This window comes from Scyliorhinus canicula, chromosome 6 (assembly GCF_902713615.1).
Source record: "Scyliorhinus canicula chromosome 6, sScyCan1.1, whole genome shotgun sequence".
NCBI lineage: Eukaryota > Metazoa > Chordata > Chondrichthyes > Carcharhiniformes > Scyliorhinidae > Scyliorhinus > Scyliorhinus canicula.
Genome location: NC_052151.1, coordinates 110,401,078 through 110,689,435, shown reverse-complemented (window position 1 = coordinate 110,689,435; position 288,358 = coordinate 110,401,078). Strand labels below are relative to the sequence as shown.

At 47.5% G+C, this 288,358-nt stretch overlaps 1 protein-coding gene across 1 annotated transcript; it reads left to right on the top strand.

Moving 5' to 3' along the window:
- Positions 1 to 162,109: 162,109 nt before the first annotated feature.
- ptchd4 (patched domain containing 4) lies at positions 162,110 to 271,458 on the top strand. The gene is made up of 3 exons (XM_038799891.1): positions 162,110 to 163,050; positions 191,245 to 191,722; positions 269,165 to 271,458. Exons 1-3 carry the CDS (start codon positions 162,445 to 162,447, stop codon positions 270,799 to 270,801), a joined length of 2,721 nt encoding a protein of 906 aa, XP_038655819.1. The 5' UTR covers positions 162,110 to 162,444; the 3' UTR covers positions 270,802 to 271,458.
- The last annotated feature ends 16,900 nt before the right edge of the window (positions 271,459 to 288,358 follow it).

Here is a 288,358-nt window from a genome sequence, read left to right as displayed (position 1 = left end):
GTCTGAACGCCCCCCCCCCCCCCCCCCCCCCCCACCCCACCACTACCCATGCAACCCTGTTCTTCAGCCTGTTGTTTAATTGCAATCAGGCTTAAGACTACCCTCCTCTGCCATCATCCACTTCAAGTTTCAACACTTAGCACTTCAAGGGTGAGTTCTGTCTCCCTCTGTTGTCCATGTATGCACCTACTTCTTTCTTGCTGCAGTGTCAGTTCTGTCTTTTCAGTCACCAAGTTGTGGAGGGGAAACTCCAAAAAGCCGTCATCATTTTTCTGCCAGAGCATGCAGCCAATTGCTGTACACGCACAGGACCGCCAACCCCCCCCCCCCCCCCCCCCCCCCCTCCCCCCACCCCTGCCACACTTGTATTTGCAAAATACGTTCTTGTCAGGTAAGGTTTCCTGAGTGATCTCCCTTCTCAGATGGAGGACGGTAATAGTCAAGCCTAGTTCGAAAGAATCAAAAGACCTCTCACCAAGCTCACTGTATTGAACAACAGAGGTCTGTGTAGCCTTTCTCCATACAGAAACACTGAGAATAATAGGGGTGTCCTTGTCATTATCCTGGTTTAAATCAACTGACTCAACACAGAGCAGAGATTTTATCTGGGGCCTTCACACAAGCAATAAATTTATTTGATGAACCATCAGGCAGCCCCTCTATGATGTCGGAAATGGAAGTCTATGGATGTGATTTAACGAGACAGAGAGATAGTCCCATTTCGGGTACATTTAGCAGGGTATTTCTTGGTACCTGCAGCAGCAAGAGCAAAACCACTATTTAACAGCACCTTGATTTTATTTGGCCGCGGCGAGGAATGCCCTATTGAAGTCGCACTTGCATCATTTCCTGCACCGACAAGCTCAGCTCGCCAGTTCAGGAAGAGTATTTGCGGATTGGGGCGCCATTTTTAAATGCCGCCCCAATCTTTCGCTCCCTCCCTCAGCCACCCCACCGCGTCCTTCAGAGCCTCCACTGCTCCCAAGTTACCATTTCCGAGGTCATAGAGACCCCAACTCACATCACCTCCTCAGGGCAACGCACCCCCACGCCCGATGCCTGGCATGGGTAACGTGGCACCTGGGCACCTTGTGTTGCACGTTTTACTATGGGCGTAAAACGCGTTTATTGGAGTGTATTAACACGCCTCCGAGTTCGACGTGTGCTTAACACTGCTAGGCTCTGTTCTATGTAATTATTTAAGCTCTGGAGTCGCCAGCTGCCGTATAGGCAACGTCACAAGTATTCCAAGGTCAAATTCAAAGTAATAAAGACGATACACCGATTAGTCAAGTTCAAACGATCAATATTTATTATACAGTTAATAATAAATACTCATGCACACACACTAAGAGACTAAGCTACAACTAAACATAAGCAAACAGAATACTTATCTAACAGGAACAGGCAAGGTCAGAGAACGAGGCCTTCGTCCTGGTTTTGTCTGCAGCCTTCAGCAAGCGTTCTGGCACTTGGGAGTCTAGCGGGCTTGGATCGCGTAGCGAGCGTTGAACTTACGGTTTCGGCGGCTGGTGCTCAACGGCTGGAGTCAGGATACCAGGTGTCAGTCGGGGCCGGAGCACAGGTTTAACAGACCGGACAACACGAGGTCCCTATCTTTTATAGGGGTTCCGTTGTCCTTCCCTCTTCTCGGGCGGGCTCTACCTATTGGATCAATTTCTTATCGATACTGGATTAATTCCCCAATGCGAGGGGGTCTCCGTGATGGAGGGGGCATTTCTTATGTCCTTTTGTTCGGAGGTTTCTGGTGCCTCGATGTCTGGGTCTTGATTGGAATGTGTCCATTCAGAACCAAATGTATCTATTGTGTGGGTGTTCAAGTCTGATGGCCTCATTAGCATGCAAAGCGTTTTGCCATTTGCACCTAGCTAAGGTCTCTTCACCTGAGCCCAAACTGGTTTCTGCTACTGCAGAATGCAAACTGCTCTTTGCAGACTGCTGTTCTGGCTGAACTGTCTGTTTCTCAGCAGCCTTCCATTTTAGTTTGGCTCAGTGTCCATTTTGCGTGGCCAGCATGGCTACATTCCCTCCTTGTGATCCTCACAATCATACTATTGTGAAGGATCACCTATGTACTTTGCCTCCTTGTGTTCTGACCTCTTGCCAGTTCCTGTTCTACTCTGTTCTAAACTATGGGAAGAAGAGAAAAAAAATTTAACTAACATTTCTACTTGGCCCTATGTCAAAGGGACATGCATTACTACAATTGGGAACCTCTACCTATCACTATTAACCTTAACCTTAACTTAAACATTTAATCACTCTAAACCTTAACCATTCACACCACAACATCACACTTCCCAACTCGGCAGTCGAGTATGGAACAATATAATACATGGCTGAATTTTATTTACAGAGTGTTGTAATCAGTGAGGGGTTGAGGGGTTTGGTGGAATCCGAAGATGGGGGATTGCACTCTATAGATGGGTGAGGTGCTGGAACGAGAGGCTCTCCTCTTCCATTTCCTCAACCTGAGGGTCTGCACTAGGATGGTGAGGATCGCAATCACCAACAGTGATTCGATTATGTAGGACATGGAGTACCACGTCATGAATTTAGTACACCAGGTCTGAACCTCGCTGATCAGAGCTGAGCACTGGGGGTTTGCTGTACTAACATTTACGGTGGGGGTTGTGGGGGAAACGTGTCTTGTTTCCACACATATACATATGACATTAAATAGTAATAAGTGGGCTTCCATCATTTTGCTGTTCTTCTTCTTTCTCTTCCTTCTTCCTCCGGTATTGACAATCCTGGCTTCGACCTCTGTCTCGTCCTTTGAAACCTTTGGGATCAAGCACAGTATCTGTCAATACACAGTTTAAGACCTTTACTTGTTAGTGCATCTGTCTTTCAAAACCCAATTGACCCTTTAAAATGACTGGCTAAGTCACACCCTGTGACTCCCCTCATTTTTTTTTCAAAAAGCGAATTTAAAGACCAGCATACACCTAACAATCCTTCCTTCTGCGAGCCGTCTCGCAGGCTTTGCTGATTTACCATCCGAATGTTCCCGGATGTAAATAGCATGTGGGATGGTGGCCGAAGGGCTACCTAACCTAAAATGAAAACAAATTTGGAAACAAACATCCGAATGAGTTGCGTATGGGCCGCTACAGGTACGAGTTGGATGGGATCCCCGGGTAGGGCGTGCTGTGCCATACCCGAGCTTGGCTGACCAAGGGTTGGTTCTCAGACAGGGCGGGTCCTCAGTGCCGTTTGTCCACTGCCTGAGTAACCTGGAGAAAACGGGTACGAATGTGTTAACCATGACTTGCAGCCTCTATTGCGCCGAATAGAGGGGCACCTAAAAAACCAAGGGAGCCAAGATGCTCCAACTGAGGACATCCCTGAAGTTCTCAGAGATATCTGCGGACAAGCTATTTGGCGTGTGGCCTTACAACTTTGGAAAGGATCTCCAATCAAACCGAAGTTCTCAAAAGTTTCGGCAGACAAGCTAACGTGTATGTGAGGTGGTCACAATCTTTTCAGCTGAAAAGAAGATGTCCATCCTCCAACTGAAACATTTACATTCCTGAAAACAAACAAACATAAACGAAGACAAACATACGTGCAGGTTCCATCAGAAAGGACATCGTTTCCCTCAAACGATTCCTATCTTACATCATCTGGACACCTCACTTTGATTCTGCCTCTGTGAACAGGGTCACAAAGGGGTTGCCGTGTCGGGAGTCAGACACCGTGTCGTCCTGCTCTCCCGGATCCCACACCCTTGTGTGGATCAGGCATGCTATTTTGGAGTTGTGTGACCGGGGGTCACTCTCGTCATTGCGGACAAGTCTGTAGGAATTGTCCCTGTGCCATTGTGTAGTGTCGAGTGTGTTGTCGGGGTAGTCGGGGTCGGGTGGTGGTTCGGGGTTTTTGAGGTAAGTGAGTTCCATGGGGTCACTGGAGTCGGGGTCGTAGTTGGTGCAGTGTGGGCTGTATGGCTGTGTGGTGTCGGTGTCTTCAGAGTCAGTGTCTGTCCTACTGTCTCTGCTGTGGCAGCTTGTGGGCGTGTCGGGGCGTGGTCTGTAGTGGTCTGTGGGCGGAGTCGTGGGCGAGTCCGTTGATGAACTGGTCTGTGAGGGGGATGGTGGAGAAGTGTCTCTGGTGGGCGGGGTGAAGTGTTCTGCTGCATCCAGCAGGACATGGTGAGCATGGTTGGCCTGTGTTCCATATGCCTTTAACTGGTTTATATGGAACCACGCGGTCTTCCCATTAGGATACTTTATCCTGTAAACGGAGGGGCTAATTTTGTCCGAAATTGAGTAGGGGCCGGAATATTTTGGAGCCAAAAAACTGCTGGGGTTATAAACAGATAACATTACCTGTTGCCCAACCTGGAATTCTGTGGTGTGTACGGTCTTATTGAAACATGCAGTCCGTTGTTGTCGGCGTTTCCCTAGCTGGACTGCGGCTGCGAGCTGTGCAGACCTCACAGTCTCAACTAGATCTTTAACTGCCTTTTCATGTGTGAGGGCCGTCACTTCGGGGCTTGTCATGTCCAGTCCTAAAAGGAATTCTGTACCTTTCATAGGGCGTCCGGTCATGAGTGTGTGTGGTGTGTATCCTGTCGATGTGGAGACAGTGTTCCTTATGAACATAAGTGCAAAGGGGAGCACTGAATCCCATGTGGAATTGTTCTCTTGAACCATTTTCCTAAGGGTAGTTTTTAGGGTCCGATTCATGCGCTCCACAATCCCGCTGGACTGTGGATGATACGCAATGTGGAAGTTCTGTTTGATTCCGAATATTGTCAGGACGTTCCTCATGACCCGTCCTGTAAAGTGAGATCCCTGGTCCGAATCGATACTTCGGGGTAAACCCCATCTCGTGAAGATGTGGTGGGTCAGGATCTTTGCAGCTGTCTTAGCTGTGTTTGTTCGTGAGGGAAATGCCTCTACCCATTTGGTAAAGGTATCTATCACCACCAGAACGTATTTATAGCCATTCCGACAAGGGGGCAATGGACCTATAAAGTCGATCTGGAGGTTTGTCCAAGGGCCGTTAACTGGGCGAGTATGCCGAAGTTGTGCTTTCTTAGAATACCGCTCCGGGTTATTCTGAGCACAAATCAGGCAATTCTCAATGTAGTGCGTTACATCATTCCTGAGATCAGGCCACCAACAGAGTTGCCTGAGGTGCCTCGTTGTTGCATCAATTCCCTGATGCCCGTGTCCGTCATGGAACAAGGCAATCATCTGATTCCTGTCCTGCTGTGGGACCACATAAAGTCGGTCCTTAATGATCACACCCTCATGTGTGGTCAGTGCGTGTTTAAAGTGCTCGTAAGCAGGCACAAAGTTTCCCTTGAAAACCTCCCTGAGGTCTCCGTCCTGTTTTTGTGCTGCCACGAGATCTTTAATATCAGTCTGTGAGACTTGGACTGCGCTCACAGGGGCGCTAGCTGGTGCGCTAGCTGGGGGGGTCCATAAGTGTCCTCTCCTGGAACCTGCCTTAGCCAACGCGTCGGCTTTTACATTCCCAGGGGGTGATGACCTATGGTGACTTCTTACTTTTATTATGCCGAAGGTCCTGTCCTTCGCTTTCGCTAAAATATGCTGGAGTAGAGGGGCTGATGGAAGGGGTTTTCCGTCTGCGGAGACAAAACCTCGTGTCCTCCACAGGGGCAGAAAATCGGTCAAACTGTTACAGACATATAAGCTGTCTGAATATATGTCTGCTGGGCTGGGGAAAGAATCGGGGTGGTCCACTATGTACGCTATGGCTGCTAGCTCTGCTGCCTGCGCGCCTAAGTGACCTGGTAACTTAAGAGCGATTTCTTCGAGAGCGCGCCCCTGCGCGTCCTCTACATAGATGCCGCATCCTGTGATACGCTCACCATTTAAAACTGTGGAGGAACCGTCTACATAAATCCTCAAGGGTCCACTCGTGTCTGTGGGCTGGGGGCTTTGTTTCGGGTTCCCTAGCTTCCTGGGGGGTGTTTTTGCTAAAAAGGGTCCTGTGTTATGCAGGGGAGCTACAATTTCACAGTCATGGGGCTGTCCGGGGTATTGGAGGTTGTCTGCTAAGTATGTGTGGGTGCGTGTCCGTTTTACTGTAATGTCCCGTCCTTGTAAAAGTAGGGTCCACCTAGCTGCCCTAATCTGGCTAACTGAACCGTCCTTCAGTCGACCGTCTAGTAGTAGCTGTGTGGGTGTATGTTCGGTTAGAATGGTGATGGGGTTGAGTCCGGTGATGTATGAGAAATACTGCACTGCCCAGAAGACAGCAAGGAGGTGCCTCTCACAGGCTGAAAATCCTTGTTCTACTGGGTCTAACAGTCGGGAGGCATAAGCCACTGGTCTTAGCTGCTCGTGCCGTTCTTGAAGCAACACGGCCGAGAGGGTCAGATCGGTGCTCGCTACCTCTATTGCGTACGGTGAAAGTTGGTCGGGGACTAGCAGCGCGGGTGCTGCACTAAGGGCTCGTTTCAACTCTTCCACAGCGCCTGTATGCTGCGGAAGCCATTCCCAGGGGGCTCCTTTCTTAAGGAGGTCTGAAAGTGGGGCGGCTTTTGTCGCGAATCCGTCGATGTGGTTCCGACAATAGCCAACCAGTCCTAAAAACGACCGGAGGGCTGATACATTCTGGGGAAGGGGCAATTTGACAATCGAATCAATTCTTTTGAATTCGATCTCGCGTTTGCCGTGCGTGATGACTGATCCCAAATACATCACTTTACTTTCCAATATTTGGGCCTTTTTCGGGTTAACTTTACAGCCAATTTCAGTTAAGAGTTCTAGGAGTTCGGCCAGAAGCGAAATGTGCTCTGCCTTTGTGTCTGTCTGCAGTAGTAGGTCGTCTACATACTGTACCAGACAATCGGGTCGGGAAAATTTCTCTAATCCACTTGCCAGCTGTCGGTGGAAAATGGAGGGTGAATTGTGGAATCCTTGTGGGAGGCATGTCCACGTGTACTGCTGTGTTTTAAAAGTGAATGCGAATTTGTATTGGCACGCTTTTGCCAATGGTATTGACCAGAATCCATTACTGATGTCCAATACCGTGAAGTACTTGGCGTTGAGACCCTGCTTGAGCATGGTCTCGGGACTAGTAGCTACCGTTGGGGCTACTGCGGGGGTTACTTTGTTGAGTTCCCGATAATCGATGGTCAGACGCCATGATCCATCGGGCTTCCTCACTGGCCAAATAGGGGCATTGTTGGTGGAGGCTACCGTTCTCAGTACACCTTGGTCCAACAAGCTGCCTATAACCTTTTCTATTTCCACCTCTGCCTCGAGGGGAAATCTATACTGCTTTTGCGGTCGGGGGTCCTGTCCGGTAACATGAACTTGTCCAGTCATTCTGCCACAGTCATGACGGTGACTTGCAAATGCTGTCCTGTGTTTGTTTAGTAGGGCCTTAATTTGTCGGTCGGTGTGGAGTGTAGTCAGGTCGAATGAGTACTCTCCCACTGCGCTAATCCGATTAGCGTAGTCTCCTACTGTGAGGGTGGCTGGGGCTCTGTCTGATCTCGCCATTCGCCAGACACACTGGTTCACTGGGTCGAACGACAAGCTGTGGGCGTTCATAAAATCTATCCCCAGGATGTGTTCTGCTGTCCGGGGAAGATTTACTAAAACTACGGGGTGCCTTGTGCTAATGTTCCCTAGCTGGATCGCTACGGGTGCTGTGATATGTCCCTGCTGCGAGTGTCCGGTGAACCCGCTAAGTGTGATGGTGGAGGTGGTCGGCCACGTGTCTGCGTGTGCCGTGGTTGTGGAGTTAATGGTGGTGCGGGATCCTCCTGTGTCCCACAGTAACTCTATGGGCTTCCCTTTGACTTTTGCCGTGACTACGGGCCTCCCTGATGAGTCCCATAGTGTGTCACAGACCCAAGTGGGGGAGCCCGAACACCGTCAGTTCGTCTCGTCCACATTGGTGGGTCCTGACTGTACTGCTACATTGTGGATGGGTTTGGCTTTGTTGCGGTTCAGAGTGCCTGTCTGCTGGCCTCTCTGAGATCGCTGGGGTGCTTGGCATTCTTTTGCCCAATGCCCTAACTGTCCACAGTTATAGCATTCCTGTCCTTTCTGTTGAGGGCTGCTCTTGCTTTCATTTACCCATGCGGGCTTCTGGTGCTCTCTGACTGCTTGGATATCTGCAGCAGTCTGAGCCTCTTCTGGGGAACTAACCTTTCCTTTTGCCTGAAGCGATTGCTCCCAAGCGCGGGACAATCTTTTCAGGACCCATTTTTCGTTATGGGCCTCTTCTGAGGGGTCGTAATTATTGCAAGCGCTCTGTCCTGCTTCTGTTGCGTGTGAGATAATTGTGCGCGTCCACTTAACCATGTTTTCGCGGGTTAAATGCGCTCTATCTAGCTGTCCGAAAACTGCGCTGAAATGAATCCACAGCCTTCCGGCGAATGCTGTGGGGTGTTCAGATCTCTTCTGCCTGCACTTATTCAAGCCTTCTACGGGGTCACCTCTATTGTACCCGATGGCATCTAAAATAGCAGTGTGCATCTCCTCTAGGCTGCCTCCTGCCACGTTTTGTGGGTCGGGGAGGGCTGCCACTACACTCTGGTCTAAGCTCAACACGGTGAGCTTAACCTGCTCTCTCTCATCCAGGCCGTACATGGTAGCCTGCTGTTTTACTTTCGCGAAGAACTGGTGGGGGTCTGCGGTGGGGAGGAACGGAGTGATCTTTTCACAAGCGTCCCTTAGCTGGGTTACTGTTAAAGGGGTGGTGTAAGTTATGTCTGGGGCGCCTTCTGATTCGGCTTTCCTCTGTGTGGTTACGGGATTCATGGGTGCGGTTATGATCTGAGCTGTGGGGGGTTGGGGTGCCTGTCGTTTCTGCTGAGCTGCGGGCGCACATGTTCCCTGAACATAACGCTGCGCTGTCTCGCTTAATTCCTGCCAATCTGGGGCGTTTTCCCCATCTAACTGAGCTCCAAAGGTGCTTTGGAAGCCATTCTGCACCGAAAGCAGAGATTGCAGTTCCGCAATCTGTTTCCTGCATTTCGCGTGGTCAACTGTGCTTTGTCTTTGTTCGGTCGTTGCAGCATGGAGTGCTCTCAAAGCTGCTTTGAGATCGGAACATTGCCTCTGCAATGCCTCCACCTGCTTTTCCGATTCCTGTCTTATCAGAACGGCACGTTGCACGTCCTGATAGGCTTTCTCATACTGGGTCTGGGAACTGTTCAGATGAGCTAGACAAGACTGGTGAGCCCTCTTGGCATCATCCACCTCTCTACCCTTCTCTGCCAACTTCCCTTTAAGATCCAGGTTTTCTTTCTCGATGTCCCTGACATCGACCTTACTCATTCGGTTCCTTTCCTCTAAATCTGCCCGGAGCGTCCTGATGACCTCCTCTGCGCCTCGCAACTGTGCCAAGCAGGACACAATCGCCATCGGCTTGCGTGCTTTACTTAAACTCTTTTTGTGTATCTGAGAGAGGTTCTCCCACCAAGTATGACCTATACTCCCGGGACCTGTCTCCTCATTTGCACAAAACTCTTTCCAAAGGGGCCATCCCTTTCCCTGCAGATATTTGCGGAGTTCCAGCTCCCACGTGGGACACTGGCCTACTCTGCTACTGCTGCTGGTCGCTGCGACCACAAACTTTGCTGGATCCATCAGACGTTCCATTGCCTGCATGGCCATTTCCTCTGACTCTCTTTTTATAATTTGGAACAGGGGGTTGCTGGGGTGGTGTTTCGTGAAAAGGGTACGGCTTACGCTATTTTCCGATTACAAAACTACCGAAAGTTTGTCGCAACAAAAAGCTTTCAGTTTTACCTTACAGCCCTGTTAGTACGCATGCACTAAACACACTTCCGAATTTCGCTTATTATTTTGAACACCTTGAATACTTGTGATCTCTTTCTTTCTCTGCAATTTGGAGTTCTAATTCAAATTTCAGGGTCCTGGACACTGTGGTGTTTCCACTTACAACAGGGTCCCGGCGGATGTCGCCACTAAATGTTGCACGTTTTACTATGGGCGTAAAACGCGTTTATTGGAGTGTATTAACACGCCTCCGAGTTCGACGTGTGCTTAACACTGCTAGGCTCTGTTCTATGTAATTATTTAAGCTCTGGAGTCGCCAGCTGCCGTATAGGCAACGTCACAAGTATTCCAAGGTCAAATTCAAAGTAATAAAGACGATACACCGATTAGTCAAGTTCAAACGATCAATATTTATTATACAGTTAATAATAAATACTCATGCACACACACTAAGAGACTAAGCTACAACTAAACATAAGCAAACAGAATACTTATCTAACAGGAACAGGCAAGGTCAGAGAACGAGGCCTTCGTCCTGGTTTTGTCTGCAGCCTTCAGCAAGCGTTCTGGCACTTGGGAGTCTAGCGGGCTTGGATCGCGTAGCGAGCGTTGAACTTACGGTTTCGGCGGCTGGTGCTCAACGGCTGGAGTCAGGATACCAGGTGTCAGTCGGGGCCGGAGCACAGGTTTAACAGACCGGACAACACGAGGTCCCTATCTTTTATAGGGGTTCCGTTGTCCTTCCCTCTTCTCGGGCGGGCTCTACCTATTGGATCAATTTCTTATCGATACTGGATTAATTCCCCAATGCGAGGGGGTCTCCGTGATGGAGGGGGCGTTTCTTATGTCCTTTTGTTCGGAGGTTTCTGGTGCCTCGATGTCTGGGTCTTGATTGGAATGTGTCCATTCAGAACCAAATGTATCTATTGTGTGGGTGTTCAAGTCTGATGGCCTCATTAGCATGCAAAGCGTTTTGCCATTTGCACCTAGCTAAGGTCTCTTCACCTGAGCCCAAACTGGTTTCTGCTACTGCAGAATGCAAACTGCTCTTTGCAGACTGCTGTTCTGGCTGAACTGTCTGTTTCTCAGCAGCCTTCCATTTTAGTTTGGCTCAGTGTCCATTTTGCGTGGCCAGCATGGCTACACTTGACACTGCCAGAATCTCTTGATGGCAGTGACAGCCTGAAATGCTGGCAGTGTCCCTGCCGGTCTGGCACTGCCACCTGCAAACCCTAGAAGTGCCACCTGGGCACTCTGGAAGTGCCAGGGTGGCACTGCAAGGGTAGGTGGGTTGCAAGGCCAAGGTGCCAGGTTGGAAGTGCCATGGGCCTGTGTGTCAGTATGAGTGTGAGAGTAGCACAATGCCCAGATCCCGACCAGCCAGGGGTCTCTAATGGACTGGGAGATCTGCACAGGTGCTGTTGTGCTTGGTCCACGCTTGTGGAAACCAGTGCTAAATGGCACCATAGCAAGGTCTCTGCTGGCGGAACCGTTAATTCCCGGGCCCCGGGAGAATACGACGTAGACATATTTAAATGAGCCTAATGTTCCCCTCCAAGTCACACACAATCCTGACTTGGAAATATATCGCTGTTCCTTCACTGTCGCTGGGTCAAAACCCTGAAACTCCTTCCACAGCAGCATTGTGGGTATACCTACACCACATAGACTGCAGCGGCTGAAGAAGGCAGCTCACCATCACCTTGTCAAGGGCAATTAGGAATGGACAATAAATGCTGACCTCACCAGCAACTCCCACATCCTGTAAATGAATAAAACAAAAGTGTGATCTGTCATTACTGAATCGGTTCTGGAATGTTGCCATTGTTTGAGGCAGTAACATTTTCAGACTATTTCTTCAACCATTTTGCAGCTTTAGTCAAATAGACATGACATCATTCTAGTATATAATTTATCGTAACTGCTAAAGTTGCTAACCCGGGTCTGTAATATTTAATTAAGTCATTGCAGCCTATGAAACTAATATCCAGTGTGCTGCTGCAAGGCAGGAGAATCACATTTTTACAAAAGAGTAACAGTGGCTGGATTCTCCATTGGCGGGATCCTCCGCTTCGCCGGCAGCGCACTCACGCCCGCGGATTTCACGATGGCGTGGCGGTGTGCAGAATGAGACACCCCTTTGGCCGGCTGCCGGGACAGAGAGTCCTGCTGCCGGTGGGGGCGGCAGGACGGAGAATCCCACTCAGTCTGTTTACCAAATCACTGGCAAATCAAGGAAGCAATTATGAACTAAGGTTTGAATTCTACATGAAAGAGATGAACAGAAATGGAACTAAAACTCCAAATTTTACTATTCCACTTCATAATTTTAATCTTGAATTATTAATATAGTTTGATAGAGTATAAAGGGTGAAATTGTTTCTACTGGCAGAAAGGTCAATAATCAGAGGACGCAGATGTGAGGTAATTGGGGAGATGAGAAATTGTTATGATCCGGAGTTCACTGCCTGAAAGGATAAATAAAGCTGAGGGAATGGCACTCGGGGGGTCTGGCACTGCCAAACCTTCAGGAAGAATGGGAGTGAGTTTGACCTTTGCAGCAAATGTAGAAAGGGTGAGGGGTTTACTTGGGGAGCCATAGGCAGTGCGGGTACAGATGGAGGAAGCATTGTGCGTAGGAACGTCCCTGTGGGCACTGGTTGCTGCCCCTCTCCCGTTCTCCCCAGCCAGGTTCTCGCTGTGCCCGGGGTGGTAGCATCATTGAAGGCCTGGAACTAATTCAGGCACCATTTTAAGTTGAGGGCCATATCCATCTCGGCATCAACTTGTGACAGCCATCGATGCATTTCGGCGGGAATGGACGCTACTTATAAAACTAGGAAGAGGGATGATGGGGTGATGATAGGGTAGGTTTGCAAATCTGGAGGAGCTGACTGAGAAGTTTCAACTCCCGACATATATGGGCCACTGCTGGGGGACGTAAGGACCCTATTGGACGAGATAAGGGAGAAGTGGGAAGAGGAATTGGACCTTGAGCTAGAAGGAGGGCTTTGGAGTGAAATTGCACACAGACTTAATTCCATTCCACCTCCTCTTGTGCTGGATACAACTGATGGCAGTGCATAGGACACGCCTGACAGGGGCATGCATGAGTGTGCACTTCCCTTGGGTGGAGGATAGCTGGGAGTGATGCCGGAGGGGACCTACAAACTACTCCCACATGTTCTGGCAGATGGAGTACATTTGGAGAAATTGTGAACTATGTCAAACTGGCTCTTCTTCAGAGATAAAGAGAGGGAGAAATGCAATGGATTATATAGTAAAAGAGGGGTAGAGTAGCTGGAGCAGGGTAGAAGATCAGTGATAGGTGGGAGCTAGGAGATATTGCAACAAAGCTGCGTAGGGCACAAGATAGAAGCAGTGTGAAGAGCTATAAAAGGTGCTGATAATAGCATAAAGGTAAGATATCAGAATGTGTTAATAGCAATACAAAGGCCTGTGCTCAGTAAAAGCAAAACTAAAGCCCAAGTGACAGATGATCCAACACGGGAGGCGGAGGGGATTTTTGAGTTGGGACAAAAATGCTTTGGATAAAAGAAAGCTGGAGGAGAAATGTCACGGTCCAAAGTTGCTGAACTCAACCTTGTGTCCCGAAGGCTGTAAAGTGCCTAATTAGATGAGTTGCTGCTCCTCCAGTTTGCATTAGGTTTCACTGGAACATTGCAGCAAGCCAAAGATGGGCATGTTGCATGAGAACAAGATGCTGAGTTGAAATGACAAGCGACAGGAAGTTTGCTGTCATGCTTCTGAGCTGAGAGTATGAAGTGGCACCAATACAGTCATGGAAGTAATGGAAAAAGAATTGTGGGAGCGGGCCTGAATAGGACTGGAATAAGGAATGTTCCACGTATCTGCACACCTAACTTTCTCTGAGGAAAACACTCTTGCATTAATAAACGTGAGGATATTTCTGCTGCTGAGTTCCATGCCCCACCCCCTTATCCATCGGATGCCATAAACAGCTAAAGTGGAGTAATTATTACATCACTTATTCAACCAACTCCTGTTTTTGTCTGTTTCTAATTTCTTCTGTTTCTGTCAAATAGTCATTAACATGTTCTCCCTACAAGTTCTACTGACCTATTAAGGTTTGTGATACAGTAAATTCCAGATGTAATGGAATTTAGTCATGAAGTACAATTCAATTATAAGAAAGGTGCTATATGCTAATCTAAGTATTAACATAAGTCAGTAATGTAATTTCATGTGTCATGAAACAAGCGAGCTTGAACACAGATATGGTTAGCTTGAGGAGGGTGAAAGAAGTAACACTTCAAAAAATCTCTTTCATTATAAAAACAGACTTCAGGTCACAGCTTTGAGTGGAACTGCTGCTGAGACGATATGTGGTCCTCTTTCATTTTCCTTTTGAAGGTTATTGGAGCTCACTTTTACTTCCCAACATTTCCACCAGGCCTCCTGGCCTTGTCTTCTTTTTACCAGCACATATGTTTTCCATTCTAAAGTCTCATTGCCTCACTAGAAAGATGCTCTGTATTATTTAACAGGCTCCAGCTTCACTATCAATTAGTCTGCAGGTCATTCCACACATTAACTTCTCCTCAAAGAGTATAAGTCAGGGTGAATTTTAAGGCCACCTGCCCAGTGGATTCTGAGCAGTCCATTGCTGCTCTCTCTGTAGTAGTCTCAATTTTGCTGACGTCCTTGAAATGTAAAGCTAATTTACCTATTTAAACTGAGGTTCTCCATTTTTGGAGTGAGTTGGCAGTGAATTTTTGCCATGCACACTTGTATCAACCGACTATTTGAGAAATATCTTCTTATTTTATAGGCTTCTTATTCTCCAGGCTCTGCAAAGCCAATTAGGCTCCGTGTGGCTTTGCGCAGTCCCCATCTCCTTCCTTCTTCCAGCTGGGAGACTGGCTGGACCATCTGACATTGCTGCAGTATGAGGGGAATGTATCAACTGTCATGCATAAGATACCAGAAGTGTGTGGGTGCTGCCGTCTGCCATTTTTATATGTTCATCCTACAGTGAGAATTATCTTAACATTTAGAGCTCTGAAGAATATGCAAGTGAAAAATTAACCCGTGTTTTCTCTGCTCGGGTGTTGATTGAACTGTTGTGTACTTCTAGCATTTTCTGCTTTTATTTCAGATTTCCAACATTTGCACTTTTTTTTATTTCTCTTCAGAGCTTGTGTTTATTGCCACTCAGCTGGGAATCCCCTGTTCTCTACATTCGCAGATGTATTCAGGAAATTATTCCCCTGTTGTCACATGAACAAATGTTGATGTGTGAGAAATACCGCACCGTGCAGTCAGGCTAATAGCAACATGTATTATCGCGTGTCTGTTGAAAATAAATGTGTTACAGGGCTACCCGTGGAGAGCAAACAAAGAGACAATTGCATTTTAATGTTACCATTGTCTAAAATTATATTTGAGGGACTCTGGCCTTGAATTGCCAGAGCACTCATTTTAAATATAGAGATAGTTTTGGAACAGAATAAAACCAAGGTAGCAATATAATAACTAGAAAAGTTCTGAGTAATGTCTGAATGCTTTTGCTATTTAATTCCTTATTTCGTAATATGTGGAGCAGTGGAGCATTACTCCTATAAAAATGTAGAATCGTACCGCACTGAAGATGCCGAGTAGTCTGATGCCTGTGTTGTCACTTTGGTAAAGGTATACAATTAATCCAATTCCCCTGCCCTCGTCTCCTGCATTTTTCACTTTTCAAGGGATGAATTTGGTGCTAAAAAGGAGGGTGTGGGATCCTCAGTCCCACACAAACATTGGTGGTGCCCCCCCCCCCCCCCCTCCGCCTCCTTACCCAGTAGCTAATTTACTGCATCCTGGTTATTACTTGGCCTGAAGCAGGCCTTCCCTCCTCATGAGCCAGGAGGTCCATTTCCCAGAGATGTCAATCAAATAGCTGGTGGTTGGCTTGGTCCAGCAATGTCACCAGGAGAGGTTGCCACTGCTGGGAGTACAGTGTGTCCCCTGAAGAAGAGAGGAGACACCAAGGTCCAGGGGCTCCAAGGGCTTACAGGCCATGTCGAGAATGGGTGAGGGGCCAGGATTGACTGGGCAGCGGAGAAATTGCTGGATGGGAGGGGAACCTTGTGGGTCTTGCCAATATGTACAGGGTGCCTGATCCACAGGAAATCCCTGAACATTTCTGTGCTTCAATGACCCCAGGCAACCACCAGGGATGGGGGAGGGGTGCGAGGAGGGGTGGAGAGGTTCTGCAGACCTTACTACAAACCAGTATATAGAAAAATACACTCCCATTTATAACATTTGATACAACATCCTGGTCAATTCCAGTACCATTGACCCAGAGTTGCAACAAAGCTGAAATTAACCTTTAATTTGAAAAAAATAGCCAAGTCTTCAGTCTTTGGATGACCAATAACCAGGTTTGTAAATTTAAACACAATTAACTTTTATTATTAACAATAACTATAATTAAACAGAATTGACTATATTAGGCAACAACTACAGCTGGTTAACTATTATCTAATTTTTATCCACCCCCCCCCCCCCCCCCCCCCGCATTTTAATTCATCCCACCCTCAACGCATACACAAGAGAGACAAACACCAAGGAGCGTTAAGAAGGATGTGAGTCTCTGTTTCAGATGGACATCTTTCTGCTGGACTTTTCTTCAGTCTAGGCCTCTAGTTGGATATCTTTGCTTTCAGTCTGTAATGCTTTACACTGTAAATTCACCAGGGTCCAAGACTTCTCTGCAGACTCAAAAATATCAGGCAGAAACATTTGGGTGAGAGTAAGCAATGCACAGCCTCTCCTCAGCATCCAGGAGCTTTTTCCCGGGTTCTCTGAAAAAACCTGACCAGACTCAACTGCTGTCTGTTGCCGGGCAGAATACGGCCCTTGGCCAATCTTTTGCCCACCAACCAAACCATTGCTTGTTTAAATTGTATGACCTTCTAAGGATTTTATACAGAACTCTGACTGAAATAAGGCTAAATATCCATCATGCTTTGTCAAGTGCCTATTTCCATGTAATATAGTCAAGCAGCTGGTTAAAATGAATACCCTTAAGAAGGCAACTAATCCACACACTAAAGTCCCTTCTACAGGTATATAAGATGCTTGTTGAAGGAAGTTTGCAGGTGAGACTGAGGTGAAATTAAATAAAGTTCTTAGTATCTATTACAGATTTCACTATATTTTTTAAATGCTCATAAAAGCCCAATTAAAACATTTAAATTCATTCAAGTGCTTAATCCCTTATAAAAACCCAAATATTTCATAACCCTACATCAAGGGCAGGTAATCTCTTTATAGCCATGTGGAGCTGCCAATCAAACTGTGAATTTACAGCCGCCTCCCCACTTTTGGAAACAGTCATTACTAATCCTGCAATGATAACCCTCAGGCTTATGTCAATAAACATCCATTGTAATTCAAGCACTGATTCTTTTCAGCTGAGAGTCGCAGAAGGCGTTTTTTATTTAAAGGGCTGCAGATTTAGTGGACTAAATTAACAGTTCCATAGACCTCATCCCATTTATGCACAGTCGTATCTACTGTTAACACTCCCAAGAGGGTATCCAAAATTGTTTAAAGGGCAAAGTAAAAGCAAAAGACTATGGATACTAAAAATTTGGAATAAAAATAGAAGATGCTGGTGTGGCAACATCTGCAGAGAGAGAAAGAGAGTAAATGTTTTTAGTTTGTATGACTCTTCTTCAGAGCTGAAAAGAGGTGATAGATTATGTAGTTAGAGAGGGGCCCAGTCCAATTTGAGTTTAAAATTCCTCAATTTCTACCTGGTTTGGCTGATTTCCATGAATTATGTTGAAAAGAAACAACACAACCAAGCAGAAATTCCAAACCGAAGAATACTTTTCTTTATGCACAAGATGGCGAGGAGTTAATATTCTGAGATATGTCGGTAATGCTAAAACTTTATTTATTCATAATGACATGAATCAGTCTGATGCCAAAATAACTGTCAGCACACAGTCCAATGCTCCCACTGTGTTTCTCACCATTGTTGCTTCTTCCATGTATTTTACTTCCTTACTTTACATTCCTTCCAACAATTTCCCGATCATGAGTTGGGAATGAAGTGGGTGAATGTAGGTTTTAAATATTTGTGGCTAGGGTTGGAATTGTCACATTCCTCACTTCCGCTGGTCTAATGGTGATCCTGTGAGTTAAGGGGCCACATCTGGTGACAAAATGCCAACCACAGTCTGTACAATAAACAATTTTACTGTGAATGGACAGAGTAGCTAAGATTTAGCACTGGGTTGAGACAAATCACTATAATCTGTGCCAGCTGCTAAGATTTCCTTGCTGCTGGGCACTTCCTCAACAGAGCCAGAGATCTTTGTGTGGAGCAAATATCTGGACGACAATGATGTGGGTTAAGCCCTGAATTATGGCTGTCACAATATGATTCCACAACAATGCTAAATTGGAGAAACAGTTTGCTGTAAATTGGAGCTCAAGGTTTCCAATAACTTGTCTAAACAATTGGGAGAGAAACTGAGCATCTTTTTACAAACTCTCCCAAGAGAAGCTGAACTACACAGGGGCCTGGATTGATCAGATTTCCATGGCAGGTTTCCGTTTCGCTAGTAAATCTTGGCACCCTTCACAAACATACTCTGTGAACTGTTCTGTGTGCTCTTCAAATAGCACAGACTACATAGCATATTCGCAAATGGCTCTGCGAAGTACAGTTGCTGAGCTACCAAAGAATACTTGTGTTTGTGTCCCTGTGACATTTCAATTCTTACATACAGAAGGAAGTCTTCAACTTTCCCTTGGGCTAATAAGTTGCATTTCCCTCGAACCCACTGACACTATTTCCTCCTCACTCCTGCTCAGAGATTCACCCATTGGATATTCCTGCAAATGACTTAACAGAAACCTCCCTGCAACCACGGTACTTCACAAGCAGCAACATTCGCCTCTAGAGTGTAATATTGACCTTTTATCCGTGCGATTTCCTTCAGTATTGTGGATAACATGATTTAGAGTAAATCAGTGAACTGCATCGTCATTAACACTCATCATTTATTAAAGTTTGTGGATAGATTTTATTGGCCCACACCTCCCACCCCCACACCACCCTCCACCCCTTCCTCTGCCATCTGCGCAATTTAGCATAACTGCGCATCGGGAAAGAATGCCCCCACGGCACCGGCCTGCCCGCAGATCTGTGGGCCAGGCCACCCCCCCCCCCCCCCCGAGGACTCCGCAGGCCGCCCGCAGAGCCAGGTTCCGCCGGTAAGGACCATTTTTGATTTTTGCCGGCGGGACTGGCAAAAAACGAGCTGCCGCTCGGCCCATCGTGGAGTGGAGAATCGCTGGGGGGGCCACTGCCAATGGCCCCCGACCCGCGCGACACGATTCCCGCCCCCGCTGAAAAACCGGAGCCGGTGGCGGGGCGGGATTCCTGTCCCCCCCCCCCCCCCACCCCCCGACGATTCTCCGGCCCGGCGGGGCGGTCGGAGAATCCCGCCCTTAGTCTCAGGATCGGAGAATCCAGCCGTTGATTCCTGTTCCTCCAGATTTTAAGGATGATAAGATTGGAATGATTGACATGCTGAACTCATTGGAAAAATGTGATCTGTTCAATCTTTAATGCAATTTGGAACAATTAAAGAGATCTACTATTGCAGAATGAGTTTTACCTGATATCTGGCACTGTAGCAGCAAACAATGAAAGGTAAAAATGGTGCAGACCTCTTCCTTTTAAAGACTGGAGGATTCCTTGTTACCTCCTTACATTGTTTTTATTGCTGTCTGTTCCAATTTTACTTGTCATTTACTTGTATTATACCCTGCCTAAAGTCTATGCAAATCTTTCGCTATCACTCACAGGAATTACACCAGCAACAAAATTGGACTGATGAAATGAATGTTATACATTCAAGAACAAGCCTCCTTTATCCAATCTCTTCATGTTGTTTTTATTCATTGGTATCTGCCACATTTAATTCTAGTTTTCCTTTCATCCTTCTTCATCTAATTTTCCCTGAGAAGTGAAGTGAATGTCTGGAGATTTCAGATCATCAAGACTACACCATCAATCCAAAATCTCCTGGAGTCTTAGTGGAGAAAAGGACTAGAATGAGAAATTGTCAGTTAATTTAATTTTGTTCAATGAACATACTAAAGCACGTCTGCAAAAAAATTCACAAATGTTACTGTTATGGACATGAGGGTGAGTTAATTTAAATAACCCTGAATTCCCCTTTTACCCCTCTTCCGTAAACAGAAAGATGTTTTGGTTTTCTTTCCACTTTATAAACAGTGGTGTATTTCCCAAACTCTAAGTTTTGTTGTGATCCAATTATCTACTAATATCGCACAGCAAACTCAAGATAGGATGAACTCAACGTGTTAGTTTATTTGTACACACTGAAACTGTGGGAGAAGGGTCACCATGTTGCCTTCTGTGCGCTCATACAGTAAAAGAGGAATAGGGAAAATAAAGATTTACAAGGCAGAGACCACAGAGAGAAGAAATATTGTTTCTTGTGAGTTTCAGAGTCTGGAATCAAAGCCCAATGAGTATTCCTTCAGGGGGATCGACAGGTTGAAAGCCAATGCTATATAATTCACTTTTCCAGTACTGTTGACATCACACAATATGAAAGGCCTGTAGCGATGAATCAGTCTTGTTGGCGATAGTACAGAAGTCCCAGTCGAAACAGTTGCAGCTGTGGACAGTTATTCAATCTGGACGGAGCTCCATTTCCGTGTTGCTGCTAGTTAATTGGCAAACTGAGGTTTTGCAGTGCAGAAAGACAATATTACTGTTTCCACAAGCTGGATGTTCTGGTCACATGACTCCCATTTTAGGTTGTGTTTGGGTTCTCTTGATGGTTAAATGTCTGAACTATCAATAATTGAGAAGAAGATTGCAAGACTCTTGCCCGAGCAGATGAATAGACTTTGGTTGGCCAAACTGAGTTATGAAATACAGATGGCGTTTGTATAGCTGCAATGAAGTTAGCCTGCAAAGCCCATTAAGTGCTGTTAGTGTCTCATCAGAGATGAGGTGCACATTACTTTGAGACGGTCAGAAAGCTCCTTTCGTTCAGGGATCAAAGACAGACATATATTCAGCTATTTTAAATGGTCTTTGTCCAGTTTGTTTTTTTAAATAACCGTGAGGATAGCTATATCAATTTTATAAAAAAAATAAACTGGGTGGGGCTTTAGTTGCCTCATAGTCTTCACGGCCATCGGAGAATTGGCGTTTACGGCGAAACGGCCCGCGACGCCATTCCGATGCCGGTTCACGGACCTCTGAACCCCCGAAACCCCAAAAACCTCGGGTCACATCGGCGTGGTTCTAACGTGGTAAAGAAAATCGTCAGCCGGTTGACGATGCTGCCGGAGGAGGTAGGGATTGGCGTGAGGGGATCTCGGGCATGGCCATGGCTGCAGGGGGGGTGGGGGAGGCCCCCCAGGGTCGAGGTGGGGGGGGGGGTTCCAGTGTGGGGGGAGGGGGGGCGGGGGGAGGCAGCCACGGCGGCCGGGAACGGCCTGCCATTACAGGGCGGTGCCAACGCCACGGACGCCATTACGGCGGTCACGCTGATGGCCAACCCTGAGTATTGGCTCAGTCCAGGACTCTTGTTCGTTCGGGTGGGTGCTGGACCCCCCCCCCCCCCACCCCCCATGAGGCACCCCACCCAGCCAGCGGCACCCACCGGTGGGTAGATTCAGGGCCACATCCACGGCAGCGCCAGGTGAGGGCAATGCCATCAGACGGTGGCCCTGGCAGGAGGGGCGGATGACAGGAGTCGGGGCACCGAGGGGGCAGGCGGGGGTGGGGGACATGCGTGGCTGGGGCGCGTGCTGCCAACCGGGCAACCATGTAGCCCATGGCACCTGGTTGTGGAGGGGGGTATGCGCCATGATTAAACGTTGTCTACCTCCATCCGCTGCAGATCGTAATGTGTGGGCATCTTCCAGCGATGTTGGCCGCCATTGCGGGGGCCGCTGCCCTGCATGAAGCCCTGTGGGAGCTGGAGCCGGGGCATCTCAGAGAGGAGGCGGAGGCTGCAGCAGACGAGCATGGCACAGAGGGGCAGGTGGCAGCCGCACAGCCTGGAGGGCCGCCTGCCCACCAGGCGCAGGAGGAGGAGGGTGACCAAGACGAGGGGGAGCCACAGGACAAGGGTGGCAATGAGGAGGAGGAGGAGGGGAGGAGGAGGAGGAGGGGAGGAGGAGGAGGGGAGGAGGAGGAGGTGATGCCACGGAGGCGTCTGATGAGGCCTCGAGTGTACTGGAGCCGCATATCCTTCGATGACCTCCCTGCTCCTGCACGCGGATGCACTCCTCCACCTGCGTCTGCAAGTGCTGGAAACCGGCCGTCATTCCCTTCTCGTGTCCTTGGGTCCCTGATTGCATCACGTCAATGGCTGGGTGTGAAAATTTCAGGAATCGAGGACACGTTTGGGCAGCAGCTGGTCCATGGGTTCGGGCTGCCCATCGACCGTCCAGCCCTTCAGCTGCTCCTACCTTCACCTGCTGAACTGGTGTGGTGGGTGGTGCACACTGGTGAGTGCCCCAGAAGCCTCATCACTAAAGAGACCAACCGAGGTGAGCGTCTCTGCGATGGTGGAGGGTGTAGGAGATAGCAGAGACGGTAAGTCTAAGTCTATGTCCTCATCAGAGGCAAAGTCAAGGGTCTCCTCTGTCAATTCGTGGTGTGATGGTCCCTGTGTACCCATCCCTTTTGTGTCCGTCCTCTGTGTGTCCGACCTCTGTGTGTCCGTCCCCTTTGTGTCCGTCCTCTGTGTGTCCGTCCCCTTTGTGTCCGTCCTCTGTGTGTCCGTCCTCTTTGTGTCCGTCCTCTTTGTGTCCGACCTCTGTGTGTCTATCCTCTGTGTGTCCGTCCTCTGTGTGTCTGTCCTCTTTGTGTCCGTCCTCTTTCTGTCCGTCCTCTTTGTGTCCGACCTCTGTGTGTCTATCCTCTGTGTGTCCGTCCCCTGTGTGTCCGTCCTCTGTGTGTCCGTCCCCTGTGTGTCCGTCCTCTGTGTGTCCGTCCCCTGTGTGTCCGTCCTCTGTGTGTCTGTCCCCTGTGTGTCCGTCCTCTGTGTGTCTGTCCCCTGTGTGTCTGTCCCCCGTGTGTCCGTCCCCCGTGTGTTCGTCCTCTGTGTATCCGACCTCTGTGTGTCCGTCCTCTGTGTGTCTGTCCCCTGTGTGTCCATCCTCTGTGTGTCCGTCCTCTGTGTGTCCGTCCCCTGTGTGTCCGTGCCCTGTGTATCCGACCTCTGTGTATCCGACCTCTGTGTGTTCGTCCTCTGTGTGTCCGTCCTCTTTGTGTCCGTCCTCTGTGTGTCCGTCCTCTGTGTGTCTATCCCCTGTGTGTCCGTCCCCTGTGTGTCCGTCCCTCTGTGTGTCCGTCCCCTCTGTGTATCCGACCTCTGTGTGTCCGTCCCCTGTGTGTCCGTCCCCTGTGTGTCCGTCCTCTTTGTGTCCGTCCTCTGTGTGTCCGTCCCTCTGTGTGTCCGTCCTCTGTGTGTCCGTCCCCTGTGTGTCCGTCCCTCTGTGTGTCCGTCCTCTTTGTGTCCGTCCTCTGTGTGTCCGTCCCTCTGTGTGTCCGTCCCCTGTGTGTCCGTCCCTCTGTGTGTCCGTCCTCTGTGTGTCCGTCCCTCTGTGTGTCCGTCCCCTGTGTGTCCGTCCCCTGTGTGTCCGTCCCCTGTGTGTCCGTCCTCTGTGTGTCCGTCCTCTGTGTGTCCGTCCCTCTGTGTGTCCGTCCCTCTGTGTGTCCGTCCCCTGTGTGTCCGTCCCCTGTGTGTCCGTCCCCTGTGTATCCGACCTCTGTGTGTCCGTCCCTCTGTGTGTCCGTCCCCTGTGTGTCCGTCCCCTGTGTGTCCGACCTCTGTGTATCCGACCTCTGTGTGTCCGACCTCTGTGTATCCGACCTCTGTGTGTCCGTCCTCTGTGTATCCGACCTCTGTGTGTCCGTCCTCTGTGTGTCCGTCCTCTTTGTGTCCGTCCTCTGTGTATCCGACCTCTGTGTGTCCGTCCTCTGTGTGTCCGTCCTCTTTGTGTCCGTCCTCTGTGTGTCCGTCCCCTCTGTGTCCGTCCCCTGTGTGTCCGTCCCCTGTGTGTCCATCCCCTGTGTGTCCGTCCTCTTTGTGTCCGTCCTCTGTGTGTCCGTCCTCTGTGTGTCCGTCCCCTGTGTGTCCGTCCTCTGTGTGTCCGTCCCCTGTGTGTCCGTCCCCTGTGTGTCCGTCCTCTTTGTGTCCGTCCTCTGTGTGTCCGTCCTCTGTGTGTCTATCCCCTCTGTGTCCGTCCCCTGTGTGTCCGTCCTCTGTGTATCCGACCTCTGTGTATCCGACCTCTGTGTGTCCGTCCTCTTTGTGTCCGTCCTCTGTGTGTCCGTCCTCTGTGTGTCCGACCTCTGTGTATCCGACCTCTGTGTGTCCGTCCTCTTTGTGTCCGTCCCCTCTGTGTCCGTCCCCTGTGTGTCCGTCCTCTGTGTGTCCGTCCTCTGTGTATCCGACCTCTGTGTGTCCGTCCCCTGTGTGTCCGACCTCTGTGTGTCTGTCCTCTGTGTGTCCGTCCCCTGTGTGTCCGTCCCCTGTGTGTCCATCCCCTGTGTGTCCGTCCTCTTTGTGTCCGTCCTCTGTGTGTCTATCCCCTGTGTGTCCGTCCCCTGTGTGTCCGTCCCCTGTGTGTCCGTCCTCTTTGTGTCCGTCCTCTGTGTGTCTATCCCCTGTGTGTCCGTCCCCTGTGTGTCCGTCCCCTGTGTGTCCGTCCTCTGTGTGTCCGTCCTCTGTGTGTCCGTCCTCTGCATTCCTGTGTCCTGGGTCTTCGTGTCAGGCATAGGGTTGCTGTAATGGCTGCCCTCCCTGTCGTTGCCTGTGTCCCTGGGGGTCACCGGTCCTGGCAGTAGCTGGGGTAGGGGTCGCCGGATCAGCTGGGACCACCGTTGGCTGGTCCTGTAAGACACAAGGCAGCATATATGGTTAGATAGGCGGATGGGGGTACAGAGGTGGGGTGAGGGGCTGGGATGTGGGGCCGGGGTGAGGGGCTGGAGTGAGGGGCCGGGATGAGGGCCGGGGGTGAGGGGCTGGGGTGAGGGGGTGGGGCCAGGCAGGAGAATCTCACTTTTTGGCACGCCTCAGATGTCGCAATCGGCAACCTCCCGGTCCTCGGGTCCGCCGGCGAGGTCCACTGCCCTCTGCTCATGCACGGTGAGGGGGTGCAATTCAGGTGCACCCCCTCAATTTTCTCCCGCTCCCTGTGGTTGTGGAAGTTATTCTCCTGGGGGGGGGGCACACAAACTCAGCAGTGTTAAGCAGTCCAACGCATGAAGCCCAGCGGTTGCGTCTATGATGGCTTGGTGCACAGGGCACCCGGCCAATGTGGCTGGCTTGGGTGGGTGCAGCCATGTGCGTCAGGGCGGGGGTTGTACCGACCCCCTGGGGGGGGGGGGGGGGGGGGGGGGGGGGTTGGGTGAGGTGGCAGGGTGGTGTCACATGTGTGGGAGGTAGGGGGGTTGGTGGCAGGGGTACAGTGCAGGGTAATCACCCTGGCTGCCCTGAGTAGGTCGCGCAGCTTCTTAGAGCACTGGTCGCCTGTCCTGGGTGTCGGCCCGACGGCGCTGACGGTCTCGCCCACCTCCCTCCACAAATGCAGAACGGTGTTGCGTGGGGTCCTGTGGCCGGGGTCGGGGTACAAGAACCCCCTCCTCTGCTCCACGGCGTCCAGGAGCGTGTCCAGCTCGGCATCCCGGAACCATGGCGGTACGCGGCGGGCGGCCATCCTCCCAGCGTCGGCTGTGTGTGGGGGGGTCGCATTATTTTAATGCGATATGGCCCGTGTATCGAACGCCGATCTCAGTCCGCTCCACTGCGCTTCTCGTGGCGCCTGTGCTGGCCCCTTGTGGGCTGCTGAATCGGTGCGCTATGGGGCCGGTTGACGCCATCGTAAAACACTCCAGTATTTACAACGGCGTCAACACGTTGTAGGGGCTGGTTTAGCTCACTGGGCTAAATCGCTGGCTTTTAAAGCAGACCAAGCAGGCCAGCAGCACGGTTCGATTCCCGTACCAGCCTCCCCGGATAGGCGCCGGAATGTGGCGACTAGGGGCTTTTCACAGTAACTTCATTGAAGCCTACTCGTGACAATAAGCGATTTTCATTTCATTTCACTTAGCCCCATTATCAGAGAATCCCGCCTGTGGTTTTCTAAAAGGGTAATATGCAGTAAAGAAGTATGTGTTCATTCTCTCACTGACAGATCAAACACACAGCTTCCAGGAGCAATGACAATTCTCTGCTGTTTTTTCCTTTTCTTGAGGTTAAACCTGAGTTGGAGCATCAGCAAGGACATTGGCTTGACTGGGGATGTGAAATGCTGAGGTAACTTGGGAAGATTCAAATCTGTTCTTATGGGGAACTGAATTTCCTCTGTTGGGGATCAGGCATAAGCAATGCCATTGGTTTCGAAACTCTGTTTGCTCAACCCCTGATTAAGTATCCTTTAAAGCCTCTGGGGGTTTTACAGGGTGCTTTGCACTCATGAGGTGAGGGGTGGTCAGGCTGCTCTGGGCTATTTGCAGGGGAACACTGGACATCTTACTTTGTGAGTGTCAGCTGATCATAGGGCTGATGGAATATTCTCCAGGTTAGCTTCCCCCCTGTCCCGCTTGGTAAACTATGAGTGAAGCTATTCAAACCCAGGGACTGCGGTTAGGCTGATTGCCAAACAAATTGGATTGCTTTGATAGGACTTTGGCCTCTTTTGGGCATTCTGGTTCATGATCTGCCTCGGGTGCTCGCACTAATGGGGTTTTCCAGCTTCTGTTGTTAGGTGCTTTGGATTGACATGGCAACAGGGGAGGCAATCTGCTCCAGAGCTTGTACCAGCTGTTGGGGTCGAGATGATAAAAAGATGGCCTTCAGGAAGGAGTCCCCCTACCAGGTAGGGCTACTGGGCTGCACTCTGAAGCTTTACACAGTCATTTTAACTGCAGTGGAAAACTCTGTCAGATTGCCTTGTGACTTTGCATTAAGGTGGGTGGGTGTGAGATCCCATCTGGTTGGGATTCCTCTGCTGACCAACTGGGTCACTCTGTGTCCTTTGGAACACTGCTGCCCTCTGGTTGAGATTAGCTCTCACTGTACCTCTGGAGGTATTTTCTACTAAATGGGCATCACCCTTTCTCTTCCTGGGCTAGTTTGGGAACTTCCTAGTTCCCACCTAAATTCACCACCAAATTATTGGTTAAACCGTCAATGCTTTGTCCTTTAGGGAGGACCTGGTCAGGGCGGGAGGTTTTAGGTTCCCTCCAACATGAAGTGCCAAGTGCCCCATGTCCCGAAACAGTCCATCAGACTTGCTCACACTGTTCCTGAAATGATAAAACTCCAAATGTTTTCTGTGAATTTGTCTGATTCAAACCGAGATAGTGTTAATTAGTTGAATCTTAGCAGAGCTCCTTTCCTGTGCTGCTGCTTGTTAGATGGTAAAATGGCAGACTGATTTTTTGCAGTACCGAAAGGCATCATTACTGTTTCCACAAGCTAGATGTTCATGTCCCATGACTCCCACCTCTTCATAGTGTCTTTGAAACCGGAGAGGTTCATGATGGCGTCGGAGGCCTCTCCTGGCCCCCTATTCTCCCCCGCCGGGGGGCTAGGAGGGCTATGCCGGGAAACTCGCCGCGGGGCCTTGTCGCTGGCGTCAAGGCCCGGCGCGCCGAGAATGACGCGGCCGACGGGCCTAATGACGTCAGCCGCGCATGCGGGGTTGGCCGGCGTGAACCCGCGCATGCGGGCTGACGTCGCGACGGATGACGGCAAACCCGTGCATGCGCGGTTGCCGCCTTCCCCTCCGCCGCCCCGCAAGACGTGGCGGCTTGATCTTGCGGGGCGGCGGAGGGGAAAGAGTGCGTCCCATTGAGACGCCGGCCCGACGATCGGTGGGCACCGATCGCGGGCCTGTCCCCTCCCGAGCACGGTCGTGGTGCTCAGTCTCCTCTAGGCCCCCCACAAGCCCCAAACAGGCATTTCATGCCGTGTTCACGACGGCAGTGACCAGGTGTGGTTGCCGCCGTCGTGAAACGGTCGCGAACAGCAGGCCGCTCGGCCCATCTGGGTGGGAGAATCGTGGGCCGCCGTGAAAAACGGCAGCCCGCGATTCTCCGAGCGGCGTGGGAGCGGAGAATTCCACCCACTGTGTCTGAGACTCCGTGTTGGGTAAATATCTCAACCGTGAAGAATTGGTAAGAAGGTGTGGGGACTATTGTCCTAGCAATTCTGGTTGGCTAACCTGGGTTATGAAATGCAAATGGCCTTTTTATAGCTGCACTTGAATTTGGTCTGTGCAGCCCATAGAGTGTTGTTAGTGTCTCATCAGAGATAATGAGTTGGAAGTTCATTTGAAACTGCCAAATAGTTCCTCTTGTTCAGGGGTCACAGGCAGACATAAATTCAGCTATCTTAAAAGGTTGTTATTCAATTTATAACATTTTTGAAATAGCCCAGAGGATATAAAGTCATATCTTATAGCACAGAAACAGGTCCTTCGGTCCACCATGATGTCTATGCCGACCATCAAATAGTGATCTAAACTAATCCCATTTAACAGCACTTGGTCCATAACCTACTATACCATGGCGATTTAAGTATTCACCCAGATGCTTCTTACATGTTGAGAGAGGTACTATTTCCACCACTCTCTCAGGCAGCACGTTCCCTATTTCCATCACCCGCTGGGTGAAAAAATGTTTCCTCAGGTCCCCTCCAAGTCACATACTCCTCACCCTAAACATATTCTCTCTGGTCTTAGGCACCACCATGGGGAAAAGATTCTTACGATCTACCCTACCTATGCCTCTCATAATTTTGTAAACCTCTATCAGATTCCTTCCTCAGCCTCCTCTGCTCCAGGGAAAACAAACCCAACCTATCCAGTCTTTCCTCACAGCTGAAACCTTCCATCCCTGGCAACATCCTGGTGAATCTACTCTGCATTCCCTCCAGTGCAGCCATGTCCTTCCGACTGTGTAGCAACCAGAGCTGCACACGGTATTCCATCTATGGCCTAACTAATGTTTTTTTTAAGTTGTACCAAGGCCTCCCTTCACCTATATTCTATGCCCTGACTAATGAAGGCAAGCATTCAGCATGTCTTCCTCATCACTCTGTCTGCCTGTGCAGCAACCTTCAGGGGTCTCTGGACTTGTACACCAAGGTTGCTTTGTTCTTCAATAGTCCTGAAAGACCTATTCTTCATTGTGTATATCCTACCTTATTAGACCTCTCAAAATGCAACACCTCACACTTATCAGGATTAAACTCCATCTGCCATTGCTCGGCCCAATTTACCAGCTAATCAATATCAGTCTGCAGCCTAAGACTATCCTTCTCACTATCAACAACACCACAGCTTTTGTGTTATCTGTAAACTTGCTGATTATACCTTCTTCATTCACATCCAAGTTATCAAGGTATAAAGCAACAGCAAGGGTCACCGCACTGATCTCTGTGGTATATTGCTGGTCACAGGCTTCAAATTACAAAATAGATTTTATTGAAAAAATTATATTTTTATAAAGAATATTTTTATAAAAATATATCGGGTGAGGTCTTAGCCCCCTCATGCTACATGATTGTTAATTTTCTTGTACCTGCTTTGAACCAAGCATAAGAATACTGCAGTGTTCTTGCAATAGAAATGGACATGGTGTCCCGCAGGGTTCAGTGTTGGGGCCACAGCTGTTCTCTTTATATATTAACGATCTAGATGACGGGACTGGGGGCATTCTGGCCAAGTTTGCCGATGATACAAAGATAGGTGGAAGGGCAGGTAGTATTGAGGAGGTGGGGAGGCTGCAGAAAGATTTAGACAGTTTAGGAGAATGGTCCAAGAAGTGGCTGATGAAATTCAACGTGGGCAAGTGCGAGGTCTTGCACTTTGGAAAAAAGAATAGAGGCATGGACTATTTTCTAAACGGTGACAAAATTCATAATGCTAAAGTGCAAAGGGACTTGGGAGTCCTAGTCCAGGATTCTCTAAATGTAAACTTGCAGGTTGAGTCCGTAATTAAGAAAGCAAATGTAATGTTGTCATTTATCTCAAGAGGCTTGGAATATAAAAGCAGGGATGTACTTCTGAGGCTTTATAAAGCACTAGTTAGGCCCCATTTAGAATACTGTGAGCAATTTTGGGCCCCACACCTCAGGAAGGACATACTGGCACTGGAGCGGGTCCAGCGGAGATTCACACGGATGATCCCAGGAATGGTAGGCCTAACATACGATGAACGTCTGAGGATCGTGGGATTATATTCATTGGAGTTTAGGAGGTTGAGGGGAGATCTAATAGAAACTTACAAGATAATGAATGGCTTGGATAGGATGGACGTAGGGAAGTTGTTTCCATTAGCAGGGGAGACTAGGACGCGGGGGCACAGCCTTAGAATAAAAGGGAGTCACTTTAGAACAGAGATTAGGAGAAATTTCTTCAGCCAGAGAGTGGTAGGTCTGTGGAATTCATTGCCACAGAGGGCGGTGGAGGCCGGGACGTTGAGTGTCTTTAAGACAGAAATTGATAAATTCTTGATTTCTCGAGGAATTAAGGGCTATGGGGAGAGAGCGGGTAAATGGAGTTGAAATCAACCATGATTGAATGGTGGAGTGGACTCGATGGGCCGAATGGCCTTACTTCCGCTCCTATGTCTTATGGTCTTATGGTCTTATGGACATTCTGAATTCTCCCTCAGTGTAGCTAAACAGGCGCCAGAATGTGGCGACTGGGGGATTTTCACAGTAACTTCATTGCAATGTTAATGGAAGCCTACTTGTGATAATAATAAAGATTATTATTATGATTACAGAATAATCAGCCAGGGATACGAATTGTGGCTTCTGACATCTTTTTTGCATGATGAACAAAATGTTTGTGTTTGTAGCTTTTTCAGAAAGAATGAAAGTTAAAAAGGAAGGTGATGTGAAAATGCAACCTTTTATTGCATGTTACCATGTCATAAAAAATAAAGAGTCCGGCCAAATGGAATGATATAGACCAAAGGTGCATGAATCCATTCTGAAATATCAAGCAGTTGAATGATCCGTTTTGTTTACTGCTGTTATATGGATAATTTTAGCATGATACTAACATAAGTTCTGCATTTGAGTGTTGTTTCTAAATCTGAGTATGTGTTTTAAATTAAAAGCAAAATACTGCAGATGCTGGAATCTGAAACAAAAATAGAGAACAGGGAAAACCCAGCACATCGGGCGGCATCTGTCGGGAAATATGTTTTCAATAGCTATTATTCAGTCAATTACATATTAAAGAAAATTATTATTATTTTTTTGACACGCATTCGAAGGACTAATTATCCTTTTTGTTTAGTATTTACAGAAAATCCATGATTCTCTAAAATAGTTGTATTTATTCATGCTTTATACAAGGGAACACACATGCATAGCACAGCACATTTTTCAGCATGCATTCCTATTTTTGGGGCTCAATTGAATAATTGGTGGAAAGTAACGCTGTTTGATGCTACAATAAAAAAACAATCGGTGGAATTCTCTAAAAAATGGGGCTATGTCCCTGTGGCGGGAAAACCGACGCCCACGACTCCGGTGTCAATGGCTCCCAAAAGTAAGGAATTCTCAACTTTATAGGGGGCTAGGTTGCCGCCAGAGTGGTCCCCATTGCTCCAGCCGGTGGGGAACGGCCGGTGTGATCTCGTGCAAGCGCGGAACGACTGGCGTATTTCCGGTCATGCGCGAGGGTTCCCTTCTCCGCACCGGCCCCCGGGCAATATGGCGGAGCCCTACAGGGGACTGGCATGGAGGAAAGAGTGCCCCCACGGAACCAACCTGCCCGCCGATTGGTAGGCCCTGATCGTGGGTCAAGCCACCATGGGGACCCACCCGGGGTCGGATACCCCTGCCCCCTCCCCAGGATGGCCCCCGCATACCTACCTGTCAGGTCCCGCCGTGTGTAAGGTGAGTAATCCATGCCAGCGGGACTGAGCAAAACTTGTCGGCCACTCGGCCCATCGAGGCCCGGAGAATCGGCGAGGGGGCCGCTGTCAACGGCCCCCGACCGGCGTGGCGGGAATCCCACCAGCACCCGAAAAGCGGCGGCGGAGAATAGGGAAGCCAGCGTCGGGGCGTCGGGACGGGATTTGCTCCTCCCTCTGGGGATTCTCTGACCCGGCGCAGGAATAAAGGAAGTGTGTGATGGTGGATGCTGCTACAGCAGTTTCAGTTCAGCAGAATGGAAGAAATACACACCATGCATTCTCTGCAATTGTCTTCAAGGGCTGCAGCAGTTGCCAATTTCTGGAGTAACTCATTGATTATTTACATTGCACTATGATAATCCAGAGTTGTTTGCATCATGCAGCATAACCTACAACATTGATTTCTGTACAAAGTCGCTTATTTGGCTGCCAATTTTGTCTTCAGTGTGTCATCTCAAAAATAGTTGCTATATTCTGTCATTCAGTGAATAGAATTTCTCTTCTTGTGTAACAAGTATTTCAAGATATTGTACAAATCTCAAAAATGTAGGAACATAGGAGCAGGATTAGGCCATTCAGCCCATCGAGCCTTCTCCACCATTCAATATGATCATAGCTGATCATCCACCTCAATGCCTTTTTCCCCACACTATCCCCATATCTCTCAATCTCACTTATGTCACATTTATTTCACATCCCTTTTTGCCACATTTCAGTGGGGAATTGTAGTGCTGGGCTTGAAATGACAGGATCATACTGATCAACTGATCGCTGGCAATACATTGGCATGATATTACATAGAACATAGAACAGTACAGCACAGAACAGGCCCTTCGGCCCTCGATGTTGTGCCGAGCAATGATCACCCTACTCAAACCCACGTATCCACCCTATACCCATAACCCAACAACCTTTTTTTTTTGGGACACTACGGGCAATTTAGCATGGCCAATCCACCTAACCCGCACATCTTTGGACTGTGGGAGGAAACCGGAGCACCCGGAAGAAACCCACGCACACACGGGGAGGACGTGCAGACTCCGCACAGACAGTGACCCAGCCGGGAACCGAACCTGGGACCCTGGAGCTGTGAAGCATTTATGCTAACCACCATGCTACCGTGCTGCCCTATTGCGCAGAATGTCTTAAGATTAGGCTCGTTAATAAATCATAGCATTTTTTTATTGGTAAAATTGAAAGATGAAAATCAGAGTAAGCAACTGTTTTTATTTATTGTATGTGCACGTTCTTTGACTTTTTTGGTTACTGATTTGTCATCTGCTAAAAGGTGGATAACATGGGTGGAAATGCCTGACTGCAGCACTCTACATACATCAGCAATACTACATGGAGAGGGAAGCTGGTCAATTTGCTTAATTGAAATAACCACTCCAGGGCATCTGAAAAAAATAAGCTGAACTGAAAACAAACAGTTCCAATAGGACACATCCTGACAATGGGCAAACAACAACCAACCATGTTCTGAATGAGATCGGGAATGGGATTGGCTTGTCTAATTGCCGTGAATGTCAACTTACACAATCACTATGCTGAAATCATAGTATGCTCATGATAAAAACGTTGAAGCTGCTCTATGATGTGCTGTATCTGATAAATGAATGCCACAATCCCAAACTTTGGTGAAATAGAAGGTGTATGAGGTTTCGCCATGAATGGTGATAGATATCTATTTACAATAGATATTGTAATACGGTAGCACAAGTGGATAGCACTGTGGCTTCACAGCGCCAGGGTCCCAGGTTCAATTCCCCGCTGGGTCACTGTCTGTGCTGAGTCTGCACATTCTCCCCGTGTCTGCGTGGGTTTCCTCCGGGTGCTCCGGTTTCCTACCACAGTCCAAAAACGTGCAGGTTAGGTGGATTGGCCATGATAAACTGCCCTTCTTGACCAAAATGGTTAGGAGGGGTTATTGGGTTATGGGGATAGGGTGGAAGTCAGGGCGTAATGTGGATCAGTGCAGACCCGATGGGCCGAATGGCCTCCTTCTGCACTGTATGTTCTATGTACAATATTCATGAAGTGCATCTGCCTGTATTGTGTGTAAGGTGTTTTCTGGGCAATTGCTGGGTAACCTCTTACCTGGGAACATTTCCTGTTGAATACATCGCTGACCACTGGAAAATTTGGGGCAGGCAGATCCCACTGGCATGAACGGCGGCAAGTTCTGGTTTCAGTGTTTATTGATAACACATAACTATGTATACGGGGTGTAGTCCAAGCTACAAGCTAGCTCCATGCTTGCTTCAACACAGGTCTCTGTCCATTCCATAACTGACCTGAGTCTTGGGTCATGTGTCTCTTTACATCACACTGCAGGCAGTACTGTTTCCAAGTCCCACATCAATCCCTGCTATGCCAGATACCCTTATACTACAGATTTGAAATGTAAGTTATTTGCAATTTTGTATCTGATTAAGTGTTAATCTTCATCTTTGCTGGTCCTTCAAGATGGTTGGACTAGTTTTTACATTGCAGGCATTGCTGATTTTTAAAATAAAGATGGCTGCAAAAATTGAATGTCTGATGTGAGTTCCTAAGATCTCCCTAATTTAGAGGTTTTGCTGTGTTCCTTTAATATCAGGTCACTGTCAAATAACCCGGATAACTTTTACCTTCAGCTCTCCTGGTGCAGAATTTCATAAGTTACCATAAGTTGAATTATTGAATTTGTTCTGATTTACCACCTATTAAATTAGATGGGACAGAAAAATCACGGGAAATGTGAGCCTGATTTTTAAAAATAATTATTACTGGCAGCTTTGTGCAGGAACTCTGGAGTTTTAGTTTCTTCTCCAAGTTAAGGAGTCTTTGTGCGCATTAGGAAAGTAGGAAGTAATTTTGTACCATTTATCTTTACCCTGACGCTGTGCAGCAGCAGTGCTAACCACTGTTCTACCGTGCTTTACCATTTATCTCTGAAATCTGTAAACAGGAATGTCACCAGCGTACAACCCTGCTCACTGCAGTCCTCTTAAATAATGAAGTTGTTTGTCTCTTATGTAAAATTGATGAAGACTTACAGTTTGAATTATTGAACTCCATTATATCAGCCATTTTACAATTTGGACTTGTTTTACTTTACATCATTTATCAAGAGGTTCAGAATGCCTTTTTGCTTTTTTTCACTAATAGTTGGGTCGAATTGTAAAGGATGTAATACGGAACTTGGACTATTCCTGATTGTACATTGACTGGTGCAATACAATTCTTGTCAACAAAAACATATAATTTTAAAACCAGGGAATGAGGTCCAGACTTCATAGGGATATAGAAGGGTAGAGATAGGGTGATGGTTCAAAACAAGGGAGCGTAGAAGCTGACGCGTTGAAATTCACAGCTCTGTCTACCAATTCTTCTAGATCTCATTCAAAATGTAGGTATGGATGGCTTTGTGGAGAATGAGGTTATGCTGTTCATAGAATCCTACAGTGCAGAAAGAGGCCATTCAGCCCATTGAGTCTACACCGACCCTTGGGAAGAGCACCCTACCTAGCCCATGGCCCCACCCCATCCCCGTTACCCCACCTAACGTTTTGGACAATAAGGAGCAATTTAGCATGGCCAATCCACCTGACTTACACATCTTTGGACTGTGGGGGGAAACCAGAATACCCGGAGGAAACCCACGCAGACACAGGGAGAAAGTGTTAACTCCACACAGGCAGTCACCCAAGCCTGGAATTGAATCCAGGCCCCTGACGCTGTGCAGCAGCAGTGCTAACCACTGTTCTACCGTGCTGCCCTTTAAAGCCATTGCTGCAAAGTGGGTGCTAGGGCTGTAGGTGGGGATTCTAGGGCTATCTACACATTGGCCCTCAGACAGGACCCAGCTGAGAATTAGCACAGGTTCAACTGGTAAAATAAGGCATAACTTGCTGACAGGATCAATGCAGAGCCTATTGTGGTTGCAGGCTGAATTTCTATTACAAGTGTTTTCCCACCTGACCAGGTTCCTTCTGCCACTTCTTCGCACTGCAGCTAGCATTTCTAGCCTGTTTGGCAAGGCATTAAGGGCATCACCTCACACACACCTCAAACCATCAAACGTCTGCTATTTTTTCGTCCCTCCACATAAACATCCCTCACTGAAAGAGGCAGACTATACCACCCCAACCCGTCCTTGTGGATGTTTGTGGGGATGAGATGTGGTCATTCAGATCTCCCTTTAGTGTCTCTATTTCATATTCACAGCTAAAAGGTGGATTTTATTGAAAAGGAAGAAATATACCTCAATTATAAAAGGGCAAAATTTCATTTGTACCAACATGAAAGCATTGCATGGTCAGAGTGCAAAGAAGAAAGTTCTGTTTGAAAGGTCACATTTCCTGAAACAGAGTTCACTTTCAGAAATAAATTAAATTGACTTCCGGTGACAAGGATGTGCTGAGAGGTCACACAGAGAAGTCGCACATCAGGTGGCTCTAATTCCACGAACCTGAAAAATAGGCACCTTTTGCCCGAAAAGCCCGCAACTGCCACAAATCATCCCCACACTACTAACAAAGCACAGAAGGAGGAAAAGATGCCAAACAACAGCCATCCCAGAGGATGAATGGAGCCCAGGGTTGGGATTCTCTGCGAACCGGCGGGACAGGCCAACCTGCTGCTGAGGGGTGGCATGAGCCTCTCTGGCGTCGGGCCGCCCCGAAGGTGCAGAATCCTCCGCACCTTCAGGGGCTAGGCCGGCACCGGAGTGTTTGGCACTGCGCCAGCCGACACGGATGGGCTTAGCGCCACGTCAACCGGCGCCAAAGGGCCTCTGCCAACTGGCGCGAGTTGGCGCATGCGCGAGAGCACCAGTGTGTGCTGGCGTCTTCCCAGCGCATGGAGGGTTCTTCTACGCACTGGCCATGGCGTAGGTTGACAGCGGCCGTTGCGGAGGGTGAGTACACCCACGGCACAGGCCCACCCGCAGATCGGTGGGCTCCGATCGCAGGCCAGGCCACCGTGGGGGCACCCCCTGGGGCCAAATCCCCCCGCACCTTCCCCAGGACTCTGCAGGACGCCCATGGAGCCATGTCCCGCTGGTAAGGGCCTGTTGTAATTTACGCCGGCGGGACCGGCCGAAAACGAGCTGCCACTCAGCCCATCATGGCCCAGAGAAACGCTGGGGGGCCGCTGCCAACGGCCCCCGTCTGGCACGGCACGATTCCCGCCCCTGCCAAATCCCCGGCGCCGGAGAATTCGGCAGCCGGCGGGGGCAGGGTTCACGACGCCCCCCCAGCAATTCTCCAACCCGGCGGGGGGGGGGGGGGGGGGGGGGTCGGAGAATCCTGCCCCCGAAGTGGATAAAGTCTGGACAAACAGGAATCAACTGATCTGGCTGATGCATGGGGCGGCAAAACTCGGACTTCGCCAGAGGGAGAGAGACCGGCCTGCCGCAGGAGAAGCCCCACATACCAGGGGATGGGCGGAGGATGCTTCTCTCAAGAGAATTGAGAGAAATTGAGAAGAAACAAAATGGGACATACAAGCTGCGATGAAGGGTGCGGTTGCCGAAGTTCTGGTAGCCATGCAGGTGGCCCTGGATAAAGCCGAAAAGCGACTGGAAGCCCAGGAGGAAACAATTAAAGAGCTGAAAGGGCTGCAACAGACCAGGGTGACCGGATTGGAAAAGGAGGTGGCAAGGCCGGTCGCCACACAAGGAAATCTAAGGGGAAAAGTCGAGGATCAGGGGAACCGGCCGAGGCGGTAAATCCTACGAATCGTGGGCCTACTGGAGGGGATCGAAGGTAGGAACCCCAGAGACTATGTGGCCCAAATGCTGGGCAACCTGGTGGGACGGGACAGCTTCCCAACCCACCAGAAATCAACAGAGCACACCGATCTCTCCAATCAAAGCCCAAAACCGAGGAACAGCCGAGGGCCATAATTGCAAAGATACAGCGGTACCAGGACCGGGAATGAATCCTGCATTGGGCCAGACAGTCCCAAAACTGTAACCAAGAAGGTCACAAGATCCAAATCCATCAGGACATTGGGGCTGGCCTGGCCAAGTGCAAGGATGAATTTAACAATGTGCAGGTGTGCTGTACAGAAACAGTGTGAGATTCAAAATGCTGTACCCAGCCAAGCTCTGGGTACATATCAAGGCAGGGAACACTTTTTCATGGTCCCTGCGGACGCTGGCATGATAGTTGCAGATAACAGACTGGAAAAGCGGCAGCAGGGGAAGCGATGAAGAGCCCACAGAATGAGACTTTCATAGTAAAGTGTTAAAAAAGTTTTTTCCCTTTACATCCTTTACAGCCAACTGTAAACCATCGCCACAGCGACCACTGTACGTGAGAGAACACTACCTCATTCTGGGGACGGGAGACGTAAGAGAGGGAAGGATGAGCAGGGGAAGGGGACTGGTGGACAGGGAGCTTGGAGATCGGGAAATAGGAGGATGTGCAATAAGCCCCGGGTGGGGGGGCCACGACACCAGCGAGGAAGCTAGCACCGGGAATAATGCAGGAGAGAGAGGCCGCGAAACGGGTACTGGGTACAGAGGGATAACTAGGGAAAGAAATGGAGGAAAGGGGAAGGGGGGATTAACTACAGGGTAGGGGGGTGAAGAAGACAGGGCGGCTAGAGAAGATACCATTAGAGAGAGATAGGTGAAGAAAGATGGAGGGCATTAGGCTGGCTACAACAGACCACATGTGGCGACTTGGAACAAAATGGCACAGCAAGCAACCACTTGGGAGGGTCTCTGGACGAAGGGAGACCACAGAGTGCAGGGGCTCACCCACATGGCAAACTCAAAGTTGGCAGTCATGTTAGGTGCCCCCTGGACAAAGGGAAACCAACTGATAAAACAGGCAGCCACGAGGGAAATAGCCCAGATTACGGAGAAAAGACAAATTTGTAGCAGAGTGATGCGACCATCAATTCATTCAAAGACACGAGTGAAGTAAACTGTGGCTTTAATCGGCTTACAACTGAGCCTGCCTGCGACTAAACTGAACTGAGGGCGGACTCGTAGGACCGCAGCACTTATACTTCCTGCTGGGGGCGGAGCCAAGGGCAGAGCACTGTACATGTTCCCCATCTCCCCCTGTGGGCAGAGCCGCGCAATGGCTCACAGATGGAGCCCACAGGGACACAGTAATGTACAGTGTGAATTTATAGTGGTTACACATTCACCACATTCACCCCCTGTTAAAAACATCAAGCCCGGCGGAGGTGACGGGTCTATAAGTTCAGTCGGTCCAGCGCTCAAATCGTGCGTTAAGACTGACGGAGCACTGGAGTTGCAGCCGGTGCGAATCCGAGGGTGGACTCCGGGGGTGGTTCTTTCAGAGCTTCGTTCCTGCGGACCGGTGTGACGGGTGGAAGGGGGCGCAGGAAGCAAGTAGGTGCGGGGCGCAGGGCATGGGTGGTTGGGTGGGGTGTGGTGTGAGGGGTACTTCGGCGGTAGTGGTAGTAATAGTAGATCCTGCGGGTGCCAGGTCCCGGAAGGAAACGATGTCCTGTCGGCCATCGGGGTATTCGACAAACGCATAGTGGGGGTTTGAGTGCAGGAGCAGGACCCTCTCTACCAGGGCGTCTGTTTTGTGTCCCCGGACGTGCTTCCAAAGGAAGACAGGGCCCGGTGTCCTCAACCAGGATGGAAGTGAGGCCCCCGTGGCAGTGCCTCTAGGGAAGACAAATAATCGATCGTGAGGAGTCTGATTTGTGGCCGTACATAGGAGGGGCCTAATTGCATGGAGGCGTCGTGGAGGACCTCCTGCCAGTGGGAGGTCGGGAGATTCCTGGACCATAGGACCAGGAGGACGGTCTTCCAGACCGTCGCGTTCTCCCTCTCCACCTGCCCGTTCCTCATGGGGTTGTAGCTGGTAGTCCTGCTCAAGGCGATGCCCTTGCCAAGCAGGTACTGACGCAGCACGTCGTTCATGAAGGACGAACCCCTGTCACTATGGACGTAGCTGGAGAAACCGAACAGGGTGAAGCCACTGTGCAGGGCTCTGATAACTGTAAGGGAGGTCATATAGGGGCATGGGATAGCAAACGGGAAACGGGAGAATTCATGTATAATATTGAGAAAGTAGATGTTACGGTTGGTTGAGGGGAGGGAGGGGAGGGGCCCTTTCAAATCAATACTCAGTCGTTCAAAGGGCCGGGATGCCTTTACCGGGTGGGCCTTGAATGGTCTATAGAAGTGTGGTTTACACTCCGCGCAAATCGGGCAATTCCTGGTGACAGCTTTAACCTCCTCGGTGGAGAAAGGCAGATAGCGGGCCTTGATGTAGTGGGCGAGCCGGGTGACCCCCGGGTGGCAGAGGCAATTGTGGATAGCCTGTAGTCGGTCGTTTTGCGTGCTGGTGCATGTGCCGTGGGACAGGGCATCTGGGGGCTCATTGAGCTTCCTAGGACAGTATACGATATCACAATTATAGGTGGAGAATTCGATCCTCCACCGCAAGATTTTGTCATTCTTGATTTTGCCCCGCTGCGAGTTATCAAACATAAAGGCAACCGATCTCTGGTCGGTGATGAGGGTAAACCTCCTACCAGCGAGGTAGTCCCTCCAGTGCCGTACGGCTTCCACAATGGCTTGAGCTTCCTTTTCGACTGAGGAATGTCGAAGTTCCGAAGCGGAGAGGGTTCGGGAAAAGAACGCTACTGGCCTACCTGCCTGATTCAGAGTGGCAGCGAGAGGGACCTCTGAGGCGTCGCTCTCCACATGGAATGGGACGGATTCATCTACCACCCACATGGCGGCTTTGGCGATGTCCGCCTTGATGCATTTGAAGGCCTGGCGGGCCTCAGCTGACAGTGGGAAGAGTGTAGCCTTAAATAGTGGGCGGGCTTTGTCCGCATACTGGGGGACCCACTGGGCATAGTATGAGAAAAATCTGAGGCACCTCTTGAGGGCCCTGGAACAGTGAGGGAGAGGGAGTTGTAAGAGGGGGTGCATACGGTCAGGGTCGGACCCTAGGACCCCTTTTTCCACGACGTAGCCGAGGATGGCTAGTCTGGTTGTGCGGAAAACGCATTTCTCCTTATTATAGGTGAGGTTGAATTTTTGGGCAGTTTGGAGAAGTCAGTGGAGGTTGGCGTCGAGGTCCTGCTGGTCATGGCCGCAGATGGTGACGTTATCCAAGTACGGAAATGTGGCTTGCAGCTTGTACTGGTCCACCATTCGGTCCATTGCTCGTTGGAACACCGAAACCCCGTTCGTGACGCCAAAGGGAACCCGGAGGAAATGGAAGAGGCGGCCGTCTGCTTCGAACGCTGTGTAGTGGCGGTCCTCTGGGCGGATTGGGAGCTGGTGGTATGCAGACTTCAGATCCACCATGGAGAATATGCGGTACTGGGCGATCTGATTTACCATGTCTGCAATTCGGGGGAGGGGGTACGCATCGAGATGCGTGAACCGGTTAATGGTTTGGCTGTAATCAACCAGCATCCGGAACTTTTTCCCGGTCTTGACAACCATCACCTGAACTCTCCAGGGGCTATTACTGGCCTCTATGACTCCTTCACGTAAGAGACACTGGACTTTGGATCTAATAAACACCCTGTCCTGCAGGGTATACCTCCTGCTGCAAGTTTGCAGTTGGCGATAAGATTAGCGAAGAGTGGAGGGGTGGTCGATTTTTAGAGTTTCTAGACTGCATATAGTGAGTGGGGGAAGTGGTCAGCCAAAGCTAAATGTTAGGCTCCTGAGGTTGCACTGGAAATCCAGTCCAAGGAAGAGGGGAGCGCAGAGGTCTGGGAGTACATAGAGTTGGAAGTTAACATCGCAATAGTGCGCCCTTGTATCTGAACGGAGTGCGATCCCGAGGCGAGGGTTATAGTTTGCTGTGTCAGAAATATCGGGAGCGAGCAGCGCCTTACCAGATCTGGCTGAACGAAGCTCTTGGTGCTCCCGGAGGCAAAGAGGCACAGTGTCTCGTATCCATTGATTTGGACGGACATCATGGACCTTTTGAGGTGCTTTGGTCGTGACTGGTCCAAAGTGACAGCGTTGAGCTGCGGGTAGTCGATGACGTGGTCAGCGGTGCTGGAGCGGCCCCGTGATGACTGTCCACGGAGGCCGTAGTCGTCGAGTGGCATATCGGGTGATGGCCAAGATAGCGGCCCCCGTTGATCACACGTGGTGGGCGGCGAGGAAGATGGCGCCCAAGATGGTGGTCCCCCCGTGAATCGCACATGGCCGGCCGCGTGGGAGAGGATTGCCAAGGTGGCGGCCCCCATGAGTCGCACATGTTGTGCGGAGGCGGAGTCGGCAGACACGCTGCCACATTTCGGGGTCTGCGGGCCTGTGAGTTGGAGGAGCGAGTGTTCGGGTTAGGGTTCGAGTTAGAGGTTTTAGCTTTGGCCAGGAAGACCTTCGCAAAGTGCCCTTTCCGCCCGCAGCTGCTGCAGGTTGCGTTGCGGGCCGGGCAGTGCTGCCGGGAGTGTTGGTGCTGGCCGCAAAAGTGGCACGATAGCCCTCCGTGGTGGCCGGGTGGCCGTGCGACGCAGGCCTGGGGCAGTCTCTGGTCGGGGGATCCACGATGGGGTCGCGTGATCAGCCGGGAACGCATTTAAACTTTGGAAAGTGACCTCTAACGAGGTCGCTGGTTTTACCGTGTCCTCCAGGTCCTGGGCCCTTTCTCGAGAAAACGCTGCCGCACATAATTGGATTGGACCCCTGCAACATACACGTCTCGGACAGCGAGTTCCATGTGCTGGGAGGCTGTCACGGCCTGGAAGTTACATTCTCGTGCTAGGGCTTTGAGGTCTCGTAGGTAGTCTTCTAGTGACTCTGCTGGGCGCTGGCGGCGAGTTGTAAAGATGTGCCGCGCGTAGACTTCATTCACGGGCCGCACGTACAGGCGGTCGAGTATCGCGAGGGCCTCGGTATAAGAGTCAGTTACATCAAGTTGAGTTGAAATACGATGGCTCACCCGTGCGTGGAGAAGACTGAGTTTCTGTTCTGTAACAGAGGAGGTAGTCGACGCAGCCAGATAGGCCTTGAAGCACCGAAGCCAATGCAAAAAAAAATTTTGCTTCTGCGGCGTGTGGATCAAGTTCCAGCCGGCCAGGGCTGATTCCATAGTAGTTTTGTTAAGACCATCAATTCATTCAAAGACACGAGTGAAGTAAACTGTGGCTTTAATCGGCTTACAACTGAGCCTGCCTGCGACTAAACTGAACTGAGGGCGGACCCGCAGGACCGCAGCACTTATACTTCCTGCTGGGGGCGGAGCCAAGGGCGGAGCCCTGTACATGCTCCTCATCTCCCCCTGTGGGCAGAGCCGGGCAACGGCTCACAGATGGAGCCCACAGGGACACAGTAATGTACAGTGTGAATTTAGAATGGTTACACATTCACCACACAGAGCCGGATAAGTCAACAAGGCATTTGAGAACTTCTACCTGAGGCTGTATATTTCAGAGCCCCCAACAGGGGACTGGGGGATGAAGTGGTTCTTTGATGGATGGGTCATGCCAGTCGTGGGGGAGGACAGGAGACAGAGCCTGGAACCGCCGCTAGACCTGAGAGTGGTCATGGAGAGTATTAGCTCCATGCAGGCGGGGAAGGCGCCTGGAGCAGACGGTTTCCCAGCAGACATCTACAAAAGATTTGTGACAGCACTGGAACCTGACCAGCATGACGGAGGAAGTTAAAGAGGACCTGCAAGATGGAACACATTGCCACTCGCCCTGGTAGGGAGGATCCAAACGATCAAAATGAACGTACTGGCCAGATTCCTCTTCTTGTTTTGATCCATCCTGATCTACATCCTTAAGGCCTTTTTCAATTCACTGGACAAACTGATTATGGTGTTGGTTGGGGTGGGAAGAGTACAAGGATCCCAAAGAGAGTATTGCAGAGGGCAGGTTCCATGGGTTGCCTAGCCCTCCCAAACCTGTAATATTATCACTGGGCAGCGACGACGGAGAGAATAAAGTGGTGGATAAAGGAGCCAGAAGCTGAGTGGGTGCTTATGGGGGAGGGGTCCTGCTGAGGGACCTTCCTCCGGGCCCTAGCCACAGAGACACTGCCATCCCCACCTAACAAATATTCAACGAGGAACAGCACAGTGGTGCAGTGGTTAGCATTGCTGCCCCAAGGTGCCGAGATCCTAGTTTCGATTCCGGCTCTGGGTCAGTGACTGTGTGAAGTTTGCACATTCTCCCCGTGTTTGAGTGGGTTTCGCCTCCACAACACAAAGATGTGCAGGGTAGGTGAATTGGCCAAGCTAAATTGCCCCTTCGTTGGAAAAAATGAATTGGGTACTCTAAATTTATGGAAAAAAAAATATTCAACAAGCCCAGTGGTGGTAGCAACACTGCGGTCATGGAAGCAACTGTGACAGCATTTGGGGTTAACCAAAATGTCCGACAAAGCCCCCCATCTGCAACAACCACAAGTTCACGCCAACGACCTTGGACGCCACCTTCAAAATGTGGAGACAGGACAGGGGGACGCTGACAGGGGCATTTACACCAACAACAGGCGAACAATGCTCGAAGAACTGACAGAAAGAATCCAACTGATGGGGGGCAACGAACTTAGGTACCTCCAAATCGAAAATTCCCTACGAAGGGAAACAAGGACCTACCCGTGACCAAAGAGGACCTGTTCAGGAAAGAAACTTTGGTGACATGTACGGGCACCTGCTGAGCGGGGCCAATACATAACTGGATGAAATGAGGCAGAGGTGGGAGGAGGACTTGGGGTTTGAAATAGGGTGGGGACTCTGGAGTGAAGTACGGTGGGCAGCACCGTAGCACAGTGGTTAGCACTGTTGCTTCACAACTCCAGGATCCGAGGTTCGATTCCCGGCTTGGGTCACTGTCGGTGCGGAGTCTGCACGTTCTACCCTTGTTTGCGTGGGTTTCCTCCGGGCGTTCCGGTTTCCTCCCACGGTCCAAAGACATGCAAGTTAGGTGGATTGGCCATGACAAATTTCCCTTAATGTCCAAAAAGGTTAGGTGCGGTTACTGGGTTAAGGGGATGGGGTGGAAGCATGGGTTTAAGTAGGGTGCTCTTTCCAAGGGCTGGTGCAGACTCGATGGCCCGAATGGCCTCCTTCGGCACTGTAGATTCTATGATTCCATACTGCACAGGGTCAACTCCATCTCCAATGCGCAAGGCTATATCTAACGCAGTTAAAAGTGGTACACAGAGCCCATTTAACCAGAACCCAAATGAACAGATTCTTCCCGGAGGTGGAGGATGGATGCGAATGGTGCCACGGTGGCCCAGCCAACCACGCCCAGATATTCTGGTCTTGCCCCAGACTCGCTGGGGTCTGGACCCAAGCCGGGAATCGAACCTGGGACCCTGGAGCTGTGCAAGGGTTCTGGACAACCATTTTCAAGGCAATGTCGAAGTAGTGGGAATGAGGGTGGAGGCATGCCCGAGAGTGGCAGTCTTTGGGGTATCGTAACAGCCAGTCTCTTCATGGGGTGGAGGGCCGACGCCCTTGCCTTTGCGTTTCTAATTTCCCGCTGGAGAATCCTGCTTGTCTGGCGGTCAGCAGCACCTCCCAAAGCTGCAGACTGGCTGTCCGACCTGTCAGAATCTCTCCAAATGGAGAAATTTAAATTCGCCATCGGAGGGTCGGAAGAAGGCTTCCACAAAACATGGGAGCCATTCACTCGGTTGTTCCAAGACCTGTTTGCAACCAACAACTAGGAAGCCAAAGAACAGGAGGAGGTAGCCACGACACAGTATGGAAGAGCTGGGAGGGCTGAAAGTTGGGAGAGCGGCAGGGAAACATGGTACTTAATCAAGCCCAACAAGAGAAACATGAGACACAAGTGGGGGAGGGGGCAGATGCAACAACATGAACCGAAGGGGAGAAAAAAAACAAAAAGAAAACAGGTGAGAAGCGAAACGCAGGGGACCACAATCACCACTGCAAATACTGGAAGGAGCGAACAAAAAGGAAACTGTGATGTATGAATGTAAATATGTGGAAATAGTTTCAGTTTTACTTTTGTTCTCTTTTCTTTTTTTCTCATCTCCTATTGTTTCTTCATATTTACATTTGTTTTGTGTACCAAAAACTTAATAAAAACATTTTTAAAAATTAATTAATTAAATTGGAGGCTGAATTTTAACTACGGATGTGGGAAATTGGAGTCTTTTTTGGCAAATCAAAAAGGCGTCTGCGATGAGAAACTGATTAAAGTTCATGGGATGGATTCTCCCAAAATGAGGCTATGGGCTGGATCCTCCGCAGCCCCGCGGCGAAATCGCATTTGGCACGGGGGCGGAGAATCGATGTTCAAAACCGGATCGTGACTGGCACCGCTCCGGCGATTCTCTGGGTCCCGGAGAATCGCTCGTCCATCAAACACGCCGCACGGCCAGAGGCCCTCCCAGCGATACTCCGATCCTGACTGGCCGAGTCCCCAATGGCATAGTTCTAACCATGCGTGGCCGGTCAGGACACTCGCACTGGTCGGGACTCTGGCCAGTCGGGAGTCTCCCTGGTCGGATGCGAGGGGGTCCAGCACCGTGGGCGGCCGTATGGGCGATCGGGCCAGTCTGATGCAGGGGAGTGAGGTTGATTGGGGGGAACTTGTTTCTTGGTAATGGTCTGCGGTCCGAGTCCACCATGGCGCTCGGTATGGCCGCTGGAGGCCGCCGCCGTGCGCATGCGTCGACTTGGAACCAGAAGTGCGGTGGCCCGTATCCGCAGCCAAAGCTGCGTGAAGCTCCCCGGGTCCCTGCTAGTCCTCTGCAGGTGGGTGAATAGCTTTTTGTTTGTTGCAGGAAACTTGTGGAGTGAAATCCCAGCGTTTTTACACCATCGGGGGACATAGCCCCATTTTGGGAGAATCCAGCCCTATGTCATTGCACCGGCTTAAAAACGATGGTGTTTTACTCCAGAAATTCCTTACAAAAAGTTGAACAAATTCAATGCCAGCAGGGGGCGAGCAGGGACCCGGAGTGAATCTCACAGTTTTTGCTGCTGATATGGGCCCCCGCACTTCCGGTTCGGAGTCTGCGCATGCGCACGGTGGCGGCCTCCAGCGGCCACGCCAAGCTCCATTGCGGATTTGGACCGGAGTCACACAGAGACCCCTGATCGGCCACGCGCCCGAGCCTGAAACCGCGCAGATTTAATCACCGGCGGCTATGAGGACCCCCTGGCCTCCCCCGATCCCCCCAACCCCAACCAAGGCGGCCGCGGACTGAGTCCGCAACCGCCGCTCCAGAACTCTGACTGGCAATAGGTGGTTAGTTCGACGCCGTCGGGAACTTGGCCAGTCGGGAGTGGAGGATTGTAGGGCGGGCCTCTGGCAATGGCCCACCGGCAGCACAGAGCACTCTGCGGTCACGCCGATTTTCGAGGCCCGGAGAATTTCCAGACCAGCATTGGGCCCGATTATGGAGTGAAAGTGGATTCACCGCCCCCGCGTCGATCTCATTGCTTCATCGAGACCGATCTGGATCTAATGCTGGAGACTGCGAGGGGAAAGAGGGGGTCCTATTCCCAGAGGATGACAGAGGAGGCCATCTAATCATGCAATAAACCTCTGTTTAGCTTTACCTCCTCCTGCCTCCTCTTCCTTCTCTCTTACCTCCTGCTCAGCAGTACTCAGCAGTACAATCATTAAGCAATTAAATTATTGTCAACAAAAATATATATGTTTTGAAAATCATAACATTGAGGGTGAGGGCGTTATAGCGATACGGAAGGTTGGAGATAAGAAGATGGTAGAAAAAAGTAGCGGTGAAGCTGAAGCCCTGAAATGAGAAAAATGAGCAGCTGGCATTGGTTGTAAAACCTTTGTGCCCCTGTCTCTGGCTCCCTCAGAAGGTTCAATGGCCTTTCAGGATCCATCCAAACACTTTGGGGGTTTCATTGAAGATCTTATGTGAGGCAGACTGACAGAGGATTAAAGGTGTTAAATGAGTCACCCAGACTCGAAACGTTAGCTCCCTTTCCTCTCCACAGATGCTGTCGGACCTGCTCAGGTTGTCCAGTACTTTCTGCTTTTGTGTTAGAGGAATAAAGAGTAATGGCAGTTGCCTGGAATGTGAGTGTAATGAACTCCAATTGGCTTTATTGGTTGGCCAATTGGAGTATGAGCTCCCTCAATGATTGCTCATTGAGGGGGCCCATATAATCACCTGTGTAGGCTTTGTGAGCCAGTCTTAAGTTGACTGGACTGCTAGTAGCACTGTTTGTAGCTGCTCCTGTAATATCGTTATTGTAAATAAATATTGGTGTGGTGACGGAACTCCTGCCTCCCGTGGATTACTACAGTGGCGACGAGGTAAACTACGAATTTTGCGGCGACCAGCTGCCGCACACGGAGGGTAAGCCTTGCCATTTTAAAAATGCAGTTTTTTGGGAGGTTAGAGGCATTCGACCCGGCTATTGAGGACTGGTCCCAGTATGTGGAGAGAATGTGTTACTTCTTCCGGACAAATGATATACTGACGGACGAAAGGAGACGGCTTATCCTGCTGGCGGCGTGCGGACCCTCCGCTTTCGCCATTATACGTAGTCTGACTTATCCCGATGCGCCGGACACAAAAACTTTCCAAGAAGTAACGGAATTGGTGAAAGAGCACTATGACCCAAAACCACCCCTCATTTTGCGTAGGTACAGATTCTACACAGCGAAGCGGGAAGACAGGGAGTCAGTCACGAATTTCTTGACCCGCCTGAGAAGGCTGGCGGAAAAATGTGAGTTCGGCCGACGCTAAATGAAATGCTTCGGGACCGGTTAGTGTGTGGTATAAACGACCTCACAATACAGAAACGCCTGTTGGCGGAAACGGAGCTAGACTGCAGGCAAGGGTTACAGTTCGCACTGTCCCTAGAAAAGGCAGCAAGTGGGGCGCAGGAACTACAGGGCACGCCAATGGAGGTAGATACCTGTGAGAGGGACTACCACAACGGGTCCTGCTACCAGATAGCCGCTCTCAGGAAAAACCTGAGGAATAGAGGGAAAAAGGAAAACCCCAGAACTGCCCTCAAGTCTGCCAGGACTAACTGGAGACAGAGGGAAGTACCAGCTGAGACACCCCCAACAGAGAAGGACCGTTTCTGGCACCAGACAGAGTGGGGTAACAACGACAGAAACCCTAGAAGGAGGTGGCAAAAGAGGAATAGCGGATGGGGACGCAGGGAAGTACACAACCTAGACGCCCCATCCTCCTCCGAAGGGGAACAATTATATAATATTACAACGAAGAAAGCAGAACCCATTAGGATTACCCCACGGGTGAACGGGCGGCCGACAATAATGGACATTGACACGGGTGCGGCCGTATCAGTAATGGGACTGGCAGCATTTAGAAAAATCAAAGATGGACTCCAGCCACTAACCCTAACAAAAACATCGACAAAACATAAAACCTACATGGGGGAACCCCTGGAAGTTCCAGGCACGACTCATGTACCTGTGGAATATCAGAAACAATTGCTCAGATTACTGTTAACGATAGTAGAGGGGTCTGGACCGAGCTTAATTAGACGGAACTGGCTGAAAGACCTAAAATTAGATTGGATGAAAATTTTCCAGAGTGGAAGCGGGCAGTTGAGTGGAGTACTCCAAAAATACCCGGAGGTCTTCCAGGAAGGTTTGGGGGAAATCATAGGCGCCAAAGCAACTTTGCACGTAGACCCAGAAGCCCTTCCGAAATTTTGTAAGGCCAGGCCGGTACCTTTTACATTAAGAAAGAAAATAGATGACGAAATAGAAAGGTTACGGCGCGACGGCATTATCAAACCAGTACAATTCTCAGAATGGGCAGCGCCGGTGGTACCAATTTTGAAGCCAGACGGCTCGATACGTCTCTGTGGAGATTTCAAACAGACAGTAAACAAATACACACTGCTGGGCAAATATCCAATCCCGAAAATAGACGACCTATATGCCAAATTGGCAGGTGGGCTTTTATTCACGAAACTAGACATGAGCCATGCCTACCTGCAGTTAAAACTGGACAAGGGCTCCCAGAAGTTCGCTACGATCAACACCCTGAAGGGCCTTTTTCGTTATACTAGGCTACCTTTTGGAGTGTCATCAGCCTGCGCTATATTCCAGCGTACGATGGAAAATATTCTGCAGGGACTACCGCAGGTGGCGATTTATTTGGACGATGTCTTAATCACGGGTAGGACAAACAGGGAACACTTAAGGAACCTGGAGGAAGTGCTCAGGCATTTTGCAAAGGCAGGCATACGGCTGAAAAGAGAAAAATGTGTTTTTCTGGCCCCACAAGTGACGTACCTGGGATATAAAGTAGACGAGTCAGGCTTACATCCATTAGAAGACAGAGTAAGGGCAATCAAAGAAGCCCCAGCTCCCACCACGGTCCAGGAGTTATGATCATTTCTAGGGTTGGTAACCTATTATGGAAAGTTTATTGAAAATAGGGCATCCATCCTGGAACCCCTCCACCAGCTACTAAAAAAGGGGCAAGAATGGAAATGGACCACCCGCCAAAACCGAGCATTTAGGGACATTAAGGAACAGCTATCATCCGAAAATGTCCTAGAGCATTATGACCCAAGGAAGGAGTTGGTGGTCACTTATGATGCATCCCCATACGGGGTAGGAGCCGTCTTAGCCCATAGAGGAAGGAATGGGGAAGGACGGGCAATAGCCTATGCTTCGAGGACCTTGGCGATGGCTGAGAGGAAGTACGCCCAAATTGAGAAGGAAGGACTGGCGGTGATATTCGCAGTAAAAAAATTTCACCAGTATCTGTACGGGCGGAAATTCACCATAGTGACGGACCATAAGCCGTTATTAGGGTTATTAAAAGAAGACAAGTCAATACCCCCGATTGCATCAGCTAGAATCCAACGCTGGGCGTTGCTACTGGCGGCATATAGATACGTTCTGGAGCACAGACCGGGAACGCGAGTAGCACATGCAGATGCTTTGAGCAGACTTCCCCTCCCGGACACTCCGCCGCAAATACCAAAGGTAGAGGAGACAGTAATGACTCTCAATTGTTTGGACACCCTACTAGTAGACGCACAACATATTCGGTTGTGGACGCCAAAAGACCCAGTTTTAGCCAAGATGAAGCATTTACTGCTAACAGGGGAACTGAAAAGACCAGTGGAGCCCCAGATGCACCCATACTGGAGCAGAAGGGACCAACTAACCGTAGAAGATGGTATCCTATTATGGGGAGCCCGGGTAATCGTCCCAGCTCAGGGCCGTCAGGCAATCTTAACTGAGTTACATAACGGACACCCAGGGGTGTCTAAAATGAAGATGCTAGCTCGAAGCTAAGTTTGGTGGCTAGGTTTGGACACAGACATAGCAGCCTTGGTACGTCGGTGCCAGGAGTGCCAACAGGGGCAAAGAGTGCCACCAGCGGCGCCATTGCACCCGTGGGAATGGCCAGGCAGACCGTGGACCCGCCTGCATATTGACCATGCCGGCCCTTTAATGGGCTCAATGTTTTTGGTGATAGTGGACGCCCACTCCAAATGGTTGGACGTCCACCGGGTAAACACGGCAAGCACAGCATCGACAATTGAAAAGCTCAGGGCCTCGTTTGCAACACATGGACGTCCGGAGGTATTGGTGTCGGACAATGGAACAAGTGGGGAATTTGGAAAATTCCTGAAGGAAAACGGAGTCCGTCACATCAAAACGGCCCCTTACAATCCAGCGACCAACGGCCTGGCAGAGAGCGCAGTCCAGACACTTAAAGCGGGACTCAAGAAGCAGTCGGCAGCGTCAATAGAAACAAAGCTCTCCCGCTGGCTGTTTGATTACAGGACCACACCGCATTCCACAATGGGCATACCGCCAGCTGAACTCTTAATGGGAAGGCGGCTACGAACGAGGCTGAGTCTCCTATTCCCAAATTTAACGGGGAAAGTAGAGAAACATCAGGAGGCCCAACGCAGGGGGCATGATAATAGTCGGCAGCAGAGGCATTTCCAGGTGGGGGCACCGGTTTGGGTCAAGAATTATGGGAATGGACCAGCGTGGGTCAAAGGCACGGTAGAATCCCAAACAGGGCCCATATCCTATGAGGTTTCAATAGGAGGTAAGGTGCTGAAGAAACACCTAGACCAAATAAGGGCAGCGGAACCACACCTGGAGGCAGGCGAAGCAGGACCGCCTCAAGCTGGGATAGCCCAGATGGAAAGGATACCCACACCCCAGCCCCGAGCAATTTCTCCAGACCCAGTCATCCAGTCATCGGAGTCGGAGATGGACACACTCGACAAGGCCACCGCGACACCTCTCCCAGAGGAGGAGGAAGAACAACTTCCAAGGAGGTCGTCAAGGAAAAGACGGGCACCTATAAGGTACACCCCGCCCACTTCGGAGAACGACCCGGCGGACGACACAGAGGTGACAGACTCAGACATGAGGAGCAGGAAGAAGCTCAGAGGAATGCCAGCTGGCAGGAATTCCTCGGACCTTGGGGGGGAGGGGTGTAATGAACTCCAATTGGCTTTATTGGTTGGCCAATTGGAGTATGAGCTCCCTCAATGATAGCTCATTGAGGGGGCCCATATAATCACCTGTGTAGGCTTTGTGAGTCAGTCTTAAGTTGACTGGACTGCTAGCAGCACTGTTTGTAGCTGCTCCTGTAATATCGTTATTGTAAATAAATATTGGTGTGGTGACGGAACTCCTGCCTCCCGTGGATTACTACAGTGAGCATGCACATAAAGCAAGCTCTGACTGTGTTTTCAGACCTGTTGATTGATGATTGAGTGGAAACTCCTTCTATTGATGGATCTCACTGAGTGGTCACTTGGCATCTTGATACATAGAAACATGCATAGAAAATTGAACGAGAAGGCCCTTTGGCCCTTTGAGCCTGCTCCACCGTTCATTATGATCATGGCTGATCATCAGGTTCAATACCCTGATCCAACCATTTCCCCATACCCCTTCATCCCTTTCGTCCCAAGAGCTATATGCAAATCCTTCTTGAAATTACATTCGCCTCAACTGCTTATTGTGGTTGTGAATTCCACAGATTAACCACTCTCTGGGTGAAGAAATTTCTCCTCACCTCAGCTCGAAAAGGTTTACCCCTTATCCTTGTTGCTCGTTCTGGGTGAGTGTGCTTAACACTCAATTTGGCTCTGTTTCTTTACTTAGCTCTGGAGTCGCCAGATATCGTTAAGATACCGCCACAAGTTCAAGGTGAAGTTCAAAGCAATAAAACCATACACCAATTAGTAAGTTCAAACAACTGAGTTTATTATAATATAATTATAATAACTACCCATGCACACGCTAAAAGGATTAAACTATCCCTACCGCTAAATAAACTAATACTTATCTCGAAGGAACTGCCGGGTCAGGGAACAAGGCCTCTTGCCCTGCTCTGGTCTGCAGACTTCAGGTTGGTATAAGTTAAAAGAGGTCAGGAGTGTCTATCTCTGGTAGCGATCGTTGTGAGACACTTACTTGCTGGCGGCTGCTGTCCCAAAACCTCTCTCTCTCTCCTTCAGGGTCTTCTTGGCAAAAGCTGGTCGAGGTGCTGGTCCACAAGGGAGGGCTGGTCAAGGAGAGAGGAGGGCTCATGAACCATGTGTGGGACCTGTCTTTTATAGGTCCCAGGGATCCACGCCCCTTTGGGCGGACTCCCTTACCTGCTTGGAATCGATTGGTTCTCTTCCCAATCGATATGTTTGAATCCCCCCAATACTGAGGCTGTTCCTTAGCTACTGGGCGGGTTCTCAGGCTCTTTGTTTTCGAACCTTGCTGGTGCTGGGTGTCTGGTATCCTTTACAATGTTGCAGTTACTTCCCCATTTGTGTCCATTGTCTCTGGAATCGTTCCATTAACATGCAAACTATCCCGGAGATTGCCTCATTAGTATGCGGAATGTTCGTTTCGGTGCTGTCTGCTTTCTTAGCAGACAGAATCCACACCTGCTTGATGCAGCCTGCTGGTGCTGCAAACATTGTCCATTTTATCCTATATGCTTTGCGTTCCTCCATTTTGTATTTAGGGAATGGCCAACTTCGGTGGCTACATCCTCAAAGTATGATCTCACATTCTGGGCTCCCCCACCATTGGGAAAAAAAATTCTGAATCTACCCTGTCGAATCCTGTTAGAAGTTTCTACGAGATCCCCCTTAACCTTCTAAACTACAATGAATATAATCCTAACTGTCTTAGTCTCTCCTCATATGACAGTCCCGAAATCCCAGGAATCAGTCTGGCAAACCTTTGCTGCACTCCCTCCATAGCAAGAACATGGCGATGATCTGGCATGTCTTGCAGAGATTGCCATGGCAGGGTTGTGTGGTGTCGTGGTTGCGGTTCTGAAGGCTGGCTAGTTTGCTGCGAACAATGGTTTGTTTGAGGTTGCCCGGTTCTTTGAAGGCAAGTAGTGTGGGTGTGGGGATGACCTTGGTAAGATGTTTGTCTTCATCGATGACGACGACCATTACACGTGAGAACACCACCCACCAGAAACTCGTGCGACTCGGCCAACATTGTCTACCTCATACGCTGCAGGAAAGTATGTCCCAAAGCGTGGAACAGGGCTTGTTTAGCACAGGAATAAAGAGCTGGCTTGTAAAGCAGACCAAGGCAGGCCAGCAGCACAGTTCAATTCCCGTACCAGACTCTCCGAACAGGCGCCGGAATATTGTGACTCGGGGCTTTTCACAGTAACTTCATTTGAAGCCTACTTGTGACAATAAGCAATTTTCATTTCATTTCATTTCATTGCATCTTTGACTTTGTCTATATATATATATGTTTCTGGAACCCACATCTTCATTCACCTGAGGAAGGAACAGTGCTCTGAAAGCTAGTGATTCAAAACAAATCTGTTGGACTTGTCAGACTTCTGTTGTCAGACTTCTTACTGTGCTCACCCCAGCCCAACACCTGCATCTCCACTTCACGATGGAAGATACCAGTGGAATGCTAGAGCTCCAGGAGAATCGGGGGCAGAGGTAAGTGCAGTGGCCATCAGTAAAAGAACGTTCTGAGAAAACTGAAAGGTCTGAAGGTGATAAATCACTTGGACCAGATGGACTACACCCCATGGTTTTAAGTGAGAAAGATGAGGAGATTGTGGAGGCATTGGTGATGATCTTTCAGGAATAACTGGAGGCAGGAAAGGTCCCAGATGACTGGAAAATGGCTAATGTAACACTGCTGTCCAAGAAGGGAGGGAGGCAAAAGATAGGAAATTATAGGCCAGATAGCCTGACTTTGGTCATTGGTAAGATTTTAGAGTCTGGAATTAAAGATGAGATCGCAGAGTACTTGGAAGTGCATGATGAAATAGGACTATGACAGCATGGCTTCTTCAAGTGGAGGTTGTGGTGAATGTAACTCCGTAATTCACACTGTATTGTACATACATGAGACCATGCATTTGTAAGCGCAGTTGCGTTGCCCGACCACTAGGGGGAGTAGCACTGGGAATGCTTAGGAGTTTGTACAGGGCTCCACCCTTGGCTCTGCCCATGACTCCTCCCCCTGGACTGCTGTATAAATACCAATGCTCAGAGCCAGTCGTTCAGTTCATCGAGAGTTCAACGCGGATCAGGCTGGCTCTGTTGTAAGTAGATTAAAACCACTGTTCATATCTTAAAGCACCTGTGTAGTTCCATCAATTTAATCTACTTAAGAAACAGTCAGGATCAATCATGGAATCAACCCTCAATCCTGAGCGACTGGAACTTGACCCACAGGATGCAGAGACAAAATACATTTTTTCTCATTGGCTGCGGTGTTTTAAAGCCTACCTGGCGGAAGCAAGCACAGCCGAAACAACAGAGGAGCAGAAACTGAGCCTACTGCATGCGAGGGTGAGCCACAGAATCTCTACTCAACTAAACTGCGCCGGTTCGTATACTGAAGCCCTAACGCTACTCAACAAAATGTATGTAAGGCCTGTAAATGAGGTCTACGCGCGACACGTATTTACTATTCGCTGCCAGCGGCCTACGGAATCGCTCGCAGAATTCCTGAGAGAGCTTAAAACTTTATCTAGTGACTAATTACCAGGCGGTTACCGCGGCAGAACATAGAGAACTTGCTGTACACGATGCCTTTGTTGCGGGCCTTAGGTCAAATTACGTGCGCCAGTGACTGCTGGAAAAGGGGGCCCTAAATCTTGAAGCGACTGTTGAACTTGCTACCACGATGGAGGTCTCCTTCCGCAGCATCACCTCGTTCCCCGCGGACCCCGCGACCCCGTCATGGACCCCCGACCAGCGACTCTCCCAGGCCTGCGCCGTGCGGCCGCCCAGCCACAATGCTGCCCCAGCCTGCCACATTTGCAGCCAGAATCAGCACTCGCGGCAGCACTGCCCGGCCTGCAACGCGACCTGCAGCAGCTGCGGGTGAAAAGGACACTATGCCAGAGTGTGTCTGGCGAAGAAAGCCCCAGCCTCTAACCCTCCCATGGCTCAAAACACTCGTTCCCTGAATTCACAGGCCCGCAGGCCCCGAAATGCTGCAGCTTGTAAGCCGACTCGCCCCCACCCGACATTTTTTTTTTAGAATTTACAGTGCTGAAGGAGGCCATTCGGCCCATCGAGTCTGTACCAGCTCCTGGAAAGAGCACCCTACCCAAGGTTAACACCTCCACCCTATCCCCATAACCCAGTAACCCCACTCAACACTAAGGGCAATTTTGGACACTAAAGGCAATTTATCATGGCCAATCCACCTAACCTGCACATCTTTGGACTGTGGGAGGAAACCGGAGCACCCGGAGAAAACCCACGCACACACAGGGAGGATGTGCAGACTCCACACAGACAGTGACCCAAGCCGGAATCTAACCTGGGACCCTGGAGCTGTGAAGCGATTGTGCAATCCACAATGCTACCGTGATAACGGTCATGTGTGACCCATGGGGACGGCCATCTTGGCAATCCTCCTCCATGCAGCCGGCCATGTGCGAGTCATGGGGGCGGCCATCTTGGGACCAATCCCCTTCAAACTCTGAAACTCACCTCGACGACTACGAACTCAGAGGGCAGTCATCACGGGGCCACTCCAGCACAGCTGATCATGCCGCTGACTAACCGCAACTCAGCGCAGTCACTCTGGACAAATCGCGCCCGAAGCATCTGCGAAATTCGATGACAGAGGTCCAAATCAACGGGTACAGCACGCCGTGCCTTTTCGACTCCGGGAGTACTGAGAGCTTCATACATCCAGATCTGGTAAGACGCTGTTCACTCCCCGTTTTTCCCGTGCGGCAACCTATCTCTCTCGCTTCAGGCTCCCACTCTGTCCAGATCCAAGGGCGCACCACCACGACGCTCACAATCCAAGGCGCTAGCTATGCAAAATTTCAACTCTACGTCTTGCCCGAACTTTGCGCGCCACTCTTATTAGGCCTAGATTTTCAATGTAACCTTAAGAGCCTCACCCTCAGCTTCGGCGGGCCCCTGCCCCCACTTACTATCTGCAGCCTCGCCACGCTGCGAATCTCCCCCCCTCCCCTCTTCGCCAATCTCACACAGGACTGTAAACCCGTAGCCACTCGCAGCAGGCGGTACTGCCTGCAGGATAGGGTGTTCATCCAGTCGGAGGCCCGAAGGCTTCCCAGTGAGGGGATCATAGAGGCCAGCAACAGTCCCTGGATAGCTCAGGTGGTGGTCATGAAGACCAGGGAAAAATTCCGTATGGTTGTCGACAATAGGCAGACCATAAATAGATTTACACTCCTTGACGCGTATCCCCTCCCCAGGATTGCAGACATGGTTAACCAGATCGCCCAGTATCGGCTCTTTTCCACGGTGGATCTGAAGTCTGCATACCACCAGCTCCCAATCCGCCCGGAGGACCGCCACTACACGGCATTCGAGGCCGATGGCCACCACTTCCATTTCCTCCGGGTCCCCTTCGGCGTCACTAACGGGGTTTCGGTGTTCCAACGAGCAATGGACCGAATGGTGGACCTGTACGGGCTGCGGGCCACATTTCCGTACTTGGACAATGTCACCATCTGCGACTATGACCAGCAGGACCACGATGCCAACCTCTACCGTTTTCTCCAGACGGCTCAGAAATTAAACCTCACTTATAACAAGGAGAAATGCGTTTTCCGCACAACCAGACTAGCCATCCTCGGCTATGTCGTGGAAAACGGAGTCCTGGGCCCAGACCCGGACCGTATTCGCCCCCTCTTAGAACTCCCCATCCCTCATTGTCCCAAGACCCTCAAACGGTGCTTGGGTTTCTTTTCCTACTACGCCCAGTGGGTCCCTGAATATGCGGACAAAGCACGCCCGCTCTTTAAGGCCACACTATTCCCCTGTCAGCTGAGGCACGCCAGGCCTTCAACTGCATCAAGGAGGACATCGCGAAAGCGGCCATGCGGCTGGTGGATGAATCCACTCCATTTCAGGTTGAGAGCGACGCCTCAGAGATAGCTCTAGCAGCCACCTTAAATCAGGCAGGAAGGCCAGTTACATTTTTCTCCCGCACCCTCTCCGCTTCGGAACTCCGACACTCGGCAGTCGAAAAAGAAGCACAAGCCATTGTGGAGGCTATTCGTCACTGGAGGTATTACCTCGCAGGTAGGCGGTTCACCGACCAACGATCGGTTGCCTTTATGTTTGACAACTCGCAAAGGGGCAAAATTAAAAACGATGAAATCCTGCAGTGGAGGATCGAACTCTCCACCTATAGCTACGATATTAAGTATTGACCGGGGAAGCTCAACGAGCCCCCAGATGCCCTATCCCGCGGGACATGCGCCAGCGCGCAGATCGACCGCCTGAAAGTCATCCACAACGACCTCTGTCACCCGGGGGTCACCCGGCTCGCCCACTACACCAAAGCCCGAAATCTGCCTTTCTCCACTGAGGAGGTAAAAGCCGTCACCAGAGACTGCCCAATCTGTGCGGAGTGCAAACCGCACTTCTATAGACCAAACAGAGCCCACCTGGTCAAGGCTTCTATGCCCTTTGAACGCCTCGCGATCGATTTCAAAGGACCACTCCCCTCAACTAACAGGAACGTTTACTTCTTAAATGTCATAGATGAGTTCTCCCGCTTCCCATTTGCTATCCCGTGCCCCGATATGGCCTCCCACACAGTCATTAGGGCCCTGCATAGTATCTTCACCCTGTTTGGTTTCCCCAGCTATGTGCACAGCGACCGGGGTTCATCCTCCATGAGCGACAAGCTGCGTCAGTACCTGCTCGACGAGGGCATCGCCTTGAGCAGGACTACCAGCTACAACCCCAGGGGGAACGGGCAGGTGGAGAGGGAGAATGCGACGGTCTGGAAGACCGTCCTACTGACCCTCCGGTCCAGGAATCTCCAAGTCTCCCATTGGCAGGAAGTCCTCCCAGACGCGCTCCACGCTATTAGGTCCCTCTTATGCACAGCGACCAATCAGACCCCTCATGAGAGGCTCTTCAGTTTTTCCAGGGGTACTACCACGGGGATCTCACTTCCGGCATGGCTGAAGACACCGGGCCCTGTACTCCTGAGGAAGCACGTCAGGACGCACAAAACCGACCCCCTTGTTGAGAAGGTGTGCCTGCTTCACTCCAACCCCCAGTACGCATTCGTCGAGTTCCCCGACGGCCGTCAGGACATGGTATCCCTCCGGGACCTTGCACCCGCCGGGTCTAGCATCCCCTCTATCACTACAGATGCACCCCTCACCCTACACCCCATCCTGCCACCCCCTCGGGCTCCCGAGCCCACTAACTCGCTCCACCTGTTCCGCGCGCCCGCACCGGCTAACCCCCAGCGCCCTCAGTCCCCAGTCGAATCAGACGGGTATGGAGCTCGGACGAGATCTTCCCTGGAGTCCGCCATCGTACCCCAACCCAGAACACCCGTCCAGCCACCGCAAGAGGCTGCAACCCCGGTCCTCCACAGATCACAGTGGACAGTCCGACCACCGGACAGGCTCAATTTATGAACCACCACCCCCGCCGGACTTGATTTTTTTTGTAGGTGGTGAATGTGGTGAATGTAACTCCGTAATTCACACTGTATTGTATATACATGAGACCATGCATTTGTAAATGCAGTTGCGTTGCCCGACCACTAGGGGGAGTAGCGCTGGGAATGCTTAGGAGTTTGTACAGGGATCCACCCTTGGCTCCGCCCACGACTCCTCCCCCTGGACTGCTGTATAAATACCAATGCTCAGAGCCAGTCGTTCAGTTCATCGAGAGTTCAACGCGGAACATGTTGCCTCTGTTGTAAGTAGATTAAAACCACTGTTCATATCTTAAAGCACCTGTCTAGTGAATTAATGGTTCTATCAGAGGTCATGTCTGACAAATCTGTTAGAGTTCTTTGAGGAGGTAACGGAAGTTAGACAAAGGAGAACCAGTGGATGTCATTTATTTAGATTTCCAGAAGGCCATTGTGAAGATGCCCAAAGGAGACTGTTAAATAAATTAAGAGCCCATGGGATTAAAGGTCCTGGCATGGATAGAGGATTGGCTGACTGGCAGAAGGCAGAGAGTGGGGATAAAGGGGTCTTTTTCAGGATGGCAGCCGGTAACTAGTGTTGTGCCTCAGGGGTCTGTGCAGGGACCACAACATTTCACAGTATACATTAATGATCTGGAAGAAGGAACGGAAGGCTCTGTTTCTAAGTTTGCAGATGATACAAAGATCTGTAGAGGGACAATTAGTACTGAGGAAGCAGGGAGGCTGCAGAAGGACTTGGACAGGTTAAGGGCGTGGGCAAAGAAGTGGCAGGTGGAATACAATGTGGAAAAGTGTGAGGTTATGTACTTTGGAAGGATGAATAGAGTCATAGACTATTTTCGAAATGGGGAAATGCTCAGGAAATCAGAAGCACAAAGGGACTTGGGAGTCCTTGTTCACGATTCCCTTAATATTAATGTGCAGGTTCAGTCGACAGTTAGGAAGACAAATGCAATGTTAGCATTCATGTCGAGAGGGCTAGAATACAAGACAAGGGATGTACTTCTGAGGCTGTATAAGACTCTGGTCAGACCCCATTTGGAGTATTATGAGCAGTTTTGGGCCCCATATCTAAGGACGGATGTGCTGTCCTTGCAACTCAGCCTTGGAAAGGGTCCAGAGAAGGTTCACAAGAATGATCCCTGAAATGTAGAGCTTATCGTATGAAAAAAGGTTGAAGACTCTTGATCTGTACTCGATGGAGTTTAGAAGGATGAGAGGGGATCTTATTGAAACGTACAAGATACTGAGAGGCCTGGATAGAGTGGACGTGGAGAGGATGTTTCCACTTGTAGGAAAAACTAGAACCAGAGGACACAGCCTCAGACTAAAGCGACGATCCTTCAAAACAGAGATAAGGAGGAATTTCTTCAGACAGAGGGTGGTGAATCTGTAGAACTCGTTGCTGCAGAAGGCTGTGGAGGCCAAATCACTGAGTATCTTTAAGACAGAGATAGATAGGTTCTTGATTAATAAGGGGATATGGGGAGAAGGCAGGAGAATGGGGATGAGAAACATATCAGCCATGATTGAATAGCGGAGCAGACTCGTTGGGTCAAGTGGCCTAATTCTGCTCCTATGTCTTATCCTCTTGCTATGGCCTAAATCCTCTTGCTATGAAGGCCAAAATACCATTTGCCTTCTTTACTGTCTGCTGTACCTGCAGGCTTACTTTCAGTGACTGATGCACAAGCACACCAAGGGCGTGGCTAAATGAACATAACTTATGATGTCCTGCATCTGTGAGAATACAGTGCAATCCTTGGAAGGAGACTTCGCAGCAACTTTGAGAATTATTGGTGGGGCATGGCAACCAGTTGCTGCGAGATGTGAAGTCTTCAGCACACCTCTCAGCTCAAGTAGTGGCTACTCTGTGCTGCTGGTTGAGCAGCTGAGCTTATTCTTGGCTTCTTACGTGTGTTGACCAGTGCTTCCCACAGCTACACCTTGACGTCTTAGAACATAGAACATAGAACATTACAGCGCAGTACGGGCCCTTCGGCCCTCAATGTTGCGCCGACCTGTGAAACGATCTGAAGCCTATCTGACCTACGCTATTCCATTTTCATCCATATGTCTATCCAGTGACCACTTAAATGCCCTTAAAGTTGGCGAGTCTACTACTGTTGCAGGCAGGGCGTTCCACACCCCTACTACTCTCTGAGTAAAGAAACTGCCTCTGACATCTGTCCTATATCTACCACCCCTCAATTTAAAGCTATGTCCCCTCGTGTTGGTCATCACCATCCGAGGAAAAAGACTCTCACTGTCCACCCTATCTAACCCTCTGACTATCTTATATGTCCCTATTAAGTCACCTCTCAGCCTTCTTCTCTCTAATGAAAACAACCTCAAGTCCCTGAGCCTTTCCTCGTAAGACCTTCGCTCCATACCAGGCAACATCCTAGTAAATCTCCTCTGAACCCTTTCCAAAGCTTCCACATCCTTCCTATAATGTGGTGACCAGAACTGCACGCAGTACTCCAGGAGCGGCCGCACCAGAGTTATGTTCAGCTGCAGCATGACCTTGTGGCTCCGAAACTCAATCCCCCTACTGATAAAGGCTAGCACACCATATGCCTTCTTAACAGCCCTATTAATCTGGGTGGCAACTTTCAGGGATTTATGTACCTGGATGCCGAGATCTCTCTGTTCATCTACACTACCAAGAATCTTGCCATTAGCCCAGTACTCTGCATTCCTGTTACTCCTTCCAAAGTGAACCACCGCATACTTTTCCGCATTAAACTCCATCTGCCACCTCTCAGCCCAGCTCTGCAGCTTATCTATGTCCCTCTGTATCCAATAACATCCTTCAGCACTATCCACAACTCCACCGACCTTCCTGTCATCTGCAAATTTACTAACCCATCCTTCTACAGCAGTGGCCCCAAAACCGATCCTTGCGGTACACCACTAGTAACTGAACTCCAGGATGAACATTTTCCATCAACCACCACCCTCTGTCTTCTTTCAGCTAGCCAATTACTGATCCAAACCGCTAAATCACCTTCAAACCCATACTTCCTTATTTTCTGCAATAGCCTACTGTGTGGAACCTTATCAAACGCCTTACTGAAATCCATCTACACCACATCAACCGCTTTACCCTCATCCACCTGTTTGGTCACCTTCTCAAAAAACGCAATAAGGTTTGTGAGGCATGACCTACCCTTCACAAAACCGTGTTGACTATCGCTAATCAACTTGTTCTTTTCAAGATGATTATAAACCCTATCTCTTATAACCTTTTCCAACATTTTACCCACAACCGAAGTAAGGCTCACAGGTCTATAATTACCAGGGTTGTCTCTACTCCCCTTCTTGAACAAGGGGACAACATTTGGGCAGCAGGGTAGCATGGTGGTTAGCATAAATGCTTCACAGCTCCAGGGTCCCAGGTTCGATTCCCGGCTGGGTCACTGTCTGTGTGGAGTCTGCACGTCCTCCCCCTGTGTGCGTGGATTTCCTCCGGGTTCTCCGGTTTCCTCCCACAGTCCAAAGATGTGTGGGTTAGGTGGATTGGCTATGCTAAATTGCCCATAGTGTCCTAATAAAAGTAAGGTTAAGGGGGGGGGGGTTGTTGGGTTACGGGTATAGGGTGGATACATGGGTTTGAGTAGGGTGATCATGGCTCGGCACAACATTGAGGGCCGAAGGGCCGGTTCTGTGCTGTACTGTTCTATTTGCCATCCTCCAGTCTTGCGACCGATTATGTTTTTTCCATGCCTCCCCAGTGCAAATTTCAAACTGCTCCTCTGAGGGCTGTTAATGAGTTCATCAACGAACTCAACAACTGGCGTTCCAGAGTCACACACACACACACACACACCCCCCTACCCTACCTTTGAAAATTGCTTTCTATTCCAAGGGCACTGGTATTCAGTGATATCTTCTGCAAAAAGTGATTTTTGATGCACCGCGACACTTGTGCTCTACATCTGCAAGTGAAGGTCCAGCCACTGGAAACAATAATGGTGCATTCGCCATTGAGTTCAAAGGGCATCCATTTTATTCTTAGACTAATAAAACATCCAGGGGACACAGACTCCAGAATGCTTTGTTCTTATAAAATACTAAAGTTGTCTCTATATTGCATTAGAATAGATTTATCTTTAATTAAATAGCAGATTTATTGCTGAGTACTATAGCGACAGATGATATTATAGAGGTATTTGTCATACCTTCGACTGGAACCCTGCCCACCTGGACCCTGTATCAAAAATCCAATTGCATGCTATGTAAGTTATCCCAACCATTCATTTAAATGATAGAAGCCACAGCAAAGCTTGGAAATTAATACAATGTGCTATTCCTAATGTCAATTTTAAAGCACTTAGTGCCCATGAGAAGTTGAAGAATTGGCAGCTTGGCTTATTTTACTGAACCTCACCCTTTAATTGATGTTTTAATCATTGTCTCATATCTCAAGATATCTGAGTCTAATTCAGTGTGCAACAAGATACTGTTAATTACACTAAAAATAATGTTAGCACTAATAGAACCACATAGCTATTAGTAGAGTACGGGTGGTAAATATTCCTGACAGAGAAGCTAACTTTCCTGTGAGCTTTGAAGGCATGGTTCTGGGGTGATATTTATTTCACACTGGTTTCTGGCACTATATACAAATTTCAAGATTGTAGAATCAATAGTTGATAAATATTTCAGCTAAGATGTGCTGAATTAGATAGCCCCTACATTCGAAGGCGAAGATCACAATGAATGAAACTACACGGCCAGTCAAAGTGTTCCAGGCAGCACTTCAACTTCATGCTACCTGCTGACCATACAAGGAGTTTGATAGGCTACGTGCTAAGAAATTATTTCCGCTGGTCGGGGATCTAAAACATGGAAGCACAGTTTCAGATTAAGGGGTCGATCATTCAGGATTTAGATAAGGAGGAATTCTTTCTCTCAAAGGAATTTGAGCCTTTGGGATTCTTTGCCCCAGAGGTTTGTGGACGTTCCAAAATGTAATATATATAAAGCTGGGATCGACAGGCTATTGACTCCTCAGGCAATCAAGGGGTATGGTGAGCAAGTGGAAAAGTGGAGTTGAAGCCCAAGATTAGCAGTTATCATGTTGAATGGCAGAACAGGTGAGACAGGCTATGCGGTCTACTTCTGCTCCTAGTTCTTATGTTCTTGTGTTATTTCATGATTATGGTACGCAGCTCAGCAACTCATGGTGAGGGGCCAGTTTGAGAAGGCGGGGCCTTCATGAATAACCTCGCCAGTAAGGGGATTGAACCTCCGCTGCTGGTCTTGCTCTGCATCTGATATGGGTAACAGCTGCTGTTTTAAACACTTTGTCTGAGGCAACAGATGTGAGGTAATGCAGTTTGGAAGGTCTAATGCAGGTAGGGACTATACAGTGAATGGTAGAACCCTCAAGAGTATTGACAGTCAGAGAGATCTTGGTGTACAGGTCCACAGGTCACTGAAAGGGGCAACACAGGTGGAGAAGGCAGTCAAGAAGGCATTTGGCATACTTGCCTTCATTGGCCGGGGCATTGAGTATAAAAATTGGCAACTCATATTGCAGCTGTATAGAACCTTAGTTAGGCCACATTTGGAGTATAGTGTTCAATTCTGGTCACCACACTACCAGAAGGATGTGGAGGCTTTAGAGAGGGTGCAGAAGAGATTTACCAGGATGTTGCCTGGTATGGAGGGCATTAGCTATGAGGAGAGGTTGAATAAACTTGGTTTGTTCTCACTGGAATGACGGAGGTTGAGGGGAACCTGATAGAGGTCTAAAAAATTATGAGGGGCATAGACAAAGTGGATAGTCAGAGGCTTTTTCCCAGTGTAGAGGGGTCAATTACTAGGGGGCATAGGTTGAAGGTGCGAGTGGCAAGGTTTAGAGGAGATGTAGGAGGCATGTTTTTTACACAGAGGGTAGTGGGTGCCTGGAACTCGCTGCCGGAGGAGGTGGTGGAAGCAGGGACGATAGTGACGTTTAAGGGACATCTTGACAAATACATGAATAGGATGGGAAGAGAGGGATACGGACCCCAGAAGTGCAGAAGATTTTAGTTTAGATGGGCAGCATGGTCAGCACAGGCTTGGAGGGCCGAAGGGCCTGTTCCTGGGCTGTACTTTTCTTTGTTCTTTGTTCTTTTGTTCAGAAAGGGTGAGTGAGAAGGCAATGGTTTTCACCTTATTGTCTTGTCAGCTCTTCAGCTTTAGGCATCTGTCAATGCTGGGTGGATCTGATGGGGATCTCTGTTGGGGGACTCTGATAGTAGGTTCTGATGGGGGGAAAATTGTCTGTTGGGGGTCTGATGGGGGTTTCTTGATAGGGGTCTCAGTTGGGGGTCTCTAATGGGGGGGTCTGATGGGCGAGCCTCTGCTGGGGGGTCTGATGGGGAGTCTCTGGTGGGGGTCTGATGGGGGTCTCTGTTGGGGGTCTGATGGAGAGTCTCTAATAGAATGTCTGATGGGGGATTCGGTTGGGGGTCTGTTGCGGGATCTCTGTTGGGGGTCTCTGTTGGGGATCTGATGGGGTTGGTCTGATGGGGGTATCTGTGTGGGGGGGTCAAGTTACCCTCATGCGTATGTGCTGTGGAGGGGGGGGCTAACCCGTTATTTCCCAGGATCGTGGGGGGTGGGAGAGGATGCTCCTACTTGTCAGCAGAAGTGGTGGGCCGGATTTGTGTTGTGGGCCCCCCCCACAACACAGTCCAGTCACCGGACTTCGGTATTAGGCCGCCCACCAGAACTCCGACAGAATCCCGTGAGGTATCCTCCATGCATAAATTAGCATCAGCATGGAAAAGGAGAGGGAATCGCACCCGGGTGCCGCTCCTTGTGCTAACAGAGACCAGAAGCAATTCTACTCCGGCAGCAGCACTTAGTCTCCAGAACGGAGAATCCAGCCCACTGATAATGTCCCCCCCCTATAAATTAAAGATGGAAAGTGTGGTAAACTTTCTTGTTCTGATATTACTGCTCTGGACAAATCAAGTGTTTATTATTGATAGTGTTTCTAACATAGAAAATGAACATCTGAGAAGGAAGGGTGGGAACTTAACGAGGCGGGCATGTTGTAGAAGCTATCCATTTCAAACAGCTGATGGGAAGTGGATACACAATGGGGAACCAGTGATAGCTGCCCCAGGGGATCACCCAAACCTCTCAAGATATCCATTGCACGGTTGGTTAGGGAGCACCTTTTGCACTGCATAGGTAGCAGAAGGGTGGGTACACAGCCTGAACCTGTCTGGCACCCCCTGGCATTGTGTGAGCTAAAGAGTAGAAGGCAGATCTGCCAAAAACAATTGGGTAGCCACGTACCCACAGGGAAGGCTCCAACTGGCAATCGGGTCATGACTGTAATGATAAGAGGACTTCACAGCAAAGGCAGGACCTAAGCATCAGGAAAGGAAAGAAGAGCGGGAAACAATAGAATCCAAACCTTCAACACAAGATTGACCACCAAATACAGAGTTACCTGGAGATAAGACCATAAGACCAGAAGACATAGGAGCAGAATTAGGCCATTCGACCTAACGAACCTGCTCCGCCATTCAATCATGGCTGATATTTTTCTTATTCCTATTCTCCTGCCTTCTCCCATAACCCCTGATCCCCTTGTTGATCAGAACCCATCTATCTCTGTCTTAAAGACACTCAGTAATTTGGCCTTCACAGTCTTCTGCAGCACAGAGTTCCACAGATTCACCACTCTCTGGCTGAAGAAGCTCCTCCCCATCTCTGTTTTAAAGGATTGTCCGTTCAGTCTGAGGCTGTACCCTCAGGTTCTAGATTTTCCTACTAGTAGAAACATCCTCTCCACGTCCACTCTATCTTGGCCTCTCAGTCTCCTGTAAGTTTCAATAAGCTCCCCCCTCATCCTTCTAAACTCCAACGGGTGCAGACCAAGAGTCCTCAATCACTTCTCATATGTCAGCTCTTCATATCAGGAACCATTCTTGGGAACCTCCTCTGGGCCCTTTCCAAGGCCAGCATATCCTTCCTTAGACATGGGACGCAAACTGCTCACAATGGGGTCTGACTGGAGCCTTATACAGATGATTATCAATCAGTGTTGCAGGAGACTGTAACTTTCCAAGCAAATGGTCTCAGATATCTGTGCCCTCATCGGTAAAGACTTCTCACCTTGCAATGCTAATTGATTTATACTCCCAGAAGCCATCAGAATTGCTGTGGCTTTGAACTTCTTCCATTCTGGTTCCTTAACAGAATCAGCCGGGAACTTTAATAACTTCTCATAAATGGCTGCACATCACTGCATCTTTCTAGTCACTGATGCTGGTCTTTGCCAGAGCTGAACAGCACATTTGTTTAACAACAAATATGGCCTCATAGGGACAAAGGGCATTTAGTTTCACCTTCATCATTGGACACCCCCAAGTGCTCGGCATCATTGATTGCACCCATGTGGCCAGCCAATGAGATCCATCAACAAGAGGGCTTGCAGTCCCTCAACATTCAACTGGTCTGTGACCACAAGAGATTCTTCCATGTTTGCTCCTTCATGCTGTGCCTTTCCTGGCCGCCTCAGACCTCCGCTCCAACACCCAAAGTGCATGGATGGATTTTAGGGGATAAGCAATCTCCCTTGACAAGATAGCTACTGACTACTTTCTCGGTACACACACCAAAATCACATCTTTTGAAACAATTGGGTGGTGCCCTCCATGGCCTTAAGGCAAGGGTCCCAGTCACTCTAGTGGTCCACTGCTCTTTCCATATCATAGAATTTACAGTGCAGAAGGAAGCCATTCGGCCCATCGAGTCTGCACCGACTCCTGGAAAGAGCACTCTACCCAAGGTCAACACCTCCACCCTATCCCCATAACCCAGTAACCCCACCCAACACTAAGGGCAATTTTGGTCACTAAGGGCAATTTAGCATGGCCAATCCACCTAACCTGCACATCTTTGGACTGTGGGAGGAAACTGGAGCACCCGGAGGAAACCCACGCACACATGGGGAGGATGTGCAGACTCCGCACAGACATGACCCAAACCGGAATCGAACTTGGGACCCTGGAGCTGTGAAGCAATTGTGCTATCCACAATGCTACCGCGCTTCCCGATATGTAGCCCTCTAGAATCATAGAATCATATAATCCCTACAGTGCAGAAGGAGGCCATTTGCCCCATCGAGTCTGCACTAGCCCTTGGAAAGAGCACTCTACTTTAGTACATGCCTCTACCCTATCCCCGTAACCCAGTAACCCCACCTAATCTTTTGGCCACTAAGGGGCAATTTAGCATGGCCAATCCACCTAACCTGCACATCTTTGGACTGTGGGAGGAAAACGGAGCATCCAGAGGAAACCCACGCAGACACAGGGAGAAAATACAAACTCCACACAGTCACCCAGGGCCGAATTGAACCCGGGTCCCTCGAGCTGTGAGACAGCAGCGCTAACCACTGTGCCACAGTGCTGCCCATTAGAAGGTGTACACATTGCATGCAGTGAGGTTGATGGTAGAAGACAGCTCATCAGAAGAGGAGCAGGAACTGAGAGAGGAGGAGTATTGGAGGTGGATGGAAATGAAGCTGAACAGAGCAGGGCCCCTCCTGCATGATGAGGTGACCTTCTCTGCCACTCTCTGGGAAGATAACCTCCATCCTGTCTCTCATTGCTACTGGCATTAGATCCAGGTCACAATTTAAAAATTGAAGGTCTGCCCTGCCTCAATGCCAGGCCTCTGGCTCTCCTGTAACATCTCACATCTCTCTGGTCAAGTGGAAGTCTTTGGTATAATCAGCAGATTTCACCATGAGGACAAACCTGCAGTCTCAATAATGGTCACTCTGGGGAGTCTAAATGAGTCCCATGCTTCATCTGAACCACTTCCATTCCTGCCCCATTATTCTAAGTGGGCAAGGAACTATTCTTCATACTCATTAAGAACTCATTCCTGTGGAAATCCGCCTTTTAGCTAGTTTCCTGCCAGAGATAAACGTCTGACCCAGAAAACATACCTGACCCCTGTTCCCCCCACCTCCCCCCATCCCTCCATGGCAAAAGTTCCGCTTTATAGAATTTTTTTCTTATATTTTCGGAAGCAATCCAGTGCTGTAGTTTTTCAATTTTTAAATATTTAATTTGTTAATTTTTTTTTGGTCCCACCTGCATGTCCAAGAGCTACATAAATTAAAAATGCATGGATGATTTTCTAATTCACAAGCAGTTTTTAAAGGATCCTTAAATGGTGTGTTACTAATCCTACAAAGTGAGGCCCTTAAAGGCAGCTACTCAGTGATTGAACAAGTGACAATCTGAAGTGTTGGTGAGAGGCATCAGGGAACATGATAAGATACTTATCCATATGACTTGAGGATTACTGTAAGATCTTAAAAGCTGTGTGTAAAAGATTAAACATCAATTTTTATATCAAACATTGCCACAAGAGTACTCGTTTTACTTAATGCTTTGAGAAGGTATAACAAAGGTAATATTTTCTACTGAAAAAAAATCCCAAGTTAGATTTTCTGTGGGTTGGGATGAGCACCGATATGGAAAATCTCCTGCAATTATTTTTCTTTGATTTTTCTTTCTTCCATCCCTTACCAGTTCTCATTCCATTTTGTTGTCTTTAACCCATATGCGGGTTAAAGAAAAATAATTGCAAGAGATTTTCCATTTCGGTGCGCATCCAACCCATAGAAAATCTAACCTTTGATTTTTTGGATAAATGACTGCGAGTCAACTTTGTTTAATCGAATAGTATTTATTCACACTGACACAATGTTAGTTAATCAATCATTCCATCAACATAAGTTAGTCTACAGCATACTAAAAGTTCATTCTAGATCTTAATTTAACTTTTGAGTGACTAGGAAGTACCCAGATAGATATTGGCCTTTATCTCGGTGCTGACTCCTGTAGACCTCAATGTCTGGTCCTCGGTCTGGTCTGATGGTCTGGCTGTGGTCTTCCTTCTGTTGGTGGTGTGATAGTCCTCCTTGTGGTGGCTGGTGAAGATCACCGTTCTTCCGTTGCTATTGTTAGCTGCTGCAGAGAGAGATTCTAAGGTGGTGCAGCACCTTTTACCTTCAGGAATTTTGATTCCTTTTGGGCGATCCCTGGGTAATTACCAATCAAGGTTCGATCACCCTGAGCGATCAAGTCCAATCAGGGGCTGCCATATCAATTTTGGGGTGTGCACTCACCGGCCATGTCTTAGGGGCATGTAGGCTTTCCAAGTAAGGTGTTTAGGTGCCGCTGTGCCTGGTAAACATATGCGATTGACTGGATACTTCTATTGTTCCTCAAATGGCCTGGAGATGGCCCTTTTCCTGTGTATTGTGATGTCTAGGCAGAAGCTTGCTCATCAATGTTTAATTAAACTGCAGCCTGGATGTCCTTATACTTGGCCATTTCTCCCAGCATCCTTTGCAGGACACCATCTTAGGTGGCCGTTCGGCAACAATTTATTTTCCTGTTTCTCATTCTGCTTTGCCCTCTCACTATATGCCTTTCTTGTGAACTGACTAACTTATTTTTAATTTTATATAGATCACTGGTGAGTAGAAGATTTCAATTGAATTCAAAAGGTGGCCATAATCCACTTAACCTTCACCACTGTTGTGTGTGACATCATCTGAATGCTGCATATTGCTAGTCGTATCTAGTGAGTGAACTTTAATCAAGCAGGTAATGTTCTCATTTAATCGCTAAGATCCTGTCTAAGATGCAGCGAATCAATAAGTAAAAATGTCGGCATCTGATGGAACAAACACAGAGAACATTCTTGTACAAAAAGTAAATTTTATTCAAGCCCATTTCCACGGACTCATAAAAAATCCCAACCTTGGCAAAATAACTGCTTGAATTTGTTATAAAGATACAGAATACATGAAAAATATGGAATGGTATTTCACTGCAAGAGGAAAGCTCAAGGACTTCATGTGACACCCAAGAAGAGACTTTACAATTTTGATTGAAAAAAAGTTTTGCATTTATCTATAAGTTCAACATGTCTCTCAAATAGCATAACATGCAATGTATTATCGAGGCAAATACCACAGCCAACATCACTACAGTAAGATTCTGCAACAACAATATGATGAGCAACTATTTAAAAACTGCCTGTGTTGTTTGACTTTGGCCCAAGCGCATGTTCTTCCCCAATTAGTATAAGTTTTATTTTTAAATGTTCATTCCACGTGCAAAGTAGTTGGGCTCTGAGTTTAACCTCTCATTTACAGATCATCTTGCTCAATAATTGTTCAAAGAACCATTTTTAAAAGAACAGAATGCTTTTAAACTAATTTAAAAATAGACAAGAAATACAGTGCAGGACAGTCATCATCTGCAGAGGGAAAATTTGATTTGGTGTTTTGTATGTAGACGTTGTAAGAAATAAACACTGACCACCCTATTGGGTACTTCCACACTTTTTCTCCCAGATTTAAAGAATTTTGAAATTTTTGGCCTTTCATCTCAAAACAATTTGAAGCTGGAAACAGCACATGCAGGGTAGGGTCAGGAGAACTAATCTCAGTCAGAATCTGAGGTTAGTTCAGAGTCAGGTCATGGTAGGGATGGGGCATTATTGGTGGAGGGTATTACTTAAAAGATTTTCTCCCCTCAGTGACTAGAGAAACTTGCAGTATAAGTTAAAAGTGAACACTCAACACATCTATTTTAAATATATAGTTTTTGCTATGTTGAATAGACAGTGCACCCTTTTGAAGAGGTAAGGTTTCCAGGTAGCCCTTTGAATAAGGTTGTGGCACAATTTTGCGATAGGCCATGTGCCTATTGGAATTATTAAAAGTAGACAGGATTGTGCATCAAAAGTACATAAACTCGTATGAGCTGTCCAAACTGTCAAAGAACTGTCAAAGCTCTCAAGGGACTTAACTGTTTTGGACTTTTAATATGATAAAATAGCGTGTAGCTTAAAAAAAATTCAACATTTAAGATTACAACCTATTGAATTAAGCCTGAAGGATAGTATTTGTGCAGCATGACTGACTTTACAATTAGCATAGTGGGATGTATGTTAACTGAGCAGTTTTATTTTGTGAGCACCAAGTGGTTATAGAATATAAATGTTTGATTTCATAACAATAATAATAATCTTCATTATGTTAATGTAAGTAGGCTTACATTAACACTGCAATTAAGTTGCTGTGAAAAGCCCCTGGTCACCACATTCTGACGCCTGTTCGGGTACACAGAGGGAGAATTCAGACTGTCCAAATTACCTAGCAGAACATCTTTCCAGACTTGTGAGAGGAAATCGGAGCACCCGGAGTAAACTCAAGCAGATACAGAGAGAACGTGTAGACTCCGCACAGACAGTGACCCAAGCTGGGAATTGAACCTGGGACCCTGGCACTGTGAAAAAACTGTGCTAACCAATGTGCTACCATGCAATGATTAGTTGAAGGAATTTCAATGCATTTAATGTTTTTTAATCAATTAGAGTTTTTTAAAGTCACATCTGCATTCAATACAATTTTAGTTTAAATATGGGTCCCAGCATTTCCCCATTGTAGATATTAAGTGTGTTGGCATGGCGGGCTTGTGGGTGGAGGCATTGACTGGTATGAGTTGGCATTATGTTTGCATAGAGGCTATAAAGGCCATGGATGGGTTAGAGGGAGCATGGATTGCTGTATAAAGTATGAAGAGCTACAGAGAGTGGTGGAGGGATATAGGGTGGTATGAGTTTATGAGGGGCCATAGAGAGTTGGTAGAGGGGTAGAAATGGCAAAGTAGATATTAGAGGCCATGGAATGTGGATAGTGGGGGTGGGGGGAGGGGAGATGAAGTCACAGATAGGGTATAAGGAGCCATGGGCACGGGAGAATGTGTTAGCATGGGCAATATGTGTGGGGTGAGAGTTTTTTTCTTCTGATCCCTTTTAAAATAAAGTTGACAAAGTGCGGGAACACAGAGGCAGCCTTCCAGCAAGCCTTCCTCCGCAACTGGCAGTTTTCACACTTGTTCCGGGGTTGGCAGGCTTGCCTTTGAATGTAATCAGCCCCCGGATTGAAAATTCCACCTTCTGGGCCTCTTTTTTCCTCGTTGTGTTGGCAGATTCAGGGAATGCCCTGATTAGGAGTGAAAATCCAGGTCCGTGTGTGCGTGTTGTGGGTGTGTGGGGATAGATAACTGATTTTGCACAGATTGTTGCTTTTGTTTCTATTCTATTCATTTTAAAGAGTGGATCAAGATCAAAGAGGCTGTTTCCTTCACTGTAATTAAACCCTATTATGAGCTGAATTTTGAAGCAAACACCTCTAATCATCTCACCTGATTAACAGCTCTTATGTGGACAGAAAATACAAATATTCAAATTATCAATAGCTGTCACAGAGTGTGGGAAACAGATGAAGTGAGAGATAAAGCTTTTTCTCACTTCATTTTTTTACTTTTCTAAATTAAGATAAAAATGAAACGAGTTGAATTTTGCAAGTCCTAATGTTGCAAAACTTGTGTTTTGATGCAAATTGCTTGTCAGAACATTTACATTTTCCCATGCTGTGAGGGAGCAAGAGAGAGAGAGATGGAGATTTATCTATTATCTTGATCCCTGGTGAAAGTGTTTAATTTTGGTATTTTGTAAGTCGTCTGCCTGCCTGAATCATTGCAGTTCTGCAGCTTCTTCACCTAACTACATGCAAGCTGCTGCAATAGCCCACCACACTTGCCATCGCCCATAGATAGAACAAGGTGTTTCCCCTACACCTCATCTGTATGGGGTTAACTTATATCTATCCAGGGTGTTACCTTTAGTCAGCTACCTGTCTCAGGCATTATGAACATGCTTTCCTTGGAACACTATTCACAATATTAGGTGAAGGCAAGCATCCAAAGGATATTTCCCACATGGCAGAAAACAGCTGATTTGATAAAGAGAAACTCTGAGAAAACCTGTTATAGGAGAGAATTGAGTCATAAGGTGCTGCTTGCAAGAAATTTGGGTGAGAAATGTTCTAAAGAAAGATTGCAGATAGAGACACCTGAAACACAACGTGCTACGCTTAATGATTTGCTGTCCTTTTTAGGTATAGGTCCCATGATCTATTTGGGCAGCACGGTAGCATGGTGGTTAGCACAATTACTTCACAGCTCCAGGGTCCCAGGTTCGATTCCCAGCTTGGGTCTATAGTCCAATATTCAGTCATATATGTGTGGGTGATCCAGGTGGATCATAAGAAAGGTTTTTCAATGTTAATGCGAAACAGATACTATCCTCTCATGTGCTATCTTCCATGCAACAGAGAGACAAATACAGTAAAATCAACCTTTTTCTAACAGCCCCCGTAGCATCAGATCATAACAAATCAGATCACATTAACCCTATTAGTGAGACTAATAGACTTACAAATTAATGTTCTTCCTGAATCCATTTAGCAGTCTGCAAGAACCTTTTTTCTCTAAATCTGAATTCTTTACCGACTCTCACAAACTATTCTTCGAAGAGCACATGATTCCTTTTTCCACAACTGAATAAGAAGACCAGCACTTTGACCTTTTTCCTCCCCACCTACCTTCAACCCAATATGTAGTAGGGCTGGTTACTTGAAGTGCCGATCAAAGCAGCGGACACCCGACCAGGAGTGGGCTCTGCAGGTCAACCGCAGGGCAGCACGGTAACACAAATGGAGAGCACTGTGGCTTCACAGCGCCAGGGTCCCAGGTTTGATTCCCTGCTGGGTCACTGTCTGTGAGGAGTCTGCACGTTCTCCCCGTGTCTGCGTGGATTTCCTCCGGGTGCTCCAGTTTCCTCCCACAATCCAAAGATGTGGAGGTTAGGTGGATTGGCCATGCTAAATTGCCCTTAGTGTCCAAAATTGCCCTTAGTGTTGGGTGGGGTTACTGGGTTATGGGGATAGGGTGGAGGTGTGGGCTTGGATAGGGTGCTCTTTCAAAGAGCCGGTGCAGACATGATGGGCTGAATGGCCTCTTTTTGCACTGTAAATTCTATCATCTGAGTGACAGCTCTGTTATCTCATCTGCACTTGGCAGATCATTAATTTTTTTCTTTGCAGCACCAGTCAGCTGACCTATGGTTGAGAGAGGTGATATTCCATGTCCCTCCAATTATCTCCAACAACTTCCTTCACTGAACTTTTTCTACAAGACCGTTGACTAAAGGGAAAATGCACTGGAACAGCCTGTTCTCCCTTCAATTTAATTTTCATTGATCTACATTTTTCTGCAAATTCTAAGTCAATAAGAAGCAAATAAATGTAATTTGTATAGCATCTCACCAGAACGTCAGAACATCCAAAAGTATCTCACATCCAATTTGGGAGCTTTCAATTGCAGTGTTTTGATATAAGCAGGTATAAGTCTCGTTGGCTTTTTGGAAATAGGGCTAAATACTGATAATAGGTTTCTCGCCACGCTACAGTGAGATTCTGATTTTGCCCACGAGAGTGATCCGGCTGCATCATAAGCTTTGTCGCCCGGCGCGGAGCACATTTTTTGCCACTCCATCATTTTGAATCATAAAATTTATGTCTGCGCCGGCCCTTGGAAACAGCACCCTACTTAAGCCCACACCTCCACCTTAGCCCCATAACCCAGTCGCCCCCACCTAATCATTTTGCCACGAAGGGACAATTTAGCATAGCCAATCCACCTAACCTGCACATTCTTGGACTGCCGGACGAAACCGAAGCACCGGAGGAAACCCACGCGAACAGGGGGAGAAAGTGCAAACTTCACACAGTCACCCGCAGCTGGAATTTAACCCGGGTCCCTGGAGCTGTGAGGCAGCAGTGCTAACCAATGTGCCACCATGCCGCCCCCAAATCTTTTTTATATTCATATTAATTCAGGAAAAATGTCAGCCCAGATACCCAGAGAACTTCCTACATTTCTTCAAATATTAGCATAGGATCTCCACCTGAACAGATAGTTGAGGCCTCTGTTTAATGTATCACCTGAATGGCTGTTTACAATTAATATTCTTGTGCTGCTTGTTCAGGCATACAGTACAAATCCCAGAACCTAGAGGACATTGGAATTAAAAATACCTGAAGCTACAAGTAGGCAGCAGACACCTGGGAGGAATTGGGAGTTGAGGGAGGAATATTATGGGGGCGATTCTCTGGCCTTGTTGCTCCCGCTCAAGCGTAATGCGGCCGGTAAATAGCGAGTGTGGCAAAAAATGTGTTCCGCGCCGGGCATCAAAGTTTATGATGCAACCGGCCCACTCCCGTAGGCGAAATCGGAATCTCGCTGTAGGGTGGTGAGAAACCTATTATCACTATTTAAGCCCTATTTCCAGAAAACCAACGAGAGCCGCCCCATATCCAACAGCCTCCCGTCATTCAGCGGCCTCCCCAACAAGTGGTCAAGCAGCAACGATTAGTACTCCTTTTGAAAAATGTGAACTTGGTGGAAGGGCTTCTGTGTGGAGTCGAGGAGGTGAGTAGCCATCTCTACTTCCAGTCAAAGAGCCCGGGGCACTGGGTTTGCCACCCCAGTGCTTGGCGAGGATGGGGGACCCGCTACAGGGGAGGGCTGCCATGGTAGGTGGGAGGTGCTGGGGGTTCAACTGGGGGCAACTGCTCGCGGCACCACCATGCCAACCCTGGATCATGTTTACTCATTCCGGGGGCAACCCTTGTCCCTGCCCGCCTGCCACACGATCATCCATACTCACTACCAACTGCTGAGGCCTCTCACTGTGCGGCTGAAGGCTATTGCTGGTAGGGAATTGGCAATCGTGGTTAAGTGAGCACTTCACAGATGCCAAGTGGATTCCCGTGGGTGGGTGGGCCACGTAGCATGTGAGAGTCACTGCCGAGCATCCTGTAGCCACCTTACGCTCGGGATCCGCCCAAAAGGGCGCGAAGCCCCTGGGACCTATAAAAGTCAGGTCTCAAGTTCAGTCCACTCTCTTAGCCGGCCCTCCCAGCAGAACACCTTAGCAGCTCTCGAAGAACTTGACCATAAGAAGAAGAGGCCTGGCCAATTGCTGCACCACCAAGTAAGTGTCATACAACGCACGCTATGAGATAGACACTCCTGACCCCTTAGTCCATACCAGCTGGAAGCCTGCAGATCCAGTACAGAACAAGAGGCCATTGTTCTCTGATCCGGCGGGTTCCCTTATCCAGATAAGTATTGGCCTGTTAGTGGTAGGAATAGCCTAGTCTTTTAGTATTGTATACATGAGTAGCGATTAACTGTGTATTAATAAACGTGTTTTGATTTGAACTTTACTAATTGGTGTATTGAGTAGTTGATCTGAACTTGAACTTGAACCTCGTGGTGGTATCATAAGGATACCTGGCGACTCTAGAGCTAAGTAATAAAACAGAGCCAATTGAGTGTAAAGCACACTCACCAGAATGAGCAACAATCCCAATCAGATCTTGATGCCTGGACACTGTGCTTGAACACTGCGGGAGGTAACACCACACAACTGTCCTATTCCCTATGCAGTCATTCTTGATGCACACAGGAATGAGCAAAGTTTAATGGCAGAATTCATGCATCACATTCCCAGCCTAAAGTTTTTGCATGGCCAGGAATGCATTTCAAGAATCTGGGCATGAAGTTCAATGGGACCTGGAGCATTTTTCAACCATTGTTTTATGTGGTAACAATGGCCTAAGATATAACCTTATGAGTTTTTATGCTTGGAATATTGTTGATGTTTTCTACCAATATCTGAAAATTGAATGTTTTTGCCCTCTACTGATCAGATTTGAACAGCAGCAATTGTAACATTTGTAGCTGAACATTTGTTCAACTGGTATTTTCATTCTTTCTTATCAGTGTAGTACTTCCTAGTTCTTGTTCAAAAGGCATTATTTTCTAATAAAACTTTATGTTAATTTATTAAAGAATTAAATAATTGCAAATTACTTCCATCCATTGTGCAATTCAATGTAGTTACAACCTTCTTAAACATCCTGCCAAACATGTTTGAGGTCAAATCTATCTTAAAGACAAATTGTTTTGATGCACAAAACCATCTACCTTCTTTGTAACATAACTTATGGGATAAAGCGAATTGTGTCAGATCAGTCATGCCTATGATCAAGTTTGAAAGCAATGTCTTAGAAATTAATCCATGAAATATTAGAGTGCAAATATATCTAGAGGAAGCCTCGGGCAATGTGATTAATTCTGTACAGCTCTCGTTGGCGGTGATGAATGGGCTGAATGGCCTCCTTCTATGTTGTAAACCTTCAATAATTCTATACTTGTCGATCTAGGAGTCATATAATCATGGAGACATTCGATCCATCAAGTTCACCCCAGCTCTCTGGAGAGCAATCCAGCCATCTGATTTCTGCCCTATAACCCTGTAGCCTTGCAAATCTAATTTTTCACCTGAGGAAGGAGAAGTGCTCCGAAAGTTAGTGTTTGAAACAAACATGTTGGACTTTAACCTGGTGTTGCAAGACCTCTTACTGTGCTCACCCCAGTCTAACACCGGCATCTCCACATCTAATTTTGGGTACAGTAAGAAGTCTTACAACACCAGTTAAAGTCCAACAGGATTGTTTCGAGTCACTAGCTTTCGGAGAGCAGCTCCTTCATCAGGACTACCTTTCTTCTCTGCTATAGGCAAGCTCCCTTTCATTCAGGCAGTGTCCGCCCCCCCCCCCCCCCCCCCCCCCCCCCCCCCCACCCCCTCCTATCTGTTCCCCTCCCGGTTAGTTGCTGGTTGTGAACAAGTCTGCAAAGAGGTTTGTGAACTACTTCCACATGTCGTGGAATCTCTCCTCGGACCCCTTTATCGAGAATTTAATTCTTTCTAGTTTTCAGGAACTCGGCCAGGTGGGAGAGCCACCCTAAGCCCTGGATGGCTGAATTCCAGCCCAACAGAAGTCTCCAGCTGGTGATCAGGGAGGCACAAGCCAGGGCGTCCCTGCCTCATTCCCTGTCCAGGGCTCTGGATCGTCTCAACACTTGCAAAAGGCCATCCAGAACTCCCTGGGTGTGTTTGGCCGGGCCTCCCTAACACCGCTCGCACTTCACCTTCACCTCCAGGAAGAGCATGCGTGCCTTATTAAGGCGCACTCTGTGCACCACCTTGAGCTGCATCAGGCTAAACCCGGTGCAAGAGGAGGTGGAGTTTATCCTGTGCAATGACTCAATCCAGAGTTTCCCTGCCCAGTTCCTCTTCCCATTTCCGTCTGGTCTCGTCCAGTGGGGTCCTGACCTTTTCTATCAGTCGTCCGTAGATGTCGGCACATTTGTCATCCTCTAACCAGTCCAGCCCTACAATTATGTCCAGAAATGTGTGTCCAGGTCTCTGAGGGAAAGTTTTTGTTTCCTTGCGGAGAAAGTTGCACAGATGCAGGTACCTGAGCTTGTTCCCTTTCAGGAATTGGAGCTTCTCTGAGGGTTCCCCCAGGGTCGTCAGTCTATCGTCCATGTACATGTCCTCTGTCCTCCCTCCACATCCCAAATGTGACGTCTATCCTCGCCTGTGTGAACCTATGGTTATTGCAGATGGGGCCTATATGGACGTCTCAAAAGAATGATCCCTGGAATGAAGAGCTTGTCATATGAGAAGCTGTTAAGGACTCTGGGTCTGTACTCATTGGAGTTTAGAAGGATGAGAGGGGGGAACTTATTGAAACTTACAGGATACCGAGAGGTCTAGATAGAGTGGACGTGAAGAGGATGTTTCCACTAGTAGGAAAAACTAGAACCAGAGGTTACCGCCTCAGACTGAAGGGGCAATCTTTTAAAACAGAGATGAGGAGGAATTTCTTCAGCCAGTGGGTGGTAAATCTGTTGAAGTCTTTGCCGCAGAAGGGTGTGGAGGCCAAATCATTGAGTGTCTTTAAGACAGAGGTGGATAAGTTCTTGATTAATAAGTGGGTCAAGGGTTATGGGGAGAAGGCAGGAGAATGAACATGAGAAAATTATCAGCCATGATTGAATGGCGGAGCAGACTTGATGGACCAAGCAGCGTAATTCTGAATAGGAGATTCAGTAGTCCCAGGCTCCCACGTGCCACCCTCACTGTAAGATAGTCTTCCATATCCTTGGGTCTTTTCCCCCACCAGACAAAGGCCACGATTAACTTGTCGACTCTGGCAAAAAAGGATCTGTGGTGAAGATTGGGAGTGATCTGAATACGAAGAGAGCTGCGTCCAGGGCATGGGGGGGCATTGGGCCCGGACCTTCTCCAACCTCACATCCATGTAATGTGGCACATGGTTGGAGATTATAATCACGGAGTATTATGCCTTTGTTACCCCTGGAAGCATCCTTTTCCCTACGACAAAAACGTCTACACGTGAGTAGGCCTTTATCACGTGGGAGAATTATTTTTCGCTTGGGCGATTGCATCCCCAACTGCTCCGTAAAGGTGTTCAATTCTCATGCCATACCTGGCACAGTTCCTGTCCTGGAATTGGATCTGTCCATTATCGGTCCCTTAAAGTCCCCTCCATGATAAGTCGGTGAGTGCCTAGATCTGGGATTTCAGCCATCGTTGTTTTGACGAATTCTGCATCGTCCCAGTTCGCAGGGTATATATATTTACCAAAGCTACCGGGGCCCCTTCCAGCATCCTGCGGACCATAAAATATCACCCCCCCCCCCCCCCCCCCCCCCCCCCCCCCCCCGGCCGGGTCTGTCACTGTGCTCATCACTGTGAATGAAACTGTCCCGTTGATTAGTATAGCCACCCCCATTATCGTGGTGTTGAAATGTTTGTTCCACCCAGCCCTTCCTTACCCTCAATCGGTCCCTCTTTCTTAAGTGTGTCTCCTGTAGGAAGGCTACCACCACCCTCACACTCTTTTTTAAAAAATTTATTTTTAATCGCTTATTGTCACAAGTAGGCTTCAATGAAGTTACTGTTAAAGCCCCTAGTTGCCACATTCCAGCGCCTGTTCGTAGAGAATCACGCATGAGGCAAAAATCATGACCGGCACCAGGTGCTCGATGGAATGCCATGCTCCAGTGTCTCGACAGTGGCGTCAATGCATTCGACTCCCACATACAGTAAACGCCATTGGTATATCATTAGATGGCCTACTCCTGCTCCTAGTTCTTATGTTCTTATGTTCTTATGTGCATGAACGGTATCCCCAGGCGATGCTTCGCCTATGCCAGAAGGAAGTACTGGTCGTGAGTTTCACTTGTGGTTCTCAAAATTGGGAAACAGGCACCATGACTGCTGAGGGAGAGAGAGAAGGTAGGACATGTTCCCTGAGGCGTGACTGTGGGCTGCCTGTCCTGCCACTGGCAGGGTTGGCTGGGGTAAGGAGGGGGGCATAGCCAGGGCCATGGGGAAGCAGCAGAGGGTTACCAGGGCATGAGCCATGGGGTGGGACTGGTGCATCCAGGCACGGACCGCATTGCCACAGTCAGCAAAGCAGACATCTTGCTGCGCACCCCACTGACCGCCCACCTGGCCTGTGGGGTGCCAAGGCCAGTGGTCCTCACAGTGCCAGCCACCGACGAGGCCAAGGGTGTGGTGCAGAGGGCAGAGTGCCAGGGGGAATGGCAGGGGTTGGATGAGTAGGAAGGGTGTGAGGGTGAGGGGGTCGTGCTGGGGCTGATGCAGGGGCTGCAGTGCAGGCTGTGCCACTCATGTTCCACGTGTGCCCGTGTTGACCCAATAATGGTTGATGAATTGGTCCGGGACCCTTGCCAATTTTGATGTTGTGGAAGTCCACCGATTGAGTCCCAGCATCAAAACTTAGTCTTAGAAATGGAGGATCCCGGAGGAGGGATTGCTGAGGGAGCGGCGCAGCCTTCGTGCTGAGTTCGACTTGTTGACCACCAGAAAGGCGGAGGCTCAATGGAGAAAGGCTCAGGGTGCGGTGTACGAGTATGGGGAGAAGGCGAGTAGGATGCTGGCACACCAGCTCCGTAAGCGGGATGCGGCTAGGGAGATTGGTGGAGTTAAGGACCGGGGAGGAAATGTGGTGTGGAGGGGGGTAGACATTAATGGGGTCTTCAGGGACTTTTATGAGAGACTATTGGTCCGAACCTCCAGCGGAGAAGGGGGGGATGGGGAGCTTTTTTGGACCACCTGAGATTCCCAAGGGTGGAGGAGGGACGGGTGGAGGGTCTGGGTGCGCCAGTTGAGCTTGAGGAGCTGGTTAAAGGGATAGGGAACATGCAGCCGGGGAAGGCGCCGGGGCTGGATGGGTTCCCGGTTGAATTTTACAAGACATTTGCAGACCTGCTGGGCCCCCTGTTGGTTAGGACCTTCAACGAGGCGAAGGAGGGGGGGGGCTGTGCCCCTGACGATGTCTCGGGCGCTGATCTCCTTGATCCTTAAGTGAGACAAGGATCCCCTGCAGTGTGGGTCATACAGGCCGATCTCACTCCTGAATGTGGACGCCGAGTTGTTGGCAAAGATCTTAGCCACGAGGATAGAAGATTGTGAGCCGCAGGTTATCCATGAGGATCAAACGGGGTTTGTGAAGGGGAGGCAGCTGAACACTAATATACGGAGGCTCTTGAACATTATTATGATGCCGGCGGTGGAAGAGGAGGTGGAGATAGTGGTGGCGCTAGATGCGGAGAGGCCTTTGATAGGGTCGAGTGGGGGTACTTGTGGGAGGTGCTGGAAAGGTTCGGGTTTGGGGAGGGGTTTGTCAGTTGGGTGAGGCTGTTGTATGAGGCCCCGATGGCGAGTGTGGCCACGAATAAGAGGAGGTCGGAGTATTTTCGACTATACCGAGGGTCGAGGCAGGGGTGTCCCCTGTCCCCCCTACTTTTTGCGCTACCAATTAAACCCCTGGCCATGGCGCTGAGGGAGTCGGGGGATTGGAGGGGGCTTGTCCGGGGTGGGGAGGAGCACCGAGTGTCGCACTATGCGGATGACCTATTGTTGTATGTGGCGGACCCGGTGGGGGGAATGCCGGTGGTGATGGGGATTCTCTGGGAATTTGGGGATTTCTCAGGGTATAAGCTTAACTTTGGGAAAAGCGAGCTGTTTGTGGTACACCCGGGGGACCAGGAGGGGGGGATTGGGAGGCTCCCACTGAAAAGGGCGGAGAGGAGCTTCAGGTACTTGGGGGTTCAGGTGGCAAGGAGCTGGGGGGCCTTGCATAAGCAAAACCTCACAAGGCTGGTGGAGCAAATGGAGGAGGAGTTTCAGAGGTGGGACATGCTGCCGCTGTCTTTGGCGGGTAGGGTGCAGTCAGTCAAGATGACGGTGCTCCCGAGGTTTCTGTTCCTGTTCCAGTGCTTCCCCATCCTTATCCCGAAGGCCTTTTTCAGGTGGGTTAACAGGAGCATTACGGGGTTTGTGTGGGCACATGGGACCCCGAGGGTGAGGAGGGTGTTCCTGGAGTGGGGCAGGGCTGGGGGGGGGGGGGGGGCTGGCATTGCCCAACCTCTGTGAGTATTATTGGGCTGCCAACGCAGCGATGGTGCATAAGTGGGTAATGGACGGGGAGGAGGCGGCATGGAAGAGGCTGGAGATGGCATCCTGTGTGGGTACGGGCCTGGAAGCGCTTGCAACGGCGCCGCTGCCGCTCCCTCCGACGAGGTATACCACGAGCCCGGTGGTGGCAGCTACCCTCAAAATTTGGGGGCAATGGAGGCGGCACAGGGGGGAGGTGGGGGCCTCGATGGGGTCCCCGATACGGGGGAACCACCGGTTTGTTCCGGGTAGAATTGATGGCGGGTTCCTGAGTTGGCACAGGGCAGGTGTCAGGAGGCTGGGGGACCTGTTCATAGACGGGATGTTTGCGAGCCTGGGTGAGCTGGAAGGGAAGTTCAGGCTCCCCCCGGGGAACACCTTTAGGTACATGCAAGTAAGGGCGTTTGTCAGGCGGCAGGTGGCGGGGTTCCCTCTGCTGTCGCCGCGTGGGGTCCAGGACAGGGTGCTCTCGGGGGTATGGGTTGGAGAGGGGAGGATCTCGGAAGTGTACCAGGTGATGCAGGAGGTAGACAAGGCCTCGGTGGAGGAGCTGAAAGATAAATGGGAGGAGGAGCTGGGTGAGGAGATTGAGGAGGGGACGTGGGCGGATGCCCTAGAAAGGGTGAACTCCTCCTCTTCATGTGCGAGGCTTAGCCTCATACAGTTTAAGGTACTGCATAGGGCTCAAATGACCGGGACAAGGATGAGCCGGTTTTTTGGGACCGAGGACAGGTGTATTAGGTGCTCAGGGAGCCCAGCAAACCATGTCCAAATGTTCTGGGCATGCCCAGCGCTGGGGGAATTTTGGAAGTGTGTAGCAAGGACGGTATCGAGGGTAGTAGGATCCAGGGTCAATCCAGGCTGGGGACTCGCAATATTTGGGGTTGCAGTGGAGCCGGGAGTGCAGGAGGCGAAAGAGGCCGGTGTTCTGGCCTTTGCGTCCCTAGTAGCCCGGCAGAGGATTCTTCTTCAGTGGAAGGAAGCGAGGCCCCCAAGCGTGATGGCCTGGGTCAACGATATGGCGGGGTTTATTAAATTGGAGAGGGCGAAATTTGCCCTAAGGGGGTCAGTGCAGGGGTTTTCCAAGAGATGGCAACCATTCCTAGATCTCCAGGCAGAACGGTAAAAATAAAAGGTCAGCAGCAGCAGCAACCGGGGGGGGCGGGGTTGAATATCTGTTTTTTAACGGGCGTTAATTTATTGTTTCTCTTTTGTATTTACGGCGGAGGGGGGGGGGGGGGGGGAGTTCTGTTTTTTTTTTTGTTTTTAGAATTTTCTGTTATTGGTTGCTTTTTTGTGAAAATGTGAAAATTTGAATAAAAATTATTTTTTAAAAAAGAAATGGAGGACCCACCCAGGAAATTTATTTCACTCAGAGGGTTGTGAATCTTTAGAATTCTCTGCCTCAGAGCGTCATTGATGCTTCAGTGTTTCAACTTTGAATGTATTTAATCTAAGACAGACAAATCTTTCCTCCCAGTATGGGGAGCAGACGGTAAAGTGGAGTTGAGGCAGAAATTCAGCTGTGATCGTATGGAATGGCAGAGCAAGTTGAAGAGGCCATGTAGTCTACTCCTGCTCCTATTTCTTATATTCTTATCAGCCCTGAGCTCACTGCTCTACATTGGCTCCTCGACCGACAGTGCGTCAATTTTAAAATTTAAAATTGCACCATAGTCTCACATCTCCCTCTGTTACCATTTCCAATACCCATCAAGATCTCAGCTTTGACAAAGGGTCATCTGGACTCAAAACGTTAGCACGTTCCTCTCCCTACAGATGCTGCCAGACCTGCTGAGATTTTCCTGCGTTTTATCTTTGGTTTCAGAGTACAGCATCCGCAGTAATTTGCTTTTACCCATCAAGATTTCTACACATCTCCAAATCTGGTATCTGTTGCATCATTGGCAGCAGGGCATGTATCTGTCATGGCCTTGAACACCAGAATTTCCTCCCTGAACCTCACCTCTCTGCCATATTCTCCTGCTTTAAGCCTCTCTTTAAAATCCAGCTCTTTGACCAAGCCTTTGTTAATCGATTGCTATATGGCTCAGTATCAGATGTTGTTTGATAATGTCTCCTGTTTGATAATGTCTCCTTGGGAAGTGCCTTGGGATCTTTTACTTTTGCAATAGGTGCTTTATAAATGCATGTCGCTGACATTATTGTTGTGTTGTCCTTTGCTGAGCAGTACTAAAGACTTTGATCATTATTTGCCCTCATTTTAATTTTGAACAGAAATAGCAGCAGTGTTGCTACACGGCTTGTCGAATAAGCAGCTTGGCAGATGTTTGTATTTAACACGCAGGCCTGGAAGACAGAAGGCTAAAAGGGGGAATCGATTTATGAGATCATTGCTCCCATTTCATTACCAACTACCTAAAACTGACAGCACACAACCACATACAACATCTGAAGGAGATGGCTAGAGCTGTACCACCTTGAGAGACCTGTGTAAAGAGCCAATCCTAAGTCGTGTAGGTCTGGGTTTGTGACTTCATGATATGCTACATATCAAATTATGATTCAGGCTTAATTTTGGTTAGCATGAGGTTCAACGTTGAATTCACAATCACACTGAAATGTTGCTAATACATGCAGTCGCTATATGCAGTTTGGTAAATGAAAAGGGGAAAAAATCCTTTTCATTTACCATAACTGTTGGAATTATACTTTAAGTGTCAACGGCAACCATGCAAATATTAAGACTGTTGAATTTTCCCATTTACTCTGGCGTAATTGTGCGTGTAAATGTAGCCATTTAGACATCCAGACATCTGCTGTGCTGTGCCCAACAGAAACAGAAATTGCTGAGTGCGCAGTCAATGAGCAGATAAGTGCGACATCAATTGGAGCATCTCCAACACTCTAAGGACGTTCCATTGAGGTGAAAAGTTGGATGAAGTGTTACTGAGCCAGCATTTGTTGACCATTCCTCGTTGCGCTGAGAAAATGGTGATAGGTTTTTCTTGCCAAACTACTTCAGAGGACAGTCAAGTCGAAGGAGTTAATTTTGACTATGCCACAGTGCAATCAGATGGGCTGCCTGTTTACATCTCTCCTGATTTCAATTTCCATTTACTTCAATCGTGACGGAGGAGCACCTAGAGGGATGCATAATTGACGTCTGATCCAACATCACCAATTTGGCATTATGGCCCAAAATTAAAACTATTCCCAATGACATTGGTGTGGAACTAGAGTCACATATAGGCCAGACCAGGTAACAACAGTGGGTTTCCTTCCCTAAACAACATTACTGAAACTGTTATTTTTAAACAACAATATAACTGATTTTGTTTTATTTATTTTTTTAATGGGAAACTGAATTCAAGGTTCACACTTTGCCATGGGGGATTTAAACTCAAAGAATCTAATTAGTCGCAGTGACGCCACAGTAAAACTGTGACCTGATTGGCTGGTAGGGACTCTGTTAAATTTGAAAAACAAATTGAAAAAACTAATTAAAACTAATTAATTAACTCGGTAGAGGAGTAACTAAACCTGAGGGCAGTGATTAGTATTTAGCATTTAATTTTACAGTAAAAATCTAGCGCCAGGGACCATATAGTTAATCGTAACTTAATCTAATAACAATTTAAGTATTTCTTTTAACTTAATTAACTTGTACTTAAATGCTACTCAGTGGGGTGCAGTGCTCTAACTGTGAGATGTGGGAGATCTGTGACGTCTGTAGGAAGTGTAACCAATGGCAGCTGCTCACAGACTACGTGGTTCTATTGGAGCACCAGTTGGATGCACCTAGAGCAATGCAGGTGGCGGAAAGTGCCAAGATAGAAGTTATAGAGACGTGGTCACACCCAAGGTGCAGGCAGACAAATGGGTGACCGCGAGAAAGGGCAGGCAGTCAGTGCAGGAATCCCTGTGGCTGTCCCCCTCTCTAACAAGTATACCATTTTGGATGCTGTTGGGGGGATAGCCATTCAGGGGAAAACAAAGCAGCTAGAACAGTGGCATCTTAACTGGCTCTGTTGCTCATCAGGGGAGGGCAAAGTGCAGGAGAGCAATTGTTACAGGTGACTCTATAGTAAGAGGCACAGATAAGCACTTCTGTGGACATGAAAGAGACTTCAGGGTGGTATGTTGCCTCCCTAGTGCCAGGGCCAAGGATGTCTCTGAAAGAACACAGGACATCCTGAAGGGGGAGGGTGAACAGCCAGACGTGGTAGTACATATAGGTACTAATGACATAGGCAGGAAGAGCGACGAGGTCCTGCAGAAGGAGTTCGGGGAATTAGACAGTCAGCTAAAAAGCAGGACCTCCAGGGTTGTAAACTCAGGATTACTCCCTGTGCTGTGTGCCAGTGAGGCTAGAAATAGGGGGATAGTGCAGCGAAACACATAGCTAAACTGGTGTTGTAGGAAGGAGGTTTTTAGATTTCTGGACCATTGGGATCTCTCCTGGGGCAGGCAGGACCTGTGCAAGAAGGACGGTTGCATCTAAACTGAAGAGACACCAATATCCTGCTGGGAGGTTTGCTAGAGTCACTCGGGAGGATTTAAACTAGTATGTCGGGGGGATGGGAACCAGAATGTTAGCTTAGAAGGTATAATAACTGAAGGGGAAATAGAGAACTAAGATAATTGAAGTTGTTGCAACAATATTAAGAATACAATGATATGCAAGAAGGGCTGGATAGGCATGTGAGTTCTTGTTTGACCTCTTGGAGCTGGAATAAGACATTAATTCAACATTAAGAAGCCTGCTAAAGCAGAACTTCATTATCAGGCATTGAAATATATTTTGTATTTGTCTAATGTCTCTTCTGTTAATATTTTTTTCCTATTTTTAAAGCTGTTATTACCTGAATAAAACATTTTGAATAATGGAACATGAAGAACTAATGAGCAAAATACCAATTAGTCCAATTACTAAACAGTGGAACAGCCTGAAAATGTTCCATTACCTATTTTATACATAAAATGACAATGTGGTCTATAAATGACAATTGAAAGCAGAAATTAAGAAAGGAAAGTATTGATGTAAAACTGAATATAATCACATAATACGGTTGTATAATGTTTCCCAGTCTCCCTTAATCTCTATATTTCTGAAAAATTTGCCTGATAATTTAAACTAACAGAAAGATTGAGGTCACAAAAACAGAAAATACTGGACAATCTCAGTAGGTCTGGCAGCATCAGTGGAGAGAAAAGGGAGCTAACGTTTCGAGTCTGGATGACTCTTTGTCAAAGCTAGACAGAACTGGAAATGGGGTCAAATTTATAATGTAGTGGGGGTGCGTGGAGCGGTGGAGTTAGATAGGGGGCCAGAGATGGGTAGACAAAGATGTCAAGGACAGAAGATAAAAGGATGTAAATGGGGTGATTAAGACTAAGAAGGGGACTGATAGTTGGACATAAAGAGTGAATGTGTGAATGGCAGAATAAAAGTGAACAGTGTGTCAAAGGGCAACCAGGAACAGATGGCCCAAGTGTAGTGGGGGGAGGAGAGAGGAACAAAGGTGAGGGGAAAACAATCAATGGAAGAAATGAAAATAAAAATAAATTGATAGAAATAAAAATGGGATGAAGGTAGAGGAGAGAGCTCTCAGTCTGAAGCTGTTGATCTCAATGTTAAGTCTGGAAGGCTGTCACGTGCCTAATCGGAAGATGAGGTGCTTTTCCTCCAGTTTGCATTGGGCTTCGCTGGAATGTTACGGCAGGAAAAGGAGGAACATGTGAACATGACAGCAGAACGGTGAGTTAAAATGGCAAGCGGCAGGAAGGCCTGGGTCCTGCTTGTGAACAGGCCAGAGGTGTTCAGCAAAGCAGTCACCCAGTCTGTATTTAGTTCTCCAATGTAGAGTAGACGGCATTGGGAGCAGCAAATGCAATGGACCAGATTGAAGGAGGTGCACGTGAAGCGCTGCCTCACTTGTAAAGAGTGTTTAGGGCCTGAGATTGTGAACAGGGAAGGGGTAAAGAGGCAGATGTTACACCTTCTACAATTGCATGGGAAGGTGGCGTGGGAAGAGGGTGAAGTATGGGGGGTGATGGAGGAGTGGACCAGGGTATCCGGAGGGAATGGTGACAGGGATGTGTTTGGTGGTGGCATCATGCTGGAGTTGGCAGAACTGGCGGAGGATAATTCTTTGAATATGGGGTGAAAAGTAAGGACAAGGGGAACTCTATCCTAGTTCTGGAAGGGAGTGGAAGGGGTGAAAACAGAGGTACAGGAGATAGGTCAGACATGGTTGAGAGCCCTGTCGACCACAGTGCGTGGGAAGCCACGATTAAGGAAGAATGATGACATGTCAGCAACACCGTTTTGGAAACTGGTATCATCAGATGCGACGGAGGCGAAGGAACTGAGAGAATGGGATGGAGTCCTTACAGGGTGTGGAGTACGAAGTGCTGTGGTCGAGATAGCTATGGGAGTCAGTGGGTTTGTAATTTATTCTAGTGGACAGTGTATCCCCAGAAATGTAAATAGAAAGGTCAAGGAAGGGAAGGGAAGTATCGGAGATGGACCATGTGAAGGTGAAAGAGGGGTGGAAATTGGAAGCAAAATAAATACATTTTTCCAGGTCCAGACGGGAGTATGAAGTGGCACTGAAACAGTTGTTGACGTATCGATGAAAGAGTTCTCAGAAAGATTAAGATCTAGATTTAATCTAACCCACCCAGTGGGAATGAGGCAGATTTGGCTCTTTACACCCTACACAGTTTTATTCTACATTGTCTTCAATGGGGATTATAATTTACAACAATTAACTGATCTATGCCAGTTTTTATATTTCACACCCCTGCTACAGTTAGTTATTCCCTCCCAGCATTTTCATCATTCTATCTCCTTCTCCTTTATGTGTGAATCAACCCCACTTATATCAGAACGTTGTCTGCTTTAACCACTCTACGTGGCAACTGGATGGGAATAGAAGAATACTGACCCCTGAAGTGCAGAAGATTTTAGTTTAGATAGGCACCATCATTGGTGCAGCCATGGGAGGCAGAAGGCCTATCCCTGTGCTGTACTGTTCTTTGTTATTATTTATATAATAGGGGTGATTCTCCAGCCTGTGCCCGGCCCCAAATCCTGCTATGTTGGGAGAATTGCTGAAGAGCCCCAAAAGGGGATTTGCATTAGTCAGTTTGAAGCCAAATGCATCAGCCAGCCAGTATACTCCAATCCCCATCCCTCACTCAGCATGAATCGCTACTGGTCCTTAAAGGCGGGTAGCAGGCAGGGTGGACTCTGAGGGCAGCAAGGAGGTGAGTACCCCTCTCCACTTGCCTCCAGGAAGCACAAGGGCACAGAAGCCACTGGCCAGATGCCATGGGTGGATCTTTCAGATGAAATGGGGGTTGGGGGACTTGAGCTGGGCTGGAGGGGGCCAACCTAGGGGTCTCCCCCAGAATGGGGGTCACTTTGGGTCCGTTAAGCCTGGAAACTTGCTTTATTTCATGTTTAACACTGCACAACAGGATCTTTGAGTACAAATACACAAATCATTAAAGTCGGGACAGTTAGATGTGGCCATAAAAAAGGCAAACTCAGCACAACGGTTTATTTCCAAAAGGATAGAATTGAAATGTAGAAACATTATGCTGAAATTATATCAAACCTTGGAATACTGGGGGCTTTTCACAGTAACTTCATTGCAGTGTCAATGTAAGCCTACTTGTGACAATAAAGATTATCACATTATTAATATGTACAATTCTGGCTATAATAGTATGAAAAATATTTAAAGGCATTGGAAAGGATGCATAAAAGATTTTCTTGTATCATAAATTGAAGGTTATCCATCAGAAAACAATATATAGGCTATATTTCTTTTCTCTTGAAAATAAAAAGCTGAAGGTGATCTAATAGAATCTGTAAAATGATGGAAGGTTTTGATAGATTGCAGAGAGAGAGAGGGTTTATTTTTTTGGAGATGAGCAAAACTAGAGAACATCAATTTAAGGTAGTCACCAAGGAATCAAATAGGGAATTCAAGAGAAATTTCTTTAACCAGAGAGTGATGAGAATGTGGAACTTGCCACCACAGGAAATGGTTGAAACAAATATTTTAGATGTATTTGAGGGAAGGTTAGACAAGCATATGTGGGATAAGGGAATAAATGGTTGATCAGTACTCCGTGCACCATCTTCATGGGCGTCATGGTAACACAGTGGTTAGCACTGTTGCTTCACAGCACCAAGGACCCAGGTTCGATTCCCAGCTTGGGTAACTTTTTATTGGGTTTCCTCCGGATGCTCCGGTTTTCTTCTAAAAGTCCCAAAAGGCGTGCTGTTCGGCGAATTGGACATTCAAAATTCTTCCTCGGTTTACCCGAACAGGCGCCTGATTTGTGACTGTGAGCTTTTCACAGTAACTTCATTGCAGTAGCAATGTAAGCCCACTTGTGACACTAATAAAGATTATTATCATTATTAAACATTGACCTGGATTTTCATCCTTGAGGCAGGAAATTCCCGGTCTGGAAACTTTCTGGCTAATCCGCCCTCCCTGGGAAATGCCTGCGAAGACAAAGGACTGGATTCTCTGTCTGCGGGGTCCTCCATTTCGCCGGCAGCGCACTCACACCTGCAGATTATCTAACAGCATGGGGGCACCCACAATGGGAAAACCTGGCCGGGATTCCCCGAGCCTCCGTGCTGCAATCGCGCTCGGCACGGGGACAGAGAATGGGCGTCAGACCCGCGATCGGGTCCGACGCCTTCCCGCAATTCAAAATGCGCCCCTCTGCGTAAAAATAGCAAAGTGTGAAAAGATCTGGATGGCAAAACTTGAGTATGTTGCTTTTCAATCTGAACCCAACATTTTTTTGTAAAATTCAGCAAATTGACTTTTATTTGAGGAATCTTCACATTTAAGAAAAAATATTCCCTCCTTGAATGATTCTCATCCACATCAATAAAGTATAATCCAAGGTTTAGAGAGGGAGCAAAACAAAATACAAACAAAAAGTCTTGGGTATATTTTCTTTCCGCTCAATGGTTGACACTGGCAGTCATTCCTATAAGCCAGTCCCCACATGATGGTGTTCACAAAGTGTCAGGGCAATAATGGTAAAACATTAATCTTTGAAGATTCAATTGCTGTGCCATTTCTGGTTCCGTATAAATTCCCTCATCATTTAGCATTTACCCTTAGAATCATAATCACAATGAAATCAGTTTTACTGTATATTCTAAACATGACATCTCAATCCCTGAAACTTATTGAGAAAGGATAGAAAGCCTTGCATTTATTTTCTGCCTTTTGTAACCTCAGGATGCCCCAAACAATTTACAGCCAATTAAGTATTCTTAAAATATAGTTATTGGGCGGAATCTTGTGATGATTTTTAAGTGTCGGTTTCAATGAGAAAACCAGTTTGTCGATCTCGAGCTACACAGTCCAGTTTTCTTTTCCAGATTCTATGGCACACAGGACTTTATAGAGCCGCTTCAAAATGCATTCAAAAGAGATTCCCCCTCACCCCCACAAGCGTTGAGTCACACCCCAACACAAGCACCAGTGCAACGACCTCACACATTAGGGGAACCCCTCGCACAAGCATCGGTGCAACCCCACCCCCACACAAGCAACGGGGAAACCCACCCAGCCCCCACACAAGCAATGGTGCAATGCCCCCCTCCACACATAAGATGAAGCCCCAATGGGGTTCCCCAGAGAGCCCCTTTCATAACCACATGCCACAGCCCCCTGGCACTGCCAGGTTGCCAGGAGCAGTGCCAGGGAACTGCCCAGGCATGTCACTCTCCTCCCCAGGGACTATATATTTATTTGCGCTCCTGGCAGCCCCTTGGCTAATTCAGTGAGGGGGGGGGGGGGATTCCTTACCTGGGGGAATATATGGGACAGCCCTTTAAATACATTTAAATTTATGTATAGATGAGCGACAGGGAAAATCAGAAAATGAGACCTCGCCGGTGAGAATCTAATTTTCAGATTCTGACAAGATATTGGACCCGCGTCACCATTTATGCTGACGGCTAGTCCGGGCTCAAAATCACTCTCACTGCTTTAATATAGAGAATGTGGCAGTCAACCTGGACTCAGCAAGGACCCACAAACAGCAATGTGATAATCCATTTTGTTTTTTGTGGCATTGATTGAAGGATAATATAGGCCAGGGCACTGGAAATAACGCTCAGATATCTTTCCTTGAAAATAGTGTCAAAGACTCTCAATGTCCACCTAAGAGATGAGGAAGAGTTCTACTGAACATCTCGCCTGAAAGATGAAACAGTAAAGCAACTTTGTGAAATTAGTTTAAAAATATACTTAAAGCTGCTAACTGAGTAACATCAGCAAGCATTCACAGAATCTGAGATGGAGAGTATCAACTGTGGTTGGAGCGCATGTGTGGGGCTGGAGGGGATGTTAAACAGTTCACCAAGTATTCGGAAGGATAGCATTTTGTACCTTTAACACAAACTATTTTTCATCTGTTGTACAAAAGTGAATTATTGCATGGCGTTGACTGGTTAACATTGTGGTCAACCATCCATTCATTGAATACAATACTTTTTTTAAAAAACTGTAATTACCATTTTAAGTTCTGAGAAAATTGTAACAATTCTCATGTTAAAACTGCAAATGTAATTGTCAACTTATGTTGAAATTGTCAAATGCCAAAGTGAAATGAATTAATTAAAATATTCAGAAATACTATGCTTGTCCAAAAGAAGTGAAGATTGTTATGAATATATCCAATGTTTGGAAGCTTATTTTAAGTATCAAATATAGTTGAAGTAATTACACAACACAACGTGAAACCAATAAACTTGGAGCAGATGGCCAGTGTTGTTCAGAGACCTAAGTTTGGCAACGCGCTCAATCATAATGAAGTTAAGTGCCAAAAAGGCAAAATATTGGCAGAGGATTTAGAAAATTCTGCGGATCAATAGTTGCGGATGATGTTACGGAACACAAAAATTATGAGTTAGCCTTTAAACAAAGTACTTTGATATTAACATTATCCAAAAATCTAACACAGCATGAGATGTTATTTACTTAATTTCTCTCATGTTTGCCCAACATTTGTTTTCTAATTAAGTTTCTCCTCTCCTCTCATGGTTGTTTTCCCACTAGGGCATGGAAGTGCTGCCATTTGTGCTTCACTCAAGTAGGAGTAATACATGTGGGTGCCTTAATGGTGAGTGTCAGCAAGCTTTTCAACCACAGAGACCACGTTGTGGACCTCAGTTTAATTTTCACCAACCTGACTGGATAGTGATCATGAGTAAGAATGCTGACAGAAATTACACAGAGCAAAGTAAAATCAGACTGGTGATTACACTGAAACCCTCTGCCTTATATAGTTTATTTATTGAATAAACTTACGGAGCTATCTGCAGGGAGGTTGGTGGTTATATCTCCCGGCTTTGAAGATGAATGAATATTCTCCCTGCAGTCACTGAAATTTACATTAAATTCCAAACCGAGAGAGAACCTGTGTTCTTTGGATAAGCTTTCTCAAATATATCAAATATATATTTTTCTACATACATTGGCACAAAAGCCAGAACTGTACAATTATTAAGCAATTATTAAGCACACAAGAGGTACAAGGAAATCTGGGGCACAATTTAACGGGAAACAAGCACAGAACCATTTTGGGTGCATGTAGCCAGGTGTTTCTTGATATCTACAGCGCTGAAGATGATGCCACTATCTCACGGAACTCTGTCATTTCCATTTGCCCCTACGGAAATGCCCACTGAGGTTGCACTTACCTAATTTTCTGCAGGAAGATGACTTGGGAATCGGGGCACCATTTTAAATACCATCCTGATCTTTCACCCCCCCCCCCCCCCTCGGCATCCCCACCATGGTCTCTAGACCCCCCCCCCCCTCACTGCCCCAACCTATCTATTAGGGGTCCTCAAGCTCCCCCCCCCCTACTCTACATCTTAAGTGCATGGCACCCCCATGCCCAATCCCTGGCATGGACAACCTGACACCCAGACAGCTAGCAGGGGCACTCTCGCACAGCCAGGGTGGCACTACTAGGGTGCCCTGATGGCAGCACCAAAGTGCCAAGGTGCCCAGGTGCCAGCTAGAGTGCCATGGTTCCACCCTGCCCAGAGCCCAACAACCCAGGGGCCGTCAATAGCCTTAGAGCCCCCCCACCCCAAAGGTGCCTTTCCATCTGGTCCATGTTTGTGTGGACGAGAGCTAAACAGCACCATTGTGAGGTCTCCTGGGCGAAGCCATTAGTTCCCGGGCCCAGAGACAATCCGGCATAGACATATTGAAATGAGCAAATATGTTAATCTGGATCTCACCCAGCGAGGGCAAGATCCAGATTGTGACGTCTCCGAATATTGTGTATCTTGCGAGTGGATCTCACAAGATTAAATGGCCTTTTTTTTGTCACCAAATCGGATGTGACAAGGTCATTAAATCACACCCCTGAATAGAGTCTTGTGTGGAATCCATAATATCATGTTCCTTAGTGAAGGACATAAGTTAGTGTGGAAACCATAATATCCTGTTTCTTCGTGAATGACGTAAATCTGTGAGACAGGATGATGGAGGTAGCCTTCTCAGGAATGCGCTTTTCTATAAACTACCGTAACTTCCAAGGGAAAAAAGGAGATAATTACGTAAACAAAGGATTGAAAGACCTTGCTTTTCTATTGGTCCATTTGCCCTTCTTTCTATTGGCTAGAATTACTATCCCTTTATTGGCCTAAAATGAAAGTTGAACTGTGATATCATTGGTGTGTTGACATGCAAATGAAGGATAAGACTGCAACTGTAATTCTATTGGTTAATAAAGCTATAACTGTTTCTGCTTTGCTGGACTCAGACAGAGCAATGCAGTGAGCCCCACTGAGTTGCTCGCCTTGTGCAGAAGTCAATAAAGATTGATCAATGAGTACTCCCGTGTATGCCTTGCAGTAATTTTGACACTTGCCATTTAACATTTTTGGATAAAAATGCAAACCTTTACAATTAACCAAGGGGAAGTGGGTATGCTGTTCAAATGAATTTATTTGAAGTGTAATAATAGAGGTTTATATTACTAAATAAATATTAGTACCTTTATTTAAGCCATTTCTTACCAGCGGAAATCATGCCAAAGTTATGCAAACTGTACATCAACCTCTATTGCATGAAGGTAGGATTATAAGAGTAAAGATTATGCATCTTGCAATGCCAACAGCAATTAACATTGAGACATCCGGTGTCATAGTGCTAATGGACACATTGAAAGTCCTGACTCATGCACACCCACAGTCATTGACAAGGGGCAGGAGGGGAATCCTCTCCCTGTATTGTGCCCAGTGCACATCCCACGAATACGGGAGAATGGCAGGAGAGCAACTAAATGGGTTTGTGCCGTGCGCCGAATGGATCGCGATGTTCCCGACCCATGGCACCAGACGGAATCTGGTTCTTGCCCTCACTGCGTTTAGACCAGATGAGTATATTTCAATGAGAATTCAAATATGCTCAGCATGAGGCCGGCGAGAATCACTACTGATCTCCATCAATAGAGACCAGTCATGATGACCACACCAGGGGGCTCAAAAGCCATTGGAGCCCCGCATGGTCAGCGATGGGGCAGGGGAGGGCAGTGCCAGGGTGATGGGTGGGGGGCAGATGCCTGTGACTGAAAGGTGGCCTCTGCTGGCGAGTGGAGCATCGGGGTTGTCATGTTATTCACCCTGGGGTAACACGAACTGCAACTGGATGCAGTTGTACTTGAAAGTAGACTCCAAACTGTGATGTTAGTTCAATACGCTTTATTGAACTTGTTAAGCAGTGCACACAGTTCATTGTGGATTTGACACTCTAATAACCTAAGCGTGCTTACTATAACTAACTAGACCAGACTAGCTCTGAGCCATGTGTAGAAGGTGCTAACTGATACACCTTGGGCGCGATTCTCCACTCCCGCGCGGCCGAGTTACATGACCGCGTCGGTGTCCGCTCCTCGCACCCTATTCAACCCCCCCTCCCAGGTGGCTAGCAGCGGCGTTGTGAGAAACTCGGCCGCCGGGCCTTGCGGCGCGCCGAGAATTACGCAACGGCGGCGCCTAAGTGACGTCAGCTGCGCATGCGCAGGTTGGCCGACTCCAACCTGCGCATGAGCGGTTGCCATCTTCCCCTCCGCTGCCCCGCAAGATGTGGCGGCTTGATCTTGTGGGGCGGTGGAGGGGAAAGAGTGCGTCCCTTGGAAACGCCGGCCCGACGATCGGTGGGCACCAATCGCGGGCCAGTCCCCTCCCGAGCACGGCCGTGGTGCTCACTCCCCTCTCCGCCCCCCACAAGCCACAAACGAACCTTTGGCGCCATGTTCATGACGGCAGCGACCAGGTGTGGTTGCCGCCGGCGTGAACAGGTTGGGAACGTCAGGAGTGGAGAACATCCCAGGGTACTAAAAGAGATGGCTAGGGAAATTGCAAATGCACTCATAATAATTTATCAAAATTCACTCAACTCTGGGGTGGTCCCGGCGGATTGGAAAACAGCAAACGTGACACCACTGTTTAAAAAAGGAGGTAGGCAGAAAGCGGATAATTATAAACCAGTTAGCTTAACTTCGGTATTAGGGAAGATGCTGGAATCTATCATCAAGGAAGAAATAGAGCGACATCTGGATGGAAATTGTCCCATTGGACAGACGCAGCATGGGTTCATAAAGGACAGGCCATGCCTAACTAATTTAGTGGAATTTTTTGAGGACATACCAGAGTGGTAGACAATGGGGAGCCAATGGATGTGGTATATCTGGATTTCCAGAAAGCTTTTGACAAGGTGCCACACAAAAATTTGCTGCATAATATAATGCTGCATGGCGTTAAGGGTAACGTAGTAGCATGGATAGAGGATTGGTTAATTAATAAAAAGCAGAGAGTGGGGATTAATGGGTATTTCTCTGGTTCTGGTTGGCAATAATTAGCTAGTGGTGTCCTTCAGGGATCAGTGTTGGGCCCACAATTGTTCACAATTTACATAGATGACTTGGAGTTGGGGGACTAAGGGCAATGTGTCCAAGTTTGCAGACGATACTAAGATGAGTGCTAAAGCAAAAAGTGCAGAGGATACTGAAAGTTTGCAGAGGGATTTGGATAGTTTAAGTGAATAGGCTAGGGTCTGGCAGATGGAATACAATGTTGACAAATATGAGGTTATTCATTTTGGTAGGAATAACAGCAAGAGAGATTATTATCTAAATGATAAAATAATAAAACATGCTGCTGTGCAGAGCGACCTGGGTATCCTAGTGCATGAGTCGTAAAACGTTGGTTTACAGGTGCAACAGGTGATTTAGAAGACGAATGGTGTTTTGTCCTTCATTGCTCAAGGGATGGAGATTAAGACTTGGAAGGTTATGCTGCAACTGTATAAGCTGTTAGTGAGGCCACACCTGGAGTATTGTGTTCAGTTTTGGTCTCCTTACCTGAGAAAGGACGTACTGGCGCTGGAGGGTGTGCAGAGGAGATTCACTAGGTTAATCCCAGAGTTGAGGGGGTTGTATTATGAGGAGAGGTTGAGTAGACTGGGGCTGTACTCATTAGAAATTAAAAGGATGCGGGGGGATCTTATACAAACATGAAGGGAATAGATAGGATAGATGCAGGGAGATTGTTTCCACTGGCGGGTGAAAGCAGAACTAGGGGGCATAACCTTAAAATAAGAGGAAGTAGATTTAGGACTGAGCTCAGGAGAAACTTCTTCACCCAAAGAGTTGTGAATCTATGGAATTACCTGCCCAGTGAAGCAGTTGAGGCTCCATCATTAAATGTTTTTAAGATAAATTTAGTTAGTTTTTTGAAGAATAAAGGAATAAAATGTTATGGTTCCGGCTTAAAGCGGAGCTGAGTCCACAAAAGATCAGCCATGATCTCATTGAATGGCGGAGCAGGCTCGAGGGGCCAGATGACCTACTCCTGCTCCTCCATTTTATGTTCTTATCTTTGCAGTCAGGGGAGAGATCCTCAGCATGACTGCTGATCTGGGCCCTTAAGAGCTCCTACTGCAGTTATAAAGGGCTTCATCGTTGGTCTCCTTACTTCAGGAAAAGTTACTTGCCTTTGACGGTGGTGCAAAGATGAAATTGGTCTTGTTGCTTAGTGGGTAGCATCTCTGCTTCTGATCCAGACCCTCCAGCATTTGACGGCCAAGGACAGTGCATTCATAACACAACTAACAGGTTGAGTATTAACCTGCAAAAAACTTCCAACATGCCAATGACAGGCACTAAGAATGGGGGAGATTGCTGTGATTGCTGCAGAGTGGTGTCTCTGACCATAAGTCTCTGACAACAGGCCGGTGATCTGTTCTTTGAAAAACCTAGTACAGAAACAAGAACAATAAGAATGATGGAGTGGATTGATGCCTCGGACGGTTATATGAGGAGAAATAAAATGGACCTATTTCTTAAAAGTATAAGAGGTGATTGTATCGAAACATAAAATTCGTAAAGGTCTTGGCAAGTAGGATTGATGCTTAAAAGGCTAGAATGTGGGGTCATAATTTCAGGAGAAGGGTTTTGCCAATTTAGGACCGAGGTAAGGAGAAATTTGTTCACACAGAGGGTTGTAAATCTTTGGAATTCTGTCCCTCCGAGTGCTGTGGATGTTCAGTTGTTGAGTGCACTCAAGAGTGAGATTGATAGAACTTTTGGGCACTAAGGGGATCAAGGGATCTGGGGATAAGACAAGAGTTGATGTAAAGTTCAGCCATTAGCAAATTGAATGGTGGAGCAGGTTTGAGGGCCACAACGGGAGGTTGTGGCATAGTGGCATTGTCACTGGACAAGTAAACCAGAAACCCAGGGTAATGCTGTGGGATCCCAGGTTCGAATCGCGCCACTGCAGATGGTAAAATTTGAATTCAATGAAAATCTGGAATTAAACGTCTAATGATGACCATGCAACCATTTTCCGATTGTTGTAAAAACCCATCTGGTTCATTAATGTCCTTTAGGGAAGGAAATCTACTGTCCTTCGCTGGCCTGGCCGATATGTGTCTCCAGGCCCACAGCAATATGGTTGACTCTTAACTGCCCTCTCAAGGGCAATTAGTGATGGGCAATAAATGCTGGCCCAGCCAACGATGCCCACATCCCATGAACGAATTTTTAAAAAAGGTCTAATCCAGCTCTTATTACGTTTTAGGACATACTAAGGTGAGACCTATAATCGATCGGGTCTTGGACCTAAGAGTGCGACCAGATTTCCCCATCCATGTTTGGTGTGTGACATTAATGATAACATTGCAAGCTCTATGCAGAAGAGGAGGAAGTAACATGCTTCCCAATTATGATAAAGTGGGCATTTATCTTATTACAGCACAGTGGTATCTTGTTGAGAGCAAAATTATTGTCTGTATAATTATCGTCAAACATCATTTCACATGAAACACTTTCATGGGATAGGCACCATATAAGTGCAAATGTTCATTGCCTTTCTTTTCACTTTACATTGTAGAACCATGGATGTTTCAGTCATTTGACTAATCAGTTCAAACTATCAGAAGGAAAAATCGAACAGCAAACTTTTACCTTTTACGTGCAGATTTGTGGTGACAGGAAATGAACATGGGTCGGCATGGTTTTGCGGGTAGGAGGGAAAATAGAATGGGAACTAACAAGTCCACTTCCTATTGGCAGGAAAACAAGTTGCACTCATCCGCTCCAGCCTTCAAACCTTTCCCGCTATGCAATGTCGGGAATGCTATTTGAATATTGTTCCGATGCCGGGCGAAGCGTCCAATTTATATTCGGAAACCGGACGAGAAACCCAACAATTGTTCAGTTTGTAAACTGTGAGGCTTCACCCCAGGAGTGATTTCACTGACAAGTTTTTTGTATTAAAACAAACTTTATTTTTAACACAGAATTAGCCCCATTAACATACAAGGAATAAAACAGCTTTTCATTTAACAGTTAAAAACCATTCTTTAAAGAAATAAAGAAAGGTATTTGAACTTACTTCCCCTTCTACTTCTAACATTTCATTAGAGCATCATCCAATACAGATCAAATGCCACTTCTAAAATAAAGGTAACTGAAGTGGCTCACAGATTTATTCACAATATTCTTGGAGAGAACCTTTCAGAAGCCAGTCTGAGAAACACAATTTATTTCCTCAGAATCCAGAAGAGCACCCTTAAACTGAAACCAGAAACAGACACATGTCAGGACTGAAAATGAAACTGAAAAACAGACCCAACTCTTTCCATGAGTGACATCACAGCCTGCCTAGCTGTTAACCCCTTAATCACAGCTTTAACAGACATATGGGGCGCCATTCACTGGAGTCAAGCTAATGTCCGCTGAACGATGCCTTTAGCAGGGTGTTGCTCGGCAATTGGAGCGTCAAGAAGCATCCCACTATTGAATGGCATTTTGCCCTTTTTTGGTCCTTGGGGAATTTTTGCCCGTCAAGGCCGCAATTAGATGCGGAGCGCAATTTCCAGGCTTACGTGCAATCCAGATCTGCCCCATGCTGAATTGCATCCTTAATCTGGATACCTTAAACTGAATTCTTTCAATAACATTCCTGCAACACACATATAATACGATGTGTACAGGAATTTCCAACATTCCTCACAATACATTATAATATCACAAAAGCTCATTAACAAAGCAGCTCACCATTATCACACCCCGACACTGGGTCAAATGGCTGGGTCAGCATCTGATCAGACCAATGTCCATCATGGATATAAACGCTGAGCATCTGGTGAACTGTACTTTGCTTGTGATTTTAGGGTAAGTTCGCCAATCTTGTTTTGTGCTACGCTCCCACCTCTGCAGACTCAGTGTCAGGTTTTAGCACATTGATTGCAGGGAGCTAGCTCAAGCAAAGCTCCATATGCCAGACCAGCAGGAAGGTGGGTGGGTTCTAATGTGCTGAGAATTAAAGGTTTGTCTAATGGGGGGAAGGCAAGACACTGAAAAGGGAAGGGGCTGGTGGGCAAAGATTTGACTGAGGGATGGAGGAAAGGGGATAGGGAATTTTGAACATAGATACAAGGCTGGGGGGGTCAGAGGTGGGGGGGAGGGGGAAATGGGAGTAAATAATTCTCCTGGACAGATAGTATAGAGAGTCAAGGGTAGCAGTCTCAAAGAGTCTCAGGGCAGCATGGTAGCATTTAGGGCAACATGGTAGCATTGTGGATAGCACAATCGCTTCACAGCTCCAGGGTCCCAGGTTTGATTCCGGCTTGGGTCACTGTCTGTGCGGAGTCTGCACCTCCTCCCCGTGTGTGCGTGGGTTTCCTCCGGGAGCTCCGGTTTCCTCCCACAGTCCAAAGATGTGCAGGTTAGATGGATTGGCCATGATAAATTGTCCTTAGTGTACAAAATTGCTCTTAGTGTTGGGTGGGGTTACTGGGTTATGGGGATAGGGTGGAGGTGTTGACCTTGGGTAGGGTGCTCTTTCCAAGAGCCGGTGCAGACTCGATGGGCCGAATGGCCTCCTTCTGCACTGTAAATTCTATGAAATTCTATGAAATACAAAACAGCCAACTAAAGAAGCACATAAGTAGTGATTTGAAAAGGCTGTCCTTATCCCTGTCCAGGTCGGGGCAGGGCATCTCAGTCCATTGTCACTTGTGCCCAGTATGTTGTGTCGAGGACCAAAAAAGGGCACATTTCACCTCACACATGGCGGTCCGGGGGTTCTCTGCCATAGTATGCGGCTGCTGATAACACAATCACAATCAAGAGAACTATCTGTAGCCTAGAGATTGAGAACAGGTAGCATAGGGTGGGCACTCAATGGTCTCATGGGATACGGGAGTTCCCTATAGGTGGTGGTGCACTAGGCCTCAAGATGGAGAGGTCATTAATCTACATGAAACATAGGAATATCCACCACACTTGGCTCGGAGGTAACACAGGGATAACAACCACTAAGTTATGGACCAGGGTTTAGAGAACCCCAAAGTGTATCATGGAGTTCACCTGACCCACAACTTTTAATAGATTGAGGTATGGGGAGGACACGGCCCACTCTACAAGTGTGGTACAGCAGCAATTGAAAAGTATTTTTTAAAGCAAAACAATGTTTATTCTATAAACTCAAGTTAACCTTTTTAAAACATACAGTGAACATCTTAGCAACCATCAATTCAAATAAAACCCCCAAAGAATACAACACTGAGTAATCCTTAATAACTTCCCAAACAACATCCAGAAGATAAAATAAACACCTTTTAACAGAGCACATTAGGTTTACATTCACTACTGAGAACATTTATAATTCTGAATTCACCAAATGATCAAGAGATAATCTTTTCATGGCAGAGAGTACACCTGCTTTCTGGCTTCAGCTCCAAAACTGAAAACGAAACTAAAACACACCATGCAGCAAACAGCCTAAAACAAAAGTGAATAGCTGACAGAGAGGCCAGCTCCACCCACTCTCTGACATCACTGATAAACACCCATTTCTTAAAAGTACATTGCTTAAACACCCATTTCTTAAAGGAACTCTCACATGACACCTCCTCCCAAGAAAAAAAATTAAACCATCAACTTCAAGGTGGTTTCATTTTTCACCTTTTCACTGTCCTGAAAAAATGCACACAGTAAATATATTTATCGTTTCAAAAAACAACACACGCAAACAGGTATAATAATATGTCCATTTTTTTTGTTCTTCTTCCTCCAATTCAAATCCTTCTCGATTGACAGTCTCTTTGAACAAGAAGGTCTCTGGATGATCCATCCATTTCTCTATGCCTCAGCATTTCTCTTTAAAGTCAGATACTTTCATTCAATCTGATCACAGAGTCCCTTGCAATTCTCCAACACAGGAGCATTGGTAATCACAGCTTTCAGGCAGTAAAATGTCTGTTGAAAGTCCGCTGTCCACTGAAATTTTCGACCTTTCTTCAGCAAGTCCATCAGTGGACCAACCACGCTGTAAAAAGTTTTCACAAATGTTCGATCAAATCCCCTCATGCTAAGAAATCGCATTATTTCCCTTTGTCTCGAGGGTATCGGAAACTCCTCAAAAACTGTTGGTTTCACATCCCGTGTGACCATTTGACCCTGTCCAATTGTATGGCCGAGGAAAGTGACTTGGGCTTTTACAAACTCACTTTTGGCTAGGTTTACCACCAAACCCGCCTCCTGAAGTCGATCGAATAACTCCATCAGATGTTTTAAATGTTCTTTCCATGTCTGGCTGAAAATCACCAGATTGTCGATGTATACCGCACAATTGGGTAATCCTAAAACGACTTTGTAATTTAACCGTTGAAATGTGGCTAGGGAGTTTTTCATGCCAAATGGCATAACTTTGAATTGGTATACACTATCTGGAGTCACAAAAGCAGAAATCTCCTTCGCCCTTTAGGATAAAGGTACCTGTCAGTAACCTTTAAGTAAATCCAGTTTGGAAATAAAAGCTGATTGTCCCACTTTCACAATGCAATGCTCCAAATGTGGGATAGGATAAGAGTCCGTTCTTGTAACAGCATTAACCTTTCTACTGTCCACACACAACCATTGGGTAAGGTCTGGTCTCAGCACCATCACAATGGGTGAGCTCCATTGGCTGCAACCCACTTCAATTATGCCATTTTTAAGCATACTCTCAATCTCTTTGTTAACCTGTTCCAATTTTAAAGGGTTAAGTCGATATGGATGTTGTTTAATTGGAACAGCATTTCCCACATCTACATCATGTAGAGCCATTTTAGTACTTCCCAATGTATCTCCACAAACTTGCCCATGTGATATCAATAACTCTTTCAGGTCAGTCCGTTTTTTCCTCTGGAAGGTAACTCAACTATTTATCCCAATTTTTAAGAACATCCTCGTTTTCCAATTTAATTTGAGGTATGTCAAATTCACAGTCATCTGGATTTGGTTCATCACATTGAGTTAGAATCATTAAAACCTCTTTCTTTTTCTCTCCTTCCCTTTCAAAGTACCTTTTAAGCATATTCACATGACACACTCGGTGAGTTTTCCTTCTATCCAGCGTTTTTATTTTTATTTTACAGTACCCAATTAATTTTTCCAATTAAGGGGCAATTTAGCGTGGCCAATCCACCTACCCTGCACAACTTTGGGTTGTGGGGGTGAAACCCATGCAAATACGGGGAGAATGTGCAAACTCCACACGGATAGTGACCCAGAGCCAGGATCGAACCTGGGACCTTGGCGTCGTGAGGCAGCAGGGCTAACCCACTGCGCCACCATGCTGCCCATATCCAGCATTTTTACCACATAATTCATCTCATTTAATTTCCTTTCAATCTGATAAGGTCCATAAAACCTAGCTTTTAAAGGTTCATCTGCCACTGGTAACAACACTAAAACTTTATCTCCACTGGCAAAACTGCAAACTTTGGATTTCTTGTCCACTACCCGTTTCATCACATTTTGTGCAACCTTTAAATGTTGTCCAGCAATTCACCTGCTCTATTTAATTGTTCCCTAAAATTTGACATGTAATCCAATAATGTAATTTCCGATTTCTCAGTCACCAATTTTTCCTTAATCAATTTAAGTGGTCCTCTTACCTCATGACCAAAAAGTAGTTCAAAAGAACTGAATTTGGTTGACTCATTAGGTGCATCCCTAAATGCAAACAGTACGAATGGAATTCCTTTATCCCAATCCTCTGGATAATCGTGACAATAAGCCCTCAACATTGTCTTTAATGTCTGATGCCACCTTTCTAATGCTTCCTGTGATTCTGGATAGGCCGCAGTTGATTTAAATTGCTTTATTCCTGAGGTATCCATAACGTCTTTGAATAACCTGCAGGTAAAATTTGATCCTTGATCCGATTGTATTTCTGTGGGTAGTCCATATCTAGTAAAGAATTTAAGTAACTCCTCCACAATCTTTTTAGCTGTAATATTACTTACTGGAATGGCCTCTGGAAACCTAGTAGACATATCCATTATAGTCAAAAGATATTGATTCCAACTTTTCATTTTAGGAAGCGGTCCTACGCAATCATAGAACATAGAACATAGAACGATACAGCGCAGTACAGGCCCTTCGGCCCTCAATGTTGCACCGACATGGAAAAAAAACTAAAGGCCATCTAACCTACACTATGCCCTTATCATCCATATGCTTATCCAATAAACTTTTAAATGCCCTCAATGTTGGCGAGTTCACTACTGTTGCAGGTAGGGCATTCCACGGCCTCACCACTCTTTGCGTAAAAAACCCACCTCTGACCTCTGTCCCATATCTATTACCCCTCAATTTAAGGCTATGTCCCCTCGTGCTAGCCACCTCCATCCGTGGGAGAAGGCTCTCGCTGTCCACCCTATCTAACCCTCTGATCATTTTGTATGCCTCTATTAGGTCACCTCTTAACCTTCTTCTCTCTAATGAAAACAACCTCAAGTCCATCAGCCTTTCCTCATAAGATTTTCCCTCCATACCAGGCAACATCCTGGTAAATCTCCTCTGCACCCGTTCCAAAGCTTCCACGTCCTTCCTATAATGAGGCGACCAGAACTGTACGCAATACTCCAAATGCGGCCATACTAGAGTTTTGTACAACTGCAACATGACCTCATGGCTCCGGAACTCAACCCCTCTACCAATAAAGGCCATCACACCATAGGCCTTCTTCACAACCCTATCAACCTGGGTGGCAACTTTCAGGGATCTATGTACATGGACACCGAGATCCCTCTGCTCATCCACACTACCAAGAATTTTACCATTAGCCAAATATTCCTTATTCCTGTTATTCTTTCCAAAGCCCAGCTCTGCAGCTTATCTATGTCCCTCTGTAACCTGCAACATCCTTCCGCACTGTCTACAACTCCACCGACTTTAGTGTCTTCTGCAAATTTACTTACCCATCCTTCTGCGCCCTCCTCTAGGTCATTTATAAAAATGACAAACAGCAACGGCCCCAGAACAGATCCTTGTGGTACGCCACTCGTAACTGAACTCCATTCTGAACATTTCCCATCAACCACCACTCTCTGTCTTCTTTCAACTAGCCAATTTCTAATCCACATCTCTAAATCACCCTCAATCCCCAGCCTCCGTATTTTCTGTAATAGACGACCGTGGGGAACCTTATCAAACGCTTTACTGAAATCCATATACACCACATCAACTGTTTTACCCTCGTCCACCTGTTCAGTCACCTTCTGAAAGAACTCGATAAGGTTTGTGAGGCATGACCTACCCTTCACAAAACCATGCTGACTATCCCTAATCATATTATTCCTATCTAGATGATTATAAATCGTATCTTTTATAATCCTCTCCAAGACTTTACCCACCACAGATGTTAGGCTCACCGGCCTATAGTTATCGGGGTTATCTCACTCCCCTTCTTGAACAAAGGGACCACATTTGCTATCCTTCAGTCCTCTGGCACTATTCCTGTAGCCAATGATGACCTAAAAATCAAAGCCAAAGGCTCAGCAATCTCTTCCCTGGCTTCCCAGAGAATCCTAGGATAAATCCCATCAGGCCCCGGGGACTTATCTATTTTCACCTTGTCCAGAATTGCCAACACTTTTTCCCTACGCACCTCAATGCCATCTATTCTAATAGCCTGGGTCTCAGCATTCTCCTCCACAATATTATCTTTTTCCTGAGTGAATACTGACGAAAAGTATTCATTTAGTAACTCGCTTATCTCCTCAGCCTCCACACACAACTTCCCACCACTGTCCTTGACTGGCCCTACTCTTACCCTAGTCATTCTTTTATTCCTGACATACCTATAGAAAGCTTTTGGGTTTTCCTTGATCCTACCTGCCAAAGACTTCTCATGTCCCCTCCTTGCTCGTCTTAGCTCTCTCTTTAGATCCTTCCTCGCTTCCCTGTAACTATCAAGCGCCCCAACTGAGACTTCACGCCTCATCTTCACATAGGCCTCCTTTTCCCTCTTAACAAGAGATTCCACTTCTTTGGTAAACCACGGTTCCCTTGCTCTACCCTTTCCTCCCTGTCTGACTGGTACGTACTGATCAAGAACACGCAATAGCTGTTCCTTGAACAAGCTCCACATATCCAGTGTGCCCAACCCTTGCAGCCTACTTCTCCAACCTACACATCCTAAGTCATGTCTAATGGCATCATAATTGCCCTTCCCCCAGCTATAACTCTTGCCCTGCGGGGTATTCTTACCCCTTTCCATCACTAATGTAAAGGTCATCGAATTGTGGTCACTGTCTCCAAAGTGTTCACCTACCTCCAGATCTAACACCTGGCCTGGTTCATTACCCAAAACCAAATCCAAAGTGGCCTCACCTCTTGTTGGCCTGTCAACATATTGTGTCAGAAAACCCTCCTGCACACATTGTACAAAGAACGACCCATCCAATGTACTCGAACTATATCTTTTCCAGTCAATATTAGGAAAGTTAAAGTCTCCCATAACAACTACCCTGTTACTTTCGCTCTTTTCCAGAATCATCTTCGCCATCCTTTCCTCTACATCTCTAGAACTATTAGGTGGCCTATAGAAAACTCCCAGCAGTGTGGCCTCTCCTTTCCTGTTTCTAACCTCAGCCCATACTACCTCGGAAGAAGAGTCCCCATCTTGCATCCTTTCTGCCACCGTAATACTGTCCTTGACTAGCAGCGCCACACCTCCCCCTCTTTTGCCCCCTTCTCTGACCTTACTAAAGCACCTAAACCCCGGAACCTGCAACAACCATTCCTGTCCCTGCTCTATCCATGTCTCTGAAATGGCCACAACATCGAAGTCCCAGGTACCTACCCATGCTGCCAGTTCCCCTACCTTATTTCGTATACTCCTGGCATTGAAATAGACACACTTCAAACCACCGACCTGAACACTGCCGCCCTCCTGCGAAGTCAAATCTGTGCTCCTGACCTCTCTACTCTCAATCTCTCGCACCCCAAAACTACAATCCAGGTTCCCATGCCCCTGCTGAATTAGTTTAAACCCCCCCAAAGAGTACTAACAAATATCCCCCCCAGGATATTGGTGCCCCTTAGGTTCAGAAGTAGACCATCCTGTCTATAGAGGTCCCACCTTCCCCAGAAAGAGCCCCAGTTATCCAGAAATCTGAATCCCTCCCGCCTGCACTATCCCTGTAGCCACGTGTTTAATTGCTCTCTCTCCCTATTCCTCGTCTCACTATCACGTGGCACGGGCAACAACCCAGAGATAACAACTCTGTTTGTTCTCGCTCTGAGCTTCCATCCTAGCTCCCTAAAGGCCTGCCTGACATCCTTGTCCCCTTTCCTACCTATGTCGTTAGTGCCAATGTGGACTACGACTTGGGGCTGCTCCCCCTCCCCCTTAAGGACTCGAAAAACACGATCCGAGACATCACTTACCCTTGCACCTGGGAGGCAACATACCAAACGTGAGTCTCTCTCGCTCCCACAAAATCTCCTATCTGTGCCCCTGACTATTGAGTCCCCAATTACTAATGCTCTGCTCCTCTCCCCCCTTCCCTTCTGAGCAACAGGGACATACTCCGTGCTAGAGTCCCGCACCCCATGGCTTACCCCTGGTAAGTCCCCCCCCACACAAGTATCCAAAACGGTATACTTGTTACTCAGGGGAACGACCGCAGGGGGTCCCTGCACTGACTGCTTCTTCCCAGTCCCTCTTACAGTTACCCATCTATCTCCAGTCTTTGGTGTAACTACTTCCCTGAAGCTCCTATCTATGACCACCTCTGCCTCCCGAATGATCCGAAGTTCATCCAACTCCAGCTCCAGTACCATAACTCGGTCTTGTAGGAGCTGGAGCTGGCTGCACTTCCTGCAGGTAAAATCAGCAGGGACACTAACGGCATCCCTCACCTCAAACATCCTGCAGGAGGAACATTCCACTACCTTCCCTGCCATCCCACTTAATTTCAACCAAGTTCTGGTAAACAAATATAAAACAAATAAAAAATAATAATATAATATAGCACTTACCTGCTCACACCAATGGGTCTTATTATTAGGTTAGAGGAGGACGGCGGGTGGGAGACACTATACGTGTAGTGTCTCGGGTATCCTCTCCACCAGAATTTATTGGCTAGGAGAAAATCCTTCCCAGAAGTCCGCGGGTCGTACTTCCGGTTCCCGCCTTATATTATCTTTGCTCCCACTGGCACCCCGCCGCTCTCAATGTGCCCCCTCCCGCTCTTTCACTGACTCACTGCTGCTCTCCTCGCGCTCTTTTATCCTGTGTCCCTCTGAACTCCCGCTGCTTTCTGGGCTCCCTCTGTCTCTGAACTCCCGCCGCTTTCTGGGCTCTCTGTCTCTGAACTCATGCTGCTTTCTGGGCTCTCTCTCTCTGAACTCCCGCTGCTTTATGGGCTCCCTCTGTCTCTGAACTCCCGCCGCTTTCTGGGCTCTCTGTCTCTGAACTCCCGCTGCTTTCTGGGCTCTCTGTCTCTGAACTCCCGCCGCTTTCTGGGCTCTCTGTCTCTGAACTCCCGCTGCTTTCTGGGCTCCCTCTGTCTCTGAACTCCCACTGCTTTATGGGCTCCCTCTGTCTCTGAACTCCCGCCGCTTTCTGGGCTCTCTGTCTCTGAACTCCCGTTGCTTTCTGGGCTCCCTCTGTCTCTGAACTCCCGCTACTTTCTGGGCTCCCTCTGTCTCTAAACTCCCGCCGCTTTCTGGGCTCTCTCTGTCTCTGAACTCCCGCCGCTTTCTGGGCTCTCTGTCTCTGAACTCCCGCTGCTTTCTGGGCTCCCTCTGTCTCTGAACTCCCGCCGCTTTCTGGGCTCCCTCTGTCTCTGAACTCCCGCCGCTTTCTGGGCTCTCTGTCTCTGAACTCCCGCTGCTTTATGGGCTCCCTCTGTCTCTGAACTCCTGCTGCTTTATGGGCTCCCTCTGTCTCTGAACTCCCGCTGCTTTCTGGGCTCTCTGTCTCTGAACTCCCACTGCTTTCTGGGCTCCCTCTGTCTCTGAACTCCCGCCGCTTTCTGGGCTCCCTCTGGCTCTGAACTCCCGCCGCTTTCTGGGCTCTTTAGGACTCTTGTAAAAGGTTCCTCAAATGCTGGAATTGGTATTGTTGCTCATTCTGGGTGAGTGTGCTGTACACTCAATTTGGTTCTGTTTCGTTCCTTAGCTCCAGAGTCACCAGCTATCATTAAGATACCGCCACAAGTTTCAAGTTCAGACCAATAACTCAATACACCAGTTAGTAAGTTCAAACAAGACACGTTTATTATAATAGTTATCTACTAATTATGCATATAAAACTACAAGGCTAGGCTAATCCAACCACTAACAGGCCAATACTTATCTGGAATAAGGGAACTGCCGGATCAGGGAACAACAGCCTCTTGCTTTGTCCCGGAGGGCTGAAACATTTTGGGGAAGGGGCAATTTGACGATTGAGTCAATTATTTTGAACTCGATCTCGCGTTTGCTGTGCGTGATGATTGCACCCAATACATCACTTTATTCTCCAATAGTTGGGCCTTTCTGGGGTTTACTTTACATCCGATTGACTGTAAGAGTTGTAGGAGTTCAGACAGAAGCGTGATGTGCTCTGCCTTGGTGTCTGTCTGCAGTAATAGGTCGTCCACATACTGTACCAGACATTCGGGTCGGGAAAATTTTGCTAGTCCATTTGCCAGCTGCCGGTGGAAAATGGAGGGGGAATTGTGGAATCCTGTGGGAGGCATGTCCACGTGTACTGCTGACCTTTAAAAGTGAAGGCAAATTTGTACTGGCACGCCTTTGCCAATGGGATTGACCAAAAGCCATTGCTAATGTCCAATACCGTGAAATACTTGGAGTTGAGTCCCTGCTTGAGCATGGTCTCGGGACTTGTTGCTACCGTGGGGGCTACTGCTGGGGTAACTTTGTTGAGTTCCCGATAATCAATGGTCAGACGCCATGATCGTCGGGCTTCCTCACTGGCCAAATAGGGGCATTATTAGTCGAGGCTACGGTCCTTAGTACGCCCTGCTCTAATAAGCTCTCTATAACCTTTCCAATTTCTCCCTCCGCTTCTAGGGGAAATCTATATTGTCTTTGTGGTCTCGGGTCAGGTCTTGTAATCTGAACTTGTCCAGTCATTCTGCCGCAGTCGTGCCGGTGACTGGCAAATGCTGTCCTGTGTTTGTTCAAAACTGCCCTAACCTGTTTGTCCATGCTAAGCGTGGTCGGGTCAAAACAATAGTCTCTTACTGCGCTAATTCTATGTTCGTATTCACCTACTGTGAGCGTTGCGGGTGCTCTGTCTGATTTTGCCATTCGCCAGACTCACTGATTTACTGGGTCAAACGACAGGCTGTGGGCATTCATAAAGTCAATGCCCAGTATGTGTTCTGCTGTGTGGGGCAGATTAACTAAAACAACGGGGTGTCTGGTGGAGATATTCCCTAGCTGAATTGGTACAGGGGCTGTAATGGTTCCTTGCTGTGAGTGTCCTGTAAATCCGCTGAGTAATTGTGGCTGTAGTGGGCCACGTGTTTGCCTGTGGTGTACTGGAGGAATTAATGGTCGTGCGGGACCCTCCTGTGTCCCAGAGTAATTCTATGGGCTTTCCCCGAATTTTCGCTGTGACTACCAGTCATCCGGATCGGTCCCAGAGGGTGTCACAGACCCAAGTGCGGGAGCCCGAACACCGTCAGTCCATTCCATCCACATTGGTCTGTCCTGACTGCATCCCTATGCTGTGAATAGGCTTCGCTTTGTTCCTGTTCAGAGTGCCTGTCTGCTGGCCTCTCTGAGATTTCTGCGGTGCATTGCATTCTCTAGCAAAATGCCCTAACTGTCCGCAGTTATAACATTCCTGTGACTTCTGTGGGGGGCTGTTCTGTCCCTCATTTACCCATACGGGGTTTGGGTGCGTTCTTACTGCTTGGATATCTACCTCGGTTTGCGCCTCCTCGGGCTTCTTAAATGCTGTCTTGTTGTGCACAGATTGCTCCCAAGCGCGGGACAATCTTTTCAATACCCATTTTTCAATATGGGCCTCTTCTGAGGGGTCGTAATTGGAGCAGGCTTTCTGTCCTGCATCTGTGGCGTGGGAGATGATAGTGCGGGTCCATTTAACCATGTTATCCTGGGTCAAATGTGCGCGGTCTAATTCACCGAAAACTGCAGTGAAGTGAATCCACAGCCTTACAGCAAATGCTGTGGGGTGTTCGGTCTTTTCCTGCCTACATCTGTTTAGGCCTTCAACTGGGTCTCCTCTGTTATACCCTATCGCATCCAAAATAGCTGTATGCATTTCTTCGAGGGTGCCTCCTCCAACGTTCTGTGGGTCGGGGAGGGCTGCTACTACCGATGAGTCTAAACTCAAAACTGTGAGCTTAACCTGCTCTCGTGCATCAAGGCCGTAGATGGTCGCCTGTTGCTTAACTCTTGCAAAGAATTGGTGGGGGTCTGAAGTGGGGAGAAACGGGGTGATTTTCTCACACTCGTCCCTTAGTTGAGTCACGATTAAGGGGGTGGTGTAAGTGATCTCGGGTGCGCCATCTGCGGTTGCTTTTCATTAGGTGGTGACTGGGTTCATTGATGCTGGGGCTATCTGATCTGTGGGGGGTTGGGGCGCTTTCCTTTTCTGCTGCGCTGCTAGCGCACATGTTCCCTGAACATATCGCTGCGCTGTCTCGCTTAACTCCTGCCAATCTGGTGCATTCTCTTCCTCTAGTTGCGTTCCAAGGGTTTCTTGGAAGCCATTCTGCACAGAAAGCAGAGATTGCAGCTCCACAATCTGCTTCCTACATTTTGCATGGTCCGCTGCGCTTTGCCTTTGCTCAGTGGTGGCAGCATGGAGAGCCCTAAAGCTGCCTTTAGGTCGCTACACTGCTTTTTCAGTGTCTCTACCTGTTTCTCTGATTCTTCTCTTATCAAGACTGCACGCTGCACATCCTGATAGGCTTTTTCGTATTGTACCTGGGAGCTGCTCAGATGGGCTAGACAAGACTGGTGTGCCCTCTTGGCATCATCCACCGCTCTATCCTTATCTGCCAACTTTTGCCTTAATTCTGAATTCTCTCTCTCGATGTCCCTGACATCCACTTTACTCATTCTATTTCTCTCCTCTAACTCTGCTCGGAGCGTCCTGACGACCTCCTCTGTGCCTCGCAATTGTGCCAAGCAGGACACAATTGCCATCGGTTTACATGCTTTACTTAAACTTTTCTTATGAATTTCAGACAGGTTCTCCCACCAAGTATGCCCTATACTCCCGGGACCTGTCTCCTCATTCAAACAAAACTCACTCCAAAGGGACCATCCTTTCCCTTTGAGGTACTTCCTGAGTTCCAGCTCCCATACGGGACACTGACCTACTCTGCTGCTGTTGGTCGCTGCAACCACGAACTGCTCTGGGTTCATGAGGCGTTCCATTGCCTGCATGGCCATTTCTTCTATCTTATGCTCTTTTAAATTTGGAACGTGGGATAATAAGGCAGTGCTATAAAATACGGGTACGGCTTTCGCTATTTTCTGAATTATAAACTCCCGACAGTTTGTCGCAACAAAAATCTCTCGGTTTTACCTTACAACCCTGTTAGTTACACATGCAAAAACATACTTCCGAATTATGAGGATTGATTTGAACTACTTGAACACTTGTGGTTTTTTTTTTCCTTTTACCAATTGGATTTCAGATTCAAATTTCTGGGTTCTCTCGGAGTGGTCCCGGCTGAGTTAGCCACTAAATGTTGCTCGTTCTGGGTGAGTGTGCTGCACACTCAATTTGGCTCTGTTTCGTTCCTTAGCTCTAGAGTCGCCAGGTATCGTTAAGATACCGCCACAAGTTTCAAGTTCAAGTGCAGATCAATAACTCAATACACCAGTTAGTAAGTTCAAACAAGACACGTTTATTATAATAGTTATCTATTAATTATGCATATAAAACTACAAGACTAGGCTAATCCTACCACTAACAGGCCACTACTTATCTGGAATAAGGGAACTGCCGGATCAGGGAACAACGGCCTCTTGCTTTGTCCTGGATCCGCAGGCTTCCAGTCGGTGTGGATTAAAGGGGTCAGAAGTGTCTACTCTCGTAGCGTGCGTTGTATGACACTTACTTGATGGCGGCTGCTGACCAGGCCTCTTCTTCTCAGGGTCTTCTGCTGCAATGGTGTTCTGCTGGGAGGGCTGGCTGGTCAAGGAGAGGCTGGCTAAGAGAGCTGGTCAAGAGAGTGAATCAGTTCTGGGACCTGACTTTTATAGGTCCCAGGGGCTTCGTATCCTTCAGGGCGGGCCCTCTATAAATCTGCAATCAATTGGGTCTCTTCCCAATCGATTGATTTTAATTTCCCCAATAACGGGGCTGTCCCTCGCTCATCGGGCGGTTCCTTACACCTTTGTCTTAGACTCTACTGGCGCCGGAATGTCTGGCCTTCCATACAATGTTTAACTGTTGTGTCCATTGTGCCTGGGAATCACCGTAAATCGCTTCATTAATATGCGCAGCTTGTTAGTTACAATTCTGTCGGGTTTCTGTGGCAGCTAGAATACAGGGGATTCTGCAGACTGCTAGTTTCTTTGCCAATGTCCATTTTACCCTGCAATCTTTGCGTTCTTCCATTTTGTGTGAGAAAGTGGCCAACCCAGGTGGCTACAGTGTTAAGGGTGCTGGTTTTATCACTGCTTGAGGTTTCCCTATCACTTGACATGTGTGACATGATTGACAAAATTTAACTACATCTTTATGTAGTGCAGGCCAATAAAAATGTTTTTGTATTTTAGCTTGAGTTTTTCTTATTCCCAAATGACCTCCCATTGGTACCACATGTGCAAATCGCAACACCTCCTTTCTATACCCTACTGGCAATACTACTTGATGAACTTCTGCCCACATTTCATCCGCCTGCATATGTAAAGGTCTCCATTTTCTCATCAAGACATCACTTTTGCGGTAATAACACTCTGGTATACACTCAGATTCCTCTTCTGTGTATGCTTTCTAATACATCCGTTTTATTTTTGGGGCTTTTTAGCACAGGGCTAAATCGCTGGCTTTGAAAGCAGATCAAGCAGGTCAGCAGCACAGTTCGATTCCCGTAACAGCCTCCCCGAACAGGCGCCGGAATGTGGCGACTAGGGGCTTTTCACAGTAACTTCATTGAAGCTACTCGTGACAATAAGCAATTTTCATTTCATTTCATTTCATTTCTACATCTTTCTGTTGTAACTCTGCCAATTTCCTTAACTAAAAATATCCGCTTCATCCTTCACCTGTTCTTGTTCTTTTTCAACCATCAAAAATCGTTTCTGATAATTGCACTTCAACTTCATCTTCACTCTTTGATTTCTCCTCTTGTCTTAACCTGTGACTTTGTGACCTTGTTACTACACAATCAGGAAAAATCCCAGGACATCCGTCTTCAACATTTCAGTGTGATTTTCCGCTGGCTTATCAACCACCGTAGGCATCACTCCCACTTGCAATCCAGCTATATCATTACCCAAGATAAACTGTATTCCTGGACAAGATGGTTTATCTATTACTCCTACTACCACTTCAGCACTCTTCACTGGACTTTCCAACCTAACCTTATATAATTGAACACTACTCCTCTCACCCTGAATTCCACTTAATACCATCTTTTCTGGCAACATTCTTCCCAAACTACATAACACTTCATCTCTTACCATTAAAGATTGACTAGCTCCCGTATCTCTTAAAATTGTGACTTCTTTACCTGCTCCTCCTGATACACATGAGTAAACTTTACCGACACAAGTAAATTCCTTAAAGATGTCTGGCACCTACTTATCAATCACCTCTTGATCAGGCTGTACAATCTTTTGCACCTCCTTCACTTCACTTGGGCTTTCCTTTACCACTTTAACAAACCCCACTGTCTTGTCCTGTTTTACCACATCAGCCTTCCTAGTGCTTTTCTTCAACCACCAACACTGTGACTTACATGGCCTAGTTTATTACAGTGAAAACATTTGAAACTTTTCATTTCTTTTCCACCCTCCTGGAGTTCTTTTTTAATCTGAGATGCACTCTCCTTGTTATCTCCCATCAGATCACCTTTACCTTTACCACTTTAGTATTTCTCATGTCCCCAGTTTCTATCCCTCACAGGCTGAAACTGATGTCGGAAACCAAACTTTGATTTATGAACTAATTCATAATAATTTGAAATTTCTGCTGCTAATCTCGCAGTTTTAACCCTCTGCTCTTCCACATGAGTTCTCACTACATCAGGAATTGAATTTTTTAACTCCTCCGAAAGCATAATTTCTCTGAGAGCTTCATACGTTTGGTCTATTTTCAAAGCCCTTATCCACCGATCAAAATTACTCTGTTTGAGCCTTTCAAACTCCATGTATGTTTGACCAAATTCTTTCCTTAAATTTCTGAACCTTTGTCTGTCGGCTTCAGGCACTAGTTCATATGCACCTCCTCATGTGTCCCAGATACCTCCTGCAGTAGTGATGCGAACCCTTCACTAGCCCTACCTATCTGCTTTGTTTGAATCAGTAATACCCACATGTCCTGTGGCCATTTCATTTGTTTAGCTACCTTCTCAAATGAAATGAAAAAGGCTTCAACCTCCTTCTCATCAAACATTGGCAATGCTTGGACATATTTAAATAGATCTGCACCACGCCTTCGACTTTGGTGCTCTTTCTCACTATCCTCATCACTATCATCCAACTGCACGTTTCCCTTTATGTTTGCCAATTTTAACTGACTGTCATGTTTCATGGCTATTTTCTGAAGTTCAAACTCTCTCTCTTTATCTTTTTCCCTGATCTGTATCTCCCTTTCTCTTTCTTTTTGTTCTGCTAGGGCTATTCTTTCTTTTCTCCTTTCTTCTGTCTCGTGGAGAATCTTCTGTCTTTGAAGAATGACCAAACTTAGCTCCTCAGGCGATTCTCCGTGCGGCGCGTCGCCAAACTCGATAACGCCGTTCTCGCCGGTTGGGAGAATGTCGGAACTGCGTTGGACCGCCATTGCATGGAAATCCGGTGGGAATGGCGATTCTCCCAAATGGCGCGGCATGGCAGAATCCCGCCACATGTACCATGAAGTACAAGAGAATGATATGTTTTGTCACTATTTTTAGATTGAGTAGGTGCAGTGTAACATCACAACGGCACCTCAGTGGTGTCAATATGTGAGTAAAGTCACATTGAATGATTAATAGAAATATACATATTTCGCAAATAACTGTTGATGAGTAAGAAATAAATTGATTTTGATAAATAATGATCATCAGCTGTAAAGTTTGTTCTTAACCTTGATGATTTGTTACAAATTATATTTTAATTACATTGGGCCTGATTTTAACAGAGTCGGGAATACTTTGTGGACCTGGAAAACGGCTGGAGAAACGGCAGCAGGGACAGCGATGAAAAGACCATGTTTACTAATAGGGGAGGCGGTGGCGTAGTGGTATTGTCGCTGTACTAGCAAACCAGAAATCCAGGGTGATGCTCTGGGGACCTGGGTTTGAATCCCACCAGGGCTGATGGTGGAATTTGAATTCAATAAAAATCTGGAATTAAAAGTCTGATGATGACCATGAAACCATTGTCGATTCTTGTAAAAAGCCATCTATAACAATTACCTAGTCTGGCCTACATGTGTCTCCAGACCCACATTAACTCCAGACCCACACCAATGTGATTGACCCTTAACTGCCCCCTCAAGGGCAATTAGGGATGGACAATAAATGCTGGCACAGCCTGCAACACCCATTTCCCATGAATGAAATAAAAAATGAACCAACTCGATGAACACTTGTGTGGGACTGCACTGCCTCATTCTGAAGACGGGGGGTGAAAGAGAGGAAGGAAAGGGCTGGAGAACAGCAAGTAGGGAGAGCAGACATCAAGCGAATGGGTGGACACATAGTCAACCCCGGGAGCAGGGCCGCCACACTCGCGGGGAAGCTAGCCCGGGAAGCGTGAGGGAAAGAGGGACCGCGACGTATCATTGGCAAAGGGGGAAGAAACAGAGGGAAGAGAACATGGGAGGGGGACAGCTCCGGGGGCGGGCGGGGGAATGGATGAGGGCAGGTGGGAGCAAAGATAGCAAGGGCTGGCTACAACAGGCCACATATGGAAACCGGTGAGTATGAAACATGGTGAGTATGATTGATCCCAAAGGAGTCAACCTGGAACGTTTGGAGACTTAACGGCCCAGTGAAAAGATCTCGAGTCTTCACCCAGCCAAAAAGAATGAAGGCCGACATAGTCTTCCTCCAAGAGACGCATCTGAGGGAGAAGGACCAACTGTGGGTAAGGAAGGGTTGGTTGGAATCAGACCTACCATCCCTGCTACGGGACGAGGGCTAGAGGTAACCCTCCTGTTAAATAATGTTTACTGCGATGAGGACGGTTACGGACCAAGGGGGACAATATATCATGATCTGTGTCCGAGACGGGGCACCGATAGTCCCGGTAAACGTGTACGCGCCCAGCTGGGACGACGCGAGTTTATAAAGAGGACCATGGTAGAAATTCTCAACGTCGACACACACCGACTAATCATTGGGGGAGGGGGGTATTTTAACTGTGTACAGGACCCACGGACAGGCAGATCAAACCCCAAAATAGGGAAGACCTCCAACATATTGAAATACCTCAGCATATTCATGGAACAGATGGCGGCAGTGGACCCATGGTGCTTCACCCATTCAGAGAAGAAGGAGTTCTCCTCCTTCTCTCAGGTACACAGCGTCTATTCACGGATCGACTTCTTTGCAGTGGGAAAATAGGTTCTTCTGAGCTAGTAAGAATGGAATATTCCGCGACCCTAATCTTTGACCATGCTCCACATTATATGGATGTGAGGTTGGAGACAGACCATGCCCATTGCCCCCATGGACAGGGACGGGATATATTCTGCAAGAGAATATCACATGCCACAGACGAGAATATTACTAATAACTGGAATGGGGAGGTCTCACCCTCCATGTTCTGGGAGGCGTTGAAGGCTGAGATCGGGGTGAAATTATTCCTTACGAAGCAAGAAGAAATAAGGAAAAGAGAGGACAGCTAGGCAATGATGAGACCATCAATTTTCAAGACACGTGATTGAAAGTGAACAGTGGTTTTAATAGTCTTACAACTGAGCCTGCCTGCAACGAGATGAACTGGCAGCAGGCTCACGACTGCAGAGCTTTATACCTCTGGTTCGTGGGATGAGCCATGGGCAGAACCATGCGCAGAGTCAAGGGTACAGCCCAGTATAAACTCCTCATCTCCCCCTATGGGCAGAGCTGTGCAACGGCTCGTATACCGAGCTTACAAGAACACAATATATATAATACAACACAGTGTGAATTACTAGGTTTATAATTCACCACAGGCAACAACTAGTCGACTCCATACTGGAAGTAGATCAGCAATACTCCGAGGCCCCCAGCCGTAGAGCTCCTGGCGAAGAGAAAAAAGCTACAGACGGACTTTGACCTGCTCTCCACGAGAAAAGCATTGCATCAACTCTGCCAGGCACAGGGGAACCCTGTACGAGAAAGGAGACAAAGCCAGTCGCCTGCTGGATCACCAGCTGAGAAAGCAGGCAGCCACGAGGGAAATAGTACAGATTAGAGACAACAAGGGAAAACTAGTAGTGGAGCCGGAAAAGGTCAACCAGGCATTTGAGACCATCTACCGGGGGCTCTACACCTCCGAGCCCCCAGCAGGGGACTTAGGGATGAAACATGGGGGAGGACAGAAAATGGGGTCCGAAAGCACCACTAGAACTGAGGGAAGTCATGGAGCATTAACTCCATGCAGGTGGAGAAAGTGACGGGACCAGACGGATTCCCAGCAGACTTCTACAAAGAATCCACAGACTCGCTGGTGAGAGCCTCACTGCTGCCTACGCTAGCACAAGCCTCAATCTCGCTGAGACCCAACAAAGACAAAGACCCAACAGAATGCGGCTCCTGTAGACCCATTTCACTGCTAAACCTGGACGCAAAAATACTGGCCAAGATCCTAGCCAGGAGACTGGAGCATTGCATACCTGCGGTGGTAGCAGAAGACCAAACGGGCTTTGTCAAGGGTAGACAGCTAACATCGAACATCAGTCGCCTGAACGTGATCATGACCCCATCTAAGGAGAGCACACCTGAGGTGTTCTTAGACACAGAAAAGGCCTTCAACAGAGTCGAATGGAAGTAACTCATAGAAATACTGGAATGGTTTGCGCTAGGAACAGGGTTCACTATCTGGGCGAAACTCCTGTATAGCTCTTCCACAGTGAGCGTACGGACCAAAACCACCAGCCCTACGTACTTCCAGCTGCATTGTACTGGATGCCTGTTGTCCCTGCTGCTGTCTGCCCTAGCAATTGAACCACTTAGCTCTGGGCAGCAAAGAATTGGAAGGGGATCCGGAGAGGAGGCAAAGAGCACAGAGTCTCACTCTGTGTTGATGACCTGGTCCTCTACATCTCAGACACATGAAGCAGCATGGAAGGAATTATGGTGCTCCTGAACGGGTTTAGAGGCTTCTTGGGCTACAAACTCAACCTGGGCAAAAGTGAGATCTTCCCGATCAACCCGCAAGGGGGAGGGGCAGAGCTGAAGGAAATGCCATTTAAACAAGCCCGACAAAAATTCCCCAACTGGGCATCCAAATCGCCAATGACTGGACAGGGGTCCACAAATGGAACCTGACCAGTATTGCGGAGGAAGTAAAAAAAGGACCTACAGAGGTGGGACTCACTCCTACACTCGCTGGCAGGGAGAGTGCAGACGATCAAGATGAATGTACTGCCCAGATCCTCTTCCTACTTAGATCCATCACAATGAACCTCCCTCCGGGCCCTCGCCACGGTGGCACTCCCATCCCCACCCAAACAAGGCTTTCTTCAACTCATTAGAAAAACTGATCATGATGTATGGAATATAGTATTCGATTCTGGTTGCCACCAGAAGGATGTGGAGGTTATGGAGAGGGTACAGAAAAGAGTTACCAAGATGTTGCCTGGTATGGAGGGCATTAGCTATGAGGAAAGAATACCAACTCCTGATACTTCCAGCTGCACAGGGGCACCAGACAAGGATGCCCACTGTTCCCGCGGCTGTTCGCTCTAGCGATCGAGCCACTAGCAATTGCGCTCAGAGTGGCAAAAAGCTGGAGGGAGATCCGAAGGGGAGGCAGAGAGCACAGAGTCTCACTCTATGCAGATGATCTGCTCCTCTACATTTCGGACCCACAAAGCAGATGGGACGGAATCATCGCGTTCTTGAAAGAGTTTGGTGCCTTCTCGGGCTACAAACTCAATATGAGCAAAAGCGAGATCTTCCCAGTACACCCGCAAGGGGGGGGGGGGGGGGGGGGGGGGGGGGCAGCACTAAAGGGGCTGCCATTTAAACAAGCCTGACACAAATTCCGCTACCTGGGGATCCAAATAGCCCATGACTGGAAAGGGATCCACAAATGTAACCTCACCAGTCTGACAGAGGAAGTAAAAAAGTACCTGCAAAGATGGAACACACTCCCACTCTCCCTCGCGGGGAGAGTGCAGATGATCAAAATGAACGTGCTGCCCAGGTATCTCTTCCTATTCAGATCCATCCCGATCTACATCCCCAAGGCCTTTTTCAAAGCACTAGACAAACTAATCATGGCGTTCGTACGGGGGGTGGGGGGGGGCAAAACAAAATCCAGGGGGGGTGCTTGCCCTCCCAAACCTACAACTCTACCACTGGGCGGCGACGGCCGAGTGACTAAGGGGATGGATCAAAGAGCCAGAAGCCGAATGGGTGCCCGCGGAGGAGGCCTCCTGCAAGGGGACCTCCCTCCGGGCCCCCGCCACGGTGGCACTCCCATCCCCACCCAAACAACACTCCAGCAGCCCAGTGGTAATAGCCACCCTCCAATCCTGGAACCAACTGCGGCAGCAATTTGGCCTGACCAAAATGTCAGGTAAAGCTCCCATCTGCAATAACCATAGGTTCACGCCAGCGCTGACTGACGCCACCTTCAAAAGGTGGGGACAGGACAGAGGGACACTGACAGTCAGGGACCTATACACGGACGGCAGGATCGCAACACTGGGCGAACTGACAGAGAAATTCCAGCTAGCCAGGGGGAACGAGCTAAGGTAACTGCAACTAAAAAACTTCCTACGAAAGGAGACAAGGACATACCCACAACCACCACGACAGACACTACTGCAAGAGTTACTAGACACAAGCATATTAGATAAAGGAAACTGTAGTGACATGTATGACCGACTGGTAGAGAGGGCCGACACCGTACTGGACGCAACAAGAAGGAAGTGGGAGGAGGACCTGGGGATCGAAATAGGGTGGGGACTCTGGAGTGAAGCACTGCAGAGGGTCAACTCCACCTCCACGTGCGCAAGGCTCAGCCTGACGCAACTAAAAGTTGTACATGGAGCCCACTTAACAAGAACCCGTATGAGTAGGTTCTTCCCGGAGGTAGAGGACAGATGTGAACGGTGCCAAAGAGGCCTGGCCAACCACACCCACATGTTCTGGTCTTGCCCCAGACTTGTGGATTACTGGACAGCCTTCTTCGAGGCCATTTCCAAAGTGGTGGGAGTGAGGGTGGAGCAATGCCCGAAAGTGGCGGTCTTCAGGGTTTCAGACCAGCCAGATATATTCCTGGGGAGGAGGGCGGAAGCCCTTGCCTTTGCCTCCCTGATTACCCGCTGTAGAATCCTGTTCGGCTGGCGGTCAGCAGCACCGCCCAGAGCTGCAGACTGGCTGGCCGACCTCTCGGAATCTCTCCAAATGGAGAAAATCAAATTCGCCATCCGAGGGTCAGACGACGGCTTCCACAGAACGTGGGAGCCGTTCACCCAATTGTTCTGGGACCTGTTCGTGGCCAACAAACAAGCAGAAGAACAGCCAGGTAGACAAGAAACGGGAAAGTACTCAAAGCGTGAGAGGGAGAGATAGACCGGGAGAGGGGAGGAGGGACAGCTAAACCTAAGAGGAAGGAAAGGCGAGCCACAGGGCTGGGGGTGGTGGGGGGGGGGGGGGGGGGAGTGCGGGGTACGGGAGGGCCGCAGAAGCGGAAGTGCGCACAAGTCGACAACGTCAGCGAACTTCATCCGGGAGAAGCAAAGGACAACACCACGAACGGATGCCTACATATGTGTGTAAATAACTTTGCCAAGGGTACAGAGCTGCCGCTGTTGAGCGGGGGCACAATGCCGTCCGCTGACTTCGCGGGGAAAATTAACACTTCAGCAGCAGCGCTCCATGGGGGGGGGGGGGGGGGGTTGCAGGGGGGGTGAGGGGGGGGGGCGAGTGCCCCGATGGGAGGGGGTGGGAGGATTGTGGGGTAACGTCTAGTGGATTGCTGATGTATATTCTCTTTCTGTACTATGTTAATATTCACTAATTTGCTGCGTTAAGATTATTACTATTTAATATGTAAAATGTTGCAAAACCTTAATAAAAAAAAACAGCAGCAGCAACCCGGGGGGGAGGTGGGGGGCTGATTTATTTTCCTTTTTATAAGGGGTGCATGCTCTATCCTGTTTTGAATTGGGTGTTAATTTGCTAAACTGTTTACCTTTTAGAGGGTTAAGTTGTTCTGTTTTGTTGGCATGTTGCCCTTCTTTCTTTGTATTATTTTCCTTTTGGAGTGTTTTGTAAACTTATTGAAAAACTTTGAATAAATGCATTTTTTAAAAAAAAACTATGAGGAGAGGTTGTAGAGACTTGGTTTGTTCTCACTGGAACGATGAAGGTTGAGTGGCGACCTGATATTACAAAATTATGAGGGGAATGGACCAAGTGGATAGTCAGAATGTTTTTCCCAGGGTGGAAGAGTCAATTATTTGCGGGCATAGGTTTAAGGTGCGAAGGGCAAGGTTTAAAGGAGATGTACACGGCAGTTTTTGTACACAGAGGGTAGTGGGTGCCTGGAACTCGCTGCCGGGGAGATAGTGGAAGCAGGGATTATAGTGACTGTTGAGGGGCATCTTGACAAATACATGAATAGGATGGGAATAGAGGGATATTGTTCCGGGAAGGGTGAGTGGTGTTAGTTCAGAAGGGCAGCATGGTCGGTGCAGGCTTGGAGGGCCAAAGGGCCTGTTCGTGTGTAATTTTCTTTGTTCTTTGTTTGTGTGGGGGGGGAGAGGGAACCCTAGGATCCCAAAAACTGTGCTGCAGAGAATGAGAGCCATGGGGGGAGGGGGGGGGGGGGGGGGGCGAGCACTTCCAAACCTGCAATATTACTGCTCGCCTGCAACTGCAGAGAGGATAAAGGGGTGGGTAAAAGACCCAGAAGTCGAGTGGGTGCAAATGGAGGAGGGATCCTGCATGGGACCTCCCTCTGGACCCCAGTCACTGTTGCGCTCTCATCCCCACCGAACAAACACTCAACAAGCCCAGTGGCAATAGCAACACTGCAGTTGTGGAAGCAACTGCAACAGCACTTTGAATTTACCAAAATGTCAGTTAAGGCAACCATTTGCATTAACCACAGGTTCAGGCCCGCTACAATGGATTCCACCTTCAAAAGGTCAAAACAGGACGGAGGGATGTTGACTGTTCGGGACTTCTACACAGACAACAGACTGACAGCACTTGAGGAACTAACAGAGAAGTTCCAACTGATTGGGGAAACAAGCTAAGATAGATGCAGGTCAAAAGCTTCTTACAAAGGGAAACAAGGACATATCCACTGTTGGAACCAACAATTCTACGGACACATGCTTGTAGGATTAGAATAGCGGTTTTAATATACTCACAACAGAGCCAGCCGGTTAGTCATTGAACTTTCGGTGAACTGGCCGGCTGACCACGTGGCACTGAGCTTTTATACAGCAGCTTCCGGGGCAGGAGTCCTGGGCAGAGCCAAGGGAGAAGCCCCATACAACTCGAGCATTCCCAGAGCTACTCCCCCTGGAGGACAGGTAGTGCAACTGCACTTACAATACAGACACATGTATATACAGATTATAATCCGGTGTGAATCACATTCACGCCCTGTGAAAAAATCGAGTCCAGCGGGGGTGGTGGCTCACAGAGTTAGTCTGTCCGGTGGACGAATTGTTCTTTTCAATCTGCGGAGCACCGGGGTTGCAGCCTCTTGCGGTGGCTGGGTGGGTGTTGAGAGCTGGGATACGATGGCAGACTCCGGGGCGGGTCCCGTCCGAACTTTATACACCTCTGGCTTGACCGGAGACTGGGAGCGGGCTGGTTCTGGCTCATGGAACCGGTGGTGTGAGCTTGCGGAATCGGGGGCGCGAGGGGGTGGCAGCATAGGGAACGGGGTAAGGGGTTCCTCAGCGGGGGCAGGGGGGGGCTGGATCCAGTGGGTGCCAGGTCCCGAAGGGATACTGTGTCCTGGCGACCATCCGGGAACTCCACGGATGTGTACTGGGGGTTGGAATGGAGGAGGTGCACCTTTTCAACAAGGGGGTCAGTTTTGTGCCCCCTGACGTGCTTCCTTAGGAGGACCGGGCCTGGTGTCCTCAGCCACGCCGGAAGTGAGACTCCCGTGGTAGTGCCCCTAGAAAAAATGAAGAGTCGCTCGTGAGGGGTTTGATTTGTAGCTGTACACAGGAGGGATCTGATTGCGTGGAGCGCGTCTGGGAGGACTTCTTGCCATTGGGAGACTTGGAGTTTTCTAGACCGGAGGGTCAGCAGGACGGTCTTCCAGACCGTTGCGTTCTCCCTCTCCACCTGTCCATTCCCCCTGGGGTTGTAGCTGGTAGTCCTGCTCGAGGCGATGCCCTTACCAAGCAGGTACTGACGCAGCTCGTCGCTCATAAAGGACGAACCCCAGTCACTGTGCACGTAGCTGGGGAAACCGAACAGGGTGAAGACACTATGCAGGGCCCTAATGACTGTGTGGGAGGTCATATCAGGGCATGGAATGGCAAAAGGGAATCGGGAGAACTCGTCGATGATGTTGAGGAAATAAATGTTCTTGTTAGCGCAAGGCGTTCAAAGGGCCTAGAAGCCTTGACCAGGTGGGCCCTGTCTGGTCTATAGAAGTGCGGTTTGCACTCTGCACAGATCGGGCAGTCCCTGGTGACCGCTTTTACCTCCTCGTTGGAGAAAGGCAGGTTTCGGGCTCTGATGTAGTGGGCGAGCCGGGTGACCCCTGGATGGCAGAGATCAACGTGGATGGCTTTCAGACGGCTGATCTGCGTGCTGGCGCATGTCCCGCGGGATAGGGCATCCGGAGGCTCGTTGAGCTTCCCCGGTCGATATTTAATATCGTAACTATAGGTGGAGAGTTCGATCCTCCACCGAAGGATTTTATCATTTTTTATTTTGCCCCTTTGCGAGTTGTCAAACATAAAGGCAACCGATCGTTGGTCGGTGATGAGGGTGAACCTCCTACCTGCGAGGTAGTGCCTCCAGTGACGAACAGCCTCCACGATGGCTTGTGCTTCCTTCTCGACTGAGGAGTGTCGGAGTTCTGAAGCGGAGAGGGTACGGGAGAAAAATGCAACGGGCCTCCCTGCCTGATTTAAAGTGGCTTCTAGAGCTACCTCTGAGGCGTCGCTCTCAACCTGAAAGGGAGTGGATTCATCCACCGCCCCCATGGCTGCTTTGGCAATGTCCTCCTTGATGCAGCTGAAGGCCTGGCGCGCCTCAGCTGACAGGGGAAATCGTGTGGCCTTAAAGAGTGGGCGGGCTTTGTCCGCATATTGAGGGACCCACTGGGCGTAGTATGAGAAGAACCCCAAGCACCGTTTGAGGGCCTTGGGGCAATGAGGGAGGGGGAGTTCTAAGAGTTCTAAACATGCGGTCCGGGTCTGGGCCCAGGACTCCGTTCTCCATGGCTTAGCCGAGGATGGCCAGTCTGTTTGTGCGGAAAACGCATTTCTCCTTGTTATAAGTGAGATTTAATTTCTGTGCCGTTTGGAGAAAACGGTGGAGGTTGGCGTCGTGGTCCTGCTGGTCATAGCCGCAGATGGTAACATTGTCCAGATACGGAAACATGGCCCGCAGCCCGTACTGGTCTATCATTCGGTCCATTGCTCGTTGGAACACCGAAACCCCGTTAGTGACGCCGAAAGGGACCCGGCGGAAATGGAAGAGGCGGCCATCGGCCTCGAGCGCCGTGTAGTGGCGGTCCTCCGGGCGGATTGGGAGCTGGTGGTATGCAGACTTCAGATCCACCGTGGAAAATAGCCGATATTGGGCGATCTGATTAACCATGTCTGCAATTCTGGGGAGGGGGTACGCATCTAGGAGCGCAAAGCGATTTATGGTCTGGCTATAGTTGACGACCATGCAAAATTTTTCCCCGGTCTTGACGACCACCACCTGAGCTCTCCAGGGACTATTACTGGCCTCTATGATCCCCTCACTGTGCAGCCGTCGGACCTCCGATCGGATAAAGACCCTATCGTGTAGGCTGTATCGCCTGCTGCGAGTAGCTACTGGCTTGCAATCTGGAGTGAGATTGGCGAAGAGCGGAGGGGGGGGAGATGCGCAGCGTGGTTAGGTTAGGCTGCAGATAGTGAGTGGGGGCAGGGGCCCGCCGAAGCTGAGGGTGAGGCTCTTGAGGTTGCACTGGAAATCCAGGCCTAATAAGAGTGGCGCGCAGAGGTCAGGCAGGACATAAAGTTTAAATTTAGAATAACTAGCGCCTCGAATTGTGAGCGTAGCAACAGTGCGTCCCTGGATTTGGACTGAGTGGGAGCCCGAAGCGAGGGTGATAGTTTGGCTCACCGGAAAAATAGAAAGCGAACAGCGTCTTACCAGCTCTGGATGTATAAAGCTCTCGGTGCTCCCGGAGTCAAAGAGGCATGGCGTGCTGTACCCGTTGATCTGGACCTCCGCCATCGAACTTCGTAGGTGCTTGGGGCGGGATTGATCCAGGGTGACTGCGCTGAGTTGCGGGTAGTCGGCGGCTCGATCAGCTGTGCTGGAGTGGCCCTGTGATGACTGCCCTCTGAGTTCGTAGTCGTCGAGGTGAGTTTCAGAGTTTGAATGGGATGGATCCCAAGATGGCCGCCCCCATGAGTCGCACATGGCTGGCCGCATGGAGGAGGATTGCCAAGATGGCTGCCCCCATGAGTCGCACATGGCCGGCCGCATGGAGGAGGATTGCCAAGATGGCCGCCCCCATGAGTCGCACATGTCGGGTGGGGGCGGATTCGGCATACAGGTTGCAGCATTTCGGGGCCTGCGAGCCTGTGAATTCAGGGAACGGGTGCTTTGAGCCATGGGAGGGTTAGAGGCTGGGGCTTTCTTCGCCAGACACACTCTGGCATAGTGTCCTTTTCACCCGCAGCTGCTGCAGGTCGCGTTATGGGCCGGGCAGTGCTGCCGTGGGTGCTGGCTTTGGCCACAGAAATGGCAGGTTGAAGCAGCCGAGTAGCTGGCTGGGGCAGCAGAGTAACTGGCTTTGGCAGCGCGGTAGCTGGGGGGCCGTGCGGCACAGGCTTGGGGAGACTGTTGGTCGGGGGTCCACGATGAGGTCGCGGGGTCCGCGGGAAACGAGATGAGGCTGCGGAAGGAAACTTCCATAGTGGTAGCAGCCTCCACAGTAGTGTCTAAGTCCTGGGCCCCCTTTTCTAGCAGTCTTTGGCGCACATAGTTAGACCGCCACGAAAACGTCCCGCACAGCAAGATCCCTATGTTCTGCCACGGTAACGGCTTGATAATTACAGTCATTGGAAAGATTATTCAATTCCATTACAAACTCGGTCAGCGTTTCTGTAGGCCACTGACGGCGGGTCGTAAACACGTGGCGTGCATAAACCTCGTTAATGGACTTAACGTACGTTTTGTCCAATATTGTCAGCGCTGCGGTGTAAGAACCGGCCGGATTTAGCTGTGTGGATATTCTGTGGCTTACCATCGCGTGCAGTAGGCTGAGTTTTTGTTCCTCCGTTGTTCCGGCGGTGCTGGCTTCTGCCAGGTAGGCTTTAAAACATCTCAGCCAGTGGGAAAAAATTTCCTTAGCCTCTGCATCCTGCGGGTCGAGTTCTAGGCGTCCGGGCTTGAGGGCTGCTTCCATGATTTCTTCGACTGTTTCCTGAGTATATTAAATTGTTGGAACCAACAATTCTACGGACACGTGCTTGTAGGATTAGAATAGCGGTTTTAATATACTCACAACAGAGCCAGCCGGTTAGCCATTGAACTTTCGGTGAACTGGCCGGCTGACCATGTGGCACTGAGCTTTTATACAGCAGCTTCCGGGAGAGGAGTCCTGGGCAGAGCCAAGGGAGAAGCCCCATACAACTCGAGCATTCCCAGAGATACTCCCCCTGGAGAACAGGTAGTGCAACTGCACTTACAATACAGACACATGTATATACAGATTATAATCCGGTGTGAATCACATTCACCACATCCACGACCACTGTAACAGTCGCTGTTTGAAGACCTACTGAACACGGACATCCTAGGAAGGGGGAACTGGACTTCCGGTTGCGGCTATGTGGAGCTAAGCCGCACGTTCGGCAACTCCCTCCAGGAACGGACTTTTGGGCTCTTTTAAGGGCCCCCAGCGGTACTTGGTCGACGGTTCCCGACGTGGGAAGGTGGGCAGCAGATCCCCAGCGGTCTATGGTTTGGACCAGGAGTGGGGCCAGCAAAATAGCGGTGGCAGCGCCTAAGAAAAAGCGGGGGAAGAAAATCAAGATGGCGGCCGGCAGAGGCCTCGAGGAATGGAGGCAGTGGGCGCAGGAGCAGCAGGAGACTCTCCAGTGCTGTTTTCGGGAGCTAAAAGTGGAGCTGCGAGACTCGCTGAAGGCTCTTACGGACAAGCTGATGGCGACGCAGACAGCCCAGGGGGTGGCAATCCAGGAGATCCGACAGCAGGCCTCCGAAAGAGAGGATGAGGCCGTGGCCCTCGCGGTAAAGGTAGAGATGCATAAGGCGCTCCATAAGAAGTGGCAGGAGCGATTCGAGGGGATGGAGAACCGGTCGAGGCGGAAAGATTTGCGGATCCTGGGCCTCACGGAGGGGCTGGAGGGGTCGGACCTGGGGGCCTATGTTGTCGTTTTGCTGAACTCGCTGATGGGAGCTGGGTCCTTCTAGGGGCCCCTGGAGCTGGAGGGGGCCCACAGAATACTGGCCAGGATGCCCAAGCCGAATGAGCCGCCACAGGTGGTGCTGGTGCGGTTCCACCGGTTTGTTGACCGAGAGTGCGTGCTTAGGTGGGCCAAGAAGGAGCAGAGTAGCAGGTGGGAGAACACGGTAGTGCGGATCTACCAGGACTGGAGTGCGGAGGTGGCTAAGCGGAGGGCCGGGTACAACCGGACGAAGGCGGTGCTCAACAGAAAGAGTGTGAAGTTTGGCATGTTACAGCCGGCGCGTCTGTGGGTCACCTACAAGGACCTGCACTTTTATTTTGAGTCCCCAGAGGAGGCGTGGTCCTTTGTGCAGGCCGAGAAGTTGGACTCTAACTGAGGGTCGGGGGTTTGTAAATAACTGTGTTAACTTTTGGTGGGTAGGGTCTCTGTTTTATGCTGTTTTAAGCTGGTTGTGTGTTGTTTCTAGTGTGGGTGGGGCACTGTCTTTTTTGCGTGGGCGGGGTCGGGCAGGGGGAAAGCGTGGGCTTTTCTTTTGTTTCCCGTGCTGAGGGTGGATGGGGGCGGGGTCGGAGCTGAGAAGCGCAGGTTTTTTTCCCGCGCGAGAGCGGGAAGGGGAGGAGGAGGGTCTGCTGTTGGGTATGGGGGAGGAGAAGTAGCCCCACGTTGGGAGGGGTCGGAGGTGTGGCGGGTGTCGCCGGGGTCAGCAGAAGTTAGCTGGCTCACGGGAGTGCTATGGAGGGAGTACCGCGGCTGGGAGGGGTCCTAGCCTGGGGGGGGGGGGGTACAGGGTTGCTGCTGAAATGGCCAGGAAGGAGCTGGGGTATGCAGGGGGGGCCGGGGTGGGGGTTTGCCTCCGTGGGGAACAGGCCGAGCGGGGGGCTCTGGCCTGGGGCGGGCAGGGGATGGGTTATGGCTAGTCGGCAGGGGAGGGGGGCAGGGAGCCTTCTGATCCGGCTGATAACTTGGAATGTGTGGGGGCTGAATGGCCCGGTCAAACGGGCCTGGGTGTTTACGCACCTGAAGGGGCTGAAGGCGGACGTGGCTATGCTCCAGGAGACGCACCTGAAGGTGGCGGACCAGGTTAGACTGAGGAAGGGATGGGTGGGCCAAGTGTTTCATTCGGGGCTGGATGCAAAAAATCGGGGGGTGGCCATTCTGGTGGGATAAAGGGTGTCGTTTGAGGCGTCAAAGGTGGTGGCTGACAGTGGAGGGAGGTATGTGATGGTGAGCGTCAAGTTGCAGGGGAAGCGGGTGGTGCTGGAGAATGTCTATGCCCCAAACTGGGACGACGCGGGTTTTATGCGGCGCATGTAGGCCACATTCCGGATCTAGAGACAGGGGGCCTGATACTGGGGGGGGGGCTTTAATACAGTGCTGGATCCCCATTGGATCAATCCATGTCCAGGACGGGCAGGAGACCCGCGGCGGCTAAGGTGTTGAGGGGGTTTATGGATCAGATGGGAGGGGTGGATCCTTGGAGGTTCGCGAGGCTGAGGGCCAGGGAGTATTCATTTTTCTCCCACGTGCATAAAGCCTATTCCCGGATCAATTTTTTTGTTCTGAGCAGGGGGCTGATTTTGAGGGTGGCGGATGCCGAGTATTCGGCCATAGTCATTTCGGATCATCCCCCGCACTGGGTAGACCTTGAGCTGGGGGTGGAGAGGGACCAGCGCCCGTTCTGGCGCCTGGAGGTGGGGCTGCTGGCGGATGAGAAGGTGGGCGGGCGGGTTCGGGGGTGCATCAAGAGGTACTTAGAGGCCAATGATAATGAGGAGGTCCGGGTGGAGACGGTTTGGGAGGCATTGAAGGCGGTGATTAGAGGGGAGTTGATTTCCATCCGAGCCCATAGGGGGAGGGGAGAGCAAAGAGAGAGGGAGAGGTTGGTGGGGGAGATGGTGAGGGTGGACAGGAGATACGCGGAGGCTCCGGAGGAGGGATTGCTGAGGGAGCGGCGTAACCTTCAGGCCAAGTTCGACTTGCTGACCACCAGAAAAGCGGAAGCTCATTGGAGGAAGGCACAGGGAGCGGTGTAGGAATATGGGGAGAAGGCGAGTAGGATGCTGGCGCATCAGCTCTGTAAGCGGGACGCGGCCAGGGTGATTGGTGGAGTGACGGATAGGGGAGGAAATGTGGTGCGAAGGGGGTGGACATTAATGGGGTCTTCAGGGACTTTTATGGGGAATTGTACCGGTCCGAGCCCCCCGGTGGAGGGGGGGGGGGGGGGGGGGGGGGGGGGGGGGGATGGGGCGCTTTTTGGACAGGCTGAGATTTCCGAAGGTGGAGGAGGGACAGGTGGAGGGGCTGGGGGCGCCGATTGAGCTGGAGGAGCTGGTCAAAGGGATAGGCAGCCTGCAGTCGGGGAAGGCGCCGGGGCCAGATGGGTTCCCGGTTGAATTTTACAAAATGTACGCAGACCTGCTGGGCCCCCTGTTGGTTAGGACCTTTAACGAGGCAAGGGAGGGGGGGGGGGGGGGGGCTTTGCCCCCGACTATGTCACGGGCGCTGATTTCCTTGATCCTTAAATGGGACAAGGACCCCCTGCAGTGTGAATCATAAAGGCCGATCTCGTTGTTAAATGTGGATGTCAAGCTGTTGCCGAAGATCTTGGCCACAAGGATAGAGGACTGTGTGCCGGGGTCATTCATGAGGACCAGATGGGGTTTGTGAAGGGAAGGCAGCTGAACACGAATATACGTAGGCTTCTGAATGTTATAATGATGCCGGCGGTAGAAGGGAGGCGGAGATAGTGGTAGCATTAGACGCGGAGAAGGCATTTGATAGGGTTGAGTGGGGGTACTTGTGGGAGGTGCTGGAAAGGTTTGGGTTCGGGGAGGGGTTTGTCAGTTGGGTTAGGCTGTTATATGAGGCCCCGATGGCGAGCGTAGCCACGAATAGGAGGAGATCAGAGTACTTTCGGCTGTACCCGGGGATGAGACAAGGGTGTCCCCTGTCCCCCTTGCTCTTTGCGTTGGCAATTGAGCCCCTGGCCATGGCATTGAGGGAGTCGATAAATTGGAGAGGTCTGGTGCGGGATGGGGAGGAGCACCGAGTGTCACTATACGCAGATGACTTGTTGCTATATGTGGCGGACCCAGTGGGGGGAATGCCGGAGGTCATGAAGATTCTTAGGGAATTTGGGGGCTTTTCTGGGTACAATCTCAACCTGGGTAAGAGTGAGCTGTTCGTCGTGCACCCGGGGGACCAAGAGGAGGGGATTGGTAGGCTCCCATTGAAAAGGGCAGGGAGGAGCTTTAGGTACCTAGGAGTCCAGGTGGCTAGGAGCTGGGGGGCCCTACACAAACTTAACCTCACTAGGCTGGTGGAGCAAATGGAGGAGGAGTTTAAAAGATGGGACATGTTGCCGCTGTCGCTGGCGGGCAGGGTGCAGTCAGTCAAGATGACCGTACTCCCGAGGTTTTTGTTCCTGTTCCAGTGCCTCCCCATCCTTATCCCGAAGGCCTTTTTTAGGAGGGTCAACAGGAGTATTACGGGATTTGTATGTGCGCATGGGACTCCGAGGGTGAGAAGGGTGTTTTTGGAGCGGGACAGGGATAGAGGGGGGCTGGCGTTGCCCAACCTCTGTGGGTATTACTGGGCTGCCAACGAGGCGATGGTGCGTAAGTGGGTAATGGACGGGGCAGGGGCAGCATGGAAGAGGATGGAGATGGCGTCCTGTGTGGACACGAGCCTGGAGGCGCTGGTAACGGTGCCGTTGCCGCTCCCTTCAATGAGGTATACCACGAGCCCGGTGGTGGCTGCTACCCTCAAATTCTGGGGGCAATGGAGATGGCATAGGGGGGAGGTGGGGGGCTCGATGGAGTCCCCGATACGGGGGAACCACCGGTTTGTACCAGGGTGCATCGATGGCGGGTTTCTTGGCTGGCACAGGGTAGGTATTAGGAGATTGAGGGACCTGTTTGTGGATGGGAGGTTTGCGAGCCTGGGTGAGTTAGAGGGGAAGTTTGGGCTCCCCGCGGAGAACATGTTTAGGTACAGGCGGCAGGTGGAGGGGTTCCCTCTGCTGCCCCCACATGGGGTATGGGACAGGGTGCTCTCGGGGTGTGGGTTGGAGGAGGGAGGATTTTGGACGTGTACTACATCATGCAGGAGGTGGATGAGGCCTCGGTGGAGGAGCTGAAGGATAAATGGGAAGAGGAGCTGGGTGAGGAGATTGAGGAGGGGACATGGGCGGATGCCCTGGAAAGAGTGAATTCTTCCTCTTCCTGTGCGAGGCTTAGCCTCATACAGTTCAAGGTGCTATATAGGGCCCACATGACCGGGGCGAGGATGAGTAGGTTTTTCGGGGGCGAGGACAGGTGTGCTAGGTGCTCGGGGAGCCCAGCGAGCCATGCCCATATGTTCTGGGCATGCCCAGCACTGGGGGAATTTTGGAAGGGGGTAGCAAGGACGGTGTCGAGGGTGGTCGGATCCAGGGTCAAGCCAGGCTGGGGACTCGCAATTTGTGGGGTTGCAGTGGAGCCGGGAGTGCCGGAGGCGAAAGAGGCCGGTAATCTGGCCTTTGCGTCCCTAGTAGCCCGTCGGAGGATTTTGCTTCAATGGAAGGATGCGAGGCCCCCAAGCGTGGAGGCCTGGATCAATGATATGGCGGGGTTCATCAAATTGGAGAGGGTGAAATTTGCCCTGAGGGGATCAGTACAGGAGTTTTTTAGGCGGTGGCAGCCTTTCCTGGACTTCCTGGCAGAACGGTAGGAAAAGAGGCCGGCAGCAGCAGCAACCCGGGGTGGGGGGGGGGGGGGGGGGTGGGGGGGGGTTTCGGGGGAGGGGAGAAATGTGTACATGTGTTTATTGAATATGCCGGGTGCTTACCTATTTCTTCTTTTTGCAGTTGCTGGCGGGGGGCGGGGGGGGGGGGGGGGGGGGGGGTGGTTTTGGGGGTTATTGTGTTTTTTCTCTTTTTTTTGTTGTTAATACTGTTTTCTTGTTGTTATTTTCTGTTTTTGATATTTTTTGAAAATTTCAATAAAAATTATTTTTTAAAAAAGGAAGGAGGAACTGCAGCGACCTGTATGGGCGACTACTGGGAAGGGCACACACACCTTTGGACGAGGCAAGGGAAAAATGGGAGGACGACTGAGGGTTTGAAATAGGGTGGGGACTCTGGAGTGAAGCACTGCACAGGATCAACTCCACCTCCACTTGCGCAAGACTAAGCCTGATGCAGCTGAAAGTTGGTATACATAGCTCACCCAGCTAGAACCCGAATGAGCAGGTTCTTCCCGGATGTGGAGGGCAAGTGTGAACGGTGCCAAGGAGGCCTGGCCAACCATGTCCACATGCTCTGGTCTTGCTCCAGACTTATTGGGTTCAGGACAGCCTTCTTTGAGGCAATGTCCAATGTGGTGGGGAGGAGGGTGGAGCCTTGCCCAACAGGGGCAGTCTCCGGGGTATCAGAACAGTCAGATCTCTTCATGGGGAAGTGGGCCAAAGCCCTTGCCTTTGCCTGCCTGATCGCCTACCAGAGAATCTGGCTCGGCTGGCGATCAGCAGCACCACCCAAAGCTCCGACCTATCAGAATTTCTTCAGATGGAGAAAATTAATTTTGCCATCCGGGGATCGGAAGAAGGCTTTCACAAAATGTGAGAGCCATTCACCCAGTTGTTCCAAGACCTGTTTGCAGCCAACAGCCAGTAAGCCAGAGGAAGTTGAAAGCCACAACACAACAACAAATGCAAATGAAAGGAGGGAACAAAGAACCATGCTCAGCAAATAACAAAATACACGGTGTCGCGCCAACCAAACAGGGACAAGATATAAGAGCTGAAGAGGAAGAGGGCACACTAGACAACTACAAGGGGAGGGGGGTCAGGAAGAAAAGGGGGTGATGGAACCATCAATTCACTCGACACGTGCTTTAAGATATGAACAGTGGTTTTAATCTACTTACTCCAGAGCCAGCCTGTTACCCGTTGAACCCTCGATGAACTGGCAGGCTGGCTCTGGACAAGGGTATTTATACAGTAGTCCAGGGGGAGGAGTCGTGGGCGGAGCCAAGGGTGGAGCCCTGCACAAACTCCTCAGCATTCCCAGAGCTACTCCCCCTAGTGGTCGGATAACGCTACTGCGCTTACAATGGTATTGGTAAATACAGTGTGAATTACTAAGTTACATTCACCACAGTGGGATAGGAAGGTTGGGGACCCGGCTGGAAGTAAATGCCTACGAGAACACAAAAGAAGAAGCCACCATTGTAATTAACAAAAGACAATTGATGTGTGTGTATATATATTTGTCTTGCTTTTGATGTTTGATGTAGGTTCACGATTATCTTTGTTTTGTATAACATAAAAAATCCTTAATAACAACATTTTTAAAAAGAAATTACAGAGAGTCGTGAACACAGCCCAGTCCATCACGTGAACCCGCCTCCCATCCAATGACTCTGTCAACACCTCCTGCTGCCTTGGGAAAACAGCATAATCAAAGGCCCCTCCCACCCAGGCTATTCGCTCTTCCAGCCTCTTCTATCGAGCAGAAGATACAAAAGTCTGAGAACACGCACAGATTCAAAAACAGCTTCTTCCCATTGTTACCAGACTCCTGAATGGCTCTCTTATGGACTGAACTGATCTTTCTATGCATCGTCTCTATACCCTGTTGTAGCTCTATACCCTGTATGCTTCACTCAATATCAAATTTACATTGTGTATTTATCGCATGTCCTATATTTTTTACGTATGGCACAATCTGTCTGAACTGTACGCAAAACAATACTTTTCAATGTATCCTGGTACACATGGAAATAAATCTAAAGGTGGCGCCCTGATATCTGTGGAGCCAGGACCGGGCTCTATCAGGTCCCATCTTACCAGAGTGACGGTGTAAACCTAGGCACTCATTTTTTTTCTTTAAGGCGGCTCAAGATGTGGAAAGAAAACTAGTCTGTGCAACTGGAGAGTTACACATCAGGGGCGGGATTCTCCACCGGCGTGATTCTCCGTTTTGCCGGCGCCCGGCGGTTTCGCGACTGCGTGGGGTTACCCACAATGGGAAACCCCATTGACCGGCTGGTGTAACGGAGAATCCCGCCGGCGGTTCGGGGTGGAGAATCGAGCCCCCTGTTTCAGTCTGAAATGACACTTTGCCAAATTCTGGTACGATTCCTCCCAGATTGTACCATTATTGTTAATGACTTAACATTGGTGACAGTTGATCTGCAACTTTTCATGAACAGTGGTTTCTCATTTTGAAGAGCAGTTCACTCCTCATAAAGGTTGACCAATAGCAGAAGAGGATTTATTTTCCAAGGACAAACAAAGACAGCATTTGGGTGGAAATTAAATTAAAGCATATTATAAAGCTGCTGCTGAATAGGAATATAAACTGGCACATAATTGAATGAGTATTTTACTTGCGGATATGCATTTTGTACTGTTATCTGATTTTAGAATGTTTGTTTCAGTGTAATTATAGAAGTCCTCTTGAGATTAAATACCTTCTGGCATAAAGGCAGGTTTCTATATTAACAACTGTCTGCTTATCTGGGCCAGGTGAATGTAATTTCCTTTCAAATGAGCTTTGTCCTCCACTTAAAGCAAACTGGCATCTGTCAGCTTGTTAAATCAAACTTTTACACCAAGAAAAACCTTATATGGATTAAAGTATAAAATAGCTACAAATAAATTCTGAACAAGCTCCCATATTTCCCCCAAAGGACTTTTTCTTTGTCAATGATGATTATAAATAAAAGAATGGCATATTCTTTGATACATTTGGCATTGGCAGCTTTGGGATAACATTGCAAAACCTTCAGCTATCTGAAATGAATGAGAGTCTGACTGACCCAATGAAGTATTAGCTCTCGTTCAGTTGGTAGCACTCTGCCCTCTGAGACGATAAGGTTCAGGATTCATATCCCACTCCAGGACTTCAGCATTAAAGATCAAGGCTGATACCCCGGTGCAGTACTGGGGGAGTGCTGTGCTGTCTTTCAGGTGAGACATTGAACTGAGGCCCCATAAGCCAGTACATGGTGTTTTTTTGAAGAACAGCAAGTATTTAGAAACCACAGGAAAGTCAAGGTGTAGAAAGGGGCCATTCAATCCATCGTGTTGGCCAAAAATAAACTAGTTTCTCATTTTAATCGCACTTTCCAGCACGTGGTTTGTAGCCTTGCAAGGTTACAGCTCTTCACATACCGATCCAGGTACCTTTTGTAGTTGAATTGAGCATTTCAACCATGACCACCAACTTTGGCAGTGAATTCCAGATGCCCACCACCCTCTCGGTGAAAAAAGATTTTCCTCATGTCCCATCTAATTGTTCATTTGTCGCAGTAATGACATCTCATCTAGGGGAAACAAAACTTTCCTGTCTACACTATCTAGGCTCCTCATAATTTTGCACATCTCAATAAGGGGTGACGGTGGCATAGAACAAAGAACAAAGAAAAAAGAAAAGTACAGCACAGCAACAGGCCCTTCAGCCCTCCAAGCCTGTACCGACCATGCTACCCGTCTAAACTAAAGTCTTCTACACTTCTGAGGTCCATATCCCTCTATTCCCATCCTATTCACGTATTTGTCAAGATGCCCCTTAAATGTCACTATCGTCCCTGATTCCACCACCTCCTCCGGCAGCGAGTTCCAGACAACCACTACCCTCTGTGTAAAAAACTTGCCTTGTACATCGCCTCTAAACCTTGCCACTCGCACCTTAAACCTATGCCCTCTAGTAATTGACCCTTCTACCCTTGGAAAAAGTCTCTGACTATCCACCCTGTCTATGCCCCTCATAATTTTGTAGACCGCTATCAGGTCGCCCCTCAACCTCCGTCGTTCCAGTGAGAACAAACCATCTCTCTTATTCAACCTCTCCTCATAGCTAATGCCCTCCATACCAGGCAACATCCTGGTAAATCTCTTCTGCACCCTCTCTAAAGCCTCCACATCCTTCTGGTAGTGTGGCAACCAGAATTGAACACTATACTCCAAGTGTGGCCTAACTAAGGTTCTATACAGCTGCAACATGACTTGCCAATTTTTATACTCGATGCCCTGGCCAATGAAGGCAAGCATGCCGTATGCCTTCTTGACTACCTTCTCCACGTGTGTTGCCCCTTTCAGTGACCTGTGGACCTGAACACCTAGATCTCTCTGACTGTCAATACTCTTGAGGGTTCTACCATTCACTGTATATTCCCTACCTACATTAGACCTTCCAAAATGCATTACCTCACATTTGTCCAAATTAAACTCCATCTTCCATCTTTCCACCCAAGTCTCCAAATGATCCTGCTGTATCCTCTGACAGTCCTCATCGTTATCCCCAATTCCACCAACCATAGTGGTATTGTCACTGAAGTGGAAATCCAGAAACCCAGGATAATGATCTGGTACCCGGCTTCGAATCCCACCATGGCAGATGATGGAATTTAAACTCAAATTGGAATTAAAGGTCTAATGGTGACAATGAAACCATTGTTTGTTGCTAATTGTTTAGGGCGGCATGGTATCACAATGGTTAGCATTACGGCTTCGCAGCTCCAGGGTCCCAGGTTCGATTGCCGGCTCAGGACTCCGTCTGTACGTTCTCCCCATGTCTGTGTGGGTTCCTCCGGGTGCTCCGGTTTCATCCCACAGTCCAAAGATGTGCAGGTTAGTTGGATTGGCCATGCTAAATTGCTCTTAGAGCCCAAAAAGGTTCAGAGGGGTTACGCGGATGGGGTGCAAGTGTAGGCTTAAGTAGGATGGTCTTTCCAAGGGCAGTTGCAGACTCGATGGGCCAAATGGCCTCCTTCTGCACTGTAAGTTCTATGTTCTATATGTTCTCGGTTACCCCTTAGCCTCTTCTGATCTAAGGAAACTGATCTGAGCCTATCCAACCTCTATATAGTTACAATTTTGAAGCCCTGGCAACATTCTTGGAAAACTCCTCTGTCCTCGCTCCGGAACAATTATGTCCTTCCTGTAATGTGCTGATCAGAACAGTACACAAAATCCCAGCTGTGGCCTAACCAGCAATTTGTACAGTTCCAGCACTACATCCCTGCTTTTGTATTCAATACCTTGCCTAATAAAGGAAACATTCAATTTGCTTCCTTGACCTCCTTGTTCACCTGTCCTCTTCACTATCAAATGACAGTGATCCTCTTCACTATCAAATGCAGGATCAATTTTTGTGTCGTCTACAAATTTCCCAATCATGCCACCCACATTTAAGTCTAAATCATTAATATACACAAGCTTGCCACCCCCACATTGATTCTGAATATCTGAATACACCTCCCGCTGCCTCAGGGAGGCAGACAGCATTGTCATAAACCCGTCCCATCCAGGCTTTGCCTTCTTCCAGACCCTTCCATCAGGCAGAAGATACAAACGTCTGAAGACCTGCACATCCAGACATAGGAACAGCTTCTTCCCCACAGCTACTAGACTCCTCAACGACTCTCCCTGAGACTGATCTTTTCCCTGTAAGAACACTATTCACGACGTCCTATGCTGTTCTTGCTCATGTATTTGCTTTGTTTGGCCCCTTGTTCCGCACGGTAATCAATCATTGTTTGTCGATGTATCATTTGTCAATGTTCTCTGTTGATTATTCTTTTTTGTCTACTATTTACTTAATGTGTACATTCCCTTGGCCGCAGAAAAATACTTTTCACATGGGACAATAAATCAAATCAAATCAAATCAAATCATATATATACAACTGTCAGCAAAGGCCCCAACACATAGCCCTGAGGAATATCATTGAAATAGTTTTCCATTTGCTACACTTCAAATATATTTCACTGGCTGTAAAACCGGTGGTCATGAAAGGTGCTATATAAATACAAATCTTTCTTTTAATTAACTTTGGTGACATGTACTACGGTGAATAATGTCAGCAAATTCCCGTACCAGCCTCCCCGGACAGGCGCCGGAATGTGGCGACTGGGGGCTTTTCACAGTAACTTCATTGAAGCCGACTCGTGACAATAAGCGATTTTCATTTTTTTCATTTCAGAGTTGGAGATTTCTACTTACAGGTACCAATATCAGATATAAAATCGGTACACAGTAATGTTCCCTCAGCTCTGCTGCCATAATGTGTCCCTTCCCAAGCTTAACCTCCTCGGATAAAGCCATAAGACCATAAGACATAGGGGGCGGGATTCTCCCCTACCCGGCATGACGGAGGGTGCCGGTGTAGGGGAGTAGCGCCAACCACTCAGGGGCGGGCCTCCCCAAAGTTGGGGAATTCTCCCCACCTTTGGGGGCCAGCCCCGCGCTGGAGCGGTTTGCACCAGAGGACTGGCGCAAAAAGCCGGCGCCCCCGGCAGCGGGGCTGGCCGAAAGGCTTTCGCCGGTCAGTGCATGCGCGATGTGGGGTTCTCTTCCGCTTCCGCCATGGCGGAGGCCGTGGCGGATGCGAAGGAAAATAGTGCACCCAGGGCACTGGCCCGGAGTCTGAGCGGGGGGCCCCGATCGCGGGCCAGGCCACCGTGGGGGCACCCGCCCGGGGTTCGATCACCCCCCGCCCCCCCCCCCCCCCAGGACCCCGGGGCCCGCTCGCGCCGCTGATCCCGCCGTTCCAGAGGTGGTTCAAACCTCGGCAGCGGGAGAGGCCTCCCAGCGGCGGGACTTCGGCCCATCCGGGCCGGAGAATTACCGCAGGGGCCTCTCCGATCGGAGTGGCGAGATTCCCGGCCCCGCCACTTCCCGGGTGGCGGAGAATCTCTGCCACGGCGGGGGCGGGATTTTCGGCGGCCCCAGGCGATTCTCCGACCCTGCTGGGGGTCGGAGAATTTCACCCAGGAACAGAATTAGGCCACTCGGCCCATCGTGTCTGCTCCGCCATTCAATCATGGCTGATATTTCCTCATGCCCATAACCCCTGATCCTCTTATGACTCTAGTTTGTAAAAGTATTCTCTGTGTAGGCTTTTTGAAATAAATTGTTGTCTATATCCATATAAACAACATAATCTGGTCGCAGATGATCATGAATAGTGTGGTCCTAATGGAGTTGCACACAAATAGCAATGGGTGAATCAGTTTGCAAATTATGCCGCATATTCATTTCTTCCATCAAGTAAAAAATATTTTTAGACTAACCACTTTTTCTATATGCAGCATTATTAGGGAAATTAGTTTAGCATTTCTGAAACAGCAAGTAAACACCATCAAATCTTTGCTGAACGGAAAAGAACAATTACTATCACAATCACTTTTTGTTTGTCATTAGTTGATCAATTAAGATGGTGCTGAAAATTCTTTCAGAGGAGCTGCAGGGACATTAACAATCATTTTGCTCCCTTCTGCGCAGAAAAGGATAGACAGAGATATTTTCATGGTTGTAATGTGTACCTTTATTGGACAATTGAGAAAATAAAACTTATTAGGAAGATGAGAATAGTTTGAAAAAATGCAATCATCCACATTTATACATCATCTTTCATATCACAATTCGACATTCTAATTCTTATCTGGTTGTTCTGTGCTTTTTTTTAATGTGGGGCAGTATATTGTTGCACGTTTTACTATGGGCGTAAAACGCGTTTATTGGAGTGTATTAACACGCCTCCGAGTTCGACGTGTGCTTAACACTACTAGGCTCTGTTCTATGTAATTATTTAGCTCTGGAGTCGCCAGTTGCCGTATAGGCAACGTCACAAGTATTCCAAGGTCAAGTTCAAAGTAATAAAGACGATACACCGATTAGTAAAGTTCAAACGATCAATATTTATTATACAGTTATAATAAATACTCATGCACACTAAGAGACTAAGCTATAACTAAACTTAAGCAAACAGAATACTTATCTAACAGGAACAGGCAAGGTCAGAGAACGAGGCCTTCGTCCTGGTCTGGCACTGCAGCCTTCAGCAAGCGTTCTGGTACTTGGGAGTCTAGTGGGCTTGGATCGCGTAGCGAGCGTTGAACTTACGGTTTCGGCGGCTGGTGCTCAACGGCTGGAGTCAGGATGCAAGATGTCAGTCAGAGCCGGAGCACGGGTTTAACAGACCGGGGCTCTGTGGGGGATTTGCTTTTATACCCCTCTCTCATGTCCTTGCCCCCTTCTAGGCGGGCTCTACCTTTCGGTACCGATTGGAACGTTTCCAAACGGCTACCTTCGAAATCCTCCAATGCGGGGCTTTCCTCGATGTTGGGGGCTGGTTTCGATATTTGTTACTCTGGTGCCATTCTGTCTACTCCACCAATTAACTGCTACATTGAGATGGAAATGTTGCCATTGTTTGTGTCTGGATCTGGGCTGCCTCATCAGGATGTTAAGCGTTTTGCCATTAACACCTTTGCTTGGAGATCTGCACCTGGCCAGAAACTGGTTTGCTGTTTGCAAAATGCTAATTAGTTGAGAGCAGGCTGTCTGTTCTTACTAAACAGGCTTTCCCTGCTGCCTTCCATTTTAGTTTGGCTCAGTGTCCATTTTGCGTGGCCAGCATGGCTACATTCCCTCCTTGTGATCCTCACAATCATACTATTGTGAAGGATCACCTATGTACTTTGCCTCCTTGTGTTCTGACCTCTTGCCAGTTCCTGTTCTACTCTGTTCTAAACTATGGGAAGAAGAGAAAAAAAAATTTTAACTAACATTTCTACTTGGCCCTATGTCAAAGGGACATGCATTACTACAACTGGGAACCTCTACCTATCACTATTAACCTTAACCTTAACTTAAACATTTAATCACTCTAAAACCTTAACCATTCACACCACAACATCACACTTCCCAACTCGGCAGTCGAGTATGGAACAATATAATACATGGCTGAATTTTATTTACAGAGTGTTGTAATCAGTGAGGGGTTGAGGGGTTTGGTGGAATCCGAAGATGGGGGATTGCACTCTATAGATGGGTGAGGTGCTGGAACGAGAGGCTCTCCTCTTCCATTTCCTCAACCTGAGGGTCTGCACTAGGATGATGAGGATCGCGATCACCAACAGTGATTCGATTATGTAGGACATGGAGTACCACGTCATGAATTTAGTACACCAGGTCTGAACCTCGCTGATCAGAGCTGAGCACTGGGGGTTTGCTGTAATGGAAACATTTACGGTGGGGGTTGTGGGGGAAACGTGTCTTGTTTCCACACATATACATATGACATTAAACAGTAATAAGTGGGCTTCCATCATTTTGCTGTTCTTCCTCTTTCTCTTCCTTCTTCCTCCGGTATTGACAATCCTGGCTTCGACCTCTGTCTCGTCCTTTGAAACCTTTGGGATCAAGCACAGTATCTGTCAATACACAGTTTAAGACCTTTACTTGTTAGTGCATCTGTCTTTCAAATCCCAATTGACCCTTTAAAATGACTGGCTAAGTCACACCCTGTGACTCCCCTCATTTTTTTTTTTCAAAAAGCGAATTTAAAGACCAGCATACACCTAACAATCCTTCCTTCTGCGAGCCGTCTCGCAGGCTTTGCTGATTTACCATCCGAATGTTTCCGGATGTAAATAGCATGTGGGATGGTGGCCGAAGGGCTACCTAACGTAAAATGAAAACAAACTTGGAAACAAACATCCGAATGAGTTGCGTATGGGCCGCTACGGGTACGAGTTGGATGGGATCCCCGGGTAGGGCGTGCTGTGCCGTACCCGAGCTTGGCTGACCAAGGGTTGGTTCTCAGACAGGGCGGGTCCTCAGTGCCGTTTGTCCACTGCCTGAGTAACCTGGAAAAGACGGGTACGAATGTGTTTACCATGACTTGCAGCCTCTATTTCGCCGAATAGAGGGGCACCTAAAAAAAAACCAAGGGAGCCAAGATGCTCCGTTCTGAAAACATGAGCTGGTCTTCAGATATTTTAGACGATACGGTGAGCTGCTCACCAGGCTGTCACAAGTGTTACAACTTTGGAAAAGATCTCCAATCAAACCGAAGTTCTCAAAAGTATCTGCGGACAAACTAACGTGTATGTGAGGTGGTCACAATCTTTTCAGCTGAAAAGAAGATGTCCATCCTCCAGCTGAACAATTTACATTCCTGAAAACAAACAAACATAAAACGAAGACAAACATACGTGCAGGTTCCATCAGAAAGGACATCGTTTCCCTCAAACGATTCCTATCTTACATCATCTGGACACCTCACTTTGATTCTGCCTCTGTGAACAGGGTCACAAAGGGGTTGCCGTGTCGGGAGTCAGACACCGTGTCGTCCTGCTCTCCCGGATCCCACACCCTTGTGTGGATCAGGCATGCTATTTTGGAATTGTGTGACCGGGGGTCACTCTCGTCATTGCGGACAAGTCTGTAGGAATTGTCCCTGTGCCATTGTGTAGTGTCGAGTGTGTTGTCGGGGTAGTCGGGGTCGGGTGGTGGTTCTGGATGTTTGAGGTAGGTGACTTCCATGGGGTCACTGGAGTCGGGGTCGTAGTTGGTGCAGTGTGGGCTGTATGGCTGTGTGGTGTCGCTGTCTTCAGAGTCAGTGTCAGTCCTGCTGTCTCTGCTGTGGCAGCTTGTGGGCGTGTCGGGGCGTGGTCTGTAGTGGTCTGTGGGTGGAGTCGTGGGCGAGTCCGTGGATGAACTGGTCTGTGAGGGGGATGGTGGAAAAGTGTCTCTGGTGGGCGGGGTGAAGTGTTCTGCTGCATCCAGCAGGACATGGTGAGCATGGTTGGCCTGTGTTCCATATGCCTTTAACTGGTTTATATGGAACCACGCGGTCTTCCCATTAGGATATTTGATCCTGTAAACGGAGGGGCTAATTTTGTCCGAAATTGAGTAGGGACCGGAATATTTTGGAGCCAAAAAACTGCTGGGGTTATAAACAGATAACATTACCTGTTGCCCAACCTGGAATTCTGTGGTGTGTACGGTCTTATTGAAACAGGCAGTACGTTGCTGTCGGCGTTTCCCTAGCTGGACTGCGGCTGCGAGCTGTGCAGACCTCACAGTCTCAACTAGATCTTTAACTGCCTTTTCATGTGTGAGGGCCGTCACTTCGGGGCTTGTCATGTCCAGTCCTAAAAGGAATTCTGTACCTTTCATAGGGCGTCCGGTCATGAGTGTATGTGGTGTGTATCCTGTCGATGTGGAGACAGTGTTCCTTATGAACATAAGTGCAAATGGGAGCACTGAATCCCATGTGGAATTATTCTCTTGGACCATTTTCCTGAGGGTCGTTTTTAGGGTCCGATTCATGCGCTCCACAATCCCGCTGGACTGTGGATGATACGCAATATGGAAGTTCTGTTTGATTCCGAATATTGTCAGGACGTTCCTCATGACCCGTCCTGTAAAGTGAGATCCCTGGTCCGAATCGATACTTCGGGGTAAACCCCATCTCGTGAAGATGTGGTGGGTCAGGATCTTTGCAGCTGTCTTAGCTGTGTTTGTTCGCGAGGGAAATGCCTCTACCCATTTGGTAAAGGTATCTATCACCACCAGAACGTATTTATAGCCATTCCTACAAGGGGGCAATGGACCTATAAAGTCGATCTGGAGGTTTGTCCAAGGGCCGTTAACTGGGCGAGTATGCCGAAGTTGTGCTTTCTTAGAATACCGCTCCGGGTTATTCTGAGCACAAATCAGGCAATTCTCTATGTAGTGCGTTACATCATTCCTGAGATTAGGCCACCAACAGAGTTGCCTGAGGTGCCTCGTTGTTGCATCAATTCCCTGATGCCCGTGTCCGTCATGGAACAAGGCAATCATCTGATTCCTGTCCTGCTGTGGGACCACATAAAGTTGGTCCTTAATGATCACACCCTCATGTGTGGTCAGTGTGTGTTTAAAGTGCTCGTAAGCAGGCACAAAGTTTCCCTTGAAAACCTCCCTGAGGTCTCCGTCCTGTTTCTGTGCTGCCACGAGATCTTTAATATCAGTCTGTGAGACTTGGACTGCGCTCACAGGGGCGCTAGCTGGTGCGCTAGCTGGGGGGGTCCATAAGTGTCCTCTCCTGGAACCTGCCTTAGCCAATGCGTCGGCTTTTACATTCCCAGGGGGTGATGACCTATGGTGGCTTCTTACTTTTATTATGCCGAAGGTCCTGTCCTTCGCTTTCTCTAGGATATGCTGGAGTAAGGGGGCTGATGGAAGGGGTTTTCCGTCTGCGGAGACAAAACCTCGTGTTCTCCACAGGGGCAGAAAATCTGTTAGGCTATTGCAGACATATAAGCTGTCTGAATATATGTCTGCTGGGCTGGGGAAAGAATCGGGGTGGTCCACTATGTACGCTATGGCTGCTAGCTCTGCTGCCTGCGCGCCTAAGTGACCAGGTAACTTAAGAGCGATTTCTTCGAGGGCGCGCCCCTGCGCGTCCTCTACATAGATGCCGCATCCTGTGATACGCTCACCATTTAAAACTGTGGAGGAACCGTCTACATAAATCCTCAAGGGTCCACACGTGTCTGTGGGCTGGGGGCTTTGTTTCGGGTTCCCTATCTTCCTGGGGGGTGTTTTTGCTAAAAAGGGTCCTGTGTTATGCAGGGGAGCTACAATTTCACAGTCATGGGGCTGTCCGGGGTATTGGAGGTTGTCTGCTAATATGTGTGTGTGCGTGTCCGTTTTACAGTAATGTCCCGTCCTTGTAAAAGTAGGGTCCACCTAGCTGCCCTAATCTGGCTAACTGAACCGTCCTTCAGTCGACCGTCTAGTAGTAGCTGTGTGGGTGTATGTTCGGTTAGAATGGTGATGGGGTTTAGTCCGGTTATGTATGAGAAATACTGTACTGCCCAGAAGACAGCAAGGAGGTGCCTCTCACAGGCTGAAAATCCTTGTTCTACCGGGTCTAACAGTCGGGAGGCATAAGCCACTGGTCTTAGCTGCTCGTGCCGTTCCTGAAGCAACACGGCCGAGAGGGTCAGATCGGTGCTCGCTACCTCTATTGCGTACGGTGAAAGTTGGTCGGGGACTAGCAGCGCGGGTGCTGCACTAAGGGCTCGTTTCAACTCTTCCACAGCGCCTGTATGCTGCGGAAGCCATTCCCAGGGGGCTCCTTTCTTAAGGAGGTCTGAAAGTGGGGCGGCTTTTGTCGCGAATCCGTCTATGTGGTTCCGACAATAGCCAACCAGTCCTAAAAACGACCGGAGGGCTGAAACATTCTGGGGAAGGGGCAATTTGACGATCGAATCAATTCTTTTGAATTCGATCTCGCGTTTGCCGTGCGTGATGACTGATCCCAAATACATCACTTTACTTTCCAATATTTGGGCCTTTTTCGGGTTAACTTTACAGCCAATTTCAGTTAAGAGTTCCAGGAGTTCGGCCAGAAGCGAAATGTGCTCTGCCTTTGTGTCTGTCTGCAGTAGTAGGTCGTCTACATACTGTACCAGACAATCGGGTCGGGAAAATTTTTCTAATCCACTTGCCAGCTGTCGGTGGAAAATGGAGGGGGAATTGTGGAATCCTTGTGGGAGGCATGTCCACGTGTACTGCTGAGTTTTGAAAGTGAATGCGAATTTGTATTGGCACGCTTTTGCCAATGGTATTGACCAGAATCCATTACTGATGTCCAATACCGTGAAGTACTTGGCGTTGAGACCCTGCTTGAGCATGGTCTCGGGACTAGTAGCTACCGTTGGGGCTACTGCGGGGGTTACTTTGTTGAGTTCCCGATAATCGATGGTCAGACGCCATGATCCATCGGGCTTCCTCACTGGCCAAATAGGGGCATTGTTGGTGGAGGCTACCGTTCTCAGTACACCTTGGTCCAACAAGCTACCTATAACTTTTTCTATTTCCACCTCTGCTTCAAGGGGAAATCTATATTGCTTTTGCGGTCGGGGGTCCTGTCCGGTAACATGAACTTGTCCAGTCATTCTGCCACAGTCATGACGGTGACTTGCAAATGCTGTCCTGTGTTTGTTTAGTAGGGCCTTAATTTGTCTGTCGGTGTGGAGCGTAGTCAGGTCGAATGAGTACTCTCCCACTGCGCTAATCCGATTAGCGTAGTCTCCTACTGTGAGGGTGGCTGGGGCTCTGTCTGATCTCGCCATTCGCCAGACACACTGGTTCACTGGGTCGAACGACAAGCTATGAGCGTTCATAAAATCTATCCCCAGGATGTGCTCTGCTGTCCGGGGAAGATTTACTAAAACTACGGGGTGCCTTGTGCTAATGTTCCCTAGCTGGATCGCTACGGGTGCTGTGATATGTCCCTGCTGCGAGTGTCCGGTGAACCCGCTAAGTGTGATGGTGGAGGTGGTCGGCCACGTGTCTGAGTGTGCCGTGGTTGTGGAGTTAATGGTGGTGCGGGATCCTCCTGTGTCCCACAGTAACTCTATGGGCTTCCCTTTGACTTTTGCCGTGACTACGGGCCTCCCTGATGAGTCCCATAGTGTGTCACAGACCCAAGTGGGGGAGCCCGAACACCGTCAGTTCGTCTCGTCCACATTGGTGGGTCCTGACTGTACTGTTACATTGTGGATGGGTTTTGCTTTGTTGCGGTTCAGAGTGCCTGTCTGCTGGCCTCTCTGAGATCGCTGGGGTGCATTACACTCTTTTGCCCAATGCCCTAACTGTCCACAGTTATAGCATTCCTGTCCTTTCTGTTGAGGGCTGCTCTTGCCTTCATTTACCCATGCGGGCTTCTGGTGCTCTCTGACTGCTTGGATATCTGCAGCAGCCTGAGCCTCTTCTGGGGATCTAACTTTTCCTTTTGCCTGAAGCGATTGCTCCCAAGCGCGGGACAATCTTTTCAGGACCCATTTTTCGTTATGGGCCTCTTCTGAGGGGTCGTAACTATTGCAAGCGCTCTGTCCTGCTTCTGTTGCGTGTGAGATAATTGTGCGCGTCCACTTAACCATGTTTTCGCGGGTTAAATGCGCTCTATCTAGCTGTCCGAAAACTGCGCTGAAATGAATCCACAGCCTTCCTGCGAATGCTGTGGGGTGTTCGGATCTCTTCTGCCTGCACTTATTCAATCCTTCTACGGGGTCACCTCTATTGTACCCGATGGCATCTAAAATGGCAGTGTGCATCTCCTCTAGGCTGCCTCCTGCCACGTTCTGTGGGTCGGGGAGGGCTGCCACTACACTCTGGTCTAAGCTCAGCACGGTGAGCTTAACCTGCTCTCTCTCATCCAGGCCGTACATGGTAGCCTGCTGTTTTACTTTAGCAAAGAACTGGTGGGGGTCTGCGGTGGGGAGGAACGGAGTGATCTTTTCACAAGCGTCCCTTAGCTGGGTTACTGTTAAAGGGGTGGTGTAAGTTATGTCTGGGGCGCCTTCTGATTCGGCTTTCCTCTGTGTGGTTACGGGATTCATGGGTGCGGTTATGATCTGAGCTGTGGGGGGTTGGGGAGCCTGTCGTTTCTGCTGAGCTGCGGGCGCACATGTTCCCTGAACATAACGCTGCGCTGTCTCGCTTAATTCCTGCCAATCTGGGGCATTTTCCCCATCTAACTGAGCTCCAAAGGTGCTTTGGAAGCCATTCTGCACCGAAAGCAGAGATTGCAGTTCCGCAATCTGTTTCCTGCATTTCGCGTGGTCAACTGTGCTTTGTCTTTGTTCGGTCGTTGCAGCATGGAGTGCTCTCAAAGCTGCTTTGAGATCGGAACATTGCCTCTGCAATGCCTCCACCTGCTTTTCCGATTCCTGTCTAATCAGAACGGCACGTTGCACGTCCTGATAGGCTTTCTCATACTGGGTCTGGGAACTGCTCAGATGAGCTAGACAAGACTGGTGAGCCCTCTTGGCATCATCCACCTCTCTATCCTTCTCTGCCAACTTCCCTTTTAATTCCAGGTTTTCTTTCTCGATGTCCCTGACATCGACCTTACTCATTCGGTTCCTTTCCTCTAAATCTGTCCGGAGCGTCCTGATGACCTCCTCTGCGCCTCGCAACTGTGCCAAGCAGGACACAATCGCCATCGGCTTGCGTGCTTTACCTAAACTCTTTTTGTGTATTTGAGAGAGGTTCTCCCACCAAGTATGACCTATACTCCCGGGACCTGTCTCCTCATTTGCACAAAACTCTTTCCAAAGGGGCCATCCCTTTCCCTGCAGATATTTGCGGAGTTCCAGCTCCCACGTGGGACACTGGCCTACTCTGCTACTGCTGCTGGTCGCTGCGACCACAAACTTTGCTGGATCCATCAGACGTTCCATTGCCTGCATGGCCATTTCCTCTGACTCTCTTTTTATAATTTGGAACAGGGGGTTGCTGGGGTGGTGTTTCGAGAAAAAGGGTACGGCTTACGCTATTTTCCGATCACAAAACTACCGAAAGTTTGTCGCAACAAAAAGCTTCCAGTTTTACCTTACAGCCCTGTTAGTACGCATGCACTAAAACACACTTCCGAATTTCGCTTATTATTTTGAACACCTTGAATACTTGTGATCTCTTTCTTTCTCTGCAATTTGGAGTTCTAATTCAAATTTCAGGGTCCTGGACACTGTGGTGTTTCCACTTACAACAGGGTCCCGGCGGATGTCGCCACTAAATGTTGCACGTTTTACTATGGGCGTAAAACGCGTTTATTGGAGTGTATTAACACGCCTCCGAGTTCGACGTGTGCTTAACACTACTAGGCTCTGTTCTATGTAATTATTTAGCTCTGGAGTCGCCAGTTGCCGTATAGGCAACGTCACAAGTATTCCAAGGTCAAGTTCAAAGTAATAAAGACGATACACCGATTAGTAAAGTTCAAACGATCAATATTTATTATACAGTTATAATAAATACTCATGCACACTAAGAGACTAAGCTATAACTAAACTTAAGCAAACAGAATACTTATCTAACAGGAACAGGCAAGGTCAGAGAACGAGGCCTTCGTCCTGGTCTGGCACTGCAGCCTTCAGCAAGCGTTCTGGTACTTGGGAGTCTAGTGGGCTTGGATCGCGTAGCGAGCGTTGAACTTACGGTTTCGGCGGCTGGTGCTCAACGGCTGGAGTCAGGATGCAAGATGTCAGTCAGAGCCGGAGCACGGGTTTAACAGACCGGGGCTCTGTGGGGGATTTGCTTTTATACCCCTCTCTCATGTCCTTGCCCCCTTCTAGGCGGGCTCTACCTTTCGGTACCGATTGGAACGTTTCCAAACGGCTACCTTCGAAATCCTCCAATGCGGGGCTTTCCTCGATGTTGGGGGCTGGTTTCGATATTTGTTACTCTGGTGCCATTCTGTCTACTCCACCAATTAACTGCTACATTGAGATGGAAATGTTGCCATTGTTTGTGTCTGGATCTGGGCTGCCTCATCAGGATGTTAAGCGTTTTGCCATTAACACCTTTGCTTGGAGATCTGCACCTGGCCAGAAACTGGTTTGCTGTTTGCAAAATGCTAATTAGTTGAGAGCAGGCTGTCTGTTCTTACTAAACAGGCTTTCCCTGCTGCCTTCCATTTTAGTTTGGCTCAGTGTCCATTTTGCGTGGCCAGCATGGCTACAATATGACACTTTCAGATTTTGGACAGTCAATGACAATCATGCATTTACACTGCACAAAGTGAACTGAGAGCAAATCACTGGAAAGCCAGTTACTAACCGTTCTACTGAAATGTATCTTCCTGGCTTTTAAAATCAGATTCATGTGCTCAGATCTTGATTCATTGTATACTTTGTAACTAACTGCCAAAGTACAGGAATTATGTCGGGCAGATAGATTGATTAGAAGAAAGTATTTTCACTGGTTAGGATGATGGGCTAGGTCTATCAGAATAAGAGTAGGAAACATTTCTTCTCTCTAGGGGTGGCAGAATTTTGGAGCTCTCTTCAACTGACAATTGATGGAGAAAAGGTGGATGGAGTTAGGTCACATAAAAGGCCTGAATTTATTGAATGGAGGAACAGGCTCAAAGGGCTAAGAGGCCTATTCCTGTCCAAACACACCAATATGTTGTGTTATGTATAAGTACTTTATTAATTTGCCATTATTCAAAATTAAGTACGTGGGAGGGCAGAAGGGCCTGTTTTATCTGAGCACACCTACAGTGGTGCAGCACTGAAACTTCAGCCTAAATTATATGTTAAAGTTGCTAGGGTGTGGTTTGAACCCATGCCTTCTGACCCATGCCTTCTAACTTTAGCATTTAGTCAAGCTAACAATGTTTAACATATATGGTTCCACCAATTTGAACCTCGTTACCATTTTGAGGAAATACTTTGAGGAATAGTTTGGGAATAGGAAAATTATCAAAATATGTCAAGCATGTGGCAGATGGAATATAATGTGGAAAAGTGTGAGTTTATGCACTTTGGAAGGAGAAAGGGAGGCATAGACTATTTTCTAAATGGGGAGATGCTCAGGAAATCAGAAGCATAAAAAGACTTGGAGTCGTTGTTCACAATTCTCTTAAGGTTAACGTGCAGGTTCAGTCAGCAGTTAGGAAGGCAAATGCAATGTTAGCATTCATGTCGAGAGGGCTAGAATACAAGACCAGGGATGTACTTCTGAGGCTATATAAGGCTCTGGTCAGACCCCATTTGGAGTATTGGGAGCAGTATTGGGGCCCTATATCTAAGGAAGGATATGCTGGCCTTGGAAAGAGTCCAGAGGACGTTCACAAGACTGATCCCTGGAATGAAGAGCTTGTCGTATGAGGAATGGTTGAGGATGCTGGGTCTGTGCTCGTTGGAGTTTAGAAGGATGAGGGAGGAGCTTATTGAAACATACAGGATACTGCAAGGCCTGGATAGCGTGGGCATGGAGAGGATGTTTCCCCTTGTAGGAGAAACTAGAAGCAGAGGACACAATCTCAGACTAAAGGGACGATCCTTTAAAACAGAGATGAGGAGGAATTTCTTCAGCCAGAGGATGATGAATCTCTTTGCCGCAGAAGGCTGTGGAGGCCAATTCACTGAGTGTCATTAAGACAGAGATAGATAAGTTCTTGATTAATAAGCGGATCAAGTGTTATGGGGAGAAGGCAGGAAAATGGGGATGAGAAAAATATCAGACATGATTGAATGGCGGAGCAGACTCGATGGGCCAAGTGGCCTAATTCAGATCCTACATCTTATGGTCTCATAGTCTTATGTTGGTGTAAATAAGTGTCTTATGGGAATTGTGTGAATTTTTATCTATCTAATCATATCCTGAAAATCATCTGCAATGGCTTCTCTTCCCCTCTTGGATCAATTCCTCCGCTGTCCCCCATGGATCTATCCTTAATCCACTCCTGTTTCTTATCTACTAGCATCCCTCGACAACAATAACCAAAAATATAGGCCCATGTTTTCACCCCAGGCCGACTAGCCCAAGTCAGGGCATTTCCCAGCTTGATGCATCTACCTCAGTAGAAAGTTCCCCTCAATGGCAGCGTCTTCATTCTGTGGGGTGGATGCAGGATGGAGTCAGACCTGTCATCCCAGACACAGATTGGAGGCAATCACAGGGGCTGCCGAGTACTTAGATGTGCTGCTTAAAAGGCTGTCTTGGTTCTCTTGGACATTGGCCAAGTTATATGCTTATGTTTTGGGCCCTCAAGACCCTCATCCCTCACACTCTCCCATTCCCTATGTTCTCTCCATGCCAACTCATGCACCCCATAAACCCCATGACATCTCATACCCTACATGCCAATTCATACCAACCCACTCATCACTTACACATTCCAATTCACCCACTATCCACCATGGGAAAACATCAGAAGCCATATTGGGACAAAATAAAATAAAGATCTAAATATCAACTGCAGCTTTCATTATGTATTAAAATTTCCATTCATGAAAGCGCATTCAAAACATTTATGTTCCACGAGTGTTTAATCCTTTATAAAAATAAATTCTTATTCATAACCCAACATCAGAGAAAGCTAGTTCTTTAATAACCCTTTTGAGCTCACACTAAAACTGTCAACTAAGAGTCCCTGCTGAGATCATTATAGTTTTTTGAAAGGATTCAAAGGATTCATAAAGGATTCTTAGAGTAATGTCAACAAACAACATTTGCAACTGCCAGAATAGAGTATTTTCCTATCTCTCACATACACAGGCAGTCTGTTTTGAAAGGGATGGGATTTAAAATGACTTCACAGATCGACAGTCCTTCAGACCGTATTCATCCTTCAAACACTTTTATGTTTACTATAACATTTTGTACCCCCCACACTTTGGTTAAGGTCCTTGTTGCAGTGAAAATGGAGGCTGTTAAACTCAACACTGTGTTTAAATGGCCCAGCAGCGTTCAGGTTTTCCTCTGTCTGAGTCTCACCCACACCCTTTTCCCCTCCCAGAAAAAATGGGGTCCATCAGAATTGGGATTGGAACTTCCATATGCAGGTCTCACATGCTATTTTAGGTTTTCAGTGGTTCCATGACGCCCCAAAAATCCAGGCCATTATGTCAGCTTCCAATATATATTGATGAACAGAGTTTTGCTTTAACCAACGGTGGACTTTAAAATTCTCATCCTAGTTTTTGGATCCCTTAATCACTTCACCGCTCTCTATGTCTGTAATCTCCTCAAACCCCAAACGCCTCCAAGATATCTGCAGTGCTCCAATTCTGGTCTCTTGAGCATCCTCGGGATTAATAACTCCACCATTGGCAGCATGACTTCAGCTCTCCATAAAAGGTAGATAGAGAAAACTATTTGCACTGGTTGACAGTCCAGGACGAGGGGCATGGTCTAAAAATTAGAGTTGGGTCTTTCAGGAGGGAAAATGGGAAATACTTCTAAAAAGGATGGTAAAGATTGGAACCCTCTTTCACAAACAACAATTGACACTGAATTTTCAATCTGACATTGATAGGTTTTTATTATCGTATGGTATAAAGAGATATGGGACAAAATTAGGTTATCTGGAGTCAGGTCATAGATCAGTCATGATCTCAGTGAATGGTGGAACAGATTTGAGGAGTTGAATGGCCTATTTCTTTTTCTATGTCTCGCATGGTAGCATAGGGGTTAGCACTGTTGCATCACAGTGCCAGAGTCCCTGTTTCAATTGCCGGCTTGGGTCACAGTGCGGAGTCTGCACGTTCTCCTTATGCCTGCAGGGGTTTCCTCCGGGTTCTCCGGTTTCCTCCCACAAGTCCCAAAAGACTTGCTGTTAGGTGGATTGGACATTCTGAATTCTCCCTCCGTGTACCCAAACAGGTGCCGGAGTATGGCGACAAAGGAATTTTCACAGTAACGTCATTGCAGCGTTAATGTAAGCCTACTTGTGACACTAATAATGATTATTACTATTAACCCTGCCCTCCTCTCCTTCCTTTAAGATGGTCCTTAAACATTACCTCTTTGGTCATCGGCCATAATATCTCCTAATGTGACTCAGTGGCAAGCTTTGTTTGACAATGTTCCTGTGAAGCACCTTTCGACATTATATTGTGTCAAAGGTGTTATATAAATACAGATTTTGCTGTTGCTTTGGATAATTTGGTGATATCGTTCAGGCTCTGAGAGGAGAGGGACTCTCAGGGTTTGAATCATTACCCCACGTGAGGGTTTGGGGGTTTAGTGTCCAATCAAATAGAAATAAATCCCTGAAAACTTGTGACTATGTTCAGTATTGATACATTCTTATCTTCCTGCGATCAGCTGGGTTTTAATACAGGGATATCTGAATTGAGGACATTTCCAGAATAGGATGCTTCCAGGAATCTGGCAGCTTCTATACATATCGATTCTGGCAAGCATATGTCACACAAGTGTTTCATCCATACTTTTGCTTTTAGGGTGGTTGTTATTTGTCACAACTTGCAGTGAGCAGTGACTCTTACATTACCTTGCATATTTCCAATAATTAATTACCATAGTTTAGGTCAAATATGTAAGTCTCATGGAGTTCTCTGCACTATCCCAAACTGTTCACAGATTAACTGCATTCAGACACCCACCCTTAGCTTGTGTAGAAACGTACTTAAAAAAAACAATCTTCCCATCAGTCAGGTGAAGTAGAATTTGGAAAGAGATTGTGGGACATTGCATGCTCAATATGTTAGCATCAGCTGGCTACCTCACTTACTGCAGCAAATGGTAGTTTTGAGGCACTGCATTGACGCCCATACCCATTCGTCTATTGCTGTCTCGTGGTTTAACTCTCAATCCTCAGTTCTCTTGTGCTAGCACTAGATCTGGCAGCACACATGGAGCCGAAGGTAAGTTTCATAAACTTTTGCAATCACAGGATTTTACGGCACAAGCCAACTCAGCCCATTCTGATCCCACCGGTTTTCGGAATAAACTATCAATTTTATTTCAATTCCCTACCCTTTCCACATTCCGTGTCACCTTAATCTGCTCCTTACATCTGGGTAATTTTAAGACATATACTTCCACTCCTTCATACAGATCCCCAAACTTTATCCCTGCTCTGCTGCTTTCCAGGTCACAATGCTAGCCTAGAAAAGCCATTGGAACCCAACCTCATTCCCCTTACCTGGGCATGGATGCTGGGAACTTGTTAGAATTCAAATTGCCGGGCACTCAAGTGATACAGGAAAAATTCAAGCCAACCTATAAGCCCAAATCCTGAAGGCCTTGTTTTTGGTGGGCAACTTTCACCCACACCAGGCTCCCTCAGAAATTCCCCACAGTACCAGGCCCACTCAGAAATTTCCCAGTTTTCCCAGCTACAGTGGAAGATGATTGCTAGTCACCATTGTATACCAATCTTGATATCCAGCTCCAGGATTCATCGAACCTCGCTTCGCCATGTCTTCTCGTCTTTTTCACCATGTCGTGTTCTTCATCATATCTCTTCAACTAGCTTCCACTTGTACAACTTTGCCTTACGGCAAAAGCCGTGACTTATCAATACAGGGAAGCAACTCCCTAAGACATGGATGTATAGACAACCATGCTTTGTAACATTAGCCATAAAACTCATCTTCGCCAGGAGGCGCAAAATTAAACATGGATACCTGGCCACTTCAGATTCTGGGATGATATTCTAAAAGGTGGTCAGTAAGAGTGTGAGCCAATGGCTAGCATTGCTGCCTCACAGTGCCATGGGGATCAATTCTGACCTTGGGTGACTGTGTGTGTGGAGTTTTCACGTCCTCCCTGTGTCTGCGTGGATTTCCTCCATGTGCTCCGGTTTCCTCCCACAGTCCAAAGATGTGCAGGTTAGGTGGTTTCGCCATGCTGAATTCTCCCTTAGTGTCCAGGGTTATGCAATTTAGGTTATGGGGATACGGGGATAGGGCAGAGTGGGCGGGGGAGTGGACATCCGTCAATGCGGGCTCAATGGGCCAAATGGCCTACTTCTGCACTGTAGGGATTCTAGGATTCTGTGATTCTATCTGGTGGGAGGAAAAGGGAAGAAGGGATGAGATATTGAGAAAAAAATAATAGATGCTATCCTGATCTATTTGCAGAATGTACTACACACTTGCTGTGTGCTACATGGGATTCCTTGCCCAGATATATGGAAGAACTCTCGACCAGCGACCAAAGGATCAGACTAATATACCCCAGATATATTTAGTTTAAAGGAACTGATGCAGCATCTGGATGCAGAAACCATGATCTAGCAAGGCAAAGGCGTATATTAAGAACTTTCCATCTGAAAATGTTCTTTTGTTTGTTTGTTGTTTGGTGTATTTATTACTTTTGTATTTATTTGTATTTTCGACCTTTGTATTTTGTACATGAGAAGTTTAATTTTGTACTTTATTGATGGAGTTTATAAAATGTATGTTGGTATGTTGTGTTAGGGAGTAGGATTGTTTGCCCAAGATTCTGAAACTTGCCCATCTGGTAGCTTGGTTAGCGTGGTATGATCTGGTTTGCTGACACTCACTGGATCAAGAGGAGGGACTGTAGTAAAATGGCCCAATATAAAATTGGACACTTTCAATTCAGAATTGGACATTTGAATTAAACCAGTCAGCACAGGCAACCTGATAGGAATTCGAACACCAAATTTGAATCTACTGAACAGAGACAGACAGTCGGGACAATTCAGGGCCTGCCCTGTCAATAAGACATCAGGAGATAATCAGTCCATTCAAATGGATTGATTGTGAATTGCTCAGATAAAGCTAGACTTTCAGGCACCCAGTTTACCATATATGAAGTATGATTACGTGCGAACAACACACCTAGAGATAAGACCCCTGGGGGGGGGGGGGTTTCCTGGTGTCCTGCAGGGTTGCAGTCGGCAACTCCATTGGGTGTTGCGACCTCCACCCCAAGACCTCATTGGCTGAGGACCAGAGAACTTTCTGGAAAGACACAAAGAGAGGTATAAAGATCAATGACCCAGGACCTCCCGAGGGAAGACTTGGCGCGGAGGTAGCACAGAAGATTCGATGACAAACGAGCTGATGGAAGGAAGCAGCGTGCATGACCCACCTTTGCAGATGAAGGACCTGCGATAACTGAGACTCAGAGAATTGGACCTGCAGCTCGAGTTCACCGGCACGAGTAGTATTCAGAATCTTGGGATTGTTATTAATTGGAAAAATTTAAGGCAATAACTGTTTTTCTGTGTTTAATAATGAATTTGGTCGGGGCAGCACGGTGGCGCAGTGGGTTAGCCCTGCTGCCTCATGGCGCTGAGGTCCCAGGTTCGATCCCGGCTCTGGGTCACTGTCTGTGTGGATTTTGCACATTCTCCCCGTGTTTGCGTGGGTTTCACCCCCACAACCGAAAAAGATGCACAGGGTAGGTGGATTGGCCATGCTAAATTGCCCCTTAATTGGAAAAAATGAATTGGGTACTCTAAAAATTAAAAAATTAAAAATAATGAATTTGGTCGAATCATAAACTTGTCCCCTGTTTATCTCGCAAATAAGGGCACCTGGTTGGAACATTTCAGTAATAAACTGATGGAAGTGTCTGAGGTTTTACACACAACACATGCCCTTCACGGCAAAGGAAAGTTACCAATGGAGGGATTACTAATTTTTAATTTTTTTTGAATTCAGGTTTTAAACAACCTGGATTTAAACTATTCAATCATTGAGATTGTTTACCTTTATTTATAAAAATCTGCATTTCATACGAGGTCAATTGAAAAAAAACAGCAATACAGATAAAATACAAAAAGATTGCTCAGTTGTCGTGGAACCATGCATAATTTTAGACAACATGCTGTATTTAGTTATAAATAAACAAGCTGGAGGAGATACGGTAGTAAAAGTCCCTGCCTATCGGGTTAAACCACTGATACAAATAGAGCGAGTGATAGAGGCTGAACTCAAAGCGATCCCTCTCTCCATGCTTTGATTCCCGATTAGCAGTTGCAGAGATCCAGTGATGCCCAGGAAGACAATCAGAAGCCGTTTCATTTAGCATCGGCTTTAAAGATTCGCCTGCGAATATAAATTCAAACACTGGGTAAGACTTCCCCTGGGCCCGCGACAGTACACTGGGGGTGGGAAGGGGTACAAACTGCAACTTGTGCAATTTGAAAGCTGAAGCTCCATCATTCAGACTTTAGTCAATTGCAGCAAAATCCTTGCCCATCATTTGGACGATTCTAGTTCAGCGCCTGTGCTCCATTCAATCGGGATCCAGTGTGGTGTGCAGGGCTCTATCTATAAATAGACATCCGCCAGTCCTCCCCCATTCAGAACCACACACTTGGTTCCAGTAGGTCGATAAATTAGAGTGCGCCTATTGAGCACTTCCAGCAGTCCTATACTGCTCCCTAATGCACATATGTATGGAGGGCGATGCGGTGAAAATAATACAACTATTACCGCTCAATGGCGAAACGAGGGCTGGCCTTTTAACTAGAAAAAAAAACCTGAATGATCAATAGTTGGCCGTCTGCTGCGAATTGCTGCAGTGTTTCCAGAGTGAGCCCCAAAAGGGGGGAATGATGTGGAATAACATGTAAGCGGGGCAAAGCCAGATGTCAGATGAGCTTTACAGGAAGGAAGATCCAGGGCTGGGGGATCTGCAAGAGCTGCTGGAGGATGCTGCGGCAAGTCGTGCACTCAGGGCTGAAGGGATGTTTCTACTGGTTGGGATTATTCGTGAGCAGGCATCCCGTCTTTTTCCTGACAGTCCCCTCCATCCTGTCCATTCTGTTCGGGGCGACCTTCCTTAATAGATTTCAGCGTGAAACTGACCTGGAGTTGCTGGTGTCGCCCAAGCACAGCCTGGCCAAGATCGAGAGGACCCTAGTGAACAGCCTTTTCTCGATCAACCAGTCCAAGAACAACCTGTACTCGGACCTGCACACCCCGGGCAGATACGGCCGGGTGGTACTCACCTCCCCACCGGGGGCTGATATCTTGGAGAGAGCCGATCAGATTTTGCAGATGCACAAAGCCGTGCTGGAGATGCGAGTCAACGGCTCGGGATTCAGTTATTCCTTTTCTCATATTTGTATGTTACGGAACAGCGACAAGAGGTGCGTGCTTGACGATATCATCGAAGTGTTGGAGGATCTTCGTCAAGCCGCACTGTCTAATAATACCGCACCGAGGAAGTCGCTGCGCTACCCTAATACTAAATTAAAGGTGAAAGCTAACGTTCATTTTCTGCTTTGCTTGGAGACTGTCGCTCCAAAACAGTTATTTATTTAATTCATTTCATTTTCCACATTTCCATGCTGCTGCTTTATGTCGGACGTTGCCGGATTGACGAGATTGCTTTGAATGAATCCTGCACACACACACACACACACACCGCGGGGCTTTTCCATTTGCTTCATTTTTAGACCGGGTTGGGAAAAAGAAATCAGGCGGATCTCTTCCTTTACTTTTCAGTTCACGGAATTGTTTCTCTCAATAAGCAAAAAAAAAACCTCTCCGTAATCGATTCCAAAACGGTCCACAAGTAAAATGAGAGCAAAATGTGCTAATTGCAAAACTGAACGGGAAGTTTGCGATACTTTCTTAGAGAACAGTATTGCACACTAGGTCAACCTGCAGTACTTCAATAGCAATGGGGACACTGAAGGAGCTAATACTTGAAGGGGGGCTTCTTGCAACGCACCCTTGCAGCTGAATGACGTGTTGCAGAAACACGTGGTCAAATCAGTCAGAATAAACAATAGCAGTGTAGATTTTTTTTAAATGACTTCAAGTCCATTTCCATGACTTTCATTCCCAATTTAATGGATAGAAAGCTGGCCAGCAGACAGGGAGCAAAGAGTGAGAATAAATGGGTCTTTTTCTGATTGGCAGGAAATGACTAGTGGGGTAGTGGGGACCCCAACTGTTCATATTATATATTAATGATTTGGACAAGGATACTAAGTGTATTATCTTCAAATGTGCAGATGATACAAAGTTGGGTGGGAGGGTGGCTGTGAGGGGATGCAGAGATGCTTCAGCGGGATTTGGACAGGCTGAGTGAGTGGGCAGATGCATGGCAGATGCAGTATAATGTGGATAAATGTGAAGTTATCCACTTCGGTAGCAAAAAAAGGAAAGCAGATTATTATTTGAATGGTGTAAATTGAGAGAAGTGGATACTCAGTGAGACCTTGGTGTCCTTGTGCATCAGTCACTGAAAGTAAGTGCCCAGGTACAGCAGGCAGTAAAGAAGGCAAATGGTATGTTGGCCTTCATAGCGAGAGGATTTGAGTATAGGAATAGGTATGTTTTATTGCAATTGTATAAGGCATTGGTGAGGCCACACCTGGAGTACTGTGCACTGTTTTGGTGTCCTTATCTTAGGAAAGACGTTCTTGCAATGGAGGGAGTGTGGCAAAGGTTTACCAGGCTGATTCCAGGGGTGACGGGACTGTCACATGAGGCGAGACTTAGTCAGTTAGGATTATATTCATTGGCGTTTAGAAGAGTGAGAGGGGATCTTGTAGAAACTTCCAAAATTCTGACAGCATGATACAGGGTAGATTCAGAAAGAATGTTCCCAATGGTGGGGAAGTCCAGAACCAGGGGTCATAGTTTGAGGATAAGGGGTAAACCTTTTAGGACTGAGGTGAGCAGAAATTTCTTCACCCAGAGAGTGGTGAATCTGTGGAATTCACTGCCACAGAAAGTAGTTGAGGGTAAAAATTGTGTAATTTCAAGAATTAATTAGAGATAGCTCTTGGGGCTAAAGGGATCAAGGATTATGGGGGAAATCAGGATCAGGGTATTGAACTTGATGATCAGCCATGATCATAATGAATGGCGGAGCCAGCTTGAGGGGCCGAATGGCCTCCTCCTTCTATTTTCTATGTATGTTTCTATATATGTTCAGTAATCTAGGTATTTGTTGCCATAAAATTCAGAACTAATGTTTATGGTGTGGAAAACAAGCCAATTATTTTCTCTCATTTACTAGAACTTCAAATTGTTCTAATGTTTGGGAGCCAGACTTAAATATCTCTCTCTATTCCTGGTAGACTGCTACAGAGAACAATGCAGTGCATGTTGGAAAGATCAGGCAGCTACAATGTTCTAGTGCAGCTGAAATGCATGAAGTTTGCCTTTTAAAGTATAAGCTCATGATGTCTGTTAATGTGTTAATATTGTATTTATCAGAATGTGACCAAAACCAATTGTTAGTTTAAAATACTTTTTTTGTGATTTATTTGCGCTCTCATGTCTGGATAGTGATAAGAAACTAGCAATCAAATTTGCTTTACCTAAACACAGACATTTTAGGGTATAACAGTGGAATGAAATGGGCACCCGTACAGCTGTTGTATTGTATCCTTGCAAAATATGAAAGAATGAAAATCAGTTCGTTCGGAAAAGCATGTGGAAAGTTTGTTGGTTTTACAACAGTAGTTAGTGAAATAGGAAAATTCACACTTTGAGAATTTCTCTGTTAACTTTCCATTAGTTATTCAATTATATTTCACATTCAATATAGAACATAGAACAAAGAACATTACAGCGCAGTACGAGCCCTTCGGCCCTCGATGTTGCGCCGACCCGTGAAACCGTCTGAAGCCTATCTGACCTACACTATTCCATTTTCATCCATATGTCTATCCAGTGACCACTTAAATGCCCTTAAAGTTGACGAGTCTACTACTGTTGCAGGCAGGGCGTTCCACACCCCTACTACTCTCTGAGTAAAGAAACTGCCTCTGACATCTGTCCTATATCTACCACCCCTCAATTTAAAGCTATGTCCCCTCGTGTTGGTCATCACCATCCGGGGAAAAAGACTCTCACTGTCCACCCTATCTAACCCTCTGACTATCTTATATGTCTCTATTAAGTCACCTCTCAGCCTTCTCCTCTCTAACGAAAAAAACCTCAAGTCCCTGAGCCTTTCCTCGTAAGACCTTCCCTCCATAGCAGGCAACATCCTAGTAAATCTCCTCTGAACCCTTTCCAAAGCTTCCACATCCTTCCTATAATGTGGTGACCAGAACTGCACGCAGTACTCCAGGAGCGGCCGCACCAGAGTTATGTACAGCTGCAGCATGACCTTGTGGCTCCGAAACTCAATCCCCCTACTGATAAAGGCTAGCACACCATATGCCTTCTTAACAGCCCTATTAACCTGGGTGGCAACTTTCAGGGATTTATGTACCTGGGTGCCGAGATCTCGCTGTTCATCTACACTACCAAGAATCTTGCCATTAGCCCAGTACTCTGCATTCCTGTTACTCCTTCCAAAGTGAACCACCTCACACTTTTCCACATTAAACTCCATCTGCCACCTCTCAGCCCAGCTCTGCAGCTTATCTATGTCCCTCTGTATCCTATAACATCCTTCAGCACTATCCACAACTCCACCGACCTTCCTGTCATCTGCAAATTTACTAACCCATCCTTCTACACCCTCTTCCAGGTCATTTATAAAAATGACAAACAGCAGTGGCCCCAAAACAGATCCTTGCGGTACACCACTAGTAACTGATCAGGTGTGTGTTGAATAATTCCTAAATAGAGTATGTATGAGATTGCAGATTGTATACTGAGTGGAGACATTTGCTAATAAGGTGTTGACCACTTTGTGGCATTAAGAAATCATGTCTGGGATTTTTCCTTTCATGTTTAGTTTAATGCCATACGCAACATCATACGAAAAATGGCTTCAGATCAAGGGTAATAGCATTGCTCACATTGAGACAGCATAACTTCTTGTGAGAGAGCTCTTCAATGTGCATTTTTCCATTTAGGATGTTGAAACTGTTCTTATACTATTTGAGCGTCCTGGGAAATAAGTCTGCAATCAATAAGAAACAAGGAGTGCCTGTCATAGTCGGTTTGAGCATCCGGATGTCAGAAGCTAACTCACTAGAAATCTTGACCAGTTATTATATTACATATATTTGTTTTCACAGTTGTGGTATGAGCAGAACTTGTGAAAAAAAGAACAAATTAAATTAAAGGTCTAATAAGTGTCATCCTGCAATGCACGTAGTTTGTCAAGAGTTTCTTTGTGCTGTGTGCATGAAGTCATTATTGTGCATCTTGGTGGTGGGTGAATGTGTCATTGGGCAAGTGTTTCTGTTATGTGAAGGTGCTATCAGGAACATTTCCTCAGTGCATGAATTACCAAAGGCATGTTTTGCATTACATGCCCATGTATATGAATGCGTGTAAATTTAAATGTGAATTCACTTGAAAAGTAAAATGGGTGGAAAAAAAAGTGTTATCTTAATTCAGGTTGAAAGACTCAAAAACAACTGCAGTTGGGAAATGGGAATTTAAAGACCTGTGAAAAGATACCTATGTTGGAGTGAACTGAATTAAAGAAATATGGTAAAGGCAGCAATGAGTTATGTTTATGTAGCTTAATGAAGCATCCTGAGTGTTTCAGAGAGGTCTTATAATAATAATCTTTATTGTCACAAGTAGGCATACAATAACACTGCAATGAAGTTACTGTGAAAAGCCCCTAGCCGCCAAATTCGGTACCTGTTCGGGTACACAGAGGGAGAATTCAGAATGTCCAAATTACCTATCAGCACATCTTTCAGAACAGAATTGGACAGCAAGCTATGTTGAGAGATATAAGGGTAGTTGCTCAAAGACGTAGATTGGAAGGAAGATCCTAAAGGAAAAGAGAGGAAGAGAGGCGTTTAAGTTGGGAATTTTAGAGCTTAAGGCCTTAGCAATTGAAGACACATCTAGCAATGATGGAACATTTGAAATCAGGATGCTAAAGAGGTTAGAATTGGAAGAGCACAGATATCTTGGAGGGCTGAGGGACTGAAGGAGCTTAGAGAGAGATTTGGAGACAAGATGAGCTTTGAAGAAGAGTCATACTGGACTCAAAGCTTTAACTGTTTCTCCCCCACAGAAGCTGCCAGACCTGCTGAGTTTTTCCAGCGTTTTCTGTTTTATTTCAGATTTTCAGCATCCACGGTATTTTGCTTTTATTTATCGGAGAATTTTAAAATTGATTTACTAGAAGCCAGTAGAGGTCAGCGAGCACAGTGGTGGTAGATGATCGGGACTTGGTATAAGTTCAGTTAGAGGTGACGTTTTTGGATAACTTCATGTTTACTGTGAGTAGATGTGACAGGTCAGTCAAGGGTGCATTGGAATTGCTAAGTTCACAGGTAACAAAGGCAGTAAAATATTGGTATCACATACATTAAAATATCAATAAAATAAAGGCATTGTAGTGCACATAGGAATCATTGGGTTGTGTTAAATATTCTCCCAAGAATGCCGTAGAGGTGAAGAATTACACCATGTAAAAGATTGGCATGGAATATTATCAGAATCTTCGTCTTATCCAAAAGGAGCAGATGAATTGTTCCCAGGATCTTTTTCAGTAACAACAGTTTTAAAGAGTGACTGGAAATGCTAAATGCATTTCAAATTTTGCTACATATGATGACAATTAATCTATTACATTTTCTATTGAGAAATTTCACTTAAACAGTGATTAGAATGATAGCGCTGGTGGACTGGCTAATGTGGATTACTGAGCACATTGGCATAAGGGATGTGAATTCAGATGAGTAGAGGAGAGACAGATTTTTATCAAGACCACTTCAGGAACTTTATCTTCCCATTTGAGTATTTTCAATCATTTCTTCACAGAGTCAGGTACAATACCTCCCCCAAATCAATTAACTCAACAACAGATATTAGGCAATGTTTAAACTAAGGGGAAAAGAAAATAGGAATAAACTGAAGAAAATTAGGTATTCAACTGCAGTGCCCTTAACCTCTATCATTATAGTTAACAATATCATCCTCCTTCGACAGTCTTTCTGAGTTTTCCACTGATCATATGATCTGATCATAACCAAGGCATCTTCGGCAATGGCTTTTTATCCCACCCTTGGTGTCCATTCTTGAAGCTCCGAAGGATCAATTTTTAGCCTCTACCTCTTCTTCATCTAATTCTGTCTCTTGGCAAAAAAGTGTCTGTAGATATGGGGTCAGGTTCGGCATGCATGCTGATAACACCCATCTTTAACTCTATACCACCTATCTTAACTCCTTCACTGTCTTTGTACTGTACAACTGCTTTTTGACATCCTACAGCAATTTCCTTCAGCTAAACATATGGAAGACAGTAGCAATGCCTTTGGTCCCTACAATTAAGCTCTGTGGAATTGTAATTCACTTTCCTGCATAAATCATATTGATGATAGGTTCGCAACTCAGAACTTTCATTCATGCCAATGCAGACGAGGTATGCCATTATGATTCTAATACTATTCAGTCAATCTTGCACAATATTGCGTTCAGAAAGATAGAGAATAATGATCACTTCCTTACTCATCTCTGAAGTCTTTATGTTGCTGATTCTTCCTCTGCTGTTCCTTCTGTTTCTGTCTTCTTTTCTTTGTTGCTGCTTAACTCTTTTCTTTCTTCTCTGTCCTTTTATTCTTTATCTCGCATATCCTTTCAGATGGGAGGCATAGTTGCAGACTTCAACTGGTCTCAACCTATTTTTCCTCCTGGGATGGTAGGTGTGGTAGGGAAAGGAGACAAGAAAGGCTACAGGCCTGGGTGGAGTTGGGGGTGAGTTATATTAACCTGAAATTAAGGGGAATATTTAAGAATGTTTTAAGTGTGTTGCCAACATATGAGCATTTCAAACATTTTCTGCTTTAAATATATAAGACTAGAAATTGCTCTCGATCATCATAGTGAACATTACGTTTAACTCAAACTACCTGAGTCTGGACTAGATTTGCTTTAGGTTCAGTTACCAGTCCCTTCATTCAGTGAATCCTATAGCAGCAGTTCACCTTTATTGTCCAATATTCAGTCATATGCTTGGGTGATCCAGGTGGATCATAAGAAAGGTTTTTCAATGTTAATGCGAAACAGATACTATCCTCTCATGTGCTATCTCACATGCAACAGAGAGACAAATACAGTAAATATCAACCTTTTTCTAACAGCCCTCATAGCATGAGATTATAACAAATTAGATCACATTTACCCTATCAGTGAGAATAATAGACTTACAAATTAATGTTCTTCCTGAATCCATTTAGCAGTCTGAAAGAGCTTTTTTTCTCTAAATCTGAATTCTTTACCAACTCTCACAAACTATTCTTCGAAGAGCACATGATTCCTTTCTCCATAGCTGAATAAGAAGACCAGCACTTTGACCTCTTACCTCCCCACCTACCTTCAACACAATATGTAGTAGGGCTGGTTACCTGAAGTGCCGATCAAAGCAGTGGACACCCGACCAGGAGTGGGCTCTGCAGGTCAACTGTAGGGCAGCATGGCAGCACAAGTGGATAGCACTGTGGCTTCACAGCGCCAGGGTCCCAGATTTAGTTCCCTGCTGGGTCACTGTCTGTGAGGAGTCTGCACGTTCTCCCCGTGTCTGCGTGGGTTTCCTCCGTGTGCTCCGGTTTCCTCCCACAGTCCAAAGATGTGCAGGTTAGGTGGATTGGCCTTGATAAATTGCCCTTAGTGTCCAAAACGGTTAGGAAGCATTATTGGGTTACGGGGATAGGGTGGAAGTGAGGGCTTAAGTGGTCGGTGCAGACTCGATGGGCCGAATGGCCTCCTTCCGCACTGTATGTTCTATGGTCTCTATGTTCTAACTGCTATTTGACTGCAAACATTGAAACATATGAATTATTACTGTCATGGCTGGAATGTGATAATGGCATAACTATTGTCTTAAAGTAATAATCATAATCATTTTGGTGGCGATTTGGAAGATATGACAGGGTCCCCTTTAGTTCCAGCAGTTCCAGCATTTAAATGAGCAGCTAAAGTCCAATTTTATAAAACTTTAAATTTTGATCAGATCTTTCTCAGGCATGCCAGTTGCTGTCTAATAAAATAATTTAATTGACATAATATTTTCAACACTTCAGAATGTTCCTTCTGTCAAAGGGCTGTCAAAGCTATTTTTGAAGTTTAATCATTATTGCATGTGGAAATAAGAAACCAATTTGCACAGCAAGGTCCCAAAAAACTGTAATGAGTTAAATAGCCAGATAGAGGGGTAGAAATTGATGGGTGCTGCATCTGTTTATAATTATAAAACAAGTACAAAAAAGGATCAATATCCACAAAGATGTCTGAAAAATGTCAGATCAGACCAGACCAGAAACAGGTTGCGAGGGTGGATTGGCCTTGCCAAACTGCCCCTTAATTGGAAAAAAATAATTGGGTACTCAAAATGTATTTTTTTTTAAAATAAAGCCTATGTTATTAAAGGGGTGAAAACATAGTGGTGAATCGTTGCTTTTCAAAGTGGGGGGAGCATACGGTTGTGTTCCTCGGATAATGGTATTAGGATTACTGTTCTTTGCAATACTTATTTATGACTTGGATTTATTTAAAGAGCATAATTGAAGCTGTACAGAATATATAAAATGCAGAAATGTGGTAAACAATGAGGAGAATAGTAACATTCTTCAGGAGGACAAAGCTTGGTTAAATGGGCAGAAATGTGACAGATGAATTTACCACAGGGAAGTGAGGCATTTGTTAGGAAGAATGAGAAGGAACAAGATGAATGAACTGATACAATTTTAAAGGGGATGCAGGAACAGCAAGTCTCACAAATCTTTGCAGATGACAGAACAAATTAAGAGGGTTGCTAAATATACACATGAGATCATTGGCTTTGGTAAAAGATTAACAGAGTAGAAAAACCAAAAGGTTATGCTAAACTTTTATAAAACACTGGAATATTGTGTTCAATTCTGAGCACTACACTTCAGGGAGGATGCCAAGGCTTCAGAGAGAAGGGAGACAGGGTAGACTTACTGATCTGTGATGAGGGCCGTCAGTTATTCGTTCAGAGTATTTGAGTATTGCTGGCTGGGCCAGCAATTATTGCCCATTCTTAATTGCCCAAGAACTGAGTGGTCTGCTAATCCATTTCAGAGGGTATTTAAGAATCAACTGTATTGGTCTGGGTCTGGAGTTACATGTAGGCGAGACCAGGTAGGGACGGAAGATTTCCTTCCCGAAAGGATATTATAGCAGAGACGATTATGGGGAGATTTGATAGATGAATGGTTTTGGCAATAGAAATGAAGAGAAATCTTTTCAGGTGGTAACAGGTTCAATAACCAGAGGAAATTGATTGAAAGTGATTGGCAGACAAGGAAAAGAACCAAAGCTGACACGATGAAACATTTTTTTATCCAGCAAGTGTTATGATTTGGAATGTACTCCCCGAAACAATAGTGGGAACAGGTGCAAGAGTAACATTCAAAAGGGAATTGGACAAAATAAATGACAGGCCTATAGGGAAAATACCTCTACCAAATAACTAGGAAAGCCTATGTGCTGTATCATTTTATGATTCAGTTGTGCTATGGTTAAATATTGTCCAGGGCACTGGGATAACTCTCTCCCTCTTTAAGTAGTGTCATGAACTTCCACATAGAGGATAAACAGAGCCTTGGATTATCATTTTATCTGAATGGTAGCACATCCAACAGTGCAGCACTCACTCTGTATTAGCCTAGATTATGTGCTCAAGCCTCTGGAATGGGGCTTAAAGCTTTTGACTGAGAGGAAGGAGTGATACACTGACCAAGGCTGATCTTGTTTTGTGTTGGAAAATGTTTCCTGATGTTGGATATTTGAGAATGAATCCTTGGACTATTAAATTTTACAGTATATCAGAACTATACTGTAGCTTAAACTAAAAAAAACTCTTTAAAGTTTGCCAACTAACCACTATTGTGGTTGAAGTTCACAAATGTGTTTATATTTCAATATAGCACAATTAATTCTTGTTGTCAATTATCTAATCAATCAATCACAACCAATATGGTGTGGATGCTGACTTTAATCAGAGTTTAAGACAGAATAAAACATATTAGTTATATAGCAAAACTGCCAGTCCAGATTGGACAGGTCAGCTGGAATGTGCAAACATCCTTTCTCTTTTTGTTTTCTTCTTACCATCGTACTTCTTGAAGTCTTCCAATCCACCCAAGGAATTTAGGATGAAGTCAGAATGATTCCAGTATTGAGTGTTGTCCTTTTCACAGCCTACTGCAATGACTTACTTCAAAATATGCTTTTAAAAAAAATTAATTTGGAGAACCCAATTCATTTTTTCCAATTAAGGGGCAATTTAACGTAGTCAATCCACCTACCCTGCACATCTTTGGGTTGTGGGGGCGATACCCATGGAAACATGGGGAAAATGTGAAAACTCCACACAGACAGTGACCCAGAGCTGGGATCAAACCTGGGACCTCGGCGCCATGAGGCAGCAGTGCTAACCTGTGTGCCACCGTGCTGTCCTCTTCAAAACATGCTTGATACTCTTTCTCATTGGTAAACCCTGATTTTATCGTGTCAGGACTAATTGTCCTATAAAATAGCCCCTTTAATTCAGTTTAATATAAAATGAATGCGGCACTGTTGGAAATGCCACCTTTCCGGTAAGGAGCTACTCCAAAGCTCTGTTTTCCCTCAGAATGGATGTAAAAGATCCTACAGAACTAGCTAAAGGGGACAGGAGTCCTCCCAGTGTCCTGGACAATATCCATCGGATAATTGAATCAAAGAATGATACAGCACAGAAATAAACCATTTGGTGCAACATGGCTATACTAGTTCTTTACTACTTTTTCTCCACAGTTCTGTAATTTGTTTCTCTGTAAATATTTGTCCAATTCATTTTTGAACATTAATATTGGATCAGTTTCCACTATTCTTTCAGGAAGTACATTCTAGATCATAACAACTTGCTGTGCAGAAAATGTGTGAGGCGCACAATGGTATATCCTATTCTTTGTCTAAACCATGACATAAGAGTCCACAGTAACTTCATTGCAGTGTTAATGTAAGCCTACTTGTGACACTAATAAAGATTATTATTATTCTGCGATCTCCCTGCTGTTACGGGTCTTTATCGGCATGTCCTTACACCATCTGCAAGACTGCTTTCCTTGTCTCGAGTACTGTTTCCCATGATCAATTTCATAACTCATTGAATATTATCCTCAACCTCCAAGCTTATTTTGAGGGGTATCATTGTTCATATTTGGCTGTTATCAGTTAGCTATACTCAGAGCTGTTCATTGGGTTGCTAATAAGCATTTAAAAGTGTTACTCTATCTTACTATTCTCATTTCTTGACAGACTATTGAACCAGAGGGTGGTTCACTAAAGTAACTTCTATTCTACCTCCACACACTATTTAACATTTGGGTTTCAGCCAGTTTAATTAGGTAGGGTTAAATGAAAAACATAAAACACCTTTGAAGAATATTTATTGATTTTTAAGCCTCTATCCAGTTGCCCTCTTTATTGCAGAGGCCTCATGTGATCATGACCCCTTTTCACGCTAGCTACAGCTATCATTGCCTCAGGATAATCATTTCATTAGCTTCTTTTTAGAGAAGCTAAATTACAGCAATAACTATTCCCATTCATAGCTAATAAATAGATATATTGTCGGCATAATACTAATTTCTAACAACTATAATTGCTAACAGTAAATTCTGATCAATAATGCTTTTGCATTTCTGCCAAAAAGGTTATATTTTTGTCCTGAAAGTAACTGTGCTGTAATCATTCAAAGCAAACTAAATTTTAAAAGTGCATGATTGCACAAACTAGTGCAGGGAGCTGCTTTTAATTTGCTCAGGTGGATCTGACGGATAGCTTCTCGCCTGAGGTTTGAAAGTTGCCGTGCTGTTATGGAGCATTAAGTAAATTTCCCAATGGATGCTGACCAATGTAACATGGATTTTCCAGTATTACACGGTAACAAATTAAGCTCCAACATATGCATGAAAACAAAGCGAAAAAGTTAAAGATTATATCCAAATACCAAAATTCACTCTGATTTATGTGTAATGCCAATAGGTTGTAGTAAAGTCTGAAATATGGAAATATTGGCATAGCCTTAAAAATTGCATTAAGCTTATTACCCCCAAACCTACCCCCATTGTAATTGCAACCACGGCAATTCCAGAGATGCAGTGACAGTAATGTTCAGATAAATCCAGTTGATGCATTCACCTCAGGAGCACCATCCTTATCTCTAAAATAAATCGCAATTCCACCCTAGACAAGAAGCAGGCGAAGAAAATTAAAAGTTCTTTTAAAAATAGGATTTGGTTATTTATTTATTATACGTTTATGCTGTTACACCTTAAGTTTATCTGCAGCCAAATGGCTGAAAATAATTGTTCCATTTTTTGGTTTCTTTATTCTTTTCTGTAAAATGTACTGTATTTGATTTTAGATTCTGTAATTCAGATTACTTGTACAGGTGAATCCCAGCTCTTTATGTTTCATGGGAGTGCTGTCACTTACCCAATTTAACATGCCAATTTCATAGCATGGCCAGAGATCGTGGAGAACCTGTGCCTATTTATTCCAGCTATTGGTTTTATCACACGATGGTCCTTGCCTTAGGAAAGCAGTGGAATGTTTGACAATGGATTTCTTCTTAGATGTTAACTAACAAGAAATAAGGAATTAATAGCAGCAGTAGTAAAATCTGTACTTTTTACAGCAGTAATTGAGGTTTGGATTTTCTATCTAGGATGTGGAGCCTATTGGCGAATGTGCAAATGGGCATAACATCCACAGTGATTTAATGTCCATTGGAGCATTCATTAACTTGAGATAAGACTTCTGATCCCAGTTTCATGTGAATGCATTGAAAATGGTAAATGAGATGAGTGAATTATAGGTGCAGATTATCATGTGGAAATGTTGTGACTAAAACAGAGAGCTGACTCAAAGAAGGACAGCACTGGGTATTAAATATTCCTGGATGTCAGGAAAGGAAGGAAAGAGGGAGGGGTGGCAGGATTGATTAAAGACAACATTGCTGCGCTGGAGAGAGAACATGTCCCAGAGGGACCAAGGACAGAATTTACTTGGCTAGAGCTAAGGAACGAAAAAAGGTACAGTCACATTGTTGGGTGTAGTTTATAGGCTACCAACTAGTGGGAAAGATGCAGAGGAAAACACTTACAAGAAAATTACAGTTACAAGAATTATAGCATAGTTTAAATGGGGAACTCAGTTATCTAAATAGAGATTGGAATAGCAGCTGTGCAAAGAGCAGAGCGCCTAGAGTGTGTTCAGGACATTTTCTACAGCACTATCTTCCCAGTCCTACAACAAGGGAAGCACCATCTGACCTGGTTCTTGGGAATGAGTTGGGTTGAGTGGATCAAGTGTAAATAGGAGAACACATAGGGGACAATGATCATTGTATTATAAGGTTTAGGTTGGCTATGGTAAAGAGCAAGGAACAATCCAGAGTATGAAGAATTAACTGGGAGGAGCCAAATTCAACAGGGTAAGAATGGATTGTCTGGGCCACATGATGCCCTCACTGGCAGGGTGGTGCATAGTTGCGGTGAGGAGGGGAGGTAGTTGGTGAGGTGGAGAGGAGGTTGGAGTGCCAGTGGTATGGGGTGGGTCACTCTGCACAACCACAGGCCATGGTGGGCTGTCAGTAGGGTGCGCAGAAAGGTGGCTAGCTAGCAGGCGCAGACATGGCAGTCAATGCCTGGAGAACCTGGTCCGAGGGAGGTCACCCATCCCCTGCTACTCCCCCTGACCCTGGCAGATGCCCCTCTCCTCCAGCCAGCCTGGACCAGCAACCCACGGTCGCGCCTCTGGGAATATGTCCTGCCTCCTCTCCCTCCCTTAGCAGCCACGGCGCCTGTTTCCTGATATTGTAAACAACAAGTGAAAATCGCCGTTGGTAATTCCTCCTGGCAGAGGCGAGTATTGTGAAGGCCCCAGTGAATAGTAGGTCAGGCCCATTAATGACATGCCAATGGCGTTTATTGTATGTGCGGAATAGAATGCCACTGTCGAGGCACCTGAGCATGGCATTCTGTCAGACTCCCAGCCACAATTTACGGCTCACATGCAATTCTCCGCCCAATCACATTTCACGATTCCGACATCGCTGGACGGAGAATCCTGGCAGTGGTAAATTACATTCATTCCCACCATCTGGCCTGGGCTTGCAAAATCCTACCAACTGTCCTGGCTTGAGACAATTCGCACCTCTTTAACCTGGGGTTACCTCTATCTCTGGATCTGTAAAGACTTAATTACCTGCAAACGCTCACATTCTAAGCATTGTCTTGCATCTTTGAATTTGACTATATATATGTTTCTGGAACATACCTCTTCTTTATTCACCTGAGGAAGGAGCAGTGCTCCGAAAGCTAGTGTTTGAAACAAACCTGTTGGACTTTAACCTGGTGTTGTAAAACTTCTTACTGTGGTCACCCCAGTCCAACGCCAGCATCTTCACATCTTATAAACTAAGTGAAAGTGAAAATCGCTTATTGTCATGAGTAGGCTTCAATGAAGTTACTGCGAAAAGCCCCTAGTCGCCACATTCCGGCGCCTGTTCAGGGAGGCTGGTACGGGAGCAACTAGGGAGCAATAGAGAGAAGGCGGATGAAACAGAAACATACCCCAGAGAAAAGGACATAAGGGAAGGAAAAGCAGAGCAATCTTCCACTTTTGAAAGAAAAAATATGTATGGGAAAGCAGTAGGAGCCTGCTCTGTGAGATTTTTTTGTGGAAAACCTGAGCATATTTAAGAAAATTGTTGGGATGTCAAAGAACTAACAGCAGGCACACCAATCTATCGTCATGAGATATGCCATTTACAACTTGAGCTCAGCTGGACATTCCAGAGTGTTACACAAGTGAAAATGATATATTTTCTAACCCAGGCCCCAGAAAACAAGATAAATACCTTCAAGAACATTGTCCGCCTTCAAACTCCGCTTGTATCAAAAGCTGCAGAGAATTTCCAGCTGAAAGCTGAACAAATACCACAGTGTTCATAAAAGAACAAACTGACAAATGATTGAAAGTTTTCTTAGTTAAAACTTACCTGCAGAGTAAGTTGGTCACCTGAGTATATAGGAACACAGGAAATAGGAGCCGGAGTAGGTAATTCTGCTCCTCAAGCCTGCTCTGTCCTCAACTAGATCACAACTGATCTTCAACCTCAGTATCATTTCCCCACACTATCCCCACGCACCTTGAGATATCCTATCAATCTCTGTCCTTTATTTACTCAATGGTTGAACCTTCACAGTCCTTTGGGGTATATAATTCTAAAGATTTCCTCAGTTTGAAATGGCCTACCTCTTATTCTTGAGAATGTGTCTCCTTGTTCTTGAACCCCCAGCCAGGGGGTTATCTTTCCTACATCTACCCTGTTGAGCCCTGTAAGAATTGTGTATACTTCAATAAAATCAACTCTCATTCTTCTAAAGTCTAGAAAATACAGGTCCAGTCTCCTTGGTGTTTCCTCATGGGACAATCCTGCCATCCCAGGAATCAATCTGGTGAAACTTTATTGCATTCACTCTATGGCAGTTCCTTAGTTAAGCAGGCCAGAACTGTACACCAAGGCTTTGTACAATTATAGAAAGACTTCTTTACTCCTGTGTTCAAAGTCTCTTGCAATAAAGGCCATCCTAGCATTTGTCTTCTTAATTGCTTGTTACACCTGCATATTAGCTTTCAGTGACTTATGAACAAGAACACACAGATCCCTTTGGGTGTCACTTCCCAATCTCTCACCTTTTATCAAATACTGTGCATTTCTGTTTTTTATTATCAATGTGGATAACTTCACGTTTTTCCACATATTCTCTCCGTGCAATCTTCTTGCTCACTTAGCCAGTCTAAATCCTCTTGAAGCCTCTTTGCATCCTCCTCACAACTCACATTCTGACCTAGTTTTATGTCATCAGCAAACTTGGAAATATTACATTTGGTCCCTACTGCCAAATGATTGACATAGATTGGGAATAACTGGGGCCGAGACACTGATCCTTGTGGTACCCCACTAGTCAAAGCTTGCCAAACTGAGAATCACCTGTTTATTTCAGTTCTCAGTCGTCTGTCCATTAGCAAATTCTCAATCCATGCCATTGTGTTACCCACAATCCCATGTGCTCTTATTTTGCTTGCTAACCTTCTGAATGGAACCTTATCGAAATCTTTGTGAAAACCTAAAAGACAGTATCTGCTACTGTTTCTGATGTCTGTTCTAATATATTCAACACACTCTAGCATATTTGTTAAACATGCTTTCCTTTTCATAAATCCATGTTGACTCTACCCAACCCTAACATTATTTTTAAGTGTCCAGTTATCTCGGGCTGGATTCTCCGACCCCCCGCCAGGTCGGAGAATCGCCGGAGGCCCGCGTGAATCCCGCCCTCACCGTCTCCCGAAGTCTCCGGCACCGGATATTCGCCGGGTGTGGGAATCGCGGCGTACCGGTCGGCGGGCCCCACCTGCCGATTCTCCGGCCCGTGATGGGCCAAAGTCCCGCTGCTGTAATGCCGGTCCGGCCGGCGTGAATCAAACCACCTGCCTTACTGGTGGGACTGGCGGCGCGGGCAGGCTCCGGGGTCCTGGGGGGGACGCGGGGCGATCTGGCCCCGGGGGCTGCCCCCACGGTGGCCTGGCCCGCGATCGGGGTCCACCAATCCGCGAGCGGGCCTGTGCCGTGGGGGCACTCTTTTCCTTCTGCGTCGGCCATAGACTACGCGATGGCCGACGTGGACATGACCCCCCTCCCCTGCGCATGCATGGGGATGACGTCAGCAGCCACTGACGTTCCCGTGCATACGCGGACCTCCGCCGGCCGGCGAAGTCCCTTCGGCCCCGGCTGGCATGGCGCCAAAGGCCTTCCATGCCAGCCGGCGGGACGGGAACCACTCCGGCACGGGCCTAGCCCCTCAAGGTGAGGGCTTAGCCCCTAAAGGTGCGGAGGATTCCGGACCTTTGGGGTGTCCCAACGCCAGAGTGGTTCACACCACTCCGACACGCCGGGACCCCCTACCCCACCGGGTAGGGGAGAATCCAGCCCCTCATCTTTTATAATAGCATTTTTCTTACTACTGATGTCAGGAAAACAACAGCTCTGTAGTTTTCTATTTTCTCTCTACTTCCTTTCTTAAATTGCATCTGCTACAAAGTCCTGAAATTCCAGAATTTTCTACAGCCATCTCTTCCAAAACTCTGGGATGAAGATCATCAGCTGCAGGTGGTTTCTCAACTTTCTGTCCCATTAATATCTCCAGTACTACCTTTTTACTAATACTAATTATTTCAATTCCTCAGTATTGACAGTCAGGGTCATTCCGAGCTTGACAGTGTTGGGCATGAACCATTGTTGGGCAATTACTCAGGTGGAAATGCAGCTTTGTGTCAAGAGGGTCATGAGCAGTTCCTGGAGTCTGGAAAAAAATGATGGGAACAAGCAAAATGCTGCTCAGCTGCTGAGGATTGAGGAAGCCCCTAACATCTATGGAGGAGAGGAGGGAATACACTGAGTAAGGGATAAAGAGAATAAGGATAAGCCAAAAGAATTTACAAGAGCTAAGATAGAGCCCATAGAATTTAAAGCCATCAAATTTACAGCAGCCAGAGTAAAGCCTGTAGAATTTAAAAGTTCCAAAATCGAGCCAGAGGAAATGTCGGAACTAAAGCAGCAGAGTTTGAAGGAAATGCACCTGAGATGCGGTTAGTATAAATCTTCCACGATTTAAAGAAAAACTAAGAGAGTTCTGAATAAATCAGACAGAAAGTGAGGGAGGTCCCTCACCTATTTGAAATGCCACAGGAGAGTTCAGTAGATGCTCGATCACCATCTGAGGACAGTAATGTCCCAGAGTACGTGGGACCGATTTGGGAAAATCCATTCCCCAGGTAAATGGCAACAGGGAGACAATACACCTTAAGACAAAGAGCATTGAAGCTATTGAAGAGTTAAGGACAGCTATGCAGTAACAATAATTCGCATAGGACATGCAACACCCTGTGAAATTCAATTATTTCCAGCACTCCGAATTAAACTGGACACTGCACTATTCGACAGTTCATCAGAAGTCACGTGTCTGCTGGTGATAAAGTTTCCCAAGCACCACAAACAAATTTCGATAAAAGTCCGAGACAACCAGACAAAATACAGCTAGAAATTTTAAAAGGAAAATGGAATTGAAGGCACCAGAACCATGAATTCATGTCTTCTTCAAGACAGTCCCTAACACCCAACAAACATTCATCCCAAGAGAGATGATGAGAAATCTAAGGTTGAAAGAAAACTGTTACAGACAATTGCACTCTAAAATTAATATATGGATCATAGAACAAATGCAGAATGTGTGACCTAGTTCTCTTGCTTTACCAAGAAAGCAATGTAAAAAAAAGTAATCAAAATTCCAATTTTTTTTCTATGCAGCGGAGATGCTTCATGCCCTGTAAAGGCATGCCATATTCATAGCTTGAAGCATGGACTGAGCTCATATAGAAGCATCTGGATCGGCTTTTTATATATTGAAAATTGATATTTTTGAACTGTTGAGATGGCTGCCAAGAGGTCAGGTGACCTTTGCTTATACAACATAGAGGACCAAGCATCTGAAGAGTACCAAATTGAATAACCATGGGCGAGTACCTCCTCCTGAAATGGACCAACCATGACAAATGTTATCTGTGGAATTCATACTTACCATTGTTTGCATGTTTACTCAAAACACAGAGTCAATGGAATTTTAGACTCTATTTCTCCAGGTTTGCAGGTCAACAAAGAAAAACTGATGAGACCAGTTATTCACATGTACAATGTGAAAACCTTTGTCTCTTATTATATATCAATGGCCTTTTGGTTGTAAGGTATTCTGGGTGGATAATGGTTGTTGGCCATGTAACCAAAACTGGCTTCCGATCCAGAGATATTTTCATGCCCCAAGACCCAGGAGAGACTTGGGCATGCTACCTAAGAACACCAACTAGGCAACAGCTACAGATAAAGGCTATGCCATTTTTACTTTTAAGAACTAAGCCATTGGACAGTCTGAAATCCAAACCCTGAAACTAGCTGTAAATCATTCAACTAAGCCAAAATACTTAACTTATTCCAGTTTTAAAGTTTATCTCAGTACTAACTTCCATCTAACTGCATAAAAGGTCCCAACTGACTGTGAACACGGTTTAAAATATCCTCAGGTCAACTTTACATCGTCTATTGATTCAACAAACCATTGATCTGCCACTTGTGAGACCGCAAATCATAAACCAGAGACTGAATTAAATGTAAGCTGTAAAAGCACACTATCTGTATTAGTATCCAATCTTTGTATGTGTGTATGTTTGTGTGTGTGAGGGAGAGATTGTGTGTGACATTATGTTAATTCAGGGTAAATCTATGAGAATAAATAGCTGTTTTATTTTCAACTCATAAAAGCTTGCTGCTTAATTATTTAATTGGAATACACACTTCAAGGGTAAGAACAGGCAGACCTCTATCCAAACAAAACATACTCATTACAGCAGTATCAGAGCAAATGCTTTCTGACAGTGAGAAAAGTCATAGCTCCTGGAATAAAAGAGATAGCACCAAAATGGATACAAAATTGACTGAGTGACATGAAACAGAGAGTCGTGATTAAGAGATATTTTTTGGACTGAGGAAGATTTGTAGTGACATTCCCGGGGGTAAGTGTCTCTTCCATATATATATATATATGAATGACCTAGACCTTGATGCAAAGAGCATATTTTCAAAATTCGTGGATGATGTGAAATTTGGAAGCACTGTGAAGATGATAGCATAGAACTTCAAAAGGGCATAGACAAATTGGGAGAATTGATAGAGAAGTGACAGATGAAGTTCAATACGGGGAAATGTGAAGTGATTCATTTTGGTATGAAGAACCTGGAGAGGCAATATGAAATAAAGGGTGCCATTCTAAAGGGGTGCAGGAGCAGAGAGACGTGTGTTTACCCATGTATCGGTTACTGAAGATGGCAGGACAAATTGGGAGAGCAACTAATAAAGCATTAAGTATCCTGAAAAAAAATCTGGGGCGGGATTCTGCGGGGCGGGTAACTCTGGCAGGAAGGAGTGGTGTGAACCACTCCGGCGTCGGGCCGCCCCAAAGGTGCGGAATCCTCCACACCTTCAGGGGCTAGGCCGGTGCCGGAGTGGTTTGCGCCGCGCCGGCCGGTGGGGAAGGGGCTTGGCGCCATGCTAACCGGTGCTGAAGGGCCTCTGCCAGCCGGCGCGAGTTGGCACATGCGTGGGAGCGCCAGAGTGTGCTGGCGTCATCCCAACACATGCGCAGGGGGTATCTTCTTTGCGTCAGCCATCGTGGAGGACCACAGCAGCCGACGCGGAGGAATAAAGTGCCCCCACGGCACAGGCCCGCCCGCGGATCGGTGGGCCCAGATTGCGGGCCAGGCCATCGTGAGGGCACCTCCCGGGGTCAGTTCCTCCTGTGCCCCCCTGAGGACCCCGGAGGCCGCCTGCGCCGTCAGGTCCCGCTGCTAAGTACCTACTCTAACTTACGCCAGCGGGACCGGCTGAAAATGGGTGACCACTTGGCCCATCGCGGGCCGGAGAATCGCCGGGCGGGGCCGCTGCCAGCGGCCGCCAACCGGCGCGATTTCTGCCCCTGCCAAATCCCTGGCGCCGAAGAATTCGGCAGACGGCGGGGGCGGCATTCACGCCACCACCCGGCGATTCTCCAACCCGGCGGGGGGCCGGAGAATCCCGCTCTCGGAATTTGAAGTCTAATGATGACCATGTTAATTGTCATAAAAACAATCAAGTTCACGCATGTCCTTCAGGGATGAAAATCTGCCATCCTTGCCTGGTCTGGCCTACATGTGACTCCAGGTCCACAGCAATGTGGTTGACTCTCAAATGCCCTTTGAAAACGAGGGCAGGTTTGGGGAGTCAATAAATGCTGGTAAAGCGAGCTGCTCTCAGTTCCCATGAAACAAATTTTAAAAATTGGGGATTTGATAAATGAGGGCATAGAGTGAAAAAGCAAAGAGTTTATGTTAAATCTATATAGAACACTGGTTCAGCCTCAACTCAATGGGAGTTTTCCATTCAGTTTTGGGTGCCCATTTCTGGAAAGTATCAAGGCAGCTGAATGTGCAGAACAGATCCATGAGAATGATTGGTGACTTGAGTAACTCTAGTTATATAGATTGATTAAAGAAATCAAGACCATTTTCCCTGGTGCAGGGTAGGTTTTTCTTGGAGCATGGTAGGTCTACTTGAACTGCTGCTTTAGGGACCTGTCAAAATCTCTCACTTCATCAACCGCTCTTAGTATATTCCCATTTATTGTATACTCTTCGTAACTGTTTGACCTCCCCAAATGCATGACCCACAATTCTCTGTGTTAAATTCCATCTACCACTTTATCGCGCACTCCACCAACCCATCTATATCATTTTGGAGATTAGAGCTATCTTCTACACTGTCCACCACTCGGCCAATCTTTGCATCATCTGCTCTCAATCATGCTCCCCATGTTCACATCCAAATCATTAATATAAGCACAAACAATAAGGGTCCCAACACTGAGCCCTGTGGAACACCACTTGAAACAACTTTCCATTTGCAAGGGCGGCCATCGACCATTACTCTTTGTTTCCTGTTACTAAGCCAACTTTTTATCCAGTTTGCCACATTGCCTCATATCTCATGGGCTTTCATTTTCTTGACCAATCTGCCATGTGGTACTTTGTCAAACACCTTGCTAAAATCCATGTACACAACATCCACTGTGCCACCTTCATCAACCCTTTTGTCCCTTCCTCAAATTAATCAATCAAATGTGTGAGGCAATACCTTCCTTTAACAAATCCATGCTGACTATCCCTACCTAGTCCGTCCCTTTCTATGTGACAGTTAATCCTATCTCTCAGGATTGATTCTACTAATTTGCCATCACCAACATAAGACAAGCTGGCCTATAATTGTTTGGCATTCCTTCAATCCCTTTTTGAACAATGGAACCACATTTGCATTTCTCCAGTACCTCCCGTGTTTCTACTGAGGATTGCGGAATCATCCTCAGAGCATCTGCTATCTCCTCCCTGACCTCCTTTAGTTGACTTGGAGACAGTCCATCTGGCCCTGGTGACTTATCAACTTTCAAGGATTCCAACTCTTTGAGTACTTCCACTCTCTTTATGATTTTCTCATGACAGCAAGGTGGCTCAGTAGTTAGCACTGTTGCCTTGCAACGCCGAGACCCGGGTTCGATCCCCGCCCAGGGTCACTGTCCATGTGGAGTTTGTACATTCCCCACGTGTCTGCATGGGTCTCGGCCCCACAACCCAAAGATGGGAAGGTAGGTGGATTGGCCATGCTAAATTGACCCCAAATTGGAAAATAATAATGGCGTACTCTGAAAACTCTTTGTGGTTATCGCATCCAATATCTCAGAGTGTTTCTCCTGGACTACTGTATCTGCATAATCCATTTCCTTTGTAAACATGGAGACAAAATATTCATTTAAAACACTTTCCACAGTCTCTGCTTCTACACGCAAGCTCCCTTCTTCATCTCTGATGGGTCCCACTTTTTTCTTAACTAACCTTTTACCATTAATATATTTGGGTTTCCTTTAACTTTACTTGCTAATCATTTTTCATGGTCTCTCTTTGATTTTGCTATTTCCTTTTTTATCTTGTCCCTGCACTTCCTATACTCGCCTAGGCTATCTGCAATGCTTACTCTTTGTGCCCGTCGTACACTTTGTTTTTCTGTTTGATCTTCCCCTATATTCCTCTAGGCAGCCAGAGAGGTATAGATTTCGTTGTACCAGTCGTATTTTTGGAGGGGACATGCCTACTTTATCACCCCTGCCTCAGAGCCTGTCACCAATGATTGGGGGTGATGTGGGGAGGGAAGGGGAGGGGAAAGATGATATTTGCCGCTTCTGGGGTTGGAAGGGTACCTCCTAACAAACCAGGGGATTGTAAAGGAGGCACCTCCTATTCTTCTCCCCAAGGTCCAAGCCTGCTGGGCCTCTGATCTGTCACCTGTCACAGTTAACCACCAATTAAATAGTGGCAGAAAGAGCAAGTGGCCATAAATTGGCCAATTTGCAGACTGTTGGATGGGCTGCCCAATTTCTCTCCCCACTCTTGCTTGTAGGGTTGTGCCAGCCGCCTTGGCAGGCGGGTGGGTGCCAGACAAGGTGGTCATGGCATTTTGCGAGCACCCTCACCTGTAAATCTGCTGGCCGGGAAGTGTAAAATTCTGCTCTAAGTTTCTTTTGGTACACAAAATAATAAATAGATCAAAACTGATCCATGATATAAGTAGTGTCCTTACGGAACAGCTTTTTTTCACTATTAAGCTTGATTGAGGATCCTTGAAGGTTTTTGACAATCAATTTAATTTATATACATGGCCAATGAAACACACATCAGACATAATAACGATGCTTCAATAGGTTTGCGTTTGAACGAAGTAGCTTGAACTCTCGCATGGCCTTTAATCACAACCATATTGACTAAAGTGGATAATAATTGCATCAATTTAAACTGGGATGTTCTTTCTTTGAGTAAAACTGCTTTCTTAGCTCCTTATACACCATACTGACTGAGACAAAAATATTTGTCGCTGCAACACCTGGTTGACATGTTGCACTCATAGTTTCAACAATTCTGATCAATGGACAATTAACCCTCCTGAGAAAGATGGGGCATGATTTTCCCACTGCGTTGTGCCAGGTGCTGATCCCATTGTGCCAGGAGCATCATTGGTGAGGCCCATAAAGGGCTTTGCACCGAGCGCAAAACTGCATGTGAGTCACCTGACTCACGGGCATCATGAAGGTAGGGAAAGTGGAGGAGTGGGGTCCTGAAAGGGGGTACTGAAAGGGCCATAAAGGTGAGGGGGCCCCAATGCCCTCTAGGATTGATGGGGTGTCTCACGCTCACATTTATTGATGGGGGAGGTAGCCCCTCAGAGGTCAAGGGTTGGAGGTGTAGTCTATTTCTGCAGGGCAGTTGCATTATCCATGGTGGGGGGTGTGGGGATGCTAAAGCTCACTTTGAGATTGGTGTACTCTTTCAAAACAGTGCCCAATCTCTGAGGAGCCTGTTTGGCTGGCAGCTTTAGTTCCCCAATGTAAGAAGAAATTTTAAGTCCCAGAAAAATGAACAACTGTGGGTCAATCCAGGTCTGGAAATCATCCATAAAGCTGGCCAGAATCACCCCACCAAGCTCACCCAAAATGACATTTCGGGTGCAATTCCGTGACTGCGTTGCGTCTAGCGCGGATCGGGACACACCCTTTGAATAACGGGAGAGGGTAAAATCGAGAATTGCGATCCAGTTTGCAATTCACTTGGCACGTTCACAATGGCAAGTTCCAGATCTCTGGGCATCAGGCTATATCACCTTGAACCTGGACCAGGCCCACCAAGCTGCCCAAGTTGCAGGTATCACCGCCATTGCTGGGACGCCCCAAGTCCAGGGGACAATTGGTGGCATGCATGTTGCCCTGTGAGCACCGAGGCATCCTATCGTAAAAGAAAGGGGGTCCACCCCCTGAATGTTCAGATCATGTGCGACCACCACTTCAGAATTCAGGGCAGTCAGTCGACTGGAGGGGAATTTCAGGGGTGGCAGACGGAACTGATGCCAGGAAAGAAATGGAAATCTATTGCGGTCATGGGCGAGATTCTGCGTGAATCGGCGGGGCAGGCAACTCCGGCGTGAAGGAGTGGTGTGAACCACTCTGGCATCGGGCCACCCCGAAGGTGCGGAATCTTTCGCACCTTCAGAGACTAGGCTAGCGCCGGAGTGGTTTGCGCCGCACCGGCCGGCGCGGAAGGGGCTTGGCGCCACGCCAACCAGCGCTGAAGAGCCTCCAACGGCCGGCGCGTGTTGGTACATGCGCAGACGCACCAGCGTGTGCTGGCGTCATCCCAGCACATGCGCAGGTGGGTTCATCTCCGTGTTGGCCATCGCGAAGGTCCACAGCAGCCGACGCGGAGGAATAGAGTGCCCCCACGGCATAGGGAATCAGTGGGCCTCGACCGTGGGCCAGGCCACCGTGGGGGCACCCCCTGGGGCCAGATCCACCCCGGGTCCCTCCCGAGGACCCCGGAGGCCGCCCACGGAGCCAGGTCCCGTCGGTAAGTACCAACTCTAATTTATGCCGGCGGGCCCTGCCGAAAACAGGCGGCCACTCAGCCCATTGCGGGCTGGAGAATCGCCGGGGGGGGCACTGCCAGCAGCCGCCGACAGGCTCGGGCGATTCCCGCCTCTGCCAAATCCCCGGCACTGGGAATTCGGCAGCCGGCAGGGGCGGGATTCACGGCACCCCCCGGCGATTCTCCAACCCGGCGGGGGTCGGAGAATTCCACTCCATTTGTCTTCTTACGACATTGGACGGTAGCCCTCCTGGTAATGCTGCCCGCACTCATTGCAGCTGTCACTGCCCCCCACACAGCATTGCTGACCCTGCTGCTGGTTCTCCGACCTCCTCACCTCACCTCTCATCGATGGTGTCGAGAAGCCTGGTCTGGTTGACATCCCCAAAGCGAGGAGCAGGTCTGCGTGCTGTCGTCCTCAATTGTTGACTTGGAGTGAGTGATGAGGGAGCATTTAAAATGAGCTCCCCATTGTTAGCAGCGAGCAGATGAGGTGAGAGTAAGAAAGCCAGGAATGACGAGATTCACGTGGGGACTCATTTTTGTGACTAAGTGCGGTTGAATACAGGCCATGATCTCGCCAACTCTGCCAACGCGAAATACCCCACCAAACTCATTCAAAATTACACTTTGAAATTTTTCCACTGAATCACGCCCTTTGTCAATCTTTGGGTGGATTTCACCCGCAAATTTTCTTCTATAACACAAACAAACTGAAATGTGACTTGAAACATTGATTGTCCGAATACCGTTCAACTCCATCCTTAGCTAAGCACCCCTTCCTTCACCACGGTAACACTGCTTCATTTCCCACAGCAGTAATGTTGTTCTCTCTTTGAGTGAGATTGTTAATTTAGTGCTATTTAGTGTCAGAATCAAGCTGCAAGCCCATACCCCTTAAAAATCAACTGACAGCAAAGAAAACACTTATTTCTCTGGAAATGTCTGCGCAATATAATAAATCATGGCAATTTTGGGCTTGTCAATTGGTAAATCTGGCAGCACCATCAATAAAACAGTTTCGGTGAGATTGTGAGAAAGTCTCATTGAGAAGGTCACAATAGTTAAAGTTAATTTTGTGCTTGTGTGCTGCAGCACTTCTGTTAACCCAATTATAAATGATCTACACCTGAGGACATTATTGTTAACCTTCAAAATGTGCTGTGTCAACAGAACTGCATATTAACTGCAGATCCATGGTACCTACAATTATAGTGATAATATTTGTTATATTAAAGCTTTACAATTATGATATGGGAAATTATAGCACTGTATTTCAAGGCACATTACATATATTTACAACATAAAGGCAGCACAGTAGCACAGTGGTTAGCACTGCTGCATCACAGCGCCAGGGATCCGGGCTCAATTCCGGCCTTTGGTGACTGTCTGTGTGGAATTTGCATTATGTCCCCATGTCTGCGTGTGTTTCCTTCTGATGCTCTGGGTTCCTCGCAGGGCAGGGGACATTGGCCTAAGTAGGGCGCTCTTTCAGCGGGTCAGTGCAGACTTGATGGGCTGAATGGCCTCCTTCTGCACTGTAGGGATTCTATGATAACCAGCATATTGCTTTCACTAAAACACTACTAAAATTACATATAGTTAAATATGCAGAAAGATTATTGATTTATTTTGTCCACTAACACCAACACTACTTTCTATGCTTGCAAGGAGGAATTCAGAAACTAACTGTATATAAAAAGCGCATATATATATAGAACAACAACACATTTTATTTATATGGTGGCTTTAATAAAATGTTGCAGGACACTGCACAGAAGAATCATAAGACAAAATATGACACAGAGCCATACAAGGAGATATTAGGACATACGGCCAAAAGCTTGGTCAAAGGAATAGATTTTAAGGAACATCTTAAAGGAAGCAAGAGAGGTAGAGAGATGTAGGGTCTGAATCAAAGAGCATAGGGCGAAGACAACTGAAGACATGGTTGTCAGTGGTGGCGTGATTGAAATCAGAAATATTCAAGGGGCCAGAATTCGAGGAGTGCAGATATCACAGAGGGTTGTGGGGCTGGAGGAGATTAAAGAGATATGAAAGAGTGATGCTGTGGAGGGTCTTGAAAATAAGGATGAGAATTTTAAAATCAACGATTTGCCAATGGGGTGCATGTTGGTCAGTGAGCTCAGAGGTAATAGGTGAATTGGACTTGGCGTGTGTAAGGACATGGACAAAAAAGATTTGGATGTCCACATATCTACAGAGGATAGAGCATAAGAAGCCTTCCAGGAATGTGTTGGAATAATCAAACCTGGAGGGAACAAAGGCATGGATAAGGGTTTTGGTATCAGATAAGCTAAGGCAGGACAGAGTAAAGTGATGTTATTGAAGTGGACATAGGTTATCTTAGTGATGACGTTGTTATGTGAGTGGAGGGTTACCTTGGAGTCAAGTACGACACCAGGTAAAAATGTAAAATCGTTACAACACAGAAGGAGGTTATTCAGCCTGTCATATCTAAGCCAGCTCACAGCAAAAGCTGCTCAGCTAACCCATCCTTTCCCATGGCCCTGTATTTTGTTTTCCTCTTCAGGTATAAGGCCAGTTGCCTTTTGACAATCTGCCTCCACCACACTCTCGGGAAAGTCATTCCAGATCCTAAACTCTCACTGCAAATAAAGTATTTTTTCTGCACATAAGGTAGAGGTCCAACTTGACCACTGCAAGTGTGGTGGGATAGGAATTCTATATGCCCATTTGCTTTTCACTTCAATCAAATTGCTGGGACAAAACCATGTTTCATAACACAAGTAGGTGTTCATGCCATTCACACGACCAGAGAGCCTACCCAGTGGAATCAGAAGGAATGTCAGCATGAAACCTTCTCACGCAATGGTGAGCTTATGGGGTAGAAACAGTCTGAGTTCAACAGTCTGACTTAACTTGCTGAGTGCTCCTTCGACCGCTTATCAATTCCCCAATGACATTGACCAAAGATGTATTCCAATTATAGCTTGGCACCCCATTGGTGAAAGTAAGATCATGATGGCAGTTCAGCCAAAAGATAACTTCTTTTCTCATCTCATCAAGATTGATCAATGGGACCTGAAAGGAGAAGAATATCACAGGAAGTGGAGTCTTCCCTAAATTCCTCACTCACCGAAATGATACTAATTCATACAAAAAAACAGTGCATAAATTCTAGGTGCTCTGATCTCTGTAGTCAGAATTGATCATCTTTCCAAACAGCAGGAATTATTCTGATTATTTTTATTTTCAGCATGACAACATTAAATGCTTATCAGGTTTTATTAGTGGTATAACACTGCATGGTTTAGCTCTAATATATTTAATGAAAAATTGTACAATCTTTTTTGTGAACTGTAAGTTAATATGAACATAATCATTTTATCATTAAAGGACGGTAGGGTGACTTTTATCGGACATCAACTTGGAGGAGTGATCTTCATCCCCAACAGTAGAGAACACCAGGTTAAATCAGCCAGTGCAGTACAGATCACCTACTACCTGCAAAGCTACGGGTCTGCCTTACAAGATGTTGCAGAGAAATGGGAAGCTGAATTCTGCCAGCTCATGCTTAAATTTCAACAGGAGCACGGTGATCTGCAGCTGTACCCCTTGACATCTTCTGGTCTGTGGAAGGACTTCTATAAGACCAATACTGTGGCCAGGACTGAGGTGGTGGTAAGTCTAGTATTGGTTCTGATTGCTGCCACTCTCACCAGCGCAATGAGGGACTGCCTCCGCAGCAAACCCTTCCTAGGACTGCTCGGAGTTATCACAATCTGCCTTTCCACTGTCACTGCAGCAGGGATATTCATCAGCACTGATGGCAAATACAACTCCACTCTACTGGGAATCCCTTTCTTTGCCATGGGTAATTATTGCTCCAAAACCTCTCTCTTTAATAAACCATAGTTTCAGTGTGTGCATTTTCAAGGGTACATTTGTGAAACTTATATCTCCTTTATAATGAACATGATAAAAACATAACAAAGCTGTGTTAAATGTATTGGAATTGTGTTGCTTATGTCTACGAATGTTTGAGCATACCCATTTTACAGAAAAACCTTTCTGCTACTCGACTAAATTCAGGCTGACAGATAGAAAACCTATTTATGAAGAAAGATTAGATAATGGGAAAACTTTTATAATTGTTCTATACAGATGATAACTGGACTTTTTCCTGTGCTTTATTAATTCGAAAAAGAATGATGATTTCAAACCAACTCCATTCAAAATCTTATCTGAAAGGTTCACCACACAATAGTCAAAGTGATAGTTTATCAAACCAGTTAAACTAACAAGACCGATTGTTTCACTGTTGCCTTTTTTTTCAACCTGTATAATTATAAAATGTAATCACTGATAGAGGACGAATAGGATGTTGCAAAAATTTGTAAAGTTTTGAGTAAAAGTCACAACTGTTTCTGAACCTGACTTCTGTATTCTGAAAGGTTTGATTAAGGAGACAGCACAAAACACATGTGTGGTATTTTTAAAAGATCGGCTTGCAGACCACAAAGATACAAACAAGAGCTTTATTGCAAAGGTGTTTATTTAACAGGTTGTTAGGATAGGCTGACTATTAGCCAGCCCAAACTGCCAATGATGTCATCAGTATGTCACATGATCAAGCTCTTAAAGTGACCTTGTTCCAACAAGGAACAAACTTGAACACACAACACTTTCCTCCCCCTTTACATTAGAGGTACCTGCAATTAAACACAATATGATGTTAATAATCCAAATTTACATTATGAACAATTAACAACACAACAGTCAATAAGTTAGATCTTTCGGGGGACATCAATTTTTGAGTGGTTCTCAGTGAACCTCAGGTGCCTGCGTTTTTGTGTTGACTGCAACTTCTTGTGTTTTTACTGTAGTTTGGTCATCGTCTGCAATTATCTCAACCAGTCAGCGTCGTGTTTACAGGTTGACTCGGTGTTGAAGTGTCCTCAAATGGGTTACTGTCTTCCACAGTTGTTTCTGGTATTGTCAGTTTCTGAGGTATATCTAGATCTTCACTTGGCACAGTTTGCTGCAGACATTTGGTTCACTCTGTCTCTCACAGACTAGTTCTAGTTGCTAAATGTTGATCAGCATGTCCTCTCCACACTACATCATCCTGAGAGTGAATGGTGTAGGAGACTGGTCCTGTCTATGCTATGGCGATGGCAGGTATCGTCTTCTCAGTAGTGGTATAGTTCTTGGCCAATACTTTAATTTTTTTTATTTTTTGCAATTAAGGAGCAAGTTAGCATGGCCAATCCGACACAGAATGTGCAAACGCCACACAGACCCCGTGACCCAGGGCCGGGATCGAACCCGGGTTCTCGGCGGCATGAGGCAGCAGTGCTAACCACTGTGCCACCTTGCCGCCTGGCCAATGCTTCCTGACCTTTCTGAAAAACATGGAGTTTAGCCCTGTTGTCATGTCACCAAACTTGATTTTGCTGATTCCTCAACAATCCCACTTGTCCTAGGTGGCATCGACAGTTCAAACGCTGTGAATAACTAATGTTTTATCATGAGTAATACAGAAGAACTTTGGGTTGTCTAACATGTTATATTCCTATATGACACCAGGAATTGGCTTAGTTGTTTAGACAATGATCCTTGCTCACGAGTTACTATCACTGAATGCTTCATTGTCTGAATAAACCATTCAGCCAGCCCTTTTGTGGCAGGATGATAAGGAGCAAATCGGACGTGTTGGACTCCGTTCTCTTTTCAATAACCTCTGAATTCTTGTGAAATGAACTGTGGCCCATTGTCACTGACAAGTTGTTCAGGGGTAACCACAGCTCGCAAAATTCACACCCAGTCTTTCTATTGTTCTCTCGGAGGATGTAGTCTCTATAATGCTGACTTCAGGCCATTTCAAGTGCACGTTTACCACAATGAAAAATATTCATCCTTTGAATAGTCCAGCATAATCTAGATGAACTCTTTGCCATGACCCTTCAGGTCATTCCTATGGATGTAATGGCGCTAGCGGTACCAGGTTTCGAACCTTTGCACAAGCTGAACACACCCCTGCCTTCTCCTCGATTTCGCTATCGAACTCTGGCAACCAAAAGTAGCTTCTCGCCATCTCCTTCATTCTTACTATCCCACAGTGACCTACATGAAGTTGGTTTAAGACACGGTCCCTTAACAATGGTGGAATGATGACATTCATTCTCCAGGGGAGACAACCAGCCTGAACGGATAGTTTGAGTCTTCGGGGAACATAAGGCTTCAACTTTGGGTTTGCTCCTGTGGTTTTGCCACAAAGTACCATGTCCATAACTTCTGACAATAGTGAATCATTTCGGATATACTGCATAGCTTGTCATGTGTTTACAGGCGTGTCATCGACTTCTTCGAAATTGAAAATGTTACCACTCAAACTATTTATTGATGACTCGTTAGATAAATGTAATCGAGAGAGTCCATTAGCATTTCCATGGAGATTAGATTTACAATATTTTATTGTATATTTATGTGCTGACAACATCAACACCCATCTCTGCATGTGGCTTGTTGCACAGGATGAAATACCAGTGTGCTGCCCCATTACAATTGTCAGTGATTGACGATCTGTTAGCAAAGTAAATTTCTGTCCCTATAAGTATTAGTAAAAATGTTTGATTCTAAAAATGATGTCTTGAGCTTCCTTCTCTATCTGCGCATAGTTCATTGCTGCTTTGTTCAAGGATTTTGATGCAAACGCTATTTATTTCTCTTCACCATTGGGTATTATGTGAGAAATCACAGCTCCTACCCCAGAAAGTGATGCGTCTTAAGCCAGTTGCAATGGTAACTTCAAATCCAAGTGTGTCAGGCTTCTGACTTCAGTAATGTCTCCTTAGCTTGTAGGGGCTGGTTTAGCACAGTGGGCGAAACAGTTAGCTTGTGATGCAGAACAATGCCATCAGCGTGGGCTGAATTCCTGTACCAGCCTCCCCGAACAGGTGCTGGAATGTGGTGACTAGGGGCTTTTCACAGTAACTTCATTGAAGCCTCTTGTGACTTCTTCATTATTATGAAGGCTGTCTCGCACAGATCCACTCCTTTCCATGTCCTGTATTAACACAATAAGTTGTGTAAAGGTTTGAGAATAGATGTTAGATTAGGGACGAATATTTCACAATAACTTAATAAGCCCCAACATGAATGAAGTTGATTTATGTTTCGAGGTGCAGGTGCCTCAGTTATGACTTTTACTTTTGAAGGTGATTTGTGCAGTCCCTGTGTATCTTTGACGTGTCCCAGATATTCAATAGAAGATTTTTAAAAACAGTATTTTTATTAAGGCATTTGAATATACATTAAACACAACCAAAATCAAAGCAAGAACAAACAGGAAGCCTCATAACAAATAAATAACACCCAACCACCCCACCCTTCCTGCCATTCCCCTCCACCCATCCTGCCTTCCCCATTTTAACTCCTTCATAACCCCCCCCCTCCTCCTCCCCCCCCCCATCCTCCACCCCGTCAAAGAACCTGCTCATCCTGGCCACCGTCATATGCGCTCCATGGACTATTTTGAATTGGATAAGGCTAAGCTGAGCACATGAGGAAGATGCATTTACCCTCCTCAAAGCCTCATCCCACAACCCGGCCTCCATTCTCCCCCCAACTCCTCCCCCACTTCCGTTTGACTTCTATTGGGGCTTCCTCCCATTCCATTAACTCCTTGTTAATCTCGATACCTTTCCCTCGACCACTCCTGCTTTTGATACCATCTTATCCTGTAGCCCCGGGGGTGGCAGATTGGGAAAGGGCGGCATCTGCTTCCTCCCATAATCCTGCACCTGTAAATACCGGGACCCATTTCCACTGGGCGGCTCATACTCCTCTTCCAATTCCTCTAAACTCGAAAACCTGCCCCCAACAAAAAGGTCCCCGAATCTCTCGATCCCCGCCCGCCGCCTCCCTCGAAACCCCATGCACAACCCCACCCTCTCCCTTTGCAAATCTATGATTCCCGCAGATCAGTGCCCGCATTGAGGCACCCTCCAACTGATGCTGCTGCCACTGTCCCCACACCCACAGGGCCGCCACCACCATAGGGCTCATGGAGCACTAGGCCGGCGAGAATGGCAGAGGTGCTGTCAACAGTGCCACCAAGATTGTACCCTTAAATGAAGCTGCCTCCATCCACTCCCATGCTGCCCCTCTCCCACCACCTATTTCTAAACCATGGCTATATTCGCTGCCCAATAATAATTCATTATATTTAGCAAGGCCCCCCTCCGCGTCCCCGTTCCAACAGCACCTTCTTTACCCATGGAGATTTCCTCGCCCACACAAACGCCAAAATCAGAGCATTAATTTTCCTTAAAAAGGACTTTGGAATGAAGATCGAGAGGTTCTGGAAAACAAATAAGAGCCTTGGGTATACCGACAACTTCACTGTCTGCACCCACCCCACCAGTGACAACGGGAGCACATCCCACCTCTTTAAATCTCCCATCATTTGCTCAACCAACCGCGCCAAATTCAATTCATGTAATTGTTCCCATCCCTGCGCCACCTGGATGCCGAAATACCTAAAGATCGCACTCACTACTTTAAATGGCAGCTCGCCCAACCTCCTCTCCTGTCCCCTTGTCTGGATTGGGAAGATCGCACTCTTCCCCATGTTTGACTTATATCCAGAAAACCAGCCAAATTCCTCTAAGATGTTCATAATGCCCCCAATACCTCCCAGTGAATCTGATATTTAAAGCAGCAGATCGTCTGCATATAGCGAGACCCTGTGTTCCACCCACCCCTCCGCACTATCCCTCTCCAACTTCTTGACACTCTAAGCGCCATTGCCAGTGGCTGAATCACCAAGGAAAAAAGCACTTGGGAGAGTGGATATTCCTGCCTCGACCCACAGTGTAGTCTGAAATACCTCAAACTCACCCGATTCGTCCTTACACTCAATACTGGCGCCCTATACAGCAACCGAACCCAGTCTGCAAAACCCTGCCCGAACACAAACTGTCCCAGCACTTCCCACAAATACTCCCATTCCACCCAATTGAATGCCTTTTCCACATCCATAGCGACCGCCACCTCCACATCCTGTCCTCCACGGGTATCGTTATCACGTTTAACATCCGCCTAACGTTAGCCAGCAGATGCCTTCCCTTTACAAACCCCACCTGTTCCACCCCGGCACACAGTCCTCAATCCGCGAGGCCAAGATATTTTCCAACCGTTTGGCATCCACATTTAGCAGTGATATTGGGCGGTAGGACACACACTGCCAACAGTGCCACCAAGATTGTACCCTTAAATGAAGCTGCCTCCATCCACTCCCATGCTGCCCCTCCCCCACCACCTATTTCTAAACCATGGCTATATTCGCTGCCCAATAATAATTCATTATATTTAGCAAGGCCCCCCTCCGCGTCCCCGTCCTTATCCTTCTTCAAGGTTAAAAATATCGAAGCCTGCGATAACATAGGGGAAGTTCCCCCTTATCCCTTATCGCCTCATTGTATACCCTTACCAGCAGGGGTCCCAGATCCTCAGAAGACTTCTTATAAAACCTTCTCCCCAAAGCTGCCACTCAATTCCCCACTCAAACGCTACCGCTTGTTTATCAGCACCGCCAACCTCCGCACCTTCATATCTAATCCTGAATGCAACACTTGCCCCACCTAGCCTCTCCTTAGCCTAATCTGATCCCCGATCTTCAATTGCAAAAAGGCAAGCTCCTCAGGTGCGTGAACACACGTGGTTTTTGACTGGCCCATTAAGCTCTCTCACATTTCCTGTGTCCAACCCGGTCAGGGGGCACTCCCCCCCCCCCCCCCCCCCCCCTCCCCTCCCTGTCGGTCATCCATAACCCTTCTTGGCCAAGCCCCGGCCCACGTCACGTGACCCTCCAGGCCCATTCTCGGGTGTACACCGTTCTCCTTCCCAACTACGCCACAACAGCCTCACCTTAGTCAGCTGACCCCCTCTCCCCTAAAGAAAACAACAATCCCATCCCCTCTATCACTCTAACCAACTGTTCACCCCCCCCCACTGCACTCCCATTAACTAGCCTGCCCAGTTAGCCTTGCAGCCCCCACATATGGCGCCCAACATCCTACCCCCCCCCCACTGATTCGCACACTTCCATCATGCAAATAACAATAAAATAAGAAAAAGGTGCACTCATCCTTCACGTTCCTCCAACATCCCACCACAGAAACCCACAGAAAGGTTTTCTCCTAACCATCACTCCCAAAAACAATAGAGCAAAAAGGGGCAGAGAAAACCAACATCTCCTTATACTTCCTCCAGAATTCAATGTCCTCCACCTGCTGCCAGTTCATTGTCTCTCACAAACTCCGTTGCCTCCTCTGGTGTTCCAGAATGATGCTCAATGCCATTGTAAGTCACTCAAAGGCAGACCGGGTACAGCATCCCGAACTTCACCCCCTTCTTGAAGAGGGCAGCCTTGACTCGGTTGAACCCGGCTCTCCTCTCGGCTACACCTCCTCAGCTGCCTGGCCCACCGCAAGATCTTTTATTTATTTAGGAACTGATGGAGCCTCACCACCATCGCCCTCGGTGGCTCGTTCGACTGCGGCTTCCTCATCAACGTACTACGCACCTGGTCGACCTCCAGGGGCCGGTCAAAGGCCCCCTCCTCCATCAGCTGCTCCTGCATTTTGGCTATATATGAGCCAGCGTAACCTCCCTCGGTGCCCTCTGGCATCCAAACAATCCTTAAATTTTGTCTCTGGGAGCGGTTCTCCAGATCCTCCATCATTTAGCCGCTTATGGGTCTTCTGCATCATCCCGATTTTGGCTAACAGTCAGCTGATTTGCCCTTCATGCTCCCCACCTTCTCTTCCACTTTCTTGATCACCTGGCTCTGGCTCTCCAATCTCTGCTCCACCCGATCAGTCCACGCTTTTAACGGGTCGACCACCTTCGCCAGATCTACATGAGCCTCCCTCCTAGTCTGGCTAAATTTCTCATTCAAGAAGTCAACCAACTGCTTCCGCTAACCATTGGGCTAGCAGGGGCGACCATTTAGCCTCTGCCATCTTCCCTGTGTCACACAAAGAGTTTCTTGCTCTTACAGCTCCTGCCTTCTCCACCCACTTCTGGTCCGCGAATCCATTCACCGACACCACCAGCGGAATAAAACATTCCTCCAGCACCACTGCACCTTTTTCTACCAAAACATCTGCCCAGCAAACGGGGAAAAGGATTGAAAAAACCGCCTCGAGCTGCCAAATGTGTGACCATTTAGTCCATGGCTGCCGACGGGAGTCTCCATTCAATAGAAGATTTGAAGAATTCACATTAACCTTCCTTACTCATAGTCCGTAATCTTATCGTCTCTGGAGTGTAGCATCTAAAATTTGAAGATGCACTTCTTCATTCTTGCCCATAACTAAGATTTCACCTACATAGCTCTGAACTTCTTCTAGTCCACTTAGAATTTGATCCACTGCGTGTTGGAATAGCGCCGGTGCGGTTGTGGGGCGGAATTCTCCGCTCGTGCGATGAATCGGGAAGGCCGTCGTGAACTCGGCCGAGTTTCATCCTCGCACCCTATTCACCCCCCCCCCCCCCCCCCAAGGGGGCTAGGAGTGGCGTTCCGTAAATCTCAGCCGCCGGGCCTTGGCGCTTGCGTCAAGGCGGCGCGCCGAGAATGCCGCGATGGCGGCGCCTAAGTGATGTCAGCCGCGCATGCGCAGGTTGGCCGGCTCCAACCCGCGCATGTGCAGCTGCGTCACGACCGCTAACGGCTCCAACCCACGCATGCGCGGTTGCCGTCTTCCCCTCCACTGCCCCGCAGTGGCGGCTTGATCTTGCGGAGTGACGGAGGGGAAAGAGTGCATCCCTTTGAGACGTCGACCTGACGATCGGTGGGCACCGTTCGGGGGCCAGTCCCCTCCCGAGTACGGCCGGGGTGCTCACTCCTCTCTCCGCCCCCCACAGGCCACAAACGAGCATTTGGTGCCCATGTTAACAACGGCAGTGACCAGGTGTGGTTGCCGCCGTCGTGAACCGGTCGGGAACGGCAGGCCGCTCGGCCCATCCGGGCCGGAGAATCGCCGGTCGTCGTGAAAAATGGCAAGCGGCGATTCGGCGAGCAGGGGGTTGGGAGAATCGCTGGGGGGTGCCAGGGTGGCGTGTCGTGAGTCGCCTGGCCCTCCCGCGATTCTCCCACCCGACGTGGGGAGCGGAGAATCGTGCCTATGATGCCACATGGAAGTCTTTTTTATTTGAATATGTGTCATGCTTGTTAACTATTGTTGTGAATGGGGATCTACATTTACCTGCAGGTAAATCTTATTATTGAAGTCAACTTTACTGAAATGTTGGCCTCTAGCAGATCCTGCAGATAAATCATCACAGTACCTAATTGATAGTGACTTTAAAATCACCCATATATTTGTACGGGCACTATGGGTTTGGCTCAATAACTTACGTTAACGAGTTTGAGGATCCCTGTCTCGACCAGGCTCTCCAATTTGGCCTCTACCTGAGGCCTAATTGGATATGGCGCTGACCAGGCTTTTGAGCATCTTGCTTGGCTTTCATCCTTAATCTTTGGCTTGGCTGCAATCTCTTTCATATTTCCCAGCTTTCCATGAAAGACTGTATCATTTTTCTTTAAAATCTTTGGTAGGCCTGCTTTGGACTCTGACATGAGATTCCCCTCGACCCAGTTTAGCGCGATTCTCTCCAGCTAGATTCTCCCCATTAGGGCTGGATAGTTACCTTTAACAACGTGCCATCTGTTTGCAGTCTGTCTGTTTAGCTGCACGTTTACATCAACACGGTCTGTCAATGGTACTACTTCCCCAGTACATGTTTTAAATATTATCTTTGAGGGTTTTAAGGTGATAGGTTGTAGTTTCTCGTGATCAGAAGTTTCTGGTCCCAATGAAACAACTGCACCAGTGTCCACTTCCATTTTTACCAGTTGTCCATACAGTACAGGAGTGGTCGAGTAACAGTTTGTTATGCCTGCAATGGCCTGTACGTTCAACGACAGTCAGCTGACTAAGACTGTGGTCCTTTTTTGCACCTTTTTTTAATCACATGGACCTTTTACCACGGCTTCTGTTTTCCATTTGATACACTTGGTTCTTGCTTTTTCTTGTTTGGAACTTGTTGGGCGCAATTCAGCCATCATGTTGCGCCCAACAAGTTATCCAACTCGCTCCGCCCGGCGCAATCTGGATCTCACCCCCACTGGGCATGATCCAGATCAGCATATTTAAATGAGCCATTGGCCTAATTCAAACACCTGAATTCTGCTCTCACCCGGCGTCTGGGAGTCAACAGCTGGGTCTGCGAGACCTCGACCGGGCGTTATTTAGCACTGCTTTCCACAAACATGAACACGCGTGATGGCACCTTGGAGGATCTTGCAGTCCATTAGAGCCCCCCGGGTGGTCAGGGCTCTGTCAGTTTGCCCAGGTGGCACTGCTAGGGTGCTAGGCGGCAGTGCCAAGGTGGTACCAGGTTGACATTGCCAGGGTTCAGGCCCGGGGCGCTTGCCCATTAGAGGGTGAGGTGAGGGAGGTTTCAGGGGCCTCAAGAATGTTGGGATGGGAGGTGAAGGGTGGGTCCAGAATGTGGGGGAGGACCTGAAGGGGGTGGTGTGTGCAGCGATTAGGGCAGCTGGTCAAAATGCACCCGATCTCAGAGGGGCTGTTCCTGCAGGCGAGTTCAGGCGAGTGTGGCCTCTGTGGAGAGAAACTCCGCAAGGCCCAAATGACCAGCAAAGTGCCACAGTACTGCAGCCACCGAGAAACACCCCATCAAACCTGTCCAAAAGTGGAATTTATTTTATTCCGCTGAATCAAGCCCGTTGTTTCTATCCCCAACACGCATGTTTGATGTGCCCCTTTTCACCATATTTTCTGCATTTTGCATCTTTGCAACAGTCTGTTGCTGTGTGACCAGTTTTTTTTTGCACATTGACAACAGTGTCGAACCTGCTAATGTGTTCGGGCCTCAGCCATTTTATTGATTTTAGTGCTCGAACTTAATTGTTAGGCTTCCTTATTTGCTAATTCCATGGAGATCACGACTTTTAAAGCCTTCTTTTGGTTACAGTTGCTTTCTGTTAACAACATTTTTGTATGGCTTCACTTCTTAACCCACACATTAGTCTGTCTTTAATAGTGTCATTCAAGACATCTCCAAATTTGCAGTATTCAGCTAATTTCTTCGAAGTAGCTGCGAATTGTGTAATTGATTAGTCATTGTATTGGTTAGATATGTGGAACCAGACCCTCTTGCCGATGACCCAGGTTTGAGTTGAGAAATTGCTCTGCAATATCTCCACATTCTCACAATATGTATTCGAGCCTGCTTTTTTTTGTTGCACCAGATTTTGCAAGAGGTTGAAAACTCTCTCCCCCATCGTGCTCAGGACGGTCGGGACTACTATGTCCACCACAAATTTGTTCGCCTGAACAAAGTATTAAACATTTTTAGTGTATGAGCTTCAGCACTTTGTGCTTTCATCATATGGTCCTTTGGTGCCAAAATCTCCAACTCCACCCATTTTACTATGGCAAGGTTTGCATAAGCACAATGCGCCACCAAGTTTTTTGCACGACCTCGCTTCTTTTATTCCTTTCAAACAAGATAACCCTGGGCTCAGCCTGATTCTTTCTGACTTTTACAAAGGGTGTTGCAAGGACTGGCCATGCTCAATTGCCCCTAAGTATCGAAAGATGCGCAGGTTAGGTGAATTGGCCATGATCAATACACCGGGTTACAGGGAGAGGTGGAGTGTTCCTTTGGAGAGTTGGTGCGGCCTCGATGGGCCAAAAGGCCTCCTTCTGCACTGTATGGATTCAACAGATTCCAACAATATGCAGGTATTCATTTCAAATGTTTCCACTTTAAGTATCACAGAGAACCCGGGGTGGAATTTGTCTTGCGTGATAGCGAATCAATAATATGTAACACCAGTATGGTTTTCCCTGGGCTACTGATTTATTATCGACTGTTATGTGCTGCCACCCAAGACCTTTCACCTTTCCAACCTATAGGAAAAGTGCAGTAAAATTAAACATCAAAAAAGATTCTACTTCAATGGAATAGCTTCAGAAGTGATCTATAATTGGATTCTAGAGATTTAAAATTAATGAAAACAGATTTTCTTCCTTGTGGCAATGAAGTGCTCTTAAATTATTTCAACTATACTAGACAGAAGCATTTAGCACACTTTGCTGCCGGTGGTAATTTGATTTCCTGACTTCCTCATGAATATATGAATTAGGAGAAGGGGTAGGCCCCTCAGGCTCACAAGCTCTCTCCGTCATTCAGTAAGATAATTTTAATTTTAACTTCATAGTCCTGCCTATCCCTGATAACCTTTCACCCTTTGCTTTGGAAGAATCTATTGTTTCTGCCTTAAACATATTCAAAGGCTGTGCCTGAATCACCTTTTGAGGAAGATAGTTCCAAAGACTTTGAAATTCTCTTTCTCAAAAGACAGCAGAAGTACAGTCTTTAAATATGTTTAAGGCAGAAGTAAATAGACTCTTGGTTAACAAGGGGGTGATAGATTATTGGAGGTAGGAAGGAATTTCGGTTTGAGGTTGCAATCAGAACAGCCATTATCTTATTTAATGGCGGAGCAGGCTCAAATCAGAATTTACAGTGCAGAAGGAGGCCATTCGGTCAACACCAGCCCCTGGAAGAGTACCCTACTAAGCCCACACCTCCACTGTATCCCTGTAACCCAGCAACCCCACGTAACTTTTCGACACTATGGGGCAATTTAGTGTGACCAATCCAACTAACCTGCACATCTTTGGACTGTGAGAGGAAACCGGAGCACCCTGAGGAAACCCACGCAGACAGAGGGAGGCCAAATGGCCTACTTTTAATTTGTATGTTTGTACATCCGTACATTAAATGGGTGACCCATTGTTTTTAAACCTTATCAAAAGTAGTAAAACATTTACCAAATTAATTTGCCAAGTGGTGTATTTGTAAAACCAAAGATAAAAGCAAATTACTGTGGATGCTGGAATCTGAAACAAAAAAAGAAAATACTGGACAATTGCAGCACCTGTGGAGAGAAAAGGGAGCTAATGTTTTAAGTCTGGGTAAGTCTTTATCAAAGCTTTGACAAAGAGTCATCCAGACTTGAAATGTTAACTCCCTTTTCTCTCTCACAGATGTTGTCAGACCTGCTGAGATTGTCCACTATTTTCTGTTTCTGTTTTTTATAAAAACCCTTTTACCATCCCTTTGACAGCAGGCTGGGAGGTGGGAGGCTTTATAAATTGGTGGCAAAAAGCTTTGGGAATGACCTTGTCATCTTCCCGTTGCCACAGGATATTCTGAGTGGTGGAAAGGGAAGAGGTTCAGCTTTCCGCCAACTGGAGGCGGGCAGCCAATTAAATCAATTAATTAGATAATTAAGAACCACTTTCCACATCCGCTACCATTTTACTGGTGTCAGAATGGATCCCTGGTGCAAGGGAACATGGCCACGTAAATTCTGGAACTCACTGCCTGAAAGGGTGGTGGAGGCAGAGACCTTGATAACATTTAGAAAGTATTTAGATGTGCACTTGCGGTGCCAAGGCATACAAGGCTATAATAATAATCTTTATTGTCACAAGTAAGCTTACATTAACACTGCAATGAAGTTATTCTGAAATTCCCCGTCACCACATTCCGGCACCTGTTCGGATACACAGAGGGAGGATTCAGAATGTCCAATTCACCTAACAGTGTGTCTTTCAGGACTTGCGGGAGGAAACGGGAGTACCCGGAAGAAACCCACGCAGATACAGGGAGAATGTGCAGATTCCCACAGACAGTGACCCAAGCCGGGAAACAAACCTGGGATCCTGGCGCTGTGATGCAACAGTACTAACCACTGTGCTACCATGCCATGAGACAAGTGCTGGAAAATGGGATAGAATAGTTAGCTCGTGTTTTTGACCGGCACAGACGCGATGAGCTAAAGTGCCTTTTATTTGCTGTAAACCTCTATGACTCTATAACACCCTGTGTTATATTGAGGTGGCCATCCTTCATGTCTGTTCGATGGCGCAGAAGGGCCTTCCCCCTGCTACTCCACTCTGATGCCACACTAAATTACCTACAGTGAATGGTCCACTGATCGCCGGAGCTTGACTGCCTGGTCCCAGCACGTTAAATAAAGAAAGCTTATCTGGTCTTCAAGGGTGCTTCAACATGGATGTGTCTCTCCTTTTCACTGCAGTCTCAGCAGCAACCACTTCCATCAGTGGCAATGTGTAGGCTGACGAGCTGCCAGTACCTCTGATTGAGCCGGCAGCACTGAGAGACAGGCTTCCACCTTCAATTGGACAGCAATCTTAGCGGCCGCCTCTCAGCAACTGATTAAATGCCATCCAGGATCCAGCCGCTCACCCTTGGAGGCACGTTGCCCACTTTAGGTGCCAGCTATGGGACAACCTGGGAGATGAGAAAATTCTGCCTGTTATCAATGAATTATTCTCACTTGTCAGGCCTCTGCAGTAGGGAACTCCCTACTGTGCGGCGTGTTTCACAGAGGGGTAGGTAGGCGGTTATCACTGAGCCGCAAGGATCTTTGCATCACCGAAACAATTGCACAGACACATTAGAGAATCACATTATTTCCAAAATTGTTTGCCCTTAACTTGTAACATTACAAATTCCCCATGGGTACTTATAAAGCAATGCATACAAAATCAGGTACAAATTTCAGAGAATCATAGAATGTTTAGCATGTTTTATTGCGAAATATCATATTCAACAGGATTTGTTACAGTCTTGCTAGCTTAGCTGAGCAACTTAATTTAGTAAATAGAAACCAAAATCACCAATAGCATATGAAACGTTGGAAGGTCACTCTAACAGTTTCACTCAATTTATTGAATTCTACAGGACGATAGGACCCCACACATGGTCCATTTGCACAGCCAGTGCCTTGGATCAAAGAATAGTACACAGAATGTGCTTGACCTAGTGAATCTCAGCCAGCATTATTGCCGGAGGGTGGGTTTCCACACCGTAAAGTCTCGATAGGTGAATATCTCATTTCACATAAATGTGCCTTTCTTCACCCCCTTGACAAAGTGGGCATTTTCTCAAATTAGTTTAGAGCACATGGAAATCATTCATTCAGAATTATTCATGCCAACTATCAACAATGGTCCCTCAATGTGCGGCGTTGATCTGGAATCAGCCAAGGTCTTGTGTGTCTTCCTGCCTCCCAGAACCTTTATCCAGCATCAGTTGTCATAATTCACTAATTTTTGTGGCTTCACAGTGGCTTCTGGCAATTATAGTACTTTTCCCCTTGTAGTGAAGTGATTCCATTATTAGAATAATCCAAAGGTTTATGAATTGGATTGGAGTTTTAGAATATCATGATATGATTACATGATACTAACATAATTCCTAGAAAGTTATTGTAGAATGTCATTGAACTCGAGCTGTGACAGTTTGTTACTCATATTATCAGCCTTTTGGCATTATGGTAAAGATGTATTATATTGCTAAATTCTGCTAAAAAAGAAAAATTTTAGACATTTTAGGATGATTTATTAGACGTTCCAATATCACTTTTTACAGTGAAAATATTTAAATTTAAAATTTTGAAAAAATGTTTAAATTTAAAATTTTTAAAAACTGTTTAAATTTTTAATATGAAAACTTAATCATGCCTACTAAATCAGGAATTTTTATGCGTTTTGCTGCAGACGTATGCTTTATCCAGCTTTTGTGGTTCAGTGAATGTAAGCCATGCCCAAAACTGCCTGGGTGCGATTCTCCGCAAATGCGGCGAGTCGTAAAGGCTGCCGTGAAACTGGCCGTGTTTCATGGCAGCCTCCGAGCCCCCTCCCGGGACCCGATTCTCCCCCCCCGGGCGAGGCTAGCAGTGGGGCACCGTGAAGCACGGCATCGCGGCCTTAGCGACCGTCGCTAAGTCCGCGCGCCAAGCGTCACGCCGGCTGACGCGCACGATGACGTCAGCCGCGCATGCGTGGATTGGACGGATCCAACCCGCATATGCGCGGGGCCGTCATCTCCCTCGGCCGCCCTGCGGACTGATCCTGCAGGGCAGCGGAGGGAGAAAGAGTGCGTCCGTAACGGACGCACTGCCCGCGGTCGATGGACACCGATCGCGAGCCCATGCCCCCCTTGGCACGGCCGTGGTACTGCCGTGCCAATCGGGGCCCTGGAAGGGCATGTTGGGGCCGTTTTTACGACGGCAGCAAGCAGGTGTGTTTGCTGCCGTAAAAACGGCCGTAAAGGCCTGGGAACTCAGCCCATCGGCCTGGGGAGAATCGCTGTTCGCCGTAAAAAAACAGCGAGCGGCGATTCGTGTCGTGGGGCGGCCGTGGGGGGGGGGGGAGAATAGCGGGAGGGCGTGAAAAATGTCGGGGACGCCCTCCCGCTATTCTCCGACCCATCGTGGGCAGCGGAGAATCGCGTCCCCTGTCTTTTGCACCCATGCTACACAGCAATGCCTTTCTACATTCTACACCAGGTAGAATTCTCTCTCATGGAAATTGAAATTCTCACCAGATGTCTACTCCAATAAGTAACCGTACTTAGATATTGGATATTTTTAAGCCAACAAAACATTACTGAATGATAATTTGCATAGTAGTTTTAAGAATTGTGCTTCCTATAGCTGCAAAATTGGTGTAATTAGTTTTAATCTGTCACCACTTCGACTTGCAGATAAATGGCAATACATCATTTTGATGATGATAAATATTTTCTGCAACATGAATATTGGCTCTGCTAATATCTGCTTTAGTACCCACATTGAATGATAAACCCAGATCAGTGCATACACCAGGGGCTGGTTTAGCACAGTGAGCTGAATAGCTGGCTTGCAATGCAGACCAATGCCAGCAGCGTAGGTTCAATTCCCATACCGGCCTCCCCGAGCAGGTGCCAGAATGTGGCGACTAAGGGCTTTTCACAGTAATTTTATTGAAGCCTACTTGTGACAGTAAGTGATTATTAGCATTTTGGCAATTCTTCATGGTCATCTAAACATCTCAGAGGCAACATCGCAAACATGTAAGGAGAAACATTTCATTGGTGTACACATAAACCAAAATCTTTTAGAGCAGTTTAAATTTCATGATGGCTATAATTTGGTGATTCTGGAAACAGCGTAGATTTTATTTCAAACCCAGATCCTCCATTTGCTTAGACTAGTTGAATCTTTCGCTGCATAAACTTCAAATTTCTGGGTCGTGAGTGGTTGAGCCAACAGTCCTGGAGAAGCTGCAGCCACACAAAAAAGATGTGAAACTTTAAGACTTGGAAGGAGGGTGGGTGCTCTGCCTGGCACCATGAAGAAACCATGAGGCCTTCTGCCAAACCATGCTCACCTCATTTCCTTCACCAGCACCACATCTCCTCACAAAATCTACCTGTGGGCCTCATTATCAACAACTATTGGTTAGTCCCTGCTTGACAAATTATGACAGAGCCATAAAATCTCCACAGTGCAGAAGGAGGCCATTTGGTCCATTGAGTCTTTACCAACCCTCTAAAAGAGCATCCAACCGAGGCCCACTCCCCCAGTCTATCCCCATAACTACTCTAACCTCCACATCTTTGGACACTAAGGGGCAATTTAGCATGGCCAATCCAACTAACCTGCACATCGTTGAACTGTGGGAGGAAACTGGAGCACCTGGAGGAAACCCATGCAGTGCAGACACAGGGAGAACATGTAAACTCCACACAGACAGTGACCCAAGGCTGGAATTGAACCTTGGTTCCTGGTGCTGTGAGGCAGCAGTCTAACCACTGTTCCACACACCGCCCCTTAACACTCAATTTTTGTGGTTTCATACAAACTCCTTTGTTGAAAGCAGTGCCAGAGAGTGACTGGAACCCCCTACCCAGTTTAAAAATCTGATGCTTTATTGACTGAGGCACCTGGACTGAAATGATGTTCACACCTTGCTGGAATTATAATGATGAGGCTCTGATGCCAATTCCCAGTGTCTCATTTTCAAAATCTAATTTACCAGTTCTTAAGCCTTTCCTTTCCAATGTGCAGAACTGCATCCAGTTTCAGGCATTGTCTAATTTCTACTTCTGGGTGTCTTGTAACCCAAACACCTTGCAAGGTATTTGAAGAATACACGGAGTGAAGCACTTATAGTCATGCCGATCCGTTGCTGATATACAGTGGTCAATATGACCAGGAAGCATCTAACACCATGAATGTACAGTGACCACCAGCACTATATCATGCAGGTCAGTGCTCATTTCCAGTAGCAGCTGTGCTTGCTTTTGCCTTTCTTATCTGCATGAAAGCTGCTGCTGCTGCTATTTCCTTCATCATCTTTTTGTACAAAGGAGTCTACCCACAGAAGAGCAAAGAAATCCAGAATCAAGATCAGAACAGGAGGCCAGCACTGACCATGATGTTATAGGTTGTGAAACTTCAGTGTGAACAGAAAATTACCCCTTTTAATAAACTCTTCTTCCCATGTGCAGCCAAACACCTATGGCTGCAAACTCTCTGCATTCCCTGAACAAACGCACCTTGGCTCTGAAGCTATTTTATTCCACACCATATGAAATGACATTCCCGAACAAAACTCAAAGTGCACCCAGTTTATTATCATATTTTGAGCCATGGGCCATTGATTTTATTATTTTGTTCAGAGCAAGCTTTCTCTTGATGTGCACCACCTCACGCCAACCTGTGAATTTTGCTCACCTCTCCCAATTATTTTCCATTCGGCAGGTGCCTCCATAATGTCCACTTACTGATACAGAAGGCACATTATCTCATTGGGGATGATTGTATTGGCATTGACAGAGACATGTCTCATGGATGTCAACCCTTTCCTATCTAATGAAGCTTCCTGTACCTTTCACCACTGACTATGCCTAAACTGTCAAGATGTTGAAGTAGCTCTTCTCTCTCAGTGACAAATTGGCTGTATTCTGTACTCCTCTGGCACCATCTGCTCCTTCAGGCACCTCACCATGAACCATCTCCCATACCTTTTATTGAAAATTTTCATCCTGTATTGCACCCAAAATAGATTTATAATATTGAGCCAAAATTGAAATCTGATTGTTTTATGAATGTGACATTGTTGATTCATCTACATTGCTAGATATTGAAGTTTATTTGTCTTTCGTGCCCTATTTTTTGTGTATTGATGTTTCAAGGACTGGGGGTCCTGAGGGATTCACATTTCTTATGAATCCGAAAGCAGTAACGTGAGTAACATGAGAAGGATAACTGTTTCATATGGGCAAAGTTGATTTGTTCATTAATATTCCACACATATCATCCAGATCCAACATGGGGAAAATTAGTTTAATATATCTAGACAGCAGAAGAATTATGTTCTATTGTTTTAAAAGCACGGGTTCAACATGCATTTGCAAGGAAGGGGCCAGTAATAATGTGTATTTGTGCTTTGATATCACTCTAATAGCTGTAGTCCAATGTAATGATAAAGTAGTAATTATCTGGAGAGCTTGACTGAGGGGAACGACTTAATAGACTATATGTCACTCGGGATCAGAAGGCAAATCTCATCTCTAAGTAATCCAATTATTACTGTTCTCATTGACTAGAATTACCCTAAAAGGGTCCTTATAGTGATGTTCAAGCACTTTCAGGAAGCTATTATTCACTAGACTCTGGTTTCCATTTGTTTAATTAATGGGAAGCAAAGCTTTATTATTTTTGAAGTAACTGTTTCAGATCAATAATTTGAGTTTTCTTTATATTACTGCCAACGCTATTTCTCTTCAACGTTTAATATATTTGTATGGCATTCTTCCGGTACACTCTAATGGTAACTCGCTTCCACTAAAATAGCAGACAGAGGAATATAATGTGAAATTACAGAGCAAATGTTACCAGCAACAATTTCTAAACTGTAAGCCTGGAAGTTTTTCTGAACCACTCCTGTTGCTCCACCATAACTTTGCTAGGAGTGTGTGGAAACCCTGTTTATGTGCAGCAACTCATTAGCATTACCTTTATCTTTACAATTACTGACACTGTTAACAGTTCCATCATCATTACCTTCTTCTACAGCCATAGCATTGACATTGACTCTGTCCCCATTCCTCAGAGTACATTTTTATGCCATCCGCTCTTTCAAGTTATTACTGATGAAGTTTGTTAGATTATAAAGCTGAATAGATTTTCATGTACTGGCCAGATAACTGCAGCTTTCTTTGTGAAAGGAAGCACTTTTGTCACTTTGCCATTGGGAAACAACATTGACTTAAATTGCACCTTTAATGTAATAAAGTGTCCCCAGGCATTTCACAAGAGCATTATAAAGCAAAATATGATACAAGCCACATAAGGAGATATTAGGTCAGATGGTCAATAGCTTGATCAAAGAGGCAGGTTTTAAGGAATGTCTTAAAGTGGAAAGCACGTTAGAGAGGCAGAAGTGTTTTGAGAGGGTATTCCAGAGATTGGAGTCCAGGCAATTTAAGGTGCTGCCACCAATGGTGGACTGATTAAAATCAGGAAGGCTCAAAAAATCAGATTAGGGAAGATTAGGAGATAAGGAGGTGCAAGGTCACAAAGGAATTTTAAAACAAGGATGAGAATTTTACAATCATATCATTACTTGGCTCAAAGCTACGGAGTGATAGGGGAATGGAATGGATGCAACTTCAGACACAAGCAGCAGATCTTTGGATGACCTCAGTTTATGGTACATGGAAAGTAGAAGAGCAGCCAGGAGTGTGTTGGAATAAGGTCTAGAGGTAACAAAGGGTAGATGAATTGAGACAGGAGCGAAGTTGGGCATTCTAACATAAATAGGGTGGCACGGTAGCATAGTGGTTAGCACTGTTCCATCACAACGCTAAGGTCCCCGGTTAGATTCCTGGCTTGGGTCACTGTCTGTGCGGAATCTGCACATTCTCCACGTGTCCGCGTGGGTTTCCTCCGGGTGCTCCGGTTTCCTTCCACAAGTCCCAAAAGATGTGCTTGTTAGGTGAATTGGACATTCTGAATTCTCCCTCAGTGTACCCGAGCAGGCGCCAGAGTGTGGCGACTAGGGGATTTTCAAAGTTACTTCATTGCAGTGTTAATGTAAGTCTACTTGTGACACTAACAAAGTTTATTATTATTATTAGAAGGCGGTGTGGTGTTCTTTGTGTTGCTAAATTCAGGATAGTTGGCGTAGACCACAAAATAGCTTTAACTTAAACAAAGCTATAAATTTATTAACACTACTAATTTGTATTCGACACTTATTCCTATATAATATAGTTGATAATTCACATATGATCTACACTCATCTACTACTAATCTCTACACTATTGTAAACTATGATCTGCTCTCACTCACACTATCTTTCCTTCAGTCTGTACTCTAGCTATCTCCTTCACTTCTCTCCCCACAAGGCATAGCATCAATGTCTTATATACTTGTTACTCTAGCTCCCTCTCATGGCTCATCGAGACATTTCATTAACACTTGCAGTTCTTACATTTATGATACTACACAGTAGGCAGTCTTAATGAAACCATGAATATGAGGTTGGCACTTCTCTTGGGGTCTGGTTCAGCCTCAGATTGTTGACAGGAGATGGATGGAGTCAGCAGCTAGGGGATGGAGTTTAGAATGGAGACTGAAAACAATGGCTTAACTCTTCCCAGTATTTCATTGGAGGACATTTCTGCTCACCTTGTGCTGGGTGTCAGATAGGAGTTTAATAATTTAGCAATAATGGAGGAGTCAAGAGGTGGGATTGAACGAGGTGACATAAGCGTACATGTAAAAAGTAATACAGTGCTTTCAGATGATATCACCAAGTGTCAACGTGTAGATGAGAAATAGAAGGAGACCTAGGATAGATCCTTGGAGAACCCCAGAGATCTAGGAACAGGAAGAGAAGCAGTTGCAAATGGTTCTCTGGCTATGCTTAGGTAGATAAGAATGGAACTAGATGAGAGCAGTCGTCCCACCCAGCTGGACAACGCTGGAGAGATGTTGGAGGAGGATTGATTGGTCAACATGCCAAAAGTTAGGGCAGCAGGGTGGTTTGATCCAGGCTCTGGGTCACTGTCCGCGTGGAGTTTGCACATTCTCCCTGTGTTTGCATGGGTTTTGCCCCCACAACCCAAAGATGTGCAGGTTAGGTGGGTTGGCCACACTAAATTGCCCCTTAATTGGAAAAAATAAATTGGGTACTCTAAATTTTAAAAAAATACATGTCAAAGGTTGTAGACAGATTAGACCATGAGACCATAAGAGATAGGAGCAGAATTAGACCACTCGGCCCATCGGGTCTCCTCCGCCATTCAATCATGGCTGATATGTTTCTCTTCACCATTCTCCTGCTTTCTCCCCATAACCCCTGATCCCCCTATTACTCAAGAACATAACTATCTCTGTCTTAAAGACACTCAGTGATTTGGTCTCCACGGCCTTCTGCAGCAAAGAGTTCCACAGATTCACCACCCTCTGACTGAAGAATTTCCTCCTAAACTCAGTTTTAAAGGATTGTCCCTTCAGCCTGAGGCTGTGCCCTCAGGTACTAATTTTTCCTACTAGTGGAAACAGCCTCTCCATGTCCACTCTATTCAGGCCTCTCAATATCCTGTAAGTTTCAATAAGATCCCCCCACTCATCCTTCTAAACTCCAACGAGTACAGACACAGAATCCTCAACTGCGCCTCATATGACAAGCTCTTCATTCGAGGGATCATTCTTCTGAACCTCCTCTGGACCCTTTCGAAGGCCAGCATTTCGTTCCTCACAATACTCCAAATGTGGTCTGACCAGAGCCTTATACAGTCTCAGAAGTACATCCCTGGTCTTGTACTCTGGCCCCCTTAAGATGAATGCTAACATTGCATTTGCCTTCCAAACTGCTGACTGAACCTGCACATTGTGGTGATATGCATCACTATAAATACACAAGGGATTAATGTAAATACACATAGACTAGATAGACACAAGAGGGAGCACCAGAGACATGACACCCAGACATTCAACCAATAGGTCAGTAAGATAGGACATGACTAATGGGCATTCACGATACATACAGAGGTGACAATACCACAGGAGGGCATTACACCAACCCATATAAAAGGACACAGCATACACGATCTTCCTCTTTCCAGTGGAGAGTCTCAGTGAGTACACAGAGTTGATTTGAAACACATCACATCCACCACGTGGATTGTAGCAGACTGGTTCGTCACTCTGAATAGCTATAGCAGGATTAACAGGAGAGTCGAATCCAAGTAGGAGAATTGTTAACAGTTTAAATAAATGTGTTAAAGCTATCTCAAAGTCTGAACCTTGCTTTGTCAGAGTGCACATCAAGGAAGCAGCTAATGCTACGTCAAGAGCATAGAAAACACACATTAACCTTAAAATAATCTTGAACTAGAACTCCTAAGTCCTTTTCTGATTTCCTAAGCCTTTTCCTATTTAAAAAATTGTCTGTGCTTCCATTCTTCCTACCAAAGTGCATAATCTCACACTTTTCCACATTATATTCCATCTGCCACGTCTTTGCCCACTCTCCTAGACTCTCCTCAAGTCATTCTACAACTGCCGTGCTCCCTTAATACTACCTACCCCTCTGCATATCTTTGTATCATCTGCAACCTAGCAACAGTGCCTTCAGTTCCTTTTTCCAGATCATTAACATATATTGTAAAAAGTTGTGGTTCCAACATCGATCCCTGAGGCTCACCACTAGCGCCAGTTGCCATCCTGAAAAAGACCCCTTTATTCCCACTCTTTGCCTTCTGCTAGTCAGCCAAATCCTCCATCCATGCCAGTATCCTACCTCTAACCCCATGGGTTCTTAACTTAATTAACAGGCTTCTATATGGCACCTTGTCAAAGGTCTTCTGGAAATCAGCCGAGCTTATTCAGTCATATTTTACCATGTACTTCCAACTACTCTGCAATCTCATCCTTAATAATACATTCTAAAAGCTTATCAATGACCAAAGTCAGGCTAACCGGCCTATAATTTCCCATCTTTTGTGTCCCTCCCTTCTTAACCAGTGGTGTCACATTAGCCATTTTCCAGTCCTCTGGGAACCTCCCTGCCTCCAGTGATTCCTGAAAGATCATCATCAATGTCTCCACAATCTCCTCAGCTATCTACTTCAGACCCCTAGGGTGTAGTCCATCTGGTCAAGGTGACTTATCCACCTCCAGACCTTTCAGTTTCCCAAGAACAGCCTTCTTCTTAGTGATGGTCACTTCACTCAACTCTGCCCCCGATTCTTCTGAAGTCCTGATATCCCACCGGTGCCTTTTTATTAACTCAGTTTGAAAGCAATTTATTACCAGCAATGTAAACAGATTTTCAAATCAAGTCAAGCTTCGCTCTAGCCAATCAAATCACAGCCTTCCTGTGATGTCACTTTTCAGTTTATTTCCCCCCCAGTCAGAACACTCATGAATCAGTGAAAGAGAGAAAACTTCCCACTTCTCTCTCTCCGGTTAAACTTCCCACCTTCCCTCTCTCCAGTTAAACATCCCACCTTCCCTCTCTCCCGTTAAACTTCCCACCTTCCCTCTCTCCGGTTAAACCTCCCACCTTCCCTCTCTCCGGTTAAACTTCCCACCTTCCCTCTCTCCGGTTAAACCTCCCACCTTCCCTCTCTCCGGTTAAACCTCCACCTTCCCTCTCTCCGGTTAAACTTCCCACCTTCCCTCTCTCCAGTTAAACTTCCCACCTTCCCTCTCTCCGGTTAAACCTCCCACCTTCCCTCTCTCCGGTTAAACTTCCCACCTTCCCTCTCTCCGGTTAAATCTCCCACCTTCCCTCTCTCCGGTTAAACCTCCCACCTTCCCTCTCTCCTCTACGGTGAAACCTCCCATCTTCCCTCTCTCCGGTTAAATCTCCCACCTTCCCTCTCTCCGGTTAAACCTCCCACCTTCCCTCTCTCCGGTTAAACCTCCCACCTTCCCATTCTCCTCTCTGGTTAATCCTCCCCCTTTACTCTTTCCGGTTAATCCTCCCACCTTCCCTCTCTCCTCTCCGGTTAACCTGCCACCTACCCATCTCCAGGTAAACCTCCCACCTTTGCATTCTCCGGTTAAACCTCCCACCTTCCCTCTCTCCGCGTAAAGCTCCCACCTTCCCTCTCTCCGGTTAAACCTCCCACCTTTGCACTCTTAGGTTAAACCTCCCACCTTCCCTCTCTCCGGTTAAACCTCCCTCCTTCCCTCTCCCCTCTCTGGTAAAACCTTCCACCTTCCCTCTCTCCGGCTAATCCTCCCCCTTTACTCTTTCCGGTTAATCCTCTCACCTTCCCTCTCTCCTCTCCGGTTAACCTGCCACCTACCCATCTCCGGGTAAACCTCCCACCTTCCCTCTCTCCGCGTAAACCTCCCACCTTCTCTCTCTCTGGTTAAACTTCCCACCTTCCCTCTCTCCGGTTAAACCTCCCGCCTTCCCTCTCTCCGGTTAAACCTCCCACCTTCCCTCTCTCCGGTTAAACCCCCCACCTTCCCTCTCTCCGATTAAACTTCCCACCTTCCCTCTCTCCGGAAAAACCTCCCACTTCCCTCTCTCCGGTTAAACCTCCCACCTTCCCTCTCTCCGGATAAACCTCCCACCTTCCCTCTCTCCGGTTAACCTCCCACCTTCCCACTCTCCTCTCCGGTAAAATCTCCCACCTTCCCTCTTTCCGGTTGAACCTCCCACCTTCCCTCTCTCCGGTTAAACCTCACACCTTCCCTCTCTCCTCTCCGGTTAAACCTTCCACCTTCCCTCTCTCCGGATAAACCTCCCACCTTCCCTCTCTCTGGTTAAACCTCCCACCTTCCCTCTCTCTGGTTAAACCTCCCACCTTCCCTCTCTCCGGTTAAACCTCCCACCTTTCCAATCTCCTCCCGGTTAAATCTCCCACCTTCCCTCTTTCCGGTTGAACCTCCCACCTTCCCTCTCTCTGGTTAAACCTCCCACCTTCCCTCTCTCCAGATAAACCTCCCACCTTCCTTCTCTCCTCTCCGGTTAAAACTCCCGCCTTCCCTCTCTCCGGTTAAACCTCCCACCTTCCCTCTCTCCGGTTAAACTTCCCACCTTCCCTCTTTCCGGTTGAACCTTCCACCTTCCATCTCTCCTCTACGGTGAAACCTCCCACCCTCCCTCTCTCCGGCTAATCCTCTCACCTTTACTCTTTCCGGTTAATCTTCTCACCGTCCCGCTCTCCTCTCCGGTTTAACTTCACACCTTCCCTCTCTCCGGTTCAACTTCCCAACTTCCCTCTCTCTTCTCCGGTTAAATCTCCCACCTTCCCTCTCTCCGGTTAAACCTCACACCTTCCCTCTCTCCTCTCCGGTTAAACCTTCCACCTTCCCTCTCTCCGGTTAACCTCCCACCTTCCCACTCTCTTCCCCGGTTAAACCTCTCACATTCCCTCACTCCTCTCCGGTTAAACCTTCCACCTTCCCTCTCTCCGGTTAAACCTCCCACCCTATCTAACCCTCTGATCATTTTGTATGCCTCTATTAAGTCACCTCTTAACCTTCTTCTCTCTAACGAAACAACCTCAAGTCCATCAGCCTTTCCTCATAAGATTTTCCCTCCATACCAGGCAACATCCTGGTAAATCTCCTCTGCACCCGTTCCAAAGCTTCCACTTCCTTCCTATAATGAGGCGACCAGAACTGTACGCAATACTCCAAATGCGGCCGTACTAGAGTTTTGTACAACTAAAGGGAGTTTTGTACAACTCCCTCTCTCCGGTTAAACCTCCCACCTTCCCTCTCTCCGGTTAAACCTCCCACCTTCCCTCTCTCCGGTTAAACCTCCCACCTTCCCTCTCTCCGGTTAACCTCCCACCTTCCCTCTCTCCTCTCCGGTTACCTGCCACCTACCCACCTCCGGTTAAACCTCCCACCTTGCACTCTCCGGTTAAACCTCCCACCTTCCCTCTCTCCGGATCAACCTCCCACCTTCCCTCGCTCCGGTTAAACCTCCCACCTTCCCTCTCTCCGGTTAAACCTCCCACCTTCCCTCTCTCCGGATCAATCTCCCACCTTCCCTCTCTCCGGTTAAACCTCCCACCTTCCCTCTCTCCTCTCCGGTTAAATCTCCCACCTTCCATCTTTCCGGTTGAACCTCCCACCTTCCCACTCTCCTCCCGGTTAAACCTCTCACATTCCCTCACTCCTCTCCGGTTAAACCTTCCACCTTACCACTCTCCTCCCCGGTTAAACCTCCCACCTTCCCTCTCTCCTCTCTGGTTAAACCTCTCACATTCCCTCTCTCCTCTCCGGTTAAATCTTCCACCTTCCCTCTCTCCGGTTAAACTTCCCTCCTACCCTCTTTCCGGTTAAACTTCCCACCTTCCCTCTCTCCGGTTAAACCTCACACCTTCCCTCTCTCCTCTCCGGTTAAATCTTCCACCTTCCCTCTCTCCGGTTAAACCTCCCACTTTCCCTCTCTCTGGTTAAACCTCCCACCTTCCCTCTCTCTGGTTAAACCTCCCACCTTCCCTCTCTCTGGTTGAACCTCCCACCTTCCCTCTCTCCGGTTAAACCTCCCACCTTCCCACTCTCCTCCCCGGTTAAACCTCTCACATTCCCTCACTCCTCTCCGATTAAACCTTCCACCTTCCCACTCTCCTCCCCGGTTAAACCTCTCACATTCCCTCTCTCCTCTCCGGTTAAACCTCCCACCTTCCCTCTCTCCGGTTGAACCTCCCACCTTCCCTCTCTCCGGTTAAACTTCCCACCTTCCCTCTTCCCGGTTAAACCTCCCACCTTCCCTCTCTCTGGTTAAACCTCCCACCTTCCCTCTCTCCGGTGAAGCCTCCCACCTTCCCTCTCTCTGGTTAAACCTCCCACCTTCCCTCTCTCCGGTGAAACCTCCCACCTTCCCTCTCTCCGGTGAAACCTCCCACCTTCCCTCTCTCCGGTTAAACCTCCCACCTTCCCTCTCTCCGGTTAAACCTCCCACCTTCCCTCTCTCCGGTTAAACCTCCCACCTTCCCTCTCTCCGGTTAAACCTCCCACCTTCCCTCTCTCCTCTCCAGTTAGCCTGCCACCTACCCACCTCCGGGTAAACCTCCCACCTTTGCACTCTCCGGTTAAACCTCCCACCTTCCCTCTCTCCGGATCAACCTCCCACCTTCCCTCTCTCCTCTCCGGTTAAATCTCCCACCTTCCATCTTTCCGGTTGAACCTCCCACCTTCCCTCTCTCTGGTTAAATCTCACACCTTCCCTCTCTCCTCTCCGGTTAAACCTCCCACCTTCCCTCTCTCCAGTTAAACCTCCCACCTTCCCTCTCTCCTCTCTGGTTAAATCTCCCACCTTCCCTCTCTCTGGTTAAACCTCCCACCTTCCCTCTCCGGTGAAGCCTCCCACCTTCCCTCTCTCTGGTTAAACCTCCCACCTTCCCTCTCTCCGGTGAAACCTCCCACTTTCCCGCTCTCCGGTGAAACCTCCCACCTTCCCTCTCTCCGGTTAAACCTCCCACCTTCCCTCTCTCCGGTTAAACCTCCCACCTTCCCTCTCTCCGGTTTAACCTCCCACCTTCCCTCTCTCCTCTCCGGTTAACCTGCCACCTACCCACCTCCGGGTAAACCTCCCACCTTTGCACTCTCCGGTTAAACCTCCCACCTTCCCTCTCTCCGGATCAACCTCCCACCTTCCCTCTCTCCGGTTAAACCTCCCACCTTCCCTCTCTCCGATTAAACCTCCCACCTTCCCTCTCTCCGGATCAACCTCCCACCTTCCCTCTCTCCGGTTAAACCTCCCACCTTCCCTCTCTCCTCTCCGGTTAAATCTCCCACCTTCCATCTTTCCGGTTGAACCTCCCACCTTCCCACTCTCCTCCCCGGTTAAACCTCTCACATTCCCTCACTCCTCTCCGGTTAAACCTTCCACCTTACCACTCTCCTCCCCGGTTAAACCTCCCACCTTCCCTCTCTCCTCTCTGGTTAAACCTCTCACATTCCCTCTCTCCTCTCCGGTTAAATCTTCCACCTTCCCTCTCTCCGGTTAAACTTCCCTCCTACCCTCTTTCCGGTTAAACTTCCCACCTTCCCTCTCTCCGGTTAAACCTCACACCTTCCCTCTCTCCTCTCCGGTTAAATCTTCCACCTTCCCTCTCTCCGGTTAAACCTCCCACTTTCCCTCTCTCTGGTTAAACCTCCCACCTTCCCTCTCTCTGGTTAAACCTCCCACCTTCCCTCTCTCTGGTTGAACCTCCCACCTTCCCTCTCTCCGGTTAAACCTCCCACCTTCCCACTCTCCTCCCCGGTTAAACCTCTCACATTCCCTCACTCCTCTCCGGTTAAACCTTCCACCTTCCCACTCTCCTCCCCGGTTAAACCTCTCACATTCCCTCTCTCCTCTCCGGTTAAACCTTCAACCTTCCCACTCTCTGGTTAAACCTCCCACCTTTTCTCTCTCCAGTTAAACCTCCCACCTTCCCTCTCTCCTCTCCGGTTAAACCTCCTGCCTTCCCTCTCTCCGGTTAAACCTCCCACCTTCACTCTCTCCGGTTAAACCTCCCACCTTCCCTCTCTCCGGTTGAACTTCCCACCTTCCCTCTCTCCGGTTGAACCTTCCACCTTCCATCTCTCCTCTACGGTGAAACCTCCCACCCTCCCTCTCTCCGGTTAAACCTCCCACCTTCCTTCTCTCCGGCTAATCCTCTCACCTTTACTCTTTCCGGTTAATCCTCTCACCTTCCCGCTCTCCTCTCCGGTTTAACTTTACACCTTCCCTCTCTCCGGTTCAACTTCCCACCTTCCCTCTCTCCTCTCCGGTTAAATCTCCCACCTTCCCTCTCTCCGGTTAAACCTCCCACCTTCCCGCTCTCCTCTCTGGTTAAATCTCCCACCTTCCCTCTTTCCGGTTGAACTTCCCACCTTCCCTCTCTCCGGTTAAACCTCACACCTTCCCTCTCTCCTCTCCGGTTAAATCTTCCAACTTCCCTCTCTCCGGTTAAACCTCCCACCTTCCCTCTCTCTGGTTAAACCTCCCACCTTCCCTCTCTCTGGTTAAACCTCCCACCTTCCCTCTCTCTGGTTGAACCTCCCACCTTCCCTCTCTCCGGTTAAACCTCCCACCTTCCCACTCTCCTCCCCGGTTAAACCTCTCACATTCCCTCACTCCTCTCCGGTTAAACCTTCCACCTTCCCACTCTCCTCCCCGGTTAAACCTCTCACATTCCCTCTCTCCTCTCCGGTTAAACCTTCAACCTTCCCTCTCTCTGGTTAAACTTCCCACCTTCCCTCTCTCCAGTTAAACCTCCCGCCTTCCCTCTCTCCTCTCCGGTTAAACCTCCCACCTTCCCTCTCTCCGGTTAAACCTCCCACCTTCCCTCTCTCCGGTTAAACTTCCCACCTTCCCTCTCTCCGGATAAACCTCCCACCTTCCCTCTCTCCGGTTAAACCTCCCACCTTCCCTCTCTCCGGTTATACCTCCCACCTTCCAGCTCTCCGGTTAAACGTCCCACCTTCCCTCTCTCTGGCTAAACCTCCCATTTTCCCACTCTCCGGTTAAACCTTTTGTCATGGTATGCAGACACACACATAATGATATACAGGCAGGCATAGACAAGCTGCTAATGGACACAGGGAACAGGACATGACCAATAAGCAGGCAGGACACTCAGGGGTGGGATCTGACTATAAAAGACACAACACACTCACACTCTGCCTATTTCCACTGATGAGCGTCTAGAGAATTAGTCAAGGGTGTTGTTACAATCTCACACCCCCACCACGTGGCTAAGAGCTAGTCTGCTTCAGTCAGAGTAACCACACTTAAGTTAGCCGAGAGTCGAACTCACAGAGAACTGTGCTAACTGTGCTATTAGTTCAATAAACGTGATTAAACTATCTTCAAGGTCTGGAGTATCTTTTCGATCCAAGCTGCATCCAGTTGCAGCCAGTGTTATACCAGTGTACCTAACACGACATGATACCAGGGGACTACTAATTTAAGGTGGCTTACCTCAGTCCGTTCCGTGATGACCAGCAAATGTATCCCAGCACCATGGAGAAGATTCAGGCTCCTCACTAGCTCCGGACCTCCGGCAATATGAGTGCCAACTGGAGGGCATTCAAGCAAAAGTTTCTGATGTACATCGCAGCCTCAGACCTTGAGTGTGTGTCTGATGCACGAAAGATCAAGCTTCTCCTCTCAACAGCAGGTGATCAAGCCATCCAAGTCTTCAACTCGTTTAATTTCACCAAAGGCCTGGACAAGACAAATTTTCTGACCATCCTGGACAAGTTCGATAGTCACTGCAAAGTGGTCACCAATGAAATCTTCGAATGCTACATACTCAAACAACGTCATCGAGGTAAAGTTGAATCTTTCAATGCCTTCTTAACTAGCCTCCGCCTGCTAGCTCTGTCCTGCAACTTTGGTGATATTGCAGACTCCATGATCAGAGACCAAATTGTGTTTGGAGTTCACTCTGATCCTCATAGAGAGTAGCTCTTAAAAATGAAGCATATGACCCTGCCAGTCGTGATTGAAACATGTACAGTGCATGAGCACGCAAAAAATCAGTATTCCCAATACAAATCGGCTCAAAATGAGAAACTTGCCTCCCACGAGGCAGAGAGTGTGCAGGCCATCTCCCGCGTGCAGCGCCTCAGCATTGAAGACAGCGGCCATCTCGCACACTTTTCCCGGAACCCCACACATGCACGGGATAACGAAACGGCCGACACCCACACTGCGCAGGTGCAGACGTCTGCCGACCGCACTGCGCATGTGCGATGACGTACACCGTGTCACGACGCCGACGTCATGACGTGCCCGAACTGCAGCAACGCCTACTTAAAGGGACACTGCCCTGCAAGAGGCAAGCGATGTTTAAACTGCGGGAAGCCTGGACACTATGCAGACTTGTGCAGATCTGCACCACCAGTCAGAGGCCAGCGCTCCCAATTCCGACGCCGTGTTCAGAATGTGCAACGACGATTACAGGATTCTGATCCTGGCAGTACAACGGATCCAAAGGACGAGTGCCTGGAGTCCGCCTACCGAGTGGGCATCATTACCAAATGTGAATATGCCTCACCTAACTCATCTCGCATTCAGTCCATCCTCGCTGTGGATTTGGAGGACGAATGGCGTGTGGTGATGCAGGTCAACCGCTGCTCCATCCAGTTCAAGCTGGACACAGGTGCTTCTGCCAACCTCCTCTCACAGGCAGACTTCAAACGCATCAAGAAGCCCCCCAAGGTCCTTCCAGCTCCTGGACTATAATGGTAATGCCATCCTGGCACTGGGGTCCTGCCATCTACTCGTCTCCAATGCACGGCTCAGGTTCAAAATTGTCAAGCCGGACAGGGCATACCTACTGGGCGCGCATGCCTGCAAAAAGCTAAACCTGGTGCAGCGGGTTTATTCAACAACATCCTCCAAGCTGGCATTGATGACATTCTCACTCAGTATCCAGATGTGTTTGACGGGATGGGCACTTTGCCGTATCGGTACAAGATCCTAATGTGACCTGATGCCAAGCCAGTGGTCCATGCATCACCACGGGTCCCGGCTCCGCTGAAGGTGCGCCTGAAGGAACAGCTCAAGAAGCTGCAGCAGCAGGGGATCATTTCCATGGTAACCGAACAGACTGACTGGGTCAGCTCGATAGTGGTGGTTAAAAAACCCTCTGGAGACCTGCGCGTCTACATTGATCCCAAGGATCTTAACCAGAATATAATGTGTGAACACTACCCCATCCCAAAGCAGGAGGAACTCACCAGTGAGATGGCACATACAAGGTTTTTCACGAAGTTAGATGCGTCACATGGATTTGGCAAATCCAGCTGGATGAGTCCAGCAGAAGGCTCTGCATCTTCAACACACCGTTTGGCAGGTACTACTATAACCGTATGCCATTCGGCATCATCTCTGCATCGGAGATATTTCATCGCATCATGGAGCAGATGATGGAGGGCATCGAAGGGGTTCGTGTGTATGTGGACGACATCATCATATGGTCCACGACCACTGAGGAGCATGTTTCCCGTCTCCAGCAGGTATTCCGCCGTGTCCACGCCAATGGACTGAAATTGTACAGGGCCAAATGTTGCTTTGGCATGTCGACATCTCCGCTGCCCAGGCCGGGTGGGAGAAATGCAGGAGGGCCGCTCTGCCCCCCCCAGCGATTTTCCCACCTCCGCCAAAATGGCGTGTCGGGTTGTGCGACACGCTGCTCGGAGAATCACGGTTCGCCATTTTTCACGGCGACCGGCGATTCTCCGGCCCGGATGGGCCGAGCGGCCTGCCATTCCTGATCTGTTCACGCCGGGGGCAACTACACCTGGTCGCTGCCGGCGTGAACAGCGCGCCAAAGGTGAGTTTGTGGCTTGTGGGGGGCGGAGAGGGGATTGAGCACCACGGTCGTGCTCGGGAGGGGACTGGCCCGCGATCGGTGCCCACCGATCGTCGGGCCGGCATCTCCAAGAGACGCACTCTTTCCCCTTTGCCGCCCCGCAAGATCAAGCTGCCACATCTTGCACGGCAGCAGAGGGGAAGACGGCAACCGCGCATGTGCGCTTCCTGGGCAGGGTCAATTTTCTGGGCAAGTTCATCCCAAACATGGCCTCACACACCACAGCCCTACAAAACCTAGTGAAGAAATCCACTGCCTTTGAGTGGAAGGCGGCCCATCAGGCAGAGTGGTTGGAGCTGAAAGCCAAGCTCACCACTGCACCCGTATTGGAATTTTTCGACCCAGACAGGGAAACGAAAATCTCGACAGATGCAAGCCATAATGGCATCGGTGCGGTCCTGCTGCAACGTGATGACACCTCATCCTGGGCACCGGTTGCCTACGCGCCAAGGGCAATGACGCCCACCGAACAAAGGTATTCACAAATAGAAAAGGAATTCCTCGGCCTCCTCACTGGCATTCTCAAGTTTCACGACTATGTCTGTGGCCTGCCGACATTCACAGTCGAGACAGATCACAGGCCCGTGGTCCACATTATCCACAAGGACCTTAACGACATGATGCCTCCTCAAACACAGAAGGTACGAGTTTGACCTGGTGTACACACCTGGCAAGGAGCTTATCATTGCCGATACACTGTCCCGCACCATCACCGTGCCTAGTGAACCACCAAACGTCATCCGGCAAATTGAGTCAGAAATTGAGTCACAGGTGCAGGTGTGTGGCACCCTCCCGGCATCTGATGAGAAGATGATTCATATCTGTGATGAGACAGCCAAAGAGCATGTTGTGCAACACCTAGCAATGGCTGGCAAAAAGGGCAGTGTCCTCAATTTTTCAATGTAAAGGATGACCTGACGGTGGTTGATGGTATCCCTCCTCAAACTGGACCGGATTGTAATTCCACACAGTCTCCAGAGCTTGGTGCTCCGGCAAATCCATGAGGGCCACCTGGGTGTGGAGAAGTGCAGACGCAGAGCCAGGCAGGCTGTCTACTGGCCCGGGATTAGCCAGGACATCGCGAACATGGTCCTTACCTGTGCGACCTGTGAACGCTTCCAGCCAGCGCAGAGTAAGGAGACACTTCAGCAGCATGAAATCGAAACCTCCCCGTGGTCCAAGGTTGGCATCGACCTCTTTCATGCAAATGGTCTTGATTACGTGTTAATCATTGATTATTTTTCCAATTACCCTGAAGTCATGAAGCTCTCAGACTTCACATCTCGGACCGTCATCAAGGCCTGTAAGGAGACGTTCTCCAGGCATGGTATCCCACTCACTGTCATGAGTGACAACGGTCCATGCTTCAGCAGCCATGAATGGTCTCTGTTTGCCCAGTTGTATCAGTTCAAACACGTCACTTCCAGCCCACACTATCCGCAGTCAAACGGAAAAGTTGAGAAAGGGTGCACATAGTGAAGCAGCTCATCTGCAAGGTCGCGGGTTCTGCGTCTGACATCTACCTCGCGCTGCTTGCATACAGGGCGACCCCACTGTCCACTGGCATGTCGCCGGCTCAACTCCTGATGAACAGGGACCTGCAAACGAAACTTCCAGCCATACACTTGCCCAACCCGGATCACCTCCCGGTGCTACAGAAGGTGCAGTAACTCCGAGACCGGCAGAAACAGGGCTATGATGCTCATGCCACCGATTTGCCCGTGTTATCCCCGTCAGACACTGTTTGGGTCCAGATCCCTCATGGAGGCTGGTCAGCTCCAGCTGTGGTTCGACAGGCTGCCCCCCGCTCGTATGTTGTGCGTCTGGCTGATGGTTCTGTTGTCCAACGAAACAGGCGGGCACTGCGCAAAGTTGCATGCCCGCAACCATATTCTTCTCCGGTTCCTTCTGTTGCTCTGCCACCTCCTGATACCTCGACTCACATGGCCACCAGTCAGGCTTCACCCCTGCCCATCAAGGTGCTGTTGTCCCCACCACCAACTCTCCGGCGGTCGAGCAGGATCAGACGCAAGCCACAGAGACTGGACTTACGAACATTTGTTCTGCTTGCTATGTTCTGTGTTCTCGCATTAGACAGCTGTTTTCACATGTACATATGTTCACATTGTCTGCATGTATATATGTTAATATTGGGCTATTCTTGTAAATACGTTCACATATGTCATCCAAACATAAATAAAAGGGAGATGTCGTGATATGCAGCCACACACATAATGATATACAGGCAGGCATAGACAAGCAGCTAATGGACACAGGGAAAAGGACATGACCAATAAGCAGGCAGGACACTCAGGGGACTATAAAAGACACGAAGCACTCACGCTCCGCCTCTTTCCACTGATGAACATCTAGAGAGTCGGTCAAGTGTGTTGTTACAATCTCACACCTCCACCATGTGGCTAAGAGCTAGTCTGGTTCAGTCAGACAGAGTAACCACACTTAAGTTAGCAGAGAGCCGAACTCATAGAGAACTGTGCTAACTGTGCTACCAGTTCACCAACACTGGTTGAACTAACTTCAAGGTCTGGAATATCTTTCTGATCTAAGCTGCATCCAGTTGCAGCCAGTGTTATACCAGTGTACCTGACACGACACCTTCCACGTTCCCATTCTCCTCTCCGGTTAAACATCCGAGCTTTCCTCTCTCCGGTTAAACCTCCCAACATCCCTCTCTCCGGAAAAAGTTCCCACCTTCCCCTCTCTGGTTAAACCTCCCACCTTCCCTCTCTCCAGTTAAACCTCCCACCTTCCCTCTCTGCATTTAAACCTCCCACCTTCCCTCTCTCCGGTTAAACCTCCCACCTTCCCTCTCTCTTCTCCAGTTAAACCTCCTACCTTCTCTCTCTCCGTTTACACTTCCCACCTTCCCGGATTTGCAGAAATTCATGGCGGTGAACACGCACCATGGTTTATACAAATACACTAGGTTGCCCTTTGGAGTGCCGTCCACCTGTGCCATTTTCCCACGGATCACAGAGAATATACTTCGGGGGTTGCCACGAGTCGCGGTCTATCTGGATGATATTTTGATCACCAAGTTGTCAGACCAAGAGCACATGCAGAACCCTGCAGATGTGCCCGGTGTTGTGAGGCGGCAGGGGTCCAGCTATGCAGAGAAAAGTGTTTGTTTCATGTCCAGGAAGTGGTTTATCTCAGATATCGTGTGGATCATTACAGTGTGCACCCAGTTGAAGACAAGTTAAGGGCAATCAAACAAGCCCCCATACCAAGGGTTCCAATGGAACTCCATTCCTTTTTGGGGTAACAAACTATTACTGGAAGTTCATTCCGAACTTGCCGACACTGTTGGCCCTGTTGCACCGCCTATTGAAGAAGGATCAGAGATGGGTTTGGAACCCACCGCAACAGGCAACATTCGCCAAGGTGAAGCGGCAGTTTTTCTCTTCGTGGCTACTGAAGTATTTTGACCCGTCGAAACGACTTCTGTTAACTTGCGCCAGTCCAAGACAAGGGGAGTTTGGCATGTTTGTCCATTGATCTTTGAAGGTAGGGGGCAGGTTAATAGGCTGGTGAAAAAGGCATATGGGACACTTGCCTTTAGCAATCGAGTCATAGATTACAAAAGCAGGGAGGTCATGTTGGAGTTGCATTGTTGTGTGTTGTGTGTGCAATTCTGGTTGCCACATTATAGGATAGATGTGATTGCACCGGAGGGGGTGCAGAGGCGATTCACCAGAATGTTGTCTGGGATGGAACATATAAGTTATGAAGAGAGGTTGGATCGGCTTGGTTTTCCCTGGAGCAGAGAAGACTGAGGGGCAACCTGATCGAGGTGCACAAGATTATAAGGGGCATGAATTGGGTGGATAGGGGGCAGCTTTTCCCCTTAATTGAAGGGACAGTAATGAGGGGACACACGTTCAATGTGAGAGGCAGGAGCTTGAGTGGGGATTTATGGAAAAACGTTTTTACCCAATGGATGGTGACGATTGGGAATGCACTGCCGGGGAGGGTGATAGAGCTGGGTTGCCTCACATCCCTTTAAAAGTACCTGGATGAGCACTTGGCACGTCATAACATTCAAGGGTATGGGCCAAGTGCTGGCAAATGGGATGAGGTAGGCAGGTCAGGTGTTTTTCATGCAAAGGTACAGACTCGATGGGCAAAGAGCCGCTTCTGCACTGTGTTATTCTGTAATTCTGTGATTCTGTGGTGGTATTGTCCTTTTTGGTGGTAGAGGTTGTAGTGATATGCATAAGCAATTGTACATGTAAATATGTTTGACCTCCGACCACTAGGTGACAGTCAAGTTAAACCATGTGACACTGCAACCTCGGGGGAGTCTGTAGAATAAGTCGCCTTGGTTCGTTATGTTTTGTGAATGTTCCAGTTGTTAGTATTAGTTTCCAACCTGTGTTTTGTTGCATAATAATAAATTCGACTAGTCTAGAACTAGATGTTCTTTGGTGCTCTGACTCAGTCATTGTTCATGCACTGGAACATAATGTGGTCCCAGAAGTGGTGTGAACATTTGAAAGACACTCGGCTGGATTCTCCGTTTCTGAGGCGAAGGGCTGCATTCTCCGATTTGGAAACTATGTCCTGACGCCGGCGTGGGAACCGCAAAATCGGAGCAAAACAGCCACTGATCCTCCATTTGGCTGGGGGCTAGCAGGCACTTAGCGTAGAGCACCCATCTCCAGCTGCCATTATGGCCAGAGAATATCCGGGTCCGTGGCCATGCCGTGCAACATGGCGCCGGCCGCGTGTGGGCCTGGCCTACAAAATAGTGTCCTCCCTTTGGCAGGCTCATGACCCCCGGACCACTCCCCAACAATGTCCCCAACTCCTGCCAAAATCCCCGACGGTGGCAGCGCTGGACTAAGAGACCCACGCCGTCGGAAACTCAGCCGGTGGGGGGGGGCGAAGCATTATGGGGAGGGCCTCAGCTAACGTCCTGAGGCCATCCATACAGAATGCGGCATACTATTAGAGTATGCCGCACTGGAGGGGGTGGAGCTTCGTGAAAGAGGCGCTGCCTCCCGATTTTGTCGCAAACGGAGATTCTCCAGCCAATTGCCGAACGCGATTTTGGTGTTGGAGACCAGAGAATCCCACCCTCATTGTTGACGCCAATAGAGAATCCATGGACTTCTACGACAGAAAACTGCCGCCGCACCTGGACCGATTCCTCTATCGTTGAGGGGCTAGCACTGGTGCTGGATGGAACACGCTCAATTCCACTGAAAAACGATGAGGTATTCACCAGCTCCATGATCGGAACTCGGGAGGCTGACAAGCTGCAACCGCAAATACACATAACACTCCTTGCCCACACTCTTCCCAGCCAATAAGATGGCACTGGTTGTGCTAGAGCACGCTCATACAGCTGATGGGTCAGCTGGGGCCAGAGGGCACCCAGGGGTGTGCCCTGAGAAACACCTATGCAAGCCGTGGCCCTAAGTTCACAGTGGGCAGTCAGTGGCATGCACAGCTGCATGACTGCCTTTCCGGCTGCGGCAATGGTGTTTCGTGCCCGTCCACCCCAACCACACTGCTCACCTCCTGGCCACCCCGCATAACTCCCCCCAGCCCTGGCGGAAGGTCCCCCAGCCAGCGGCAAAACTGTCAGAAAACTATGGCAATGTTGGACACTTTCTGTACCTCCACTCTCTCACTCAGGAATCCCATAGCGATTTCAAGATTTTTAAAAGAACAAGTGATCACGCTGTTGGGAACTTGGCCCATCGCAAGCGGAAAATCGCGGAGGCCCTGGAGAGCACTGGGTCGCGTCCGCTCATGCTATGCAAACGGCGCCAACTGTACGTGTAGAGTGAATTGCATTGACACTGTTTTTGAGGTGATGTTGAATTGTGATTGGGCGTCAAATTGGCGCCTGCAAATTGGAAGCTATTCTCTGCCAAATCACATTTCCCGATTTTGGCATTGGCTAGCGGTGAATCCCGCCCACTGTCTTCAAATTCGGAAACCATGCTGCAAAAACAAACAAACTGGGGAACATCAAATGAAATCTATCGGAACACTAAACCGGTAACAGAAGAAGACAGAAAGTTTGAAAATGTCTCAGTATCTTCGAGTAACTGGTAATGTAGAAGGCAAATGATACGTATTTCAACAACAGTTCAAGTTGTACGTGACAGCCTTAGGATTACAAGCAGAGCCTGATGAATGAAAAATAGAATTATCGCTAACTGTAGCAGGCCCCCAGGTGATAGAGATTTACAACACATTTGTATTTGAACGGGAGGAAGATAGTAAAAGCTTTGCTGGCATCATTAAGAAGTTTGATGAACAATGGGCGCAATTCTCCGCCCCCCACGCTGGTTGGGAGAATAGCGGGAGGGCCTCCCGCCATTTTTCATGCCCTCCCGCTATTCTCCCCCCCCCTCGCGCGACCCACGTCACGAATCGCCGCTCGCCGTTTTTTACGGCAAGCGCCGATTCTCCGCGGCCGAGCCTTTACGCCCGTTTTTTCACGGCAGCAAACACACCTGCTTGCTGCCGTCGTAAAAACGGCCGCTGGAGGAGACATGCCCGTGATCGGTGTCCACCGATCATCGGGCCTGCCTCCAAAAGGGACGCACTATTTTCCCACGCATGCCCAGGGTGGAGCCGGCCGCGTGTCATCTTGGCGTGCGGCCTTAACGACGGTCGTTAAGGCCGCGACGCCGTGATTCCTGGGGTCCCGCTCCTAGCCCCGATGGGGTGGGGGGGAGAATCGGGTCCCGGGAACGGGCGTGAAGGCTGCCGTGAAACACGGCCAGTTTCACGGCAGCCTTTACGACTCTCCGCATTTGCGGAGAATCTCGCCCAATGTACTCTGAAAAAGAACAAAACTTTCGAGCAGTACTTATTTAGAAAGCGCACGCAGAAGGCAGGTGAGTTCTTAGATAGCTTTCTTACCGGCCTCAAGTTGAAAGCACAAACTTGTAACTTTGCAATGTTACAATCCTTGATGATTCAGGATCAGATTGTCTTCAGAATTGATAATGAAAAGGTGCGTGAATGTCTCTTATGGGAGAATGAGCTTCAGTTAGAAGACGCAATTAAAATTTGCCATGCGAGTGAATTAGTTGCGCAGCATATAAATACATAGAATGCGCAGAGTTTGGTGTGAAAATCGGGAGCTTTGCCACTGCCATTGATGCTGTGACAGGCTCAAAAGTAAAACGTGGTCTTTGCAGTGGTGGCCATTTCAAACGCTTGCCAGAAGCACCCATTACAAGTGGAAGTGGAAACAGGCACCTACTGAGGCAATGTCCAGCATATGGAAAACTTTGCATAAAGTGCAAAGTCAAAAACCATTTTGCCAAACATGTTTTACAAACAAGAAAGTTAATCTAGAAAAGTCTTTCAATACGATTGATGATATTAGTCTGGAGGCCACATTTTTCTCGAATGAAGACAAGGCCAGAGACGCCAGAGTAAAATGTCGCTTATAGAAACAAAAAGTTATAAAAATGATATTGCAACAGTAACAAGACATAACTGGACAGTTTGGTTGTTAATAAATAAATCACTCATCAATGTTAAATTAGACACAGGAGTGAAAGCAAATCTCATCAGCATCAGTGATATTGAAGGTATGAAAATTAAACCCAGAGTATTAAACAAACCAGTCTTTTTGAAGGACTATAATGGTCACAACATTGACACATGAGGCATGTGTGAACTCGAAGTCCAAGTAAAAGATAAAGATCACAAAGTCAAATTCTCCATAATAGCTAAAGTCACGAGTAGGTGTTGAAGTGTGTGAAGCACTGGAGCTGGTGAGAAGACTGTATAGCACTGACTGTGCACTGGACACACACAGTGGATCAGTGGAGTCCATTGTGTAGGCTTTTCCAGAAATTTTGCAGGGTTTTGGTGTTCTGTCTTTCACTTACAAGATTCAACTTAAGAATGATGCTCAACCAGTGATACATGCTCCGAGAAGAGTTCCAGCACCATTACGTGACTGTCTAAAAGCTGAATTAGACAGAATGACAAACCTGGGTATTGTCAAAAAGATCGAAGAGCCGAGAGATTGGGTCAATTCGATGGTGTGAAAATGAAAAAAATGAAATAATGATCACAGGACATGCATGGATCCTAAAGTCCTCAATGCAAACATCAAAAGGGAACACTATCCGATACCTAAGCAACAGGAGATCATAAGTGAGTTATCCGGTGCGACATAGTTCAGCAAGCTTGATGCTTCACAGGGATTTGGCAACTCACGTTAGACGAAGGGAGTAGTATATGTTGATGACATCATCATTTGGGGTTCCACATCAGAGGAACACAATGAAACATAAGAACATCAGAGCATAAGAACTAGGAGCAGGAGTAGGCCATATGGCCCCTCGAGCCTGCTCCGCCATTCAATGAGATCATGGCTGATCTTCTGTGGACTCAGCTCCACTTTCCGACCCTAACACCATAACCCTTAATCCCTTTATTCTTCAAAAAACTATCTATCCTTATCTTAAAAACATTTAATGAAGGAGCCTCAACTGCTTCACTGGGCAAGGAATTCCATAGATTCACAACCCTTTGGGTGAAGAAGTTCCTCCTAAACTCAGTCCTAAATCTACTTCCCCTTATTTTGAGGCTATGCTCCCTAGTTCGGCTTTCACCAGCCAGTGGAAACAACCTGCCCGCATCTATCCTATCTATTCCCTTCATAATTTTATATGTTTTTCTAAGATCCCCCCTCATCCTTCTAAATTCCAATGAGTACAGTCCCAGTCTACTCAACCTCTCCTCGTAATCCAACTCCTTCAGGTCTGGGATTAACTTAGTGAATCTCCTCTGCACACCCTCCAGCGCCAGTACGCCCTTTCTCAGGTAAGGAGACCAAAACTGAACACAATACTCCAGGTGTGGCCTCACTAACACCTTACACAATTGCAGCATAACTTCCCTAGTCTTAAACTCCATCCCTCTAGCAATGAAGGACAAAATTCCATTCGCTTTCTTAATCACCTGTTGCACCTGTAAACCAACTTTCTGCGACTCATGCATGAGCACGCCCAGGTCTCTCTGCACAGCAGCATGTTTTAATATTTCATCATTTAATCCCTTTTGCTGTTATTCCTACCAAAATGGATAACCTCACATTTGTCAACATTGTATTCCTTCTGCCAGACCCTAGCCCATTCACTTAACCTATCCAAATCCCTCTGCAGACTTCCGGTATCCTCTGCACTTTTTGCTTTACCAATCATCTTAGTGAACTTGGACACATTGCACTTGGTCCCCAACTCCAAATCATCTGTGTAAATTGTGAACAATTGTGGGCCCAACACTGACCCCTGAGGGACACCACTAGCTACTGATTGCCAACCAGAGAAACACCTATTAATCTCCACTCTGCTTTCTATTAATTAACCAATCCTCTATCCATGCTGCTACTTTACCCTTAATGCCATGCATCTTTATCTTATGCAGCAACCTTTTGTGTGGCATCTTATCAAAGGCTTTCTGGAAATCCAGATATACCACATCCATCGGCTCCCCGTTATCTACCGCTCTGGTAATTTCCTCAAAAACTTCCACTAAATTAGTTAGGCACAACCTGCCCTTTATGAACCCATGCTGCGTCTGCCCAATGGGACAATTTCCATCCAGATGCTTCGCTATTTCTTCTTTGATGATAGATTCCAGCATCTTCCCTACTACCGAAGTTAAGCTCACTGGCCTATTACCCACTTTCTGCCTACCTCCTTTTTTAAACAGTGGTGTCATGTTTGCTAACTTCCAATCCGCCGCGACCACCCCAGAGCCCAGTGAATTTTAGTAAATTATCACTAGTGCATTTGCAATTTCCCTAGCCTACTCTTTTAGCACTCTGGGATGCATTCCATCAGGGCCAGGAGACTTGTCTACCTTTAGCCCCATTAGCTTGCCCATCACTACCTCCTTAGTGATAACAATCATCTCAAGGTCCTCACCTGTCATAGCCTCATTTCTATCAGTCACTGGCATGTTATTTGTATTCCACTGTGAAGACCGACCCAAAAAACCTGTTCAGTTCCTCAGCCATTTCCTCATCTCCCATTATTAAATCTCCCTTTTCATCCTCTAAAGGACCAATATTTACCTTAGCCACTCCTTTTTATTTTATACGTTTGTAGAAACTTTTACTATCTGTTTTTAAATTTTGAGCACGTTTACTCTCATAATCTATCTTACTCTTCTTTATAGCTTTTTTCGTAGAATGTAGTCGAAAGGCTAATAAAAGTATGGCAGAATGCCAAAAACATGGGCTACATCTTAACAAGGCCAAATGTCAATTTGGTGTGGAGGAAGTAACATTCCAAGGAGACAGGGGGCTAGATTCTCCGGTCGGAAACACCAAAATCGCGTTCGGCGAATGACCAGAGACTCACATTTCCCACATTTGTGATGCTCCATCCCCTCCAAAGCGGTCTCACCCATCAGGAACTCGGCATGGCGGCTGCAGATTCAGTCCAGTGCTGCCACATCGGGGAAGGGCCGATCCGTGGGCAAGAGGGGACATTATTCGGGGCTGGGGGCACTGTGGTGGGGTGTTCCCGGGCGAGCCGGCCGAAGGGGCAGACTATTTTGTGGGTCAGGTCAGCGGGCTGCATCCGCCATGAAGCACGGCGTGACCACTGCAGGCCGCCTCCGCGCACATGGGCGGCCACGGACCCGGAAATTCTCCAGTCCGTATTGGCAGCTATGACCGGGGGCTCTATGCTGCTGTCCTGTGAGCTCCCAGCAAAACGGGGAATCGGTGGCCATTTTGTGCCAGTTCTGACACCTTTCCCACGCCGGCATGGGGACATCGTCTCCAAATTGAAGAATCTAGCCCAGGTTGTCTGCTCAAGGATTAAAGCCTGATAACATGAAAATACAAGCCATTATTAATATGCCTCGACCAACAGACAAGAAGTATACTAGGCATGATTAATTTTACTGATAAATTTATTCCAAACCTCGCAGCGAAGTCTAGTTCTAAAAAAAGTGAATAACTTCACTTGGACAGACAAACATGAACAACATTGAATCTCATTGAAATCAGTTCCAACAACATCTCCAGTTCTAATATTTTTGGACCCAACACAAAAAGTTTGACAGGTGCATCGAAGGATGGTTGCGGTGCAGTTTTGCTGCAACAAGGAAATGGTAGTGATTGGAAGCTAGTAGCATATGCATCCAGATCAATGACAGACTCTGAGTGTCGCTATGCTCAAATTGAAAAGGAATGTCAACGGACTGGAGACATCTCACAGTTATGTATATGGCCGACCTACTTTCCTTGAAGAAACAGATCACAGACTATTGGTAGCCATAGTCAAGAAAATCTTAGTGGGATATCACTGCATCCAAAGGTTGATAATGAAACTTCAGCAGTATGACTCTGACTTGATCTCTACATGGGGCAAGCACATTGTGGTGAATGTAATATGATAATTCACACTATGTCATTGTAAGCGCAGTAGCGTTATCCGACCACTAGGGGGAGTAGCTCTGGGAATGCTCAGGAGTTTGTACAGGGCTCCACCTTTGGCTCCGCCCACGACTCCTCCCCCTAGTGCTGCTGTATAAATACCCTTGTCCAGAGTCAGCCTGCAGTTCACTGAGAGTTCATCAACGGGTAACAGGCTGGCTCTGTAGTAAGTCAATTAAAGCCTATATTCATATCGGAAACACGTGTCTGGTGAATTGATGGTTCCATCAATTTAATCGACTTAAGAACAGTCGCGATCGATCATGGAATCGGCCCTCAAGCCTGGACGCCTGGAACTTGACCCGCAGGATGCAGAGGCTAAAGAAATCTTCTCCCACTGGCTGCGGTGCTTCAAGGCCTACCTGGCAGAAGCGAGCACAGCCGAAATGACAGAGGAACAGAAGTTAAGTCTACTGCACGCGAGGCTGAGCCACAGAATCTCTACGCAACTAAACTCGGCCGGTTCACATACTGCAGCGCTAGCAGTACTCGATAAGATATATGTAAGGCCCATTAACGAAGTTTACGCACGCCATGTGTTCACGACTCGCCGCCAGCGGCCTACAGAATTACTCGCCGAATTTCTAAGGGAACTCAATAATTTGTCCAATGACTGTAATTATCCAGCGGTTACAGCGGCTGAACACAGAGAACTGGCGGTACGCGGTGTTTTTGTAGCGGGCCTCAGGTCTAATTATGTGCGCCAACGACTGCTGGAAAAGGGGGCCCAAGACTTAGAAACGACTGTGGAAGCTGCGACCATGATGGAGGTCTCCTTCCGTAGCCTTAACTCGTTCCCCGCGGACCCAGCGACCCAATCATGGGCCCCCGACCAGCGACTCCCCCAGGCCTGTGCTACACAGCCGCCCAGCCACCATGCTGCCCCAGCCAGCCACTATGCTGCTCAAGCCAGCCACTACGCTGCTCCAGCCTGCCATTTCTGCGGCCAGAATCAGCACCCGCGACAGCACTGCCCGGCCCGCAACGCGACCTGCAGCAGCTGCGGGCGGAAAGGCCATTACGCAAGAGTGTGCCTCGCTAAAAGGGCCCCAGCTTCCAACTCCCCAGTGGCACGAAGTAATCGCTCCCCTCACCCGCAGGCCCGCGGGGCCCGAAAAGCTGCGGCCTATGCCCCGATTCCGCCCCCTCCAGCCACGTGCGATCCATGGGGGCCGCCATCTTGGCAAACCTCCACCATGCAGCCGGCCACGTGCGACTCATGGAGGCCGCAATCTTGGACGCCATCTTCCTCGCCGCCCGCCACGTGCGATCCACGGGCCCGGCCTGCATCTCCGCGCTCGGACAACTCATCGGAAGAATAAGACTATGAACTCAGAGGGCAGTCATCACGGGGCCACTCCAGCACAGCTGATCGAGCCGCCGACTACCCGCAACTCAGCGCAGTCACTCTGGACCAATCACGCCCGAAGCATCTGCGAAATTCGATGGCAGAGGTCCAAATCAACGGGTACAAAACGCCATGCCTCTTCGACTCCGGGAGCACTGAGAGCTTCATACATCCAGACCTGGTAAGACGCTGTTCTCTCCCCGTTTTCCCCGCACAGCAAACTATCTTGCTCGCTTCAGGCTCCCATTCGGTCCAGATCCAGGGGCGCAACGCCGCGACACTCACAATCCGAGGCGCTAGCTACTCAAAATTCAAACTCTACGTTTTGCCCGTCCTCTGCGCGCCACTCTTATTAGGCCTAGACTTTCAATGTAACCTTAAGAGCCTCACCCTCAGCTTCGGCGGGCCCCTGCCCCCACTCACTATCTGCAGCCTCGCTACGCTGCAAATCCCCCCCCTCCTCTCTTCGCCAATCTCGCAAAGGACTGTAAACCCGTAGCCACTCGTAGCAGGCGGTATAGCCTGCAGGATAGGGTATTTATCAGAGCAGAGGTCCGAAGGCTTCTCAGTGAGGGGATTATAGAGGCCAGCAATAGTCCCTGGAGAGCTCAGGTGGTGGTCGTTAAGACCGGGGGAAAATTCCGCATGGTTGTCGACTATAGTCAGAAAATAAATTTACGCTCCTCGACGCGTATCCCCTCCCCAGGATTGCAGACATGGTAAACCAGATCGCCCAGTACCGGCTCTTTTCCACGGTGGATCTGAAGTCTGCATACCACCAGCTCCCAATCCGCCCGGAGGACCGCCACTACATGGCATTCGAGGCCGATGGCCGCCTCTTCCATTTCCTCCGGGTCCCTTTCGGCGTCACTAATGGGGTCTCGGTGTTCCAACGAGCAATGGACCGAATGGTGGACCAGTACAGGCTGCGGGCCATGTTTCCGTACTTGGACAATGTCACCATCTGCGGCTATGACCAGCAGGACCACGACGCCAACCTCCACCGTTTTCTCCAGACGGCACAGAAACTGAATCTCACATATAACAAGGAGAAATGCGTTTTCCGCACAACCAGACTAGCCATCCTCGGCTATGTCGTGGAAAACGGAGTCCTGGGCCCAGACCCGGACCGTATGCGCCCCCTCTTAGAACTCTCCCTCCCCCATTGCCCCATGGCCCTCAAACGGTGCTTGGGTTTCTTTTCCTACTACGCCCAGTGGGTCCCTCAATATGCGGACAAAGCCCGCCCACTCTTTAGGGCCACACGAATTCCCCTGTCAGCCGAGGCACGCCAGGCCTTCGACGGCATCAAGCGGTCATGCGGGCGGTGGATGAATCCACTCCATTTCAGGTAGAGAGCGACGCCTCAGAGGTCGCTCTTGCAGCCACATTAAATCAGGCAGGGAGACCAGTTGCATTTTTCTCCCGTACCCTCTCCCTTTCAGAACTCCGACACTCCTCAGTCGAGAAAGAAGCACAAGCCATTGTGGAAGCTATCCATTACTGGAGGCACTACCTCGCAGGTAGGAGGTTCACCCTCATCACCGACCAAAGATCGGTTGCCTTCATATTCGAACACTCGCAAAGGGGCAAAATTAAAAACGACAAAATTCTGAGGTGGAGGATCGAACTCTCCACCTACAATTACGACATTAAGTATCGACCCGGGAAGCTCATCGAGCCTCCGGATGCCCTATCCCGCGGGACATGCGCCAGCGCGCAGATTGACCGATTGAAAGTCATCCACAATGACCTCTGCCACCCAGGGGTCACCCGGCTCGCCCACTACATCAGGGCCCGAAACCTGCCTTTCTCCAACGAGGAGGTAAAAGCGGTCACCAGGGACTGCCCGATCTGTGCTGAGTGCAAACCGCACTTCTATAGACCAGACAGGGCCCACCTGGTCGAGGCTTCTAGGCCCTTTGAATGCCTCATGATTGATTTCAAAGGGCCACTCCCCTCAACAAACAAGAACGTTTACTTTTTAAACGTCGTAGATGAGTTCTCCCATTTCCCATTCGCTATCCCGTGCCCCAACATGACCTCCCACACAGTCATTAGGGCCCTGCATAGCATCTTCACCCTGTTTGGTTTCCCCAGCTACGTACACAGCGACCGGGGTTCGTCCTTCATGAGCGACGAGCTGCGTCAGTACCTGCTCGACAAGGGCATTGCCTCGAGCAGGACTACCAGCTACAACCCCAGGGGGAACGGGCAGGTGGAGAGGGAGAAAGCGACGGCCTGGAAGACCGTCCTACTGACCCTCCGGTCTAGAAAGCTCCAAGTCTCCCAGTGGCAGGAAGTCCTCCCAGACGCGCTTCACGCTATTAGGTCCCTTTTGTGCACAGCGACCAATCAGAACCCTCACGAGCGGCTCTTCATTTTTTCCAGGGGCACTACCACGGGTGTCTCACTTCCGGCATGGCTGAGGACACTGGGCCCCGTACTTCTGAGGAAACACGTCAGGGCGCACAAAACCGACCCCCTTGTTGAAAAGGTGCGCCTGCTCCACTCCAACCCCCAGTACGCATTCGTCGAGTTCCGTCAGGACACTGTATCCCCCCAGGATCTGGCACCCGCCGGATCCAGCGCTCCCTCTACCCCCACAGAAAGACCTCTCACCCTACACCCCATGCTACTGCCCCCTCGCACTCCCGAGCTCCCGAGCTCGCCCCACCAGTTCCGCGCACCCGCGCCGGCCAGCCCCCAGCGCCCCCAGTCCCGGGTCGAACCAGGAGAGTGTGAAGCTCGGATACAACCCTCCCTGGAGTCCGCCATCATACCCCAGCACACACACCCATCCAGCCACCGCAAGAGGCTGCAACCCCGGTGCTCCGCAGATCACATCGGACAATTCGACCACCGGACAGACTGACGTTGTAGACCACCACCCCTGCCGGACTTGATTTTTTTTGCAGGGGGTGAATGTGGTGAATGTAATATGATAATTCACACTATGTCTTTGTAAGCGCAGTAGCGTTATCCAACTACTAGGGGGAGTAGCTCTGGGAATGCTCAGGAGCTTTTACAGGGCTCCACCCTTGACTCCACCCACGACTCCTCCCCCTAGTGCTGCTGTATAAATACCCTTGTCCAGAGTCAGTCTGCAGTTCACTGAGAGTTCATCAACGGGTAACAGGCTGGCTCTGTAGTAAGTCGATTAAAGCCTATATTCATATCGGAAACACGTGTCTGGTGAATTGATGGTTCCATCACACATTGTAATAGCCGATGCACTGGATGACAATTCCATGGGAAAGAATGTGCAAGTGCATGTGGATATGATCACAGATACACTACCAGAGTCAGATGCAAAGTCAAAATTGATTGTTGCAGAAACGGAAAAAGATGAAGTTCTGCAAATGGTGATACATAATCTCAACAATGGATAGCCGAAAGGTTCATGCTCCAATTAATATATCATACAATCAGAGCTAAGTGTAGCAAATGGTTCATTACTAAAACAAATGAGAATCGTCATGATCTCTGCGCACAATCTCTGTGCAAAGAAATACTGCAAAAGATTCATGAGGGTCACATTGGGATAGAGAAATGCAGAAGAGCGCGAGATTATGGTATATTGGACAGGAATAAAATAGATATGCAGACAATGGTAGAAAAGTGTACCACCTGTCAACTATACCAATACCGACAAACAAAGGAACCGGTGGGAAAGGGTGAAACTGTGTCAGTTCCTTGGTAAAAACTGGGGTTAGACCTATTCTACCTTGAAGGTAAAGAATATTTGTTGACAGTCGACTACTATTCAAACTATCCTGAAGTGGCACAATTGTCAGTCTCGTCAGCCAATCGTATTATTATGCACACAAAAGCAATATTTGCACGACGTGGCATTCCTCAGGTCGTCATGAATAATAATAATTAAAATAATCTTTAGTGTCACAAGAAGGCTTACATTAACAGTTCAATTAAATTACTGTGAAAAGCCCCCAGTCACCACAATCCAGCACCTCTTCGGGTACACTGAGTGAGAATTCAGAATATCCAATTCACCTAACACCACGGGCGGAATTCTCCGACCCCCCGCAGGGTCAGCGAATCGCCCGAGGCTGGCGTAAATCCCTCCCCCGCCGTGGCCGGTATTCTCCGCCAGCTGGGAATCGGCGGGGGCGGGAATCGCGCCGCACCGTTTGGTGGGCCCCCGTGGCGATTCTCCAGTCCGCGATGGGCCGAAGTCCCGCCGCTGTCAGGCCTCCCCCGCCGACTGGGTTTAGACCACCTCTGGTGCCGGCGGGAGCAGGCGGCGCGAGCGGGCCCCGGGGTCCTGGGGGGGGGGGCGCGTGGCGATCTGACCCCGGGGGGGTGCCCCCACGGTGGCCTGGCCCGCGATCGGGGCCCATCGATCGGCGGGCAGGCCTTTGCCGTGGGGGTACTCTTTTTCTTCCGCCGACGCCACGGTCTCCACCATGGCGGAGGCGGAAGAGACCCCCTCCACCACACATGCGCCGGGGTGACGTCAGCAGCCGCTGATGCTCCGGCGCATGCGCGGACTCACGCCGACCGGCGAAGGCCTTTCAGTCAGCCGGTCGCGTCGGTCGGCGGGCCGCCAAAGGCCGTTCGCGTCGGTCGGCGGAGCAGGAGGCACTCCGGCGCGGGCCTAGCCCCTAAAGGTGCGGAGAATTCCACACCTTTGGGGAGGCCCGATGCCAGAGTGGTTCTCGCCACTCCGGTACGCCGGGACCCCCTGCCCCGCCGGGTAGGGGAGAATCCAGGCCCATGTCTTTCGGGACTTGTGGGAGGAAACCGGAGCACCCAGAGGAAACCCACGCAGACACAGGGAGAACTTGCAGACTCCACACAGACAGTGACGCAAGCCAGGAATCGAACCCGGGTCCCTAGCACTGTGAAGCAACAGTGCTACCCACTGTGCTACCATGCCACCCACGGACAATGGTTCATGTTTCAATTTAAACGAATGGAAGGCATTTGCACAGCATTATGACTTCAGACATGTAACATCGAGTCCATTGTATTCTCAGTCTAATGGAAAGGCAGAAAAAGGTATGCAGATAGTTAAACAATTACTGAACAAAATCCATGGATAGTCAAGATGATCCATATCTAGCATTGCTCAGCTATCGAGCATCACTTTTAAGTAGTGGTTTGTCGCCATCAGAACTGTTAATGAGCCGAACGTTAAGAACAACTCTGCCATGCCATACCAAACAGCAAGTAAATGACAAGCTACGGAATCAGCTGCAATCTCAGGAGAAGAAGAAGAGTTACTATGACAAGTCAACCAGGGCTCTGAAACCTTTAAATCCGAATGATATAGTGAGGGTGGAAGATCCTGATAGCTGGTCAAAATGTGCAACAGTATTACAGAAAATAGGTCTGAGATCTTACACTGTGAGCACAGAGCAAAGGACAGGTACTACGGAGAAACAGAAGAGCTCTCCTAAAAGTTAAACAACCTGTTATTCAACTGCAAGCAGACGATGTCTATGAAAACCTGTATTCTTCAAAACCAAAACAACCAGAGGAAGAATCAAATATCATTGTGCAGTCTGAAGTTCCGAACAGTGATGTGGTCATACCAGTTGCACCTACAAAAATGCAAGACTGCCAAGCAGATTCATCAGAACCACCAAAGCTAAGATGATCAACAAGGCATAGAAAGAAACCTGAAAGACTGAATCTGTAATTGGACAATATAGCTATACATGAGCTATAGCTGCATATCATATATAATATTTATTGAAATGATGTATATATGTTTTTGTTCAAAATCTCAAGGAAAGGAGATGTAGTGATATATGCAGAAGCAATTGTACATGTAAATATGTCTGACCTCTGACCACTATCTGGCAGTCAAGTTATACCGTGTGACATTGCAACCTAGGGGAAGTCTGTAGAAGAAGTCATTGTGGTTTGTTGTGTTTTGTGATTGTTCCAGTTGTTAGTATTAAGTTTCCAACCCACGTTTTGTTCTACAATAATAAATTTGACGAGTCCAGAACTAGATGTTCTTTGGTGCACTGACTCAATCATTGCCCATGCACTAGACAATTACAGAGGGCAGCACGGTAGCACAAGTGGATAGCACTGTGGCTTCACAGTGCCAGGGTCCCAGGTTCGATTCCCCACTGGGTCACTGTCTGCAGCGTCTGCACGTTCTCCCATGTCTGCGTGGGTTTCCTCCGGGTGCTCCGGTTTCCTCCCACAGTCCAAAGATGTGCTGTTAGGTGGATTGGCCATGATAAATTGCCCTTAGTGACCAATACGGTTAGGAGGGGTTATTGGGTTATGGGGATAGAGTGGAAGTGAGGGCTTAAGTGGGTCGGTGCAGACACGATGGGCCGAAGGGCCGCCTTCTGCACTGTATGTTCTTAAAAAAAAGGTCACAGGTTTGGAAGATGCTGCTGAAGGACACTTTACAATTTACTGCAGTGCATCATACATTTGGCACACACTGCTGTCATTAATCACCAATGATGGAGGAAGTGAATGCTTAATGTGGTGGATGGGGTGCCAATCAAGCAGAGTGCTTTGTCCTGGATGCTGTTGAGCTTCTTGAGTGTTCCTTTCTATTCACTTATGGGATGTGCCCATCCCTAGTTGCCTTTGAAAGGGTGATGGTGAGCTGCCTTCTTGAACCGCTGCAGTCCTGAGGGAGGGAGAGAGTTCCAAGATATTGATCCAGCGACAGTGAAGGAACACCTGATATATTTCTAAGTCAAGGTGGTGAGTGACTTGGAGAGTAATCTGCAGATGGTGATGATCCCAGATATCTGCTGTCCTTGTCCTTGAGTTTTGGGCTTGTATAATGCTGCCTAAGGAACTTTGTTGAGTTCCTGAAGTTCCACTCATTCAGATAAGTGGAGACTATTCCATGCCACTCCAAACTTGTGCCTTGTAGATGGTGGAAGGACTTTAAATAATCAGGAGGTGACTCATAGTTACATGCCACTTGTCAGTTTGACCTATATGGCTTACTGCATGGACTACTTCAATATCTGAAGAGTTGCAAATGGAATAGAGCACTGGGCAATCATCAATGAACATCCCCACTTCTGATATTATGATGGAGGCAGGATGATTAACGGACAGTGAAGGTGCTTACTCTAAGGGCTTTGCCCTGAGGAACTCGTGCAGCAATTTCCTGACGTTAAGATAATTGGCCTCCAACAACCACAGGTTGTAACCACATGTTAGGTTTGACACCAGGTAGAGGAGTGTTTTCCTGCTGAACCCCAGTTGACTCCAGTTTTCCAGTTCAGCTGGGGATCCCTAATTCCACAGTCAGTCAATGCTGCTTTGATGTCAAGGACAGTCACCCTCATTTCACTTCTGGAATTCAGCTCTTTTGTCTATGTTTGGCCCAAGGCTCACATGAAGCCTGGAATTGAGGAGTCCTGGCAAAACCCAAACTGTATTTGGGTGGATAGATTATTGGTGAGTAAGTGCTGCTTGATAGCACTGCCAACAACACTTTCCCTCACTTTACTGATGATTGAGAGTAGACTTTTAGGGCAGTAATCATCATGATTGGATTTGTCCTGCTTTTTTGTGGACAGGGCACACCTGGTAATTTTTTTACTTTGTCGAGTGGATTTCAATTTTGTAGCTGTACTAAAACAGAACGGCTCAAAACACAGCTAGTTCTAGAGCACAAACCTTCAGCATTACAGCTTGGATGTTGTTAGTGTCCATAGCATTTGGTGTAAGTGCCTTCAGCTGTTTTTTGATTTCACATTAAGTGAATTGAATTGTCTGAAAATTGGCATTGATAACAGTGAGAACCTCATGAGGAGGGTAAGATGGATTATCCACATGATAATTCTAGCTGCTTTTGGTTGCAAATGCTGCAGCCTTGTCTCTTTCACTCATCTGTTAGGTTCCATCATCATTTGGGATGAGTGATTCATTGGTTGTGGAATCACTTCAACCTGTCGAAGCTCCTTCTGCTTTAAATGGCCCTGTGTTGTAGCCTCAACAGTGTGACACCACATTTTTAGGTAAGCTCAGTCCTGCTGTTGGCATGTTGTCCTACACTCCTTATTGAATCACGGTTGATCCTGACTTGTCAGTAATGGTAGAGTGAGGTATATTCTGGCTAATGAAATTAGAGATTATGATGCAGTACAATTCAGCCACTAATGGATCACAGCAACTCATGGGTACCAGTTTTGAGCAGCGTGGTTTGTTTTCAATCTATCCCATTTCGCACAGTGATTGTCCCTCAGTATACAATGAAAGGTGCTGTTGAGCTGTTGGGCACAGTTTTGTAGGTAATTAAGGTATTCACAGTCTTAGATAGTTCAACAGTAAGTATTTATTGATTGTTGGAAAATATATATATAGGTACAGTAAAGGCCCAAGATGGGAGCTGGTCTCCATGCTTGCTTCTCTACATAACTCTATCCAACACGACACTGACTCCGAGGTGCAGATCATGTGATCTTTTACATCATGGGTTGGTGGTATGCTCAGTCCCATGTCAACCCTTTATGAGCCATACCCTTACATTACACCACCACCAAAGTCTTCATCCAACATATTTACAAGTTATCTCAGTTTACCCCATGTATTTGCATCATCACTACTCCCAGCTCCCCTTCTCAAGTCTCTGAGTTCATAGGTTCAAGCAGTCTGGATGCCTTATATCCCTTGCATATCTTGTCCCACTACTGTCGGAGGAGTGGTGGGCTCTGCCGCTGCAAGAAAGCTTTGTTGAGTTACAGGATGTTCTGGCATCTGCGGGTTTTTTTATCCTCTTTTTCCATTCTTTGGCTTTGAATTGCCATTTGTCCATCCCCTATCTGTAGTAAAAGATGGTGGTCGATTTAGCCTGCTCCATACAGGGCGGACAAACTCAGGTCTTGTCTGTGTAGTGTTTCTCTTCTTCCTTCATGTTTGCCTTAATGCAGGGCAGCATGGTGGCACAGTGGTTAGCCCTGCTGTCTCACGGTGCCGAGGTCACAGGTTCGATCCCGGCTCTGGGTCACTGTCCGTGTGGAGTTTGCACATTCTCCCCGTGTTTGCGTGGGTTTCACCCCCGCGAACCAAAGATGTGCAGGGTAGGTGGATTGGAAATGTTAAATTGCTGCTTAATTGGAAAAAATGAATTGGGTACTCTAAATTTATTTTTAAAAATGTTTGCCTTAATGCACACTTGGCTACGGCATTGGGAATGGCATGCTGTTGAAAAAAATCCTGGCCCTCGAATCAGTGTGATTCAATGCCATAGTACATTCAACCATCAATTTCTGTTGTCAGTCATAATGAAGAATTGTACTGGGAGTAGTCAAAATTTAGTGGGTATTTGAAATATCAGATTGGCTAACTATCTTTAATTCAAAAGCCATTGGTGATTGCAGTAGTAGCTGTAAATACAGATTGTGCATGAAGCACAAACCCGTTAGTGAGAAATTGTGCATGTGTATAGGATAAGAATAAGAAGCTGAGGAATAAAAAGTCATTGGCTTGGCACAAAATAATCATGGAGCACAGTTGGGTGAGTTAGGGGAAGAGTTTTTCTTTGTCCTCGAGGGAACTGTGAATACACTACATGAATGCTGACTTAATTAATCATCTTGTACTATACCTAAGCGAATCTGGCACCATAACTTTTGAGAAGTAGTTCTGTCTGACAGATTATTTCACCGAAACTGTGTCTCACAGAAAAGATGCATGATTTGAGTGATTATTTCTTCAGTCTTTAATTATGAACAACAAAAGTCAAAGGTTTTTTTTCAAAACAACGTCAGATTATAAAACAACATTGGGAATAAAATTCTATAATTAAGGGTGGCTATGATCTGATCAAATTAAAAATAAATCTCCATGTACTCGAACCAAACCCCTTCTCAGTCCCCTGTGCCTCACCATCAGAATATGTCATTCGAATCTGAAATGAAAATGAAAAATTAAAATCACTTATTGTCACAAATAGGCTTCAAATGAAGTTACAGTGAAAAGCCCCTAGTTGCCACATTCCGGTACCTGTTCGGGGAGGCCGATACAGGAATTGAACTGTACTGCTGGCCTGCCTTGGTCTGCTTTCAAAGCCAGTGATTTAGCCCTGTGCTAAACCAGCCCCTGGAGAATCTTTAATTATCCAGGAGCAATAAAACCTCAAGTGCACTGCAATACAGAAGCAAAAAGGCAGTTAGCTTTAACTGAGGTTACAAATTGGGCTGGTGGGAAGAAAATATAAAAGCAATAAACATTAACGCTACACTCTTTTAACTGAAACAGTTACAGAGTGACATCAGTAGAAAGTAAAACAAAAACATTTGCCCATCTTCTCAGGGTATGGTGCTTGATAAAAGAAAGAGGGGAGAAGACCATTCTGAATTAATTTTTAAAACTATAAGCATTAATAGATCTCTGACTGCATTGCTAATGATGAGCTGAAGATTACATTGCCAAAAGGAATTCCTTGGTTGCAGAAGAGGGACAGGGCATCAACTTTGATTTTCAGTGAGAACATTTGGAAAAAAGTGTGTTTGAGTTCTCTCACTGAAGTATGTGCGATTTAGAGTGGTTTTTAACAAATAAAGAAACAGTATCGTCTTTACTTACTTACTGTACATGAATAGCTGCAAAAGAGCCTGAGAAAGGAATGGCAGCAATCTGGAATCCAAGTACTGGTCCCACCTCCCAGAAACATCTGCCAAGTGTACGGGTGAAGATTTTTTTAATATAAATTTAGAGTACCAAATTATTTATTTCCCCCAATTAAGGGGCAATTTAGCGTGGCCAGTCCACCTAACCTGCACATCTTTGGGTCCTGGGGGTGAGACCCACGCAGACATGGAGAATGTGCAAACTCCACACAGACAATGACCCCGGTCGGGATCAAACGCAGGTCCTCGGCGCCGTGAGGCAGCAGTGCTAACCACTGCACCACCCTGCTGCCCTATGTACAGTTGAAAATGCAACTTTCGGATCGGGTTCACCAGCCATGCAAGAACCCACAGAGCCATTGACCAGTAACACAGTTTCTTAGGTGAACAATCATTCTCATTAGCGAGTGATCACCAAAGTAGAAAAAGAAGAGTGCCATAAATGTCCAAGTAAATTTCTCACCCTTCGTAAACTTGAGGCCATCTAACACTCTGCTGTCATTATCTGAACTCACAACAAGCTCTATTCCCCTACCATCCTGTGCTCACTGGCCTACACTGACTCTCAGTAAAGCAACATTTCAATTTTAAAATTTTCATCCCAGTTTTCAAATCCCTCCAAGGTCTGTATGTTCACCAAGTCAGGGTTATTCAGGAGCCCTTTAAGAATGACAGATGTTTCTCCTTCCTATCTCTGTAAACTCCTTGAGCCTCACAACCTTCCAAAGACATCTGCACTCCTCTAATTCTGGCTCTTGCCATTCCTGATTTTAACTCATCCTCCCTCGCTGTCAGTACCTTATGTTGCCTAGTCCCTCACTCTTGAATACCCTCCCTATAACTCTTGAACTTGCTACCTCACTTTCCTTCTTTAAGGTACTCCTTAAAACCTACCTCTTTTGTTTATGCTTTTGGCCACTTGACCTATCATGTGGCTCAGTGTCACATTGTGTTTTTTAATGCTCTTGTGACCTACGTTGGGATATGTTATTTTGTGAAATGCGCTTTATAAGTTGTTGTTTTTGCAATATGGAACAGGTAGTTGCTACTTTCCTTTTGCTTAGCTTTTATAGGGAAGGCTGTAAAATCTACATGATTTGAATCTATCCTTACTTGTATTTTTCATTCTTTACAAAGGGCTGGATTTTCACTAAGTCAGGGTCATTCAGGAGCCCTTTAAGAATGACAGATCAGATAGGTCCTGATTCTGGGATTTCCAACCCCATTCCCCGGGCTGTCTGATTTTTGGGAGTGCCTTTAAAGAATATGTATGAATGGCTCCTGCCAAAATCCTGCACCCAGTACACCTAACCTGGTAGTTTCTACTGTGGGAATAGGCAAGCACTACACCTTTATTTCTTTTTCGAATGTTGGCTGTGATGGCAAGGCCAGCATTTGTTGCCCATCCCCAATTGCTCTTGAACTGAGTTCAACCACATTGCTGTGGGTCTGGAGTCAAATGAAGGCCAGACAGGGTAAGGATGCCAAATCTCCCTCCCGAAAGGATAGTAGTGAACCAAATTGATTTTTACAACAATCAATGTTTGTTTGATGGTCATATTACTGAATCCAGCTTTAAATTCTGGATTTTATTAATTGACTTTAAACCAGCTGTCAATTTGGATTTGGAACTTGTGTACCCAAAGTAGGAGCTTGGGCTTCTGGATTTCTAGTCCAGTGACATGAGTGCGGCACTATCATCTCCCCCTGATTCACCTGCACAATTTTTATAGAGTGGGCCAAGTTCTTAGAGCAGTGGGGTTCATGGATCCTCAGCAGAGTCAGTAACACTAGTCTGCATGAACGGACCTTTTAAAAGATAATAATAATAGCTTATTGTCACAAGTAGGCTTCAATGAAGTTACTGTGAAAAGCCCCTAGTCGCCACATTCCGGCACCTATGAGAGGCCGCTATACGAATTGAACCCGCACTGCTGGTCTTATCCTGCATTACAAGCCAGCTGTTTAGCCCACTGTGCTAAACCAGCCCCTGAATTCCAAAGGTATTTCTCATACCCCCAATGACAAGCTGTGGCACTCCACCCAATGCCCATGGCCCCTCATACCCTTCTTCCAAACTATGGAACTCCACCGAAGCCCCATGCCACACCCCCCCCCCCCACCCATGCTGCTTAATTCCAAGCTACAGCAATTATTCACTATGAATTGTATAGAACCAATGAACCCTATAGCGATAGTAGGAAGTGGAAACAATCTTTATAAAATATAATTCCTTCATTTCCATTATGCTTGAAAAGTAATTTCTCTGCAAGGAAATAAATCTGTCAATCAATCAGATGCTTAAATTATCAATAGCAGAGGGATGACAGTAGCATATCGTCACTGCACGAGACCCAGGAACATGCTCTGAGGTCAGAGATTCAAATACCACCACGGCAGATAGTGAAATAGTTTAGCAAACCACTCCGTTAAAAGGCAATTAGGGAAGGGCAATAAATGCTGGCCCAGGCAGTGACGGCCACACGCTATGAATAAATGAAAAGGGGCAGCACGGTGGCCCAGTTGGTTAGCCCTGATGCCTCACGGCGACGAGGTCTCAGGTTCGATCCCGGCTCTGGGTCACTGTCCGCATGTTCTCCCCGTGTTTGTGTGGATTTTGCCCCCACAACCCAAAGATATGCAAGGTAGGTGGATTGGACTCACTAAATTGCCCCTTAATTGGAAAAACAAATGAATTGAGTACTCTAAATTTATTTTTTAAAAATGAATGAATGAAAAAAACCACAAACCCTTGAAGGCACTTAACTCTGGTCGGAATTTAATGGAAAAATTTCTAAGTTAATTTGTGGTGGGTTTTTCTGGGAGTTTCCCGCTGGCTCTGCCAACGAGTTCCCCACAGCTATCCACTGACACTTAGTCATATTTTTGGGCTCTAGGGAGCTCCTCGCCAGTTTAGCCCACACTGGGAATCTGTTTCAGCGCTGGGAGCTGAACTCAGCAATTGAGCTACGATTTTGAAAGTGAGCTTGTGGGTCCTCCACACACCCTGCCCATGGGCAATGTCACCCCTCCCACACACACATGGGCACTATCCCACACTCTTCCAAGTGAGGACACACTGCTATGGGGTCACTGGGGCACCCCCCTTTCAGGCCTCCCCACACCCCCTTACAGGCCACCCTCCAGGACCTCCACCTGTCACCCTCCAACCTCCCAGAGGCCCCTACTTACCTGTCCTGCACCCGCCACCCTTCAAAACCACCTCCATCCTCTTTTCATGGGCATTTCGCCCTTTGGGCACTGACTCTTGGCAGTGCCACCCGAGCATTCGGGCAGCCCCTGGGTGCCATTGTGCCTGGTCCATGTTTCTGTGGAATACTACTGAATGGCGCCTGGTGAAGTCTCGCTGGGGAGGCTGGTAGATCCCGGGAGGCCGGTAGATCCAGAGTAAGCTCGCTTAAGTAAGTTTAAACCCTACTTAGGCGAGTGCCGTGAGGTTATGCCCTTTTTGTTTCTGATTCCAGCACCTCATGGAACTTGGGTATATCCCACAAGGAGTAAAGGCTGCTGGGAAGCCGACGGGAGGCCTTTCCCAGGATCCACCGACAACACCGCACTCTCACCCGAGTGCAACATGTCTGGTAGATCGCGCCCCCTGTGTAAATAATTATGAAATTGTTACTGCAGATATCAGTGAGCCAGAACTGTCAATCAAACAATGTTTTCTCAGGGGTGCAGCTGTTTGAACCAGAGTAATAGATGTCAAGCTTCATTATGTATGAATTAGCGACCTGTTGACTTGTGTCTCCCATGCCTGAGGACCTGCAGGAACTCGAGATTTAGACTTCTCATATATGCACAGATTTCTGATTGAGACCATTGTTACAAGCATTTGAAATATTGACAATGGCATAATGTATTAATTTTTGTGTAAATTTTATAAATGTTTTATATAACTGAAGCTTCAAGGGCTGGCCAAGGCAAGAATGTGCTTATACTTTCAATTTGGAGCGGAGATTAGATATGCTGGACTAAAAATTGGTTTGCCCCAATTTTCTTGAGCAGCCACAGTTCACAACCTACCTACACCAAGAATCTGTATTGTCACAAGTAGGCTTACATTAATACTGGAATGAAGTTACTGTGAAAAGCACATAGTTGCCACATTCCTACGCCTGTTCAGGTGCACAGAGGGAGAATTCAGAATGTCCAAATTGCCTAACAGCACGTCTTTTGGGACTTGTGGGAGGAAACCGGAGCACCGGAGGAATAGAAGTGGGTGGGACATAAATTTAATGATGCCACCTCATTTCAATGATTATCAAATAGGCTGGACATCTGCCTCTGCGATTTGGAGGGGCCCAAACCATTGGAATGTGGTGAAATTAACCTTTTGTTCTTGAAGGCAATCTGACCATCCTGAAAGGAAATGGCACTGAATTACAGGAGGCTACCACTGAACAAAACTTGCATTTAACAACCAGCTACTGAATCTCGCTGTCACACACCTTGTAAAGCAGTCACACATCTCACTGCATCCACAAACCTCCAGGCAATCAGCTATGCTGAGTACATCGCCCAAACACTATGGGCGAGATTCTCCCATATGGGGAGAAATCGTAAGGCTGGCGTCAAATCCGGGCGGGTTTGACGCCAGCCCCCCCCCCCCACCCCTTCCCGACCGGGAACCGATTCTGGTCCCCGGTCGGGGCTAGCAGCCCGACGCCGTAAGCTCCGGCATCACGGGCTTAACGAATCTCGTTAAGCCCGCTTGCCCGAGTTAGCGCCGGCTGACGCATCATATGACGTCATGCGCACATGCGCGGATTGGAAGACTCCAACCCGCGCATGCGCGGATGACGTCATCGTGTATTTGCGCGAAACCCGCGCATGCGCGGGCCGGGATGCCCCTCAGCCGCCCCGCGAATGGATACTGCGGGGCGGCGGAAGGACAAATAGTGCGTGGGCATCGGGCCCGCTGCCCGCGATCGGTGGGCACCGATCGCGGGCCCATGGCACCCTTGGCACGGCCGTGGTACTGCCGTGCCAATCGGTGCCATGGTTATAAAATGCGAGTGTTTACGGCCGTTTTTACGAGCGGCCAGACCAGGTGTGTTTGCCGTTCGTAAAAACAGCCGTAAAGGGCTGGGAACTCGGCCCATCTATCAGCTGTGAATCGCTGCCGGCCGTAAAAAACCGGCGGCAGCGATTCGTGTCGGGAGTTGGGCATGGGGGGGGGGGGGGGGGGAGAATAGCGGGAGGGCGTCGGAACAGCGTGGCCGTAAAATTTTACGAGCCACGCTATTCTCCGCACCGTCGGGAGTGCGGAGAATCTCGCCCTATGTTTCACAATGATTGACATTTGCCCCTGTCTCTTGCAGGGCAAAGTTGCCCACAGTACAAAGGTGGAAGAGAGCAGAGCTGCATCTACAAAGGTTAAGGACACCTGCATCTCCTGAGCCTGAGAGGAGATGATTCTGAGTTATGCTGCTGGGTGTAACAGATCATATGAAATCTGGCATCACTGGCAACATTGAAGATGCTGACATGCTCCTGCCATCTGTCTCTTCTCAACTCGCAGCTCACCCTCTTCCACCAGCCCCAACAGCACAGGTGCTGGGTAACTCACCCCCAGCCCCACCCCAAGGTGACCCCCCCACCAATAGTGCTTGACCCCCCCCCCCTGACCAGACTCTCCTCCCCGGGGCTCCTCCACCTCGAGTGCCCAGTGCCCCTGGGCTGATTGCTCAATTTTGAAGATGGCTACTCACCTCCTTTGATCCCCACTAGCCTCACATTAATGGGCAGCCAGGTGATTGCTCGCTGAGGAGTTGGGTTAGATTGCGGGAGGCTGTTCGATAGAGGGTCTGTACACTTAACGATTTGGAGATTGGCCTCAATTGATGATTATTGGTTTGGATCCCCCTTAGGTCGGAAACCGATCGATGTCCGGAGTGGATTCTAATTTCGACCTCTCCTCCAATCTAACCTTCTCGCATGGATCCGTACCGAGTGCAATGAGGCTGTTAGATCGCGCCATTATCATGGACCTCCTGTTTACCAATTCGGCCCTGTTGCCCTTACACAAATCCTTCTTCCAATATTCTGCTTTCAGAAACCCAAGAAATGTTACCTGCCCTTTCTGCTGCTCAGACCCCCATGCTTGATCTTTGTCACCAATGTAATAATTCCAGGAGGTGCGGAGTTAAAGGTCAAATTGGTTTATGTTAAACTGATAATAAAGACGTTACAGCACCAGGAGAGAGAGAGAGAGAGAGAAACACCACAACCCTGTCTTTTGACCTGACACTAACAGCCACTGGCTCAGATATTGGCACTTTTTGTGCCTTGAGAACAACTCTAGAATTGTGAATCTGTGGTACAAGTGGGCTGTTATCAGGCTGGGGTAAAGGATGGTTCATTTAACAGCTCTCCAGAGGTACCAACCACAGATAAGTTCTACTGCCGGGGACTCAGAGAAAAATATTCATAGACACAGACAGGAATGCAGAGCAAAATGCTGGTACATTGGCTGGTCAGCCAGCCACCCTCCTGGCACTCTCAAGGAGGTTGGAGGAGTCCGGCTCTAAGGTGGCAGAGGGCATTTTGCAGAGTTTCTCTGACAATAGATTCTGTTTTATCTCCTGTCCTGCTGCAGACACAGAGGCATTGCAGCCCCCGAATTGTTACATAATGTGTGGACAGGACGATAATGTCGTCCTTGAAGCCAGCTCCACAAACCTTCAAGCATATCGTACAAAACCAACTATGATGCACAGGACTGTGTCTGGGTGGCCAAGAACATCTTCCCCACCAGACCCTGCTTCTCCACTCTCAAATGGCCAGCATTATGGGGAGGACAAAGAAAACCTTTCAAAGACACTCCAAAGCTCTTTGAGACATTCAGCAGCATTGATATTAATGACCGGGAGGAACTTGCGACCAATCGTTCAAAAGGTGACAAGTTGTCCATCAAGCTGCATCACCCATTGAGTCACAATATCATAATGATGAGACAGCATGGTGGCACAGTGATTAGCACTGCTGCTTCACAGTGCAGGGACACAGGTTCAAATCCGGTCTTGGGTGACTGTGTGAAGTTTGCACATTCTTCCCGTGTCTGCGTTGGTTTCCTCCAGGTGCCCCAATTTGCTCCTACAATCCAAAGATGTGCAAGTTAGGTGGATTGGTCATGCTAAATTGCTCTTAGTGTCCAACGGTTAGGTGGAGTTACTGAGTTACGAGGATTGGGCAGGGGACTGGACCTGGGTGGTTGCTCTTTCCAGGGGTCAGTCCAGACTTGATGGGCAGAATGGCCTCCTTCTACACTTTAGTGATTCTATGTCTCCTGCACTCCGTATCCCACTGCCGCATGGTACATCCTGCCTGAGGCCTATTCAGTCACATGAAGACCCATGACAAAACTTTGTGACCCTGAGTAGAATCGAGGGAAAGCTGACAACAACAGCTAGGTTATTCACTGCCCTCACTGTGCGAATGCAGCAACAAGCCCTGTCAAATCCCAAGATCCCATCACAACATCTCCAGGAACATTCTACAATACTTCCAGAAACTTTTCAGAAGCAGTTCTTTTAAACCATTTCACTTGCAAATTGGGCACTTGTCCCTTTAAATAGCGCTGGCGCTGGATCCATTTGTACAGACACATTGGGCAGTCCAAATTCAGACACCCACCACCACATCAGTCAGGAAAGTTCTCCGCTAATCAGAGTAGCACACATTCAGTTGCTTCTGGTGCATGCAGGGGAAGCTGACATAGGCACCATTCTCAAGAGGCTGTACCAGAAGCCTCAGGAGGGAGCAAGGTGAATGATGCACTAGCCCCTGTGACACCATGCCAATGAATATTATAACCACTGTCTTTTCATGCCAGATAACTTGTACAACAAACTGCCTATCAAGGAAGAGACAGGGACTGATCTTGCAGTCTGGCCTAATTAAATATTTATAGTGAACCGTCACCTAAATTGAACTTCTCAGTAGGAAGTTGTTGACAGCAGGAATTTTGACATTGTGAGCAGCTTCTACTTTTAGAGAGCTGTGACCATCGGTTAAAGGGCTGTACTTATTTATGGTCAATGAACAGATCACTGCCCAGGATATTTTGTTAAGCAGGTGACTGAAGAACATTCCAGAACACCTGCCTTTCCAAATGCTGCATTGCAGGTGCTTCTACAAGAAATGCACCGCTGCCTTTGATGTTTTCTCAGGTACAGTGGGGTTAATCAGTTCACTGAACAGCCAAGCATATTGCATTCAGGACTGTCTGCAGCGAGACTGCAGCAGTTCAAGAAGGCGGCTCGCCACCACCATCCCAAGGACAGCTGGGGGGTGGGCAGTAACTGCTGGCCTTGCCAGTGACACACTCATCCCATGAAAGATTTTAAAATAAACTTTTTAGAATGCCCTGCTTTCTCTCGGAACAAGTGAATATGCAATTATGGAGGAGGTTAATGCTGTGACCAACATCTAATCATCCGCACCTTGATAGATTAGAACCATTTGTGGTTCATGATGAGCCAAGCGACTGACTGAACGGCAGATATAACCACATGGTTATCGTTAATAACACTCTGTATCTTGGGGAATGCTGTGATGCAGACAAAAAATCAGGTTGCTCCTATTCTGGTGCTAGATTTCTGGGTGGAAATTGATGATGCTCTTTGTCCTGAAGAGTGTGCTTCACTTTACTGCCTCATGCAGAAGATGGCAATCATAGCACTGCACCAGAGTATCAACCTAGATTTTTTTATATCCAAGTCCTGGAGTGGACCACTTGGACCAAATCCGCCTCATATAAATTGGGTCAAGGGGTATGCTAACCCCAGCAACCCATTTCCCTAAATCTCCACCCAACCCTACTCTTACTATATAGTGATGGTAGGAGCTTCAGGTGGATATCCCTGAGGTAGGGCCCCACATTGGTGAGGCAATTTTATGTATTTTTACTGAAGGTTGCTGTTAGTTTGCCCTCAGATCGATATTGTTAGGGCCAAATTTTTGCTCCTGAGTCGCAAGCACATAGTTGGGAAAATTCCCAATCTCAAAGTCCAACTCCAGAGGAAGCTCCCAAATTGTTGTTTTGTTTTTCCGGGGGCGGGAGGGGTGGGGTGTGTGGATGCTAACTGGAGTTGGGGCCCATCACCACACATAGTGCTTAGGCAAACACAGGGGGCTACTTGATGTTCTGAATCTTCTCAATTGAATACAAATAATAAGAGAAAAAAGAGTCCTCGAGCCTCCACCATCACACTGTCTCACCAGCTCCCCCCCTCTCCCCCCCCCCCCCCCCACCCACATACTCCCCATGCCTCAGCTATGGAAACTCATGGTTCTTCATGCCCTCCATCCACACCCCCCCCCCCCCCCCATGGATCCTCATATTCTTTCATGCCGGCTTAGTGCCAACTCATGACAACCCATGACATCCCACACATCACAATAGCCCTTATCGCACCTCTTCCAATTTAGTGCCAGCTTATGCCAACTCATGCCCCCGCACCTATCACTCTTGGCCCTTCAATATACATGCCAACTCCCACATTACCCAACATGGGCAGATCTCGGGAGCTATCCTGAGAGGAAATAAAATAAAATGTAACTATTTACTATCTATTAGAGACTTAAATATAAAAAGAAACACTCTCATTGATAAAAGCCTATCTTCAATCCTTTATTAAAAACCAACATTTGTATTCATAGTCTCACATCAAAAACAGCTAAACTCTTTATAACCATTAAGAGCTGTCAACCGAACTGTGAATTTACAGGACCCCAATTGAGATTGCCATAACCCTCATGAGGACCACAAGGAATCACTGATTAATCTCCCTGTGAGCTTCGTAGAATATGAGCTCCTGTAGTGAACAGGCAGAGGCTCGCCCAGTTGGGGATCATTAGCTGGACTTTTGACTGTCACTCCCAGACCCGGGCTGACAGTTCCCGACAGTCCTGGGTCGGGATGTTTCTTTTGTTTGCTGCTGTAACGTCTTTATTATCAGTTTAAAATAAACCAATTTGACCTTTAGCTCCACACCTCCTGGAGTTATTACATTGGTGACAAGGATCAAGCATGAGGGTCTGAGCAGCCTTTTTGAAACTCCCTGACGACAATTCCGATAAGAAACAAAGCAAAAGGTAAAATCCGGAAATGCCTTTGTTTGGGAAGCTCAAGCATTATGATGCGGATGTGGAGGACTGGGCCCAGTATGCTGAACGCATGCGCTACCTCTTCCACATCCATGATATAGAAGGGGATGACAGACATAAGTAATCCTTTTGATAGCATGCAGGGTCCTGATGTTCAGCATTATTAAAAGTTTAACTTACCCTGCTTTCCCAATGCTAAAATCTTCAAAGAGCTTGTGGATTTAGAAAAGAAGCATTATGACCCAAAGCCGTCCGAGATACCAGTGTGACCGATTCAATGTGGCTGTGAGGACCCCAGGGAACCCATGACAGAACTCCTGGCTGGTTTAAGGAAGCTGGCCAAATACTGAGAATTTTGCCTATCCCTGACCGAAATGCTACACGAGCGGCAAGTGTGTGGGATCAATATTTTTTTTTTATTCATACATGGGACATGGGCATCGCAGGCTGTGCCAGTATTTATTGCCCATCCCTGATTTCCCTTGAGGAGGAATTTAAGAGTCAACCACATTGCTGTGGGTCTGGAGTCACATGTAGGCCAGACCAGGTAAGGCTGGCAGATTTCCTTCCCTAAAGGACATTAGTGAACCAGATAGGATTTTCTGACAATCGACAATGGTTTCATGGTCATCATTAGACTTTTTAATTGAGTTTAAGTTCGATCACCTGGCGTGGTGGGATTCAAACCCGGGACCCCAGCTGATTATCTTGGGTCTCTGGATTACTCGTGTAGCGACAATACCAAAATGCCACCGCCTTCCCTCATAATGTCGTGATATAAAACAATTGTTGGCAGAACACAACATGGACCTCAAAAGGGCTATAGAATTATCACTATTCTTAGAGAACACCACCAACGGGTCACAAGAACACCAAAGGATGATAGACAGTATCATTCTCAGGCTGTGGGAGTGGGGAGGGCCCTCATTCAGAAAAGTCAGCATTCCCAGAGAAGGCTCCCATGTGCCTCACCCACCACCAACTCAGTTTTCAGTCAGGACATTCTGGCATTTCAAAAGGTGGCCAAATAACCTGGAGGACCAAAAGTCAGCTGCAAGGCTGCTGTAAGTATGGCCAAAGGACATGATCCAGACAAGGCTGCCAGAAACAGCAGTACGTGTGCCGCCCAGGCTAGAAGCAAAAGCCACCATGGGTCCGAGCCTTGCAAGTCTATCAGCCTGTCAAGACGCACCATAGGTCTTCACATTGATAATCCTCTTTAACAGTGGAGACTTTCAGGCATTCATAAAGTTGAACGGCATTAAATACATTCAAACGGTGCCATACCATCCATTGTCTAATGGTTTGGCCGAACAGGCAGTTCAAACATTCAAAACCAGAATGAAGAAACAGTCTGCTGGTTCCCTGGATATAAAATTGGCCTAGTTCCTCTTTGATTATAGAATCAAACTGCATACGATGAGGGGGGAGGGTGAAAAGAGCAGAATTGTTAATGGGATGATGACTATGTACCAGGGTCAGTCTGTTGTTTCCTAACTTGAGGGGGGTAGGTCGAGTCACAGCAGGAGACGCAAAAAGCGACTACGACACCAGAGGACCCAAAAGGACCTTCAGAACATGAGGTGCTGCCCATGTGCGGCACTTCGGCAATGGCTCTCAATGGATCCCATGAGTTGTGCTGGAAAAGACTGGTCCGGTTTCTCACAAAGTCAAAGTCCAAAGGAAGGCCATGAGAAAACACCTGGAACACCTCAAAAGCAGGAAACCCACTCTAGCGGATTTGATGTCAGCAGAGGCGATGTCCTTGATACCTGTTGGGACTACCTCCGGTAAGAGGACTCAGCATATGGTGGACCCGAGATGGACGAGATTGATCCTCCACCGGAGGTCAGCACCGAAGTCAAGCCTCTGTCTGTGAGCTTTTAGCACTCAACAAGGAAGCAACAATCCCCAGTCTGATCCAACTCCACCTGCTCCCAACTCAAGCTTTTATACCAAACGATGAAAGGGCCTCATCGCTGCGGGAGTGAGGGGGGTGATTTGGATTTGAGCAGGGAGGGATGTGATAACTCCCGCGAGGACCACAGGAAATCACTGATTGATCTCCCCATGGATTTGTAGAATATGAGTACCCGTGGTGAGCAGATGGCCTCCTTGGGTGTCCGCATGATCAAGTGCCCTGTGGCCACATAGGGCCAGCCCCCTCGAAAAGCTTTCCTTTCCTTCAATAATGCCCATCCCCTCACCCCGTTCTGGGGTTGGAGGCCCACTCAACTGGGGCTGGTTAATGGGACCTTTAAATGTAGCTCCCAGACCCGGGCAAGCAGTTTCCGATAGTCCTGGGCTGGGATGTTTGTTTTGTGTGCTGCGGTAACTTTATATTTTCAGCTTAAAATAAACCAATTTGGCCTTTCACTCCAAGCGTCCTGGAATTATTACAGTCATAATGATAGGTTGTGGAAGTAATCAAGCTGCATTAATTCTATAATGATAACCCTCAGGCTTCTATCAACAAACACAGGGCCTGTCTCCATGAGTTGCCAGTCAATTGCATGACCAGCAGTTTTTGAGTGACAGCTGTGCCTCCAGAACGATGGCCACTGCTGGAACTACAGCTGTCTTTGGGTTGTGGCAGTGGAGGAGGTAAGTTTGGGCAGGCATCACAGGGTGCCTAATGATGCGGACCCACCCCGAACTCTCAAGGAGGCCATTTGCCAAGATGAAACTGGGTGGGTTTCATGTGGCATTTGAGCCCCTGCTGCTGACAGAACACAAAAAGTGGTGGGATGGGACTGTTGAGTGACCGTTAATTGGGTACTTAAGGGCACCAGTGGTCTCCGGATGGGAATATAGTAATCAACTTGGGGCCTCACGGTAGCATGGTGGTTAGCATCAATGCTTCACAGCTCCAGGGTCCCAGGTTCGATTCCCGGCTGGGTCACTGTCTGTGTGGAGTCTGCACGTCCTCCCTGTGTGTGCGTGGGTTTCCTCCGGGTGCTCCGGTTTCCTCCCACAGTCCAAAGATGTGCGGGTTAGGTGGATTGGCCATGCTAAATTGCCCATAGTGTAAGGTTAATGGGGGGATTGTTGGGTTACGGGTATACGGGTTACGTGCGTTTAAGTAGGGTGATCATTGCTCGGCACAACATCGAGGGCTGAAGGGCCTGTTCTGTGCTGTACTGTTCTATGTTCTATGTTCTAACTTTTTCCGCCCCTAACTGAATCGGTGGGAGTTAAGAAGATGACAGGCACTCCACCCCTGTCTTCCCACCCGATGCTAGACATGACCCCCACCCTTCCACACAACTCACACACCCACAGCCCAGTCCCGAGGACAGAATTAAACTCTGCACCTCTTTTTCAGCAATGGCTTTATCTTGTTGGAGAAAGCCTCTTTAACGTGGAAATGTGTGTGTGCAGTCAAATTCAAAACTGCTTAGTTGACACAGCTCTGATTTTGATAGTGCAATTACTTTGCGCTATCCAGATCGGGGTTTTGACAAGTAAGGGAAAATTTGGGACTATCTGTCATCCAGTCTTGGCTCAAGGGATTCATTTAAATGAAATGCAAGCACATAGCCACAAATGTGAAAGCTCTTTGTGACAGCTGATAGAGTTAAAACACTCTAGCTCTGAATGTTGGTAATACCTGGAGATAGCTATTTTAATATATTTGAGATCATTTGCACTGAACCTCATTTGTTGACCAACAAAATCTTGGTGAGAAAATAGTGGCAGTGGAAGCATGCCATGCTCATTTATGGATCAAACTTCTGGGCAGCACGGTGGCACAGTGGTTAGCATTGCTGCCTACGGCGCTGAGGACCCGGGTTCGAATCCCGGCCCTGGGTCACTGTCCGTGTGGAGTTTGCACATTCTCCCCGTATCTGCGTGGGTTTCACCCCCACAACCCAAAGATGTGCAGGATAGGTGGATTGAACACTCTAAATTGCCCCTTAATTGGATAAAATAATTGGGTACTCTAAATTTATATTTTAAAAAAAACTTGATTGGGAATTTACCCAGTCTTGGTCATAACGACCTGCTACACAAGGAATCCTCCTGCACTGCAGTGCTTAAGTTGCTGCCAGAACAAATTGTGACTAAAATGCTGACGTCCCTCATATTTTTCAGTAGGTTCATAAACATGGCTAATAGATGGGATGCTTTGTCACGTAACAATCATTAATTTCATTAGTGCTGGTGTAGGATAATAAAGAAATTCGTATTCATTTATTAGCAATTATCTAAATTAAAACACAGCCTGGTTAAATAATGGCAGCAATTTTGTCCAAGTAAAAGATTTAACTTTTAACGCCATTTATTGTTCAAGCTCCATATTGAATGAGTAATACCAGGCAATTATGGTGTTTGTAATCCATCGAGCAAATACACTGAATGGCAGATTTTGTGTAGAATTAGTTCATAGGCATTTACATTATTTTCTTTTGCTAAAGAAATGTGAACAGGCATCCAAGACGTTTATTATTGTGCCGGGGGATTAGTTACAGAGGACAAAGCCAAAAGACCATGAACTATGCAGGTCTTAACTGCCGCCATAAAGCTGAGGAAAGTGAGCATTCCTTGAGAAAACATTTGGGATGCAAACTTGGGCTCCATAGCATTGGTAGCTTTGACACTCTGGACGGAATCTTCCCATAATTTTCAGCGGGAAAACAGGCGTACAGCTCTCCATCTGCACAGCCGAGCTTGCTCTCCAGATTCACTGACGCTCTGCTGCAAAGTACATACTGAGACCTCTGAATGAGGTTAGAACTTCTCCTCCCTCCAGAGGGGACATTGGCATCATGGTAATGTCACTGGACTAGTACTCCTGAGACCCATAGCAATGTTCTGGGGGCATGGATTCAATTCCCACCATGGCATCTGGTAGAATTTAAAATCAATTAACAAATCTGGAATATGAAATTAGATTCAATAATGTTGCCCATGGAACTAACATTGATTTTCTTAAAAACACATCTGTTTCACCAAAGCCCTTTGGGGAAGGAAATCATAGAATAGGATCATAGAATCCCTACAGTGCAGAAGGAGGACATTGGGTCCATCGAGTCTGCACCGATCCTCTGAAAGCTAGCTAGGCCAATCCCAACCCTATACCCTTAACCCCACACAGGGAAAATTTAGCATAGCCAATCCAAATCTGCTCTCTGCAGTTCTGTGTCTTGTGTCTGATCAGGTGGCAATTCTTGGGATTTGAAAGCATAAAGGGACTAGGGTACATTTAACAGGAGGGAAGCTGGGGGAGGCGGGGGGAGCAAGTGATATACATTTACACAACCTGCAGCTTATAACTCCGAGGAGATTGTGAGATGGTGGAGGAATAGCATGTGAGAAGGTGGTTGAGGTAAGAACATATTGTCATCCTCGATAGTTTCAGCCTGCTGCAGGCAAATATATCAGTCACAGCTGGACCAATGATTTCCAGCACCATCTCCTTCATCAGGATGAGGATATGCAGCCATGCCTGTATGCTCTCACCAGGCCCTGCTGTTTCCAGTTATCTGCCATCTTGAGTGATGGAAGTGTAGCAATGAGTGTGGGTCAAGTATCCGCCCCGGTTGAATAGACAGCACTGTTTGCAAACTGTAAGATAAGGGCGTGAGACTTGAAGCAGTGCGTAGTGAATGAAAGTGAGTTGAAGCTATGGATGTGAAGTATGATTGACAGAGATTGTTGGTAGATGAGTAATACTAGAGTGGTGATTTAAGCAGCATGTGAGGCCAGTTGAGCATTTAATAGGATATAACCATTCATAAGGTCATTAAATTCTTTCCTGTTCTGCATCCACATCCTTGGGGCTAGTCCATTGACAATGACTGCAATAGTTATCTGCTTCCACCACATTCTTAGTGTCTGCCTGGAGGATCTCATGGCACTGAGGGAGGTGAACATCTCTCCTCCTGCACCAAGACCTCCTGCACTGCATTTGAGAAATAGGAAATGCTCTCTCCTGTGGCACCATTTTCAAGGTTTTTCCTAGTTTCTAAACTCCTTTTTCATCACTTCCAGCTCCTGCTTCAGCCAAATTTCCTTCTCTGATAAAAGGTGCAAGTTGAGTTTTAGTGTTGCAGGTTAGCCATGAAGTAATGCTAGCTTTCACAAACTGCAGCCCCTGCTGAGGCACACAACTGTTGTGCTGTTACACTGATATAAATACCAATTGCTCTTTGTGTAAACACATTGTGGGTTTATTTGTTTTGGCCAGGCACATGGGAACATTTTTACACAGTTAGAAAGTTTGAAGACATCAGCAGCAGAGCTGTATGTGTCCGCTCTGCTCAAAGGCAAAAGTGAAACTAAGACTCGGTTGCACTGCATACTTCCCTTCTACTGATGTCATACTGCTATTCTTAAAGACATATGACAACAGCAACCCTTCGCCCCATACCCTTCAGGATGGGCACCATGTAGCCTCCTTTTTCGGTTTCTCATCCACCCAACCCATTAGGCCTGGCTCCCTGACTCGGCTCACACCCCCACCCCATGAGGCCGACAGCTGCAACCGCCTAATGCTCCTATGCCACAGATATCAGACTAATGCAGCCCTCTAAAAATTGTTTAACAATACAGGCAGCAAACTAACTCAGCCCTACAAGAATTTTTAAATGACAGACAGGGGGCTTCAGGACCACCCACACATACCATGCCCCCAACCTAGAAATCCACCCTCTTCCCCAACCCCCTAGACCTCTCCCACTCTCCGGAGCTGGCCAGTGGGCTCTGTCCCTTTTGTACTCTCTAGTGCTAGGTGGAAACAGCAGTACTAACCTCCTCCCTCTCGGAGATCATGGTTCCCATTTTTGAAAATCAGTAGTCATTATTAGCGTCACACCTGGGGCAAAATTCTCCGACCCCACGCAGGGTCGGAGAATCGCCCGGGGCCGCCGTAAATCCTGCCCCCGCCATGGCAGAAATTCTCCGCCACCCGAGAATTGGCGGGGGCGGGAATCACGCCACGTCGAGTGGCGAGACCCTGTGGCGAGCCCCCTGTGGCGATTCTCCGGCCCGCGATGGGCCGAAGTCCCGCCGCTGGGAGGCCTCTCCCGCCGCCGAGGTTTGAACCACCTCTGGTGGCGGCGGGATCGGTGGCGCGAGCAGGCCCCCGGGGTCCTGGGGGGGGCGCGGGGTGGTCGGACCCCGGGGGGTGCCCCCACGGTGGCCAGGCCCGCGATCTGGGCCCACCAATCGATGGGCAGGCCAGTGCCGTGGGGGCACTCTTTCTCTGCCGCCGCCGCCATGGCGGAGACAGAATAGAATCCCCCAGCGCGCATGCGCCGGTGGTGACATCAGCGGCAGAATTCCGCACCTTTGGGGAGGCCCGACGCCGGAGTGGTTGGCGCCACTCCCCTACGCCAGGACCCCCCGCTCCGCCGGGTAGGGGAGAATGCCGCCCCTGGTGTGTGGGAAAATTCAATGAGGGAGGAAGATGCCACGTTAACCACGCTAAGTATATTATAATGGTTCAAATTCATGCAAATCAAGTTCTCACCCTTCCTGGGCGTGATCCTGATCGTGTCATCGTGGAGGACGCAGGAAGATCGCGTTCTGAAATCTCGCTGGCACAAATCCCCTTTTTGGCCTCTTGCAAAACTGAGCAACCATTACTAGATTTGTGTCCATGGTTAACGGGCCTGCTAGATCCTGTTCATTGTTTTAGTAAGAGCTCTGCAGGAAGAGTAATTTGTCACGTGATACTAGTTTTGTCTATTGCTTTACAGACACTTTATTAAATGCTTGACTAAGGACTTATTACACTTACATCCTGCGACAAGATTTGGCATTGTCCTTTGGGAAAGGTACATGAGAAATATATCTCAAACTTCATTAATTAGGCTGGCACTGTGGTGCAGTGTTTAGCACTGCTGCCTCAGTGCACCAAAGAACTGGGTTCGATCACAACCTCGGGTCTCTGCCCATGTTGAGTTTGCACATTTTCCCGTGTTTGCGTGGGTCTCATCACCACAGCCCAAAGATGTTTAGGGTAGGTGGATTGGTCATGCTAAATTGCTCCTTAAATGGAAAAGAAATGGGTTGGTTATTTTAAAAAAATTTTAAACTTAATTAATTAGACGGTTATAGTTTGAAATTCTTTCTAATAGAGTTGCACACTGGAAAAAATGCTACGTAAATATTTCTAATGGGTATTCCATTTTGTCTGTTATAGCTGTTATGTGATCTGTTATAGAGGCGCTGTCATTCCTGTAAGATGTATTTAATAGAAATGCCCAGTTTGATTTTAAGATTGAGTGATTAATATTTGGGTGATACTTAGTGTAACATCAATGGAGTTTTTGCGGTTGGATTGAAGACACTAGGGAAAGTAGATATGGACAGCATGTCAATCTTCTGCAACACATTTCTGTAAGATATTATGTGCAGCTGATGTGAGTGAGCATGTTTTACACATTATAAAACTTATTTTTCTGCATTTCCTAACCAAACTTTTCTCATTGATATTCAACTCCTTGCTTCTTTCCCTTCCAACCGTCCCCACTTCCCGCCACAACATGGGTCAACCTTATAGTTTAAGATAGTTAGAGGGCGGCACGGTGATACACTGCCTCCTCACAGCTCCAGGGTCCAGGGTCAATTCCAGCCTCTGGTAACTATGTGGAGTTTGCAGTTTCTCCCCATGTCTATGTGGCCTCTAGATGCTCAGGTTTCCTCCCACAGTCCAAAAATGTGCAGATTAGGTGGATTGGCCATGCTAAATTGCTCTTTAGTGCCCAAAGATTAGGCAGGGTTACAGGAATAGGGTGGAGACATGTGCTCTTTCCAAGGGCCGGTGCAGACTCAATAGGTCAATTAGCCTCTTTCTACACTGTAGATTCTGTGATCTAAGATAAAATTATGCCTTGCCATTAGTCTTATTGCCTCGTCTATCTTATCCACTTCTGCCTTAAATCTTTGTGGGCGTACTCCCAGTCCAAATAATCTGAAGCAGGAACCAATGTAGGGGGAGGTGGATGAGAAGGAGAAAAAGGCAGGAGGAAGGAAATGGAAAACATTAAACATATGATGAGGGAACAGGGAGATGACAGGTGGGAAAAGGAAGGAATGATTAATGAAGTAGGAATATAACTTTTAAAATGTCTTTTGGCCATTTCTTCAGTGGTCTTTAACTTGCCCAGCATGGGACAGATGGTCACTCAATGGGGTGAGTTGGTGGTCTGATGCACTGTCAATTATGACGAGACGAGAGTAGAATGTAATCGAGGCTTTATTACACAGAGATGTATGGCCTCCTACAGCAGTTGGCAAAATGGCTGCTGTTCGGAGAGCACACACATTTGTACTCCACCTAATGGGCGGAGCCAGCAGGCAGGGATCTACCCCCATACCTGTAGTACAGGAGCCTTACTGTAATACCAGTATATACAATATAACACAACAGTGGTACTCCCACATGGTCAGAAATTTGTTTAACAGGGAACACACTTTCAGGGGTGGGAGGGTGGAGCATGGGGGAAGCTGAGGCCTAGAAAATGCTCAGTGACAGGGAAATGAAACCAAAAAGCTTTCTCAGCTGGGGACTTAGGATATTTTTCTTTGCACAGTAGAGGGGTGGTAAATAAATGTTTCCTCTATTAATTTCAAAGACTGGAATCTGTTTCTTTCTTTTCTCGTAAAAAACAGGCTCTGCTGACATTTCCTGACTGTAAATCCTTTCACTTTCTCTGTTGAGTTTGACAATTCACTTGATGGACTATTGTTTGGTGGTGACCTGTCATATCATAGAGTTACAGCATTATCTAAAGGCAGAATACATTGGGGATTCTCTCATCCCTCACCATTCTTAATATATTACAGATAGAGAGGGTTTGTCACATAAACATTATGAATCATATTGGATTGCAAATCAGGAGTTTTGGTGAGGACATCAGTGGTCCTCACAGGGCACCCCAGCCTGTAGAATGAATGTATCTTCCCAAATTTCCACAATGCACTTCAGATTTGTGTAGTCTGCATTGGAAGCTCAAGTTCATAAAATCTTCCCCATAATATTGGAGAGATGAAGGTAACTACTACCCATGGATATGAGCAGCTTTCCTTCACAAAATCCTGGGCTGAGACAGCTGTCTTTAAGCTTTATTCCTATTTTGCTGGAGGCAAATCTGGATATTCTATTGATTCAGATGATATCAAAAGTGTTTCCCACCATATCTTACATGGTACCACAAAATAAACAATTCACTTTTGTACACATATGGGTGTGATTTAATGGCCACGTTGTGCCTTAAAAGCAGCTTGCTGCAGCACAGCATGGCTGATAGAAACCGGGAGACCCCATTCCCAGGACCTACCTGGCTCGCAACGCCTCACAAGATCTAACACGATCTCACGAGACCTTGCGATGTAAATCCCACCCATTGTGGGATTTTTTTAGCAAATCTACTAGTCTCACTTTAATGCGCCGATTCCCAAGTTACCGACAGTGAGATCAATTTCCCTCACCTCAGAGACCTTGGGCAGGTGCCGTTCAGTACTGGTCTCTTCAAACAAGGGCCAGACTGAATGACACTTGCAGGGGCTTCCCAGGAGATCGGAAGCCCCCAGCTCCATTCCCTTTGGGCAGGGGGGCACCCTGGCACCCGGTCAGTGCCAGCCTGACACCCTGGAAGTACCAGCCTTGAGATGCCCATGTAGCACTTCCAGTTGGCACTGCCAAGGTGCAAAGCTGGCATTTTGTGCGCAAATGTGATTGGGCCAGGTTGTCCTGGGTGGGTGTTTGGGGGTTGGGAACCCTCCCATTGTGCATTGGGATTTGGGTGTCGGGGGCAGCTTTGGGGACCTCAAAGATTGAGCGGAGTTCCTCAGTGTACAAAACGGGGCCATGTTAGGCCTCAGTAGCACAGTAGTAAGCACTGTTGCTTCACAGCCCCAGGGTCCAAGGTTCAATTCCCGGCTTCGGTCACTGTCTGTGCAGAGTCTGTACGTTCTCCCCATGTCTGTGTGGGTTTCCTCCAACAAGTCCCGAAAGACGTGTTGTTAAGTAATTTGGACATTCTGAATTCTCCCTGTGTACCTGAACAGGTGCCGGAGTGTGACGACTAGGGTCTTTTCACGGTAACTTCATTGCAGTGTTAGTGTAAGCCTACTTGTGACAATAAAGATTATTATTATTGTCATATTATTATTATCTGGTCCCATTGAAGTCCCTTGTCAAACACAAGTTGCGTGTTATAGCCTTGTATCTCTCGGTGCTGTGAGCACCGGGAAACATGTGGCTAAAAGTGCTCGCTGTGGGACTCTGTTCCCATGTAGTAAAACCCGCCAATTATCCTAAAATGATATGGGAGGATGAGATTTTTTTTGTGTGGTATTTAGTTACCCCTGGCCAAGTCTTGATAAGGTGCATACTGGCATGAAACATTAAGTTAACCACGTGGCTCCTATGTTCATGACATCACTAGAAATGCTTGCACACACTGAATTTTCACATCCTAACAGTTTACTTATTCTCCTTTCTGTAAGGTCATGGAACTAAAGGAGTATTTGAGCTACTAGCTGGATGGCGGAGAACAAAAGAAGATCAGCCATTTAAGGAAAGAATAGCAGCTGCATATTCTGATGTAATGGTGACCTACACAATGACAAGCTCTCTCTATATCATTACCTTCGGTATGGGTGCAAGCCCATTCACAAACGTTGAATCTGTTAAAATCTTCTGTCAGAACATGTGCGTCACTGTTCTAGTAAACTACTTCTATGTTGTTTCCTTTTATGGCTCGTGCTTGGTCTTTGCCGGGCAACTGGAACAAAATCGCTACCACAGTATTTTTTGCTGTCGAATTCCTTCACCTGAATACCTAGCTTCCAGGCCAGTCTGGTTTAAAACTATGATGAATGATGGATTTCAGCAGTCTGGCTCTCATGAATGTGATCCATATCAAAAACATTTCCTTCAGCGTTTTCTGAGGGAGCACTACACTGAATGGATCATTAATACTTATGTCAAGCCTTTTGTTGTGTTACTGTACCTGATTTATGTTTCATTTTCCTTTATGGGATGTTTACAAATCAGGAATGGATCAAATCTCATTAATTTGCTTGCAAGTGACTCACAAAGTGTTTCCTTTACAATAACCCAGCAAAAATACTTCAGCAACTACAGCCCGGTCATAGGTTTTTATATATATGAGCCAATAGAATACTGGAATCTAACAATACAGGAAGACTTGCGAGTAATCAGCAGGGGTTTCATCAGAATCTCATGGATTGAGCATTATTTACACTATTTGAAAAAACTGAATGCTACAGTACTAAGTAAAAGTGATTTTATCAACATTCTGGCTAATTCGTTTCTAAAACAACCTGAATTTCAAAATTACATGGACGATATCATTTTTTCAAAGACATCAAAGGAAGTAGACATCATAGCCTCCCGGCTGTACATGGTGGCTAGAACTGCAGAAAACATACATGAAGAAATGATTGATTTACTGGAAACATTACGAAAACACTCCCTCATTTCGAGGATAAAATATATAGTGTTCAATCCAACCTTTGTTTTCATGGATCGATATAGCTCCTCCATAACTTCGCCAATCCTGAACTCCAGTGTTAGCGTCTTGATCATTCTACTGTTGACTGTTTTTTTGGTTATCAATGCATTGGGTAATGTTTGGGTGATACTAAGCGTAACATCAATGGAGTTTGGTGTGGTTGGATTGATGACACTATGGAAAGTAGATATGGACAGCATCTCAATCTTGTGCCTTATCTACTCTTTGAACTATGCCATAGACCACTGTGCACCTCTGCTTTTTACATTTGTATTAGAAAAAGAGCGCACCAGGACCGATTGTATCAAAAACTCTTTAGAATGGAATGGAGGAGCCATCTTGCAGAATAATATTTGTTTTCTTTTAGGGTTGATGCCCATGGTTTTTGTGCCTTCAAATTTGACCTTCACACTGTTTAAGTGCTTACTTCTCACAGCCACCTGTACGCTGCTACATTGTTTTGTTATATTACCTGTCTTTCTAACATTTTTTCCTCCATCCAAGAAAAGGCACAAGAAAAAGAAGCGTGTGGAAAGGAAAGAGGAAATTGAATGTGTGGAGATACGAGATAATTCAGGAATGGTCGATCACGTCACCACAGTTTGAACACCTGAACAAAATATCACTGGAAAAATCTGCACCAGAACAGACCTACAAAAACGGGTGGTTTGACTCCCTGGTAAGGTCTGAGCTTATTCAATCCTGACAGCTTGTGCTGGCCAGAAGGGCAGAACTAAGGAAGCATGGGTGATTTGAAATGTTCTGTCATTAAGCGGGCAATTAAGATAAAGATTTCAAAAGAACAAACCCATTCCACCTGACACTCAGGGGGCAATGGAAGTAAAATATTGAAATTAATTAGTAAATTGTCAATCGTGACTTGAAGGTTTAAGAAACAAATTACCATGTACTATTTCTCACCATCTTCTTTGGTAGTTTTCTCCTTTGACCTGAATTGCAGAAATGATGGACAAATTTGGAAGAGTTGGATAGGAAAGGGTATATCTTTGCATGAACAAATGGACCATCACAAAGAATTGTTAATGGCAAAAAGCTAGTTATCAGAAAACATTCACAATACAAAGCCTTATGCACAGACATTTTTTCCCATAAAGGTATCAAGAAGGCTGGCTTGGTCTTCTGTAAAATTAACATTAAATAGTAGTTTTGGAGGGTTGCAGTTGACAGAAAAAAGAAGAGCACTCTCTTCTGTTGTAACAAAGCCAAAAGGCAGTTAAGAATTTTGTGTACTTGATACGCAAGAGCCTGTGTGAGAGGAAGTCAGCCAATATTTTAATATAGATTTTTAAAAACTGAAACCATAGATTTCTAATTATGTACCCATTATTTTGCAGAAATTGCATTATAAATTGTGTCAAATGCATACATCTTGCAAACATCTTTTATAGTATGGTTTGTTTATTCTTTAATGAATTTCGAAAAATTAGATGAAAATCTTATTTTCCTGTTGAAATCACATCAGAAATTACTATTTCAAATGCTATGCAGGTATATTCCAAATATTGAAGAAATATTAACAAAGAGCTAAAAGTAAGAAGCTGCAGATGTTGGAAATTTGAAATAAAAGCAAAAAATGGTGATAATATTCATCAGGTCATACACCATATGTGGTGGAATTTTTAAAAATTAATTGACAGGATGTAGGTGTCATTGTCACTTATTGCCCATCCATGTGCAACTGAGAAGTTGCCAGGTCAGTTCAGAGGGCAATTAAAAATCAACCACGTTGCTCTCATGTGGTAAGGACAACAGATTTCTTTCCTGAAAGACATTAACGAAACAAATGGGGTTCCACTTATTTCATCATCACCATTACTAGATTTTTTGTTAAAGTCCCGGTTTTATTTAATAAACTGAATTTAAATTCTCCAGTTGCTAACATGGGATTTGAACTTACGTCTGTGGACGATTAGGTCAGAGTTCTGGACTAGGAGGCCAGTAACATAACCACTGTGCTACTGTATTCCTAGAAAATAGGATAATGTTCTAGGAACCTTCATCAAAGGTTTCATTCATTCTGTCTTTGTTTTTAGCAAAGAGTCCATGCCAGAAATGTTAACTTCAGATTCCCTTTTTGGACGAAGGATCCACGCCTAGGTGTTATTGAATCTCTACATCTTCTCTCCTATTGTGTATTTCTAGAATATATGATTTGTTTTCAACAAGTGCTTTAAGAAATGCAAGTGAATGACTAACAGTCATCTCATAACTGATAACATTATTACCATAGTGGATAACATAGTGATAATCTTCTTATCCACCTCTCTGATATGGTGAAGTTTCTCTTAGATAGCAGTACAAACTGCTTATAATGCACTTAGCAAAATATAACTAATTTATTGCTTATCGATAATGATTATTGGGCCTTTGATCATTCATTATTTAATCCACGTGAGGCAGGGGGATATGTGCTTCACTAGAAATTAATTTCTTAGGTCACATTGTGCCCAATTGCTGCTTATGTTTCTGCTGAATCTTTCAGTTACATTTTTTTGAAAAGTGCATTATAGAAAATAATAATCGCAATATGATTTTTACCAGGTTGACAACAGTGACTTCATTTTTGATCTGGGATCGGGAATCCAGCATCCACATAATTTCAGTGTCCCCACACTGTGCTGAATCTGTCTGCAGAACTCACACAATGCAATCTTCAAATATCGATGCCCTAATTGGGTTGATAGCAAGCTTGGTGCCCAGTTCAATTCATGGTGTCAAGTTTTGACTGCAGGTGGGTGACGTCTGCTGTTCCCGATCACCTAAGGCAGACAGCAACCCTGCACAGAGTCTGCCACTGAATTGCAGAAGAGAGAATGCAGGACATTAGAGGGCCAGGAGCCTCACCTGCATCTGATATCATAGAAAAACAACCCTAGTTGTAAAAATATTGCTTCACCAAAAAATATTTGATTGTTCCCCAAATTGAGCATGACAGCTATGCATTAACATGCACCAGTCTGCTTGAGCTAAGTGATTTACAAGCGTGAGTATGTTGTGCCAACACGTGTGGTTCGGGCAATTATACTACGTTTGCGCACGTGTGGGTAGTGCACCATCTAGTACTTACATTGACAAGAAATTATGCCTTCACAAATTGAAAATCGCCTTCTTTTCCTCCTAACCTCATTAACAAGTCCCTCATGGAGCTTAACGGGCCATTTATTGGAAGTGAGTGGGTTCTTAGCTTCCCCCTCCCCTTCTCTGCCCACCCTTACTTTGAAAACACCAGTGATTCCTGTGGCCTTGGGCACTGACACGCCATCTAGGAGTGCCATTTTCAAAATGTGCCCACAATCAACCTCATTTCTATGGATGATTGAAAATCCCAGCCCAGATTAGTCCAAGACACCTATTTTATTTTATTTTGGCTATAAACTATGCATTTTTATTGCTAATTTGGTCAGTTCCTTAAAAAGAATTAAGCCTGATTGTGAAATTTTGCTCCCTAATAATTATGAACAAATTGTTGCCTCAGATCATAAGAACATAAGAACTAGGAGCAGGAGTAGGCCATCTGGCCCTTCGAGACTGCTCCCCCATTCAATGAGATCATGGCTAATCTTTTATGGACTCTGCTCCACTTTCCCGCCGGAACACCATAACCCTTAATTCCTCAAAAAACTATCTATCTTTATCTTGAAAGCATTTAATGAAAGAGCGTCAACTGCTTCACTGCCTATCCATGCATATTCCTCCTGAGATTTCTTGTTTTAATATACCCAATGAAATTTTCACCCATCCCATAATATTACAACAGCCTTAATCAAAGGTACAAAGGATATTCTTAATTGTGACCAGAGTTCATTATCCCTCATCATTCCTTTTTATCTCTCTGCAGCTTTTGATATAGTCAACAAAGCCATTATTCTCCAGGCCTTGCGTCTGTTTCGAAACTTGATAGGACTGTGCTATTTTTGTCCACTCCTAACTAACCACAGCAAAGGCATCACTTCAAACTCTTGCACTGTTACCTCCAGAGACTCCCAAGGATTTATCTTTGGTACCTTCCGCTTCAGCATGTATTTTCTGCACAGGGCAACAGCATCCAGTGACACAAGATCAGGTTCCACACGATATCCAGTTCCATTTCTCCATCAGCCATCTCAACTTTTTCACAGCCAGTGTGATGTCAAACTGCTTGATGGACAGCCATTGCTAGATAAGCTGCAATTTTCACCAGCTAAACCTTTGGAAACCAAAGCCATCATCTTAGATTTCATCATAAACGTCATGCCTTTGCCATTGAATTTGTACCATTCCCCAGTATTTGCTTATGTCAACTAGGCTGTGAATCCCTTCAACATCGTATTCACTCATGAGTGATCTTCTGGCTTCATATTCTCCAATCATAAAGATCACCTATACTCATTGATTTAACATATTTTATAGAATTATAGACATCCATAGGCTTTTGAGTCCATCATGTTTGTACCAACTGTTTATTAAATCTTGCTGTCCCTTTATATAGAAACATAGGAACATTTACCACTATATCCTTCTCTATTTCAAATGTTGATTTACTTTTCTTTTAAATAGAGGTAATGGTCACTCCCTCAACCACATGTTGAACACTAATAGATCTCAGTGTAAAGACAATTCTTCTAACTTCTCTCTTCAGTCTTGTGGTGACAAATTTAATTTTGTTGATTAGCAGAGCACATGTGCACAAGGATATAATTTTTTATAATGCAGAAGAGACGAACATACAGGAAAACACATGAAACAAATAAGGAACAGATTATTTTAGATCCAGCAATGTGAAATGAGATATGTTAATTAGTAACCTCCTAATAAAGGAAACTCTAGGGAAGAGCGATCTTGGTGCCCAATTCGAGAATTTCATTGCAGGATTTGAGAATTATATAGTTAAGAATTAATTTAGAGCCTTAAATCTGAACAAAGCAAATGAAAAGGGCTGGATTCTCTGATTCTCAGGCCACAGCTTGACGCCGGCATGGGAACGGTAACCTTTTACAAACGAAACTTTGGTGCAAAACGGCCACCGATCCTCCATTTGGGGGGGGGCTAGTAGGCAGGCAGCATAGAGCACCCGGCTCTAGCTGCCGATATGACTGTAGAATTGCCTGTCCGAGGCTGCACGTGCGCACGGCAGCCTGCAGCGGCCGCGCCATGCGACATGGCACCGGCCGTGCACAGATCCTGCCTGCCAAATAGTGCCACCCCCCTTTTTCTGGCTTGCGACCCCGGACCATCCCCCAACAGTGCCCCCAGCCACTGCCAAAGTCCTGCCACCCCCCTGCCTGCAGTTCGGCTCTCCCCTGACTGTGGAGGCGCTGAACTGAGTCCGCAGCCGTCACGCCGAGTTCCCGACAAGTAACAGTATGAGAGACCCAAGCTGTCAGGAACTTAACCGGCTGGGGATGGAGCATCGGGGGGAGGGCCTCAGGTAACATCCTGAGGCTGCCGATACTACGTGTAGCGTACTCCTTGAGTACTCATCTCGAAAGCTCCACCGGTCTCGATTTCGTCGCAAATGTTAATTTTCCAGCCGATCGCCGGCATCAGCGACCGGAGAATCCCGCCATTGGTTATGAGGAACAAGTTGGTTGTTATATTGGGACACTTGGTTCAAAGATATGATGGTAGTTAAGCAATGGCAAATATTTACATAAATATTTCATAATTTACAATGAATATACATTCCCTTAAGAAATAAAATCCATTGGAGAAAGTGGCCCAATTTTTAATTGAATAACACAAGAAAAGTTAAAATTAAAAAAAGAGCCTTAAAATGTTGCCGAAAGGAATTGCTCGCCTAAGGATTGGGAGATTTTTAGAATTGCGCAAAAAAAGAAATTGATAGTGAGGAAATTAAATGTGTGTAAATTGCCATGAGACACAAAACAGATTTTACAGGTATGCAAAAAGCTTTATGCAAAAAGGAAACGATGAGCCAAAGGTAAATGTGGGCCACTCAGAGACAGAGACTAAAGAAATTACGGTTGAGAACAAGACAATGGCAGAGACATTAAACAAATATTTTGCATCTGTCTCCGTGGCAGAACACACAAAGCACATTTCAGAAGTAGTTGAGTCCAAGAGTTCAGTGAGAATCAATAATTTAACAAACGTCAGAATTATTAAAGAAATAGTACTGGAGAGATTAATGGGATTAAAAGTCAACAAAGTCTGCACCTGGTGGCCTTTATGTTAGAGTTTGAATCTAAGTGGCTGCAGAGGTAGTGAATGCACTACTTTTTATCTGACAGATTCCCTAGGTTTTAGAATGGATCCCATGGATTGAGAGGTATCAAACACAACCAAACTATCCAAGAAAAGGAGGGAGACAAAATGGGAAACTTCAGAGAAATTAGCCTGACATTAGTATTAGGGAACTTTTAAAAAATTCATTTTTACAAGATGTGGGCTTCACTGGCTAGGCCAGCATTTTGTTGCCCATCCCTAATTGCCCTTGAGAAGATGATGGTGAGCTGCCTTCTTGAGTCACTGCAATCCATTTGGTGCAGGTACTGTGATATTAGAGAGCGAGTTCCAGGATTTTGAATGTATGATTAGAAACACGGTATCAGCGCGCTTAGAAAATCATAATATGATTAGGCAGAGTCAACATGGATTTAAGAAAGGAAAATTGTGTTTGACAAATTTATTAAGAGTTAGTATAACTATTTACAATATATGTTCATGTTTAACTACTATTACATAAGTGTATAGAAATGATCAATCTCTCAGTCTCTAAAATGGAAATGTAATCTGCTGGTACACTTAAGTGTTGGAATGGTAACCTTGTCTGGAGGTTTCTTTAATTGCACATAGTGATCTGTGGGATTGTCATTCTGGGATGCTGTTACTGGTTGCATTTGGGATCTGATCCTCGATACAACAGGACTGTAAGGTGGATATGGAGCAGTAATGGTTTGTCCTCAGTTGCGCTTTGCATCTTTGTGCGGAATTACTTCATAGGGCCTTGGTTCCAAAGAAATTCTTTTTTTTTTAGAGAATATTTTATTGAAGCATTTGTAATGTTCACAATTTAACATGTTGACATTTCTAAAACAACCACGTGGGCCTCCTGCACTGTATGTTCTATGTTCTCTTCACCTCTCTGATAGGGGCCCCTTCCCACTCTAACAATGCCCTGTATATCCCAAAACCTTCCCACCTCCAACCCCTGTTTTTGACAGTGCTTTATCATGTAGTCCCCTCCGGGGGAGGTGAGGAAAGCTTGGGACCTGCCTCCATAGAAAGTCCCGCACTTCAAGGTACAAAAACCCGTTCCCACCTGGCAAATCAAACTCCTCCTCTAATGTCTCCAAGGTCGGAAAGCCCTCCTGGATGAATAGATCCCCAAACCTCTCAATGCCTGCCCGCTGACATACCCGAAAGCCCCCATTCAGCCCCTCCGGGACAAACCGGTGATTGTCACAGATCGGTGACCACACTGATGCCCCCTACAGTCTCATATGCTGCCTCCATTGCCTCCACACCCTAAGGGCTGCCACCACCACCGGACTTGTAGAGTACCAAGCCGGCGGGAACGGCAGGGGCGCCGTTAGTAAAGCCTCCAAACTCGTACCTTTGCAGGATGCTGCCTCCATCCGCTCCCAGACCGCCCCCTCCCCCACTACTCACATCCTGACCGTCGGTATATTGGCAGCCCAGTAATAATTAATAAAGCGCGGGAGAGCCAAGCCCCCTTCTCCGCGGGTCCATTCCAGGAGTACACTCTTTACACTCGGGGTTTTACCCACCCATATAAACCTCAATATCGCCACATTAATACTTCTGAAAAAAGCCTTTGGGACAAAAATCGGGAAACACTGAAGAATGAAAAGCAGTCTCGCAGGACCATCACCTTCACCATCTGAACCCTCCCACCAGCGTCAGTGGGAGCATGTCCCTTCTACGGAAAGCCCTTCTCATTTGATCCACTGCTTTGCCCAAATGTAACTGCCCAAATCACTTTAAAAGGTAGCTCCTTCCGTCTTCTTTCCTGCCCCGTGCCTGGATCACGAACATCTCGCTCTTTCCCATATTTAACTTATAGCCTGAAAATCACCCAAATTCTCCTAATACCTCCATGAGTCAGGTCATCCCCCCCCCCCCCCCCCCCCCCCCCCCCCCCCGCTGGCATCATAATTACATTCAGAAGCCGTCTAATGTTGGATGTCAGGTGCCTGCCCTTTACAAATCCCGTCTGATCCTCTCCAATTATCTCCGGGACACAATCCTCTATTCGGTGGCCAGGATCTTTGCCAATAATTTGGCATCTCCATTCAAGAGGAAAACTCGGACTGTACGATCCACAGTTCTCCGGATCCTTGTCTCATTTCAGGATGAGAGAAATTTGGAGACTCCGAATATCTCCTGTCCACCTGTAAGGTTTCTCCTACCAACCTGTCCAGCTCCGACCACTCAGTTTATCCCTGTGGGCTCGAATCGAAATATATTCCCCTCTAATAACTGCTTTCAGTGCCTCCCAGACCACCCCAGCCGCAATCTCTCCCATGTCATTGATCTTTATGTACCCCCGAATGGCCTTTCTCACTCGCTCATAGATCTCCTCATCCGCTAACAGCCCTGTATCTAGTCTCCAGTGTGGGCACTGGGACATTCCCGTGCCTGCCCGTAGGTCTATCCAGTGTGGTGGGTGATCTGAAATCACAATTGCTGAGTACTCAGTGTCCTCAACCCCTACTAACAGTGTTTTATCTAACACAAAGAAATCTATCCTGGAGTACGCCTTATGTACATGGGAGTAGAATGAATATTCCCTGCTCCTTGGCCTCTCAAATCTCCATGGATCTATCCCTCCCATGCGCTCCATAAAGCTCAGCAGTTCCTTTGCCATTGCTGATAGCTTCCCCGACCTAGCACTCGACCGGTCCAACCTCGGGTCCAGGACCGTATTAAAGTCACCCCCCCATGATCAGCCGGTGCAAGTCAAGGTCTGGGATCTTCCCCAGCACCTTCCTGACAAACGCAACATCATCCCAGTTTGGAGCATATATATTCACCAGCACCACTGCCATTCCCTCTAGCTTCCCGCTAACCATAATAAATCTGCCTCCCGGGTCTACCTCTATCTTCCCCACCTCGAATGTTACCCTTTTGTTAACTGGGATAGCCACCCCCCTTGTTTTAAAGTCCAGACTTGAATGAAACACTTGCCTGACCCATCCCTTCTTTAATCTAATTTGGTCTCCCAGCTTCAGGTGTGTCTCCTATAGTATGGCCACGTCTACTTTAACTGCCTCAAGTGTGAGAACACACGGGCTCTCTTAACCGGCCCGTTCAGTTTGAGAACATTCCACGTAACCCCCCCCCCCCCCATCACCCTTGACCTTTCCTAGGCCAGCTCCTAGCCCATGTTCCGCACCCCCGTGGCGACCACCATCTAATCTCCATCTCCATTCTCCTAGCTGTCCCTTACCTGTCAGCAGTACCCGCCTCTGCCGCCACCCCCCCCCCCCCACCCACCCCACACACACTTCATCTTTCCTCAGCTCTCCATCCACTTTGCTCCCGCGAACTAGATGTCCAGCTAGCCCATCAGCTCCCACACTCTGGCGTCAAAAAACCTGCCATCTGCCAGGTTCTATCCCTCCCTAAACATAGTACAAGCACTCAACACTGGAACAACAATCCCCAAAAGCAAACACACCATCCCCCAACACACAAGCAACATGCCCTCCCCCTTTAACCGATACTAATCAGTCCCATCACCTTCAAACAGAATCAAACACAATAGAAGAAGCTTCAAGCAGCTTAAGCAAAATTATGCGTGGAAGAATCAACCATCTTTCTTACAGAAAAGAAAAACCCCCCGTCACAACTTAAAAGTTTTTTCTTTTGTAACCCAGCACATAAAGCAATAAATCAAAATCAAATTACACAAGGAAAAAAAAACCTTTTCTACCCAAACATCACGACTTAACTGACGGAATTAGTGTGGTGAATTATAAACACTAATAATCCACACTGTATTGTACAACATGTGTTGAGCCTGTACCTTGTATCAGATCATGTGTAGTTGCGCGGCTCTACCCATAGGGGGAGATGAGGAACTTGTACTGGGCTCCACCCTTGGCTCCACCCATGGCTCTGCCCATGGCTCCTCCCCCTAACCGGAAGTATAAAGGTTGCTGTTGTGAGCCTGCCTGCCAGTTCATCTAGAATTCATCTCGTCACAGGCAGGCTCTGTTGTAAGACGATTAAAACCACTGTTCACTTCTAACCATGTGTCGCGTGAATTGATGGTCTCATCAATTTAATCGTCATAAGAAACAGTAAGGAATGACCATGGAATCAGCCCTCAAACCTGATTGACTGGAACTCAACCCACAGGATGCAGAGGCGAAATAAATCTTTTCACACTGGCTCCGATGTTTTAAGGCCTACCATGCTGAAGCAAGCACTACAGAAACTACGGAGGAGCAGAAACTCAGCCTACTGCACGCAAGGGTGAGCCATCGTATATCTACTCAACTTAATTGTACCGGCTCATATACAGAGGCCCTGGCCCTACTCAACAGAATGTACGTGAGGCCTGTCAATGAGGTCTACGCGCGCCACGTTTTTACTACTAGCCGCCAACGCCCCACAGAATCACTAGAAGAATTCCTAAGAGATTTATAAACCTTATCCCGGGACTGTAATTACCAAGCTGTAAATGCTGCAGAACATAGGGAACTCGCTGCCGCGATGTATTTGTTGCAGGCCTCAGATCCAATTACGTGCGGCAGCGGTTGCTTCAGAAGGGAGCCCAAAACTTAGAAGACACTGTAGAACTTGCCACTACTATGGAGGTCTCGTTCCGCAGCCTCACCTCGTTCCCCGCGGACTCCGTGACCCCATCATGGGCCCCCAACTAGCGACTACCCCAGGCCTGCGCCGTTCGGCCACCCAGCCACTATTGCTACTCCAGCCTGCCGCTTTTGTGGCCAGCCCCAGCACCCGCGGCAGGACTGCCCGGCCCGCAACGCGACCTGCAGCAGCTGCGGTCGCAAAGGACACTATGCCAGAATATGTCTGGCGAAGAAAGCTCCAGCCTCAAACCCTCCCGCAGCCCAGAGCACTCGCTCCCTGAATCCGCAGGCCCGCAGGCCCCGTAACGCCACGGCCTGCACTCCGACTCCGCTCCCACCCACCACGTGCGACCCATGGGGGCTGCCATCTTGACAAACGCCCACCACGCGGCCGGCCACGTGCGACTCATGGGGGCCGCCATCTTGGACGCCATCTTCCTCGCCGCCCACCACATGTGATCCACGTGGGCGGTCATTTTGGGCTCTATCCTCTCCAAACTCAGCAACCCAGATCGAAGACTGCGATCTCAGTGGGCATTCATCACGGGGCAGCACAGCTGATCAAGCCGCCGACTACCCACAACTCAGCGCGATCACGTTGGACCAGTCGCGTCCGAAACACCTCCGCAACTCCATGATGACCGTTAAAATCAACGGGTACAGGACACCGTGCCTCTTCGACTCCAGGAGCACCGAGATCTTCGTACACCCAGATCTGGTAAGACGCTGTTCGCTCCCTGTTTTTCCTGCACGGCAAACTATCTCCCTCGCCTCGGGCTCCCACTCTGTTCACCTCCAAGGGCGCACCGTCGCGGCCCTAACGATCCAAGGCGCTAGCTACTCTAATTGTCAACTATACGGCCTGCCCGAACTCTGCGCCCCACTCTTAATGGGACTCAACTTCCAGTGTAACCTCAAAAGTCTCACCCTCAGCTTCGGCGGACCCCTACCCCCACTCACCATCTGCAGCCTAGCCACGCTGCGAATCTCCCCCCCTCCACTCTTTGCCAATCTCACTCCGGACTGTAAACCCGTAGTCACTCGCAGCAGGCGGTACAGCCTGCAGGACAGGGTGTTTATCAGAACCGAGGTCTGGAGGCTCCTACGTGAGGGGATCATAGAGGCCAGTAACAGCTCCTGGATAGCTCAGGTGGTGGTCGTCAAGACCGGGGAAAAATTCCACATGGTCATGGACTATAGTCAGACCATTAATCGGTTTATGCTCCTCGATGCGTACCCCCTCCCCAGTATTGCAGACATGGTGAATCAGATCGCCCAGTATCGTATTTTCTCCACGGTGAATCTGAAGTCTGCTTACCACCAGCTCCCAATCCGCCCGGAGGACCGCCACTACATGGCGTTCGAGGCAGATGGCCGCCTCTTCCATTTCCTCCCGGTCCCCTTTGGCGTCACAAACGGGGTCTCGGTGTTCCAACGAGAAATTGACCGAATGGTGGACCAGTATGGGCTGCGGGCCACGTTTCCGTACTTGGACAACGTCACCATCTGTGGCTATGACCAGCAGGACCACGATGCCATCCTCCATCGATTTCTCCAGACGGCCCAGAAACTCAACCTCACTTACAACATGGAGAAATGCGTTTTCCGCACGACCAGGAAAGTCTTGGAAAACGGAGTCCTGGGCCCCGACCAGGACCGTATGCGCCCTCTCTTAGAATTCCCTCTCCCTCATTGTCCCAGGGCCCTCAAACGGTGCCTGGGATTCTTTTCATACTATGCCCAATGGGTCCCTTAATATGCGGACAAAGCCCGCCCACTATTTAAGGCCACACTTTTCCCCCTGTCGGCTGAGGATCGCCAGGCCTTCAACTGCATCAAGGAGGACATCGCCAAAGAGGCCATGCGGGCGGTGGATGAATCCGTCCCTTTTCAGGTTGAGAGCGATGCCTCAGAGGTCGCTCTTGCAGCCACATTGAATCAGGCAGGGAGACCAGTCGCATTATTCTCCCGAACCCTCTCCGCTTCAGAACTTCGACACTCTTCGGTCGAAAAGGAAGCACAAGCCATTGTGGAGGCTGAACGTCACTGGAGGCACTACCTCGCAGGTAGGAGGTTTACCCTCATTACCGACCAAGATCGGTTGCCTTCATGTTTGACAACTCGCAAAGAGGCAAAATTAAAAATGATAAAATCCTGAGGTGGCGGATCGAACTCTCCACCTACAAATACAAAATCATGTATCGACCGAGGAAGCTCAACGAGCCCCCAGATGCCCTGTGCCACGGCACGCCTGAAAGTCATCCACAATGACCTCTGCCACCCGGGGGTCACCCGGCTCGCCCACTACGTCAATGCCCGAAATCTACCTTTCTCCACTGAGGAGGTAAAAGCTGTCACCAGGGATTGCCCGATCTGTGCGAGTGCAAACCGCACTTCTATAGACCAGACAGGGCCCACCTGGTCAAGGCTTCTCACCCCTTTGAACGCCTCGCCATCGATTTCAAAGGGCCACTTCCCTCGAATAATCGGAATGTGTACTTCCTGAATGTCATCGACGAGTTCTCCCTCTTCCCTTTTGCTATCCCGTGCCCCGATATGACCTCCCACACAGTCATTAGGGCCCTGCACAGTATCTTCACCCTGTTTGGTTTCCCCAGCTACGTAAACAGCGACCGGGGTTCGTCCTTCATGAGCGACGAGGTGCGTCAGTACCTGCTCGACAAGGGCATCGCCTCAAGCAGGACTACCAGCTATAACCCCAGGGGGAATGGGCAGGTGGAGAGGGAGAATGCGACGGTCTGGAAGACCGTCCTACTGACCCTCCGGTCCAGGAATCTCCCTTTTTCCCATTGGCAGGAAGTCCTCCCCGACGCGCTCCACGCCAATAGGTCCCTCCTCTATACCGCCACCAACCAGACCCCTCACGAGCGGCTCTTTGTTTTTTCCAGGGGCACTACCACGGGGGCTTCGCTCCCAGCATGGTTGAAGACACCGGGCCCGGTACTCCTCCGGAAGCACGTCAGGGCACACAAAACTGACCCACTCATGGAGAAAGTGCTTCTACTACACTCAAACCCCCAATATGCCTTCATAGTGTATCCTGACAGCTGTCAGGGCACTGTATCCCTCCGGGACCTAGCGCCGGCAGAATCGAATCCCACCACTACCACCGCCGAGGTACCCCTCACACTACACCCCACCCAACTTGTCGCGCCCCACGCCCCCGCACCTACCAGGTCGCTACACATGTTCCGCGCATCCGCGCCCACAAGCTTCCAGCGCCCCCAGTCCCCAGTCGAACCAGACGGGTACGAAGCTTGGACAGAATCACCCCCGGAGTCCGCCATTGTACCCCAACCAACCGTGATCGTCCAGCCACCAGAAGAGGCTGCAACCCCGGTGCTCCGCCAATCACAATGGACAACTCGACCACCGGACAGACTCAATTTGTAAGCCATCACCCCCAGGTACTGGGGCAGGTACGAGCAGGTACTGAAGCAGCTTGTCGCTCATGAAGGACGAACCCCGGTCGCTGTGTACGTAGCTGGGGAAACCAAACAGGGGGTGAATGTGGTGAATTATAAACACTAATAATCCACACTGTATTGTACAACATGTGTTGAGCCTGTACCTTGTACTAGATCATGTGTAGTTCGCGGCTCTACCCATAGGGGGAGATGAGGAGCTTGTACTGGGCTCCACCCTTGGCTCCGCCCATGGCTCCTCCCCTAACCGGAAGTATAAAGGTTGCTGTTGTGAGCCTGCCTGCCAGTTCATCTAGAGTTCATCTCGTCGCAGGCAGGCTCTGTTGTAAGACGATTAAAACCACTGTCCGCTTCTAACCACGTGTCGCGTGAATTGATGGTCTCATCAATTAGAAAGACTGAAATTTTAAACAACACGCAGAACTATTTTTCTCTCGCCCCCCCCCCCCCCCCCCCCCCGCCCCCAGTTTATCCCTTCCCCCAAACTCTGTCCACTACAGTTTGAATTTAAAAGTCCTTAAGCCAGATTATTGTCCTTCATAAAAGTAGCCACCTCATCCGGAGAGTTGAAGTACAGCTCCAAATTTAATGGGCGGGATTCTCCGACCCCCTACTGGGTCGGAGAATTGCCGGCAGGCGGAATGAATCCCGCCCAAGCCGGCTGCCAAATTCTCCGGCGCCGGGGATTTGGCAGGGGCGGGAATCGCGCCATGCCGGTCGGCAGCCTCTAGCAGCAGCCCCCCCTGGCGATTCTCCGGCCCGCCAAGGGCCAAGTGGCCACCTGTTTTCAGCCAGTCCCGCTGGCGTAAATTACAACAGGTACTTCTCCGGGGTCCTGGGGGGGGGGGGGGAGGGCGCGGGAGGATCTGGCCCCAGGAGGTGCCCCCACAGTGGTCTGGCCTGCAATCGGGGCCCACTGATCCGCGGGCGAGCCTGTGCCATGGGGGCACTCTATTTCTCTGCACCGGCGGCTGTAGTGGTCCGCCATGGCCGGTGCGGAGACAAAGCATTCTGCGCATGTGTTGGGATGACGCCAGCACACCGTGGCGCTCCCGCGCATGTGCCAACTCGCACCGGCTGGCGGACTCCCTTCGGCGCCAGTTGACGTGACGCCAAGCCCCTTCCCCACCGGCCGGCACGGTGCAAGCCACTCCGGCGCCGGCCTAGCCCCTGAAGGTGCGGAGGATTCCGCTCCTTTGTGGCGGCCCGACGCCAGAGTAGTTCACGCCACTCCTCGGTGCCGGGACCCACCCGCCCCGCTGAGTAGGGGAGAATCCCGCCCAATGTCTTCCGAAAACAGGGCCGCCTTAACTTTATTGAAACTTGCTCTCCTCTTTGCCTCCTTTTCCTCTCCCTTCAATCAACTTATGTTGAGAAATTTCCTGAAAATTCCGGCTTAATAACCATTAAAATAAACCACTAAGGGCGAGAGCTGCTGAATGTGCGGCCTTTCACTCCATTGTCGCCACCGGAAACGTTCCAAAGAAATTCTGATCATCTCAGCTGGTTACTATGTACCCTCTGTGGGATCCTGGGTGTGAATTTGTTGTCCAACTGTAAACTTGGCAATTCTGCACCTACATTTTTATTGCGTGCATTAGTCATTGTCTCTTGCAGTTTTAAACATTGTTCTCTAGTTTCTGAGCGAGTAGAATTGTACATTTAGGTAAATCAGTACACACTCGTTTGCCAAACATGAGCCCTGCTGGTGATGGAATGGTTGCACTTAAAGGTTTTGCACTCAGTTGTAACATTGCAATATGTAGATAACCCTTGGTATATCTGCACTTGGGAATTAGGGATTTCACTGTGTGAATCAATTGTTAAGCTTGTCCATTAGTTCTAGGGTAATATGGAGAAGAAGTAATGTGATTGATATTCCACTTCTTACACATATCCAGAAATAACTTACCAATAAATTGCAGACTGTTATAAGAGACCATAAGACCATAAGACATAGGAGCAGAATTAGGCTACTCGGCCCATCGAGTCTACTCCACCATTCAATCTCCTGCCTTCTCCCCATAACCCCGGATGCTCTTATTAATCAAGAACCTATCGATCTCTGTCTTAAAGGTACTCAGTGATTTGGCCTCCATAGCCTTCTGCGGCAATGAGTTCCACAAATTTACCACCCTCTGGCTGAAGAAATTCCTCCTCATCTCTGTTATAAAGGATCGTCCCTTTAGTCTGAGATGTGTCCTCTGGTTCTAGTTTTTCCTACAAGTGGAAACATTCTCTCCACGTCCACCATATCCAGGCCTCGCAGTATCCTGTAAGTTTCAATAAGATCCCCCCCTCATCCTTCTGAAGTCCAATGAGTACAGACCCAGAGTCCTCAACCGTTCCTCATACAACAAGTTATTCATTCCAGGGATCATTCTTGTGAACCTTCTCTGGACCCTTTCCAAGGTCAGCACGTCCTTCCTTAGATACAGGGTCCAAAACTGCTCACAATACTCCAAATGGGGTCTGACCAGAGCCTTATATAGCCTCAGAAGTACATCCCAGGTCTTGTTTTCTAGTCCTCTTGACATGAATGCTAACATTGCATTTGCCTTCCTAACTGCCGACTGAACCTGCACGTTAACCTTAAGATTTCTGATTTAACTTGTGATTTCCTAAGCATTTCCCCATTTAGAAAATAGTCTATGCCTAAATTCCTCCTTCCAAAGTGCATAACCTCACACTTTTCCACATTGTATTTCATTTGCCACTTCTTTGCCCACTCTCCTAGCTTGTCCAAATCCTTCTGCAGCCCCCTTGCTTCCTCAATACTACCTGGCCCTCTATAGATCTTTGTATCATCTGCAAACTTAGCAACAGTGCCTTCAGTACCTTCTTCCAGATCATTAATGTAATAGTTATCTGCAATAGTTACTCTAGGCACAGCAAACATACTGAAAATAGCACTTAAGTGTGTGCGTGACAATTGTGCTTAACATATTGGGCAAATGTCCAATAATGGGGAAGTTGGTAAAGGAGTCAACAACGACAATAAAGTCAGTGGACATGAAAGAGGTTGGATGCAATTTTGGACCAAGAATTGGTAAGAGCTTCATAGATAGATAGATAGAATTTATAGTGCAGAAGGAGACCATTCGGCCCATCGAGTCTGCACCGACCCTTGGAAAGGGCACCCTACCCAAGCCCACATATCCACCCTATCCCCATAACCCAATACCCCAACCAATCTTTTGGACACTAAGGGTAATTTAGCAAGTCCAATCCACCTAACCTGCACATCTTTGGACTGTGGGAGGAAACCGGAGCACACGGAGGAAACCCACGCACACACGGGGAGAACGTGCAGACACTGCACAGACAGTGACCCAAGCCGGGAATCGAACCTAGGACCCTGGAGCTGTGGAGGAACTGTGCTAACCACTATGCTACCATGTAGCCCACGGTGGGAATGGTGGAAATGGTGCTTGTGCTGACTTGGCAGATGTTTTTGACATGCATCACACTTTTTGACAACATCTTTAATGTCATGAAAATGAAAATTGCTTATTGTCACGAGTAGGCTTCAATGAAGTTACTGTGAAAAGCCCCTAGTCGCCACATTCCGGCGCCTGTCCGGGGAGGCTTGTTCATACCTGGCCAATAAACTGGCTCGCTTGTGAGTCTTCTTATCCAATCAATGCCCTTGTGTGAGTGATGAAGTTGTTGAAGAATATGAGATTGCAAAGATTTTTGTTTGATACTTAATACATCGCTTGAAGGCTAAAATAATCTCATGTGTTCATGGACTCTGTGACTCTATTAAAAAGCATTTAGACAGATATACAGGAAAGCTGAGTATGGAGGGATAAGGGCCAAATATGGGCAATTGGGACTAGCTTAGTGGTAAAAACTGAGCAACATGGACAAGTTGGGCCGAAGAGCCTGTTTTCATGCCATAAACCT

Coding starts and splice junctions, on each gene's coding strand:
- ptchd4 (XM_038799891.1), top strand. CDS start 162,445: ATGAGCTTTACAGGAAGGAAGATCCAGGGCTGGGGGATCTGCAAGAGC. Junction 163,051..191,244: donor ACCCTAATACTAAATTAAAG/GTGAAAGCTAAC, acceptor TTATCATTAAAG/GACGGTAGGGTGACTTTTAT. Junction 191,723..269,164: donor AATCCCTTTCTTTGCCATGG/GTAATTATTGCT, acceptor CCTTTCTGTAAG/GTCATGGAACTAAAGGAGTA.